Source organism: Cryptomeria japonica, chromosome 3, assembly GCF_030272615.1.
Source record: "Cryptomeria japonica chromosome 3, Sugi_1.0, whole genome shotgun sequence".
Lineage (NCBI taxonomy): Eukaryota > Viridiplantae > Streptophyta > Pinopsida > Cupressales > Cupressaceae > Cryptomeria > Cryptomeria japonica.
Window position 1 is genome coordinate 700,355,046 of NC_081407.1, and position 288,358 is coordinate 700,643,403.

A 288,358-nucleotide genomic window follows, 5' to 3' on the forward strand; every position below is an offset into this window, starting at 1 on the left:
CTCAATTAGCAAACCAATGACACTCTAATGGCTTTGATACCATGTGATATTTTGCCAAGATCAAGAGGCAATGGAAAGCACAAATAAGAGAGAACAAAATAGATGATAGAAATAAACTGTATTCTATCAAGATGAAAAATATGATCAACTGGATCATTAAGCCTTCGTTACATACAATGAATATGAGCCTGCTTATATAGGCAAGGCTATATGGATATGTGAGCACACAAACATGACATGTGGCTCAATAAGAAACAAGGGTAGGTGGGAAATAGGTGTGGGTAGGTAGGAGAAACAATATAATATTCCACATGAGGTGGATCACCCGCTGAATGTGGAGTGTAACAACAAGATCAACACCATAAAAGGTGGAAATTCTCCTACACACACTATCCCAATGTGGCACAAACACCCAAGTGTCTCATACCCAAACTACTATGAAATGCATTTCCTAAGTAAACTTAAGTAAGGTGTAATAATATCCATGATGAATAATTATTTACACCAACAATGACGTATGATGAGCCTAAAAATTGACCATATTATTTCTTTATTTATGAAATTTTACCTCATGTTTATAATGTCCTTCCATGTAATTTAAAATGATTACCTTGGTTTTATGAGGCATTAACTAGGATTAATGGAGTTTGATATGCATTTGTATGTCTAGCTAGTTAATGCTAAATAATGGTAAAATATTCTAATAAATGGTTACTATTGAATGTAAAATATTTTGGGAGGATTAACATGTTATTTGTGAGGTTTTTTGGTCATTCATGTAGCTATAAAGGAGGAGGAACACATTGGTAATTGACAGATGTAGCTATTCACTAGAAGTGCTAAAAAGGTGAAAAAAATAGAAATAGTTTCAATAAAATAGGCATATCTCACTTATTTTTTAATGATATATGGATATTTATAAATATTTAAAAAGCCTAAAAGGATATCTAAAAACTATTGAAAATATTTGAGCTAATTTGCGATAATTAAAGAGCAACATTCACAAGAAGTTGACTAAGACAAAACTAGCAGATTTTTAGACAATAGTTAAAGATTGAGTTTTAATTCAATTTGGAATCTTCTACCTCTTTCTTATCTCATGGATTTGCAAGTTATTGAAGACAAAGAAATATGGAAAAACTTGTGGAAACAATAAATTATAAATCATGTCATTGCGAAATGTTTCTACATATTTTCAACCATAGTTATGTTATAAGAGTTTGAAGAGGATTAAAGCTCTCTCAACTCATTTTAGTTAGATCCAGCCATGAGTAGAATATAGTCATCTCCTTGCTGTCATGAGAGAAAAGACATTTAAAATAAGTTGTTAAGTTTGTAATTAATCCAACTCTTAACCCTCATGCATAAATATGAGATTTTGTTGAGTTGTAAGAAGTTGTAGAAAGAGCATCTAATTAGTGTTGAGTCTTATTAATGATGTCCATGCAATATTTTATTTTCAATAAGAAGATGATTCAAGTAATGAAGCTTGTAGATTGGTTGTTGAATGCCAATGATAGATTGAAGCCACTCAAGAAAGGGCCACTTGAGGCACTATGACTCCATTGTAGTTTAGTTTTACAATAGTTTAGATAGTTGTTTATTATGATTTACTTTTAGTAGTGAGTTGTTTATGATAGTTTTTATTTTAGCATATTTGATTTTATTATTTTTAGAGTAGTTTGCTGATAGCCACAACTATTGCAAATAACTAGTTTTCCCGCAGCCACTACCATGTAGTTAGTTTTATTTCCAACATTGTTATCTTTTCAATTCAATTTATTATTTTAATTTTATTTTCTATACACAATTCATAGAGCAACTTAGAAGGCTTCCCTAGTGCACATACAATGTCGACATCATCAAAGAAGACACGTCCTTGGTTGATAACTAAATGACCCTTTGCTTAGGACATTAGGCTACCACATTGGGCACATCTGACTAGGCTGAGTGCATAACATACTGCACCAACTTTATGCACATAATAGATATCAATCATTTTTGGTGTCATTGCCAAGGATGGTGTCAAGCTAAGAGATTCCTTGGGTTTTTAAAAGTTTCTTCTTGTTTTCCTAGAGGCCAGTCAACACATATCTTGTAAACTAAAATAGAATATATATCAGTTTCCTCATGTACCTAAGTTTTAAATGCCTTGATTTGATTTTGATTCAATTTTTTTCTATTTCACTCAATTATATATTCACTTTAGAAATATTGTTAATTGAATTATCATTTTTCCAAATCACTTTGAGATATTTTTAATTTTATTTCATTATATAATTATTCCATAATGAATCAAGTTTGTAGTTTTCATTAATATTTTGTTACATACAATTATTTAAAATTATATTTATTTTTATTGATAATATATTTTATCATATTAAAGACTCTAAGAATAGTATCTAAATTTTATATTTATTTATTTATTTTTAATTATTATATTATTTATTTAACATCTATAATAATTCATTTCTAATTCAATTTAAAAATTAAAGTGAATGTCTGCATCTCTTTAAAATTATTTACAATTATAAAAAATATTTGTATTTTAAAATACATAATTATTTAATTTTTAAATATTTAATTATGTCTAAAGTTAGCTTACATTCATTATTAAGTGATAAAACTTAACAAGAAGTTATGATTTCTAAAGTTTTATATTTTAAAATATTGTAATTTATTTAAATAAGAATTTCAAATCATAATGTGATTTTTTTGTGTACCTTCTTTTGTAGGAGCTTAATCTCATCGAGCAGTCGTTCATTCTACATATTGAACATTTTCAAATGTCAAAAATTAGGTAAACCTATTCAAAATGTAAAAGAATACAATAAATTAAAAATTACCTTCTTTGCTCGCACTTGATTTATTCTTGTTTGAAGAAGGCTTTCTAATTGAGTTAATTCTTGTGTAGTTGATGGACCAAGTCCTTCACCCATTAATAATCTACAATATAACATAAAAATTAATAATTTTCAAAATATATAATATAAATTTCATCAAAATATAATTATTTAAGTTCATTTAATATAAAGATGCATGCCTACACATGAAGAAAAATATATTCTTATGCCAAATATTATGAAAATTTTAAAAAACAAATATTTTATTATTATTAAAAATAAAATTTATTCTTTGCATGCTACTTTATTATTTGATCAACTTAAAATATATTTAGCATATTACTCTAATATTAATATCAATTTACTTATAATTAGTTAGCTTACAGTTAATTAAATCATTTTTTTTATTCTAATGGACATGGTAAAATCAATTGGTTATCGTTGATTGAAAGGGTATAAAATCATATTAACTTGTGGTGTAATATGTTGGCATTTGGCATAACTGATACAGTTGCAAGTGATGTAGTTGAAGTTGGATGACTGCACCGGTAAAGGGTAGAAGTCTATTTGTGATGAAGAGATTGAGATTCTATGAATAGATGACATGATCAGTTATTTGTATTGTCATTGATAGCAACTGATGTCAAATGATGTTCCTGATGTCTTGTTTTGTCATTTAAGTGTTTTGGTTTACCGACAAAGAGCTAAAGTTTGTGAAATAGGACTTTAACCGGTAAAGAAGATGTGTTTTGATTGGATCCGATGATCGACGATGATTGGTGATTTGTGGTTTAGATGGTGAACTTGTATCATGGAAAGGTGTATGTGACCGGAACCTGAACTTGTGGAGATTAACGAAAGGCATGTTTCAAATTTCTGATGAAGTTTTGCGAAGGTTTTAGTAGATTTTAAGACTAGTGAAGAAATCATCAAACCGATAATGATTTCTATTATGACGGTGATCAACGATGAGTCTACATGAAGTTGGTAACACGGTACAACCCGAGTGAAAGATTTAATTATTGTTTTGGAGCGATTCAAGGAAGGAATTAGCAAAATGCTTAGTAGTGTGTTTTGAGGGTTTCACTTTGGTACATATCGGATTTCCGTGATGGGTTAGGATCAACCAACGGTTGATATTGCATTTTAATTTGGTGTAATGATCTGTATAATGATCTGTGATGATCTCTTATGATTTGAATTGTAAATTCATGATGTAATTATGGTTTTGTGGTCGACCTAGTTGAGATGGCTATTTAGGATGACACAGTTGATATTTATGGTGTAGGTGGTCTTAGAGAATGTGTTAAGCCATCCAAGAGAAGTGTGAGATCTGCGTAAGAGTTGCAGAGTGTTGTGTATAATTGGATCTGATCAAACAAGAAGAGAAGTGCAAGTAACAAATCATTCTTTCACTATTGTTCCCTAAGAGTTGCAACAGGTTAAATCCCTTAACCGGGTAGGTCTTAACAAGCCTTAAACATTTAAGTCCCCTAATAGGGCATCTCTCAAAAGAGTGTTAAATCCTGTCATGAGGTTGATCCTAATAGATCATCAAGCTCCTAACTAGACTGCAAGGCAAATCCCCTAACTAGGTGACTCCTAATAGGATCTGCTCCCAACCGAGTGTATTGTAAGCTCCTAATAGGGTGCACTTCAAAAGAGCACAAATATTTGTGGGTGCCAACTCCCACCATGGTTTTTCCCTATTTTTGTTTCCGCATCAAAAAATTATGGTGTTCATGTGTGGAATGGTTTTCATGTGATGTTCTTGTTTATGTTTCATTTCACAAATTATTTCTAAGACACTGGTTATGATGTTTTATCAGAAGTTTTTCAGAGGTTATTGGTACTGATAAGGAGTTGTTTGAGAAAGTATCAAATCTGATTGATAAGGTTAATGAGTTGGTAAATGATCAAGTTTATATGATTACTTTGGTGGTGAAAGTATTGATAGTTGTGGTAAATGATTTGATTAATGTGTTAAGAAAATCTGATAAAGAGGTTATTAGATCTGATTAAAGAGGTCGAGATATTTGTTAAATGGTTTCAGATATAAGATAAGTTTGTTTTTGAGTTAAAGTTTCAATTGGTCTTAATAATGATCCACCCCCCTCTCAGTATTAACCAGATCCTCATAGGATTAACAATTGGTATTAGAGCTTTGGTCCTCTATGTGCAGAAAGCCTAACCACTTGAGGAAAATATTATGAGGAATTCAAGATGATGAAGAAAGAGGGTCCTAAGTTCAACAAGGACAACTACAAGATTTGGAAAGATAGAATGAAGATCTATATCAAAGGTCTTGGTGCACAATATTGGAAGCAAGTTGAAACAACATATGTTGCTCCTACCATTACTCCCTTGACACCAGAACTTAGAGAGAAACAAGCTAACATACAAGACCTAGAAGCTATTGTGAGTACTTTATCTAATTCAGAATATATTGATGTTAAAGTATTAGAAAATGCAGGTGAGGTTTGGGAAAAGTTAGAGACAATCTATGGAGGAGATAAGCATGTTCAAAGAGCCAAAGAAGAAAGCTTGAGAGGAAAGTTCGATGACATGAGAATTCTTGAAGGAGAGAATATTGCACAGTATGATCAGAGAATCAAAGAAGTTGTTGGCGACATTAAGGGTGCAGGAGGTAAAATAGAATATGATGCAATAGTAAGTAAAATACTCATAACTCTTCAACCTCAGTATGCTATAAGAGTATCAACAATCCAAGAACTTAGATCTATTTCAAAGGATAAGATAATGGTTGATTCATTAATTGGTAAGCTTATAACTTTTGAGTTAAATAGTTTTGACAATAATGTGACAAAATATACTGAATCCACCTTTAAGCTTTTGTTACTGGTTCATCTACTAGAAAAGGAAAAGATTTATGTCAAAATCATGAGTACAGGACAAGTCGTGGAAGTAACTGGGAAATGAAGACAATAAAGATCAAGTGATGGAACTTGAGGCACTGTTAGCAAAGAGATTTCCAAGAGGCATTGGTAAGAATAAATGAAATCTACCTTTGAAGTGTTTCTCTTGTAGTAAAATTGGTCATATTGTTGCTAACTACCCTAACACTGATAAGAAAGAGAATTTTTGAAGATTCAAAGGAAAGGGCAAGAAACATTGTTATGTTGTAGTAGATGAAGGTGTGACTGATGCCGAGTCAAAAGAAGAAGATGACAATGAAGAAATTGTGTTTGTAGCGGTGAAGGAGGAACTGTCTAATGAAAAGGCACTAGTATGTCATATGAGGAATAGTGATGAATGGATTATAGAAAGTGGCTTCTCACACCATATGACCGGAGATAAAAGTAAGTTCATAACCCTTAATGAATTTGATGGAGGTGTTGTTAGATTTGGAAACAACTCTCCTTGCATGGTGAAAGGTAAAGGTTAAATTTCCCTAAATTGGAAGAGTAATGCCGATGATGTGTTTTGGGTTCATGGTCTTAAGAATAATCTTTTAAGTGTTGTTCAACTCAATGATAAAGGTTATTTGCTTGAGTTTAAGAGTGGAGTCTGCAAAATTCTTGGAGGTAATGGTGAATTGATTGCTACTAGGAAGCAAACTAGAGGTAACTTATTCCATTTGAATAGTAATATTAATAATTGTCGGGTTGCAAGAATGGAAGATAGTTGGTTGTCGCATAAAAGATGCTGTCATGTTAATTTTGATAATTTGGTTAAGATAAGAAAGTGAAGTATTGTAAGAGGATTACCCCAACTTGTCAAACCAGATAGTGTGATATGCAAAGATTGTCAAATCGATAAAATGACCTCTATTTCTTTCAAGAGAAAGAATTGTATTTCTGAGAATGTTTAGATTTGGTACATACTGATCTCTGTGGCTCTATGAGAACAAAGAGTTATTACAGTGATAGGTATTTCATGATATTCATTGATGACTATTCTGAAATGATGTGGGTGACATTTTTATGAGAGAAATAAGAAGCATTTAATAAATTTTAATCATTTAAAGCTCTGCTTGAGAAGGAAATCAGTAAGAACTTGAAGTGTTTAAGATTAGACCGAGGAGGTGAATTCACATATAATGAATTTGTTATTGTGATGGACATGGTATAAAGAGATAGATGTCTTCTCCGAGGACACCACAATAGAATGACATAGCAGAAAGGATGAACACAACAATAGTTGAAGCCGCAAGAACCATGTTATTGCAGGGTAATGTATCCAAAACATTTTGGAGAGAAGAAGCCAATACTGCTGTATACACTTTAAACCGGGTACTGGTAAAGAGAGGTAACAATAAGATACCCTATGAGCTATGGTATATAAAAACACCTTGTGTAAGTTATTTCAAAATATTTGAAAGTCAATATTTTTTTAAGAGAGATAACTACACTGAGAAATTTGATGCAAAATACGATGAGGGAATTTTTCTTGGTTACTCTTCTAAGAGTAAAGCATATAAATGTTACAATAAGAGAACTAATAAAATTGTTGAAAGTGATAATGTAAAAGTTGATGATCTATCTAATAAGTCTGAAGGTAAAAGTAGATCAAAATCTGAAAAAGGATGCTAATGAGGAAAAGTTTGTGATCATTAAACTGGAAGCAAAGAATAATGAAGAACCGACAAATGTAGAATTGGATGCTCAACTGGTAAGTGATGAAAGTGAGGAAGAAGATGCATAATCAACATATGCAATACCTAGATATGTCAGATTGAATAATTCACAAGAGCGGATAATTGGTGATAAGAATACAGGTGTGCAAACTGGGAGAAAGATATGAGAGAACTCATGTTTGATATCTACAATTGAACCCAAGACAGCTAAGGAAGCACTAATGGATGATGATTGGGTGAATGCAATGAATGAAGAACTAGATCAAATTGAGAAGAATCAGACATAGTCACTTGTTCCTAGGGATAAGAATGTAATTGGAACAAAATGTGTCTTTAGGAATAAATTGGATGAAGAAGGAAATATTGTAAGAAACAAGGCAAGGTTAGTCTACAAAGGGTATGCTCAAGAGGAAGGTGAGGATTATGGTGAAATATTTGCACCTGTTGCTAGATTAAGAGTAAGAATGCTATTGGCATTTTATGCATATAAGGGATTTAAATTTTACCAAATGGATATCAAGTTAGCCTTTCTAAACGAGATTTTAGAAGAAAAAGTATACATTCAACAACCGAATGGATTTTCCTTGACCAAGGATAAAGACATGGTATGTAAATTGCATAAAGAACTGTATGGTCTTAAGAAGGCATCGAGGGTATGGTATGAGAGATTACAAGCACATTTGATCAAAATTGGAATCCAACGTACCAATGAGGACAACAACATCTATTTGAAAACTGATGGAGACAAGATGCTGATAGCATAAGTACTTGTTGATGACATAATTTTTGGTGGAAATGATGATATGTGTATGGAATTTGCTGATATAATGAAAAAGGAATTTGAAATGTCTCTAATAAGTGAAATTAATTTCTTTCTTGGCTTATAGGTTCAACAACTGGATGGTGGTATCTTTATTTGTTAGACCAAGTATATCAAAGAGGCATTGAAGACTTTCAGCATGGAAGACTGCAAATTGGTAGCAACACTGATGGTTACAGGTTGCAAGTTGTCAAAGGAAGATGATTCCCTTGCTGTTAGTAAAAAAGAGTACAAATCTATGATTGGAAAGCTACACTATGTTATCCATAGCAGACCAGACTTTGCTCATGCTGTTGGATTAGTGGCTAGATTTCAAAAAGAGCCTAAGGAGAGTCACATGGTGGTTGTGAAGAGATTTGTTTTGATATCTCAAAGGCACAATAGACTATGGTTTATGGTATTCCTATAAAGGAGATCTTACTTTGGATGTCTTTACTGATGTTGACCAGGTAGGTAATGTGGATGATCAGAAAAGCACAATCGGTGGAGCTTTTCTACTTGGAGGAAGATTAGTGGCATGGACGAGCAAGCAACAAACTTATGTTTCTCAATCTACAAGTGAAGCAGAGTATGTAGCTGCATCCATGAATTGCACGCAAATAATATGGATGAGACATGTGCTAGAAGGATTCAAGATAGATATGTCAGAACCAGTGACTATCTATTGTGATAATACAAGTGCAATAAACATTTCTAAGAATCTTGTACTTCATTCTAGAACCAAGCACATTGAATTGAAGTATGACCTCCTAAGGGAAAGAGATCAGGAAAAGGAGGTGAAGATGGAATATGTGAAGAGTAAAGATCAGTTAGCTGATATCTTTACTAAGCCCTTACCGAAGGCTACCTTTGAGTTTCTTAGAGGTAAACTAAGGGTTAGACCCCTACACTAGAAGAGCTAGAATGATGGAGATCCATCAATCTTGTGGATTTCATGTTTAATTTTTACTAAGGATTAATGAAGGTGCATGATACTCCTTTGGGGGAGCAAGTCTGATGTAAAGTTCTGATTTAATGCTCTGTTATAATTTTTCTGATTTGAGTAGCAGAGATGATGGAAAAGACAACAACAAAAATGAAGACAAGTGATGTATTTACATCTTTGGTATTGTTGTAAAAGGGGGAGAAGAAAAGAATAGAAATCAGACATGGCATATAAGGGAGAAGTTTAAGATTAAAAGATCAGATTGAGAGAAGCATTGGTTAAGGGGGAGATGACAAAAGGAGGAGAACCAACAAATGATGTGATATCAGGAAGTTAGTTGTAGATAATGATGTTACTCTAATTGTATATCTGATTAGTGTTGGCATCAATGCCAAAGGGGGAGACTGTTGGCATTTGGCATAACTGATACAGATGCAGGTGATGCAGTTGTAGTTGGATGACTGCATCGGTAAATGATAGAAGTCTATTTGTGATGAAGAGATTGAGATTCTATGAATGGATGACATGATCAGTTATTTGTGTTGTAATTGATGGCAATTGATGCCAAATGATGTTCCTAATATCTTGTTTTGTCATCTAAGTGTTTTGGTTTATCGGAAGACAAGGTTTACTGATAGAGAGCTAAAGTTTGGGAAATAGGACTTTAATCGGTAAAAAAGAGATGTTTTGATTAGATTTGATGATCAACAATGATGGTGATTGCAGTTTGGATGGTGAAATTGTATCATGGAAAGGTGTATGTGATCAGAACCGAAATGTGTGGAGATTATCAAAGGTGTGTGTCAAAATTTTGATGAAGTTTTGCTAAGGTGTTAGTAGGGTTTAAGACCGATGAAGAAATCATCAAACCGGTAATGATTTCTATTATGACGATGATCAATGATGAGTCTACATGAAGTTGGTAATACGACACAACCCATGTGAAATATGTAATTATTGTTTTGGCACGATTCAAGAAAGAATTTCTTGGGAATCAAAAAAACACTTAGTAGAGTGTTTTGAGGGTTTGACTTTGGTACAAATCAGATTTCTGTGATGGGTTACGATCAACCAACGGTTGATATTGCATTGTAATTTATTATAATGATCTGTATAATGATATGTGATGATCTCTTATGATTTGAATTGTAAATTCATGATGCAATTAGGGTTTTAAGGCCAACCTAGTTGAGATGGCTATTTAGGATGACACAATTGATGTTTATTTTGTCAATGGTCTTAGAGAATGTGTTAAGACATCCAAGAGAAGTGTGAGATCTATTTGAGAGTTGCAGAGTGTTGTGTATAGCTGGATCTGATCAAACAAGCAGAGAAGTGCAAGTAATATATCATTCTTTCACTGTTGTTCCCTAACAGTTGCAACAGGTTAAATCCCTTAACCGGGTAGGTCCTAACATGCCTTAAACATTTAAGTCCCCTAATAGGGAATCTCTCAAAAGAGTGTTAAATCCTCTCACTAAGTTGATCCTAATAGATCATCAAGCTCCTAACCGGGCTGCAAGGCAAATCCCCTAACCAGGCGACTTCTAATAGGGTCTACTCCTAACCAAGCGTATTGTAAGCTCCTAACATGGCTAAGTTCCTAATAGGGTGTACTTTGAAAGAGTACAAATATTTGTGGGTGCCAACTCCCACCATTGTTTTTCCCTATTTGGGTTTCCACGATAAAAACTTATGGTGTTCATGTGTGGAATGGGTTCAGATCTAAGATAAGTTTGTTTTTGAGTTAAAGTTTCAATTGGTCTTAATACTGATTCACCCCCCCCTCTGTATTAACCGGATCCTCATAGGATTAACATAATAGATGGCTATCCATTGAGGGAAGACATACCTTGATTAAAATTATTTTATAATTCATACCTATTTTTTGGCTTTCTTTATCTCAAGTATCCAAGAGAGTGCTAAAAATAATAGGGAAATTTTTTGTGGAAAGGGAATATGGACAAAAATGGTATTCAACTTACAAATTGGATCTCAATTTCAAAGAAAAAAGATGAGGGTGGCTGGGATCTTAAAAATATTCATTTTATTGTAGTAGCTCTTACTACCAAGAGTGTTTGGAGGCTTATTTCAATAAGGGGACTATTGTATAACACTCTTTACTAGAAGTATATTGCTCCAAAATCTATTGTTGAGTGGGTTAAATATCTAGTAAAATTTCATGTAGTGCTTCTATTGTCCAGAAGAATGTTCTTTCATTCCCATTATTGGATATGGGATGACTTAGAAGGTAAAAAATGGCCAAAATATTAGAGTGGGAGATGATATTGTGTTGGCTTTAGGGATTCTCTTCTACTCCTTATGGTTTAACCAATATATTATTAGAGAAAGATATTATTACTCTTGCACCTACTATTGATCCTAATACTAAAAATATTTGGCAACAAGGGTGGAAAAATCCCAAGAGGATTGGTCTGTACACTATTAGTTTGTGGTGCAAGACTTTATTTCTTGTTGTAGTCCATGATGTTGATTTTTGGTGGTGGAAGAGTATGTGGAAGATTCATGTAGATATGGTCTTGTTGAATTGGATATAATGCTTATGATTTGTGTACATTGCACTCCTATCTTTCCAAGTAATTGGTGTTATAGCTGGTCTGGTTAGTAATTGCTATTGGCCAGTAGTCTAGTTCTCTATCAAAACTAGTCCAAGAAATGCTCCACATTTCTCTGTAGTGATGTTTCTGTTGGAGCTCAAAATTGTAGGTTGTTAAATTTTAAAGGTATGCCAAGCCTTATGATTGAATTTAACACTCAACTCTGGCCAACTGAAAAAATTAGTCAATATGATTGTAATTCCCTACGCTTCAGGTTTTGCTAGACCTAGGTGGGTATACCTTATTACCAAGTATCTTTATCCTATGATACTTGAGTAGATTTATGATTACAAATTTTGTCTTTAGGTCAATCTCAAATTGGCATAGAGTTTTGATATGACTTGATACCTTTTCCCCTACTTCTACTTCTATGAAATTGAAACTGAAATGTTATTAACTGAAATTTTGAGATTATAAATGTATGATTCTGACCAGTGCCTTCTTTGCCTATTTGGGCTCAGATTCTTATGAATTTCCTTTCTTAAAATTTCCTTGTTAGACAACAAAATTACCATCCACTATTAATCCTTTCGCACTTAATGATTCAATTTTAGTATGACAATTACCATACATGCAATTTTAATCTTTCTTAGAGAGAGGCTCATACAGTTGTTAATCCAAGAATATATCTCATCTTGTTCACACCACACAACAATGTAGCAGTCTGAAAATAATGAAATGACAACAATTGTAGAGAAATTTTAACAACCTTTTTATTTCTTAGCACCAAAATAATAAGCTCGAATTGAAAATCATCCACAATAATCATTAACACAATATAGGAATTGAAAGAAAATTAGTTTGTATTTCTAGCAGAGGTATATAAGTATATCTTTTTCATCCTCTCTTGCATAGAATAAACAATATTCCTTTTATAAGGAAATATCAAACATATATGAAACAACATCTCTTTTACAAATGAAACAAAAATTAGTTACATAATGTAACTAACCAAACAAGTCTTATAGCGATTTAAAATAAACAAATTCACAACCCCTAAGTGGTCTACATATTCTTGCTCCCTATAGGTAGTGATATTTGAGACAAAATTACTTATAAAATATTCTTTTCTATAGAGCCTATTTAGGATGATCTTCATGTTGTCCAGAATGTGATCTTCGTCATTGATCTCCTCTAGTGCTCATGGGTGTTCCAATGATATCAATTATTTTCACTATTCCCAAGGTATTGGTGTACCATCATTATCATTCAATAGTGAAGGGAGACTTTCAATGTCTTATGTATCCAACCAATTCATATCATCCTCCAATTCTTCTTTGTAATCAATTTGTTTTGACCACAACTTTCTGACATTTTTTGGCAACTTGGAAGATTCGGGATCTTGCACCTTATTGACTATTTCTTTCCCCTATTCTGTCAACCTAGCATGTTCTTGTAATGCCTTGAAGGTTCCCACATAAGTATTCCATTAATAATTTGTATACTACATTTCATTTAACTTATGGGTGACTAGTCCTTCCATCATGTCATAGATAACCTTTTTTCCTTGTTCTTCCTTTTTCTTCAATTTCTTCTGTAGCTTCCCTATTTGATATATCAAATAATTTGTGTCTTGTAGTGCTTTAGTAATCTGTTGCTCCCATTTATAATAAAATTTTTCTTTGTTAGGAATCAACCTCAACTCCTCTTCCAACTAATGAACACATTCTTCTGATTTTTATACTTTGCCCTATAGATGTCTCTTTCTTTCACTACATGTTTTATCTAGGCCTTGGTGAATTCTACCACATTAAAATTTTGGTCTACTATTTCTAAGGGATCTGTTTCACCAACCCTTTGGATCAAGAGATGAACAAATACCTTATCAGTCTCCACTAAGGTGGGCATTTTATTCTTGGGGTATAAGGCCCATTGCAACAACACCCTCTTTTTTGGGTCAAAACTAGAACCAGAGTATATTTTGTCAATATCTTGTAATGACATCCTCTTTTGAATGTCATGATTCTTTACAAAGCTATCAAATAATAAAGTAGAACTCATATCCCATCCAAATACAATAAGTACACCAACATCTTGTAGGAGCTGTCTTCCCCTAACAAGGGTCATCGCTGCAATTTTACTATCTACATCTTGTTGCAATTTGTCAAGTAATCCACCCTCATTATCCTGTGTCACTTCACCATCTTGTTGCTTAGGAAATTTTCCTTTGTACCTATATTCAAGAATGTCTTGAACTCTTGAGAATAAATAAACTCATCATCAAAAATAAACTTTTCACTAACAAGTTGTCTGATATCCTCTCTTTCTGCTATGGTTTCTACAATAACATCCTCCCCTTTTGGGACATGGGATGGATCCTACTCTCGGACATCCTCTGTATCAATTTGTATTAAGGGGGTAGGCTATGGGAACATACATAGTAGAGGTGTTACAAATTGTACATTTATTCCCAAGGGCTTTCTTGTATCCCTATAGAAGGCACTCAGAGGGACCCCTTCAATTATTTCAATCCAAATGAGCAATATTTTCATTGATGCAAGCAATGGGGTCCTGAATATCTAAATAAACATTAGAATTCAACAAATTATGATTCTTTTTCTATTCCTCAGCCCTTATCACCTTGTCATAAGCTTCTAGCTTATCTATAGCTTGTGGCTCACTTAAATTTCTAATCAGGTCATCCTGTATAAGTGGAACATGCTCATGACAACACAACTTCTATGATTGCTTTGCTGAGGTCATGAATCCTTTAGGGTCAAAATTGATCGTAGGTTCATCCTGTGCTAGGTCGTAATAGGCCAACTTATCTTTTATAAGATCATAACCTTTGGTGGAGAAAAATGTAAATTCTCCCAAGTATAGGTACCCATGCATAAGGGACTATTTCCCATCAGCTCCAAAATGTGTGGATCTCACCTTAGTGAGTTTCCTTATAATATCCAAATATGCAATCTTGTTTAGTACCGTTATAAGGAGTAACAAAGGTGTACCTTTAAATCCATACACTCTGATCTTTGTGTAGTCCTTGAGGGTATACTAATCTCCCCAATTGTGATTGATTAGATGCTATTAATCATACTCTTTAGGCCTAAGAAATTTTTGAATTTCCAGAGTTAAAGCATTATTGTGTGGTTGGCCAAGAAGTTAGCACAAGGTTTTAACAAAGTATTCTTCAAAACATAAGTATTGGGACCATGAGAATCTTTGATCCCATACAGCTGTCCACATCTGAATTGGCTTCTTCATGCCTTGTCTATCATACTCATTAACTCTGAAACCATCAGTCCACATATCCAATCCCTACCCAACATACAAGAGCATTTGCATAAACACAAAATAATATTTGAAATAAATTTCACCAGGGTTGGCATTGATTTTATCCACTCCAAGATTTATTTGGTTCACCATCATCAACACATAATCAAAGGGTTGAGCATCATGAATTTGCACATTTGAAACCAACACCATAGGAGATACATCCATAAGAATTTTAGCCTCAATCCCCATAATTTGACAAATTGAATAGTATGTGTATTTGAAGTATTTGTCAAATAAATCTAACTTGTATGGGGGTTCCTCATTCTCATTGAACACCTTGAGATCATTTCCATCTCTAGGCCTATGAGCTAACAACTTCCACCTCTTGCACAAATCCTCAAGTCTGGCATATTCACTTGTCAAGAGAGTGATATCAATAGGCTATTCCAAAGTTAGGTCTAGGTCAAACACTCTGGACATGTAGTCCCTTGTTATAGGAAACAATGGCTTCTCGGTAGCATCATGAATCACTTTGGTTGCAGGATCATAATTTTTGGCTAGCAGAATCATCAAATAAACATTAACATAGACGTTGGGGACTACCCATTTTCTGACATAAAAAACCCATGGGTTGCAAATAGGTTTTGCCTTGTTTCTTTTTCTGTAATGATACAACATTAATTCATACCCTCTTATGGGCATGGTGCAGGGGCACCTCCTCAACAAGACAATCATGGATCTGATGATTAAGATTAGGATCTTAGGATCATTGTGAATGTATTTTGTTTGTGAAATTTTCATGTATTCAATAAGGACCCCACCATGTAAACCAATGTCACAAATTAGGCATCCTAATAAGCCAATTTGGACAATTTGGTAAATAGGAGTAGTAGGATGTTTGTTTTGATGTTTTTTAGAATTTTAGGGTGTGTAGGTGGTGTTTGGTTGATCCAAGTTGTGTGGATCCAAAATTTGTGTTAATTGACAACTTTGTCAAAAAGTGCAACTTTTGCAAGCAAAAGTGCAACTTTTGCAAGCAAAAGTGCAACTTTTCCAATTTTTGTTGGTGTAAGCTTCCCAACAACTCCAAACTCCTAAAAATTTGGTTGGTAACCATTGGAGAAGGATATATACCTTGTGGACATGATTACCAAGGTTAGATTTATTGTTGATTGAAGTTTGAAGGCAATAAAATACTGAAAACTGACTTATTTCCCAAAAATTCTGAGTTTGCAGTGGTTGTACATCATTGTAAGAATTGGTTCTGACAAAACCATTCATGGAGAAGATAGAGGGTTGAATCACATTTTTTTTGGTAGTGGTTTGAGATCTTGATCTTCTGGGAGTAGTGAGAACCCTTCAATTTGTTGACTGCAACCCAGAAAACAAGGGTTTGGCTAGGGTTTTACCTAAAAATGGCCATATCTTGCACCTCCTTCCTCTAGAAATTATTTACTTTAGTGGAGTGTAGTTTTGGTCAATTTAATTTAAGGTTTTCATTGGTTTTTGTGGGGAAGGATCAATTGTGGAGAGTATGATGCAAAACTAGGTAGGCATCGACTACCTTAGACAAAATTAGGATAGTCACCCTAAAATCTTGTAGCGGTGGATTCTAGGTGTGCAACCCTAGAATTTGAGGTTACTTTTCATCCCCCACATTCTCATGAATTTAATTTTGTGATTGAGGACCAAGAAATGGGTGTTGCTTTGTAAATTAGGACTAATCGCCCTAATTAGGCCTTTAGGTTTGGGTTCAAACCCTTAGATTGCAGATCTCACCAATTCCTTTTGGGGATGTGTGTAGCTCCATAAAGGGTATCTGGAGTGATAAATAGTTTTCTAGGTTGTGTGAAATATTTTGGAGTTTAAGGGCAGAATACTCTCTAAATAGGGCTACTAGCCTAGGGGGTATGTTTCCAAAGGAAGTATAGAGAAAAGGTGACAAAGCATAAAACCAATGTTTGGAAAAGTTATTAGGTGTCATGAAATGACCAAATACAAAGCCCCCAAGAGAAAGAGTCATGGAGAGGTGTGGTGGAGATGTTGAGGCTATTTACTCATTTTGAGTAGGTGCAAGACTAAGGGAGTGTGTGTAGTTCAAACCTTAAGATGTTGAGTCCTTCCTTGTAGGATCCTTACTGTAATTTGAAGGGTCAAAACCAAACCTTTTGGACTTGTCCTTAGGTGTGTGAAGGGATCTGCATCAAGTGGTATTAGAGCTTAGGAGTGTCCTTTGAATAGAAGGAGAATTCAAGATGTCAGAGGAAGAGGGATCCCAAGATATCCCATGAAGGATCACCAATGTTGAGTTGACTGTCCTAGTGAATAAGCAAATGGCAGAGAGAAGAGAAGTCAGGTCTAAGAATTAGGCCTTGAGAGATGAGATGGACTAGTTGAAGGACAAAATGGAGAGGGGAGAGAGAGACTCTAGATGAGTTGAAGAAGGGGATGAAGAGGAGATCCCTAGGCAGGAAGAACTAGAGGTTCCTGCAGACCAGAGACCCCTGATGAATGCCCTCAAGTACATGGAAAGAAGAATAATGGATGTGAAGTTGGATCTGCCAGTGTTTGTAGGCAAGATGGAGCCTGATACAGTGATGGAGTGGATAGACTCCTTGGACAATTTCTTTGACAGTGAAGACATACCAGAGCACCAAAGGGTGAAGATGGCCCAATCAAAAATGAAAAGGGCTACACTGACTTGGTGGAATTTCATCCAAGATGAGAGGGTGAAAGAGGGAAAGAGAGAAGTTGCTACTTAGAAGAAGATGATGGATTTGGTGAAGGAAGCCTATGTTCCAGTGGACTATAATTTCCAATTGCATAAGAGGAGATATAAATTGAAGCAGAAGGAGATGGATGTGAGTTCCTACAAAGAGGAGTTCATGAAGTTGTGTGAAGACCAAGGTAAAGGAGAGTGAGGATGAAAAAGTGGCGAGATATCTCAATGGACTGATATTTTCCATTAAAGAAGATTTGAACCTCCACATCCCGGAGACAGTCCAAAAATGCTTTCAGTTGGCACTCAAGGTGGAGGATAAGCTAAAGAGAAGGCATAAACAAAATAGAAGAGGAAAAGGGAGACAACAAAGAAGGGGAAGAGGCCCTTTTAGAGGTAGAGGAAATGGTTTTGGATACCAAGGTGAGTCTATTCAAGAAGGCACCAAAGGAGAGAGCAGTTACAACCAAGGAGGAGGCTACAATCCAAGAGGGAACTTTAGGGGAAGAAGACCACCCTCTAGAGGAAGATACCAAGGAAGAGTACCTCCTAGATGTTACAACTACAAACAAGAAGGGCACATGGCTAATAGGTGTCTGGAGAAGGCTAAAAGCTCCATGGGAGAAAGGAGTAGCAACTTGATGCAAGAATCTAATTGCCAAAGTGTGGTAAGTGCAAACACCTATCAAAGCATCAATGCTCGTGATAGTTGTGGCTACCCTGAAAGAGGGGAGGCTCTGAGAATGAGGAGAGAAATGACCACCATGAAGGTACTTGATAAGGAGCCCCCACAAAGAAAGTATCTTTTCAAAACTACTTGCAAGGCAGGAAGAAAGGTATGCAAGGTCTTGATAGACTCCGGGTCTACTGAAAATTTTGTGTCACTTGAAATTGTAGAGAAGCTTAAGTTGAGAAGGTTGCCACATCCTTACCCCTACAAGGTCTCATGGCTCACCCATGGTCAACAAGCAGTGGTAGAAGAGAAGGCTTGGGTAGAGTTTTAGATTGGATCACAAGGATAGATTACTATTTGACATAGCCAAGATGGATGTATGTCATCTCTTGTTTGGAAGACTATGGTAGTTTGATTTGAAGGGTATTCATGATGGGGTTAGAAACACCTATTCAATCACTAAGGATGGTAAGGTGATAGAAATCTTACCTCCGATGGAGAATGAGATGGAACTAAAAGGGAAGGATGCCAAAGTGTTGTTGGTGGAAGGAAAGAAGTTCATGAAGGAGATTGTAGAGAAAGATGTAGTTTGCTATGCCCTCATTCCCAAGTCCAAGATGACAAAGAAGGAGCAGTTTGTAGAGAGGAAGGAAGAAGGACAAATGCACATACACCCTGTAGTCAGATAGTTACTTGATAAGTAAAAAGGCATCATCTTAGATGGAATGCCAAGATCCCTACCAATGGCAAGAGACATAAGTCATTGCATTGATCTACCCTACCAAATAAAGCAACATACAAGCTGACTCTAGACCATAATGCAGAGATGGCAAGACAAATTGAGGAGTTGCTAGAATTAGGGCTAATTGGAAAAATTCTAAGCCCATGCGCAGTACCTGCTATCCTTGTACTAAAGAAATAAGGCACTTGGAGGCTATGCAAAGACTCAAGGTCCAACAACAAGATAACTATAAGGTATAGGTTCCCAATCCCTAGGATAGAGGATTTATTAGATTGCTTGGAGAGTGCTAAATATTTTGTCAGAATGGATCTAAAAAGTGGATACCATCAAATTAGAATAAGGCCAGGGGATGAATGGAAAACAACTTTTAAAACCAATGAGGGGTTGTATGAGTGGAAAGTAATGCCATTTGGGTTGTCCAATGCCCCTAGTACGTTTATGAGGTTGATGAATGAGGTCTTGGTTGAGTTCATAGGCAAGTTTGTAATAGTATACCTAGATGATATCTTGATCTTTAGCCACACAAGGGAAGAGAGCCTCAAACATGTAGATATGGTCCTCAAAAGGTTACATGAAGAGAAACTAATGATAAATTTGGATAAGTGTTTGTTCATGCAGGAGGAGATCATTTACTTAGGTTTTGTAATCTCACAAGGTGAAGGTGAGTTGAAAATGGACCAGAAGAAGGTAAGTGCTATTCTATCTTGGCCAACACCTAAAAATATAAATGATGTCCAAAGTTTCCATGGCTTAGCAACTTTTTATAGGAAGTTTATAAGGGGATTTAGTCATGTTTATGCACAATGTTTGACACCATAAAAGGACAAAAGTGCAAGTTCAGTTGGACCAAGGAGGCAGATGACTCATTTGAAACTTTGAAGAAGAAAGTTGCAGAACAACCAATCCTTGCCCTACTAGAATTCAACAAGATATTTCAGGTGGAATGTGATGCAAGCCACATGGCTATTGGGGTAGTACTTAGTCAGGAAGGAAGGCCCATTACCTTTTTTAGTGAAAAACTAAATGATGCCAAGAGGAGATACTCATCCTATGATTTGGAGATGTATTCTTTGGTTCAGTCATTGAAGAAGTGGAGGCACTACTTGTTACCAAGGGAGTTTATAGTTTTCACTGATAATCAGGCACTCAGTTTCATAAACAATCAAGAGAAGTTAAACCACATGCACATGAAGTGGGTAGAGACCCTACAAGTCTTCACCTTCACCCTCAAGCACAAAAAGGGGGTCAAGAACAAAGTTGCAGATGCCTTGAGTAGGAGTGTCTTAACCATCAACCAAGTCAAGATGGAAAGTGTTGGCATTGCTCCTTGAAGAACATGTATGATGCCGATGAAGATTTTGGAGATCTCTACAAGGTATGTGAGTCTTTTGGTGAGAGATATCATGTTGAATTTTCTGAGTTTTTGATACAAGATGGATTTCTATTCAAGGGTGGATAGTTATGCATTCCTAAGTGTTCTATGAGATTGAATATCATTAGGGAGAAGCATTATGGAGCAATGACAACTCATTTTGGCCTTGACAAGACCCTTGACCTTATGAAAAGACACTACTACTAGCCTAAGTTGTAGGCATATGTTAGGAGGTTTGTGGAAACATGTGTGATCTATCAAAAAGCCAAAGGGAAATCCACAAATGGAGGTTTGTACCAACCCTTACCCATTCCTTCTAGGCCATGGGAAAGCATAAGCATGGACTTTGTGTTGGGTTTGCCTAGGACAAGGAAGGGGTATGACAATGTTTTTCTAGTGGTGGACATATTTAGCAAAATGGCTCATTTCTTGCCATGTAAAACCTCTTGTGATGGCTCATATGTTGCAGACTTGTTTTTCAAAGAGATAGTCCAGATACATGGGTTTCTTCTAAACATAGTTTCAGATAGGGATGTGAAGTTCATAGGTCATTTTTGGAGGACCCTTTGGAAGAAGTTGGGAACCAACCTAGCTTTCTCATTAGCCTACCATCCCCAAATGGATGGACAAATTGAAGTTGTCAATAGGTCCTTGGGGAACCTATTAAGATGCTTGACAAGACAACATGGAGAAAAATGGAACAACATACTATCACAGGCAGAGTTCTCATATAATGACACCATAAATAGAAGCACTGGGAAATCTCCTTTCCAAATTGTATATATCATCCACCCAAGGGGTGTATTAGAGTTGGGGTATTTTCCCAAGGAAGAGCCCATTAGTTCAGATGGTGAAGATTTTGCATTAGCCATCAAGTAGGTACATGATCAAGTGAAGTCTCATCTCCAACAATATACAAAGAAGTACAAGGCTTATGCTGACAAGAAAAAGAGGGATGTGCAGTTTAGTATTGGGGACTTGGTATGGGTGCATCTGAAGAAGGAGAGACTCCCAAAAGGAAAACACACAGAGCTCATGTAGAGGAAGATTGGACTGTGTCAGATTGTGAAGTGTGGGCAGAATGCTTATGATATTCAACTTCCTCCTGATCTTGGATTGTCACCCATGTTCAATGTATGTGATCTAACACCTTACAAAGGCAGTGGTAATGAAGAAGAGGAACCAATGCAAGTTGTAGCAGATGATGATATTCCAAAGCATGATCCACCAAAATCAAGCAAGGTTCTGGACACTAGAGTCATAAAGAGAACAAAGAAAAAGGAATACAAAGAGTATTTGGTGGCTTGGTAGGGCAAACCAGACTCTGAAGCATTTTGGATGACAAAAAACCAATTTTCCAATCATGGTGCAGACCTCCAAACTCCGATCTCAAGTGGGCTTTAGATCTCTTCTCCTGGGGAGTATGGTGTAGGGGAACCTCCTCAACAAGCCAATCATGGATCTGATGATGAATATTAGGATCTTAGGATGATTTTGAATGTATTTTGTTTGTGAAATTTTCATGCATTCAATAAGGACCCCACCATGTAAACCAATGTCACAAATTAGGCATCCTAATAAGCCAATTTGGACAATTTGGTAAATAGGGGTAGTAGGATGTTTTTTTTTATGTTTTGTAGGATTTTAAGGTGTATAGGTGGTGTTTGGTTGGTCCAAGTTGTGTGGATCCCAAATTTGTGTTAATTGTCAACTTTGTCCAAAAGTGCAACTTTTGCAAGCAAAAGTGCAACTTTTCCAATTTTGGTTGGTGTAAGCTTCCCAACAACTCCAACCTCTTCAAAATTATATTGGTAACTATTGGAGAAGGCTATATACCTTGTGGACATGATTCCCAAGGTTAGAGTGGTTGTTGATTGAATTTTGAAGACAATAAAATATTGAAAACTGAGTTATTTCCCAAATGTTTTGAGTTTGCAGTGGTTGTACGTCATTGCATGGATTGGTTCTGACAAAAAAATTCATGGAGAAGATAGAGGGTTGAATCACCTTTTTTTCGGTGGTGGTTTGAGATCTTTATCTTTTGGGAGCAGTGAAAACCCTTCAATTTGTTGACTGCAACTCAGAAAACAAGGGTTTGGTTAGGGTTTTACCTAAAATGGCCATATCTTGCACCTCCTTCCTCTAGAAATTATTTCCTTTAGTGGAGTGTAGGCTTGGTCAATTTAATTTAAGGTTTTCATGGGTTTTTGTAGGAAAGGCTCGGTTGTGGAGAGTATGATGCAAAATTAGGTAGGCATCTCTATGTGACTACCTTAGACAAAATTAGGACAATCACCCTAAAATCTTGTAGTGGTGGATTCCAGGCATGCAACCCTAGAATATGAGGTTAATTTTCATCCCCCATATTCACATGAAGTTAATTTTGTGATTGTGGACCAAGAAATGTGTGTTTCTTTGTAAATTAGGCTTAATCGCCCTAATTAGGCTTTTAGGTTTCAAAAGGGTTCAAACCCTTAGATTGTAGATCTCACCAATTCCTTTTGGGGATGTGTGTAACTCCATAAAGGGTATTTGGAGTGATAAATAGTTTTCTAGGCTGTGTGCAATATTTTGGAGTTAAGGGCAGAATACTTGCTAAATAGGGCTACTAGCCTAGGGGGTAGGTTTCCAAATGAAGTATAGAGCAGAGGTGCCAAAGCATAAAACCAATGTTTGGAACAGTATTTAGGTACCATGAACTAACCAAATCCAAAGCCCCTAGGAGCAAGAGTCATGGAGAGGTGTGGTGGAGATGTTGAGGCTATTTACCCATTTTGAGTTGGTGCTAGACTAGAGGAGTGTGTGTAGTTCAAACCTTAAGATGTGGAGTCCTTCCTTGTAGGATCCTTATTGTCATTTGAAGGGTTGAACCCAAACCTTTTGGAGTTTTCCTTAGGTGTGTGAAGGGCTCTACATCAGGGCATCTAGACATCCCCTAGGTTCTCATACTTGTCCCCTAAAACATTTGATTGAGATGACCTTCTTGACTTGGGGCCAGAATCAAGAAATTTGTCCATTAGATCTTGGTTCAGGTGCCTTCCCTCCTTTTGTTTCTTAGGTTTTGGTTTCTAGGGATTCTTTGTTTTAGTTGCCTTTTAGTTTTGATTTCTAACCCTAGGATTTTTAGACAAACTCTCCATTGCAACAAAAACTAAACAATTGAATTTGAAAAGATTTTTTTCTGAAATTGAGCACTTGTAATGGAATTACCAATTCGGAACCTGCTAGCTTCTCTTTCTAATATGCTCTATCTTCCATTGTCTAGATAATCCCACAGTGATTGAATGAATATACATTTTGTCTTTAAGTTTCATGAATCATCGTTTTGAGGGATAGTCATAGAACGATCATTAAATGTCTGAATTTTAAATTCATGTGAAATAATGTCAATTTGGCACATATTTATGTTAGAGGACTATAAATCTTGTTTCACCACCACTTGGGATTTTCAGTGTAGGTAGCAGTTTTGGTGAAATCATTTTTCTTTTATCCATTGTCTTCAGCTATGTCAAAACATTAAATTTTATTGATGTAGCAACTTTCAACTCCTTTGACATTTTAGTGGAGAACCAGATTTCGGTATAGTGCTTATGCCACTTATCGATTTGCGCAATTACATAAAAAATGACTGTTTTGACAAGACCATAATTAGGTTTTGTCGATAAAATATTCTGGTCTCCTTTCATATTTGTTGGTCCCACTTGGTTTTCAACGTAACATGCTACTTTGGTGAAACTATTATAAGTTTGATAGGCTTGAGTCACTACTCCAAAAACCATTAGTTTTGATAAGAGGAGCAGGGAGCTTCCTCTATGCCTTAAATTTTTCAGTATACCCCACATACCTTACCCCAATAAGCTTCCTTTTCATTATAGGATGTGCTTTCAAAAAAACATTTTTCGTGCTTAGAAGAATGACTACATTACATCGAAGCTCATGTTTTTGGTGAAACATAAAGGAAATTATATCGATTGAGAAACCTTTTTTGGTGTAACTAGCATTTTCAGAGAAGGTTATATTTTCTTTGCCGGTGCTACTTGCTACCTCAAAATGGTGTTCTTTTCATTGAGTTTCACACTAAGTCTTGCCGAAAAATAGCTTCCTCACCAAGAACATCTCAATATTCTCCATTGAAGCTATATGCTGAGCTCTACCCTTGTGGGAGCTCATTTTACCCCACATACAAATTGTTTTTGCAGTGTCATGTCTTTCATTAATGAACTTGTAACAATAATAACCTTATCTGATAGATGAATAAACTATTCTTCTCAAAATAGTATCATGGATACAAAGATCCTAGTGCAACTTGGAGGACATGTTTACAACATGTATGTTGTGTCTCTATTAAAATATTGGATGGTGTTGTGGTCTACAAGTAATGATGTTGTGTTATGTGTTTGACTGGATCTCTGAAATGAAGTGTTTACTATCAATTTCGTTGTGCTAGTATGATCTTGATATGAAGAGGTAAAGGAAGGAGTTTTGTTGGATGTTCATAGAACATCCTAATGTGCTCTACATGTTTCTAGAAGGGTTTTTTGATGATGCATGGTGATTGGAATCTATGTTTTAGGGTAACTTATTTGGTTCAATTGATTGGTGTGGTTCCTTGGCATGCGGTGAATCCTTGGATGTCTTCGCTTGCTTATAAGTTTGTGTGACATTGATTTTGGGTCCAACCTTGGTGTGTGAGAATTTGCATTGGGATTGTTCCTGTAAGCTATGTTTTGGACCAACTTCTAGCATTTTTTTAGTGATTCTATGTGTTGCCTTGTTGCTGATCTTTGGAGGATGATTGATAGCATGTGAATTGTTCCTAGTTTCTTGGAAATAAATGTTAACATGTTTTAGGTCCTCTCTATCTCTTAGGTTGGAAAAAACTCACCACAAATATGTTTTGGCGATTGGTTTGATGAGACCTATGCTTGTCCTCTATTCTAGATGATGTAATTGATTTTTACAATTTGAAGAAGATGGCATGTTTAGAAGATTAAGTTGATGATTGAATATGTGAGTGAGTGTGAGTAGATAAATTTGCGTGTTGTTCCTACATGATTATATCAATTACAGAGATAAATTGTAACTAAGTTAGTGTGTGGTGAATACCGTGGGGTTGGTCACTTGAGACAGAGTTTCAAGGATAACTTAAAATTTGGTTATTGCCAAAATTAGTATTGTTGAAGGCCTACTTTTTTCTAATTTAAATATTCATTGTATTTTGGTAATTGACACTCATCCGGTTTAGTTGTGTTGTCATTGATGGCAACACACACCATTTTTGGTTGGTCACTTAATTGGTACCCACCAATATTCATTGTTTGGCAACTGACATTCAAGTCATCCGATACACAAGGACTTGACATCAATAGACAAGGAAAAATGACAATCTAGGAACTTGTATATGAGGCCAACATAGGAGATTGATCCGACAGGTCTACACGACATCGATCAGTGGCATCAGTCACAAGTTCAATGCATTCATTTTTATCTAGGATGACATGTAAATAAATTGCAATATCATTGTAAGCCGACATAAGGCATTTATGTTTGTGTTTGGGAAGGGTATTAAGTCAATCCGGTTAGGTTATTTTGGTAACTAAAAGGAATATAGTGATGTGATAGTATGTGAACGATCTTGATCGAAAAAATGCGAAAGTAACTTTCTGTAATCTATCTTGGATATTGGTTTAGAGGTTTAGGAAGCGAAGCAAGATACCGGTAAGGGAGGACATCGTGAAAACTGGTACAAACTATGCTTTAACTGGAACACATCCAGCATAGCAGATGCATTTTCAGAGTTCAGAATTTTGTTTGTAACTCCATATTTGGTGTTTGTAGTCAGTGAGGCTCCTTTTGTGATGAGAAGTGTGCTCTAGGCTGTTGGTATTCCTGCATGTGCAGGCCCCTATTGTAATATTTATTCATTTGGCCAGTGGATAGATATTGTGGGCCACCAATCCCACTATTGTTTTTTCTCTGTGAGGTTTTCCATGTATAAATCTCTATGTTATGGTGTATGCTCTCATGGTTGCTTCATTTCTATTTGTTGTTATATTCTTTTATGATTACCAGTTACTGAAATATTTTGTTAATAAGGTTAAAATTTATCATGCCAGTAGAACATTTATTCACTCCCCCTCTCAGTGTTCTTGGATTCCAACAATTGGTATTAGAGCCTGGTGCCTTAGAATAAGTTTAACAACTTGAGGAAGATCTTGGATCCAAAATCCATGGAGATGAGTATGGAGACACAACTAGAAGTAGCACTTGAGGATTATGATGCTGAAAGGATGAAGAACTTGAAGTTGCAAGATGAATTGAACTTTGCAAAGGAATTCATTCTTATCCTACATGAGAGGCTGTCATCTGTTCAAGCTAGAAGGAAGCAACTTTTGCAAAATCAAGATAATAAAGTGAAGGATTCCCTTAAGGAACAATGTCAGAAGTTGAGTCAGGAGAATGGTGCGATTAAGAATGAAATGCAAGCCCTAACTATGAGGATGTGCAAGGAGATTGAAGACCAAAAGAATAATGAAGAAAATCTTGGAAAATCTCTGAAAGACAGATTTGAGGAATGCATTAGGCTGGCGCATGAGAATGATATGTTGAGAACTGAATTGGTGCAATCCCAAAATAATGAGTAAGAGTTGGAAAGATTGATAACAGTCCTAAGGGGAGATTTGGATACTGCAAATGAATACAAAGATAGATTTAAGGCCAGTTCTGCAAAACTTGATGAGCTATTGAAGGATCAAAGGCACAAGGGAGACACTAGAGGTCTTGGATTTGAGCATGGAGAAAGCTCTGGTACTGCAAATGCAAATGAGACAACCGGCTAGGAGAATCCACTTGTCAACCAAAATTATAATACACTGTTAAGGCAACCCAATGCACATAAATTAAATGGTAGATGCTTTGTTTGCAATAAATTTGGTCATATGGCAAGACATTGCAAAAATAGAGCAAATTAGGATAACAATGGAGTTCCCGACCAATGTTCAAATTGTAAGAAGTATGGTCATAGGATATAATATTGTAGAATGAATGTGAAATATCATGCATGTGGAAATTTTGGATATATGGATAATCAATGCAAGTCAAGGAATGATCAAGGATACAACAAAGCAATTCAGAAAAATAATGTCACTTGCTATGCATGCAACAAAATAGGACATATTGCTAAATTCTATAGAAGAAAGAACAATCCGGTAGGAAATGATGAGAAAGGAAAACAAAAGGTTGAAGATATCCGAAAGGAGGAGGAGAAGACATGGGTTAGGAAATCTGAAGATCAATCGACAAAGACAATCAACCTGGTCACTCAACCGGTAGAATAAAATGTTCCTGCATCGATAAGAAACTCATCCAGTAACTAAGGCATTAGCCTTAGGGGGAGGCAAATTAATGATGAATCTTGCATTACCCCTAGTAGTGGTCTAGAAGCTTGTTTCAAATCTTGGAGAAGTCAGTTTGAAGATTTTCTGGTACTGAGATTATAGATTTTGTATTTGGTATGATATGCCGACATGCATTAATGTCAATAAAAAATTAGGGTTTTTGCAGAGTAAAAGGAAAATGTGTTCATTTTCAATCACATAGAATTCAGAGTGAAATAGAGCGAGTTCAAGGCGATCAAGAGAATTCTCAAAGCGAATTCTAGTGCATTTAGAGTGAATTTTCAAGAGCTTTCACTGGTGAAGGTTGTTAGGTATTTTATCAGTTTTCAAGCTATCTTTTGTTTGCAATGGATTTCAAATCAACCTCCACCCCGGCAGGTGTGGCTACCCCTATTGTTGTTGACATCAAGGATCGTCCATGCCCTATTTTCAAGCAATGCTCTCAGATTGTGAAGGTCAATGATTCAGTTGACATATTTTCTAGGGTTTCTGATGGAGTCTTGTATGTTGAGGATATTCGTGCATATATCCACTACACTCTAGAGGATTTAGGAGCTGCTAAGATAAAAACAATGTACATGACAAATCTGTTGGATAGAAGGGGATCAATGAAACCAGAATTCCAAATTCTAAAGGATCAGGGTTACATAGACATTTTGGAGATGCCAAAATTTGAAGATGATATGCTTTGGTATGTGTTGAGTTGAGTCCACGGGGTATTCATATGGCTTGACCGACCTTACAAGATCACTGAGGAGGCTATTCGTGCAATCACCGATTTGCCCCAAACTGGTTAGATTCCGCAAAAGAAGATATCTAATAATAAGGTGGAGAAGTTAACTGGTGCAACATCTAACAACCAGTCAATGAGGATTAGCACTATTAGAGACAAAGTTGTTCAATTTGCAAGCATGATCATCGGTTACAAGGTAACCCAATCAAACCGGTTGAACTCTGTTTCTAGTTCATGCATTTACTGTGCTCACAAGATGGTCAAAGAAAATTAAAAGTATGACCTCTGTCAATGGATGTGTGATGAGTTAATTATAAACGTAGGGAAGATTAAGGGTGAGAAGAAAGGTGTTTTTCAGTATGGCAACCTTGTGGTCTACTTGATGCTTTTCTTTCTGAATGAGTTGCTAGGATCTGGTAAAACACAATGGGAATTAGATATGTTGGTAGGAAAACAAATTAAATAATCTATAAGAGGTTTGGGATAGGAAAAGGAGAAAGAATCCATTCTATGGGGTTATTTCAAATCATTTAAGAAAACAATGAGGCAGAGAGAAAGAGTTCCAAAGTATATAGTTGACAAATGCTCAACTGAAATCTAATTTATGGTGAAGAAGGATGAAACACTGATGGTAGTAGTGCAACCATGAAATATCTGGATCAAAGAGATGGGCTATGAGGTAGATGTTGAGATCTTGGACTTATTTGGCAAGATGCTTATTGATGTTCTGGTAGATGAACAGGAGAAAACCTTTGGGACAACAAAGCAGAAGGAATCCGAAGTTCAGATAGGATTCAACAAGAAGAAAAGGGAAGGAAAGATCAAGAAGGTTGGGGAAGTTGTAAAAAAGATGTCTTCTGAAATCAAACAAATTATTGGACTAGCTAAATGATCTTTTCTAACAGTAGTGCAGGCCTCACTGACATCAACAACCGACAAGGGTGTAGTAAAGAGGAAGAAACTAGAGATTATATTTCCCCTATTAGATCCAGTTTTGATACTGATGATGAGTCCCCATAGATTCCCAAGACTTTCGTTAGGATACCAAGGAAGAAGTCTGAGGAAGTAAAGAAGAAGAGAGTGAAGGTCACCCCTCCAACACCCCCAAAGGAAATTTTGAAGGAGAGGAAGCCCACCGAGAAGAGGAAACTGGTTAAGGAGTCTACTTCTACTCCCGACAAGAAGAAGAAATTAGATGCAGATATAGCTCTCGAATCTGGTAAGAGTATTGAAGTCATTTCTCCTCTCTCAGTTGTTGAGTTGATTGATCAAATAGCTAAAGATGGAATTTTGAGTAATATTCAACATTATTATGTACATATGGATGATAAGGAGCAAATGAAAATTGAGGACGTAGTTTTGTTATACTTAGATATATACAAGAAAACATTAATAGAGATAGAAAGGAAAATACCAAAAGATTTGTATAATAAATTAGATGCTATAAGTTTATCTGCAGTTGAAGAGGATAGACATATAAAGATACAAGAGTTGTTAACTGTTTGTGGAGCCCTAACTAATGAGGAGATGCAACAGTGTCTAGAGTTTGCAAATAGAAAATTTTTCCGGAGTAAACACCGGCATGTGAGTCTCATGGTAGGTAGAGTAAATGAGATAGTTAAGGAGATGCATGAGGCTTGGGTAAAATTCTTTGTAGATAAACCTGAATTCTTTAGATCACCGAAAGTCCCTCAAAAGTCTAACACTCTAGACATCTCGAAAGATGATAAGGGGAAAGGTATATTAGGCATGGATCCACTGATTTTTGAACAAAAACTAACAAAGGATATTCCTCTAGTAGAACCATTTGTACAAAATGTAGAGAAACATGTAGATAGTATTGAAACTGTACAAGATAAGCAAGGTTCATCAGAACATAACATTCCAGATATAGAGGTTATTGATGTGGATACAAAAAATAAATAGGTTGAGGATATTGAACCTCTAACATAAAATGTGCATACTGAAGAGGTTAAGGTTGAACAGGTTACTATACCAAGTGGTGAAGCCACCAGTGCAAGTCATAAGGTTGAATCCTTCAGGAAGATTTTGGATAGTAATTCATTGTTGGCACTTGAATCAATCTGTCAAGTTGATTTTGCATTGAGGAATATTGAGCAACTGAGTAGTTTTGAATTGATGTATGTTGCAACTCAGAAGTTAAGGAAGGAAGGGACTGAAGACAAGAATGTTGTTGAGCAGGCCATTCCTATTTTGCAACAACTTGCCCCATAATATAAGGTAGATCAAATTGGAAGCCCATTCGGCAAATTGAAAGGTTTGATAGAGCATATTTCCAAAGAGTTTAAAACTCTTCAACAAATTTCAAACTGATCGTTAGTAGAGAGGTACAATGCAACACAAAAGGTCACCTATGGCAATATGCTCACATCAGACAAGGATAAGATGGTGGTGGAAATAACAAAGATTGATGAGGCTCTCAATCAGTGTAGTTGTATATATAGGTCTTGTACCAACATTGACAAACTTACAACTAACCTGGAGGTGAAAATAAAGCAACAAAGACCTAGTTTGAATATCTGGCTAACAATTTTGATGGTACTTAGACACTAACTAGTATCATTGATGGTCAAATTTTAATAATAGAGTCTGATATTTATGCATTAGAGAAGGATATGGATAGGCTAATCCAACATGCAAGGGAATTAAGAGGGTTGGTGATTCCCCGGTTGAACACTCTATTACTTCAAAAGAGGGAAAGCATAGAGTTAATGGATAAACCTACTCTTGCAAACCTATCAGAAGAAGAAATTCATGCATACATTCTTAATGGGTTTGTATCTACTTTGAGAATATTGAAAACGGGTTGGGATACTTACGTAGGATTTTTGAAAGGTTCTTACTCGGATATATTTAAGTACATCTAGATCTGGTAATCACAATTTTTCTCTCATTCTTTCATTCATTTGCCCCGATTTGGTCATTGATGTCAAAGGGGGAGAGGTTGATGTGAAAAATGAGTGGGACATTAGAAGTAATGTATAGCTCAGGGGGAGAAGTCTTCCAACAGTTTTGATCATCAGTTTTGGGAGGAACCAGAACAACACTTCAACGATCCATTTTTGACATGAGTGTCGCCATCAATGCCAAAGGGGGAGATTGTTGGCAATGACACTCATCTGGTTTAGTTGTGTTGTTATTGATAGCAACACACACCATTTTCGATCGGACACTTAACCAGTACTCACCAATATTCATTGTTTGGCAACCGACATTCAAGTCATCCAACACACACAAGGACCCAACATCGGGAGACAAGGGAAACCATCAATCTAGGAATCAGTATATGAGGTCGACATAGGAGATTGATCTGATAGGTCTAAATGGCAGCAATTAGTGACATTAGTCACAAGTTCAATGCATTCATTTTTGTCTAGGACAACATGTAAATAAATTGTAATATCATTGTAAGTTGACATAAGGCATTTATGTTTGTGTTTGGGAAGGGTATTTAAGTTAGTTTGATTAGATTATTTTGGTAACTAAAATGAATATAGTGATGTGATATTGTGCGAATGATCTTGATTGACATAATGTGAATGTAATATTCTGTAGTCAGTATTGGATATTGGTTTAGAGGTTTGGGAAGAGAAGCAAGATACCGGTAAGGGAGGACATAGTGAAAACCGGTACAGATTGTTCTTTAACCGGAACTCATCCAGGATAGCAGATGCACTTTCAGAGTTTAGAAATTTGTTTGTAACTCCATATTTGGTGTTTGTAGTTAGTGAAGCTAGTTTTGTGATGAACATCATGCTCTAGGCTATTGTCCTTCCTGCATGTGCATACCGCTATTGTAATATATATTCATTTGTCTGGTGGATAGATATTGTGGGTCATCAATCCCACCGTGGTTTTTCCTCTTTGAGGTTTTCCACGTATAAATCTTTGTGTTATTGTGTGTGCTCTTGTGGTTTCTTCATTTCTATTTGCTGTTATATTCTTTTATGAGTACCGATTACTAAAATATTTTGTTAATAAGGTTAAAATTGATCATGCCGGTAGAACACTAATTCACCACCCCTCTAAGTGTTCTTGGATTACAACACTCTAGAGAAGTTATATTTACATTGTATCTTTTTATCTTGCTCTAGGGTTGTCTACTCTAGCTTGCAAGTCCTTCAAGGAGTAATGCACTTCCTTGGCATGAGCTTCAAACTATATTATAATCATTTCATATTTTGTGAGTTGACTGTCACCATGGTTTTTTCTTGTTTGGGTTTTCCATGTAAATCTGGTGTTCTCATGTGCATGGTGTTTCATTGTTATATCTTTTATTCCTATTGATAAGAATAAGGTTAAAGAGTTTTTGGATCAAGAAAAAAAGTTTAACTAATAGGTCCTGAATTATTCACTCACCCTCTTAGTCTTAAGGTGTTTTCAACAAATACTTCACATCTTTGGTAGGAGGGGGTATTTATAGTGCTTCTGTGTCATTAATTTTTTTTTATACCTCATAGACTGTCCATATCACCCATTTTCATCATCAAGTTGAGTAGTGTTGACTCCTAGATATGTTTCATTGGTGTCAGTCTCTTGAGTGTTTTGTAAGTCTTGTAAGGGGTATTTTAGGGTGGGGATTGGTAGTTAATTATGTGGTCTTTTGAGAGAATATGGTCACTGTTTTGTACTTGATTGTAGTACCCCTACCCTAATCAATCTCTAATCTTGGTTTAATCTTGGTTAGTGTATCTTAATATAATGTTATAGTCAGATGTTGATTTAACACATAGCTGTTGATGTGGTTTTCACACTAGTTGTATGCAAGTTATTCAGTGTTCCTATTTTGTGGTATTAATATCGGGCTAACGCTTTCATTAAATTTTATATATGTATGCATGTATGACTCTTGGTTGCAGGAAATTTCAGGTACAACGCCGCATGAGTGCGAGGTTCGTCTTCACCTGGATGTGCAGGTTTGAGTGTACCTCTTTAATCCTTAGAGTTGGATTAGGTGGTCATAAGACCCTAGTTGACCTTCGTCGTGCTCAAGTGAGCATCGTCAGTCGTCGTCGGTGTTCCCTTTGTGTTTGGGTTTGCGAGTCGTCTGTTTGGTTGACCTTCTCGATTTGCGTGCTTGGTGTGCATGGTTAAATTGATTATTAGTCCTTAGTAATTATTTTGATTAAATATGTATTTGTGCATTAGAGATAAATGGACTAAAGTAATCGGATATGTCGTTATGCGATTTTCGTGGATATTGGATTGCTCGTTTTAAATTGGGAGTAAGTTCGATTAAGTGACTGATTTTGAATTGAAAGGCAAGTTTAATTTGTTGTATAGTTAGAAAAGGATTAATTTTGAGAATTATTTGTAAATAAGAATTTTAATTCCAAAAATGGAATTTTGGGTCAACTCTTCCATATAACCCAAAATTTGGGGAAAATGGATAATTTTGGAAAATTTTTGGTTGGAAAAGATTTTGGAGATGAAATTTGGGGGTTTTGGAGGGAGAAGGAGGATTTGGGAGCTGGAGATTGGGGTTCTTCGGCAGATCTTGCCAAGAATACGAGATCAGGTAGGATCTGTTTATCCATTTGGTTTTTAAAAAAATATATGTGTATTTCCATTCTTTTGAAATGGAATTTTAGTTTTAATCTTGGATTTGTGGGTTAAGATCTTTGCCTATGTCTGGTGTTCTTGCTAGCATAGCTGATTCGTTGTGTTCAAATGGCTCTTTTTAATCCATTAAAAATCTTCGTTGGAGAATGATTTGGGGGTTGTGAAACCCTACCATTCTGGAATTTTTATTGTAAGTCTCCTTAGGAGACTGTGTTTTTCTTAATTCTTATGGGGTTTGCTGTTCTAAGAGGAAATGTTTTAAAACCCATATCTCCAAGTTTAGGAAAATGGATTTCTTGTATGTGAATCGAAATATGGAATTTCGAACCAATTCATTGTTATTCTGGTTTTAACAAAATAAAACGAACTGTGGTTAAAAAGAAAAAAAAAAAAGAAAAACGTTTTTGTTATTATCGAACTGGGCGAGTTTTTTTTAATAAAAACGAAACTGTTGTTTGGGGTTGGAGGCCGGGGAGCGGAGCTCCACCCACTCCTCCTCCCCTCACCTGCTCGCCCCATTACCTTTGCTTGTAGTCTGCAGCAGCCGCGGCCCACGATGGTGGCCACAGGGACTGCGGTGGCCGCAGGGCGCCGCGGGACCTGCGGGCACCACCGTGGCGCCGCCCGCGAGCTCTCTCCGCCTGTAGCTAGGGCTTGGGCGCCCAGCCTTCCCAGTTGGGAGGTGGGCCCCGCCCTCGCCTCTTGTTTTAAAATGCATTTTTTTTAAAAGAAAAGAACATATTTTTTTAAATGGTTTTTTTTTTTAATGTATTTTTTTTAGTACTAAAAAAAAATGCATATGATATTAATATCATTTTCATGAAAGTTATTTTCAATGTTAAGTTTTATTTAGTTTCTTAATTATGATTAAGGTAGCATTAATCTTGATAAATGTTAATTGGATATTGATTTATTTTATAATGGAGTTTATAGGTGAATTAATTATTCAATCTCATTTCATGACTTATGCTCTCTTTCTGATTAAGTTCTAAAACTGTTATTTCGCAATTGAATATTGTTGTTTATATTCTTATTGATCTTGGATTAATAAATCTAGATCTTACCTTCTAGTTGATTAGAGCATTTGGCTAATTAAGGTAGTATTGTTTAAAAACAAAATAGAGAATAATATGTTATTGGAAAATCGTTGAAATACGATGTAATTACTAATTGATGATGTTAAATATTATCGTAGAACATATCATTTGGGTAATTGAGAAGTAAGTGAAATATTTATCGTTGGGTATTTGAATTTAAACGATATGCTTTTGGAAATGATTATCTTCTTTTAGACGCTCTTTTTATAATTATATTTCCGTGATCCGTATAATGCATCTGGGCGTGAAAATATGAAACTGTAGACGTTGGTTTTGAACCAGTATGTTAATGATGTTTTGTTGGAGATTAAATACCTTGTTTAATAGATTAATGGTTGTCTGAGTTTTATTAATACGAATTTGGTTTAAAAACTCTTTATGGCTTTATATGTCTGTTCGATGCTTTTAACCTTCAAGAGTTAGAAAACCAAGAACAACCTATTCCTAGATGAGATAGATAACTGTAATCTGATTTAGATCTTGTAGAAAACTTGATCGACATTTAATGTCTAGATTAATTTGGAGAAAGATTGTATCTATTGAATGTTGCCTTTGCGAGTTTAATTTCTGTATTCCCTTTTAAATTATGATATGGCAAGAGTGCTTTGTTTGATAGGTCCCTGTCGTATGGGTTGATTTGGGGTACCTATTTCAGTCCTCGATTCCGAGTTGACTGTTGTATTGTGGTAGTGTCGTTGTTGATCATATCCTCTTTGTGTGAGTCGAATGTTGATTTGTGGTTGACCGTTGTTGGTCAGGTCTCTAGTCAGAGTACCGTTACTAAGTGATCATCTTTGAGTCGTGTTTAACCAGATGGTTGTTTCTCTCTTCTTGAACTCCGTTCGTCTGACCATGTGTATTCCTTGGGTTTTGAGTTTGTTTGAGTTTGGTCTAGTGTCGTATGGGAAAGTGGCTTTCGATTGGGGGCCGCGCCCAAAGTGGCTACTGGGTAACCCGTCGAAAGTGAGTCTAATAAGTGATAACCTAAGTAGATTAGAATGTAATCTCTAAGTAAGATAAATGTGCCTCACACATGGGACGAGTGCTATCATAGACTCGACATGCTGTGAGAAGGCCTGAAATGGCAAACCATCATCCTTGTCTTCACGAGAGGATGTGTGGGTCCACATGAGGCTTGGATGGGCTGGAAGCTCGGATTAGGTTGCCAGGGTAACCCAATGTATTGGGCTGGGACCTATGAAGACTTGCCATGGTAACCATACCAGGTTGTGTGATGACACTTGTCCCTACGTTCGCTAGTGTGTTGTCGTTTTGTCCTATTAGGAGTACCTTGTGGGTCATCCTTTTTGTCTCTGCCCTTGTGAGTATCGATTTCATGTTAGACCTTGGGAGGTGATGGCTCAGTTTTGTGGATGCTCTTCTGGACTTATGTTTTTAGCTTTGATTATGTTCAGCTGGATCCTGTTCTCTTTAAGGATCGTTTATGTATTAATTGACCGATGCAGTCGCTTGTATATTGTTTATGTTTCGCCTTGATGGCCGGATTGTAATGGTGTAACCTCTTGTACTCTTAACCTTATTATTTATCAGAGGGGTCTTGCAGTTGAGCAGACCCGGAGATGTAGCCCTTTAGGGGTGAACTCCGAGATCATTATGGTGTTATGTGATGTATTCTCTTATGTTTCCTTTATTCAGCTTTATCATGTATGATTAGCTTATGTTAGAATGGTTAAGTGAATAAATGGAATTAACTTTAAATGCTTATATTCAGTCCTTTCTTGAATGCCATGTTGATCGAATGCATAAGTGGTTTAGATGAGATTTATCATAGATGCATGTAGGTAATCGTCTTTTAAAATGAAATAAGTTGGAATATGAAAGAATGAACTTAGAGTAATGGAATCTATTCAGTTGTGGTTAGGAAATTAAGTATGCTGAATAGACCTCTTATGTTTATGATGGAATTCTAGTGTGTTAGAATATTAAATGTATGGCTTGTAGTTTTAAATGAAAGGCTTGAATGAAGTTTATGATTAGATCTTAATGCATGAATCCTTGTTGTGATTTATATTTCCATCTTGTGAAAGAAATTATCCTGATTAAGAATTATCTCGTTGTTAGATTAGTAGCTTATTGGATTAATTGTGTGAGTTAAGTGAATTGTGAAATTTAAGTAATCTCGTTGGGAAACTCTTTAGGTGTGAGTTGATGTCTTCCGCTATGTAATCTGAGTCTTTGTTATGTTGTTGTATCTTAATGTGGTGTAATGTTAAAATAAAATAAAATTATTGCACCTTATTCTTGTGTTTGGCTTAATCCCTTCGGGGTTTCCTGGCGGGGCATTACATTTGGTATCAGAGCCCATGTTGCAAACATTGGGATCTTTGGTGTCGCGTGTGCCCTCTATTTGTGTGATGTGTATCGACCTTATGTGTATGCTTGTCCTCCTTTGGCATGTGAGTGATTGAGCAGACCTTAACTGGTGTGTAACGTGTGTGTTCACACCTTGTTTTCGCCTTCTTGATGTTGGTGTTTGAGTGTTTATATGTGCGTTGTTTGCTTATTGATGTCTTGGTCTACGATTACTCTTATTTGGAAAGAGAGTCATATGTACCTTCCCTTATTGAGTGTTGTACTCTTTAGACTAATCCGTTTGGGTTGGTCCGTGCTTGTCTTGAATCTGAAAGTGCGAATTGTGTTTGTTTAAAGATTTTGATCTAGCTTAGTGTTGTCCACTTGAAGGACTAGTATGGCAATTATTGTATTCTTATTTTGTAGAAAATTAAATGATTATCTCCATTCCTCTCTTTCTCTCTCTTTCTAGAAATTAAAATGATTAGGATATGTGTAATTATCTTTGATTCAAGTTTTCTTGTTGCGAGAGAGAAAAGGGTGTGACTTCTTGAACCCTTGTGTGAGCCTTATGTCGCTTATATTTTTATATTATTAAAGGGCTATGGGTTTAAAAATTTATTTTGGGTGAATGGGAGAAAACTGTATGTGTATGTTTAAAGAATTCTCAATGTGTATTTTGTAGGAGTAGCATGATTAAAATTCTACCTTAGTAAGGTGCATTGCTATGCAAATAGTTGAATTATGTGAAATTGCTTGGTTGGTAGAAGAAGTATTAAAAAGAGCATGTTATTGTAGCTTCGAGAGAGTATTAATGTGTTCTCCGAAAGATTGTCTTATGTGTTTCATTAAACCAGTTTGATTGAAGATTTATTTTAGCAAATGCTCCATTGAACTCGCTTTTGGGTATATGTAATTACCTTAATGTGTTTAGGAAGTGCGAAATAAAAAATAAAAAAAAAAGCTTGTTTGATGTGCATGCATTTATATGTTTTATTTGGGTGATAGCTCCTTGCTTATCTTTGATCGTAATGTGACCTTCTCTAATAGGTTGCAGATTATGACATGTGTCTATATTGTATATTATATGTGAGTGTTCTTAAGAGGTCTTGCATTATCGAAAAGATTGCCTGTCTTGATCTCTGCTTTGTTTGGAAAACTAGAACCTCCTGTTGCAACCATAATAATTGGAAATGTTCTTTTGTTAGGCTGATTGTCATCCTTCTAACGGTAGCGAAATGAAAACCGTGTAATTATAATGATAGGCGTATAGTGAGAAATTTTATATTATAGTGTGATCTTGTTGATCTTGTGTCTTCGCAGGAAATAGTTGGTTATCAAACTCTCTTTCCCTTCTCCTTGCCTAATCCTAAGATTTTTAGAAATGGTATTAAAGAGTGCTTTGATTTAAATAGAATGCTTATAAAACATGTGAAATTGTATATTGCATTTTGGCTTCATAGTGATAGATGAAAGTCCTCTTTGGGAAAAGAATTTGCTTAGCTAGTAATTTAGTTACGGATGCTTAGTAAGATTTGAGAAAGATATAGGAATGATGTTATTTCCTTATGTAATTGTGAATTGTTTATAATTTCAGTACTTGTATCTAGAGTAAACTTGATTCAGTTATTTATGTAGAAAGCATAATTAAAATCTTCCTTGTATAGATGTTAGCGTACTGAAAAGTACTCCCCGTAAATGTGACTAAACCAGTACTGGTGTATTTGTGTGTATTGTAAGAAACCAGTGCTTATTATATGTGCCCATGGGTTGGTGAAGTAATCAACCATGGAGGATATGTTGTTTATGAGTATGGGAAACCATACTGTTTATGTGATGTTGCTTATTTGTTTCCCTGCTGAGAACCAAACCTCGGGTTGTGGGTAACTCAGTATGTTAAGGGGTAGTATTCGAAGTAACCGTTCCTTGAATAGTATGGATTGGCGTACGAGTAATGTCGGCGCGAAGCGACTTTAGCTTCTCTACTTCGAGGAATGATATAGTTGTACTACTAAACTGTATCAAGGTGTACTCAATACTTTCCCTTTGATGAAACTAGTTATAGGTTTATATGTGATAGCCTATTCCTCTCCCTTATTTGAGCAGATGGATGGTGATTTTTGTGTATAGTGATGGTGTGATTTGGAGGATCCTTTGCCTTGTCTTCACGAAAGGTAGGTTTATTCACATGTGCTGCCAGTTAGTATGTGTTGGTGGGCATGTGGGTGGACCCTAGTCATGTATACCTCTGACTTACGGCGAGTATCCTTCTAGATACGTCGCTATGCGAGATGTGACTTGCGCGTGCTTTTTCTGCGAGGTACACTACCATGCGGGATACGTCCATTGTGTGTTTTCTCCACTTGGGGTATTGCCATGCCACGTGATGATGTGATGCGGGGTGATGTCGAGGTGCACACCGCCATGCCATGTGGGTAGTGTGACTATGTCGCACCACATGATGAGCTACTGCAATAGCTAGTCAGTTGTTCCTTCCTTCCTCATTGGTGGCTAGATGTTAGTCACACAGTGATGTAATGTGCAGTTGTGATATTCTTATTATTTCTTTGGGGATCAGCAATTTATTTTTACTTTGACTTTGAAGGTTTAGCCACGATCTTGTGATCTTTTGCACTTTTGATTTGGTGTTGAAATTCTGGATTATTTTCTTGCCTTACTGTTGGGATTGATGATTATTTATCTTTATTCATCTGTACTTTGGTGGCTAAACTGGTTTATCCTTATTGTTTTCGGATGCTGGTCTTGTGTCGAGATGTGAAATTCCTCTCCAAGGACGTATGATACGGATTTGGTAGAGTGTGTGCGAGGAAGTTGATATAGGGAACCGTGAGGATGGGGGTATGTGAGGCTGTGTTGCAGCTAGTATCCACTACCTACCTTTGTGTGGTGACTATCTCTTGGAGGCTAACCACCTTGCTCAACAAGGGATATTCACAAAGGTCTTGTATGGAAGGTAGCACCGCTATGGTGTGCCTAGCACCATCGAGCCTTTGAGTGAGATATTGGATATTTATGATCATATTGTTGTTCTGAGATCAGGCATAGAGATGCTGATCATGCATGTTATCTTTGACCGAGCATTAGACATGCTCACATGTGGCCTTTTAAATTATGCATTCCAGTTATGTGGATGGTTATTATTTGTATCATGGAGTAAATTGTGTTAGCTTGTCACTATGTTATGGGACATAGTCATTGGAAAGGTTTTCTTATGCCTGGCAAGTGTAATCAATTGAGTTAATTTTGTTGCTCTTATTTCATGAAAGATAATCTGGCTGTAGAAATTGATATTTTAAGCTAGTTCTATGTTATAAATTTTATGATTAAGATGGATTGGTAAAGGAAATTGATCATGATGGCATGTTTTCTGGTCATTTTTGGTAGATGATTATGGTAATTGTTGTTTACCTCTTTGTAATGCTTTAATTTGGTGTAATGAAAGGAAGAAAATTCTTGTTTTTTTGCTATGATTGTGGATAATTCCTAGAATATTTTTAAGGAATGTATGGATTTAGATGTATCTTGCCAATGGATAATGGCGTTTGTAAAGGATTTTGCAATAATATTTCATTTATTTATGGAAAGATTTCTATGTGCAATTTGACCTTTGTTGAATGAGTTTCAGGGCTGATGCGTACGACATGTTCTTCATCTAGCCTTATGACTTCCAGGAGTAAGTCGGAACCTAGGGGGGGGGAGAATGTAGTACCCCTACCCTAATCAATCTCTAATCTTGGTTTAATCTTGGTTAGTGTATCTTAATATAATGTTATAGTCAGATGTTGATTTAACGCATAGCTGTTGATGCGGTTTTCACACTAGTTGTATGCAAGTTATTCAGTGTTCCTATTTCGTGGTATTAATATCGGGCTAACACTTTCATTAAATTTTATATATGTATGCATGTATGACTCTTGGTTGCAGGAAATTTCAGGTACAACGCCGCATGAGTGCGAGGTTCATCTTCACCTGGATGTGCAGGTTTGAGTGTACCTCTTTAATCCTTAGAGTTGGATTAGGTGGTCGTAAGACCCTAGTTGACCTTCGTTGTGCTCAAGTGAGCATCGTCAGTCGTCGTCGGTGTTCCCTTTGTGTTTGGGTTTGCGAGTCGTCTGTTTGGTTGACCTTCTCGGTTTGCGTGCTTGGTGTGCATGGTTAAATTGATTATTAGTCCTTAGTAATTATTTTGATTAAATATGTATTTGTACATTAGAGGTAAATGGACTAAAGTAATTGGATATGTCGTTATGCGATTTTCGTGGATATTGGATTGCTCGTTTTAAATTGGGAGTAAGTTCGATTAAGTGACTGATTTTGAATTGAAAGGCAAGTTTAATTTGTTGTATAGTTAGAAAAGGATTAATTTTGAGAATTATTTGTAAATAAGAATTTTAATTCCAAAAATGGAATTTTGGGTCAACTCTTCCATATAACCCAAAATTTGGGGAAAATGGGAAAATGGATAATTTTGGAAATTTTTTGGTTGGAAAAGATTTTGGAGATGAAATTTGGGGGTTTTGGAGGGAGAAGGAGGATTTGGGAGCTGGAGATTGGGGTTCTTCGGCAAATCTTGCCAGGAATGCGAGATCAGGTAGGATCTGTTTATCCATTTGGTTTTTAAAAAAATATATGTGTATTTCCATTCTTTTGAAATGGAATTTTAGTTTTAATCTTGGATTTGTGGGTTAAGATCTTTGCCTATGTCTGGTGTTCTTGCTAGCATAGCTGATTCATTGTGTTCAAATGGCTCTTTTTAATCCATTAAAAATCTTCGTTGGAGAATGATTTGGGGGTTGTGAAACCCTACCATTCTGGAATTTTTATTGTAAGTCTCCTTAGGAGACTGTGTTTTTCTTAATTCTTATGGGGTTTGCTGTTCTAAGAGGAAATGTTTTAAAACCCATATCTCCAAGTTTAGGAAAATGGATTTCTTGTCTGTGAATCGAAATATGGAATTTCGAACCAATTCATTGTTATTCTGGTTTTAACAAAATAAAATGAACTGTGGTTAAAAAGAAAAAAAAAAAGAAAAACGTTTTTGTTATTATCGAACTGGGCGAGTTTTTTTTAATAAAAACGAAACTGTTGTTTGGGGTTGGAGGGCGGGGAGCGGAGCTCCACCCGCTCCTCCTCCCCTCCCCTGCTCACCCCATTACCTTTGCTTGCAGTCCGTAGCGGCCGTGGCCCACGATGGTGGCCGCAGGGACCGCGGTGGCCGCAGGGTGCCGCGGGACCTGCGGGCACCACCGTGGCGCCGCCCGCGAGCTCTCTCCGCCTATGGCTAGGGCTTGGGCGCCCAACCTTCCCAGTTGGGAGGTGGGCCCCGCCCTCGCCTCTTGTTTTAAAATGCATTTTTTTTAAAAAGAAAAGAACATAGTTTTTTAAATGGTTTTTTTTTTTAATGTATTTTTTTTTAGTACTAAAAAAAAATGCATATGATATTAATATCATTTTAATGAAAGTTATTTTCAATGATAAGTTTTATTTAGTTTCTTAATTATGATTAAGGTAGCATTAATCTTGATAAATGTTAATTGGATATTGATTTATTTTATAATGGAGTTTATAGGTGAATTAATTATTCAATCTCATTTCATGACTTATGCTCTCTTTCTGATTAAGTTCTAAAACTGTTATTTCGCAATTGAATATTGTTGTTTATATTCTTATTGATCTTGGATTAATAAATCTAGATCTTACCTTCTAGTTGATTAGAGCATTTGGCTAATTAAGGTAGTATTGTTTAAAAACAAAATAGAGAATAATATGTTATTGGAAAATCGTTGAAATACGATGTAATTACTAATTGATGATGTTAAATATTATCGTAGAACATATCATTTGGGTAATTGAGAAGTAAGTGAAATATTTATCGTTGGGTATTTGAATTTAAACGATATGCTTTTGGAAATGATTATCTTCTTTTAGACGCTCTTTTTATAATTATATTTCCGTGATCCGTATAATGCATCTGGGCGTGAAAATATGAAACTGTAGACGTTGGTTTTGAACCAGTATGTTAATGATGTTTTGTTGGAGATTAAATACCTTGTTTAATAGATTAATGGTTGTCTGAGTTTTATTAATATGAATTTGGTTTAAAAACTCTTTATGGCTTTATATGTCTGTTCGATGCTTTTAACCTTCAAGAGTTAGAAAACCAAGAACAACCTATTCCTAGATGAGATAGATAACTGTAATCTGATTTAGATCTTGTAGAAAACTTGATCGACATTTAATGTCTAGATTAATTTGGAGAAAGATTGTATCTATTGAATGTTGCCTTTGCGAGTTTAATTTCTGTATTCCCTTTTAAATTATGATATGGCAAGAGTGCTTTGTTTGATAGGTCCCTGTCGTATGGGTTGATTTGGGGTACCTATTTCAGTCCTCGATTCCGAGTTGACTGTTGTATTGTGGTAGTGTCGTTGTTGATCATATCCTCTTTGTGTGAGTCGAATGTTGATTTGTGGTTGACCGTTGTTGGTCAGGTCTCTAGTCAGAGTACCGTTACTAAGTGATCATCTTTGAGTCGTGTTTAACCAGATGGTTGTTTCTCTCTTCTTGAACTCCGTTCGTCTGACCATGTGTATTCCTTGGGTTTTGAGTTTGTTTGAGTTTGGTCTAGTGTCGTATGGGAAAGTGGCTTTCGATTGGGGGCCGCGCCCAAAGTGGCTACTGGGTAACCCGTCGAAAGTGAGTCTAATAAGTGATAACCTAAGTAGATTAGAATGTAATCTCTAAGTAAGATAAATGTGCCTCACACATGGGACGAGTGCTATCATAGACTCGACATGCTGTGAGAAGGCCTGAAATGGCAAACCATCATCCTTGTCTTCACGAGAGGATGTGTGGGTCCACATGAGGCTTGGATGGGCCGGAAGCTCGGATTAGGTTGCTAGGGTAACCCAATGTATGGGGCTGGGACCTATGAAGACTTGCCATGGTAACCATACCAGGTTGTGTGATGACACTTGTCCCTACGTTCGCTAGTGTGTTGTCGTTTTGTCCTATTAGGAGTACCTTGTGGGTCATCCTTTTTGTCTCTGCCCTTGTGAGTATCGGTTTCATGTTAGACCTTGGGAGGTGATGGCTCAGTTTTGTGGATGCTCTTCTGGACTTATGTTTTTAGCTTTGATTATGTTCAGCTGGATCCTGTTCTCTTTAAGGATCATTTATGTATTAATTGACCGATGCAGTCGCTTGTATATTGTTTATGTTTCGCCTTGATGGCCGGATTGTAATGGTGTAACCTCTTGTACTCTTAACCTTATTATTTATCAGAGGGGTCTTGCAGTTGAGCAGACCCGGAGATGTAGCCCTTTAGGGGTGAACTCCGAGATCATTATGGTGTTATGTGATGTATTCTCTTATGTTTCCTTTATTCAGCTTTATCATGTATGATTAGCTTATGTTAGAATGGTTAAGTGAATAAATGGAATTAACTTTAAATGCTTATATTCAGTCCTTTCTTGAATGCCATGTTGATCGAATGCATAAGTGGTTTAGATGAGATTTATCGTAGATGCATGTAGGTAATCGTCTTTTAAAATGAAATAAGTTGGAATATGAAAGAATGAACTTAGAGTAATGGAATCTATTCAGTTGTGGTTAGGAAATTAAGTATGCTGAATAGACCTCTTATGTTTATGATGGAATTCTAGTGTGTTAGAATATTAAATGTATGGCTTGTAGTTTTAAATGAAAGGCTTGAATGAAGTTTATGATTAGATCTTAATGCATGAATCCTTGTTGTGATTTATATTTCCATCTTGTGAAAGAAATTATCCTGATTAAGAATTATCTCGTTGTTAGATTAGTAGCTTATTGGATTAATTGTGTGAGTTAAGTGAATTGTGAAATTTAAGTAATCTCGTTGGGAAACTCTTTAGGTGTGAGTTGATGTCTTCCGCTATGTAATCTGAATCTTTGTTATCTTGTTGTATCTTAATGTGGTGTAACGTTAAAAAAAAATAAAATTATTGCACCTTATTCTTGTGTTTGGCTTAATCCCTTCGGGGTTTCCTGGCGGGGCATTACATTGATCATCTTTTAGATGTTGTTTCTTCTCTCTCTTTGGTTCATCATTGTTGAATTGTGCCATAATTGTTAGTCTCTCATTGGGGTTATCTTGTATATTGAATGGTGAGGTTAATTGTGTTATATCATTCTTGTTGTAGTATTCATTGCAACACTTTGGTGCACATTATAGCGCAAATATGACAAGTTAGTATCGTATCATTAGGGTTTGTTCCTTGTTAAAAAATAAATTGTTTCATCAATTTTACCTTGGTTCTTCAAATGGAGCAATATAGAGAGCTAATTATTTTCTAGGTTATTTCTATGTTATATTTAATAGTAGGACACATAACTTTAGAGGATAATATCTTAATGATTAAATTAATATCAAATTCATGGTACAATTTTTAAGGCTTAATTCATTGGACCTGCAAGGTAGTTTCAATTTTTTTGTAGTTTAATTAAATTGATAATCTTATCACATACTTTTAGAATTAAAAATAAAATAGAATTATTTTAATATTCTTGAGGAAAGACTTATCAAATCCCTTTTTATTCTTAATGTTGCATAAATTAATGAAAAATTTCTAGTTGTCATTTATGATTAATTAGAATTTATTCAAGTAGTTAAAACAATTTTGTTGTTACACGTGATTTTACAAAAAATGTATACAATATGAATAACATAAAGAGTTGTTGATGAAATAAAACATGGCTCTGCATGCGAAAAGCAGATGCAAGGCATTGCCATTTCTTTGCGAGCATCCTTTTCCACTATGTGGTATTCACAGAGGTTATGAAATTCGGTTTGCTATTGTGGCTAATCACATTGGGTCAGAGGAACTTAGCAGGGTAAAATCTCGAACCCTTGAGCAAGAAGCCTTCTTTGCAAAAACAAAGTACTCTCTGGTTGATATGGTTAGGGCTCCCCCTCCTCCGTTCAAGGGCTGGGATAGAAACTAGCATGTGGTAAGGCGCATAAATAATAAGGCAGTAGGGCAATCAAATAGCCTCACGCAAAATCCCAACCTTGGTCAGAAGGAGGGTTCTGTAAAACCTAACCGATCAAACAGTCCCTCAGCTTCCCTTCTCTTTCCTTGAAAATCCTTGGGCAAATCATCAAAAGCTATTCCCAACGGGCTGGTCATTGAAATTGATACCCAAACTCAGGTTAGGTATCAAATGCACTGCAACAATAGAATGATTTTTGCATGGTGGAAAGGCTGAGGGATTTCATCTGAACAAATTGCTAATTGGGTGGTGTCTTCTCTTAATAACCAGGTAAAAATTGACATCCTTCCTGATCATTTATTAGCTATTGAATGCGGTAATCAAAATTGAAGAAACTCCTTGCTAAACGGGGGCCTTTCAACATTCAAGGGCATAGGGTTTGATTGTTGGGGATGGCAACCCCTCTTTCACCCATCTCAATTAAATTCATGCATGGTTAATAGAGCTATTTCACTGGAAAAATTTCCTATAGAATTACGAAACAATGATTTTTTAAGAATTATAGGGAACAAAATAGGTAAATTTGTAGAAGTTAAAAAATCAGCCCTAAGCTTCTTTAACCAACTTCTAATTGTTAACATGGATATTAACATTAAAACTATAGAGCCCATAACACTAAAATGTGATAATCTATGTCTAACCCTTGAATTACCCTTCTATAATGGTCCTTTCGAAGTTAATATGCCAAGGAAGATCCCCTTTAAAAATTCTTTCCCTGAATCATTTCCCAAGTCTAGAATCATTCCAATCAGATTTGTGGAAGGAGGGGGTTTCACCCTTGAGGGCTTTAATAATATTAGGACTAATCATCCTACCATGGATCTGTGTCCTCAAAGATCCCCCGTTAAGACCTTGTGCTCTCCTTTCCAACCACTACCTTCTATTACCCCCCTATAGTTGACTCTTCTCTCAGGGACCGAGACTTGGAGGAGGGAGAAATCAGTGAGTGGCTCCCTCGAAAAGTGCAACCCGGTATGACAATTATGCCACCATCTTGCTCTCTTATCCTACTAGATAGAGAGAGTCCCTTGAGGCCACCCCTTTTTTGGATCTAACCTCCCCAGGGCCATCAGAGGAGACAAATAATCCTCTCTAGGACCTAGAAATGGCTCCTCAGTAGGATCAACCAATCTCTCAAGCCTTACGGATTAAGGCCCCTATGGAGGTAGGAGTTCATCCTCCATCTTTGATAGATGTTCCTGATACAATTGTAGAATCTAAGAGTGATCGGGTGGCTAGGGAAGTTAACATCATTGCCAAGTTTGTAGGGGAAGAAGTAGTAAATGACCTTATGGATGAATTGGTTGATGAAATCTATGATGATGAGGAATTGGAAAGACAAAGGGATCTCTTGTCAAAAATCTAGTAGATATCACCAGAGTCGACTTAGAAATAGTTGAACTCTTTATAGCATCAAATAAATTGGAAAATCATAATCCTAATACCCTAGGCATTCTCTGCTCTGATAAAAGCAAAGACTCTCCTGATTGTGCTAGAATTAGTAAGAGAAGAGGTAGGAGATCCCTCGCTAAACTAAGATTAAAGGATGGAGAAGCAAGAGGTCAGTCTAAAATATCTACTCTTTTTAATGCAGGGGAGGGGAAGTTCCTCCCCACAAAGCCATGAAAATCATAACATGGAATGTTAGGGGTTTGAATGCCCCTAACAAACAATGCATGTTAAAGCATTGCATCTCTAATTCTAAACTAGACTTAATGTTAATCCAAGAAACAAAAATGAACTCCTCTGAGATTTCCCTCTTTGAGCAAAAACTAGGTGCTAGACAACTAAAACACTCCCCTGCCATAGGCGCCTCAAGGGGTTTAGCTATCATTTGGGATTCTAGATCCCTCTCATTTACTCCTTTAGAAATTAAGCAAAATTGGATAGGAGGAGAAGTAGTAAGCTATAAAAATAACCTTAGATTCAAACTGATCAACGTTTATGGCCCTATCCAGAATAGGGATAAGGTTAAGGTATGGATGGAACTTGAGTCCTTCCTAAGAAGTTTCCCGAATGAACTAAGCATCATTGGCGGAGATTTCAATGCCATCACCAAGGTATCATACAAGAGAGGAGGAAGTAGCAAGCTCCCTCCATCAGCTGTAGATTTCAACCTTTGGATCAATAGGAATTTCCTGTTGGAAATCCAGATGGTAGTGAATGCCTTCACTTAGAACAATAGAAGATCTAGTTTCTATAACATTGCTAAGAAACTCGATAGGTTCTTTATCTATGGGGGGCTCTCGGAGCTGAATTACTCCCTGAAGGCAGAGTCTCTCCCTTTATCAAGATCTGACCATTTCCCACTCCAATTAAACTTATTATCTGACCACGACCCTAAAAAGTGCCCCTTCAAATTTGAGAGCATGTGGTTTAGAGATGACAACGTTCTAAACTTAATTGAGAATTGGTGGAGTAGCTCTGTTTTCTCAGGCTCGAAGATGTTTATTGTTGCTAGTAAGTTAAAGCTTATAAAAAGGAATCTCTTAGAGTGGAATAGGACCAATTTTGGTAACATCTTTGACAAAAAAACCCTAATAGAGAATGATCTTAATAAGGTTAACATTGAGGTACTTGAGAAGGGGATGGATGAACATCTCTTCCTTAAGGAAAAGGACCTACTCTCTAAGTATGAGAAGATACTATCTTACGAAGAGATCTTCTGGAAACAAAAATCTAGGGAGACTTGGCTGAGTGATGGGGACCGGAATACCAAGTTCTTCCACAATAATACCAAGAAAAGGAGAGGGGTCAACCGAATTTCTAAGATCATGAACTGCCAGGGATCCATCCTATCTGAACCAGATGAGGTTGCCTCTGAGGCAGTCAGGTTCTTTGAGAAAATCTTAAACAATCTTGAAGGTTCCAACCTTAGGGGCCAACTCAATATTATTAAGAATCTCCCAAAACTCATTACCGATGACCACAACCAAGTCCTATTAAAGAAATTCTTAGTGGAGGAGGTCAAATATGTCCTCTTCAAGATGAATCTGGATAAGGCTCCGGGCCCAGATGGCTTCCCCACTAGCTTTTTCCAAAAGTGCTGGGGTTTTATGGGGACAAAAATCATGGATGCCTTAGAGGGTGTGAGGAATTATGGTAAGATTCTCAAAGAGGTCAACAATACCTTCCTCGCCCTCATTCCAAAAAAAGAGGACCCAGATAGCTTTAATGAATTCAGACCAATTGCTCTCTGCAACACTCTATATAAACTCTTAACTAAAACCTTAGCAGCTAGACTCCAGAATCTCCTCCCCTTAATTATTAGCAAAGAACAAACTGGCTTCGTAGCAGATAGATCAATCTATGATGGGGTTATTATTGCCCAAGAGGCCATTCATTTGGTTCAGCTCAACAAAACCCCAAGCATGCTAATCAAATTGGACATAAGTAAAGCATATGACAAAGTTTATTGGCACTTCCTATGCAAATGCATGGAGGCCTTTGGCTTTTCCAAAACTTGGATCAACCTTATCTTTGAAAGCATATCCACCCCTAAATTCTTGGTTCTGGTTAATGGTTCTCTTGAAGGTTTCTTTAGCAGCTTGAGAGGGCTCAGGCAAGGTGATCCTATGTCCCCCTTCCTCTTCATCATCATGGCTGAAGCCCTAGGCAGATCCATCTCCATTGCCAGAGGAGGGGAGGATCCAAGGAATCCCCATCACTAGTGGCCTCCCCCCCTTCACCCACCAACAATTTGTTGATGACACAATGCTTTTTGGGCAAGGTTGCGTGGGGGAAGCTCGGGCCTTCAAAGGCATCCTCAATTCCTACATGTTAGTCTCGGGTCAAGAGGTAAATCTAGCTAAATCTGTAGTTTTTTTGTTCAACATAGACCCCTATTTAGGAAATGAAATTTGCAATGTCCTGGAAATTAGTCAAGGAACCCTTCCTTGCAAATATCTAGGTATTCCCCTTGACAAGGGCAGGAGATCCTCAAATTTATGGGACAACTTGGTGGACAAAATCAAGTCTAGGATTAGCACTTGGAAGGGAAATGGCTCTCTTCGACTGGTAGGGAAACTTTGGTTAGATCGGTCTTATTAGCTATGCCCATTTACCAGCTCTCCTGCCAACATTTGTCTTCTTCCAAACTTGCTGAGCTCAACAAGCATCTCAGGACCTTGTTTTGGTGAGGTGCTAATAGCAGCCACAAAATCTCACTTATTTCTTGGGACAAGATTTGCACACCTAAAGAAGATGGTGGTGTTGGCATCAAAAACCTATGGGATCAACGTAGAGCCTTGGGTGCCAAGATGGTTTGGAGATTGTTCAGAACTCCTCACCTCAAATGGGTGAGATTACTAAACCACAAATACCTTAATGGAGAAGATCCAATCCAAATCTTCAAAGAGACCAACCCTCCCAGAGGATCCTACCTGTGGAATTTTATGCTCGATTGCAGGAAGATTATCTTTGACAGGCTAACCTGGAACCTGGGGTCTAGGGATAAAGCCCTTTTCTAGTCTGATTCTTGGGGTGGGTATAAAGCCATTGAAAACCTCCATGACTTTGGGGCCACTCGGGCCCTTCTTGAAACACATAGAGGACCCTTGTTAAATAATTATCTCTCCCCTTCAAATGAAGGGGCTGGTTGCTAGTGAATCGAAAGGGAAGATGAAGCCATCCCGGAGAAGGACAAGCATAAACTTATGTCAATTCTCAATTCTAGGAACTTTGTCTTAAGTCATAATGAGGACAAGCTCGTATGGGAGGGCTCCTTAAGAGGGGAATACAACTCTAGGGATGGGTATTCTCACATCTCCAAAGCATTTTTAAGACCTAAGATAGAGCTCCCTTTGAATCTCTACTGGGATAGAAACTGTCTGCCCAAGGCAGGAATCTTCTCTTGGCTTGCGATTCAAAACAAGCTCCTAACTGCAGACAAATTTAGGTGAATGGGATATGAGGGCCCTAGCAGATGTCCTCTGTGTGAGGCAGATGAGGAGGATACCAATCATATCCTCCTTAACCGCCCCTTTGCTCACCAATGCTGGATATGGTTCACCAATAAAATTGAATGGTTTGTAGCCTTCCCCCACACCATCTTAGGTATGCTCAAGGCTTGGCCTCTCCTCAGGTGGGGTTGTCTCTTTGAAGGTTTATGGATAGCTCTCGCATCATCCATAATGTGGGAACTATGGAAGGAGAGAAATAGACATCTCTTTAAGAATGAAAAGCTAGGGGTCCTCAGAATCATTAATAAGATAGAGTCAACTGTCACTGAGCTCATGAACAACAAACTTTCCTCAGGCTCATTAAAAAATGCCTCTATATCTTATTGGGATGAAAAGATGAAAAAAAGTTGGGAGGGCTTATCCTTCCCTCCCTTTGTAGGAGTTGGCCCTACTGCTAGCCTTCAATCAAGGTCGGCATGCAGTTGGCAGCCCCCAGGTGAAGGGTGGGTGAAGCTAAACTTTGACAGGGCATCCCGGGGCAATCTAGGGCAAGTCGGGATAGGATGCATTATTCATAACTGGGAAGGCAAAGAAATAGCAACCTTGGCTTCTCCGGTTGGCATCAACACCAACAATTGGGTAGAACTGATGGCCCTAGTGGAAGGTTTGCTCTTGTGTAGGAAACTTGAAGTTAAATTCTTAGAAATTGAAGGAGACTCGGCTATAATTGTCATTGCCTTAAGGAAAGGGAGCATGCCTAACTGGAAACTTAATACCCTGCTGTCAAAATCTCTGGACTTATGCAAAGGTTTTGATAGATATACAATCAATCATATTTATAGGGAAGGCAATAAAAGAGCGGATGAGCTTGCCAACATGGGAGCTGATGGCATTAAGCTCCTTTCTATGCCAACCTAAGGCTAGCCCCTCCTTTTTTCATGGCCCAGTGTTCATCTTCTAGTCTTCCTTCCCTTATGTGTCTCTTGCTTAGACCCTCGTATAAGCCCCCATAGTCAAACCTTTCCCTGAACCCTGCAGTGTTGCATTGACATTCAGACAAATTTGCATTTAAAGTTTTCCCATATTCTTTTTCTCCCATACTTTAACTCAGGGAGCTAGGCTTAATCCCTTGATTTTCATCTTAATTACACTCATCTCTCCTTTTCACCCATTTAGTCCTCCCACCCTCGAGATCACAGAGTGGCCCCTCTGATAACATTTCTATATTATAACATGGTATTTTTCATTTATATCCACCTTGAGTCAGCCATCCATCCTTGTATTCAGCCACACTATCGGCATATATATATACATTTATGTGTATATCTATATATTCAAACAAAATCTCTCACTTCTGCAATCCAGAACCCTTTTTAGAACTATCTGGGACAGAGTAGCTCTCCCATCCCCGATGCTCATATTATTACTCTCTTGTCAAATAATTATTAATCTTATATATACATTTATAAACACACACACACACACACACACACACACACACACACACACACACACACACACACACACACACACACACACACACACACACACACACACACACACACACACACACACACACACATACACACACACACACACACACACACACACACACACACACACACACACATATATATAAGGATATATTTTTCGGTCTCAAACTTTCTCTAATATAAATATCTATATTAGACTTGATCTCCCTTTCTCATATAGATATTTACTCAATTTTATTTTTTCATTCTCTCTTATATATATATATATATATATTTATATTTTCTTATATACATATATATTCATATATATATATATATATTTATTCATATATATATATATATATATTTATATAAATATAGATATATATTCATATATATATATTTATTCATATATACATATTTATATAAATATAGATATATATTCATATATATCTCGGTAGGTTTAGAACCTTGTATTCTCACTTCCAGATATTGAGAGTCATTTTCTTATTTAAATATTTCCCCTTTCATGCGCGATTATTTGCTTAAATCCTCATTTATTTGTTCTATTTATATTTATATATTCTTAGAGTCATTTTTTAATATACAATCTTTTATTTATTTTTCAAGATTTACCTCCTCTCTCCTTTCATCCTCTTCCAGATAGGTTTTAGATACTCATGTAGATACTTCACTTTTATACATATATACCTACTCATTCTCACTTATATATATTCAGTTTTTTTTTTTTTCTTCTTCTTCTCTCACTTATTATATTTATATATATATAGTTTCATTCACATATACACTTTTATATATATTAAGCATTTATATGGGCATTTTAGCAGGCCTCATTTTCTCCCTCTCGTTGCTCTATTTGGATAAGCTTTAGGACTAGAAGGAGGCAAAACCAGACATTAATAAGCTTAGGTATATAAACATGCTATCATATCTAGCATTTAAATATATGCGTCATGAGTATATAGCTAATATTATTAACGTAGATACGGCCTTCCTCTAGGACTAAAGCTTAGCTAGCTATCTGCTGCTATATTTTTCATCTTTCGATCCCCTATATTTGGCGAGCTACAACTGGCGTATGAGATATAATTGTCAGACATCACACGTCAGCTCCCTTTCTCGATCAAATCTTCTTGACAGCTCTTTTGCATAGTCGAGTTGATGTTCCCTCAGTGATGTGACAGTTGAGGTACCCTTTGCCTAATGGCTTAAAGTGGTGGTAATAATGATCTTGATCCTTGAAGATTGCACTCAACGCATTTCATCAACTCATTAAGTAGTTGTTCATTATGTAGCTTTAAGAGTGTGAGTCCTATTTTAGAATACTAAGTTGGCCTTCTCTGTCATTTTTCTGCTAAGCTACAATGGATACTACTCTCATGCTTTTGGGGTTGAAACGCCAGATGGCCTTTGTTGGCAAGATCAAGGACGAGAGGCTAAGAGGCATTCTTGCCCAACAGAACCCTTTGATCTCTGGAGCGGTAATGAAATTTCTAGGGAGGGAATTCATTATGAATGAGGACTGAACCAGAGCAAATTCGAACATTGCAGCAATGTTTTTAGCCCTTGCAATGCATTTTGAGAAGGACAGGGACATTGTGGTGAAATTATGCAAGAAGGTTTTCATCAAAGACATCCTCGGTGAATTAGAATGGGTGATGGTCAATATAGATGAGGAACTCACAGCTCCCAAACCCCGGGATTATGACATCCTTATTAGGAAGAATAACCCAATTCCTCGCTCCCCCATTCTGGTAATTGATGACCCTGTGGCCTTCAAAGTTCTTCGTCCTGTTAGAAGCAGAAATCTCCTATTTCTCTCTTGGTTTCTCCAAGTTAAGAAACCCCCATGAGAGAAATGGCTCATGAACTATCTAGAGGCGAAGAATATTATAGTTATCCCTGATCATGTGCCTCTCCCTCGTTCCCCTGATGGTCCTTTAGTAGCTTCACCAGCGAGCACCAATTCCCTCCCCCCCCACAGGCCAAGCAAGAAAGGTTGAAGTCCCTACGGGGTGGCAAACTTCGAGGTTTCTATTTTGTTGTCAGAAGAAAACCTTTTTTAGTTTTCAGCAGTATCAGAATACTTTTATGTGATATATTTACTAGCTTATTTTTCTCTTGGATAGGAATGCCTCATAAATGATTTATCAAACTTTTTCCAATGGACTTGAGGCGGTATTGCCTCTTTGCTGTTCATGGGACTCATATATTTTGAACATATGTAGAAATGCAACCATATATCCATAATTAATATATAGATATTTGTATATATGATTATATAAATGCAAATTGTGGATCTTTCAATCTCTGTTTCTTCTGAGTTTTTTCCAGCACTCTCAGACGGGGCTTACTTACTTAGGTCTTTCATTTCTCTTTTAGTTGTCCTTTACCTATTATGAATAGTAGTGCTATCTTTTCTTGAGGGGCTTAGCTACCTTTGATAAGTAAATAACCAGGCACCTGCATTTAAGAATATTTTCTTACAGCTACGATCTTTTTGAAACGTCTCATGTTTAATTACTTTGGGAAGTTTCAACTTAGCTTTAAGATTTTGTTAAAGCATTTATGCTCTGCTACATTTTCCTCTATGTATGATCGGTCAGTCACCATCAAGCTACCTAGGCCCTTCATGAGTGCATTTTTGGTTCTATATATATATATATATATATATATCTATTTTCTTTTATCTTTCATGATTTTTTATAGACATTCTTCTATATAACTATATTTACATGTAGTTAGGAAAATATATGTTCATTTATTTTCTCCTTGTTCCTGCCCTTCTCTTAGTGTCTAAAATATACAGTCTTAGTTGTATATTTCTTTCCTCATCCCCCTCTCAATCTTATTTTTTGATCTTCAGTAATAATAGGGTATAATGACGCTGGGTCGCTTTAACTTACCCCCGAGGCTCTGTTTAATAGGGTCTCTGCTAAGCTTCTTTCCTTTCCTTGTGTTTGTTCAGTCTAGGCTCTCAAGATCTTTCATGGCCGCATTTTAGGCTATTCATAAAATCTATATTTACATTTACTCTTATATATATTTATATAAATATATACATATTCATATCCACTTATATAGATATATATATATATATAAGTAAATATATATATATGTATATATGTATATATATATGTATATATGTATATATATATATATATATACATATATATATATATACATATATACATATATATATACATATATACATATATATATACATATATACATATATACATATCTATATATATATATATACACACACACATATATATATATATATTTCTTTTTTCCTCTTCAGCTTTTTCTTTTATTTTTTAGAATTTTTTCCAATCTTGCATCCATTTAGAGTCCCATATGTTTTTATCGGCCTCTTTCTCAGCCTTTTTAGCTAATAGTCTCAGATGTTTATTTCATTAGTACTCTCTCATACTTAGCTCTTTCTCTAAGCATTCTCTAGCTTAATCTCTATAGGTAGGGGGCTGATCCTATATTATCTCACTTTAGTTCTCGTTTTAAAATCTTTGAAGAATTGCAGCTCCCTACGCTCTCTTTGCAAAAATATTAAGGAACCTGCCTCATCTATTAATACTAATCTATCTCCATCTCCGAAGGGTATTTATCATCGAATTTATACTATGCCTCTAAGTTTTTTGAGACTAACTCCTTGAGTTTCTACATCTTAACAAGGTGTTCTCAAGCAGGTATTCTTATTGTATCTTGGAATTCATTCATCAATAGGGATAGTATTCGAGCACATAAACAAGAGATGGTAGACAGATGATTCATAACTTTGGATGGCCAAACCTCAAATGGGGGGACTTTATCTACAATCTTGGCTTATGAAAGATATATTGACTTATAACGTAGAAAAATGAGGTTAAGCACTTAGAGACAATTCGAAAGGATCTCTAACCTCACCGTTTATAATGTTCTATCTATATCCCTTGGTATATGTTCTGTAATGACAGGTCTTGTAGGATAATTGGCTAAGGGAGCTCCCTAGCTTGATAGATAAAATTCTCTTGTATTAAATGTTACTAATAATCTGGGCAAGTTATTGAATACTAACCATGCAGATGGAGCAAAGCCATCTTTAATCAAAGATCAGGAACTATAAGCAATCACAACTCAAATCCAAAGCCATGGTTCAAGGTTTTCAATGACAAATGAAAATTGTAATCAAGGGCTTGTAAGGGAGAGAAACATCCTCCCACTTGCTCACCCTAGCCCGGGGTGCTGATGTAAGATTAGAATCTGTGACTACTTGTATAAGATGTAGAGATTATCTGGGCTACGGTCCCGGACAAGGCCGGAGGTTTTCTCGCCTCCACTCTTTCCTACCGGCGCCCGCACGAGTGGAGTAAAGTAAACTTGTAAAAATGATTAATAAAATTCTTGACCTCGGCCTCTTACCGATCAAAAAAACAAAAAAACAAAAAAAACATAAAGAGTTGTATGATATATTCAAACACAAAAAAATAAATAAATAAATGAATTTTCTTTTGAGTTTAAAAAGAAATGACTTTCAAAAATGAAAAAAACTAAAGAAAACAATAGATACTTTTAGTTGGCAACATCATGTTTTATTATGACCACCTATCATTATACATTTAGAAAATATGTTTTGAATACTTATTATAAGAGAAAAGAGTATCTATAGCTGAATTTTACCATAAAAATCTATTTAGAGGAATATTTTTTCTTATAAATTTAATAAATATGGTTTATCGAGATAACAATCATCTAAGAAATATATATATTTTTTTGATATTTTGCATTAAATTTAGTTCATTTAAGTTTAAATTATAAGATAATAAAATATTTTTGCATGATTTTTTTTTACAACAATAAAAAAATGATGGTATTAATTATATAAAAATGTTTTTGGTGTGTCTAAATGTCAATTATGTTAATCTCTAGGTACATAATTTTTTTTATCTTCACGATATACTTAATGATATACTTAATTGAAAGTGGAAAGTTATGAGCAATTACTTTTGTAGATAATTATTATGATAAAATGATAAATAATTAATTTTATTATAATTTAAAAAAAATTTTTAAAAGTTAGTGGCATCATTGGATTCATGGCGCTTCATGTTTATTGGTCAAATAATAATTAAAATAAGATAAAAATAATTTATTTTGATTATTATGCCAAAAAACTTCTTGAATAAATATAACACACTAAAATATCCATGTTCAATAATTTAGGAGCACACTTTTATGATCTTTTAAATGTTTTCATTTGTTGTTAAGTTGAATTTTTTTCATATGCATGCAATTTTATTCTTAAAAATGTATTATGTTGGCATAATAGTATCTATAACACTATTTAAAATTTTGGCCAATAAAGATGAATCTTAATATGGGATCATCATTCTAAAATTATAACAAAAAATATGCATATATAAAAATACAAAAATATAGCATGAAGGTATTTTCATACCTGTTAGTACTTTTTAAGAGATCAATTTGTTGCCTAAGCAATTTCAACTCTTGTTCCATAATCTGCAAATAAAAGAAATGGTCAAATACATACAAAAATAATTTAGAAAAAAATAACTTCTTTCAAATGTATGTTATTAAAAAATTGTTCCATATTTTAAATATAAAGAAAAATAGTTAAACATATCAAATTAAATAGTTTAAAAGATAAATACTTTTATAATATTTTCTATAAATAAATAAATATTTTGAAAAAAATTAATTACATAATTTTTTTTAATTTAATATTCAAAATAATATAAAATTAATTTATTACTCTATTAACAATTTTTTATTTTAATAATACTAAAAATAATTATTGATTAAATTATGTATACGTATTAGAAATGTCACACTATTTTTAAAAATAAAATCTTTTTACATCTACACCATTCATTCCCACACTATATATCTAAATCCACACCATTCACATATATATAAAGCTAAACTAAACTATAATATTTTTTTTAATAAACTCATCTTAATTGATGTTAGTCATTCATTTCTAGTCTTCCCCTCGAAGATAACTTGCATTGGAAGCTAATGCATCTTGACCATCCATTTTCATACATCTTTAATTATAAACCATTCACATCCTCAATAAGAAATATATATAAATCTAAATCAACATATATTTATCAAATTATGGATGATCTCTTGATCTTGATAGGTATGAACTATACAATTATTAAAATATCCTATGAGTAACCACATCAAGGATCAATCCCATTCAAAAATAAAGTTAAAAATTCTATATTTTATTGATTATTCTCTCTATTTTTTTCATATTAATGTTCTAATGCACTTTTCAGTTTTAAATAGGGATCATATATTTACATTTATTTCATGTTATTAGTTTCAAGTATAAGATTGTATTATTACACTCAATCATTAAAAACCAAAATCAACATTCCACTTAAGCATTGAACTATCAAAACTAATCTTAATTGATCTTAACCTATTAATTTTAGTCTAAATCCAAACCATTAGGCAATCAAAAAATTAAAACCTTAATGACTGGGGCATATTATGACCAATGTCATCCCACCAAATTTATATTTAATTTCTTTGATAACCAACGTCTTGTTGACAAGAGGTAGAAGCTTTAGGCTTCTAAATCCTCTGATAATGCTTATGTGGATTTGGAGAGATTTGATAAGGGTAATCAAGTGGTGACCGAGAAGGGACCGTGTTCTTGTACATAGGGCAACTTAAAGAAGTTTGCTGAGTAGGCTAATTTTTTTTTGTAGGAGATGAACAATAGGTATCAAAATATAAACCAATTGGAGGATGATCTTGTTGAGGCCCACAAAAACCTCCATAAGTGGTGTTTGTTTATTTATCTATTCTATTTTTGGGTTTATACTTGTGTCTTTGTTGGTGGCATGTTCCTTCTTTTTGCTAGATGTGGGCTATTGGTTGGTTGTGAGTATCTTTATGATAGCTCCTTGTAAATAAGGTTTTAGGTCCCTTTCAATCATTGCTTTACCCTTAATAAAAAATATTACTTCTTCTAATTGCAACAAAATTTCAAAGAAGGGAGAATTCAGATATAAAAATTGACCACATCTTAATGACAAATATAGCCTCACCACTTTCACCATTTTTTATTCCATCTGAAACCCATACTAACCAATTTGTATCATTTTTTTTAATTCATAAAATATAATCAAAATTACAACAAAAATTATTAAAATTTATAAAACTTTACATACAAGGTTAAAATTTATATATAACTATAATCAACATATACAATATTACAAGAAGGCATTCCCATTTCCCAAAACAAGCCCACTAAGAACTCAACCTAGAACAAACATATATAGGAGGATAAACTAAAGATCCTATCCTACAACCCACAAGAAGATAACAAACACATGCTAGTCAAACCATTAAAATAATTCCTAAAAAGTTGCAAATAAAATAAGACCCCAAAATTCAAAGTCAAGTCTCAAATGAAAGCAATCACCCCTTAGAGAAACAACCAACAAGATAAAATCACAAAAGGGGGGGCCAACCAAAAAAAAAACCATTCCACCTCCTAGTACAATTCATCCAAGTGGACCACCTATGAATAAGGCTCACTCTAACAAAGCCCATTTTACGAAAGGAGCACATCCATTCAAAAAGAAGGTAAAATATTCTATTTTGAATTCAATACTTATTATGTTTGATTCCACCTTCATTCTCTATATTCAGTACTCTTAGATTTAGAATAGGAATACTCGCATTTTTGTCCTATTATTCATTCCAATATAAGGTTATACCAACCTTTTATAACTTGTCCACATTATTTCTCACACTTATAAATTCACTTGAAGAGATTCTCACATGAAAAGGAATATTTCCATGTTAATTTGAAATGTTAAAATTAATTAACATGGATTTCCTATTACATTATGTAATGTGTATTAAAAGTATTGGTTGATATGAATTAATCACAATAGTTTAGAAACTACTAAGGATGTTTGTAATATAGTACTTACTCTTATCAAATTTGGAGAAAAAAACTGAATCATATTTTAGACTTATTTTGGACACTTTATGGATGAGTATCAATCTGATAGGTTCATTAATGCAATATTAAATTTTTGTTTATTTCTATTTCTAAATATATAATTTTACTATTAAAAAGTATTTTAGAGGCTAATGAAGTCAAATAGAAATCAAGGCAATTGATTGAACAAGGTAAGATATATTTCAAGTTCATTAGCTTGTGGATCTTTAATTATTGTAGTTCCAAATAAACACATAATGTGTTTAATGAGTGTTGTTTACTAACCTATGCCATGGGAACTTGGGTGAATCCTCTATTCCTACACAAGACATACCTAACATTGTGCAGAACCATTTCCCTCATGATTCTCATGACGTGGATAACTCTATTAATCAAGTGACTATTGAACAATTGGGGGGACTTCACAAGAAATTGGGAATGTTTCAATAATGTATGAGTCAAGAACACCTAGGTGGAGAGGTAGTCCCCTTGATTTAGTTTTTGAGGAGATTGATTCAAAGTAATGAACACGGTGTGAATGTGTTGCGTGAAATTTCTCATATTGTGGATACTAATATTATGCCACTAAAATATTGTGCCAAAGTGCTTCATTTCTCAAATCCTACAAATCAAGTTGATTCTTTCATTGCTATGTCCACATCTTCACCTAATGTGCCTACATATACATCTTCCATCATGTCTACCTCTATAGAAAATGTTAATGCCACACATGTTCTAGTCATGGGGGAAATCTTATGAATAAATACTCTTACATACCTCCTTCCACTGGCCTTCCATTTTTTTAACAGCCCTCTCCTTTACCCACTCATCACAATGTTCCACCTACCTATCATAATTGTTACATCTCCATCACTCTCCAAAATATCCAACTCCAATTCATCCATTAAAGATACTATAAACCAATCCAAATTAAATATTCCTACATGTCATATTGCTAGCTCACTTTTTGATGACATCATTCATACTCTATGCCACAATGCATGGATATTCCCCATTTAAAGACATACATTGGAAAAATTGACCCTTAAACTCATGTAAAAACATTTCAAACTTTGTGTAGTGACTTCTCACATGATCATAGACTCATGAAAAAAATATTCACCCATACGTTGAGATAAAGAACCTTGCAATGGTTTTTCTCCTTGACTCCTCATTCAATTTATTCTTTTTATAAATTGTCTAATGTATTTGTGCAATATTTTCAAAACAATATTTGTCATTAAATTACTTTAACTAATTTGATCTATTGTAAATAAGGAGTTAAAGAAAAAGTGATTGATTTTATTGGTAGATATAAACATTTACATTCGCAAATTTCTTATCTTGTGCTTGATGGTGATGTCTAAATAATTTTCATTAATAATTTTCAAAAGGATATTAGTTATAAGATTTTATTTTCTGATTATGCATCTTTGACACAATTATGCACAACACTTCATAATTATCTTCTTCTGTGAGTCAATTTGAATCCTCTTCATCATTAGCTCTAATTGATAAGAATGAGGATGCTTATCAATATTTTTAAAAATTTCTAAAGAAAAGTAAGAATTTAATTAAAGATCAATAATAATTCTTCTAAACATTTTTATTCTCAAGTGAATGTTGCAACACCAATTGTAGCCTCTTTAGCATCAATCTTTACATGTTGTAATTTCACTCCTATTTTCAAATCATTGTATAGTATCATGCTTAAATAGATTAATTCTTATGTGATGCAGATTCGTCCTATTAAATCCATAAATATCTCTAAGCCTTTGCAAGCTTCCTTTGACCCTAAAGCCTTTTTCCAATACCATAATCATCTTGCAAATATGATATTGTTTTGTCATTGATGTTAACCAAGGTCTGGAAGTATGTGACTAGTGGTACTATATCAGGTGTCTTCTCATATTGTTGTATGATGGTTGATGATAATGACTATAGATGATATATTTGGTCATCTCATGGCTATTTTGGATCATTGAGGATGTATTTAGATGTTTGCAATAGATTTTAGTTAAGTGTAATCGTTTCAATAAACAATCTATTAGATAAGGTTCAATATTATAGTCCACATTGTGTTGCATTGATTCATCTTTTCTCACATTTGTAGTATGATGTTGGTAAATGTAAAAGAATGTTATATTCAAGGTTTCATGTTCTCATTTTATCCACAACTAATTTGGGGTTTGTCTGAGTGTTGGTTCTATAGTAACAATGTACCTCTTTGCCAGAATACTTTGCTTTCCTCCATTTTCTGACGTTTCTAGTGTTTTGATTCTCTAATATAGTATTGTTAGTGTCAAGTGATTCTATGTTGTGCATCCATAATTATTTTGGAGGTCTCCATTGCAATTTGAGTATGTTTGACTAGGTTGCATTACGAGTTTTATCTACTCGACTTGTCTTAAGCATTTCTAGTTTGTGTGATAACATGCAAAGTTGTAGGTGATGATTCGAGAGTAATAGGAATGTGCATTAATATTGTGTGATGCTTGACATCCCTTATTTCCCTTTTGTCTTTCTTTGGAGAAAGAATTTGGGACCAACTATTTTACTCTACACATAAAATCTAGTTAGGCCATCCTAGTAGATGTATCTTGTGTGGATGATATCGAAAGGATAAGTTCTTTTGGATGATTGTATGAGTTGTAATATGTATGAGTTGTAATAAGAAGTCAAGAATAGTTTATGGTGAAGGTGTTCAATTTTAAATGAGAAATAATGAAGTCAATTTTAAATGTTTATAATAGTGAATTGTAATCAACATTTTAGAGAATATGCTTCTACTCAATTCAACAATAATTAATCTTTGTAATGAGATATATTGTATCTTTCCATGAAGAAGTGATCTTCAATGTTTTGCAAGTCCAATGCATCTTTCCCTAAGGTTGTGTGCCTTATCCTGGAAGTCCTGATCAGGAGTAGTGTGCTTCCTTGGCCTAGAGCCTAACACTTTGTAATCAGTTTTCATATAGCGAGATAGTTCTTATTGTATTTTTTCCCACATTGGGTTTTCCACATAGAATCTTGGTGTCCATATGTGATTGATCTTTTTTTCATGTTTTTACTTTTGTACATACGATAATTGGAATGAATGTAAATGAATTATTTAGTTTTACTATATAATATATGTTAATTCACACCTCCCTCTCAACATTCACAAGTGTTCAACTATTGGTATCAAAGTGAGGTTCCTAAAGAAACGATCTAACAACTGAGGTATATCAAATATTTGAAAATAATGTTTGTGTAGTGTTATAAAATTGTGACCCTAGCAATTTTTGACCGTATTAGGGTCCTCACGTACATGAGATCAAATCCCCTAACCTGATCGGAGGCTAGAGACTACTCAACCCTCAGAATCTTCTTCTCCCTTGGCCTCTGCACCACCTTGTCTGCACTATGCCCTAGAGAAAGGGGTAGGATAGGGATGTGGCACCCCTTTCCCCCCTAGGACAAGGGCATGGTGCCCTTGTCCTCCCAGGATAGGGATGTGGTGCCCCTGTCCCTAAACATGCATTGTAGGTTGTGCAGTGAGTTGGAAACTTCCCCGATGTTGGCCTATGACAAAAATCAATTTCATTAACCCTAATTGACATATATTTAAGTTGCATTTTCCATCTCATTTGGAGAGGTTCAAGAAGCTGGATAAGTTGGATGAGTGGGAATTTTATATGAGATCAAGCATTCAAGCATTCTTTTCCAGCATTGAGCATTCTCAAGTCTCCCTTCAAGTCTAGGTGTTGCATTCAAGTCAAGGATTCAACCATTGAAGAGGAGATTGATTCGAACATTCAATTCCACACAAGCATTTCTATCAACATTGCTATCACAACCTCCCTTGAGGTGATTTACATTATAGTCTTTCATTTACATTTACTTGCAAGCACTTTGTTTCATTAATTGGTTAATTCCAAAACTAGGGTTTGACCTGAAGGCAAACCCCCAATCCCAACCCCTTTTCCTCTCTTTTCTATGTGTAGGTTGCAGGTGTGCAGTTGTGCTTTCGTATTCGGGCTCCATTTGTAGAGGTGGGAAAACCCTTTTCGTTTCACGGATTTTTCGGAGGACCGTGTACATTCCCGCCACGATCTGGATAAATTTTCCTCAAATTCACAGGGCGACTTCATCTCGACATATTACTACCAGATCTAGGTGCACAACTTCATCCCATACTCTGATATCAAGTTATAATCAGTTCTTTGTCACTTTTGCACTACATAATTCAATCAATTCCTTTCCATTTCAAATAGGAAGAGGGGATCAACTTATCATTCCCATTTCATTTAGAATTCTATCTTCTTCTTTGGAGGTTGAATCTAGTGAATTTTCCTCTCCTCTTCCAATGTAATTAGGTGAAAAGTGTTTGAAGGGAAATCCGTAGTTGAACTCTCATCTCTCCTTGGAGGGAAAGGGTAGTTTTCCTCTTCATCTCTCATTCACACATTTTTCACCCACCATTACATTTTGGTGAACCCGATGTCTTGCATGCTTTCCTTTGAACAAAATTGCATATTTTTCATTCGCAAGTTTCAAATTTCTGCAAATTTAGTGGTTAAATCATTAAAAACTCTAGTTTTTCAAACTAAAATTGAACTTGTGATTTGTAAAAATTGCTTGTGGTTATCTTAGATCTAAAAATTGTTTTGCTTGTCAAATTCAATTTCATCATTGTCTTGTTCAATTTATAAATCAAATTTGCAAAATTAAGTTGTTACTTGTTAATACCCCAATTTTAAAAAATCATCTTGAACTTGTGCAAAAATTGGATTTTTATTTAATTTTCAGATTTGTGATTGTTCTCAGCCTTGTTTTCATTCCTACAATTCAAATTTTCAATTTCCCTCCTTTTTCCCAAAATTCAAATTTCAAAATTAAGTGGTTAGGTCATAAAACTCTAATTTTTAAATTTCATTGGATTTTGTGCAAATTTCAGTCAATTTAATTCCAATGTAGATTTCTAAACATTTTTCAAGGTGTCCCTATCCATTATGTTTGACCTTTTTCAAATTTGCAATTCAATTTCTCTTTTTCTTCAAAACCCTAATAGGGTCCTATTTTTACATTTGAACCTTCATTTCGGCCATCTAGAAATTATAAAATTTGTCAATTTTTTGGGGTTAGCTTTGAAATCATCGTAATATTCATCCCTGAAAATTTCAAAAAAAGTTGGTCGGACCATGTGCATTCTTGCTACGATCCTTGACTTTTTTCTCGTAATTTTAGGAGACTGTTATGACTGTTTTTAATAGCCTAAATCCAGAAGGTTGGCTTTTGATCCCTCTAGAATTGGAAATACCTCCAAAATTCAACATTTCAAATTGCAAGAATTTTTTTAAAATTAAGAGGTTAATTATAGTCTGCCTTGATTTTAAAAATTCTGATTTTAAAATTAAGTGGTATTCCCTTGGCCCTAATTTTAAAATTCCAATTTCCTTTCATTTTTGGAAATTGTGTCATCCTCTTCCTCCAACAAAATTCAAATTGTGTAGACATTATTTTCTTAAATATTGCATTACTCAATTTTGTAAGATTTGTTCCTATACCTCAAAATTCAAAATTCAAAGTTCAAATTTTCCCTCTAGTGCTTGAGTTTTACCACTATTAGTCCTACCTATACTATCCCCATTAGATGAAGCATTAGAATTAAGGCCTCCAAAGGTTTATTTACTAAGGATGTGGAGCCTAATTTGGGTGACTTCTTTAATGAGGATCATACTAATTCTTTCCATCCTAATCATGCACTTATTCACCCCATTGATGAATCCCATGATGAAGAAGAATCTTTAACTAGAGTCTCTATGGATAAACTTTCCACATTGGACAATCAATTTGATAACTTTCAACAATGGATGTCCCAAGAATATCCTAATAGTGAATCTCTTCTATTAATTGAAGGCCTTAAATGCATGATTCAAAGTGATAAGAATAGAATTGATATATTGTGTGGCATTGCACATATTGTTGATTCTAATGTCAGACCTATCAAGAGTTGTGCCGAAACCCTAGGTTATTCACAACTTTGAACACAAGTCAATCCTTCAATTCCTTTGACTACTATTATGACTAGTATTCCTACTTTTACCTCTAACATCATGGCTACTTCAACTCAAAATGTCATTCCTACAACCATTGGTCATGGGGGTAATCCCTCTTCTTCATTTAATCCTCCATATTTACCTATGTCTTCCATAAGTATTCCTATTATTCCTCAACCAATCAATGTGACACAAGGGGGCAATTACTTCAGCAACTTTGTTCCTCCTTTAAGTGTCCCTTTTCCTACCCAATCATCACCTATGCCTACTTATCATAATGTCCCACCACCTTATTCTCAATCCATGCCTTCCTTTAATAACATCACATCACCTTCTCAATCAACAATGTCTAACCTCAATTCTTCTACCGAAGTTACAATTAACAATCTTGCTCAAACCATGTCTTCCTTACAACAACAAATTGCTTCTATGAATCAATCCAAGTTTAGTGTGCCCACCTTTGATGTTGCAAGCCCACTTTCTCTTGATATTGTTAAAGTCATGCCACCTAAACATGTTGAGATCCCTGAATTAGAACTCTATAATGGGAAAGGTGATCCTCTTACGCATGTAAAAACATTTCAAACCTTGTGTACCGATTTTGCTTATGATCAAAAATTGCTTGCAAAATTGCTTACAAGAACACTAAGAGATAAGGATTTACAATGGCATTTCTCTTTGCCTTCTTATTCTATCACTTCCTTTCAACAACTGGCAAATGCTTTCATCCAACAATTTCAAAACAACATTGCTCCTAAAATCACTTTGACTGAATTAATGCATTGTAAACAAGTTGTTAAAGAATAAGTGACTGATTTCATTGGTAGACATAAGCATTTGTGTGCTCAAATTTATTTTCATGTACCTGATAATGATATTCAAAGAATTTTCATTTCTAATTTACAAAAAGATAACAGGGAAAATCTTCTTCATTCTGAGTTTACTTCCTTTCCGTAGTTGTGCACAACACTCTATAATTATTAACTGGCTCTGAGTCAAATGGAGCAATCCACTCCTATGTCTCCGAGTGATAAGGGTGAGAGTTTTCAATAACCATTTGTGAATTTCAAACCAACAACACTGTGAATGCTACAATAGGTGTTCCTTCTATTCCTAAATTTTTCCAAAGAGAAAGACAATTTACTTCTTTGAATGAATCTTTACATAGTATTATGTCTCAATTGTTGCAAATAAATGTTATCAAACTTCCTCCTATAAAACTAGTTGATCCTTCTAAACTTGCATCCCCTTATTTTGATAACAATTCATTTTGTCAATTTCATTGTCAGCCTGGTCAAGATACTGAGTAATCTTTCGCATTGAAAAATAAGATTCAAGATTTGATTGATAATAATGCTATATCTATGGTAGGTGTGAATGATAAAGGTAATAAATCAATAGCTCCTCCTAATCAAAATCTTAAGATTTTCACTGATCCCTTGCCTTCTCATACCTCTAACGTTATTGAGATCATTCCTAATTCTTTCTCTTCTAAGGAATTCACCTCTATGGCTCCAAACTTGGTTAATATGGTAGAAAAATGAGATATGCCTAAGGATCCTTGTATTACATTTGACCCTAGTGAGATCATTAGAGCACTCGATGGCCCTTCATACATAGTTGTGAAGGTTAAGGATATACCTTGCCATGGTGCCCTTATTGATCCCTCTTGCATGGTTAATGCCATCACTAAGAAATATCTTTTCCCTTTGCGATTACATAAACCAGTATATGATGCTTCTAATGTGGTTGTGAAGTTATTTGATGGCTTTTCTTGTCCTACCATTGGCTCTATCACCCTTCCTATTGAAGTTCATACTAAATCCATGGATGTTGACTTTGTTATCATACCCTCTTCTGAGAAATTCCGTGTGAAGTTGGGCTATCCTTAACTATCTTCCATAAGGATATTTCTTCTCCAATCCACAAGTGTTTGAAATTTACTCACAATGGAGAAATCATAACCATGAACCACAACTTATTTCGTCCATCCGAAAGAAGCCCCGGTGTTCCTATTGATTTCTTTTGGCCTAAACAATTTCAAACTCTTCCATCAAGGAGTGATGCTCTTTTTCCATCTTATAAAAAATGAAATAAATATGATTTTATCCTTAAGTCAACCTAGATCCCTAACACTTGACATTCCTATTATTCTTCAAGATGAGGTTCTTCCCCTCACGGATAGAACTAATCTCCCTCCTAAGGAAGATCGTCAACCTATTCCTATGGATGTGACTATACTTTCTCCTAAGAAGAACAACAATATTCTTCCTAAGGTTAGACCTATACCTCCTCCTCATGATGGACCTGGTCTTCTTCCTACACCTAAAATTCCTCCTTTCTATGGCGCAGTTCCACCTCCTTCCTCTTATCAAGAGAAGAGTCTCACTTCTCCTCTTGTTCAACCTAAAAGACCTCAACCTAAACCTTCAACTATCACAAAGAGAAACATTCCTACTTTTTCAAGTGTTTCTCCTCCTTCTTAGCCTTCCACTAAGACTCGATGAAATCATTGTGTGAGAGAATGTCGATGAAGATGCCATGTTTAAGCTCGTGAAGCTATCCCTCAAAATACTCAATCTCCTTAGACACCGACAGTTGACATGATTCTCTTTTCTCACAAGCAAGATGTTTTTGATTATGGGAAAACTAGGTTTTGAAGGGACCCCAAAACCCTTTACAAAGGAACCATAAAAGATAAAAGCATTAAGAAACTAAATGGGATAGACAACGAAAAAACCAGCAAAGTGCTGGGCAAAAGCCAACACAAAAGTCCAACACTACCAACAACAACCAACACAAATAGAAAAAAGACAAATTACATTATGTTTTTAAGGACATTAGCCAATTTCTCGCTAATCCCTTACATTTCTTTGATATTCTCCCTGAGGATAGGGATTTCCTTTGATGAAGCCAAGGCAACCTTTTTCAAGCTCGCTCTGGTCCTTTTAGTGACACCTCTAGGAGCACTATCCACATTCCCAGCCTTAGTAGCAACCTCTTTAGCATCAAGGTCCACAATAGACTTGGTAGGGCTGGGACCATCAAGGTGTTTGGCTATTTCCTCCATGTTTCTGGTTGCAGAGTTGAGGATCTCTAGAATCAAAATCAAGAATTTCTTCATGGCAGCCTTCCCATCCTCCAGCTTGCTGATCTGAACTTCCAGCTTCTCAACCTTTTCGTCCATTTCTTTTTCCATTTTCCAGGTTGCTTTCACCTTTCTGTCCCTTCTCTTCCTGATGTTTAGCCTTTTTTTTCCATTTTATTAATTCTTTCATAAACCCATCTATCGAAACCCACATGAGCATCAGACTGGTTCTTAAGCTTATCCAGGATAAGCATACTATTATTCATCTCATCACCATCTCTATTCTTTTCCATGCTCGTATCCTCCTTATCCTTGTTCAGCTCTATTTCCATTTCCTTGTCCTCCTTTTTGTTTTGGTTATCTGGTTCCTCCATGGGTTGGTTGTTGAGATCACCAAGGCTTGCACTATGGGTAGGTTCCTCCTTATTACCTTCATCCTCTTCTTGTTTTTCCTTCTCATTATCACTGTCCATTCTGGATGTTTCCTTGATCAAGTTGTTCTGATCAAAATCTTCCTCTTCTCCTCCTTCCTCTTCCCCCACTTCCTCATCTTTCTAGCTCTCCACCCTATCAGTATCATCAGTCTCCATACCACGACCTTCTTTTACCGTATACTCAAGATCAACCTCCACATCCTTATGTTTATGGCTCAAATCCGTGTCCTCCACATTTTGCTTTGCAGAGCCTTTTTTAGCCTTTTTACTCTGTTTCTACTCATCCTTGCTAGGCCCAAAATCCTCACTTTTCCTCTTGCCTTTGCTCAGGGATATTGACATCCTTTTGTTTTCCTGATTCACCAAAATCTTACAATGCTCATAAATGAACAAAATAAGACCATAATGTAGCACAGGAGAAGAGGGGTTCTTACTATGCTTGTTCAACGAGTGCGACAGGGACTTGAAAAGGTAATAAGGAAGAGACACCCTTTTCTCATACCTAAAGTAGTTCAGAAGCACAAAGTGATAGGTATGGACCCTAGCAAAGCGGCCTTCCACAGTGATATACTCCATAATGGCATTAAGCACAAAACCCCAAATTTTTTAATGTTAGACATTTCATAATACCCCCTAGACGCTTTGCCTAATTTAGCTCTCTCCTTATCTTTGTGCGGAAAGAGCTTCACAACATTATTGGATACTTTTAGGTCCCTAAAGAAATTGAGGCCAATATGGGGCATACCTGTGACTGTAGAGATGAGGTCCACGTCCAACTTGAATTTGACACCATGGATTTTGAAAGTGCCATTTTTCCAGTTTTCAGTCACTCTAGTAAGCGCCAAGTTAACTCTACTTTTGTCATAATCCACCAGTTTTTCCATGAACGACATCATAAAAGCCTTCTCCATCTTCGTCCAGACCTTGGGCATCTCCCGCCATCTAGAAGGGTTATCAGGTTCCTCTCTTCTAAGGTCATCTCCCATTCTTGAATTCCTTTTGCAATTTTTATGTTTCAGCAAATTCGAAGCGAGATCCTAGATGACACTCAAACACTTGAAAATAAGCACCCACAAATTGTGTGAATTTTTTAATATTCTTATTTAAAACTCCGCCCTTTTGACAAGCTATCATCTCCTTTTTAAAGTTTTGATGTTTAATCATTAATACAACCATGATTAAAATGCAATCTTTCTTTCCACATAATTTCGTCCTTTCTAATGAGGTCTCTAATATTGAAATCAATATTATCTTCACCATTCCATATGCTTTGTTTTTTGGATATAACGCCAAGGTTAGCAAGACTGTCCATGATGACATTTTTTTCCCTAAAAGCATGCTCAATAATAATAGATTTAAAACCAGTAATAATTTCTCTGGCCTTAAAAATGATATTTTCGATAGACCACGAAGGCTCAGCTTCACCCTTTAGGCATTTAATAATATGAAGAGAATCTCCCTCTAGCCATAAATTGTCATGATTGATATTTTTAGCAATAATCAAAGTATTAATGGCAATTGAAGCTTTAGCATAATGGCTCGTTTGGTTACCCAAAGGACCAGCAATAGCCACAAGACAACCTCCAGCAAAATTCCTAACAATACCCCCATATCCAACATTGCCAGGATTTCCCTTAGATGCCCCATCAAAATTGGCCTTGATCCATCCTTGGGGAAGAAAGATCCAGAAAATACCATCTATACCTTTATCCTTGCTATTTCTGCTATTGGAAAGGTTCCATCTTTCATTAAAATCTTCCCTAGCAGATAATCCATTATCAATGCCATATAAGAAATCATGGATCCCTAAAAATCCTATTGTTATGCTCCTTCCAGATGTTCTAGGTGACAATGGGGAGAATAAGTTTCCAGAGCTCAACATTCTTAGAATTAGAGCTAGGGCAAAACCATTGCTACCATAACTCTTCTAGTGAGTTCAGGAAACTCCAACTCAACTTCCACTTATTAAGAATTATATTCCAAATATCCTGACTGAAAGTGCACTAGTAGAGGATATGACAGACAAACTCCTCCTCCCTACAATAAAGAGAGCACCTATTAGGAAAAATAAATCCATGCTTATGGAGATTATCAAGGGTTAGCACCTTATTTTGGATAAAGATCCAAAATAAGATATTAATTTTGGGAGTCAAATTCTTCATCCGCACTTTCGCCCACAAAGGAATCTCATCCGAAACTTTGTAATGTATAGAGACAGTTGAAGAAATAGAATATTGCCCATCAGAAGTTTCCTTCCAAATCATACAATCCTTAGAATGCTCCATGAAGATTTTGGAAGAGAGAAAGGTATCCAAAAATATTAGGCCCGGACAAACCTGGATAAACTAAATCCACTTACCATTTCCTCAGTAGTCCCTAACAAGGTCTCCATACCTACTTTTAAACCAGTATTTCCATTCATTAAGAATGGGGATTCCCTCTAGCGGTTTATCCAATAGCCATTTGTCCTCCCAGAATCTGATAATTCTCCCATTATCCAGTTTCCACTTTCTTCTAGCAGCAACCCATACTTTAGCCGTTTGAACAACATTCCAAATAGTAGAGCCATCCACAAGGAAGGAATTATTAATAAATTATTCATCAGATGGTTGTATATGAAGGTATTTCTTTTTCCAAATGGAATTCCATTCCCTTTCCTCCCCTTTCATTCTCCAAATTTGTTTAGCTAACATGGCATTGTTCATAGTCATAATGTTCCTTATTCACAAGCCCCCAAAAGCCTTAGGAGTGCAAATATTATTCCAGGCAATAAGGGGGATTCTATTTTTATCTTCCACTCCCGACCATAAGAATTTTTTTTGTATTCTTTCAATGGCCTCAACAAACTTCCTAGGGATCTTAAATAGACTAAGGGCATAGATTCTTGCAAGAAAGATATTAAACCTACATGTCCAAATCATAAGTTGCACAAAACATGTGATGGCTTTACTCCATTTCATGTTCTTGCTCCTCTTTCTCTAAACTTTGATGAAGAAATGGGTGAAAATGTTATTCATGATGGAACAACTCCTAATTATTTTGATAGTGAGTATGAATATGTTGATGTGGACAAGCATTTATCAAATGAATTTTCACAAACCCTAATCCTGGCTCCTAGAATCAAACAAAGTGACTTACAACATGAGCATAGTCCTTGTTTGGATCTTGTGATAGCTCCATCTATTGTGCTCGATGTCGCTCCTCTGGAAAGTTTCTCGTCTTCCTGAAATAGTGATCAACAAGATCAAGAGGTGGATGTCATGTTAGATTAGCAATATTAGCACTGTAGATCTTCTCTCTATTTTCTTTCTTTCTCTTTTGTGACCATTCTTCTATGTGTATCCCTATTCCTCTATTGTTCCCTTAATGTCTACTTGGGGACGATACAAAGCATTGAGATATTTTCTTGGTCTCTTTCATGTTGACTCAAAATACATCCTCTCTTCCCTTTCTTCTAAGGTAATGTCCTTCTTTGGGGAATGATGATTATTATATGCACATATACATACATGATATGCATGAGTTACCATAGAACATACTGACCTCGAGGAAAGTGAAACTACCTCGTATCTCATGTTTTGTGTTCATTATTCTTGGGTTTATTCCTCGATTGAGGGATAGATCCTTGTGATAATGTGCTTCCTCTCTTCTCTCTCTCTTGGGTGTATCCTACCTTAAATCAATCGCTCCTGATAAGGCATGCACGACCGCTACGCTCCGCTCATATTTTCCTTCTTGATACTTAGAATTAATTAGCAAACTTTATGTTGCTTTGTAATCTATGGTATGTATCCTTGATTTTATGATGCACAGTGAGGGGAACTTTTCTACTTGCATTCATGGATCTCCCCTTCTCGATCTTCCTTTTTACTTTGTCAAATAAAGTCCTAAGATCCTAAGTCCACTGGGGGCTTGGCACATCTTGCTTCCTTGATGTGGTAAAAGTCTTTCAATCTCATTTCCTTGTACTTTACCGACAGTATTGGTGTATGCTCATAGTCCCACTACAGTGGGGGCTAAGTGTAGTGTCATAAAATTATGACCCTAGCAATTTTAGACCGCATTAGGGTCCTCATGCACGTGAGATCGAATCCCCTAACCTGATTGGAGAACGAATACTGCTCAACCCTCAAAATTTTCTTCTCCCTTGGCTTTTGCACCACCTTGTCTGCACTCTGCCTTGGAGAAAGGGGAAGGATAGGGGTGTGGCACCCCTATCCCCCCTAGGATAGGGGCATGGTGCCCCTTTCCCTGCCCTATTTTGGGGCAAGACCCTTTCCTGAGCATGCATTGTAGGTTGTGTAGTGAGCGGGAAAATTCCCTGATGGTAGCCTGTGACGAAAATCAATTTCATTAACCCTAATTGATATGCATTTAAGTTGCATTTTCCCTCTCATTTGGAGAGGTTCAAGAAGCTGGATGAGTGAAAATTTTATACGAGATCAATCATTCAAGCATTCTTTTCCAACATTGATCATTATCAAGTCTCCCTTCAAGGCTACGTGTTGCATTCAAGTCAAGGATTCAACCATTGAAGAGGAGATTGATTCCAACATTCAATTCCACACAAGCATTTCTATCAACTTTGCTATCACAACATCCCTTGAGGTGATTTACATTACAGTTTTTCATTTACATTTACTTGCAAGTATTTTCTTTCATTACTTGGTTAATTCCAAAACTGGGGTTTGACCTGAAGGCAAAACCCCAATACCAACCCCTTTTCCTCTCTTTTCTGTGTGTAGGGTGTAGGTGCGCAACTGTACTTTCGGATTCAGGCTCCATTTGTAGGGGCAGAAAAACCCTTTTCATTTCACATATTTTTTGGAGGACCGTGTACATTCCCACCATGGTCTTAGCAACTTTTCCTTAAATTTGCAGGGAGACTTCATCTCGACATATTACTACTAGATCCAAGCGCACAGTTTCATCCCATACTCTAATCTCAAGTTATAATCAATTCTTTGTACTTTTGCACTACATAATTCAATTTATTCCTTTCCATTTCAAATAGGAAGAGGGGATCAACTTATCATTCCCATTTCATTCAGAATCACATCTTCTTCTTTGGAGGTTGAATCTAGTGAATTTTCCTCTCCTCTTCCAATGTAATTAGGTGAAAATTGTTTGAAGGTAAATCCATAGTGAAATTATCATCTCTCCTTGGAGGGAAAGGGTAGTTTTCCTCTTGATCTCTCATTTACAAATTTTTTACCCACCATTATATTTTGGTGACATTACAATTTGAATCTAAAGATTTGGATGCAATGGATTCACATGAATGGGATATTGAAGTAGTAGTGGATCTTGGAGGAGAAGTAAGACTAGCCCTATTATATTTGGAATATTATCAAAAAATGTTCAAGAAAGTAGAACATGTTGTCTATTTGAAAAGATACATTGATGAAGGAAAGAAGACCATTAATGATTTTGAAACAAAGCTATATATCATATCTATAGAATGAAGTAAGATTAAAGAAGAAGTGGTCATGTTGAGAAAATAATTGAAAGAGACAAAATAATAATTTGATAAGAACTTGAAGCTCAAAGGTTGCAATGATCTACTTAATGAGATACTAAATGCTAAAAAACCATCTAAGGACAAAGGTGATCTTGGTTATGATAGAGGAGAATTTTCTAAAAATTTCAACAAAGATGACAATGGAAAGTAAAAGTTCAAGGATACATTTGAGAAAACTAATACAAATCAAAAAGGTTTTACTCACGTTCGAAACAAGAAGGACTTCAAGAAGCCTCATCCTACTTAAACTAGGTATTCTGCATCTTTCAATGGTAAATGTCCTACAAGCAACAAGTTTGGTCATAGAGATAGTGATATAGAAGTAAAATTAGATCTCAATAATCTAATGGACAATTCTATGTTTGGAATAAGTTTGGACATAAGGAAAATAAATGCATAAGTAGAATGATGTGGAATGGAACGTGAATATAAACTATAGTAAAAATGTTTAGTATTTCAATGGATATTGTTATGCATGCAAAAAATGTGGACACAAGGTTATTGAGTGTAGATCTAATGTTATAAGGGATGTAAGTGGTCCGTACTAAGGTCTTACTTGTTATAATTTTTGCAAAAAAATCAGGACACCTTACTAGGTTTTACTGAGGAAAGAATGAGAAGACCTGTGCTCTAGAAAAAAAGATTGCTATCATTGATATATTGGATAAGATGCAAAAGACATGGGTGAAGAAATATTATGAGAATGTAGATGGTGAGAAAATAGATTGTTCTATACCTATTGGTGGTACATATACTTCCTTCGAAAACTAGCTAAAATGCATTATATGAGGGGGGGATTTGATTGAAGACCGTAAGAACCCTCTTATGGATTGGATGCTATATTGGATCTAGCATTGTAGATGTTATCAATGATTTTTCAAATCTTTTCAAGTCTTTGCAGTGATGTGGGAAGATATTTATGGTCTCTGTCAATACAAAGTAGTAGATTTTTGTGTCTAATAGTCAAGTGTATTTAATGCAAAACCTAAGTGATTGAAGATAATAGATAAATTGACTTTTTCTATTCATCTTGATGACTCACGATCTTGCGAATTCAAGAGCTATTGTGTGTGAAATAAATTCTAGTGTGTAAACCCTAGCGATAGTGCTATCAAAGGTATTCTACAAATCTTGTGTTATCAATTCTATTTGTTGATTCAATGTCTACACCTATTGTTGTCAACTTTACCTTGAAGCGATGACTGTAATTCAAGCCTCACCCATTTGTGGCAATGAAGAAAGGTAAGGAAGGAGCATTTTTGAAGGTACCATTAGATATAATATACGCGAAGGATGTTAGGGCTTATATTCATGTGCCCCTAACTGAGTTTAGTCATGTGAATTTAAATGATCTATGGATGATGTTAATGGAAGATGACCTAATGAATTTTAATCAACAATTCAATCATATTTCGAAAACAGGGTTAAACATTTGGAAGGAGTTCCCTAATTTCAGCTATGAGCATGCATGGATTCAAATCCTCCATAACCAAATCCATAGAGATATTATGTTTATAGATTTCTCACATAAGATCGCAAAGGATGATATTAGGGCTTTGACAAGGTTGTCTACCTTCAACACTCTTCTTATCCTGAAAATGGTGAAGAATGATACAATTACTCATCTAACCAGTGTCAAGTCTAATAGAAGGGAAATTACTATTGAGGACATCATTGATCTAGGTGTCCACTATGTGACCAAGGGTTTTCCATACAAGATATACTATAAGAATCATGAGGGTTCCACCATTGACACCACTATACAATTTGATTATAAAATGGTGGTTGAGGGAGATAATTTTGATATCTATGAGATTCCAAGGAAAAAAAGTTTGGAAAATATTGATAGGACGAAGAATACCAAGTATTTGTTTAGGTATGATTCACTGATAATATTTTAGCATTTATGCTCATGAATGAGATTTCGAGAGTTTGGAGTAAAGTCTTCAACAAGTTCATCTGTATAGTAGTATACATAAAATAACATATTATAAGTTTTAATAAGGACATGGAGGCATAGAATATGACATACTCTTGATGGTTTAATTTTTTTTAGGGAAAGATGCAAGAGAGAGATAATCCTTAGTGGATTGGTCTAAAATAATAAAAATGAAGTCACTTTTTTGGTTAGGGAGGACCATCGTTATATAGAAGCTTTAGAGCCAAGGACTACTTAGCTACCAAAGCTACCATATGTGATATCTGAGGAGTATGTTGAGAAGAACATTTATACATTGTTTCAATTACCTGCAGATCAACAAGTAAAAAGGTTTGGGATAGTTGCTGAGATTTTGAACAAGATGATCCAAAAGAAGTGTTAGAAAGCTCATGCTAAAAGAATGGAAAATTTGTATAAGAAGATTAAAATACCCATAGTGTTTGAGGCTTTCGATGAATAATCTTAGAGGAGAGCTAGGTCTACATTTGCCTTTCCTATGATGAAATTGGCTCCTTTAGAACCCATGTGAGAGTTGTGTCAAGTGAGAAGGGACAAAGACCAAAATAGAAGGTCACAAGAGAGAAATTTGGTTTGGGTACAATTGTTGAGGAATTGGGTAGTCGCATAGATGAAGAAAAAAATGAGAAGTTTGTGATAAGAATGAGGTCCAAAAGGGCAAGAGATGAAAAGAAGGATGATGTGGATAAAGAGGATAACGTCCCTCTCATCTGAAGAAAGTAAAAAATGGTCTCCCTAGTTGAGACCCCTACTTAGAAGAAGGAGACAATAGTTGAAAAGAAGAAAGAAAAGAAAACTGAAAAGGGAAAGAAGATGAAGTCTGATACTCCTTTGGTTCATATTGATTATCAACCTCTTGATCTTAATAGCTTGGTGAATGCTATCTATCAACATGATTCTTTGGACGTGTCTATAAAATTTATAAGGATTCCCCTCTAGCAAACATGGTGACAATAAAGAAGGCCACCGTTATGTACTTAATCACTTTAAAAAAGAATGCTACTATTATAATTGTTGGAGCCCTTGATTTGAAGAAGAAAGGATGCTGTAAGGAAAGAGTCTACATTCAAACATGCACATCAAATATGGTATGTAGTCCCTTATATCAGGATGATAGGGAAAATATTATCCATACTCTTAAAAATAAGATTCAAAACAAAAGAGTGAGTCAATAAAGCAGCCATAACCGATAAAACTCTCAAAGAGAATCAACTGGCTTATGCTGCAAGAGTAACACAATGAAAGCAACAAAAAAAATAACATGATTACATAAACTAGTCATATTATGGCTTTAGAACATCTAGAAACCATCCGGTTATCATCATATAATCATCAAAGAATATTCAAAAGTGAACCGGTTACATGCAGGCTATCAGCCATATACAATCCAACTGGGACTCTAAGAATCAACCAGATCACAAAATGCAAATCTTAATCCTTAGTTTCAATTCTACTTCCTCTTCCCCCACAAATTATTACATATTATCATATTTATACCCACTGAAACATATCAGGGTCGGCCTCATAAGATTACATTTACCAATGCAGGAAAATGAAACGTGTAACTAGGTCGGCCCTAAGAATTATCAAAATCTTTCTGGAAAATAACAACCAAGAGGTGTAGTTCAACATGAAGGTTAGCCACACACCAAAGAACATTAGACAAGACCCAAAATAGATCCACATGCCAAGAATCACGCTAGTAAAGAAGGAAAACCAACCGGTAAGCACAAGAACTGTCTCGGAACCCAGAAACAGTCAACCAGAAGCAAAAACTGACCAAAAAAGAACCCAAATGAACTAAAAATATGGAATTAAGCAAATGAACCATCCTGGAAACTAAAAATAAGATCTTCTATGAAAAACAAGCAACTATTGGTACCAACCGGTCAGAACACAAAAAACTGCACAATGAACTCAACAAAAACAAAATTAAAAGGAAATATTTTTGGTTGATGCAAGATTGACCATCGACCGGGGATGCTCCTGTATAAGATAACCCAAGTAGAAAAAGATGTTCCATGAGAGGCAACTCATGAAAATCTAAAATGATTCAAAATAAAGAGCCCATGCTCATTTCTGATCCAAATATCTTTTTTATTTGCCAACCTCTTCTTTAGCTCCTCCAGTGTCTCAATCAACTTCTCTAACTCCTGACTCTCTTTATTTATCTTTCTTTGTTTCAGATTTGTGCATAGTCTCTATTTACTACCTTTTTTCTTCTACAACTCTGATTTGTTTCTGCCATAAGACTTCATCTAGTTTATCACCATAAGCTGTCTTTCATCTGGTCATATCCGTCCATCAAGATCATCTATGACATCCTTCTGCAAACTCATGTCACCCTTTGGTATAACCTTTGCAACCGGTTCTATCAGACCTTTCTTGAAACCTTCTAGTATAACCTCTACCACTAATTTCTCAGTGCTGCAACTTTCCTCAGGACTCAGATTCCTCATCTCCTTCTATTTCTCCTTCAAAGAAATCAATGTGAACTTCTACCCATCCTTCTTAATAGTGACTAGGTTTCTTCTACAGTCATAAATAGCCCCTCTATCAAACTGCCAAGGTTTTCCCAACAAGACATGACAAACACTCATAGATACAACATCACACAAAAACCCATCTTTGAAAGGCCCAATACTAAAATTGACCAAACATTATTCCTTTATTTCTATCTTTTAATCATCTCTTGTAACCAAATCGCCTCATAAGGAAAAGGATTCTCAAGCCTCTTCAATCCAAGATTCATAACCATTTCCTCAAATATGAAATTTTCAGTACTTCCACTACCTACAATAAACTTGCAACACTTACCATCTGATTTACACATAGTCCAAAAAAGACTCTTCCTCCAAGTAGATCCAGTATCCTTTCTTTTGAGCATAAGGGATTATCCTTGCTCCGATGCACAGTCAGATCCGGTACCTTCACCTTTCGGTTCCTCATTAACCACACAACTTCTTGCCATTCCCTGCTTACATTCATCGAATCTATGTTCGGTTTCTCCTAACATTTTCTAGGAAATTCTCTATCGGTACTGCCAGTGCCTTTCCTCTATATCTTTTGCTCAGGTTCTTTACTCCACGTATGTTTTGAATCATCTTCATTAACTAGTTTCTTCATACCATCACTGATTTGTCCTTTGAATTTATCCTTCCCTCTACTCAGTTGTCTTCTTCTCATCTTCTCCTCAACCTTGAAAGCATACTAGTAAGCTTCTTCAACTGTGGAAACCCTCAATATACTAATTTCATCCTAAATATTAAATACAAGCCCATTTATGTACCTTGCCACCTTTTCTTTGTCCATCTCCCTATGTCCAGATCTAATCACCACCTTGTAGAATTACTTAGTATATTCCTTCATAGTCACATTTCTCTATTTCAGGGTCTATAACTTCTTGAACAATTCCAATTCATAGTCTCCCAATATGAAATTGGCCTTCAATCTTGCAACCATCTATCTCCACCGGGTGATCTTCAATTCACCGTTCTCTATTCTGTCTTTCTGCAATTCCTTCCACCATAAGGAAACATGCCCTTTCAACTTTGTCTATGCCAACCGAACTCTCTGTGGGTCCTTGACATCCTCAAAATCAAATTAATCCTCCAACTCTCTGATCCAATCGATCAGATCCTCTGGTTTTAGCATTCCAGAAAAGTTGGAAACTTCAACTTTGTGAACTTTACTTGCTTGCACCATTTCTCTTAGGAGTCTTTCCTCTCTTTCATCTTCTGGTCCTTCAACTTATTCAAGCTCTTTACCAACTTCTTCATATTCATCCTCAGATTTAGGGTGCCTTCACAAACCAGCCAAAGCATTTCAGATTTTGTTCCTCACTTCATTCTTGAAGTCTTTCATCATTTGTTCCACCCTCCGAGGGTTTTTCCTTCTAGGCGATATCTCCTCTTTCACTCCAGTGAACTATGTCAAACCAATGATCTGACTATCATTTTCAATTGCTCCCCTTGATGATATATTGAACACATGCATATCCTGCTACCGATCGACGATCTTTCCACCCAAAGGAATTTCTCAATGTTCACAAATAATTCTTCCACCAGCCAGTCCATAAGTAGCTCTGATACTACTTAATACAGTCATAACCAGTAAAACCTTCAAAGAGAATCAACCGGCTTATGCAGCAAGAGTAACACAATGAAAGAAGCAAGAAAACATAACAAGATTACATAAACAGATCATATTATGGATTTAGAACATCTGACAACCATTCGGTTATCATCATATAATCATCAAAGAACATCTGGTAGTTAACCGGTTACATGCAGGCTATTAGCCAGATACAATCCAACTAGGACTCTAAGAATCAACTGGATCACAAAATGTGAATCTCAATCTTTGTTCTCAATTCTACTTCCTCTTCCCCCACAAATGATTACATAACATCATATTTATACCCACTAGAACATATCCGGGTCGGTCTCATAAGTTTACATTTACCAATGCAGGAAAATGAAAATATGTAACTAGGCTGGCCCTATGAATTAATGAAATCTTTCTAGAAAATAACAACCAAGAGGTGTGGTTTAGTAGGAAGGTCAAGAACACACCAAAGAACATCAGAAAAGACCCAAAATAGATTAAGACGCCAAGGATCGCTCCAATAAAGAAGGGAAACCAACCGGTAAGCACAAGAATTGTCCCAGAACCCAGAATAGTCATCTGGAAGCGATAATTGACTGGAAAAGAACCCAAATGAACTAAAAATATGGAATTAAGCACATGAACCAGCTTGGAAACCAAAAATAAGATCTTCTACGAAAACAAGAAACTACCTATACCAACCGATAAGAACACATAAAACTATGCAATGAACTAAACAAGAACAAAATTGAAAGGAAATATTTTTGGTTGATGCAAGATTGCTCATTGACCGGGGATGCTCCTGCATCAGTCAACCTCAACATGGGCGAGGATCCAGATGACTATCAGATACTAATTAGATAGATAGAATAGGTAGGAATATATGTGGTATAAGTGAAGAAAAATGTGTCTTCTCCTATGGAGAAGACAAATGCTAGTATTGGTTCAGTGGAGAGTAGAGTTAGTGTTTCAGATGTTGGGAGTATTGAAGTTGCTACAGGAAAGGAAATAGATGAGAAGAGATATGATAACACTAGTCTATAAGGTACTTTGAACACACAAAAAGAGAAGGAAAAGGGTTTGAAGACATTTGTAGAGAAGAGTCCAGAGAAATAATAGGCAAAGGAGAAGGTGACTATTATAGAGAAGAATGTGGAGCCTAGTGGATAATATTTTATACCTTTCGAGGACTCTATATCAGACTTGTTAAATCTACAGTTGCAATTTGAATGGGTGATTACCTTTGAGGCACTTTAGGTGCCAATGTCTCAATGTTAAATGAACCTTATCTCTTTGTCTCCCTTGCATATGCTTCATCTAGGTTATACACTTCACCACTCTACTCATAAGAAGTTCATTAAGTCACAAATATAGGGCACACAATTTATTGATGATGAGGGTAAAGTCCTTCATGAAGGACTTTTCTAGGTAGTTCTTGATTAGACTTGGTCAAGTGAGGAGCAACTATAGTTGTTTCTTAATGGATTTAAGGAACATGCATCCAAATTGGAAACCAAAGTTTTGAAGGACATAGAGAAGGTGAAAGAGAAGAGATTAGAAGAGTTAGTAGATAGATGTGCATCCACACATATCAATCTACAAGAATGTATATTTTTTTTTGAGAAGAGTGTAAAGGATTTAGTGGTGGCATACAAGTTTTGTCACTATTGGCCTAAATATACTAAGGATATTAAGGGTCATATATCATAGAATGACAAATTGTACAACTATCCAACACTATAGATTTGAATAAGGATGTGGATGGAAATGAAAGGCTTTAAATAGAAAACTTGTACATGTAGCTAAATCTATTGACTGATTAGAAGGATAAAATTAAGAAGCAGTTCGGTCATCTAAGAGATGTTGTATATAGCTCACTAGCATGGTGAGACTTCTTGAAGACTCTTAGAAGCTTGATCAGGTAGTTATGGTTTTAGGTAATTCCAATGAGGTATAGGATCTTCTTTTAAAGATTGAAAGTAAGTACAAAATTTTGGCCTCCATGGAAGGAGATTGGATGACGACTTGGTCTCAAATCAAGTTCATTCACAAGGGCATCATGCCCCCAACTATAGAAAATCCTTAATTTTTGCTAGTAAGACAATTTTTGTTCTTGTATAGACATATGTGCAAGAGTAGAAGATTGTTGGAGTACAATTTTGGTTTTCATTTTTGTTCAAAACTCTAAGGGGGAGTTGATATAGATAAGGGGAGAATTTTCTTAGATGGAGTGTGTACAACAATGCAAAGACACCCTTTGTCTTTGATGTCAAAGAGGAAGAGATATACTAGTTTTTGGGAGAGATATACTCATCTTTTTGTAGTTGCACAAGTGTTTCCATCAACAAACAAGAGAGAGCTTGTTGCAAATATGATTTTGTGTTGTCATTGATGTCAAACTTTTTGTCATTGATGTCAATCAAGTTCCAAAAGTATATGATATTTGGTATTTTATCAAGCACATTTTTGGATGAATATTTGGATCTAACTTGTGACACTATAAATTCTGAATCCCTAAAAAAACTTAGCAATTTTATGCCATGTTTAATGGCCAAATTCAACCCCAACATTAGTGCTTCATATTTGGCTACATTATTAGTGCATTCAAATGATAACATGAAACTATATTTGAATTTTTTAGCACTCAATGTAATAAAAACCACACTTGTTCCATTGCCCTCCTTACTGCAAGCCCCATCAAAATACATTGGCCAAACACTCTCTTTATCCAATTGTAGTTCCTTATCAATTGGATGTGTGTTATTCAACTGTGGTCATGAAGGGTCAATCCTGAAACTGCCTAAATCAATATCACAAAAGGAATTCATTTGGTTAGGATCAATGAGCTCAACGAAATGTTCAACTCTAGGTTCCCTATACAACTTGACAATTTTTCCATTCACAAGTATTGTTGCATATGATAAATCTAATTAGACATTCCCCCCTACTGCAGATGTCCATTTCCTTGACAAAAGCATGCCAAAGTATGTAGGGGTATCAAGAACCATAACATCAGTTTTGTATGAAGCTTCAAGGTATGATGTTGGCTTGAGCTTTACATCCCACATTACTCCAATAACTGGAATGTACCGATTGTCCATGGCATAACATTTTCCATAGGTAGTATCTACCCACAACCCTAATTCTATCAATACTACAAATGGCATAATTGTTGCTCCTAAGTCTATCATGCGATTCCTAACCAGCTTATTATTTATCAACAAGGTAGTATAAAAAGGATCAATTTATGAAGGGTTATTTGTTAGAGTATCTCCTAAATAAAATTCAAGAGTTCATTATTTCTCTTTCATTTATGTCCTTTTTATTTTCTTTCTTATTTCCTCCTTTCTTACCACCCACTTCATCCAAAGAAGCTTCAAATTTATTGGAAACATTGAAAACTAAATTAACAACACAATTTTTGTACTCTTCAATTCTCATAATTTCCAATAAGGGTACTACGATTTTTATTTGTGACAAAGCTTGAGTTATATCAAATGATGGCAAGTTGATATTTTGATCATGTTTACTTACCTCTGACTCAATTAGCTTCCCTTTTTCCACACCTTGCTAATTCTGGAGGTAGTTTTGGGGCATCTTATTCTTATCTACTATTGCTTCTTTTGGGACATACTTTTGGTATATATTATGGTGCACTTGTTTTCCTTTATTCTATTTGATAGTTAGAGAATTTAGGCTAGCAGTATGTTTATCTTTTACAAACACCCCAGTCGGTGTACCTTGATCAAGGTTAATATTTCTATTCCTAAGGTTGTAATTTGTTGGCATTCTACACTCTTATGAGAATAGTTGATGTTGTCATTGGTGGCAACCATATGGCAACCAACCGGAAGATACAAACCCTGGCAATAGATTTCTACATACACCGACAGACACTTCATCGACAACGGTAACAATGCATACCGACACTCAGGCCGACATGGAAAAAACTTTTGTTTATTGTATTTTAATATAAATATATTTTGTAAGCCGACATGGTACATTGTGATAGACTCATATATGTATGAGATCTTATAGGTCATTTTGTAATAGATGGATGAGAAATATAAGACAATTTTGTATAAGGTAACATAGTTGACAGTGAAGGTTTTGTTTATTGTCTGAGCTTAAACCGGTACTGAACCTGGCATATGAGATGCTGTTTTGAGAAATACATTGTATTGGATTTTGATAATCCATTTTGTAGTCAGCGTGAATCTTTATTGAGAAGTGAGCTCAAAGCTATTGGCCTCCCTGCATGTGCAGGCCCCTCATTGTAAGTAGTATTTATTCATTGGTCAGTGAGTAAATATTATGGGTCACAAATCCCATCGAGGTTTTTCCCACATCGGGTTTCCTCGTTAAATTTCTTGTGTTATGGTATGTTTTCTATGTTGTCTCTATTATTCTTATTTGTTGCATTAATTCTTATTTACCGATACACTGTATTGGGATGCACATTAAGTATAAATATTCTGCTAACCGGTTAGACACTGATTCACCCTCCTCTTAGTGTCTTTGGGATTGCCATTAAATCTAACAATGGGTATAAGAGATTGGTCCTCTATTTTCAAAAGCCTAACAACTTGAGGAAGATTCTGACACCATTACAAATGGAGAACCTAAGAAAACAATTAGAAGGAGCTCTTGAAGATTTTGATGTAGAGAAATTGAAGAATATCAAACTTGAAGATGATCTAAGGATTGCACAATAATTCATAAAAGGACTTCAGGAGAACTTTGTTATAGCACACAATAAAAGAAAAGAAATTCATGAGAAGATGCACAATGATGATGATGAAAAATAAACTCTTAGAGACATTGCAAACAAGTTGAGAAAAGAAAACAGTAATGTGAAGAATGAAATGCAAGATATGACTATGAGGTTATGTAAAGATATTGAAGACAGGAAGAAGAATGAAGAAGACATGACTAGGAGACTTAATGATGCTGGAAATGAAAATATGAGACTTAGTCATGAAAATGATATGTTGAAGACAGATTTGATTCACATGCAACATGATAAAACTGAGCTTATGAGACAAGTTGGAATTCTAGAAAATGAGTTGACTACTGCAAATAAACACAAAGACAAATTCAAGAAAAGTTCAGAAGAACTTGATGACATGTTAAAGAAACAGAAGCCTAATGGAGATCATGTTTGTATTATGGATATGTTGCATTGGTTTTGTCATTGATGTCAACACTTATCAACACTTATCCTTCTGGAGATCTTTGGTTATGTTCACCGGCAAGTTCAGTGACTTATGCATAGTCACTGGTATCTGATTCATCGGTAGGTTATATTGTTCATCGACACTGAGGATGACTTGTTATCATCTGGAGATCACCTACTTATGTCAAAGACATGGTTTGGACACTTGGGTTTGGAGATTTGGTTATTGGTCTTGTAGTCACATAAATCTGTCCACTTAATTAAATGAATATTTATGATTTATTTGATTATTTGACCATCAATCAATAATTAATTAAATTAATATTTAATTAATTCATCTTAATCTTCTTCTCCTATTAATTAAATAAATTATTCAATTTGTTTGATTTAATTCACTTAACCAAATTCAGACCATTAATTAAATAAATAAATCATATTTGTTTAATTAAATCTTCTCTCACATTTAAATAAATTAATATTTATTTAGAACCCCAAAATCCCATCTCTCACATTTAAATAAATTAACATTTATTTAAATCACCTTTATCCTCCACCCACTTGCATTTTCTTACAAATTCAAGTTGCACAACTATTTTAAATAAATAAATAATTTATTTAAAATCCTATTTATCCTCACCCACTTGAAACCTGTAATGGTTTCCCTTAAAGTCTTCAAACTTAATGGCTTCCTTCTAGAGTCTTCTCAAACCTTTAATGGTTTCCCTTAAAGTCTTCAAATTTAATGGCTTCCTTCTAGAGTCTTCTTAAGCCTTTAAAGGTTTCCCTTAAAGTCTTCAAGCATTTAATGCTTTATCTTCCTTTTTCTCATATAAATAAATTAAGATTTATTTAAATCCAAAATTCACATTCACATTTAAATAAATTAATATTTATTTAAATATCTATCCAAATGCAAATTACACCATTTAATTGAAATAAATCAATTGAAAATCCCAAAATTCCTCCCACTTGCATTCTCCTACAAACTCCACTTGCATGCCTAAATCCTTTCTAGATTCTTCTAATTAGCCCAATCCCATCCTAATCATTGTCACATTCCTAAATAAAAGGAAGTCACTTCTCAAAAACCTCCAAAGTCTTCAATAACCATTAAATGCTTTATGTCTTCAAATGGTTAACCTTTAAAGTCTTCCAAACCATTAAAGGCTCTTACATAACCATTTATGGTTAACTCACCTTTTACCTTTGCTTAGAGACTTTCCTCTAACTTAACCATCCTTTTGACTCATGGGTCTCTTCAAAGCATTTATTTCTTTGAATAAGGTAACCATTTAACCCTTGTACATTCATTTATCCCTTGGATAAAAGGAATATCCATTAACCTAACCCTAACCCAACCCGCTAGGGTAACCATCATGTCCCCTCAAGCATTTAATTCTCCTTATCTCTCCTCTCAATCCTCCTCATGGTGACACTTGTCAACATGGGATTGGTTTGAAAGTCTCACATGGATTGAATATCTTTCAATCCTAACCCTTGTTAAGATTGCTCAATCTTAACCCTTCATTTCCCTATTTCTTCTATAAATAGAACCCTTCTCCTCAAGCAAAGAAGGAAGCATTAGAGTACTGTTGCTATACTAGTATTAGCATATAGTTTTTTCATAACATCACTATCTACACTTGCATAGCATTTGTTTGTCACATCCAACCATCTTGAATCTCCATATGGCATCCATGGCTAGTGCTAAAAGCTGAGAGCTACACTCATTTGGGACTTAGAGAGGGGAGAAACAAGGGAGAAACATCAAAAGGTATCATGGAAGCATCTTAGGGAGGCTCTTCTCCTTTCTTTTGTTTTGTTAAACTTCTTTCATGCCTTTTTGAAATCTCTTTTGATATGTTTGGAATGGTTTTTAGTTCTTTGTTTTGGTTTTATGGTTGAAACTAACTTATTAACATTGAACTTTGTTGTTGCCTTGTCCCCATTTCCATGACATCACACGCACACACTATCAATTGATCAATTAATCAAACACAATCATAATGGACAATTACATCAATTGTCTAAGTCTCAATGAGTATTTTGCTTCAAATACCTTGACTTCATCGGGCAATTACATCAATTGTCTAAGTCACCATCAGGTCACTTTAATTCACTTACTCAGACTTTATCTTGTCCAAGTGAACAACTGACATCAACTGTCATGCTTTGACTCGACCGGGGCAATTAAACCGATTGCACCAAATTGTCCAACCAATTTTGATCAATTGTACAATATCAATCAAAAGCACAACACCACATTTGCACCGTATCTCCTATAAACCTACAAGTACTCACTGACTTGCCATTTCTCCATATTCACTCCGTTTTCTTCCATTCTTTCACTGTTATTGCTAATTTATGTTATTCTACCTCCCCTCTACTTCTTTCTCTTTTTCAAGAGATCGCCTGATTTTTCAAAAAAAATCGGCCCATCTCTCGAGGGGGGCATACCACCCACTAAATTAACATTTCTGGGGCATATTTCTTTCTTTGAAACGACGCGATAAAATCGCACCATCTCAAAGAGGGGCAAATGTAGTCACATAAATTTGTCCACTTAATTAAATGAATATTTAGTAATTATTTGATTATTTAACCATCAATCAATAATTAATTAATTCATACCATCAATTAAATAAATAAATCATTTATTTAAAATCCTATTTATCCTCACCCACTTCAAACCTTTAATGGTTTCCCTTAAAGTCTTCAAACTTAATGGCTTCCTTCTAGATTCTTCTCAAGCTTTTAATGGTTTCCCTTAAAGTCTTCAAACTCAATGGCTTCCTTCTAGAGTCTTCTTATGCCTTTAATGGTTTCCCTTAAAGTCTTCAAACTTAATGGCTTCCTTCTAGATTCTTCTCAAGCTATTAATGGTTTCCCTTAAAGTCTTCAAACTCAATGGCTTCCTTCTAGAGTCTTCTCAAGCCTTTAATGGTTTCCCTTAAAGTCTTCAAACTCAATGGCTCCCTTCTAGAGTCTTCTTAAGCCTTTAATGGTTTCCCTTAAAGTCTTCAAACTTAATGGCTTCTTTCTAGAAGTCTTCTTAAACCTTTAATGGTTTCCCTCAAAGTCTTCAAGCATTTAATGCTTTATCTTCCTTTTTCCTCATATAAATAAATTAAGATTTATTTAAATAAAATCCAAAATTCACATTCATATTTAAATAAATTAATATTTATTTAAATATCTATCCAAATGCAAATTACACCATTTAATTGAAATAAATCAATTGAAAATCCCAAAATTCCTCCCACTTGCATTCTCCTACAAAATCCACTTGCATGCCTAAATCCTGTCTAGATTCTTCTAACTCCTTCTAATTAGCCTAATCTTATCCTAATCATTGTCACATTCCTAAATAAAAGGAAGTCACTTCTCAAAAACATGCAAAGTCTTCAATAACCATTAAAGACTTTATGCCTTCAAATGGTTAACCTCTAAAGTCTTCCAAACCATTAAAGGCTCTTACATAACCATTTATGGTTAACTCACCTTTTACCTTTAGTTAGAGACTTTCCTCTAACTTAACCATCCTTTTGACTCTTGAGTCTCTTCAAAGCATTTATTTCTTTGACTAAGGTAACCATTTAACCCTTGCACACTCATTTATCCCTTGGATAAAAAGAATATCCATTAACCTAACCCTAACCCAACCCCCTAGGGTAACCATCATGTCACCTCAAGCATTCAATGTTCCTTATCTCTCCTCTCAAGCCTCCTCATGGTGACACTTGTCAACATGGGATTGGGTTGAAAGTCTCACATGGATTGAATATCTTTCAATCCTAACCCTTGTTAAGATTTCTCAATCGTAACCCTTGTTAAGATTGCTCAATCTTAACCCTTCATTTCCCTATTTCTTCTATAAATAAAACCCTTCTCCTCAAGCAAAGAAGGAAGCATTAGAGTATTGTTGTTATATTGGTATTAGCATAGAGATTTTTCATAGCATCACTATCTACACTTGCATAACATTTGTTTATCATATTCAACCATCTTGAATCTCCATATGGCATCCATGGGTAAGTGCTAAAAGTTGAGAGCTACACTCATGTGGAACTTGGAGAGGAGAGGAACAAGGGAAGAGAAACTATGAGCATCTTGATTAGCATTTGGAGGAGTATAGTTTATCTGTTCTATGTTTGTATGCTTTCTATTTCATGCTTAATATCTCTCTTGATCTGCCTATTTAGGATAATCTTTTGTTGCTAACACTAACATTTCTTTTTTGTGCTCTTGTGTGTGTTGCCATCAAGTAGATTTTCTAATCCTTTTTGCAAAGCATTAGGTCTAATCGGGTTGACATATTTGTTGTTACCGACAAATTGGTCTAGGTTATGGACCGAAAAGCGTTATCTATTCCAGATCAGCACGACACATTATGGAGATGGTTTAATCAATTAATATTGTTGTTGAGCCAACATGATGCATCGCATCTTGACTTGTAATAGATTTTATTATATTATTCTTAGTAAGCCGACCTACACATTTGGTCTTAGGTTTTGGTATATATGTAAGATCTCAATTGTGAGATTGATATAAGAGAAGAGATAAGGTATTATAAGGTTGTGCTATTCGGTATATACGAATATAAGCAGAGCTTCTCACACAGAAATCATTTGAAGATTCAAGGAGGGTTTGAAGGAGACAATCAGAGCTTAACCGATACTGAATCTAGCATTGGAGATGCTACTTTGAGCAGTACATTATCATTGGATTTAATCATCCAATTGTAGTCAATGTGATTCTCATTTTTTGAATGAGTAGTGAGCTCTAGGCAGTTGGGCTATCTGCATGTGCAAACCCCATTTGTATATACATACAATCTACAGTAGTATCATTTGATTGTGGGTAAGGTTTCCCACTGTGGTTTTTCCCCTTATAGGGTTTCCAGCTACAAATCTCTGTGTTATGTGTTGTGGATATTGATTCTCTTTCTGTTTCATGCATTAAGCTTCATCGGTACTGTTTCTAACTATTAATCTATTTACCGACATTAAGTTTGGTTTACCGGTATTAAGTATCAAGTTTTGGTTATGTAGCGTCCTAAAATTGTGACACTTGCAATTTCGACTGCATTTTGGTCTTCACGATGGCGACGCAACACACAACCTGAATGGAGACCCCGAAACCTGATTATGACACTGAAAACTGCATTTTTCAAGCACCCTGGCCTGAACCTCCTTGCACCCTGCTGTCCCGGGAGGTGGGACTAGAGCGCCCAACACCCTGGTCCTTCAGGACCAGGGCGCCTTGGTCCCCCAGGACCATGGCACCCAGCGCCCTGGTCCCTGGGCCTATTTTGGGCCCGGTCTCCTAAGGGGTCTCAAGTCTTTATGTTTGCAAATTGGAAAATTAACTTTCCTGGTCGGCCTAAGGTCGGGAAAATCAGTCTATCAGCCCTAATTGGCAAGTATATAAACTACATTTTCCTCTTTCATTCGACATGATGATGATGGAAAAGGCGTGGAAACTATACTCAAGCATTCAAGCATTCAAACATTCAAGCATTCCTTCTAAGTCTCCATTCAAGGCTAAGTGTTGCATTCAAGACAAGGATTCAACCATTGAAGAGGAGATCACTTACAACATATTACAACAACATACAACATCTATACCTTCACACATAAGGATACAAACATCCTTAGAACAAGGTATTAGTACTTGTTTTACAGTCATTTACATTTACAACACTTGCTCATTTCTTGGTTAATTCCAAAACCGGGGTTTGACCTAAAGGCAAACCCCTAATCCCTAACCCCCCAATCGTCTTCGCTTTTCTGTGTGTAGGTTGCAGGTACGCGGCTGAAATTGAAGATCTGGAATCCTTGTGCAGAGACGAACAGATCCCCCTTCGTTTCGCGGATTTTTTGGAGGACCGTGGCGCTGGGCGCCATCGTCCCGGCGACTTTCGCTCAAATTTGTAGGATAGCGCCGTATCGACATTTTACTGCTAATTCCAGGTCCGCAGCTTCATCCTATATCCCTATCTCAGTTTATAAGCGAATCTTTGTCACTTTCTATGCATTCCTAGCTTAATTCTTCTATGCACATTCTTTACAAAAGAGGGTAGCCTTGCTTTCTTAACCCTTGAAACACATTTAGCATCCAATCTTGCATTGCGTGGGATTGGATCTTGTGGGTTTCAACCCCTCTTTTGAATGTAAAGTCTCTCCCCTAAGTGAAAACCATCAACCCTAGTGAATCTCCCTTCTCTCTCCTTGGAGTTGGAAGAGGGGAGAGCAACTAGGGTTCGATCGCGATTTTTCGCTTTACATTTTGGTGAACCCGACGTGAACATCCCTTCTGATTATTCATAGTTAGATCTGAAAATTGGATTCCTTGATTACATTTCCATGTTTGATCTCTTGCAAAATTTTAGAGGTTAATTGCATAAAAACCCTAAATTTTCTTTTTAAGTAATTAAACTTGTGAAATGTTTAATTATTAATGCTTGTTTTAGATCTGCCCTTCTATTACAAATTATCAATTCATATTTGTGCTTTAATTTTGAAAATTAAGTGGTTAAGTGTCAAAACCCTAATTTTTGAAACCCTCTTGATTCAACCTTTGTCCGACAATTTCACTAATCAAAACATCTCCAAATCAGTTGTAACGTTGGATTCCGCAATAAAATCACAATATCTTTCATCCCTGAAAATTTGGAAAAAAGTTACGAGGACCATGTGCACTCCGAGCACCATCGTCCCCAACATTTTTTTCGAAATTTCGGGAGCGAGATCTTACTGTATTTTCCTGCTAAAATCCAAAATTTTGGCTGATTTTACCAATTTTAACATCTTCAAAATTACAGTCAAAGTTGGTCTTGTGATTGCTTGGTTTAGGGCTCCTAATCATTCAAAAATTGTTGAAATTGAAATTTTGTGTCAAAATTATGTTCTTACTGTCCTAAATCTGAAAAGTTTGTTTGCATTCATTCGAAATTTCAGTGCTTCATTCAAATTCTTACAATTTGTGACTTTTGAAATTAAGTGCTTAATTACAACAACTTTGATTTCCGCTTTCAAAATTGAATTTTGTGGGAAATTGAGTCAATTTTTAAAATTCAAAATTTGCATTGCTCTTGACATTCCCTCTATAATCATAATATTCAAAATTTCAGTTTCCCTCTCTTTTTCAAAATTCAAATTTTTGCATTTTTCGACAATCTTGGTAGGGTTCAATTTTGAGATTGCAACTTTAATTTGGCCTATCTACAGATTGTAAAATCACTCAATTTTTTCAGATTAGCTCTAAAATCATCATACCTTTCATCCCTGCAAATTTCGAAAAAAGTTGCAAGGACCGTGTTGCACTCCGAGCGCCACGGTCCCAGACATTTTTTCCGAAATTTCGGGAGACTGTCGTGATTGCATTTAACAGCTTAAATCTAGAAGATTGGCTGATTTTACTGAAAATTGCTACCTCTAAATTCAAAATCTTCTCTCTCTTTCTAGTGCATGAGTTTTACAACAATAAGCCCTACTTACACTATTCCCGTTAGACGAAGCCGTAGAATTAAGTCTTTCCGAGGTTTAACTACTGAGGAGATGGAACCTAATTTGAATAGCCTTTTTAACGAGGACATGGGTAATTCCTCTAATCCTCCTAATGATGAAGAAGCTCTCCATGAGGTTTCTATAGAACAACTTTCGAAATTGGATAACCAATTTGACAATTTTCGACAATGGATGTCTCAAGAATACCCCGATAGTCAAGCTCTTCCTTTAATTGAGGGTCTAAAACGTATGCTTCAAAGTGATAAGAATGGAATTGATATTTTGCGTGGTATTGCACACATTGTGGATTCAAATGTGATGCCTATGAAAAGTTGTGCCGAAACCTTAGGTTATACACAACCTCCTACTCAAGACAATCATTCTATTCCTTTGACGACTCCTATTGCTAGTATACCTACTTTTACATCAAACATAATGACTACTTCAATACAGGACATTCCTCCTATGATCACTAATCATGGGGGCAATCCTTCTTCTTCAATCAACCCTCTTCCTTCATTCAATCCGACTTCTTCATTCATTCCTTCAATGAGTGTGCCTATGATATCACCACAAATGAATATGACACAAGGGGGCAATTCATTCAACCATTCCATTCCTCCTTGTAGTGTTCCTCCTTTCCAATCATCTCCTATGACTAACTATCATAGTGTCCCGCCACCTTACTCTTTACCTTCTTTCAATAACATAACACCTCCATCACAATCTAACACGTCTAATATGAACTCTTCGACTGAAGCGACCATTAACAATCTTGCACAAACTGTCTCTTCTTTACAGCAACAAATTGCCTCTATGAATCAATCTAAGTTTAGTGTGCCCACATTTGATGTTGCGAGCCCACTTTCTCTTGATATTGTTCGAGCTATTCCCCCTAAACATGTTGAAATTCCACATTCGGAGCTTTATAATGGTAAGGGTGATCCTCTAACACATGTTAAGACTTTTCAAACAATATGTACTGATTTTGCTTATGACCAAAGGTTGCTTGCAAAATTGTTTACTAGAACATTAAGAGACAAAGCCCTACAATGGTATTGCTCGTTGCCTTCCTATTCTATTACTTCTTTCGAACAACTTGCAAATGCTTTCATTCAACAATTTCAAAACAATATAAGTCCTAAAGTTACTTTGATTGATTTAATGCATTGTAAACAAGGTGTTAAAGAAAAAGTGACTGATTTCATTGGTAGATATAAGCATTTGTATGCTCAAATTTCTTTTCCAGTGCCTGACAATGATATTCAAAGAATCTTTATTTCTAATTTACAAAAAGATATTTGAGACAAACTTCTGTTTTCTGAGTTTACTTCTTTCCAACAGTTGTGTGCAACTCTTCACAATTATCAACTGACTGTGAGTCAAATGGAACAATCACATCCTATGGCTCCGAGTGATAAGGGTGATAGCAGTCAACAACCATTTGGGAAGTTTAAACCGAACAGAGATTCCATCAAATTCAATGAAAACATCATCAACAACAATGTGAATGCAGCATCAGGTGTGCCTCCTATTTCTAAATTTTTCAAGAAAGAAAGAAAGTATACTCCTTTGAATGAATCATTGCATAGTATTATGAATAAGTTATTGGAACAAAATGTTCTTACTCTTCCTCCTATAAGACAAATTGATCCTGCAAAGATTACTTCACCTTATTTTGATAACAAAGCTTTTTGTCAATTTCATCGTCAGCCTGGGCATGATACTGAAAAATGTTTTTCTTTAAAGGGTAAAATTCAAGATTTGATTGATAATAGTACTATCTCTGTTTCTGGAGTGAATGATAAATGCAACACATCTGTAGCTCCTCCTAACCAAAATCTTCAGATTTTCACTGATCCATTACCTTCTCATACCTCTAATGCAATTGAGGCTAATGATTCCTCTCTCTCATCTGATGGTCTTGTGTCTATGACTCCGAATGTGATTAACTTTGTAGAGCAGCAAGAAAACCTTAAAGAACCTTCCATCACATTTGATTCCAGTGAAACCATTAGGGAACCTGATGGTCCTTTATACATAGTTGCAAAAGTCAAGAATACACCTTGCCGTGGAGTGCTTATTGATCCTTCGTGCATGGTTAATGTTATTACTGAAGAATTTATTTTTACTTTGCAATTGAATCAAGTGATCTATGACAAAACAGATGTGATTGTGAAACTATTTGATGCATTTTCTTCTCCTGCAATTGGTTCTATTACATTACCTATTGAGGTCCATAACAAATCCCTTGATGTGAACTTTGCTATTATTCCTTCATCTGAACAATTTCGTGTGAAGCTTGGCTATCCTTGGCTATCTTCCATGAAAGCTATTGCTTCTCCTATTCACAAGTGTTTGAAATTTCCCCATAATGGTGAAGTTGTTACTGTCAATCATAGTCTCTTTAAACCAGCTGAAAGAACTTCTAGCGTTCCTATTGATTACTTTTGGCCTAAACAATTCCAATCTCTTCCTCCGCGAAGTGATCATCTTTTCAAATCTTATCAAAAGTGGAAAAAAGATATGATCCTATCTCTAAGTTAACCTAGAACACCCAAACTTGACATTCCTATCATTCTTGAGAAGGAAGTTTTTCCTTTGAAAGATAAAACTAATGTCTTTCCTCAAGAAGATTCCCAACCCGTCCCTATGGATGTGACTATGTCTATATCTAATAAACTTCCTAAAAGTAGACCTATCCCTCCTCGTCATGATGGACTTGGTCTCCTTCCTAAACCAAAAATTCCTCCTTTATATGGAGCAGTTCCTCCTCCTTCCTTCTATAGAGAGAAGAGACCTTCTTCTTCTCCTATTATTCAACCTAAGAGACCACAACCTAAACACCCAAGTGATAAGGATGAGAACATCCCTCCTCCTCAATCTTCTCCACTTCCTACTAAGACTAGACGAAATCATTCTGCACGTGAACGCCGACGACAACGTCGTCTTAGGGCTTAAGCAGCTGCTTCTCAAACTTTACAATCCCCAAAAACACCTTCAACAAGCATTATTCCATTTTCTCCTCAGCCGGACATTGAGCCTAAATCTCCTAAACATAAGATGCATGATGGTCTTGATCCTGTGCGAGTTAAAGATCCTATTTTTATAAATCTTGATGATGATATAGATGAAAATGTTATTCATGATGAAAATGCTACTTCTCTTATTCATTCTGATAGTGAATATGAACTTGTTGATATTGATAACCATTTATCTAATGAATTTTCTAAAGTACTTATCCTAGCTCCTAGACAAGAACACCGCGGCTTGGGATATGAACATAGCCCTTGTTTGGATCTTGTGATAGCTCCATCTGCTGTGTTGGATGTTCTTCCTCTAGCGTGTTCCCTGCCTTCCCAAAACATTGATCAACAAGATCGGGGGGTAGATGACGTGCTAGACTAGTTACATTAGCATAGCAGATTCTCTCCTCCTCTCTTTTGTTACTTCTTCTATATGTTACTCTCATTCTTCTATTTGTTGTCCTTAGTGTTGTCTACTTGAGGATGATGCAAAGCATTGAGATCTCTCGATCTCTCTCATGTTGACTCAAAAGACACATGTGTTCCCTTCTTCTAGGTGACCTTCCTTGATTGGGGAATGAAGAACAATTATGCATACATACATATGATATATATACATGAATTATCATACAGCATACTGACCCCGAGGAAAGCGAAGTCACCTCGTGCTTTGTGTTTTGTGTCTATTATCCTTGGGCTTATCTCACACTTGGGGGCTAAATCCTTGTGATAACGTGCTCCTTTCTCATTTCTTATATGTATCACTACCTTAAAGCAATCACCCCCGGTGAGGCATGTGTGATCGCTTTAACGTAGGGGGGCATACATCCCGTCCATATCTTTTCAAGATACTTGAAAATTTCTTGACAAATTTAGCTTTGCCTTGAAAATTTTTGATATCTTTCTTGCATGACTCATAGTGAGGGAACCTTACTACTGACAGTCATGGTTCTCCCTCGTGATCTTCCCTTTTACTTTGTCAATCGAAGTTGTAAGATCCTTAGTCCACTGGGGGCTTGGTGTGTCTTGCCTCCTTGACGTGGTGAAAGTCTTTCAATGTTGTTTCCTTGTACTTTACCGGAAGTATGAGCATACATACTCCAGCTAAAGTGGGGGCTAAATGTAGCGTCCTAAAATTGTGACACTTTCAATTTCGACTGCATTTTGGTCTTCATGATGGCGACGCAACACGCAACCTGAATGGAGACCCTGAAACCTGATTATGACACTAAAAACTACATTTTTCAAGCACCCTGGCCTGAACCTCCTTGCACCCTGCTGTCTCGGGAGGTGGGACTAGAGTGCCCAGCGCCCTGGTCCTTTAGGACCAGGGTGCCCAGCGCCCTGGTCCCCCAGGACCATGGCGCCCAGCGCCCTGGTCCCTGGGCCTATTTTGGGCCCGGTCTCCTAAGGGGTCTCGGGTCTTTATGTTTGCAAATTGGAAAATTAACTTTCCTGGTCGGCCTAAGGTCAGGAAAATCAGTCTATCAGCCCTAATTGGCAAGTATATAAACTATATTTTCCTCTTTCATTCGACATGATGATGATGGAAAAGGCGTGGAAACTATACTCAAGCATTCAAGCATTCAAACATTCAAGCATTCCTTCTAAGTCTCCATTCAAGGCTAAGTGTTGCATTCAAGACAAGGATTCAACCATTGAAGAGGAGATCACTTACAACATATTACAACAACATACAACATCTATACCTTCGCACATAAGGATACAAACATCCTTAGAACAAGGTATTAGTACTTGTTTTATAGTCATTTACATTTACAGCACTTGCTCATTTCTTGGTTAATTCCAAAACTGGGGTTTGACCTAAAGGCAAACCCCTAATCCCTAACCCCCCAATCGTCTTCACTTTTTTGTGTGTAGGTTGCAGGTACGCGGCTGAAATTGAAGATCTGGAATCCTTGTGCAGAGATGAACAGATCCCCCTTCATTTCGCGGATTTTTTGGAGGACCGTGGCGCCGGGCGCCATCATCCCAGCGACTTTCGCTCAAATTTGCAGGACAGCGCCGTATCGACATTTTACTACTAATTCCAGGTCCGGAGCTTCATCCTATATCCCTATCTCAGTTTATAAGCGAATCTTTGTCACTTTCTATGCATTCCTAGCTTAATTCTTCTATGCACATTCTTTACAAAAGAGGGTAGCCTTGCTTTCTTAACCCTTGAAACACATTTAGCATCCAATCTTGCATTGCATGGGATTGGATCTTGTGGGTTTCAACCCCTCTTTTGAATGTAAAGTCTCTCCCCTAAGTGAAAACCATCAACGCTAGTGAATCTCCCTTCTCTCTCCTTGGAGTTGGAAGAGGGGAGAGCAACTAGGGTTCGATCGCGATTTTTCGCTTTACAGGTTAAAGTATATTTGGGTTGAAATTAATAGATGAATGATTCATCCCCCCCCCCCCTCGGTAAACAATTGGTATCAGAGCCTAGTCCTCTTTTTGCGGAAGTTTAACAAATTGAGGAGATTCCATGGCACCTAACTATTTCAGGAAGGACAGTCAGAAACTTGATGGAACTAACTATGGTATATGGAAGATTAGAATGGAGACTCGTCTAAATTGCATTGGAAGAGACATATGGGATGTTACACAAAATAGTTATGTTGGTCCTACACTGAATTAACCTAATCCACCTACATTGGGTAAGGTTCAAGAGAATGATTGCAAAGAAAGAGAAGCACTTTTGAGCACCTTGTCAGATCAGAAAATCATGGGATTATCAGACCGATCTACTGTTAAAGCTATTTGGGACAAATTAGAAATATTGAATGAAGGAGATACCACTGTCAAAATTGCAAAAATGGAATGCTTCTAGGTCAGGTATGAAAATTTGAAAATGGAAGAAGATGAAATAATTTTTGCTTTTATGGAAAGAGTTAATGAAATTGTTTTGGGAATACAATGTTGTAGAGGTTCCTTAAGTGAAGATGAAATTATTTTTTAAGTTTTAAGAGCATTGCCACCAACATACAAAATGAAAGTAACTACTATTAATGAGTTAAGAACTATGCCTAATACATCAGTGTCTAGAGATACCTTGGTTGGAAAACTTTCAGCATCTGAGCTTGAGGAATTTGGTCCTGTTGCTACAATTAAGATAGATTTATCTTTCAAAGCATCATCATTTGCAGCATCTTCATCATCAACTGATAAATCTGATTGGAAAGACTTTATGCAAGAGAACTAGAAGGCATCAGGAGGGAAAATGAAGAACTTGAAGAGCTTGAAGCACTATTTGCAATGAAAATGCCAAAAAGTCCTATTGGAAGTAAGTATAAAGGTAAAGCACCTTTTAAATGTTTTAACTGTAATAAAATTGGTCATATGGCATCTAGATGTCCAGATAGACATGCAAAATTAAGAGAAGAAGCTAAAAGAACATACAAGCCTAACCTTGAATATCAGAGATACACATTCAAGAAAAATAGAGACAAATCTTGTTACTATGCTGATAAAGGAGTTATTGATTTTGATGAAGAACCGAGAGACAATGGATGGGATTTTGTATCAATAACATAAGATCAAACAACACCTACTATTCCACCGGTAGAGCGGGCCCTGACAGCTAAAATAGAAGAAAAGGATGGATGGATTATAGATTTTGGATGTTCACATCATATGACTGGTGATAAAAGTAAATTCTTATCTTTTCAGGAATACAATGGAGGTCTAGTAAGATTTGGATATGACAAAGCTTGTTTTATCAGAGGAAAAGGTATTATATCCTTTGATGGTAAGCACAATACTGACAATGTTTATTATGTTAAAGGTTTGAAGCACAATCTTTTGAGTGTTGGTCAATTAGTTGAAAAAGGATTTCAGTTACAATTCAAGAATGATAAATGCAAAATCATGAATAGAACCGGTTTGGAAATTGTAACCGGTAATTAGACTAGAGGTAATATCTTTCATTTGAATAACATTGAAAAGACATGCTTGATTGCACACATTGATGAAAGTTGGTTATGGCACAAAAGACTCTATCATGTAAATTTTGATTGCATTGTGAAGATTAGTTCATCTAAGACAGTAAGGGATTTACCTAAGATTATAAAACCTCATAATTCGGTATGTAAGGAATGTCAAATGGGAAAGAAAGTTAGAACAACTTTTAAGATTATTTTTGAGAAAACCAATGATGTTCTTGATTTAATTCATACTGACTTATGTGGTCCGGCAAGAAAAAGAAATCTACAGGAAGATAGATACTTTATGCTAATCATTGATGATTATTCTAGAATGTGTTGGGTTACTTTTCTCAGGGAGAAATCAGAAGCTTTGGGAAATTCAAATTATTCAAGGCACTTGTAGAGAATGAAACCGGCAATAAAATCAAATGTTTAAGATTAGATCAAGGAGGTGAATTTACATCTAAGGAGTTCAATAGATTTTTTAAAGTGAATGGAATAAGAAGACAACCATCAGCACCCCAGACACCTCAGCAAAATGGAGTTGTGGAAAGGAAGAATAGAACTATTTTGGATGCAGCTAGAAGCATGACATCAGAAGCAAATCTACATCATGTGTATTGGAGAGAAGCAGTGAATACAATGGTTTACACTTTCAATAGAGTTCACATCAAAAGTGAAACCGGTAAGACACCCTGTTGGGTCTCAAATCAACAGATTGGATAGGTTCTAAGGAAATGCCAACTCCTATGATCAAACCTTCCAATTGACTTGGCCAACTTATAGAGTGAACCTATTTGGTTACTAACTCTCTCACTTTAGGCTCTGCAGGACCTAGGCGGGTTTACCTACTCACTAGTTGTTCCTTCAACTAATGCTTTTTATAGCAGATTTAGTGTCTTAATCTGATGTCTCCTAGTCTCAGATTGGCATAAGTTTCTTAAATAGACTAACTTCAGATGTGTGAATTGATCTATGTATCTTACCAAAGTATATATGTTACACTTTGGCTGAATTACCTACTATACCTACTCTACTAATCCTAATGCTTAAAAGTAAAGGGTAACTGGTATGGTTAAAGGGTTTGTTTACAAATGATCAGTGCCTTTCCTCTTATTTGGGCTACAGAGTCTTATATTTCTTCAGGACTTATTGTGTAAACTTATGAGACAGTTTTTAATCCCACCACCTCTCGATGAGTCTGTCAGTTACTATTTCTTATGAGCTCTACTTCAATGTCTATATTGTAAACTGCTTGAATGAATTTAACCCTAACTTTTAAGAGACCATCCAAGGAAGAAATACAAGGAACAATTACAATTCGAAAGTAAATCTTTTTGATCCAAATCTACAATATAAAACACAAAATTTTACTGGAAGAACACGAATAACCTTATCCACTTTTAGATAATATCATAAGCAACTGCCTTCTAAAAATATGTTAACTCTCAGCACATATGATAAAGAAAATGCAACTGGTTATTTTTGATAAAAAGTGTAAAAGTACAAAATTGCCTCCACCTCTTGTCTCTATTCTTCTGTCTTTTTTTTACATTTTACATCACACATATATATGTGTTTGAATGGTTTTCATACCCCTTTGGGTGAAAAGACACCCCCCTTTTAAATAAAAATAATTCCAAATCCCGAAATTGCCTTAGTTTATGTAATTAATTGTCACTTTACAAGTTGTTTAGGCATATTAGAGGTATTTTTAGGCTATTTTATGGGTATATAATGGATAAATGGTCTTTAAATGATGTAAATACCCCCTTTGGTGCTTCACACTCCATTTTTTATGCCCATTATTGTGTTTATGTTATGGTTTCATATTGTGCAACAAATATAAAATATATTACTTGTACCTATTCAATATATATATGTTTAGAATTTTTCTTGCTCCTTGTCTTGGAATTTGGAATTCTAAAAATTGCAAATTTTAGGGTTCCAACACACCCTATGAACTATGATTTGGTAATATTCCTACTCTTAAGTACTTCAGAATATTTGAAAGCAAATGTTACATTAGGAGAGATGAGTATATTGGTAAATTTGATCCTAGAAGTGATGAAGGAATATTTCTTGGGTATTCATCTAAAAACAAAGCATATAGATGTTTTGATAAATGATTGCAGAATATCATTAAGAGTGCAAATGTGAAGATTGATGAACATTTTAGAAGAAATTCAAGGTCTATGGATTCTGAACTGAGAGTTGAGATAATCACAAATGAACCTATACCGAGTGCACCGGTACAAAATGTTGATCCGTCACACTAGCATCATCAGAGAATCCATAGTGATTGAAGAACAACAACAACTAAACACACCCAAGTGTGTAAGATTGAATCACTTTGAAAGTCAGATAATTGGGAATAAGTATCAAGGAGTTATGAAAAGAGGAAGACTGGCAAATGAAGAGGTATGTTTAATTTTTCAAATTGAACCAGCATCTGTCATTGAGGCATGTGAAGATAAACACTGGATTAAGGCTATGGAAGATGAATTGGAACAAATTGAAAAGAACAATACATGGACATTGGTTCCCCAGCCTAAAAATAAAAAAGCAATTGGAACTAAATGGGTATTCAGAAATAAACTTAATGAAGATGGTAAGGTAATCAGAAACAAAGAAAGACTAGTGTGTAAGGGATATTCACAGAAAGAGGAAATTGATTACAATGAAACCTTTGCACCGGTAGATAGAATTGAGGTAGTCAGATTATTTCTTGCATTTGTAGCACACAAAAACTATAAAGTATATCAAATGGATGTTAAATGTGCATTTTTGAATGGTGAACTTGAAGAGGAAGTTTACATTGAACAACCTGATGGATTTTCATTGACAAATTATAAGGATATTATTTGTAGGTTAAGGAATGCTTTATATAGATTAAAGCAAGCTCCTAGAGCTTGGTATAGTAGACTGGACAAATATCTTATGAAACTTGGCTACACTAAAGGTAATGCTGACAACAACTTATATTTTAAAGTGACTAATGAAGACATTTTGGTTATTGAAGTTTTTGTTGATGACATCATTTTTGGAGGAGAAGATGGATTGGGTAAAGACTTTTCTAACAAGATGCAGGAAGAATTTGAAATGACTATGATTGGGGAGATAAAATTCTTTTTAGGATTGTAGATTTCTCAGACTGATACAGGTATATTCTTATATCAATCAAAATATTTGAAGGAATTACTGAAGAAATTTGGTATGGAAAACTCTAAACCGGTAAGTACTTCTATGACTACAACTGATAAACTATCATTGAAAGATAATCCGACAAGATACAAATCTATTATTGGAGGTTTATTATATTTGACACAAACAAGACCTGATATAATGAATGTAGTGTGTATTGTTTCAAGATTTCAGAGTAATCCTAGAGAAAATCATGAATCAACAGTAAAAAAGATTTTCCGATATTTACAAGGCACAACAAATCTTGGTTTATGGTATCCTAAAGATGAAAGTTTTGATTTATCTGCATACACTGATGCTAATTGGGTAGGAGATGCAGATGACAAAAAGAGCACCACTGGTGGGGCATTCTTTCTTGGTAGTAGATTGATTTCATGGTTGAGCAAGAAACAAAGTTGTACATCATTATCAACAGCAGAATCAGAATATGTTGCAACAACAACCAATTGTACTCAGGTATTATGGATTAAAAAAATGTTGAAGGACATAAAGGTAAAATGCAAAGAACCTATAATCATCTATTGTAATAATTCAACAACAATTGATATATCTAAGAATCTAGTATTTCACTCTAAAACTAAACATGTTTCTATCAAATATAATTTTTTGAAAGAGAATGTAGAAGCAAAAGAAGTAAGATTGGTTTATGTGAATACTAAAGAGTAGATTGCAGACATCTTTACTAAGCCTTTGCCTAAGGAAACCTTTGAATATCTCAAAGAGTATCTTGGGGTCATACCCTCACTGGTAGAGACTTAGACAGTTGATGCTTGGCATCAAACCGACAAAATTTATAGAGAAACCTTTTTCTGACTTTGATGGAGGAGAGCTACTTCTCAGGGGGAGTAGTTGGTATTTGTAATTGGTTCTATGAACTAGTTGTATCTAGTATTTGTTTTTCTTTGGCATTTGATGTCAAAGGGGGAGATATATCTATGGAAAAACACATAATCCTTTGAGGAGGGATTATTCTTTAGGGGAGTGTTTATACAGATGCAAAGATGATCTGTATTTTGATTTCTGGTATTGATCTATTCTGGAGATTGTTGGTTTTTGGTTTTTGGCAATTTTGCTTTGGCACTTAGATGGTTTTTTCCATCTTGTGTTGCCATCAATGCCAAAGGGGGAGATTGTTGGTATTATGGATATGTTGTATTGGTTTTGTCATTGATGTCAACACTTATTGACACTTATCCTTCTGGAGATCTTTGGTTATATTCATCGGCAAGTTCAGTGACTTATGCACAGTCACCGGTATCTGATTCACGGATAGGTTATATTGTTCACCGACACTAAGGATGACTTGTTATCATCTGGAGATCACTTGGTTATGTCAAAGACATGGTTTGGACACTTGGTTTTGGAAATTTAGTTATTGGTCTAATCGGGTTGACATATTTGTTGTTACGGGCAAATTGGTCTAGGTTATGGACTGACAAGCGTTATCTATTCCAGATCAGCACGACACGTTATGGAGATGGTTTAATCAATTAATATTGTTGTTGAGCCGACATGATGCATCGCATCTTGACTTACTTGTAATAGATTTTATTATTATTTTTAGTAAGCTAACCTACACATTTGGTCTTAGGTTTTGGTATATATGTAAGATCTCAATTGTGAGATTGATATAGGAGATGAGATAAGGTATTATAAGGTTGTGATATTTGGTATATATGAATATAAGAAGAGCTACTCACATAGACATCGTTTGAAGATTGAAGGAAGGTTTGAAGGAGACAATCAAAGCTTAACCGGTACTAAATCCAGCATTGGAGATGCTACTTTGAGAAGTACATTATCATTGGATTTAATCATCCAATTGTAGTTAGCGTGACTCTCATTTTGTGATTGAGCAGTGACCTCTAGGAAGCTGGCCTATTTGGATGTGCAGACCCCATTTGTATACACATACTATTTGCAGTAGTATCATTTTATTGTGGGTAAGGTTTCCCACTGTGGTTTTTCCCCTTATAGGGTTTCCACGTACAAACCTTTGTGTTATGTGTTGGGGAGATTGATTCTCTTTCTATTTCATGCATTATGTTTCATCGGTACTATTATTAACTGTTAATCTGTTTACCGACATTAAGTTTGGTTTACCGGTATTAAGTATCAAGTTTTGGTTAAAGTATATTTGGGTTGAAATTAATAGACAACTGATTCACTCGAGTCCTAACAGATCACAAATGGACTTGGATTTGAACATGGAGAAAGTTTTGGTAGTGAAAACAATCAAGATCATAACAAACCGGTAAGACAACCTAATGCTTATAAATTTAATGGAAAATGTTTCAATTGCAATAAGTTTGGTCATAGAGAAAATCAGTGTAGATTTAGAAATAATCAGAATATGAACTCACCCACCGGTCAATGTTCCAAATGCAACAAGTTGGTCATAACTCAGAAAACTATAGAATGAATGTGAACAAGTTACATCATTCTTTCAGTAACACTAATAGGGAAACTATTAAAGAAAGCATTGTTCTTAATTTAGACATTTATAAGAAAGTTTTGATTGAAGTTATTGATGAGCTACCAAATGATCTCTACATGAGACTAGAAGCTAAAAGGCTATCAGTGATAGAATTAGACAAGAAATTGAAAGTTGAAGCACTCTTGGTTGTTCACCCAGTTAACTCTAAGGAAGAAGTAGATGAAATTATTTCTGAGGCTAACCGATCAGTATTTGCTAGTGGACGCCGACAAGTGAGTCTGATGGCTAGAAGAGTGAAGGAAATTGCAGAAGAAACAACGAATAATTGGGATATATTATTTGTAGAGAAAGAAAAACAAGAGGAAAAGAGAAGACCCAAAAATACATTTAAGGTTTATCAAAAGGACAAAGGTAAAGGAAAAATAGGTGGTGTTCCAAACATTAAGATTACTGACAATCTTCCACCGCCACCTTTGGATACTACACCGGTACACTTAGAAGATCCACTGGTTATTGACACTGAAGGAATAAGACATGATGATACTAATCCTGAGTCGGAGATACTTTTTACAATGAATGTGGATACTCAAGAGGTAAACATTGTTGTGGATAAGGAAACCTCTGAAGTTAAGTCAGACAGTGTTGACAATAGGAACATAGCAGAGGAACCGTTACAAACTGTTGAAACTGAGACATCAACACAAACAGAGCAACTGACACAAACTGAAAAACCTATAGAAGATAAAGGTACTAGCACAGGGCCACCAAAGAAAGAGAAACATGCAAGGAAACAAACTAAGGTAGAGGTGCACACAGAGATTGAGAAACCGACAATCACAGAAACACAGAAACAGTCTGAGAAACCTTTAAAGGTTGACATGCAAACACAGTCTGATCCACCAGAAGAAAATACAAGAAAAATGGACACATCTGATGGAAGCAAAGAGGTAATAAAAATGATTGGTCAGACATCTGACACATCAATAGGTGAATTCAGACCTACCAATGTTACAGAGGTACTTTTGGATTCAATTAAGAAGATAAAGGATTGTAATGCATTGGCCTATAAGGCAATTGATAACATACTACCCATTCTTAAGTTGATTGCACCAAATTGTAAAATAGATCACATTACTGATTCTTTGGGTAAATTGGACACATTGTCCAAATTTATTGTTGATAATGTAATAACTATTGATAAGGTGAATGAGGACACAATTAAGGAAAGAGTTGGAAAAGAGAAAAACACATTCTTTGAAGACACTATAAAGAAATGTACATAACACTTAAATACATTATTATCGGTACTTAACTCTACAATTTTGGAGTACAAGGAGCTATATAGGGAAACATACAAACCTCACCTTTTGAGAGCGGATATAGATGAGGAGATCATAAAAACATAGAAAAAAATTGATGACATAGTAGATAATATAATTGGTTCATCAAGATATATATCACTTTTTGAGCAGGAAATGGCATTTTTTTAGGAGAAGTTAGAGAAACTTGAGAAATAGAAGGCAAGGATAAGGTGAAATGCCCGGGAACTTAAAAATAAACTTGGTCCTAAGTTGGACAATCTTACACTCAGAGAATTGAAATATCTAAGGCATTAGTTCAAGGAGAGCGATCACCGGAGGAACACATGCATTATCTCACCGGCATGATCCAACAGACTGAGACAACTTTGAATGATAGCAAAAGGTTTATGCATAGTTTGAATTTAGTTTTAGCAGATATTTTTCAAATTGTATTCAACCGGTTACAGACTTTGAGGTGAAATTTTTTAACTCATTTGATTATTTTTGACAACCTTTGTCATTGATGTCAAAGGGGGAGTAGTGGAGAGAAAAAAACATGTACAGAGGAGATCACTTGCTCAGAGGGAGAACATCTTTTTCGACTTCAACTTTTGGAAACAGTTTTTGGATTTTTCTCATGAGTGTTGCCATCAATGCCAAAGGGGGATATTGTTGGCATCCTACACTCTTATGAGAATAGTTGATGTTGTCATTGATGGTAACCATCTGGCAACCAACTGATAGATACCGTCACTGGAAATATATTTCTACATACATCAACAAGCACTTCACCGACATCGGTAGGCACTTCACCGACATCGGCAACAATGCATACCAACACTTAGGCCGACATGGAATAAATTTTGGTTTATTGTATTTTAATATAAATATATTTTGTAAGTCGACATGGTACAATGTAATAGAATCATATATGTATGAGATCTTATAGGTCATTTTGTAATAGATGGATGAGAAGTATAAGGCAATTTTGTATAAGGTGACATAGTTGACAACGAAGGTTTTGTTTATTGTCTGAGCTTAAACATATACTGAACCTGGCATATGAGATGTTGTTTTGAGTAGTACATTGTATTGGATTTTGATAATACATTTTGTAGTCAGTGTGACTCTTTATTGAGTAGTGAGCTCTAGGCTGTTGGCATCCTGCATGTGCAGGCCCCTCATTGTAAGTAGTATTTATTCATTGGCTAGTGAGTAAATATTATAGGTCACAAATCCCATTGAGGTTTTTCCCACACTGGGTTTCCTCATTAAATTTCTTGTGTTATGGTGTGTTTTCTATGCTGTCTTTGTTATTCTTATTTGCTGCATTGATTCTTATTTACCGGTACATTGTTTTGGGATGCAAAGTTTTAAATAAGTAAAAATATTATGCTAACCAGTTAGACACTGATTCACCCCCCCTCTCAGTTTCTTTAGGACTATAATTAAATATAACATAATTACTCCTGGCTTGGATCACTATTGCTACTGTCAATGCCTTGAGCTCTTCTTCTATTGGCCTCCTCACATAAACTTGATCCTTTTATTGTTTATTCATATATACAAGCTTACCCATCCTTTCTTCATATTCTTGATCAAATAATCACTATTGATCCATGTACATATTATATCTTTGTCGGTCTACATCATATTCTAGTCCATCATCCCTTAAGGATGAATAATATATAGTCACCCCATGTGGTCTGAATGATAACATGTTATCCATATGATCCCATATTTCTTTCTCATATACTACTTCATCTTCCACAGATTGAGCTATCACACAAAAATTAGGTGCATGGGGAAGATTGCAAGATAGACACCAAATGGGTATCTTCAACCATATTTGCCCCATGTTTCTTTAGCAGGTTAGGGGTCTCCTTGCTAACATTCTGCTTGTCATCAATGGGCTTACCATCTTTCCAATTTGTCATATATGGAATTCCATGTAATCTACGTTTATCATTTCTATGATAGTTTGGCCTTTCATATGTTGCTACTTTGTCACCCCTTGGTATTTTACTAAACAAGTATTTTATTGTATTCCATACCTTCTCCAAGTTATCCTCCTCCTTAAGTTGCTTCCTTTGATTGGTTTAGGGGTTCTACAATATTCTGACTCCCTCTGTTTTTCCTCCTTTTCTTGAAGCTTTCTTGACATTTTCTATTTGCAAGGCTAATCTAAGCGCTTTATTCAAATCATTAGGATTACTTGTCCTTAATTCATATCCTATTTTGGGGCCAAATGCATTCATATAAAATTTCAAACACATAGGATCTGTAGGTTTTAAGTGTGGTGGAATATTGCTTAATGAATTCATAAACCTCAAATTAAACTTTGAGATTGAATCATTTAGATTTTTCTGAATATTGGTGATTTCACGTAAGGAAAAATTTGGTTTTGAATGATCACCATATTGTTCCTTAAAAGTCTTCCTAAATTCATTCCATGGACTGATTGCCACATCTAGTATGTTATTGAACCAATCGTGTTGAGAATGGATGTCTCAAACTTATTGGTTGAAATCTTGAACAGATGGCACTTGATCTTTGAATTGAGGAATTCAGTGTTAATAACCTTCATGTTATTGATCATCTTCAAAGTTGATAACTTGCATGTTATTCATTTGCCTGAAGGAGAGGGGACATCAGTGCAACTTTTAGCTTTGGTTAGATACTATTGTAGCTCAAATAAGTCATGGTATAAGAGTGATAAAGATTTTGTCAGTGAGACCTTGTTCAAGTCTTGACGACATGGAGCGGGTTCAATGTAGCATCGAGTTTCACTATGATGCCCAAGCTGTCAACCGAAATCATGTGCAATACTGATGATTTGATTTTGTTATAGTTTTGGCAAAGTCATGGTGAAGACGACAGAATGGTTCATCCCATCACCCCGTGGGGATTTTTCAGTAGTCTTAGGTGTAGTGTGGGGTAAGATCGAAGGTGAAGGGATACTTCATCTCGCCACCTCCAATGGTGAATATCGATTTGAAGGTGGTGTAGCGAGCTAAGAAGGGAGAAAGGATATGCTCATCTCACCATCCCACAATGACAATAGGTGAGGTGGGAACATGGATGACTCATATGGAGTTGGAAGATGATGATTGGTATGAATGGAAATAGTTGTTGATAGCCATGATCAAGTGCGAAGCGACATGCTTAGCTATTTGTAGGTGATTGGTAGAAACTGGAATGACTCAGAGGAAGTGATAGAGATAACATATCATGTTATTAACAATCTAAGGAAGTTAGATAGTTGGTAATAAGGTAACTCAATCAAACCATATTTTGACAGAGACATATATAAACATCTAATAAAATGGTTGAAGAGATCATGTATGAATGGATTTTATCATTGTGCAGAGAGGATTGAAACATAAATATGGTAATTCTGTAAGCATAATTGGAAAGACAATTGTAAATATAATCTTTTGTATTTCTATTGCTTGAATAGAGACCAGGTCAAAGATCTGTAACTTGTATGTAAATGATTTTACTGTAATACAAGGGATTGCTTTGGTGTCTGGGTTTTTCACCCGTAAGGGTTTTCCCACGTGAAATTTGGTGTATGTTTTTGTATTGAAGTTTTTCATATTTCTCTATTTTGTCCTGTATTTTGTATCTTAGCTGCTGTAATTTGAATTAATTGAAAACTCATTTGCTTCACTTCTCTAAGAAATTAACATTAGGAAGGCATTTTTCGTACTCTTCTTTCCTAACAAGTGGTATCAGAGCCTGACTAGTTGTGGTGTCCTTGTGGGTAGGACTAGTTTTTTGTATTAATTATGAAGTGGAAGTTTTGCAAAGGTTTGTTTAAAATTGAAGACTAACATGGTGAGCACATCAGGAAGAGAGGACATTGAGAAATTCAATGGCAAAAATTATGAATTATGAAAACTCAAGATGGAAGACTTGTTGGTAGATAGAGATCTCTGGGTTGCACTATCTGGATCAAAACCAATAGGTATGAAACACGAAGATTGGGATCTCCTAGATAGGAAGGCCAAAGGATTGGTTAGATTATGCCTTTTGAATTATGTTCTCTTGAATGTTCATGAGGAGAAGACAACAACTTCTTTGTGGAAGAAACTTGGTGATATTTATCAAGGAAACTCTCTGGTAAATAAGTTATTCATGAGGAAGAAGCTATACTCCTTGAAAATGAGTGAAGGGACATCTGTAGCAGATCATTTAAATGCTTTCAACATGATCGTTGCATAGTTAACTTCTGTGGGAGATATGCTTAAGGATGAGGATCATTGCATGCTTCTATTGTGTTCCTTGCCAAACACATGGGATCATCTAGTGATGACTATTGGGAGTACAACAACCACCTTCAAAATGGAGGATGTGGTTTCTTCACTACTCTTAGAAGAGGCACAAAGGAAGTCTTCTGAAATGGCCAAGGAGGCCCTTGCTATTCAAGGCAAATCAAAAGAGAAAGGCAAATAAAAGGACAAGAAGTCCAGATCTAAATCAAAAGAGAGATCAAAGTATCCTAGGAAGAAGTCCAAGGTTAAATGCTAGAATTGTGGGTAGACTAGTGATATCTAAAAAGATTGTAAAGAGCAGAAAAAGAAGAAGAAGAAGAACTCTTTTGATACCGAATCTTCTCAAAGTGACGCAAATGCCTTCATTGCTGCCTTGGCCTTGGCAACACGTACAACTGACAATGTTTGGTTGATCAATTCTAATGCATCTTTCTACATGACATCTCATAGAGAATGGTTTTCCAAGTATGAAGATTATGATGGTGGAAAGGTTTACCTGGCTAGTGATTCATATCTTGAAATTGTTGACCGAGGAAGAGTCAGAATTTAGTTTCCTAATGGAAGAACGAAGGGAATTGATGGTGTAATGCACATACTAGGTCTGGCTCATAATCTGCTTTCTGTTAGCAAGCTGAATGATGTTGGTGCACAAGTGTTATTCTTAGGTGGTGGCTGTAAGATGACAAGAGGCTCTATAGTGTTGGCTAAGGCTTCTATAATTGGTACTCTATTCAAGCTGGATGCATAGTATGTTCAATGTAATCGTGTCTCTGGAAAGTCAGATAAGGCTACTTGGAAGAAGTACATTGCAAGTTAACTGGAAGTTAAACTTCCTAGTGAGAAAACCATGCTTTGACATCATAGACTCGGTCACATAGGAGAAAAGGGCTTAAAAGCTTTGAAAAACAAAAACCTGGTAGAGGGGCTTGATGATTGTAATTTTGAATTTGAATTTTGCGAACATTGTATATATGAAAAGAAACACCATGTTTCAGTTTATTCTATTCCTCATAAATCTTCTAGTTTACTAGATTATATTCACTCTAATGTATTTGGTCTAGTTAATGTTCCTTTGTTATTTGAATTCTAGATATTCTATTTATTTTATAGATGATTATTTAATAAGGGCATTTGTGTATTTCCTAAGAAATAAATAAGTGTTCAGTCGGTTTAAGGAGTTTAAAACCTTAGTGGAAAATAAAATTCCTATGGACTGATAATGGTGGTGAGTTTTGTTCTATATAATTTGATCAATTTTGCAAACATCATGGAATTAAATGGCACAAGACCACACCTTACACTCCACAACAAAATGGAGTTGTTGAAAGGCTAAATATAACGTTGATGGAAAAGGCGAGAAGCATGCTGAGTAGTGTTGGTTTGAAGCAGAAGTTCTATGCTGAGGCTGTGTCTATTGCATGTTATTTACAAAATAGATCTCCCACTTCAGCGTTGGTGGATAAAATGCCCATAGAAGCGTGGCTAGGTAAGAAGCCCTCTCTGAGACATATTCATGTTTTTGGTTGTGAGGCATATGCGTATCTGCCTGATGTAAATAGATCTAAGTTGGATACCAAGGTTGTTAAGTGTATCTTTATTGGCTACAACTTGGGAGTGAAAGGATACAGGCTTTAGAATCCTATAACTGAGAAGGTAATGTACAACAAAAGTGTAATCTTCCATGAGTTGAAGACCACCTCACTTAATATGTAGTCTTAAAAGATAGAGAAAGAGGAAGCAAAAGTTGAAATTCCTCAACTCCAGAAAAGGAGAAACTTCAAAATCCAAGTGTACCTAAAAGTGAGGAGAGATCAAGAAGCTTTGATAGTTCTGGTCAAGATGAAGAACAAGAACCTCCACCTCAACCATTTAGGAGGTCTACATGGGAGAAAAGGCAACTTGACAGGTATGGTTTTTCATTATTGGATATGAATTGTGCCTATGCTTTGGTTACTAACACTGATGATCCTAGGACTATGAAAGAGGCAATACAAATGTCTAATTCAGATTCCTAGTTGGAGGCCATGAATGAAAAAATGGCTTCACTAATGAGGAATGAAACCTAGGATCTAGTGCCCTTGCCTAAAGGTAGAAGACCAATTTTGGCTTTAAATGGGTATTTACAAAGAAAATCAGTCTAGATGGAAGTGTGGAAAAGTATAAAGCTAGATTGGTTGCGAAGGGATATTCCCAAATTGAGGGAATTGATTATGGAGAAATCTTTTCTTCTATAGCAAAGTTGACGTCTATCAGATTTCTTTTGTCACTTGTAGCAACATATGACTTTGAGATTGAGTAGATGGATGTGAAGACAATGTTCCTTCATGGTGACTTAGAGGAAGAGATTTATATGTCTCAGCCTGAGCATTTTATGGTAAAAGGTAAGGAATCCTTGATTTGCAAGTTGAAAACATCTCTTTATGGTTTAAAACAGTCACCTAGAATATGGTACCAGAAGTTTGACACCTTTGTGTTGTCTTTGGGATTTGTAAGGTCAAAGTTTCATCATTGTGTGTACTATAAGACTGAAAATGGTCATTTACTTATCATTGCTATGTATATGGATGATAACTTGTTCATTGGGAATGATAAGGGTATGGTTTCTGATTTAAAATCTCAGTTGTCAACACTCAACAGGTTTTGAAACAAAAGATTTAGGTGCAGCTAGGTATATTTTGGGGATGGAAATCAATAGGGATAGAAAGAATAGAAAGCTTTGGCTTAGTCAGAGAAAGTATATTAGTACTATCCTAGAGAGATTTAACATGACAAATTGTAAGAAGTTAGTTGTTCTAGTGTTGTAGGGAACACAGTTTTATGTTGAAGATTGTCCAAAATATTCCACTGAGAAGGAGGATATGCCCAAGGTACCTTATGCAAGTGTAGTTGGAAGCCTAATGTATGTAATGGTTTGTACAAGGCCAGACATTTCCCAGGAAGTGGGAGTATTAAGTTTATTTATGGCAAATATACGAAGATCGCATTGAGATGTTGTGAAGAGAGTGTTTAGATGCCTAAAAGGTACCCCTCAGTATGCTTTGTGTTACCAAGGAAGCTTGGTTGGATCGTAGAGGGCTATTAGCATTCAAGCATATGTGGATTCTGATTGGATAGGGGACATTGGCAACAGAAGATCCACTAGTGGATATGTATTCACATTTAATGGTGGTGCAATAAATTGGATGAGCAAGCGATAAGCTATAGTCTCTTTGTCCACTACGGAGGCAAAGCACATGGCAACAACTCATGCCTATCAAGAGGCTGTTTGACTTAAGTATTTGTGTTAAGATGTTGGGTTTAATGCAAGATAGATTTTTATTTGTTACGATAGTCAAAGTGCCATTTTTTTTGCAAAAAATCCCACTTTTCATGCTAGGATGAAACATGTTGATGTACAATATCTTTGTTCATGACATGGTGGAAGATGGAAAGGTCAATTTGGAAAAGGTGGATACTGATAGTTTTGATACTAATTGTAAAGTACTGATGCCAATAGCTAACAAGATGAGGGGGGGGGGGGGGCGTGAATCATACTAACTTAATAATCCGTAAAATCAATAGGTTCAACCTCGATAACTTATACTTTAGTAATATAACCAAAATTGCTAAACATGCAAACTCATAAACACATAATTATCATAACACATATAACACCAGATTTAACGTGGAAACCCAAATAGGGAAAAAACACTGTGGGATTTTGGACCCACTAAGAAATATACTCTTCTAGAGTATGCTCGGTTAAAAGCAAATCCTGTTAAAGATTACAAACACATTGCTAGATGTGACCCGGTTAAGGGATTTCCCTCAGATCTGTTAGGATCTTCACTTTGTTAGAAGTGACCTTGTTAAAGGATTTCAAACACTCATTTAGAATGTTACCTTGCTAGAGGGTTTACAAATAAAACTGTTAAGTCCACTCGGTTAAGAGATTTTCTGTCACTTACAAATAAACAACAGTAATAAAATATATTTGCAACTTCACATCTAAAATGCTAAAGCAGATTCTTATTTGCTCAAAACAATCTAGTCATAAGACTTATCTTGTCCCTCTGCTGGGCTCTCTACTTTGTTATTCAAACAGATCTTCAAGCTTCTGTGCTCGGTAATCACTATGTAGCATCCCTGTGCTTACACTTGTCTGCATACATTGTTCATCAATAATTTCTTATTTATAAACAATTCTCACCGCTTAATCTCCTTGATCACATTTCCCATGATCAATCTTAGCCATTAGATCTTCAAACTTGACCAGGTTCAATGTATCCTTCAATCTGAAATTTTTTTACCTTGCCTCAGGACTTACATTCCTTTCTAGTAACTTGTGCAAGGTTATTGCGGTTCAATCTGTGCTGTAGATTTTCCTGCCGATCTTCCATTGCCATAGATCCTTAACAAACTTCATGTGCAGCATACCAATCATTAAATCAACTCTAGCTCATCATTGTCCTTCATTAAATAATGCTTGTATTCATCCAATATGATCTTTTGTAACTCAGATGTTACTCAGTAAACACTGAACTTCACTCGATAGACATTCTGTCTTCATTAACTGATATCGATAACCTTAGGGTTTACCGACTAGGTTCCTTACTCAGTGACATAGTATAGTTTTAAACAACATATTTAGGATATCAAAACAATCTAAACATCATGATCTCATCATTTTCTAACTCAGTAATAGTTGCCCATTGAATAACTTATTTCTCCCCTTATTCATCACATTCTTTCTGTGTCTTTTACTGACCACTTAATACTCATCAAAACATACTTCTTAAGATATGGCAACATCATACTAAATTAGAAAATCAGTCTCTTGACATCAATAACAAAATAATGTTATAAAGATAGTTATCATCCTTCTTCAGTTATATCAATAATCTTTAACAACCTTCTCAATATCCTTATTGAATATCAACAATCTTTCTTTCTACTGAAAATGCCAACAGATACTTTAAAGAATGTTGCAGTTACGTTGACAAAACCTGTGGACACAACAAAGTTCAAATGGTATACTAACTCGATGGGGCTTGGAGCCCATGATTCTTGTTGATCTCTAAGTGTTCCAGAGATACCAATAAGTTCTTTGTCAAGTGGGAGAATGTTGAGAATGGATGTCTCAAACTTACTGGTTGAGATCTTGAATATATGGCACTTGATCTCTGAATTAAAAAATTTAGTGTTAATAACCTTCGTGTTATTGATCATCTTCGAAGTTGATAACTTTCGTGTTATTCATTTGTCTGAAGGAGTGGGGACATTGATGTAACTTTTGGTAAGATACTCTAGTAGCTCGAATAAGTAACGATATCTGAGTGATAAAGCTTTTGTTAGTGATACCTTGTTAGAGTCTTGACGACATGGAGTGGGTTTGGTGTAACATCGAGTTTCGCTGTGATGTCTGTCATGTGCTATATCGAGGAGCTAAGTTTGTTATAGTTTTGGCTAAGTCTTGGCAAAGATGAAGGAATGGTTCTTCCCACCACCCCGCGGGGATTTTCCAGTAGTCTTAGGTGTAGCATAGGATAATATTGAAGGTGAAGGGATGTTTCATCCCTCCACCCTGCATGGTGAATAGCGGTCTAAAGGTGGCATTGTGGGCTAATAAGGGAGAAAGAATATGCTCATCCTGCCATCCTGCAATGACAACAGGAGAGGTGGGACCATGGTTGACTCATACAGAGTTGGAAGCTGATGATTGGTCCGAATAGAAATAGTTGCCGATAACCATGACCGAGTGTGAAGATATGATGAGATATGTGTAGGTGATTGGTGGAAATTGGAACAACTCAAAGGAAGTGAGAGAGATAACATGTCTTGTTATTGACAATCTGAGGAAATTTGAAAGTTGGTAACAAGGTAATTGAATAGAACCATATTTTGGTAGAGACATATATAAATATCCAGAAAAATAGTTGAAGAGATTGAAGAAGAGATTGTGTAAGAATGAATTCTATCATTGTCCAAAGAGGATTGAAACATCAATATGGTAATTCTGTAAGCAGAATTGGAAAGCCAATTGTAAATGTAATCTACTGTACTGCTGCTACGTGAACACATACTAGATCTGTAACTTGTATGTAAACTGATTTTACTGTAATACAAGGGTGATGCAGGAGCATCTCCAGTTCACAACAATCTTGCATCAACCAAAAACATTTCCTTCTTGTTATGTTTGTAGTTTCATTTTTCCTTTTCGTGTGTCCCGGTTTTGGCTCATCGGATCCTGTGGAGTTGGATTCTACTCGAATACTTGATCATCTTTATTTCTTTCAAACTGCATCTCATTTGGATCACTTTCCGACAAGCTATCGCTACTGGTTTCCTTGAAAGTTTCTTATTACCAGTTGTTCCTTTGTTACCAGTTTCCTGAGACCTATTCTAGTGATCTACTAGAACCGATTCCGAAGCTTGCGGAGCCTTGAGCATTGATCTCGATGTTTCTTGGTGTATGGCCAACCTTCTACATTTCATCCTTTGGATTTTTTGAAGGAATCTCTTGGCAGAGGCCAACCTTGTTCATTTTGCATGTTAGGTCTTGTTCTTTGGGTTTTGATCCCTTTTGGGCCTACTGGATCCTTTGGATTGATATATATATATATATTTGTAATAATGCTTTAGAATGTAATAAACCAGAATCAATCATTGTATAAGATAGATAGACTAATCCTAGAAGATAGATATTTTATATTCAAGCTCTCGGTCGTGACCTATTCTACTAGGCCTATGTGTCGGTATGTTGTAATCTGGTTGTTACTAGTTGGATGTAATAAAATTTCATGCAATAAAACTATCTATTCTACATTTCCTCCATCATATCTTTTTGTTTCCGTTGTGTTTACTCTTGTTGACTGATCCAGATTGATCTCCTTGCAGTCCCTCCTCACTGGTGACTACTTCAAGTGGTATTAGAGTGAAATTTCATTCTAGAGGTTGCATGTCCTAAATTTTGTTGTAGGGTGGCAGATTGTGGATCCAACCTACAATTGCAGAGGACTAGCATGAATCGATGGTGCGAAGAGGAACTAGGAATGGTGGAGCACGTGGGAATGCAGACCCTACTGTGATAGAGATGTTGCGAGGAATAGTAGCCCGATTAGAAGTCATGGAGATAACCTAGAGAAGAGGCCGACACATTGAAGATGTGAGTGAAGATGAAGGAGAAGAAGCCCCAAAAAAACAAGTGAACCTATCGGTAGTTGATCCAGATGAAGAAAGTTTATAAAGGGTTTTGAGTAGGGCGAACACTAAACCTCATTTTACCCCATTAGAATATGATGGGAAGCTAGATTTGGATGAATTGATGGATTGGATCTCGGAGATGGAGAAGTATTTTGATTTTGAAAACATTATAGAAGAGAGGAAGGTAAAATATGCCTGTACCTAGTTGAAAGGTCACGCATATCTTTGGTGGGAGCATTTACAAGCTGATAGACAAAGAAGAGGTGAAGAAAGTATTAAAACATGGGATCAGATGATTGCTAAGTTGAAATAAAAGTTTGTCCTGATGAATTATCAAGTGGATTTGTTCTGGAAGTTGCAGAACCTAAGACAAAAGGAATATAGTGTGAAGGAGTACAACGAAGCATTTTACAAGTTTAACATCAGATCCAGACATGTTGATGATGAAGTTGAAAAAATTGCAAGATATTTGAATGGATTACGGATGTCTATACAAGATGAAATCAATATGATCAAATTGGACAGTTTTGAAGAGGCCTACTAGTATGCATTAAAGGTTGAAGAGAAATTGAATAAAAGAAATGAGAAGAGACAAAGAGGTAGAGGCGGTAGGTTTACCAGAAGAAGATTTCAAGGAGGAAGAGGATATACCAGAGGAAGAGAAACCCGTACAGATCAGAACAAGGACAAGGAAGTGAGCAAAAAAGGTAATTCATATAGGAAGGATGATAGAAATTTCTACTAGAGGAGAGAACCAGATGGTTACCGAAATGAGAACTTTGGAAGATAAGACAAGAGGACATTTAGAGGAACCTTCTTTAAGTGTGGAGGAGAAGGACACTGTTCATTTGAATGTAAGAAGATAGAGGCTACTGGAAGAGAAGCAGTGGTGGAAGAAAACCCCACTAGATCAGAAAATAACCCAGAATATGGAGAACTATTGATTATGAGGAGAGATTTGTGTCATACCAGAGGAGATGAAGAACCCTTGCAGAGGAAGAATATGTTCAAGACTAGATGTAAGGTATCTGGTAAGTGTTGTAAAGTTGTTATTGATAGTGGTAGTTCAGATAATATTGTTTTAGAAGAGATGGTGAATAAGTTGAAATTAGAAATATTGAAACACCGTAAGCCTTATCAGATAGCATGGATTCAGGATGAACATAAGTTGTTAGTAAGTGAACAATGTTTGGTGAAATTGAAAATTGGGAATTATCATGATGAAGTTTTGTGTGATATTATGCTTATGGATATTTGTCATCTTTTATTGGGAAGACCTTCGTAGTTTGATAGATAGGCAATACATGATGGGAGAAAGAATACATACACTATTGTGGCCAATGGGATGAAGAAAACCTTGTTACCTTTGGAGGAACATTTGATGAATGAGGTCAGTACAAATACCAAAATTTGTTTAGTAGATGGAAGGAAATTCATGGATGGACTGAGACATGATAATGTGTGTTTTGTCTTAATTACTAAGATGAATGAGATACCAGAACTAGAAGGAGAACACTCAACAGAGATAAGAGATTTGCTGATGGATTGCCACCTGTTAGAAGTATTAGTCATTGCATGGAATTGGTTCCCGGAGCTAGTTTTCCTAACAAAGCTTCACACCGGTTGACACCGGCAGAGAATGAAGAATTGAATAGACAAGTGCAGGAGCTGTTGAAGAAAGGTTTGATCAGGGAGAGTCTGAGCCCTTGTGTAGTACCAATAGTATTAACATCTAAGAATAATGGAGAATAGAGAATGTGTACTGATTAAAGAGCAATAAACAAGATCATAGTGAAATACCAATTTCCTTTGCCTAGGATTGATGACATAATGGATTGTTTGTGTGGAGCAAAATACTTTACAAAGATAGATTTGAGGAGTGGATATCATTAGATCAGGATCAGAGAAGGTGATGAGTGGAAGACAATATTTAAGACAAATGAAAGACTATATGAATCGTTGGTGATGCCTTTTGGATTGATTAATGCACTAAGTACTTTCATGAGGTTGATGAATGAGGTATTGAAGAAATTCTTGGGTAAGTTTATTATTGCGTATTTGGATGACATTTTGATTTTCAGTAAAACAAAAGAGGAGCATTTGTTGCAGTTAAGACAAGTTTTATAGAGGTTGAGACAAGAAAAGTTGCTGATCAATATCAAGAAGGGCACTTTCATGAAGGATGAGTTAGTCTATTTAGGATTTGTGATATCTGAAGATGGTTTCAAGATGGACCTTGAGAAAGTGAAAGCCATTGTTGAGTGACCTACAATGGAAAGCATTGGAGAGGTAAGATCATTTCATGGATTGGATAGTTTTTACTAGAAGTTTATTAGAAATTTCAGTTCAGTTTGTAACCCTATGACTTAGACCATGAGGGGAGATCAAAAGGAATTTAAGTGGATCACTGGAGCAACCAAAAGTTTTGAATTGTTAAAGCAAAAAGTAACTAAGCAACCCGTGTTAGCTTTATCGGATTTCAATAAGGTATTCCAAGTGGATTGTGATGCAAGTGGAACAACAATAGGAGCAGTTTTGAGTCAAGAAGGGAGAAAAGTAGCATATTTTAGTGAGAAATTGAATGATGCTCAAAAGAGATATTCAGTGTATGATCAGGAATTTTATGCCATAGATCAAGCCTTGAAGAAATGAAGATAATACTTGTTTCCTAAGGAGTTTGTATTGTATACAGATCATCAAGCTTTGCAGTATTTTAACAGTTAGAGTAAGTTGAATCAAAGACATATGAGATGGGTAGAATTCTTGCAGAGTTACACCTTTGTGTTGAAGCATAGAAGTGGGAAATCTAACAAAGTTGCTGATGCATTGACTAGGAGAAGAAATTTGCTGACAAAGATGAGAGTGACAGTATTAGGTTTTGAAGATTTGAAGACCTTGTATGATGAAGACCCAAATTTTGTAGAACCTTAGAAAGCATGTAGAGAACCAGTTATGGTTGATAGGAGAAAATGGTTGGATTATTTTATTAAGGATGGGATGTTATTCAAGGGAGTTCAATTATGCATACCTAACAGTTCCATGAGAGAGAACCTAATAAAAGAGAAACATAGTGGAGGTTTAGATGGACATTTCGGCATTGACAAAACAATTGCATTGGTGAGTGAGCAGTACTTTTGGCCCCAAATTCATAAGGATGTTAAGAGATATGTGCAGAGTTGTAGAGTTTGTCAAGTTTCAAAAGGCAGTAGTCAGAATGTAGGATTGTATAAAACTTTGATAGTACTGGTAAGACCTTGGGAGGATATAAGCATGGATTTTGTACTTGGATTTCCCAAGACACCAAGAGGGAATGATTCTATATTTATGGTAGTGGATAGATTTTCAAAGATGACTCATTTCATACCTTGTAAGAAGACATCAGTTGCATTACATGTAGCAGATCTATTTTTCAAGGAAGTGGTGAGACTGCATGGATTACCTAAGAGCATAGTTTTAGACAGAGACACTAAGTTTGTTGGATATTTTTGGAGAACACTTTGGAAGAAGATGAAGACAGATTTGAAGTTTAGTTATACTTTTCATCCATAGACTGATGGACAGATAAAAGTTGTTAACTAGAGTTTGGGAAACTTGTTGAGATGCTTAGTAGGAGATAAAATCAGAAGTTGGGATTTGATCCTTGCACAAGAAGAGTTTACCTACAACAATTCAGTGAATAGAAGTGCCGGAAAAAAAACCTTTTGAGATTGTTACTAGAGTGCATCCTAGAGGTATAGCAGAATTGAGAGACATTAGCAGTGAAGACTAGAAGAGTTCAGAAGCAGAAGATTTTACATATCACATGGCAACATTGCATATTCAGGTTAAACAACATTTGGAAGATATGAATAACAAATATAAAGAGAGGGCAGATGAGAAAAGAAGACATAAGGAATTTGAAGTTGGCGATGAAGTGATGGTATATCTGAGAAAAGAAAGATCCTTGGTTGGAACTTATAGTAAGTTGTCAATGAAGAAGTTTGGGCCCTCTAATATTTTGAGAAAGTTCAGTTTTGAAAATGCATATGAAGTGGAGCTACCAGATAGTCTAAGTATATCACCTATATTCAACATTGCAGATCTTCATGAGTACCATGAACCAAAATTCAGTGAGGACACTATTGCAAACCTTGAGTAACAATTGCCTTGGAAGGAACCGGATCAAATAGAAGAGATTTTGGATAGTAGGATTGGGCGTAGTACCCGGAACAGTCAGTACAAAGAATATCTTGTGAAGTGGAAGAGCATACCAGTTGAAGATTCATCTTGGATTTCTTAGGAAGAGGTAGACCACCTTGGTTTCCCTATGACCCCACAAAGGTGAGAGGCTCACTTTTTCATTAACCCTGGATGTCTGATGCAGGAGCATCCTCGGTTCACAACAATCTTGCATCAACCATAAACATTTCCTTTCTATTATATTTGTAGTTTCAGTTTTCCTTTCTGTGTGTCTTAGTTTTGGCTCATTGGATCCTGTGGAGTTGGATTCTACTTGAAGACTTTATCATCTTTCTTTCTTTCAAAACACATCTCATTTGGATCACTTTCTGACAAGTTATCACTACCGATTTCCTTGACAATTTCATGTTACTGGTTGTTCCTTTGTTACCAGTTGCCTGAGACCTATTTTGGTGATCTACCGGAACCCATTCCGAAACTTGCGGAGCCTTGAGCATTGATATCTATGTTTCTTGGCATATGGTTGACCTTCTACATTTCATTCTTTGTATTTTCCAGAGGAATCTCTTGGCGGAGGCCAACCTTGTTCATTTTGCACGTTAGGTCTTGCTCTTCGGGTTTTGATCCTTTTTGGGCCGACTGGATTCTTTGGATAGATATATATATATTTGAAATCATGATTTAGAATGTAATCAATCAGAGTATCAGATAGATAGACTGTGCCTAGAAGATAGATCTTTTGATTGAAGGTTTCTATTGCAACCTATTCTACTAGGCCTGTGTGTTGGTATGTTATAATCCAGTTGTTATTGGTTGGATGTAATCAAATTTCATGCAATAAAACTATCTGTTCTGCATTGCCACCATCATATCTATTTATTTACATTGTGTTTACTCTTGCTGACCTATTCGGATTGATCTCCTTAAGGTCCCTCCTCACTAGTGACTGCTTCAAAGGGATTTCTTTGGTGTGTGGGTTTTTCACTTGTAAGAGTTTTCCCACGTGAAATCTGGTGTATGTTTCTGTGTTGGAGTTTTTCATGTTTCTCTATTTTGTCTTGTATTGTGTATCCTAGTTGCTATAATTTGAATTAATTGGATACCCATCTTCTTCACTTCTCTAAGAAATTAACATTAGGAAGGTATTTTCTGCACTCTTCTTTCCTGAAAAATCCCTTGCATCTTCTATGAGGGATTGCATGAACAACTTCATATATACATCTTCATTCTAAACATCAAAGTTATCCATCACTATCTCAAATGATTTGATATGATCTTATGCTGAAATGGCATGGTTTCCTGAGAATTTTGGAACCACATTTCTTACTTCATTATCAATTAAATTTGGGCATCCTAGGATCCTAGAAAAATCCAGTTGTCTGAATCTATCTAAATTCATGGGCCTCCTTGCAAATGGATTTTGTCTTTGATGCTACTGATACTATGCTTGATGGTTTTTTCTTGAGAACCATGTTGGAATTTCTGAGTCCCAAAGTTCAGTGGCCCTTGCTGGTACTGATGAGGGTTTTGTAAATTTTGATTCATAACACCATATTGATAATTATATTGGGGTATTTGATAACCACACACATATGGATTATATCTATAATTGTTGTACCCGATACTCCCTTAGGGTGCACTAATTATTGATGGGAAAGAAACATTAACAAATGTTTATGGGGCACTTACTTGGGCAGTCCCTGACACCATAGATGATTGAACATTATAGGTAGGTGGATTGCTAACATATGTGTTTATTTGAGAGGAAGGATGTACAATCATTGTAGTTTGTAGTTTGCATGGTGAGTATTACATTTGTTATTAGCATACTCTATTGTAACTAGGATGACATGTGAGAGATAACCAACACAATGAGTTATGAGTTACATTTGAGATTGGTGTATGTTATTTTGAGATGTCAAGCTTATGATTTCTTGGGCAAGAAGATCTCTTTGTGCTACTAATATCAAATGTTTGACCTGGTCTCTCATTTCTTTATTTGGTTTTGTAACTCCTGAGTAGTTGATTTACCTTGTGCTTCTGGTAAAGCGACATTATGTATTTGAGTGAAACACATCCTTTGAGGATTAGTTGAAGAAAAAAATCCAAGAGGGGTACTGGGTGTTTTATGCCCACTTCCCGAACTTGATGGCTGATTTGATGTCCCAACCCAAACTTGGTTATATGCTATTGCTCCTCGGGCTAAAGTTATTTCTTCTTCAAATTGTTTTTGGAGTTCCCTTTCTGATACTGTGAGGCAGCCATACTACATTTCTATTCTACAACTAACTGTTGGGTTGTAATATTAGTTTATTATTTTAGTTTGAGATCTGTCTGGATCCATAGGTGGAGTAGTGGTATTAATCACAGATGTATGGTTTGTCAGGGTTTTATTTGAGCCCTTATAATTCTAATTCTTATTTTTATTTCTCATCTTCTACTTGATGTTCACAAGATGAATAGGGTATCCTTGTTTCAATAACCTCCTTCCAAATATACATAAATTCTTTGATCTTATTTAAAAAAGATTTGTAAGAGTTGCCACCTTTTTTTGTGAAAGGAGAAACATATTTTGATTTTTCAATTTTATCCAGATATTTCAAGGTAAAGCTAGGATGCTTCAAATTATCCCTAGAAGAGTCGCCAATGTGTTGATTCCTAAATCAATAGATTGCAAAACCCTAAGAATATGCCAAGTTATATAATTGGGTTTATGCAATTGACTTGGCCAAAGAACAAGAATCTTATGGAGGAAGATGTCTTCTACTCTTCAGGCTTTGCTAAACCTTGGTAGGTGTACCCTTTTTAATGACCAAGTAGGTTATACCTCCTTATGGAACTTTCAATTAACTTATTTTTTAGTTTATCTCAAAGTGGCACAAGTGTTTGAAATGAATGTGCTATTCCTTATTACTCCTATATCTACCTATTTTCTAAAATGAAATAAATAGAGAACTGAATCTTAAATAAAAATTGTTTTTGAAATACTTAAGACCGGTGCCTCCCTTCAGAGCTAAATAATTTTCATACATCCAATTCCTGATCAAAATTCAAGTTACTTGGCATTCAACTATGTTTTGGATTTAGGCAAAAACAGGTTTTGAAGGGGCATTCAACTTTGTTTATACCTTATATAGACATGCATTAATGTTAGCAGGCCCTTCTTCTTAATCCAGTTATTTTCTTCCAATGTGTTGTAACACTGTTAAATGGAATTTTAATTTTGGCATACAGAAACCAATTAACCAAATCACATAGAGCAGAGAAAGTTGCTTTGATAAATTAGAAATACCCTTGATAATCTAACTTCAACAAATGAAAAAGCACGCATTGGAGACAACCATATTTTATCATCTACAACCAACAAGTAACTGAGAACATGAAACTTGGATTCTTCTATTATGATTTTCCACTATAAAGAAAGTACAAATTTTTTTGTCAACACTATTGCCTCTATCTCTATATATTTTTTCTTTTAATTTGGTCTTGGTTTCTCCCTTATATATCAAAATTGGGAGAAGCAACAAGTTTCATACCATTACTTAACAAAATTATTTAAATAATTTGTTAAATGAACAAGGTGCTTTGTAACATGTAATGAAATAAAACATAACATATCTTTCATTGGTGGATACAACTAAGCCTTTTATCATCATGCTACGAGTGGCAACCTGTGACCATTAGGTCTGGCAAGGTTCCACTTTTAGTAAAGGCATAATTCATATCCATCGGTGGTCTCTCTGCTACATTAGTCCTCCGAGGCCTTCAAATAACTGTTCTCCCATTGGTATACCTTGTAGTCACTTGGCCATTTGAAGTTCTCGATAGTTGGTGTGTTTACAAGGTGATCTCTCCATCTCTTGTCCGTCATAGCTCACACCCATAATAAACTTTGCATATCCAACATATAATGTCAAAATCCTATCTAAGAATAAATTGAAACTTTTAATATATGTGTCCTTTTCCTCTTTCATGTGTGCTACAATCTTGGGAACCATTTGGTAGAATTCGCTCCTCCAATCATTGAAATCTTTGATATGCTTGTCCTTGTCAACAATGTGAGGTATGGTCCAATGCTGGAATATGTGGAAATATTATATTTTGTCTTTCATCCTTTTTTCTTCACTTGAAAGATACTTGATCTCTTCAGTGACTATAATTATTACTTTCTCAGTTTCCTCTATTGCATGAGGAGCGGTTGGATCCTTATGTATAACCTTGCACAAAGTGACCAAAGTGTGATGGGATAGTTTCCATCTCTTTGACAAAGATTCTAATTTTGTTATATTTTCTTTAAAGGTATCTTTCATATTTAGCAAGGACCCATAACCCTTATAAACACCATCTAGCTTCTCAGTGACAAGTTTGACTCTATGTGCTAGTATTTTCTCAAAAGTGCTATATATTTGATGTGGTATCTTTTGCAGAATTTCTTCATTGGTCATATTTAACTCTTTGATTTCCTTTTCATATTTTTTACTTTTCTTCATGCCACCCCTTATTATCTTCAATTCTTTTTGTTGGCCTGGGTGTAGCATGTTTATGCAAGGAAAGAGCTTTACTTTGGCTATCTAACTATTCTTTGTATTATCTTTCAACATACAATTTGTTAATCTCATCATTAATTTCCACTTGTCCCTTTTCAAGTTCAATTATTTTTTTCTACATATGCTTTACTGCATCTCTGGTGAACATAGAAGAATGCATTGTTAATGTGGCACCTCCAATGGGGAGGCATCTTTTAGGATTTTCAGGATGGTTGTTCCCCATGTTTCCTTAATCACATCTACCAAATTTGGCTTATTGGTGCTCTTGAAGTTCACCCATGTAGCTAGAATCTTAGTCTTTGGGTTATATCTAGTACCACCTCCTCTTCAAAATCAAATTCTGCCACTAACATGGGGTCCTCTTGTTGCCTCACATGGTCTAACAAAAACATTTTCTTTAATGTCATTCCTAGAACAATTAACATATTACTTTTCATGACTATTTCTCTTGCTTATGTAGGGGTAATGTGTATTTCATCAAACTTTATTTCCTTGAAAGTTTGTACAATTACTTGATCATGTTTGGATTCATCCACACCCATCAGGTTCATTTGTTTCCTCTCCTCAAATTCCTTCATTTTTATTTTCATTTAGAAACCTTTGAACTTAGGAGTATTAATGAACTTATCATCTTCTATGCACCTCAGTGATATAGCCAATCTTTCATCCACATCATTTAATAGCTCCACCCCTTCTTCCACTTGACCTTCATAAATGTGTACTCCTTCCTCATACCTTAGTGGAGATTTTTGTGACTGTCCTACCCCTTCATCATCCTTTAGATCTCTTAATGCATTGATGGCCTCATCGGTGCTACCTTCTCTTTCTGATTCTTCATATGGAACTAAGAGCTCAGGGTCATTCCTCTTTTACCTTTTTGATGGGGGTGTGATAGGTGAGGATTCTTGAACTAATTCTTCATCAAACACATCATTAATTATAATCCCTTGGGGTTTCTTTGGTGGTAATTTGTCTTTTTTTGGTGGAGACCCACCACCTATTTATTTTCCATATTATTTTTTTTAAAAATTATCTAAATACAAATAATTTTTCTTTAATTCATCTATTTCTTCATAAAAAATCTAGGGAAATTGAGATCCTTCTTTTTCTTTTCTTCCTCTAACTTCATCAAAACATGCCATTTCTTTCTTCTTTGCACAATTTCTTGGAATGTTACATAGTTCCTGATCAAATCTTCTTGTATCAATACCTCATGTGAAATTAATTTACTAATGGAATAAACATGGCCTTCCAGATCACACATTCTTTCTTGACTGAACTTTAGAGATTAATTTTTTTTAGATATCCTTGTAACCTTTCCAAAACATTTGATCCAATATAGAAGTTTGCACATTTATTTACATGGCGTAAAAATGTCCCCTTCTTACTTTTTTCCATAATTTCTCTTTCAAGCCACATCATCTTCCACATAAACTCCAAGAATGCAGTCATGTCATATACAAACATGAGTAACAAATGGTGAGCCTAAGGACACCCATATACTCTGATGATAGTATGTTCTCCCATGTAGAACCAATCAAAAAAGTTGTGTGTATGACCTTTCTCAAAATCAAGACCAAGTGACCTCATTACTTTCATCAAATTTAATGACAATCTTTCAATCTGATGATTTAAAGTGGAAAATTACAATGACAAATGAATCATGAAATTTTTCATAATTGTAATCCTTGCACCTTTTATCCCATAGATAGAACCATAACTATACTAGTAGCATGTTCCCTTCATTTTCCACCATTCCCAACTTCAACTATTGGCCAAAAGCTTGTTTGTTTTGATATATGATTAGGTAACACAACAAAGAGTAGTGGCAGAAGTCACAACCCTTTTTCACTTTCCATGCTATAAGTTGAGTGTGAATTATCTTCTCTAATTCAAGGGAAAAATAAAATTGAAGATTTACTTCAAAATTTTGTATCCTCATAGACATATACATCAATGACGTAATTTTTTTCTTGGCATCTTCTCCTAGTACCTAACATAGACCAAAATATGTTTTCTAGAAGTAGACAAGGAATTCCTCTACATGAAAGGGCTCATTGCCTGTTATCACCACATGCTTATTGTTCATGTCCCTTCTTCGATAGAATGGGAGCTCATCCTTTCTAAAGTTTTTTCTCAACCTAGTGTTGTCTATGTCAAATTTCTCTAAATCAACCCTAATCAAAGCCTATTTGTTTAGCATAAAACTACCAACAGTGGGTTTCCACTAGGGATTCTTACCATTCGGTCAATGGACGATAATTGTCTACCAACACTTGAATAATCTCAACATCAATAAAAATATTGGGTACTATTAACTTTTCCACATCCAAAGTTCAAGGATTCAATATTGGAACCTTTCCATCTCCGCTTTTATAAAAGTGCCAAAACAAATGCCTTCTTGCTATGGGAATGGAGGCATCCCTACATCCCTCGAGCCTATCCTTAAACACATTTTTGGCTTCTATGTCCTCTGACCTAGGGAAGGAATCTACTAAGGATTTTTGCAGTGGCCTCTTCTTATCTATTGGGTTAGATGACCAAGGTTTTTTCTTAGAATCCTCACCCTTTTTAGATCTTTCACCTACTTTAGACCCTTCTCCCTTCTTAGGAATTTTAAATTTATGATTTTGCTTGAAATTCAACTAGATTATGTGAAATTTTTCAGCTCAAGGAGTGATGGAGTACTTGTAATTTTGGAGATGATTCTTGCCTATTCTTGCTTGTCACAAAGTTCACACTATGTAATTATTTAGTTCAAAATGAAAATTTCAAGAAAAAATTCAATTATTAATGGCAGCTCATGAGGGTATTTTCTCTTTTAATTCATATGTTCCATTAACAGCTTCACCACCTTTTCAAAAACCTGAGTTATGGCATGCTGACATCACTCTCAACTTGGCTCATCTACTATTTTCACCATATTGCAAATCCACTTTAACAGTCTTGTTTCTTTGTTGTGCAATGGCGACAATAGTTATCGCTATATTGCAACACTTGCCTTTCCTATATCATTTCTTCCTATGATATAGCAACATGTTGTTTGGACGCTATCACTATACCGTAATTTCATGATTTATTTACTAAGACCCTTTAGTGATATCGTGACAATGCCTTAGGTTAGTTTTTTATTTCTATATCCTAGTGTCTCCACTTCAACATTAAACCCCTTTTGCGATATGGCATTTTTTATGAGCCTAGCTCCTTTTGTCGCTTTTTCGCAAGCTGCTTGATGTAATAAGATATGGGTCTTGCGAAATAGCGATACTTTTATAATATTTATTTTCTTTTTTGCTATTTCATAGACTTGTTAATATAATATGACATAGGTCTTGTGAAATAGCGATACCTTGATAAGATTTGTTTTCTTTGTCACTATTTCATAGATTTATTAATATAATAGGACAAGGATCCTGCAAAATAGCGATAATCCATGGTATTACTATATTATGGTCCAAATGAAATAATAGGTGAGGTACATAGAAATTATTAGGGAAATGGTGGGGAATATGAACTCCTTGATTAACACATAAAATTTATAACAAGGACACAATTCTTTTAGTGTTTCTTGATGGTTCAAACATTTAATTTATCTAAAGGCTTTGGTGCTAACTTTTGGGATTTTTAGGTTAGAAAACACATTGAATTATGACAAAAAGGAGATTTAACTTGTGTATACACATAATTATACTTTATTTGATTTATCTATTGATATGGACAATAGCGGGAAAATAATTTAAGGGAAAAATACACAAATTTTAGAGGTTCCAATAGGAAGCATCCAAAATTTGTCACACAAGGACTAAACCTTTTTGGTTGAAATTAATCATATTACCAAGCATGGGTTTAATTTTGTTAACAAGGATCTCAGAAAGGATCTTATAAAATGTATTGCATAGACTAATAGGTTTGAATTCAGACAATATAGTGGGATCTACAATTTTAAGAATCAAGGCAATAAAGGAATTGTTTAATTTCTTAAAGAGTTTACTAGTTCAAAGTAATCCATAGTGGCCATGGTGATGTCACAACCCACAATATCCTAGTACTCTTAAAGGAAGGTTGGGGGGAAGCCATCTAGACCAAGGGATTTGTAGAGTCTATAACTGGAGCAATAAGTTGAGACTTTTCTTTTGTTGACAAGGTTGTAGGTCAACAATTTGAAAATATTTCTCCCAAAATAGGGTCACCATTCCTATTACAGTCCAAGTAAGACTAGTGAAAGTAATATAAAGTCATTTCTCCCAAATAGGCATCATCCATGATCTAATGACCATTATCATCCATCAGATATTGAACTGTGTTTATCTTCTTATGATTGAGAGAAAATATATAGAATAAAGTAGAGTTTCTATCTCCCTCTAGCCACTGAATGCACAACTTTGGCTTCAAAAATATTTCCTCTCTTTAAATTCTCTTTCCATTTCCCCCTTAAAGCTTCTTACTCAACGCAAGTTTCTTTAAAAAGATCACCACTATCAATTTTAACTTGGATGATACTCAACTTAAAGTTTAGTTCCTTCTTTTGAGGCCAAATATTCCAAAAAGTGAATTTCTTCCATCCTTTAACTTTTTCCTATATAAGGATCAATTTTTGGGAGACTCTATACATAGCAATACTATGGATGAGAGTGTTCCACCAATCCAAAATATAGTTTTTTAAATTAGTATGAGTCAACAACATAATTTCAAAACAGAAAGGGATAGGTCCTTTCATGGGATTGTTAGCTCAGGTGAGAATTATGGGATTTTGATCTAAGATAGTCCTAGGAAAATCATGCAATGTGAAGTTGTATCCAATGTACCAATTAGAAGAAACCAAAAAATGGTCCAATTTGAGTTGAATGAGATTAGCACGTTTTTCATGGTTGGACTGGGTGAAGGGTTGACCAAGAAAATTAATGTTCATTAAGATCATCTTTCTTATAAAGTTATCCAAATCAGACATGCTATCAGTGAAATCCATAAGGCCTCCCAATTTTTTAGAAGGGAAAAGAGGAGAATTAAAATCTCCATCCACCATCTAGTAGGAGTCCCTATCAGCCATAATTTGTATTGCTATATATTCCTAGACACGTAGGTGAGCTCTCTGAGAGTTAGGAGCATACAATTTTATCGAGTTCTAGGAGCAGTGAGGGTTGGAGAACTTAATGACTAGGATATTAGTGGTCAAATACAAGAGAGAAAGTAAATTTTTCTTAGGGTCCCATATTGTAATAATGCCACCCGAAGCACCATTTGCATCATTGTTGAAGAAACTAGTATTAGGCCATGGGTATTTAGCAATATCTTTAAAAGAGTCATTAGTCATTTTAACTTCTTGAATTAAAAGAATATAAATCTTCTTCTCAAGGATACTATTCTTGAGCACATGTTTTTAAAAGCCATTTAGGCCTCTCATATTTCATAAAAATATCTTCATCTATAGGATTTAGAGGATGATTCCAAGGTCGTTTGACTTCCATTGGCGATTTCTCTCATAACCTCCTTTATGAAGAACTTGAAAGCGTGGATAGCCTTTGTTTCCACCCCCACATCAATTTTCTTATTTTTGGTCTTTTTATTTATGTTGTCTACTATTCACCATCCAAGGGCATACTCAAACATGATCTAGGGGATAAAATAGAGCTGGAAGGGGATTGGATCTAGGGAGACAAATGGTTATTAAAGGATGAGCTTCTAGGAGAAATAACCTCAATGATTAGAGAATAAATGGGGCCATTGTTTTAGATTAGGGTGGTAGGAGGAGTTTTGCCATCCTTTGGGGCCCAAGGTGGTTCACAAGTTTTCCTGAGGCCACTGGTGAGGGAGAAGAGGACTCAACTAAGGGAGTCTATGTAGGATCATTTGAGATTACTTGTGAGGGAGTGGTAATATTTTGTTTGGGTGCAATTTCTATAGTTTTAAGGATCTCAACATTAAATGGGTAGTTAGTCCTCAATTCCATTTGTAGAGATGTTTAGTCTACAACGTTTGGGGCCTCCTCCACCAAAAGAATAGGGTCTTTTGGATTTGAAGGCTATTGAACAAGGTCCTTCAACTTAAGAGGTTCTTGTACAGGGTCCTTTAGTTTAAAAGGTTCTTTTATAGGGTTCGTCTACTTAAGAGGTTGCCTTTTTGGGGCTTTACATTCAAAGACAAGGTGAAATTTAGAATAGTTTTGACAAAAAAATATGTCATTTTCATATAAAATGGTATGGGTTCACTTTCCTAAGTTATATTATAGGGAGGTAGAAGTAGGAATTTTTTTGTTAATATTAATATTCACATAAAAATGAGCAAAAACTAAATATGATTTAGTACTAGACACTCCATTTGTGGCAACATAGTGATGAAGGGTACTCCCCTTACAAACTCAAACACACAATAACAATAGAGAAATGACTAGAAAATTCAAGAAAGAAACACTTGATTTATATTATCTCAAGGAAATGATTATAACATTCAAAAAATAACATGCTAGCCACATGGACTTTCTTTTACATAAATCTGCAAGCTAGAGCCACAATCTACACTACATGATTTGTCCTTTGTAACCCTCATTTACCCCTTTATATGGCACCTATAACCACCTTAGAATGTTCTAAAATGTGTAACTTTCCCCCTTTCGGCTTCTAGTAGTCCATCGGTTCATTTTTCCCACCCAGGTGGAATTTCATTGAAACTTGAGTTTTGGTGGCACAACTTTTGATGGGCGTCTGATTTGCTATTGTCTAGATTTTGAACCTTTCAGGAGCCTCTAAAGTCTTCAATTTTGAGTTTTAAGCTTCATTGCGGAGGTTGCTCAGGATGTAAACTTTGATATCTTTCAAATTGTAAAGGATATTGTGATGATTCTTTCGCTCATCATCTTATTTTTTTTAATTTAAATCCTTGGGACCAATTTTCATGTTCATACAACAAAAAATGAGCAAAAGTCCTAAAAATAACTTGTGACTATTTTTGGCTATTTTTAGCCTCTATATGTCTTATATAATATAGCTACCATACTGAGCTCCAAGGAAAAAAAAACAAAAACCATGAAACAAAAAGAAAATATAATATTTCATTTTGGGTGATAAAAGATTGCTCCTACTCCTACATCACATAGTGGCCAAACAACTTTCTAATACACTTAAAAATTTATTCATCCCATAAAGGTAAGCCAGACAAGAGAATTCAAACCAACTCCATTTTGTTCATATCTGCAATGGGGTCAACCCTGGTTTCCATCGGCATAATGATAGGTGGTGTTAACCATAGGACTAATGCACCTTGTTGAGAATCACAACAAGCTCCCTTGATTGGTAAATTTAAACAGAAATAGGTCACTCGACATGGCACTTGCAGTGAACTACTCTTGAGTTCCACTTTTGGGAGATCTGACTATGAACCATGTCAATGGTTGGGTAAAAATCAAATGAGCACAATCTTCCAGCCACTACAAACTAAGTAGTTCACAAGATCCCCAAAAGGCACATCATTCACAACTTTACTCACAATAGTGGAGTCCTCCTTACCCTCTACAATTAGCCCATTACCCAAGAGATTATGGACAACACAAACATTGGTAAACACCATCAAGGGGAGGGGGAGGGGGCATCAAGAATAAAGAATAAATCTATTTGCAAGATCTCTACAAGGAATGTTCATCAAAACATTAGTAAACACCATCAAGTGGGGGGGGGGGGGCGTCAAGAATAAAGAATAAATATATTTGCAAGATCTCTACAAGGCATGTTCATCAAACCTTCACCCACAACAGTGGAATTAACCAAATCTACTAAAACCCGCCCATCCCCCAATGGGATAATGATAGCACAAAATGACACCGTCAGAGTGGGGGTTGACAAGATGACCCAAGGCAGCCACAACTTCCACTAAAGTGCGTCTCCTTAGGTGAAAGAGAAGACAAAGAATTCTCAATTGGATTCTCAAGAGGGCACATGAAGTGGGGGGTTAAGGGATCACCCCCCAAACAAGCACCATGCACGAGAAAAATTCAAATAATTGCAAAGCACTTGTTTGAGTTTTTTACTGTAAACCTTAGATAATTCCTAGCATGTTAGTACCTACAAACAAATAAATTAAGATTTATATTGTTCATACTAAGGATCTATTTTCATGCTAATATTTGTAAAATGTTTCATATTAAACATCTTAGTTTTTAATAGAAAATATCATAATGTATCGGTTTGGAATTTAGATTTTGCATTTTTTTAAATGATTAGTGATTTTTCTTTGTTAAACTTAATATTTTATAATCAATTTTCATTATTTAAAATTATTATTAATTACAAAAGATAAAAATACAAGATGGTAAAATTTACTTCATGATTATTAAATAATATTATAATTAATATCATTTCTATTAGAATTTTTTTTTTCATATAAATTTTGTAAACAATTACTAAAAAATTATTTAATAAAACATAAATTATAGGGATTAAATTCTATTGATTAAGATATAGTAAATATATGATAATAGTAAACATAATAAATAGATGACAATGGTAAAAGCATTTAAATGATCTAAACATATAATAAAAATTAGAATATAAAAATAAATATGTCAAAATAAATAATATTCTTTAAGAAGAGTTTAGATGATACCTCATGAGAAGTCATATTTGAGAATTTGAGAACGTCTACATTTGATGTGCACTTCTGATATCTCTCAATTGTTTTCAGTATGCTTCTTGCAATAATTTATTACAAAATGAAAAATACATTAAAACTAGATTATGGAATAAACATAACCAGACATTTATAAAATAAAAGAATAAATTAAAAAAATAGATATTAATAATTTGATATTTAAATTGATTGCTAAATTAAACTTAATAAGGACAAACCAACATTAAAATGAAATTTATTTATCCCATAAATATACCCATTTTTTAATTAATTAATTAAATTTAATGTAAAAATAAATTTGATTTTAGTCAAACATATGTATATTTTATAAAATAATTTAAAATTTAAGTGAAAATATAATTTGGTCATAATATCATTTTATTCAATTGATCTTGAATTAATATGGTTGGTCGAGGTAAGTTGTAAATTCTTTGAGTGGAAGTTATTTGGATTCCACCAACATAAAATTTGGTCAAAATAAATTTTGATGGGGTTTTGGGTAGGCAATATTATAAAAATGATTTAAGAAATCTTATTGGTTGCAGGTCTAAGAAAAGTAAACAAGACACTTATAATTAAGAAAAATAATTCAAGCTTATTCCTACCTTCAAATATGTAAAATTGTTAAATGCGCTAATGTAGAAATAGAAAGGGACTTAATGATAATTGTCATTGTAGTTCAAAAGAGCAAATCCCCTAATTCAAAAATTAGCAAGAAGTGTTCCCTCCACTAAATAATGTAGAATATTAGATTATAACTCACATATATAAAAAGATATATATTGAATTTGATTTTATCAACATGGTTGCAAAAAGAATTATAAGAATTTTTAATTCTTGGACCAAGATACAAATATTAACAAACACTAAGGGTTAACTAAAATATAGTGAAGTTCAACACAATTAAGATAATCATCACAACCAATGTTTGTAGTCAAATAAAAGAAATTGGTGTAAATGAAATAATCTATTGATGCCAATTTTCTTGTCTCAATTGATGATTCACTATGATATTATTTTGATTGAATCTTTCAAGCTGGAAATCAAAATGATAATGAACTTTCTCTTCCATTTACCCCATTTTAGATGTTTCAATTACAACTATCTTGAACAATTGATATTCTAGGTGTTTTGATCTACAAACAAGATGAGGATTCCTTAGCTATATTAATGGACTTAGGATGAGAAGCATCTTCGAATTCAACAATAGCTATGTTTTGTTTACTCTACATTGGGTTCTCATAAAGTAATTTTTATCTACAAATCATAGGTACAAGATCAATACTGTTATGGTGTCAATATTTTTAGTCATTCTCTTTGATCTAAGAGAGGATTTAAGGATACAATAAATAAGTTGATGGACCTATTAAAACTAAAAAATAATTTTTAGGTAGCCTAGACATTATCCTAAATGAGGTTGTCATTGGTGTTGGTATTCCTCTCAACAAGAAAATTTTATATGATAGCAATAGTGTTGTTTAGATAAAACATAAACCCTTTATCACAACAAACAATATTTTCAAAGAAAAATTTTAGAGGTTTGAGGCTAGTGAGTGACTTTCGTCAAGTATGTTTTGGGTTTAGGTCCACTAGATATTGAGATATTATATCAATTACTTTAAGAAATAACTTGTTTAATGTTAAGATGGTGTCTATTAATAGTTTATTTTTTAATAATTAGGAGATTTTAGTTTTAAGTCTACATGTTAAAACTCTAAAAATATGTATCTTAATTATTAATATAAAGGGAAGGATACCCAAGATTACAATCCACCAATGAAGAATATTCATTCAATTGCTATTCATTACATAAAAAATTAAATTTTGTATATTTATTAAATGAAGGTGGACTTAAAATAATCTATATTGCAAGATACATCATATCTTATAGTTTTATAATTAAATAATTTGAAAACTATAGTCTAATGCATCATTAAATTAAATTAAATGATATTCAATAGCATGTTAATATACAACCATAATTAGTAATTTTACAGCATTGAGTAAATTGTAATTGATCCAATTTACACCTCATGTTTGTGCTCCCACTTTAGCATGTCCTATCCCCATCTCCTCTCTAGGTCCGATTTAACCCTATTCTCCAAATTTGATGTCATGAACATTCTTTTGTGGGTCCTATCCTGGAATACTCTCCCTCCTAGCTTCTTATTCTAGTATGATTTGTAGAAGGACCAGGGAATGAAATGCCTTGGTTTGGACCAGGGTACCCCAAAACACTTCGGTCCCTCTCAAATGGGCCCCAATTTAAAATGGGGTTGGTACTATATCTCCCCAATAGAATTTGATTCCCGGGGCTACACATGACCATTAGAGGTTGGTCTAATTGGTAATATACCTAGGGAACCCTATATACTTGGACATCATATCAATTCATTTTAGATCTAAGACTCCATCCCTAGTATTTATGCATCCATGAAGCATTTATCATTAAGAATCTTTAGAGATTCAAGGATGCATATTCATCATTCAAGCATTGTGGAGAAAAGTTACATCAATCTTCATGCAAACATGTGTGTGTGATTAGGATGTTTCATGTTCATGTGTTTGTCATGCCATTACATTCAAAACTTGCGATTATATTAAAAAAGCATTGCATCATCATCAAAAATTGTAGATTTGAGGTATATCTCCCTAACATTTATTTCAATATTTGCATTATTTCTTCATGGTTAATTCCAAAATCAAGGTTTGACTACGGCAAACCCCTATCCCCAACATCTTTCCCTTTCTTTTTGTGTGCAATAAATAGGTGTAGAGTTGTACATAGGAAATCTGGTAGAGTCAATAGTGATAAATATAGAGTCAATAGTGATAAATAGGCCAGCTTTTGATGATGGAAAATTCAGAGGACTAGAGCAGATCTATGCTACCTAGTCCCAAAAAATTGGGCTGAACTTTTGTGAATAGGTTCCAAATATCTTATTTTGTGAAAATCTTAGTTGGTGGCTTCGTGGGACATTTGTAGCTTAAAGTTTCTATCAGATCACTTCAATAATCCCTCATTTTACTTTAATTTCATAGTTACATTACCAATTCAAATTAGAAAGGAGAATCACACACCCCACTAAAATTGGTAAATTTGATTAGTATTCTCAGCCCCTTTTCTAATCAAATTGTGGCCAGATTTATTGGATTAACTCCCTTCTTTCAATGTATGGTAAATTTTGCTAGTTAGTAGTTTTTATTGTTGAAACCCTAATTCCAAATTTACACCATTACAATAATTTAAAACTTAATTTAAAAAAAAAAAAAAAAATCATTTTGTTTAGGATTTAAAAAATAAATAAAGGAAACATATAAAAGTAGTTCATTTTATGTTTTGGGTAAAAGTCACATTCAAACAAAATTATAATTTAAATCTTAGATATGATTCTCTCAAGTAAGAATATTTACTAACATGTACATTTAACACCTTGTTCATATATAAAAGTAAATAGTCAATTTATTTTAAAATTAAAATACAACCTTTTGTTAGACAGTTTAGATAACTGGAAGTCAACTAAGAGGGGGGGGGGTGTGAATCAGTTATGACAGATTACTGGAAGCATTAGCAATTAGAACTTTAATACCAAAACCCAAAACGTTAATACTAAAATAGAAGATAAACCAATTGAGAATAAACAATAATCATAGAATAAATACCATCCACATGACACCAAGATTTGTATGTGGAAAACCCGGTAAAGTGAAAAACCGCGGTGGGAATCCTACCCACAGTTAGATAATACTTATGTAGTAAGTATGTGAATTACAATGAAGGGGCCTGCACTTGCAAGAAGGCCAACAACCTAGAGCACACTTCTCATCACAAAAGGAGCCTCAATGACTACATATAAATCCATACTACAATCCAGAGAAGTGGTGAACTGCAAAAGATAGCATCTCCTATGCCAGAGTACAATTTTGGTTAAGCTCAATATTGAAGGACTAAATCCTCTTACATAAACCCAATTCGATCTCCAATGATCAACCAACTCCTCTGCTTGAATGATATTACATTATTCGCACATTACATTCCTTGATCATGACCTCTTACATTAACCATGATGATTTATAATGAGATCTTACATCTATTTATACAAACCCTCAACCATAAACAATCAGGTCGGCCACCAAATAATAAACTAATTACATAATTACAAACCATGTTGGCCTTAGACTAAACAAGTAATATCAAAACATAAGACATCTTGGAAATACATCAATAGGTCCTATCCAAATGTTACATTAATGCCAGTCCATAACCTAGCTCAACCGGGACCAAGTATAGGTCCACACGCTTCAACAATAATCTCCAAATGCTAAGTCTTGAACACCATCACCAACAACATCATGAAAATCCATCAGAAGCTGCACCAATACTACTTATGCAATTCATCAAAGATCTCCTCCAAAAGCTCTGCTGGTGAAACCCTCGCTGAAACTAGAAACCTATCTTCTAAGTAAGTATGATATCATCCAATCACCAGACCAAAACCAACTGACCACATATGAGTATTAGTATCATGAACAAGCCAATTCCATCACTAGATTATATCAAAGTCTACTGGATCATATCAGATCCAAGTTAACCAAAAACCACTCATCCTACTGGGACCAGAAGGGTGTCGGTAAAGCATCCAAACAACTAGTGTTGATATCAATGAAAAAACATCAACACAACACATAATCAATTCCACCAAATGGACAATAATCTCCCCCTTTGGCATTGATGGCAACACTAGACGTGAAAAACATCTAAGTACCAAGAAATGTCAAACAATTCTCCCCCTGTGGAAGATAGACAACAATCATCTGCCTATAGCTCTGAATATCAATATCTCTCCCTTTCCATATTTCTCCCCCTTTGACATTTATCATTTTCTTCCTTTATATTTTTCACATCACTATCTCTCCCCCTTTGGCATCAATGCCAGAAATTTGATAGAAATATCAAATCCTCTGAATCTCAAACCTGACTACTCCCCTCGAGTAGTAGCATCCCACATCAATACCAGAATGAATAGTATCTTTGATAATGCATGTCGGATTGATGCCAAACCACATCAATCAAGTCTCTATCGGAGGGGCAGAAATCCCCAATTTGTCTCTCAGGTACTCAAATGATTCCTTGGATAAAGGTTTAGTGAAAATATCTGCAATATGTTCTTTAGTGTTCACATAAACTAGTCTAACTTCATTTGCTTCCACCCTCTCCTTCAAACAGTTATACTTGATATATATGTGCTTTGTCTTAGAATGAAATACCGGATTTTTTGATATATCAATAGCAGCAGAGTTATCACAATGAATACCTACCGATGCATCACAATCCACCTTTATATCCTTCAACATTTGCTTCATCCATAAAAATTGTGTATAGTTAGTAGCAGCAACAACATACTTAGCTTCAACAGTAGATAGAGAAGTACATGACTGTTTCTTACTGATCCCTGAAACCAACTTGTTTCCAAGAAAGAAAGCTCCACCAGAAGTACTTTTTTGATCATCAACATCTCCAACCCAATCAACATCTGTATATGCACATAAAGTAAAGTTACCATCCTTAGGGTACCACAAACCATATTCTGATGTACCTTGTAAGTATCTAAAAATTATTTTCACCTCCATCTCATGATTTTCTCTAGGATCACTCTAAAATATTGAAATAATATAAACATCATTCATGATGTCAGGCCTAGTTTGAGTCAAATAGAGAAGACCTCCAATCATAGATTTGTATCTTGTAGGATTTACCAGTGTAGAAACATCTTTCTTGTCAATTTCTTACTTGTAACCATGGGTGTACTTACCAGTTTAGAATCTCCCATGCCAAATTTCTTGAACAATTCCTTCACATATTTAGTTTGATGGATGAAAATACCTTTGTCAGTTTGAGTAATCTACAAACCTAAGAAAAATTTCATCTCACCAATCATAGACATCTCAAATTATTTCTCCATATTCTTAAAAAATTCTATGCATAATTTATCTTCACCTCCAAAAATAATGTCATAAAAAATACTTCAACAATCAGAATATCATCATCAATAATTTTATAATATAAATTACTGTCAGAATTGCCCTTAGTAAAACCAAGCTTCAAAAGATATTTATCCAACCTTGCATACCAAGCTCTAGGTGCTTGTTTCAATCCATATAAGGCTTTCCTTAACCTGCAAACCATATCAGTATCATCTGATAGTGAAAAACCATTAGGTTGCTCAATATAAACTTCATCATCAAGATCCCCACTCAAGAATGCACATTTAACATCCATTTGATAAACCTTGTAGTTTTTATAAGAAACATGGGCAAGAAATAATCTGACAGCTTCAATCCTATCTACTGGTGCAAAAGTCTCTCCATAATCAATTCCTTCCTTTTGAGAATATCCTTTACAAACCAATCTAGCCTTATTCCTTATAAATTTACCATTCTCATTGAATTTATTCCTAAAAACCCATTTAGTTCCAATAACATTTTTAATTTTTAAGCCGAGGAACCAAAGTCCATGTGTTATTTTTCTCAATTTGATCTAATTCTTCTTCCATATCTTTTAACCAAAATTCATCTTTACATGCCTCAATTACTAATACCGGTTCAACTTGTGAAATTAAACATACTTCATTAGTTGCCAATCTTCTTCTTGTCATCACTCCATTGCTCTTGTCCCCAACAATTTGATCTTTAGAATGATTCAGTCTCACATACCTAGGAGTCTTCTTGTTATGCCTAGCATATCTATTTCCGCGTTAGTCTCCTTGAGTCAAAATTTGTGTCCCCTTCTTTTTCCTTTTTCTTTCCTTTTGTTTTTGACCTCGGAACTTTGGAGTCCCAGAGTCCTAAGGTCCTTTTGCTTTCCTTTTTTTTGTTTTTTACCGCAGAACTCCAAAGTTCGAAGTCCTGAGGTCCCTTTGCTTTTGACCTCGAAACTTCGGAGTCCCGGAGTCCCGAGGTCGCTTTTGATTTTGACCTTAGAACTCCGGAGTCTTGAGGTAGGGGCCTCCTTTTTCTTGCTTGGAAACCCTGGATCCTCGGAGTTCCAGGGTAGGGTATTCTTTTTTGTCGAGCTTAGAACCTCGAGACCCTAGAGTCCCAAGTTCGTGTTTAAAGCCTTCATATGGACATAATTGGGGGGAGCTATAAATAGAGATGATGGACTTTTGAAGTTCATTTTGCACATCCACAACTCCTCCTCCCTAGCTCCAAGTCGTGAACTTCTAGACCTTTGAGTTTTCCTTGGCATTTTCGAGCATCTTGTTTCACCAGGTTGGTGAATTTTCTTGCCTTTGTTGTTGGTTTTTAGTTTAGTTTTTCTCCTCATTTTGTTGGTGGTTTTTGTCTGTTTTTCTTTGCGCTTCACTTGTTTTTGTGTGTCCTAGTTTCTTAGCCCGGACCCCTAGAGTTTTGGGTAGTTGGTTTTTATAACCCCGAAACCTGGGACCCCCGGAGTTCCGAGTAGCTCTTAACCCTTGAACCTCGGACCCCCGGAGTTCCGGGTAGTTAGTTTTTATAACCCTGGAACCCTGGACCCCCGGAGTTCCGAGTAGCTCTTAACCCTTGAACCCCGGACCCCCGGAGTTCCGGGTAGCTCTTAACCCTGGAGTTCCGGGTAGCTCTTAACCCGAAACCCTGGAAACCCGGAGTTCCGGGTAGCTATCAACCCAGAACCCTGGACCCCAGGAGTTCCAGGTAGCTATCAACTCGAAACCCCAGACCCTCACAGTTCCAGATGTCTTCCACTTAGGCATAAGCCCAGAACCCTGGATCCTCAGAGTTCCGGGATTTCTTTTTCACCCAACATAAGACCAAAACCCCAGAACCTTAGAGTCCCAGGCCTTCTTCACTTATGCCTATCCCGGGACCCCGAAGTCCCGAGGTAAATCAACTTTTATGCTTATTCAAAAACTGAGGATTTGCATTCTGCTTGCAGGTTCGAGTGGTTAGATGGACTCATCCTCTAGCAAAACAGGCAAAGAAATTGATAGACTCCCAGCCACCATGAAATACCATTATCAAGGACAGGTCTATGTTTCAAAGCTAGAGGATCAAATCAGATGGGTTACGGATACTGAAATTGGCCATATAGAAATTGAAGATATCAAGGCTCAATTGGACAAACCTAGTCTAGAGGCCCTCCACCAAAGAATCAAGAGGTCTGGCCTTGTTGAAGCTACTATCTTCCCACAGTTATTACAGGCACCAGAGTTCATAATGACCATTGCTCCATTTTATAACTCAGAAACTAGAAAGTGCACAGATGCACAAGGAAAGATAGTCATAGACTTGTCTCCAGATATGATTGGGTTCGCCTTTGGAATCCCAACCAAGGAGGAAGTATTTTTGTTAACCGAAGAAAAGGCCTTAAAGGCATGGAATTACAAGATATCAGCTAGTAAGAGGCACATGAATACAAATTGGTTAGAAGAAGAAAGAAATCCAGGACTCAAGGCAATGGAGATCCAAAGGGCGGACTTCAAAGAGCCTCAAAGAGACTTAATCATCATGCTCAATAGGGCCTTTGGCAAGCCAGATTGCAAGCATTTTCATCCCTGGATGTTCAAATTCATGAGCACTATTTTAATAGGAAAACAATATTTTGATTGGTCGTAGATCCTCTCTGACAATATCTGCAAGCAGATGAAAGAAGTTCAACATACTCAAAAGTTCTTTTTCATGTCATATGTCATCTGGATAGCTGCTAGAGCTGGAAAGTTTCCAGGGCTACAGGTAGAAGGTCAATTTCTGAGAGGAGGAAGGACAAAAGAAGATATGGGAGTATTATTCTTAACTCACTCTAGCCAATGCAAAGTCGCATTTCAAGAGAGTTAATGATGCCTTCATTTTTCCAATAATAATCAAATTAATAGGGAATGCATGATATCGGATTAGCCCAGAGGCTATGGCTATCATCCGAGAGTGGGCATGTTGGTTCATCCAAAACCCACGCTCCACTTACATTAGGGTTAGTGGATTCACAGGGAACCCAATGTTGCTGCCTTGATATTGTAATGATAGGATAATTTTGCTGGAATATGTAAGGCAACTTGTAGGCCTCCAGTCACTTCTGTCATCAAAGCATAAAGCGGGTATTGATTTCTCAGTATCTATTGGGTACTTTTCCTATTCTAAGATACAAGTAGAAAAGTTGGCAGAACAAGAGCTTCAAGATTTAAACTTGAAGGAATATGATCATGTTAGGGAATTTTATGATCCCTATGGGAAACTTAAGAAAGCTATGCCTAAGGCATATGAGGGGCACAAGCCCAGCTTGGAGGACTTTTGGGCCAACTTGCAAGATAGTTTTGAGGTTAGGCAAAAGAACTATAACAGGTTATCTGTGCCACAGGTGAGAGATTTGGGAATCGATACTAACCTCCCTAAAGACCTTAGGGATGATGGTGACTTACTTGATCCAGATTACAGAGAATCAGGGATAGATAAAAGGCCCCTCTCCCCAATAAAATGTTCTCCAAGTGAAGACACAAATATGGAGAAGGTCTCCCAAGTGGTCATCAACAAGACCAAGCAATGGTTACACTAGAGGGTAAGGCCCAGCATCTCAAAGGAAAAATAGAGGGAATCCACTTCAGGGGTACCTTAGTCAAGGGGACATAAGGAGTACGCTTGAAAGACAAGGTCAGCCTCAAGGCAAAATACGTCCACCAATCTAGGTGAAGAAGACAAACCTCAAGAAAGCACTAAGGACTTACTGAAGAAACTCCAAGAAAAGATGAGGGAGTCTGAATTCTTAAAGAAGGCTGGGGACCTAGGAGTGACCGATGGATTGGGAGAGGTACCACTGGCCAAAGTTCTCCAACCGAGGATGGCTATAGGGAACACTAAAGGAGAGGGTACCCAAGAACAAGAGAAAAATATAGAAGCTACTGAGGATATACCCGCTCAATCACCTTCAACAGATGCCACAAATGTTCCAGGCACTAGTGCCCCTGTACCACTACTAGTCAATATATCCATAGGGCAACCCAAAGTGCAAGGCTTCAGACCTACCACTAAAGGAATAAAAGTTAGAAACCTCAAGTCTGATTCGGATCAGGAGGAAGAGGATCTTGAGCAACAATGACTGCTAGAAGGCAAACAAGAAGGGGAAACAGAGGCAGGTGACGAAGAAACGACATTTAATGAGGAGGTCAGTGGCAAACTAGGAGAGTTACATAAGCAACAAACTCTCCAAACCAATTTAGCTCATCAAGTTATACCACCTCAAGACCCTGGGCAAATGGAAGCAGGGGAGCAGGTAGAGGTTTATGTTATAACTACGGATATAGTGTCACATCAAGGTGACAAGGATGAAGATATACCACAATGGCTGGAATTTACCTTTGGGAAGAAAAAGAGAAAAGAAGAGTTCCCTAAGGTCACTCTACAACAAGTAATCACTGAGGAGCTACCAAAGGCTAAGAAGCTGAAAATTATTCATCACCTATCGAAAACTAGTTCTAGTGAAGTGATTGTAGATGTGGCAGTTCCATCTCAGGTCGAGGGACAAGCTTCTCCCAAATACCAAATATCACAGATAAATTTGGGCAAACAAACCAAGTGGGGGGAGTTAGATACTTTGGAGTTATCCATGAGCATCATTAGAAGATGTGTAGAGAAGGAGCATACTTCCAATGTGGAACTCAAAGCATAACTAGGACAATATAAGCAGCTGCTAATTGAAATGAGCAAACCCCTAGACTCGTGCATAAATAATGACTTGCCTTTTACCTCATCGCTGCCAGAAGAAGAAGTAAAAGTGTTAGTGGAGGTGAGGCGGGTAGCAGCTGTAGCCAAGTCATGGGCCCAAGTAAATATGACCAAAATAAGATTATTTTTGCAAGATACTATGGGGATGTATAGTAAGGTAGTACATGTAGGCAGAGCTTTGGCTTCCTATTCCACACAATGGGAAGGGAAGTCGAACATTTTCACCAAACAATTCCAAGTTTTGAAGAAGATATTGCGGCTAGGGGAAGAGATAGTGATAAAGGAGGACCTCTTAGGGGGTGACAACTATTAAAACTTGTAGTCTTATGTATACATCTTGGAGCTGAAGATTGAAATGTTTTAGCAATATATCAAGAATATGACTGAGATTCAGGACCCTCTCCTTAGGGAAATTTTTTCATACGAGAATTTTGTAAAGAATATGCTAGGACCTTTTGGCCTCAAATTAGCTGATACAGGAATAATGGACTAGCAACAAGTTTTGAATCAGTGGGATGCATATGAGGCACAACACCTAGGACCCGCGACCCAATCTGATGTCACCCTTATGGATAGATACACATATCTGATTACTCAGTGTCAAGAGGTGGCACACATAGTGAAGGTGTTAGAGGAGGGGAGAACACATGCGGATAAAGTTTTGAAGAAATATAAGTTTAGAGTTAAGCATGTAGCAGATCCTTTGGTTCAAGCAGTTGCATGTATAATTGATAATTATAGAGCTTTTATCAAGAAATAAAGGATAAGCACATAATTGCTAAAGATAGCAAAGATTTTTTTATCCTTAATTTTTAACTGCGACTCTTACTCAAGTTCCAATTTTGAGAGAAATTCTGCATGATTACGAAAATGTGGCTCACCTAGCAGGGTTTTCATAGTGCCCACATAGTCCTCATTTTGTAGTTGTTAAGTGGAGTGTCAAGGCAGAAACTTTCAAGTTAACTGCGTGTGTGGGGGAAAAAGCGAGACTAGGCTAACATGTCCTAATCCTACCTTTTGACACACATTGCGGAATACGAAAGAGCCTAGAGGTATCACACAATTGGCTACTTCTTTTTGTAGAAGAGAGAGCCACGAGCTACCTATTAGGATTTCTATTCCTTTGTTGTAATTGAAAGATAAAATGGTACAAGTTCAATTCCTAATCCCAAAGTGCAAGTATGAACTAATAACAAGATTGCAGAATTGAACTTAAACTATGAAAAGCTGTAAATACAAAGATAAGACAAGAATGCAAATGCATACCCGGAGTCAAAATCTGAGTGGAAATGTTCGGGATGGGGCACCTGAAACTGTTGTTTTGCACTCTGGAAAACTGTCGGAAATGTTGTCTATCAGGAGGACCAGGGCGCCCAGCGCCCCTGTCCCAAGGACCAGGGCACCCAGCGCCCCTGTCCTGGCAGGACCAGGGCGCCCCACGCCCCTGTCCTGGTCTTTTGCTCTGCAATTTGGTGTGTTGTTCTGTCTCAGTCTGCTTCTTTCAGATCTGCAACTTGTGGCGTCGTCTGAATCCCGAAATCTGCACTTATATCTGAAAAGGTGTTGTGGGCGGCTATATAGGGTTTTGCCTTAGTCAAACCACTGCTTTGGTGATTTCCACCTCCACGAATAGCCAAGTTGTATTGTAAAAGTAATGTGTGTACAGACCTTGTGTGTGTGCAAGATCCTAAAATGCAAGCAAGCAAACTAGAGCAACCTAGAAAGTAAACCCTAATTGCTTGTAAATAATAATGTAAATGCTCTAAATCAAGATGCAAAGTGATCTAAAGCATGAATAAATGATATATTGAAGCTTATGCAAAGACATGAAAACAACATGAAATCATACCCAACCCCCAAGGGAGGGGTACAAGCCAATCTTCAGTCGGTAATCTCCTATTGTTCTTCAATGTCTTCCAAGCCCTAAAATGGATGAATGAAATTGATGAATGCTTGATGGATGGATGTTGAGTGTTGTTGAAGTCTTCAAAGATCTGCTCTTTCGCTGCATAGAAGGTCCCTGAAAGCCAAAATTCGGATCCTTTCAAATGAAGAAAGAGAGCTCTTATATATGAAACCCTAGGTCTTAATTTCAACTTTTGGCCGACCTAGAGATTGAATCTCCCGCCAATTTCTTGGGGTTAAGCTTTATTTTATGATTGGATTGCGCTCCTAAAATTTCAGGAAAAATGTCCGGGACCATGTGCACTCCGGGCGCCATGGTCCTCTCCGGGCGCCATGGTCCCGACAACTTTTCACCAAATTTTCAGGGCCGTCGAATATGATGATTTTAGAGAGAATCCCGAAGTTACAGGTGATTTCGAGATGTTTTGACTCTCGAAATCAAGCCCCTAAGTTCAAAATAGGACCTAATTAAGGTTTTTGATTAAATGATGTATTGGAAGAATAAAATGAAAGGGGCACACTTTAATGAAAAGGGCCCAACTTTATGATATGGGAAATGATAAAATAGAACCTTAGACCTAATTAATTTGATTAATTAAGTGCTAAAGGGGAAATGCAATGCAAGATGCGCCAAGGCGGGTGCTAAACTAGGTGTGAAATTGTACCACCCTAGCAAGTGCGTACAATTTACGACGCTACATTTAGCCCCCACTTTAGCGGTCATATGAACACTACGTGCATATGCAAGATAAAGTACAGAAAAGTAAACATTATTTGAAAAAGGATATATCCATAAGTCTGTCGAACGAAACCCCCAGCGGTATCTGCAGTACACAGTTAGGAACCGCACCCTACAAAACACACGTTAGATCACAAAATCACCTAATGCTTACTAAGGAAGGTGATGAAAATTCGAGGGTAGCTATATGCCCCCCCCTATTTCGGCTTGCTAATTTTAGTGAGTTGAAACAGGGTATCATGTTTACCACTTCGAATTGTTAAAGAATATTGATGACAAATGCTCACAAGAAGATTTGATATGAGATCAAAAACTAATGGAGAATCATTTGGTAAGAAAGAGGACTAAATCTCAATTCCAACACAACAAAGAGTGTGAGGATTTGAGAGTTCTCTAACACAAGATGAAGGATGTAAATGGAAACAAAATGCAAAGAGAAGAAAAGAAAGGAAAAAAGCATGAATACACACATTGGTGATCCATGAGAAGAATAGTGAGAGAGAAAACATGGACTTCTCGCCCCTAGATCTTGTCTAGGTGATCCATGGGAAAAAGGACATGGAAAACTAGCCCCTAGAGTCTGTCTAGGTGATCCATGTAAGGGAGGAGAGTGAAAAAGTCTAGCCTTATGCCACTAGTTCCACTCAACCTCGTGCATGTGTGTGTAAGTGAGGTTAGAAGCACCTCATAGGAGTCTATGCCCGAGTATGCTAGAACCTGTATATGTATAGTACAAAAGTGTGACATCTCGCTCTAAGAGTCTGTGCTCTGGTTCCAAGAATAATCACCTTGCATAAAAGAAAAATGGAGACATCTCGCTCTAAGAGTCTGTGCTCTGGTTCCGAGAATGACCCATTGCTCAAAAAGTGTAATGTTTATGTCATAAGCAAAGTAGAACAAGGATATCTACCTTCATCACAAAAGAAGATACCCCAAAAAATGCAACAATGTCATAGATCCAAGCAAGAGAGTTTTGCACTCTTTAAGCAAGGATAAGATAGTGGAAAAGGGATATCTTGTAGTATGTGTAAAGGAGATCCTGAGAGGAGAAGAGATGTTTGTACAAAAGACACCTATCCCTGAGAGGAATTGTCTTGGACAAATATAACATCTTCTAGAATAAGACAAAGAAGAGAATAAGAATGCAATACTTCCTTCTTTTGCGAGGTGAAAGTGATTCTTAATGAAGGATGACGCTCTTTTTAACCCAATTGGGAGAGTGAATTCATTATGGATGTATTTTACCAAGTGCAAAAGAGGTTGTAGTCAAGGACTTACACCTCTTGTAAGAGAGAATCCTTGAACAAACAACAACAAATGCATACAAGGAATAAAATCACATAATAAAGTTCGCACCATCCACGAAATAGGAAAAAGTGGATCCTTAGATAAAAATAAGGAAAGATCATTGCCTCCCAAGGATAAGGACAATGAGAAGGACTTACACAATCTTCTAGGGAGAGATTTAGATATAAGAAAAATGTACTACATACTCACATGAGTTCATGCAAGCAAGACATTAGTGTATGTAAAATGCTCCTCACAAGAAGTGGGTAGGATAAGAAAGAGAATACACATCTTCTCCCATATCTAGAAAAAAAGGATTCTAAAGAAAAGATGATCAATATTTCCACACTATTACCCCAAAGGGAAATTTTAATCATAAAAAGAAGAGATGTATGAAATCACTCTTGTCCCCATAGGAACAAGAGATAACATAGAAAATTAGGCTATTATGTTGCTTCAAAAATATGATTGCACTTGAAATTGTACCATCATGAATGACAATGAGCCCCCAGTAAATGAGCTACCAATGTCACATAATGATGAGCAACATAATAGCCATTAATGTTATTTAAAGACATGATAGATTGAATAAGGTATTTGAATATGACATGCTAAATGCTCAACTATAAGTGAGATCAAAAACATGTATAAAGTGATAAAAATTGAAGAAGAAAAGTCACAAGAAATCTTAGAAGAGGGATGAGTGTAATTTATTAGAGCCTTATCCCTAGAGGAAAGGACTTTATGATGAATAGGAGATAAAGATTCATAAGTGGATTTAGAAATTTGAGGGGAGTCATAAAGAGATTTGTTCATCGCCAATATTTCCTTATGAGGGGAATGAGAGTTGATAGAAGTAGAAGATGATTTAGTTGAAGTGAGATCATCATCACTACTAAATATAGCATTCACATTGAGAGATGGTCTTTTAGATGCTTTGGTGGGCTTAGAAAGATTATATCCAAGTCCAAATGAATATTCATGCATGTTATGTTCTAAAGGAACTTTAATTCCTTGTTCATTTGTGCCACAACCATTTCCACTATAGCCACTCTTAGCCAAAATATGAAAACCACGACCATAACGATTAGCCATTTCAGAAAGAGAAGGATGTTTTTCATAAGACAAAGAATCAAATTCTTCAAAATTAGAGGTGTGAGGAGAAGAAGTTTGAGAAGAGGCCACAAAATTATTGCTCATAGGTTCAGGTAAGACTGATTGATCTCTAGTTTCTTCCTTCTTTTTAACTTTAAGCTCTCTAGGAGGAACCCTATACTCACCTACAAAGGTGGGATTGAAATCAAGAGATCCCCAATCATCTTCTATGAGAACCTTCTCAGGATCAAAAGCCTTTTCATGTATAGATTCAAGTTGAGAAGAATCTTCTTCAGGAACTTTAGACTCATCCAAAGAATTTTGATTATCAGAGGGTGATGATTCATCCATAGGTATCTTGTTTAACGAGTCATCACTAGAAGAGGAAGGCTTAGAAGAACTCCCTTTGGAAGTAGATGTTTGCAAACAAGCTTGAAAATTAGTATCACCTATCAAGGTGTATGTCTTATTATTATGAATAAATTTAACTTGTCTATGCAATGTAGAGGGGACAGCTTGCATACTGTGAATCCAAGGTCTCCCTAATAACAAGTTGTATGTTAGATTTCCCGACATAACATGGATAGGAGTAGGCAAAGTAACAGGTCCCACTGTGATGGGTAAGGTGATAATACCTAATGAAGACTTAGCCACATTATCAAAGCCTTGAATGGGACGAGAGTCAGGCTCAATAAGGGATGTATCCACATTCATCTTATGCAATAGATTAATGCTACACACATTAAGGCCAGAACCATTATCTACCAGTGTTCGTCTTATAGCAGTGTCATTTATGATAACCACAATCATCAAGGGATCATATTGATGTTGAATTTCACTAGTAGGCAACTCATCTTGAGTAAACACAATTTGAGCTTTAGGATTCATCACAGAGTTAACCAAAGACACTATATTACTAGATGTATTAGGTGGAGGAACATTCAAATCTTTCAAGGCATCTTGTAACATTCCATGATGAGCGGAAGAAGTTTGGATCAAATCCCAAAGGGATATCTTAGCAGGGGTAGCTTTAAGTTGTTCTATGAGATCATATTCCTTACCAAGAATTTGTGAAATACGAGGAGCTTGAGGAAGAATAGGTTGGGAAGGAGGAAGTGAAGTTGGGATAACTGGAGGAGGATTAGGTTGCCTATTGTTTCTTGTGTTATAGGTATGAGCAACCGCATTATAACTCTCTCTAGTCAGTTGCTTAGCATACTCATAAGGGCTCTTAGTAGAATAACCTCCTTGCACAGTAATAATAGGTTTCTTAGGAGTGCAAAAAGAATCATTAGCATAACCACCTTGTACCACAAAGATAGGCTTATTTAAAGGTTGAGAATTTTGAGAAGGACAAGCACCTTGGACAGTGAAGAGAGGTTTGTTAGGTGTTCCATTCACATGTATCAAATTGATTGAGGATGGTTTAGAGGAATGAACAAAAGTGTTGGAAGAATTGTTGATAGTCTTCTCTTGCACTAAAATCTTATCACGGATTAAATCAATTTTAGGAGAGAGACAAGGGATAAGCATTGATGTTCTAGTAGGAAGAGTAATACTAGGAAAGGTCATATCATCCTCTATCATCAAAGGATCTACATGGGGAATAAACTCTCTAGGAGAAGGATCAACATTACTCTCTAAAATCTCACTTTTGAGAGGGAGATCTTTGAAAGAGATGTTAACCATCTTGCTTTGAACTAGGGTTTCCTTATGAGTAGAACCAAGTTGAGGAGAGGGAGATGCTTTATTTTTAGAGGGAGAATGATTGAGATTCAAGGAAGATGAGAAATTATCAAGGGAGTTTTCAATATTGATTTCATCCCCTTTGGCTAGGGGTAGAGAATAATCTACACCTTCTTCTAATGGTTCATCCCAAATAGTGAGGTGGTTGAAAGGAATGTTTGAAATATTGTCAATTTCGGGAGAGGAGATAACATTGTTTATTAATTCCTCATCCTTAGGAGGGAGAGCATCAATAGATGTGTTAAACTCATCCTCTTTCCTCAAAATATGTTCAATATGATCTTTAGGGGAGAGAGAATTAAGGAAATTGCTTATTATTTCATCTTCTTTCTCTAAGGGATGCTTATGGGTAAGACAAACTTTAGGAGAAGGGTAAGCATTTATCATTAATTCATCATCTCTAGTAGGAATTTTGTTGGAAAAGGAAATTCCATCACTAGGAAATGTAGGGATAATGTCATCTTCTTGCACAAAAGGATCCTCATGAAGGGAGTGTTTTTTAGGAGGAACATGAACATATTTCTCCAAAGATTCATGCTTAGGAAGGAGATCTTTGAAAGAAGTGTTCATAACCTCTTGTTGCACTAACATGCCACCATTGGAAGGACCAACTTTAGGAGAAAATAAGTCAATGTCCATCAATACCTTTTCACTTAGAGAGGCATCATGTAGGGAAGGTGAAGTAACATTAAGAAAGGTGTTTATGATATCATTCTCTTCCTCTAGGATAGCTAAATAGGAAGGGCACATTTTAGGAGAGTTGTCAAGATCACTCTTAAAGTCTTCATCCTTAGAGCATGGGAGAGTCTCAAAGGGATTGGCGGCAACTCTTTTAGGCACTAAAATGTTGTTATAGATGGGGGGAAGTTATTTAGGAGAAGGAAAAATTGAAACAAGGGAAGCCAATCCATTATCACATCTATGAAATGAATGCATCATGACAACAATTTTCCTCTTTCAAATGATAACACATGCAAAATAGAAGGAAATGTTTAATTTTAACCAATGCAAGCACTTAGAATGTAGATTTAGAAAATGAAATTTATGATTCAAATGATTTCCTAAATCAGATTTGAAATTATTGATCCCAATTAAGCTATCCACAAGTTCAACAAAATTAGGGTTTTAGCAAAAATTTCCTCTAAATTTTTGAATCTTGCAAGAAATTAAAACTTGTAAATACAAATTTGAATTTGAAAACACTCAAATTATAAATCAGAATTGGAGTTCACGTCAAGTTCACCAAAATGTGTGGGGGAAAAAGCGAGACTAGGCTAACATGTCCTAATCCTACCTTTTGACACACATTGCGGAATATGAAAGAGCCTAGAGGTATCACACAATTGGCTACTTCTTTTTGTAGAAGAGAGAGCCATGGTACCTATTAGGATTTCTATTCCTTTGTTGTAATTGAAACATAAAATGGTACAAGTTCAATTCCTAATCCCAAAGTGCAAGTATGAACTAATAACAAGATTGCAGAATTGAACTTAAACTATGAAAAGCTGTAAATACAAAGATAAGACAAGAATGCAAATGCGTACCCGGAGTCAAAATCTGAGTGGAAATGTTCGGGACGGGGGCGCGGGTGCCACTGTCCTGATTCTGCACCTGAAACTGCACCTGAAACTGCTGTTTTGCACTTTGGAAAACTGTCGGAAATGTTGTCTGTCAGGAGGACCAGGGCGCCCAGCGCCCCTGTCCCAGGGACTAGGGCGCCCCACGCCCCTGTCCTGGTCTTTTGCTCTACAATTTGGTGTGTTGTTCTGTCTCAGTTTGCTTCTTTCGGATCTGCAACTTGCGGCGTCGTCTGAATCCTGAAATCTGCACTTATATCTGAAAAGGTGTTGTGGGTGGCTATATAGGGTTTTGCCTTAGTCAAACCCCCGCTTTGGTGATTTCCACCTCCACGAATAGCCAAGCTGTATTGTAAAAGTAATGTGTGTGCAGACCTTGTGTGTGTGCAAGATCCTAAAATGCAAGCAAGCAAACTAGAGCAACCTAGAAAGTAAACCCTAATTGCTTGTAAATAATAATGTAAATGCTCTAAATCAAGATGCAAAGTGATCTAAAGCATGAATAAATGATATATTGAAGCTTATGCAAAGACATGAAAACAACATGAAATCATACCCAACCCCCAAGGGAGGGGTACAAGCCAATCTTCAGTCAGTAATCTCCTATTGTTCTTCAATGTCTTCCAAGCCCTAAAATGGATGAATGAAATTGATGAATGCTTGATGGATGGATGTTGAGTGTTGTTGAAGTATTCAAAGATCTGCTCTTTCGCTGCATAGAAGGTCCCTGAAAGCCAAAATTCGGATCCTTTCAAATGAAGAAAGAGAGCTCTTATATATGAAACCCTAGGTCTTAATTTCAACTTTTGGCCGACCTAGAGATTGAATCTCCCGCCAATTTCTTGGGGTTAAGCTTTATTTTATGATTGGATTGCGCTCCTAAAATTTCGAGAAAAATGTCTGGGACCATGTGCACTCCGGGCACCATGGTCCCGACAACTTTTCACCAAATTTTCAGGGCCATCGGATATGATGATTTTAGAGAGAATCCTGAAATTACAGGTGATTTCGAGATGTTTTGACCCTCGAAATCAAGCCCCTAAGTTCAAAATAGGACCTAATTAGGGTTTTTGATTAAATGATGTATTGGAAGAATAAAATGAAAGGGGCACACTTTAATGAAAAGGGCCCAACTTTATGATATGGGAAATGATAAAATAGAACCTTAGACCTAATTAATTTGATTAATTAAGTGCTAAAGGGGAAATGCAATGCAAGATGCGCCAAGGCGGGTGCTAAACTAGGTGTGAAATTGTACCACCCTAGCAAGTGCGTACAATTTACAACGCTACACTGCGACTCCTAGTTTCAGTCCTTAATTTAGGGTAGGGTTATTTCCTAGATAGTAGGGTAAACAACTTCTATAAATTGAGAAGTTGGATTCATTTGTTAGGGTCCCAAATTGATGATTTGTGGCCTACTTAGAGATTTTAGAATATTTTACAGATTGTTAAGAAGTTTGAATTATTTTTGTTATACATTCATTGAGATTAATATGAGAAGCAACTTGTAGATTGTCTTCAATCTACATTTATATTCTACCAAATTGTTTTGTGTAATCTGGTAACATCTATTATTTGGAGTTGGCAACATGGTTTAATCTTTTTGTCTATCACTTTATGAATCATATTGTGCACATCAGTGGTGTATGAGAATTATTGTGACAGACCATATTGATGATTTTATTTCCATAGATTTGTCAAATTGATGATTTTGCAGGTTTTTTGGAGGTCCGTTGTTGAATGCTAACTTGGATAATATTTGATAATTGCTTGGATTGCAAGGAACTAATTGAGTAGTTCATTAAGTTGTCATTATATTGGTCTTTATTGTTATTTTCTTGTTTCCCTTTACGCTTCACAAATTATTTCCTAGAGAATCTTAAATTGTAAAAATGCAAAAAGAAAGGGAGTGCAGTTACCCATAACCAGTGAGATTTAGTTCTAACCAGCAAGCCCCTTTACAGGTATAACCACATCAACCATTGGGATGCCCATCACCATCGAGACCCGACTATACAGACCTTGGAGTAGGGAGTTTTCACAAACTCGTTACTTTTCAGAAGAGGTGGTGAGTGTTCACATTGGCTACCTGATTGTTGGCGGGTGTGTCAAAACAGTCGTCAACACTTCCGACTCTCTGTTCCTCTTCCTTGTTTTGAAGTTACTATAGAATTCTTTGATGTTGCCGGAGTAACTGGTTCAACTCTTTATTCCAGTAAAGGTGCTACTGGTTAAGATATAATCATTTCCACTGTCGGCTCCTTCTCATAAACTCTGTTTTGACTTCTATTCAGCTCATCTACTTTGACATTAGCACTCTCCAAAATTCTCTGCAATCTCTTGTTATAACATCTATATGCTTTGCTTTCATTAGAATAACCAAGAAATATGCCTTCATCACATCTAGGATCAAATTTCCCAATAGTATCATCTCTCCTGATTTAACATTTACTACCAAATTTTTTGAAATACTTAACTGTAGGTGTATTGCCAAACCATAATTCATAAGGTGTCTTACCGGTTTCTCCTTTGATATGTACTCTATTGAATGTATAAATTGTTGTATTCACTACTTCTCTCTAGTAGATATGAGTCTTACCGGTTTCTCCTTTGATATGTACTCTATTGAATGTATAAATTGTTGTATTCACTACTTCTCTCTAGTAGATATGAGGTAGATTAGCTTCCATCATCATTTTTCTAGTAGCATCCAAGACAGGTCCGTTCTTCCTTTCCACAATTCCATTTTGCTAAGGTGTCCGGGGAGCAAAAAATTGTCTTCTTATACCATGCTTGTCACAAAAGTTATTAAACTCACTGGATGTGAATTCTCCACCATGATCAGATCTCAAACATTTAATCTTCAATCTTTTCTTAGTTTCCACTTTAGCCTTAAAGATTTTAAATTTTTCAAATGCTTGAGATTTTTCTCTCAAAAAGGTAACCCACATCATTCTAGAATAATCATCAATGATTAACATGAAATATCTATCACCATGAAATTTTTTAACTCTAGTAGGGCCACACAAATTAGTATGAATAAGATCAAGAGCATCATTTGATTTATCTTGTATACTCGTAAAAGAGGTTTTGACCTGTTTACCCATTTGACATTCTTTACATACCAGATTATAGGGCTTCATAATCTTAGGTATATCTCTAACAACCTTAGTTCAACTGATCTTCACAATGCAATCAAAATTCACATCACACCTTTTATGCCATATCCAACTCTCATCAATCTGTGTAATCAGACATGTCTTCTCATCGGAGTTCAAATGAAATATATTACCTTTTATCTGTGTACTGGTTACAATCTCCAAGCTAGATTTGTTAATGATTTTGCATTTTCCATCCTTGAAGTGTAATTAAAATCCCTTATCTACCAATTTTCCTACACTCAAAAGATTATGCTTCAAACCTTCAACATAATAAATATTGTCAGTATTGTTCTTACCATCCAAAGATATAGTTCCTTTTCCTTTAATCATACATGCCTTGTCATCTCCAAATCCAACTAGTCCACCATCAAATTCTTGCAAAGACAAAAAATTTCCTTTATCTCCAGTCATATGATGTGAACAACCACTGTAAATTACCCATTCATCCTCATCCTCAATTTTAGTAGCAAGTACCTTCTCCTCAGGTACATTCTCTTCCAGTGCTGGATCATCTTCCTTGATAGCTAGGAATACCCATTCCTTCCCATTGCTCGATCCACTAGCAGAGTCTTCTGCCGGTTCATCATCTGAATCAGTAATGCCTTCCTCATCAACTATGTACCATGATTTGTCTATGTTTTTCTTGAATCTATATTTGTTCTGATATCCAGTGTTAGGCTTAAATGATCTTTTAACTCTTTCTTCAAATCTTGAATTTCTTTCAGGATCTAGATGCAAAATGACTGATCTTATTACATGCAAAACATTTAAAAGGTGATTTTCCTTCATACTTACTTCCTACCGATCCTTTCGATACTCTTCTAGAAAATAGTGCTTCAAGTTGCCCAAAATCATCATCTTCTCTCTTCATATCTTCTAATTCTTTTGCATATAAAGCTTTCCGGTCTTGCTTATCGGTTGTAGATGTAGATGCATGAAAAGAAGGTCTAGTCTTCATAGCTCCAAAAGGTCCAAATTCCTCAAGTTCAAAAGCAGATAGTTTCCCAACCAAAGTATCTCTATTGACAGATGTATTAGCCATTGTTCTCAATTCATTAATATCAGTAACCTTGATTTTGTAAGCCAGTGGTAGGGCTCTCAAGACTTTAGAAACAATTTCATCTTCCCTCAGAGTTCCACCACAGCATTGAATTCCCATAACAATCTCATTTACCCTTTCCATGAATGTAGTAATCCTTTCATCTTCTTCCATCTTCAGGTTTTCATTTCACTCGGTAACCATCAAGTTTAGCAATCTTCACTATAGGATCACCTTCATTAAGAGTCTGCAACTTATCCCATATAGCCTTTCCAGATGATTTGTCTGTTAATCCCATTATTTGCTGATCATAAAGTGCACACAAGAGGGCTTCTCTTTCTCTAGAATCATTCTCAAGCTCCTTATCCAGGTTTGTCAAAGGAGGATTGCCAGATCCCAGATTAAAGGGTCTGACACCATTTTGTGTGATCTCCCAAATCTCCTTGCCAAGACATCTCAGATGAGTCTCCATCCGAATCTTCCATACTATATAGTCTGTTCCTTCAAGCCTCAGTATATCCCTTCAAAATATAGCTCCAGAAGAATTGGATGAACTTGGACTGTTAGTTGCCATAGGATCTTCCTCAAGCAGTTAATCTTTCTGCAGAGAGGACCAAAGCTCTGATACCAATTGTTAGATAGTTCAGATAACCGAAAGTCAACTGAGAGGTGGGGGGGTGAATTAGTTGTCACAGATTACCAGAAGCATTAGCAATTAAAACTTTAATACCAGAATAGAAGATAAACCAATTAAGCATAAACAATAATCACAGAATAAATACCATCCACATGACACCAAGATTTATATGTGGAAAACCTCGTAAAGGGAAAAACCACGGTGGGAAGCCTACCCACAATCAGATAATACTTCTGTAGTAATTATGTGAATTACAATGAAGGGGCCTACCCTTGCAGGAAGGCCAACAACCTAGAACACACTTCTCATCACAAAAGGAGTCTCACTGACTACATATAAATCTAGACTACAATATGAAGAAGTGGTGAACTGCAAAAGATAGCATCTCCTATGCCAGAGTACAGTTCTGATTATGCTCAATACCGGAGGACTAAATCCTCTTACATAAACCCAAGTTTATCTCCAATGATCGACCAAATCCTATGCCTGAATGATATTACATTATTCTCACATTACATTCCTTGACCATGACCTCTTACATTAACCATAATGATCTATAATGAGATCTTACATCTATTTATACAAACCCTCGACCATAAACAATCAGGTCGGCCACCAAATAATAAACTTATTACATAATTACAAATCATGTTGGCCTTAGACCAAACAAGTAATATCAACACATAAGACATCCCAGAACTACATCAATAGGTCCTATCCACATGTTACATTAATGTCGATCCATAACCTAGATCAACCAGGACCAAGTATAGGTCGACACGCTTCAACAATGATCTCCAAGTGCCAAGTCTCGAACATGATCACCAACAACATCTTGAAACTCCATCAAAAGCTGCACCAACACTACTTATGCAATTCATCAAAGATCTCCTCCGAAAGTTTTATCGACGAAACCCTTGCCGAAACCAGAAACCAATCTTCTAAGTAAATAGGATAGCATCCAATCACCAAACCAAAACCAACTGACCACATATGAGTATTAGTATCATGAATAAGCCAATTCCATCACTAGATTATATTAGATTCTACCGGATCATGCCAGATCCAAGTTAACCAGAAACCACTCATCCTAATGGGACCAGAAGGGTGCCGGTAAAGCATCCAAACAACTAGTGTTGATATCAATGACAAAACATCAATGCAAAACATAATCAATCCCACCAAATGGCCAACACCTTTAACCATTAAAAAAATGTTTCATGCATATAAAATAATTATATCAATATATCTGAAATAAAAATTTATTACAATGGAATATGTTAATAATATGAATTGAATACCCTTACAATAAAAAAAAATGCACAATACCTAGACCAAAGGATGTATGCCAATATAGATACAAAGGGATAAATTCATGATGAAGAAACAAGAAATATTGTGGAAATCAATAAGATTGAGAGCACCTACATTTTTAGCTTTCAAAAATTGTATACTATTGTACAATAGATGTTCAATAGATGTTCAATAGGAAAATTAATGATAAATAAAAATAAAACATAGGTCATAAAAACACATATTATATATTAAAAACTAAAATATTTTCATTGATCTCTCAGTATACTAGCTCATCATGGGGAAATTATGTAACTCTATTAAGATGTAACAATAAGATAATTCATAATGAGAAGAATGTTGTGGATCTGGAAAATGAAGCTGGTGCCTCCAGCTCAAAGATGACTCCTCACACTACTAGGAGAACAAGATAGAGCACTAAACTGGTGAAAGAGTCTCTTCCACAGGACATGTTGGACCTTAAGGAAGCTACCAAGGCTATGCTGCTACTTGAGAAGGAGGCCTCCCAGGCCTTAGAAAATTTTTAGTAGGTGGTCTGTGATTGTTGTTCTTGCTAGCATCTCCCTGGCCTTTTGCTGATCTTTTTGTGGCTACTGGGTTGTTTTGCTTATGAATTGCAGCCAGTTTTGTTTTTTAGACCTATGTTATTTTATGATACTCTAATGCTTTATCTTTAACTCTTTGTTGTAAGGGGTTTCAGGTCCCCTCAAAGCCTGTTTTTGCTTAATAAAAAACAATAAGAAAAAAACAATTAAGTAATGATATAAAATACAATTATTTCGCTATATGTGAATCCTGTTAAGCTTTACATAAACATGTTTAACCTTCATTCCACTTGGGAATGATACTCTAAATCCATCTTAGATCAAATTATTGCAAAAATGGGTTTTAGTTGTCATTGATATAAAACTTGATTATCTAGATGAGGTATTTAGTTGTACTCTAGGTCTAGAAGTAATTTTGTAATGTGCAATTGGTATAAGTTTGTGCAACACATGTGTGGTTTTATGGAGTATGTTTATAGATTTTTGTAATGATATATTTTTTGGGTATGTTATAGTATTTACAAAGATTTGTTGGTATTCTCTATGACCCTGTATAATGTTTTAGTTAAGTCTAACTGTTCTAGTGAACAGTTTGCCATGCCTTTTAGTTTGATCTATGATAGATATGTATCTGATAGTTATGTGATTTTAGAGAAATCTTTGTGGATATATATCCTCTTCATATATTAATTTTCAGGTGATAAGGTGATTTATAGTTGAAATTAATTAAGTTTGAGTTCTGGATGGTGTTGTTACAGTACAACCATATGGAGGAATGCATTGTATTCCCTAGTTATCAGTGATAGAGTGTTGTGGATGGTTTTGTTAGGCTCCCTAATTTATTATGTTTCTTCCTTGGTCATCCATGAGTATATTAGGTGGCCAACATTTAAGATTGAGTTCAGTGTGGTGGTATGAGTTAACGATGTAATCATTTGGGAACTCTTGGCATTTTTGGTCCATGTGGTAGCGTATGGTTGCATGGGAGCCATTTTGGGAGTATCTGGAAGGTGCGCCAACATGGTGTGACCATTAACACATTTCATTTACCTTCCACATTTGCATTGGATGTTGTTTTGGGCCAACAATTATGTATGAACATGTTATATCTAATTAGGTCGACCTAATTAAGTCTATTGAGGTTGTAGATAATATATAATGATCAGAATCATTGTGTAGATATTAGTTTAAGTGTCATGAAAATATAATGTGAATAAGTACAATGTTTGTATGTATAGTAGAGCAGAGATAAAGATTTTTTTAGATGTGTATTAAAGTGTGAATTGTAGTCTCCATTCCAATAGATGCAATATTCTTGTAGTTCAATCTTTTGATATCAGACTTCATTATATCTTTCCCCGAAGAAGTGATATTTAGTTTGTGAAAGTCATCATTGTATCTTTCCCTAAGGTATTATGCCTTAGTATGCAAGTCCTCTTAGGTGTAGTGAGATTTTTGGCCTCTAGAGTAAACATTGTAAACATTTATATGTATATTGTGAGTGTGATTCTCACTGTGGTTTTTCCCTCTTTGAGTTTTGCATGTAAAAATGTTGGTGTTCTTGTGTGGGTGCTTTTTATTGTTTTGCTAATTACTTTCAAGCATATTGTGAATGTAATGCATGTTGAGTTAAATATTTAATTTGATCAAGTTTTGAGCATGTGTTGATTCATCCCCCCTCTCAACATCTGGTAGTGTTCAATATAACTATCACTTGATATATAGACAGAGAATAATTTCAAACCATACAAATAGAAATAAGCTAATCTAATATTAAACTATTAATAAGGATTGAGAGAAATAGGTTAAATAAAGAATTGATTAGTTCACCATTCTAGACTGATTCCCATTCATTGGGAAACAAAGTCAAACCATGAAAGAAAAAAGAGATACTTGTATGTACTAGTAATCAAGATATAATTCCACACATGTAAAAATCATAAATAAGAGATACATCACACAAAAGGATCTCCAAATTAAAATTCCATTCTCAATAAAAATTATACCCCACTTATATTATGTTAAAGGCTACTATAAATTATTGGCACTATTTTTTTATGGATTGTTTTCCACAAATTCATTTTTTCTATCTGATATGGGAGCATGAGCCTTAAGCTAAACCTGTTCGACTAAGCGCCAAGGACTGAGGGTTATTTTTTCTACCGAAATTCATCATGGTATGATCATAACCTCATCCATTTTTAGATATCAGAGCCTTGCACTCAACAAGATTTGATCCATGGTGGGCTCATTAAGAACCTTCCAACTTCACCAACAGACCAAGGGCCCATGGACTATTTACGTTATTCTATATAATTATCATCAACTAATAATCAATGCAACAAATTAACAAATTTTATTTGAGGAGATGCGTGACACATAAACACAACCCACTAAAATATTCTATTTAGCTATTATAAAATATTACTATTTAGCGGTTCATGTTTAATTACACCTTCCTACGACTCATACAAAGATTTTTAATCCCATATAAAATAATGGATTGATACTTTTGACACCATAGATTACCATTTGAATGTATCCTATAAAAAAGTGGTGTAGTGACCAATCCAAATAACATCAGAAAAAACATGTTTTCAAAGATCCAATGAATTTTCCTAAAACTCATAAGATAAGGATACTTCTCATAGATCTAAGGTTCTACAAGATACACAATATACCTACATCAATCATTTAATTTAATTTTAATCCCATGTCCTTAATTTGATTTGACATTGAATGAACAAGGACATTATAATAGTATTTAGTTTTATACAAAAAAATACAAATAATCCTTCATCATTCCTTAAACCACATACAACCTCATATTTTTATATTTTCCTAGTCATCATTCAACATAAGTAAGCCATTTTTCAAGTTATCAATTGAACTCTCTCACTACAAAAATTTCATAATATATAGGATCAATTATATCATTAGTTTATATTTAAATATCTTGAAATATCCAAGATATGTAATTCAACTACTTACATTTTTCAATATTTTTTTGTATTGTCAATGAAATTGAATATTCAACTAGACTCTTAATGTATCAAAATTTCCATATCTAATATCATATCATCTTGATCAATTTATAACTAATAAAAATATTAACACGTGATACTCTACTTAAAAAATATCATCCATGCAATCCATGGTTAAATCCTTTAAATTTTGCATGATATTAATAGTTGATAATATCAATTTGACACCAAAAGTATGTACAACATAGTATGGTTGAGGGGAGCAGAGGAATGATTAAAAAAACCCACTTCTTTCTATTAAGAGAACTTCTTATTGGGGTAATAATAGGTTACTATAAAAGGAAAACACCTCTATAAATCACAAGATAAATAATCTAAATGGGTTATCTATAATAAAATAATAATAGTGTTAAACACACCATAGTACTGAGAGGGGAGTGAATTAGTTTGGACTTTAAAGATACTCCACTTTTGGTCTTTTAAACTTCAAATGATAGTTAACATATTAAAAAAAATATGAAACATGAAATAACAAAGCACAATAAACACAAGAAGACCAAATTTATGTTGAAAAACCTAAATAGGGAAAAACCATAGTGAGAATCACACTCATAATATGAATAATTGATTGCAATATTTTAGGCTCAAGCAAGGTGAGAAGAAAGATATTGAGAATGATTATTTTTATCAAGGCATCAAACATTACTTCTTGAGTGTTGGAAAATTGGTAAAAAAAGGCTACAAAGTGCTAATGAAGAAAGGAAAATGCATAATATTTGACTAGAATGAGAGCACTAATATTGTTGCAGGAGTGTCAATGACAAAGAACATGCTTATCAACTCGGTTTGTAGTTGCACCTCACAATCATGACAAATGTATAGTAGAACAATAGTAACCTATCTTAAAGATGATTATTCAAGAACCCTCCAAAAATTTTCATCTAAGGAATGGAAATTTAGGGTATTCTAAAATGAATCTTTTGTCCAAGAAGGGTATGGTTAAATTTTTATCAACCATTATAAATCCTAGTGGTAGATGTGAATCATACATTTTAGGCAAGCAATATAGACAACTCTTTTAATTAGTGAACTCTAGAATGGAAAGAGAGCCATTGGAGCTGGTGCATATAGATTTACATGTGCTCTATGAAAACTTTGTAAACAAAAAAGAGTCAATATTCCATGACCTTCATTGATGACTAAAACTAGAAGACATGGGTCTAACTTTTGAGGCATAAGTTTGAAACCTTTGAGAATTTCAAGATGTTTAAGATCCAACCTAAGAAGGAAATTGGACATTTCATCAAGTTCCTAAGGTTAGATAGAGGGGGAGAGTATACCTCCAATGCATTTGTGAATTTTTGTAAGCATCCCGACATCACAGAGTTGACAACTAGCTATAATTTAAAGACAAATAGAGTAGTTGAGAGGAATAATAGGACCACCATGGACATGGAAATAAGTATTTTGACAACCAAGGGACTCACAAATGAATAATAGGTTGAGGCTATAGTGACAACAATGTTCTTGTTAAATAGAAGTCCCACAAAGGCTATTCATAATGAGATTCCACAAGATGCTTGGACAAAATGAAAGTGGATGATTGAGAACTTGAGAGTGTTTGAGTGTGTGGCATATGCATTTATGCTAAAATAAAACAGACAAAATTTGGATGAAAAATGTGAAAAGTGAATCTTCATGGGCTGTAGTGAATATTCCAAAGCATATAGAGTGTACAACCCTATCACCAAGACAATAGTGATCAACATGAACATTGAGTTCATTGAAAATGAGTCATGGAATGACATGGTGGATATTGTTTTGGGTATCTCAATTATAGTTTCTATTAATGATGAAGATAACATGCATGAAGGGTAGAAAGGTGACTCTCCAATGGAGATGAAGCCAAAAATTAACTCTAGAGAGATCCAAATGGAGACAAGTAGCCAAATAGATAGTTGTAGAGTTTGATCACATGTCACTCTAGAAATTTTTGGATTGTTTCATAGCCTATAAATACAAATTCAAGGAACCTCTAAATTTTTTTTACAGAGAAAAATAGTAGTATTAGAGAGAGATTAGACCCTAATCTTGTCTCCCTAATGCTAAGAAAGATAGAAAGTTCAAGGGAGATTTATCAAAATGAAATGTATGATGAAAATTTTAACTTCACATTATTCTCTCATAGTGATTTAAAGATACGAAATAAGAGAAAAGGTGTAAGGTTATGGACAAGGAGATGGATGCAATAGAGAGAAATAAGATATATGAGCTAACTAATTTACCTTTGGGTAAACAATTATTTGTATTAAGTGGGTATATAAGACTAAGAGCAATGCCAAAGGAAGAGTATAAAGGAATAAGAAAAGTTTCCTTGTTGATGGATAAAAATAGTAGTTTGGTAAATATTATGGTGAGACTATACTTTAATACCAAGGATGGAAACCATATAGGAGGTCATAACAATAATATCCAAACAAAAGAGGAAGGTGTTTCAAATGGATGTGAAGTCTCCCTTCTTGAATGGAGTGTTGAAAGATGAGTTTAAGTGGAACATCCACCTAGTTATGAAGTTCCAACGTAATAAAATAAATTGTATAGGCTTAAAAAGGCTCTTTATGGGCTAAAACAAGCACGATGGACATTGTACAATTGAATAGACTTATATTTCTTGAGAAATGACTTTAGAAAAAATGTGATGATGAGCCCACTCTTTAAATCAAGGTAAGTGATGGTAAGAATTTGATTGTTGTATTACATGCGCATGATTTAGTTTTAACAGGGAATGATGGTTTCCTCATTGTTGATTTTAGAGACATCATGAAAAGAGAGTTTGAGATGATAGATTTATTCATAAAAAAGCAAATGAAGCATAATTTTTTTTATCTCTCAAGAAAATTATGTGTTAGATATTTTAAAGATTTTTAGGATATGAAACAATAAGCTTGTACCAACATCAACAACCATATATCTTAAGATAAGCAAAGCATGTTACAACAACAATGTGAATACAATTATGTACAAAAGCTTGATTGGAAGTTTAATGTATTTGATAAAAACTAGGCTTAATATTATGCATGCAAAAGTTTGATTTCCAAATTTATGGAAACTCTAAAGGACACAAATTAGCAAGATAATCTTAAGATATATAAATAGAACCAAAGGATATGGTATGTGTGTAGTACAAAAAATAAGTTTAGTCTTGTTGGATAGATCCATAAAGATTGGCCAGGAATTGTAAATGATAAGAAGTACATATCAACATATTTTTTCCACTTGGGTTTGAGAGCCATTTCATGGGCTTCCAAGAAACAACCCTAGTTTCATTTTCTACAACTAAAAGTTACTATATATCAACATGTCAAGTTATTTGGCTATAGAGAATCCTAGCAGACTTAAAAGAGAAAGAGGATAGTATAACTATATTTTGTGATAATGTATCATCAATAGATTTGTTGAATAATCCACTTGTTCATGGTTGAATAAAGAAAATTGAAATCAGGTATCGTTTTATAAGAGAGCTAGTAGAAAATGGTGAAATTAATGGTAACTATTGTAAGTTTTTGAGTGCCCAATGTAAGTAGTTTGGGTATCATGGAAACAGTTGTAGCATCACTAGAGAGCTACAAATTCAATAATCCTAGCTACAAGATTGTAAACTAAGCATGAAAGAGGCTCAAGACTAAGGGAGAGTGTTGAAATTTATTGCTCCTAGGCCTATGAAAAGACAACCACTCTGCAAAAATATTTTAAGATTTTTATTCTCTCTTTTCCCTTGATATTGTAAAAATAGTTAATATTTTTGGTAGGAAAGTTTGCATTTGAAAACAAGAGAGAATTTTAGGAAAAGACAAGATGAGCCAAAATAGAAAAATGTTCTTTCAATGGTCAAATTGTTCTTAGTAGTTAGTTTTCTAATAAAAATGTTTTTTTTGCAATAGTATTAGTGTTGAGTGAATAGGAGTGTGTGCAACAACATGTAGCTCAAGACAAAGTAAAAGTCATATGTAGTGTTAGGAGTGTAAATTTTGCTGCAATCCCTCATTCACTTTTGTCATCTAAGTCTCCTCTAGGGTTCAGGTTTTTGAAATCTTGATCTAAGCTTAAACCCTTAGGATTTATCTTTGTACAAGCCTTTCCCTCATTTCTATTTTGTCATTGATCGATTGAAGTAGGGAATTGGTTTTATAAGTCATGTATTGAAGGGTTTCATTTCATTTGTTGTTTGACCCCATATGAATAGGAATCATACGTTTTACCAGTTAACTATGTCAGGGGAAGGGGTTAGAAATATTTTCCTAAAAGTTTAAAGTCTAAGTTACCGTACTGCTCATAATTCCCACGACCCCTTTTACCCTTAAGTCTTATTAGGCATGTGCAAAATTACCTCACTCAAGTGAAGGCCCTCAATTTACCCCTTGAGCTTCTTTTTAATGAAGAAAGTGTGTTGCGAGGTAGTGAGGAGATGTTTACAGTTCTATTTTATATCTCCCCGTGCCCCAGCATGGTCAATTTGATAACACTAAAGACATTGTGGGGTAGTGGGAAGTGAGTTATGTCCAAAAGAAATGGTTACCTTGTGCCCCCTTGCGGTTACCTTAGTAGTCAGATAAATGTTGTGGGAGAGTGGGAAAGAGCCAATAGGGAAGAAGGAAGCAGTTATCCCCATGGCCCTGCAATAAGAAAATAAAGAATTACGCAATGATGTGGGGTAGTGGGAGAAGGATAAAAGACAAGGAGATTCCTTTACCCTCATCCCCACACAGTCATAAATGGAAGAAAAGAGATCAGCTCTTTCCCTCTATCCTACAAGATATAAACAAAGAACAAAAGAACCCTATGGGATAGCAGGGTGGCGTTCAAAACAAAGAACAAAAGAACCCTATGGGATATCAGGGTGGCGTTCAAAACAAAGAAAGGCGTCTCGCTACCTCGTAGCATAAAATAAAGAAGAATGGTCTTGCGGGCTAGCGAGATAAAGGTGTAAGCAAAGAGGTGTTAATCCCCGCTACCCTGTGGGCTAGAAACAAAAGGAAAAATGGCCCCATGGGCCTACGGGGAAAGTATCAAAAGGAAAAGATGTTCCCTGCCATCCTGCGATGGGAAATAACAAAGGAAAAAGGTGGAAAGGGGTAGAAAGAGACATGGAAAGAAAACAAATAAAAATTAAAGGCTAATGTTAATAAAAATTAAAGGATGCCACCTCAGCAGTCATAGGGAGTCAAAATGAGATCATGGCCCTTTATCTCAAAATCAACGGTGGATTTCAAATTTTGAAGCCACCAACTCATAAAGATAGCACAAAGGAAATTTATGGTGGATGAATTGCTAGCGCTCTACGAAAAATAAAATCAATTTTTTTCATTCATTTGTGCATCCAGCAATCAAGAGATCAAGCGAAGAGAAATCCAAGTGATTTAAAGTTATTTGTAAAAGCCCAATTGCACCCAAAAAGCTTTGAGATCCAAGTTCTTTTCTATAGGTGTACATATTTTGCCTCACAATCAACACGTACCTCTAAGGACAACACTAACTCCACCATCAATTTTGAATTTTGGGAAGGGACAGATACTAGGACATGAAGACAAATCAATACCACTATGCCTTAGCTTGCGACTCTAATCCCAAGGAGTAGTTATCCCAACCCCCTGTTTCTTTCTCTCTCTCAAGAATGATTTTGTATTGTCTATGTAAAGATGCCTTAGGGAATATTCTATTGTAAAGCAATCAAATTTTGACATGTGTACTACTGGCCTATAGCTTGTTTTTCTACCTTGTGTTATAAAAGGGAAATCGGGGCTAGTGGTAAAGGATTATGGAATTTGATAAGAAATTAGAATGTATTAGGTGTAATTCCATAAGTAGTAGAAGAAAGTTTTTGTAGGTATACTATGAACAGTAATGAAAATGTGTACAAATTTTCAAAGTTAATGAGAAGAAGCGGTTCAAATTGTCTCCATTTTTTGGTATGCATTGAATGAGTCTTTATGTTAATGATATAATGACTTGTCTTCTCTAATAGAGAATGTTTAATGTTGATAATGGGTCTCTTTTAATGAAGGAGTTAAATTCTATTTCATAATTATTGCAATGTGTGTACACTTATATGCGATTTTAAGAATGGTTTGCACTTCGTTTCAACAACATGACATATAAGGCATGAAGTGATGGATTAAGGATCATTATATGGGTATGCATTATAATTTGTTTTAGTTTGTCTTCAATTCGACTATGTTCCTAGTTATATAAGGATTGATCGTTCTTTTAGTCATTCCAGGATAATTCAAAAATCATAATATCTTTTACTTTTTTTTAGTAGGCATAGTTTTAGTACAGGAATCAGTCCCAATGGTTGAGTAAATGAAAAGGAGCCAAGATTGTAGCCAAATATGAAGTTTACAAACTCTTCTTGGTATATTTTCATGAAGTTTAAGTTTGAATTAGATGACTCTGAATTGGTTGGAACTCCTATGGTGACTGGCTACATATTGTCTAAAAATGATGAATCTTCGAAAGCTAATCAGTCTTTGTACAAATCTATAGTTGGTGGACTACTATATTTGACTCAGACTAGACCAGACATTATGCATGTTGTGTGCATGGCTGCTAGATATCAAGCTGATCTAAAAGAGAGTCATGTCACTATTGTAAAAAGGATATTCAGATACTTGGAAGGAACTATGGATTATGGTTTGTGGTAGACGAGGAATGATGATTTCATGTTGTGTGCTTACATTGATGTTGATTGGGCTAGTGATGTTGATGACCGAAAGAGTACCTCCGGTGGTGCTTTCTTTTTGGGTAAGAAATTGGTTTCATGGGCAAGTAAGAAATAGGATTCAGTGTCCTTATCTACTGCTGAAATTGAGTACATTTCTACTACTAGTAAGTGCTCTTAGGTAGTTTGGATGAAGCAAATGTTGAAGGATATCAGAGTTATCTATGATGAGCATACTGTCATATATTGTGATATTTCCAGTGCTATTAATATCTCAAAGAATCCGGTGCAACATTCAAATATTAAACATGTATAAATCAAGTATCATTTCTTGAGGGAAAAAGTCAGTGAAGAGGAAGTAAAGTTGGAGTATGTGTCTACAAAGGAACATATTGATGATATTTTCACTGCCTTTACCTACAAATGCATTTATCTATTTGAGAGAAAAGTTAGGGGTATCTACCCCTCCTAATGAGAACTAGATGCATTGAGTTGCATCAATCTGGTGCTCGATCTTTGTATCTTGCAATTATTTAACCTTTTCCAACTCAAATTTTATTAAAAAGTTATGATCTCTAGGGAGATTTTGGAAGGATAGAAGTTGGAAATTTTTTTGGAGTTAATTTGAATTAAGAGAGAAATTGATTATAATCCTTGGTATTATTGTAAACAATTTTTATAAAAAAATTATAAAAAAAAATTAAAGAAAATTTTTGTTATGTCAAAATTGTATTGTTGGCTACTAGATTCTGGTTGTCTAGAAAGACCCCTATATCTAGATAGCATCATTATCATAAAAAATAATATAATGTTGAAATAACAAATTGAGTTCAAAGAATAATTTAAGTATAAAAAAAGAAATCAATGGGTCTCATTGAGTCACATTGATAGTATATTTTCTCTATTTTTCCAATTGTAAATTTGAGATTCAATAGAGTTGTTCAGTTTTATAAAATTAGTAATAAGATATACATATTGACAAATCATCAATTACCACATGTGTAATCTTCCACAACTCTCCATAATTTATAGATAATTATGCCTTTTCATTGTCACCTAGTATATGAAATATTAGTACACCTTTGCCAAGAAGCTTTACTAGTTTAGTTGTAAATTACCTTAGTAAGAATTAAAATCTTTTAGGTTTAATCCTTGGATAAAATATAGAAAACTATATAGTATCAAAACAAGAGAATTGGACTTATGGGCATCTATGTGTAGTTGAAATGAAATTTTTCATTAAATAAGACATTCAATTATAGTAATAATTTTTAAAAATATCCATGTTGATAAAGAGAACTAATAATTAATGTAGTCACATAAATCTATCCATTTTAATTAAATGAATATTTTCTATTTATTTGATTAAAAACCCACTAGCCATCAGTTGATTAAATTAATATTTAATTAATTCATCTTCAAACAATCTCCTATTAATTAAATAAATTATTCAATTTATTTTAATTAATTCATTAAGCCAAAATTCACAATCAATTAAATGAATAAATACTATTTATTCAATTTAATCCTCTTTCCTCTTTTAAATAAATTAAATAAAACATTTATTTAAATCATTTATTCCCACCCACTTGCATTTTCCTACATCCCCCACTGGCCCTTCCTAAATTCTTCTAGAACCTATCTAATCCTAATCAATTAGCCTAATCCATCCCCTAATTATTGTCACATTCCTAAGCAACTTGGAGTCACTTCTCAAAGACTTAAAAGTCTTTTAAAAGCATTAAATGCTTGGTGTGTTCAACAATCTAACCTCTAAAGTCTTCCAAACCATTAATGGCTCTTACATGACCATTTATGGTTAACCCCTAACTCAACCCTCATGTGACTCATGTGTCTCCTCAAGCATTTATTGCTTTGGCCATGGTTATCCCTTTTACCTTTGCACAAGAGTTTATCCATTGGATAAAAGCTTTATTCTTTGAATAAAGAACTTATTCACTCAACCCAACCTTGATCTTAACTCCCAAGTTAACTATCAGGTCATGTCAAGCATTTAATGCTTATTCCCTCTCCTCTCAACCTATCTCATAGTGACACTTGTCATCCTGGGATTGGGTTGAAAGCCATCACATGGATTGAATATCATTCAATCCTGACCCTTATTGAGATTACTCAATCTCAACCATCCATTGCTCCATTTTTCCTATAAATAGAGCCCATTTCTTCATAATCCAGATCCTAAAAACTTGTATGCATTTAATGTATAGTGAATTTTAGAGAGAGCATTTAGCATAAATCACATATATTGTCATTTTGGACTAAAATAAATATTAGTTCATTTCATAATATATCTAATTAGTTTGTTTTACACTTGCATAGCATAGTTAATCATCTACAATCTTGAAACTCCATAAGCATCCATAGTGCAAAAAGCTGCTGAGAGCTACACTAATTTGGAACTTGGAAAGAAGAGGAACAAAGGAGAAGGAGCTAAGATCATGTTAAAAGGAATTTGGATATGTCTTGTGGTATTTACTTCCATAGTTAAATCCTTTATCATGTATTTAGTGTCTATTTTGATATGCCTACTTAGATTAGTTTTTGGTTGATTAACACTAACAGTTTCTTGTGTTTTTGTGTGTTAAACAACCACAAGCTTTGATCTAACACTTGTCCATTTTGCAAAGCATCAATTAGATTTCAAGAACCTCAACTACTATCATAGCTCCTCATCCACCTATATTTTTCTATTCTTTAGCAACCCCTTATAATTATTCAAGATCTTCATCATCTTCTTCACCCATCAAAAAATTATGTAGCTAACTTAGTACCTTACTCCCCTCACCCATCTAACCTATACACCTTTATAAAATTCAAAAAGTCTCTCTATGTCCATATTAGAAACAAACACTTCACTGTACTGCCTCTTCATCTTAATAGACCCTTTCCTTTTTTACCACTACTACCTAATATGAAACCATATACACTCTATCATATGGTACCAACCTCATATGAGCATTTACAACTGATGCAGGAGAATCCTCGGTTCACAACAAATCTTGCATCAACCAAAAACATTTTATTTTCTATTTTGTTTTTTGTTTGCAGTTTCAGCTTTTCTTTCTATGTGTTTCGGTTGGATTCTACTTAGAGACTTGATCATCTTTCTTTCTTTCAAACCGCATCTCTTTTGGATCAATTTTTGGTAAGATATCGCTATCGGTTTCCTTGACTGTTTCTTGTTACCGGTTGTTCCTTTATTACTGGTTGCTTGAGACCTATTCTGGTGATCTACCAGAACCTATTCTGAATCTTGTGGATCCTTGGACGTTGATCTCGATGTTTCTTGGTGTGTGGTCGACCTTCTATGTTTCATCCTTTGGATTTTTTGGAGGAATCTCTTGGCAGAGGCCGACCTTGTTCATTTTTCAAGTTAGGTCTTGTTCTTCAGGTTTTGATCCTTTTTGGGCCGACCAGATCCTTTGGATTGATATATATATATATTTGTAATCATGCTTTAGAATGTAATCAATCAAGGAGAGAATTAAGAAGTATCAGACATATATAGATTGTGCCTAGAAGATAGATCTTTCGATTCAAGGTCCCGGTGTGACCAATTCTACCAGACCTGTGTGCCAGTATGTTGTAACCCAGTTGTTCCCAGTTGGATGTAATCAATTTTCATGCAATAAAACTAATTGTTCTGCATTGCCTCCATCATATCTTGTGTGTTTCCGTTGTGTTTACTCTTGCTGACCGGTTTGGATTGATCTCCTTGAGGTCCCTCCTCATCGGTGACTAGTTCAAGTGGAGGTCGACCTTGTTCATTTTGCACGTTAGGTCTTGTTCTTCGGGTTTTGATCCTTTTTGGGCCGACTGAATCCGTTGGATCGATATATATTTTTAATCATGCTTTAGAATGTAATTAATCAGGGAGAGAATTAAGAAGTATCAGATAGATAGACTGTGCCTAGAAGATAGATATTTTGATTCAAGGTCCCGGTGTGACCTATTCTACCAGGCTTGTGTTCCAGTATGTTGTAACCTAGTTGTTACCGGTTGGATGTAATCAATTTTCATGCAATAAAACTAATTGTTCTGCATTTCTTGGACATCATATCTATGTGTTTCCATTGTGTTTACTCTTGCTAAACGGTTTGGACTGATCTCCTTGAGGTCCCTCCTCACCGGTGACTGCTTCAACAACTCTCCAACTAACCTCATGGGTACTACCATCATGCCCCTTTGGTTTCACATTTAATTGTAGTAGTATCATTCTCTTTGGTAAACTATTCATTACCTTCAAAATCACTTTATTGCTGCAATTGCACCTAATTCAAAGCACCTCATATTCGTTGTTGTAAGTGTTCATCACTCCATAAAAAAACATATAGTTGATACAAGTATTCTCTCCTTTATTGTAGCTTCTTGTAACTGCAAATGGGTCAATTATCACTCTCATTCACTATCAAGAACATAGATATCTATATGAATATACATGTATGTGTGTATGTAAACATAATATTAACAATATTGTACATTAAAGTTATATTTTTAGAAAATCAAGGTTTTTCGAGCTACAAATTATTTAAATTAGAGTTGGTTAAAAAAATTATCAAAATCAAGGGTAACATTAAAGAGAATTTTACAAAAGCATTAATGATGTGATTTTACAAGTATTTGATAGGCTCGAGACTCTTTCTTTACCAAATCCAAAGTAATTATCCTTAAGATTTTTTTGGAGATAATGTAGATTTGAGAAAGAAATCTGAAAACATTCTCACCAAATCTAAACAAATCTAAGAAAAACCCAAGTATTAACAATTTCTCTTAATTTTTTTTTCTGGATTCGATTGTGTAAGTATTTTTTATCATCAACGTTTTGAATCACACTCTGTTATTCATCATTAGGATGCAAAAGAATTCCAAGGAGATGAAAAAGAGTGAGTTGCAGATCTCATAGCATTATTAACAATTTTTCATATATCAATATTTTTCTTTCATTACCATTATTTAGACCATCTTTAACTTGTACTCACCCTTAGAATTTATTATCTATTATATTTGATCTCCTAAAAAAAATAATATTGTTTATAATATCATTTATATTATTTATAATATTGTATAAGACTAATTTTTTATTCACACCTAGTATTGATTGATTTATTTATAATATTTATTTATCATCATATGAAAAAGTAAGACTAATAGTTGAATTAAAAAAGTACACAAGACAAATAAAATTGTATGTGTCTAGAGTTATTTCTTAAAACTATAATTTTATTACTATTTATTTTGTTTTAGTGTAGAACTATTTTTTTGATGCATAGATAAATTGACATAGAAGTTATAATATAATCAAGAGTTATTTTAGTTTCCTTTAGATTTCTTAATTTTTAAATATGTTTATTTTTTATTTTTATGTATACAACCATGAAATGATGCTCTATATGCTATACTCAACATAGCTAGAGGCCTAAAATACCACATGTACACAAATTTTATGAGAAAATGATATAAACATAGGAATTTGAACAAATCTTCTAATTAAAAAATATCTTATTTTCATTCATTAATTTCTATATAATTCTTGTGATTAAAGGATATTAGTGACTATATATCACCAATTTAAAAAGTAGTGGACAACAAAGATATATTATCTTTGACCTTATGTATCTTTCCATCATTAGATGATCAATTTGTAAGATCCATATATTCAATTATAAATACATAAACACTTGATTTTGACAAGAAGATACTTAATTGAAGAAATAACAAAGACAAGAGCAATGCCAGTGGACCAACTTTAAACACTATAAAGAGTATATTGAATAAATGGATCCAGGATAAAAGTAAGTAATTACGTTATCATCTTACATCTAGAGGAATTATGCAATGTAAGAATAAAGCTTGTAATATGTCACTCTTTCAATACTTTAAGCACTTCTTCTTTAAACTAGGTAAAATTCTAATTTACTTTAAAAGGTAAGCATAAAAGGTGGTTGTATGACATTATTGTGAAGTGGTAAATATTTTAAATGATATTACAAAATACATATTTTAAAGACTTGTTATAATCTAAAATTATTTTAATATAGTGAAATCAACATGATAAAAAAAAAAATGTATCAAAATATAAACTAGCTGAGATTGAGGTTAGTGGTGTTTGTCTATTTTTTTGTTGGCATTGGGCTACTAGTTGGTTGTGAGTATCTTAATGGTAGTTGTTTATAAATAGGGTTTTGGTTCCCTTCAAAACCTGCTTTACCCTTAATAAAGAACATGATAAAATATATATTATTTAGAAACTTATGAATTTATTTTTTACTTATATTTTTAGACTGCTATATAATATTATGAGAAGCTTCCTGCTACCATGTAGTTGTATAAGAACCCCATGAATAGTTATATAGAAGAAAACCAAGGTTCTCCCTTCATTATCAGACAATTTTTAACAATTGATTCTTATGAAAACTTATACCATAAGATTATCACCACTTGCAACAACTACTCTTAGTAATGAAGACCTACCCTACATGAACCTAAAAACTCTCATATGGACACCATTTGAAAAAAAAGCACAAGGACTCATTTTATTTTATAAATCTATATTTTTACTTGTAGGGACATAACCTTCACTTGTTTACATGTGCATACACACACAAATAACATTTTGGCTACACAAAATTACTCATATGACATTGCTACTCAAATGTAGCTTCATCTTATCTTTCTACACTACCAACCTTGTCTCATGCAGGCTTTCTCTAAATTATCTAAACCTCTCCTTTTTTCTAACTCCCTTGCATATCACATCATGGTTCTTTTCTTGTAACCTACTCTTGGCTTGACCCCCTTATGGTTTGCACCTTTGAGATATCACAACTCATCCTCTATTTTAACTCTTTCCTTACTTATCTTGCACTAAGAAGTTGCTCAAATACTCTATGTCTCCTCAAACTTTATCAAAATTTGTATCCTCTCAAATATCCCTAGAATTTTCCTTTTCTTTTCCATAACAAACCATCTCCTTTTGTTGATCATTAATTTTACCTTAACTTCCCTTTCATCAACCAATCTTTTACTCCTAGTCATTGTCTCCCTTAAGTCCTACACACTCTTCTATAAACTTCTCTAATCTATTTGCACATCTTCTTCTCCTTGGATCCCATTCGAAATTAGGGTCTTCAAAATCACCAAAATTTTCTTCCTTGAGAACCAAACTGCCCTATTGTTAATGCTCCTTGTGTAGACAAATCTCCTCTAGATTAATTATGATCATTCTCTTGTATGTTCTAGGCCCTCAAAATCTTTGTGAGGCCTAAAGTAACAATTCAATGGTTTCTTCTAGCTCATCTAGTACCTACAAACCAATTGATTTATCATCTCACTCTATTAATGTATGCATTTTATGGCCTCTTCTTAGTCATTGTTGTCTAGAACTCATTGTTTTCTTATATTTTATCTTAGTAGCCAATTCCTTTGCCACCAAAACATCTCATTTGAATTTTTAAAATGCTAGATCATCTTAGCTCCTCCTCTACCACTCTTTTTCTATTCTTCATCAACCAATTATAAATATTAAAGCTCTTCCTCATTCCTTTCATCCATATCACAATTATATAACCAACTTAATACCCTTTCCTCACATACATCCAATCAATACACCTCTATAGCATCAACAAACTCCCTTTATGTCCACATTAGCAACAAACACTTCCACTAGTAACCTCTTAATCTTCACAAACACTTTTCTTTTTTACCAGTACTACCCTATTATGCAACCACGTACGCTCCCTCATATGGTACCAACGTCCTATGAGACTGTGCTACTCTCTAACTAATCTTATGATTACTACCATTATGCCCCTTTGGCTTCGTATGTAACTGCAATAGTATCACACTCTTTGGTAACCTCCTCGTGACCTTGGCAATCTCTCTATTGCTGTAATTGCACCTACTCCCAAGCACCTCATCTTGTTTGTTGTAAGTGCCCATCGTTTCCTAAACAAACCCTTAGTTGCTACAAGTATTCTCTCCTTTACTGCAAATGGGCCAATGGTCATTCTTATTCTTTGCTACAAGTGCCTTAGCACTATGGGGATTCCCTCACCAGTAGCTGTAAGTGAAAACCTGCAATTGCTGCATGTGCATAATCTCCTCCAAACGATGAGTTCCATGACTCAAATCCATACCATTCGTCAAGACTGCTGCATAATAATGAGACAAATTTCTCAATTTTTTTTCTAATTTTTCTAACTTATCTAAGAAGCATAAAAAGACATTTTCCCATTGGATTTTTTGACAAGTGAATAAGAACGTTTCAAATGAGGAGGAACATCTATTCTTATGGCTCAAATAGTTCAAAATCTGACAAATGTTATTTTCCTTGTATGGATTATATCATGCTTATTGTTGTTTATTCCTTACTCAAATGTTGATCAACTCAGCAAAATTATAATGAACTTTTTTGAGCTCAGACTGGAAAGCGAGTAAGTAAACACATGCATTGGACTATGTTGCATGCACTTGAGAGTCTTCTATGGGGTTTTCATGCTGATAAGGGTAAATCAGAATGAGTTATTTGCATTGCCATTGCTAGTGCTCTACTGAGATCGAGAAAGCAATGAGAAACAATTCACACTGAATGTACCTCAGTTTTCATCATAGATCACAGTTTGCAAGTTCATTTGTTTGTAGGGGAGGTATGTACATCTCATTTATAGCACAGTTAGATGTTTCTTGGATGGAAAATGATACAGTCTTATATATTGTAAGTTAAATCATCTATAAATCCAAAAACAAATCCCGTGATATCATGAACCATAAAAAAAATCTATTTCCATTTCCATGAGCACCCCATGTTCTTTCTTTATTTCTAATTTCCCTCACCCCTTATCTAACCCTAAAAAAGGGCCTACACAGCTTCAGATGAGGTTCAAACCTGTTTAGATTCAACGGTTTAAGAGATGAACTTTAATACGGTTAAAACTGATAAATTTAGGGTTTTTGAAAAATTGTGAGAAACATCAGATAACAAAAAACCAGAGAAGAAAGGTACGAACCAGAGAAGAACGTTTCAAATGAGGAGGAATATCTATTCTTGTGGCTAAGGAGTTCAAAGTCTGGCAAAAGTTATTTTCCTTGTATGGAGTATGTCATGCTTCTTGTTGGTTATTCCCTACTCAAATGTTTATCAATTCAACTCAGCAAAATTATAATGGATTTTTTTGTGCTCAGATTGAATGGAGAGCAAATAAACATATGCAGTGGACCATAATGCATGCATTTGAGAATCTTTTATGAGGCTTTCATGCTTATAAGGGTAAATTAAAATGAGTTATATGCATCGCCACTGTTAGTGCTCTACTGAGGTAGAGAAAACAATGAGAAACAATTTACACTGAATGTACCTGAGTTCTTTTCGTCAGACCACCAAAGTTAGCTGCCTCCATGGACTACCGTGCAGTCCATATATTGTAAACCATCCTAGACTTAAAAACAGATCCTCTGATATAATAGACTATAACAACATCCATCCTAGACTCAAAAACAGATCCCCTGATATGATAGATTATTAAAAGATCCATCCCCATTTCTCTTTTTTATTTCTAGTTTCCCTCACCCCTTCTCAACCCTAAAAAGGGTCTACACAGCTTCTTTCAACTAGTTCAGATGAGATTCATGCCCTTTTAGATTCAACTTTTTTAACAGATAAACTTTAATGCGGCTAAAACTGATAAATTAGGGTTTTTTGAGAAATGGGGAGAAACCTCGGATAACAACGAACCAGAGAAGAAAGGTACGGACAATATTGACCGACAAACTTTAGATAGGCTGTCAGCCACTCAAATGACAAAGAAAGAGACGTCCATGACCAAATCTCAGAAAAAAGGAATTCAAAATCCAGAAAAAGTGCGAGTGCTTCCGATATTGAGACGTAATGGCACGCGAATGCCGATGTCCCCAAATAAATTATCAAGAAAAAACACAAGGGTCCACCCTCATCAATCTTACAGATAAATAAGTTCTACGGATTAAATCGAAGACGGTGCTTTTTGGGTGGGTAACATGCTTCTTTGCAGTGCCGTAACAAAAGAGAGGGACGTCCTCATTTAAAACACAAAATTTCATTTTTTGTTTCATCCAAAACAATTGACCGCTGTGCTGTATTATAGTTACAATCATCGTTTGGGCGATCCGTTTAAGAATATGATTGTTTAACTTTAAGCTTTATAAAGAGCGGACCAGATACTGAACACGACTGTTGTATCAAACAATTTAGAATTTTTTTTGTGCGATTAGTATCACTTTTGCATAGCTGAATAATTACTTCAACGGATATAAACATCGAGAACTGATGTACTCATTATCTTTCGGTGGATTATGGGTAATTATGCAAACTCAAAAGAAATTATCACACATCATCGAAATCTTTTGAACAAGAATTACTATATGTTAACCCAAAAAAAATAGTAAGTTTCTGATAATTTGGTTTCAATAAAAAAAATTAGTGGGCTTCTTCACTCTTAATTTTGATGATGCATCTTGAGATATCCCAGAATTGTTAGGAGTTGGTTTGATGATTTGTAGTTTAAATTGCTAATTTATTAGTGGTAGTTCTTTGTTTTTGGGCATCTAGACAAATGATGAGATTAAATGAGAAGCAATAGCGTTAGATATTGTCTTGGCTGCTTCTCTTGGTTACAAAAGATTAGTTATGGATCTACAAGGGTCATTGGTGTTGGAATTTATTAATCCTCATCCTGTCAGAAAACAACCATTTGGCAGAAATTGTTTGGGATTTTTATCCTCTCTTTCTCCCTACATTGTAGCAGTAGTTAATATTTTTGGGAGAGAGAGAAATTAATTTGGTAGGTAAGTTTGAATTTGAAAATGAGAGGGAATTTTTTGAGCAGAGACAAGATGAGACAAAAGGGGAGCATGTTCTTGTGATGGTCAGAGTGTTGAATGTTAACAGTAGATAGTTTTCTTAATAGAGAGAATGTTTTTGCAGCAGCAGTAGTGTTGAGTGAAGAGAAGAGCGTGCAGCAGTAGGTAGCTCTAGACAAAGTAAGAATTGTATATAGCTCCAGATAGTTATAGAAATTTGTTATGGTAGCAGTTCCATATAGCCCTAGAAGACTTGTTTGTAATCATATTATAATCTCATCTTGAAAGTCATATTGTAAATGTCATTAGTAGAAATTAGTGTTATCTCCTCCATTGATTTTCATGCATCTGTGTATTTTAATTCATAAGGAAAATAACACCATGTTTATTTAAGTTTTATCCTATCCATTGTGTCCTCTGCCTATTTGTCTGGATTTTATTCCAAGATGTAGTATCAGAGCCATAGGTTTAGCCAATGTTGGTTTTTTTTTGGTGCATTGAAGTTTTATTGAGTTGCAAACATGACTGGAGAGGATGCAGCAAGAGTTGGCAATATCCACCATCCTTCAATGGACATAATTATGATCTTTGAAAAAAATGAAAATATTGACAATAATGGTAACTATTGATTAATAAGAGTTGGTGCTCAGTAGGTTCATGGATGTCTCTGGTCCAATAGCATATGTAACCCTCTCAAACAACCAAATGGCCCACAGTGAAGGAGACAAGGAGAAAAGATGTAAAAGCATTGAGTTTGATAGAGGAAGCCATGATAAAGGCAATATTCCCTAGAATAGCATCAATTAACTATGTAAAAGAGGCTTCCGAAATCCTCCAAACTAGCTATAAGAGGACTAATAAGGTGGGATTAGTGAAGCTTCAAATGTTCTAGAAAGATTTTGAAGCTCTCAAAATGAAGGATCTAGTGAATCCATTTTGGATTTCAAACAAGATATTTTGGTTTGATAAGCCCAATGAGAACAAATGGTGAAATCATTAAAATACAGAAGATTGTGGCAAAAATATTTAGACTTTTTACCTATAAATTTCATCCAATAGTGATTTTTATTGAAGAGGTTAAATACCTCTCAACATTGACAATGCATGATTTGATGAAATCACTACAAACCCACGAGAAATGCCTAAATAGCTCTACAACCTATTCCCATGAGAAAGATTTCATAGCTTAGGGCAATGCAAGAGGCAAGGGGAAAGGTAGGAATAGATCTAGATGGATCTTGAGAGGTAAAGATAGAAGCAACTCTAGAAAAGGAATTTCTAGTGTGGACAATTCTAGAAGAACACATAGCCAAGAGGGAGCAAGAAACTGTCAATCTATCTCTAGAGCCAAGAAGAATGTCAACAACTTGAATCAAAAGTATGATAAGAGAAATATATAATTTTATTATTTTCACTGTAAGTTTGGTCATTGTGCAAATAAGTGCTAGAAAAAGTAACATGGCCAGTCAAAGAAAATTGCAATTGTGACTGATGAAAATTTAGTTGAAGGTAATAAATTTAAGGTAGCACAAAAGTGTGTTTTTGGACAGCAAATGCAACAACCACATGAGTGATAATGAATATATTTGTATTTTTTTTATTATAAAAAATTTAAATCTAGGATCAAAATGGAGAAAAATAAAATTGTTCTAGTCGAGGGTGAAGGATCAGACATGATCCACACCAAGCAAGGTGAGAAGAAAGATATTGAGAATGTTTATTTTTCTCAAGGCATCAAACATTACTTCTTTAGTGTTGGAAAATTGGTAAAAAGAGGTTACAAAGTGCTATTGGAGAAAGGAAAATGCATAATATTTGACTAGAATGAGAGAAATAATATTCTTGCAGGAGTGTCAATGACAAAGAACATGTTTATCAACTCGGTTTGTAGTTGCACCTCACAATCATGAAAAATGTATAGTAGAACAATAGTAACCTATCTTAAAGATGATTATTCAAGAACCCTCCAAAAATTTTCATCTAAAGAATGGAAATTTAGGGTATTCTAAAATGAATCTTTTGTCCAAGAAGGGTATGGTTAAACTTTTATCAACCATTATAAATCCTAGTGGTAGATGTGAAGCATACATTTTAGGCAAGCAATACAGACAACTCTTTTAATTAGTGAACTCTAGAAGGGCAAGAGAACCATTGGAGCTAGTGCATATAGATCTACATGTGCTCTATGAAAACTTTGTAAACAAAAAAGAGTCAATATTCCATGGCCTTCATTGATGACTAAAACTAGAAGACATGGGTCTAACTTTTGAGGCATAAGTTTGAAGCCTTTGAGAATTTTCAGGGTGTTTAAGATCCAACCTAAGAAGGAATTTGGACATTTCATCAAGTTCTTAAGGTTAGATAGAGGGGGAGAGTATACCTCCAATGCATTTATGAATTTTTGTAAGCATAACGACTAAACAGAGTTGACAACTACCTATACTTTATAAACAAATAGAGTAGTTGAGAGGAAGAATAGGACCATCATGGAGATGGAAAGAAGCATTTTGACAACCAAGGGAATCCCAAATGAATAATAGGGTTAAGCTATATTGACAACAATATTATTGTTAAATAGAAGTCCCATAAAGGCTATTCATAATGAGATTCCATAAGATGCTTGGACAAAATGCAAGTGGATGGTTGAGAACTTGAGAGTGTTTGAGTGTGTGGCATATTCATTTCTACTAAAATAGAAGGGACAAAAATCGGATGAAAAATATGAAAAGTGAATCTTCATGGGCTATAGTGAATATTCCAAAGCATATTGAGTGTACAACCATATCACCAAAACAATAGTGATCAACATGAACATTGAGTTCATTGAAAATGAGTCATGGAATGACGTGGTGGATATTTTTCTGGGTATCTAAATTATATTATCTATTAATGATGAAGATAACGAGCATGAAGGGTAGAAAGGTGACTCTCCAATGGAGATGAAGCCAAAAAATCAACTCTAGAGAGATCCAATGGAGCTAGATAGCCAAATAGATAGTTGTCAAGTTTGATCACATGTCGCTCTAGACATTTTTGGATTGTTTCACAATCTATAAATACATATTCAAGGAACCTCTAATTTTTTTTTACAGAGAAAAATAGTAGTATTAGAGAGAGATTAGACCCTAGTCTTGTCTCCCTAATGCTAAGAAAGATAGAAAGTTCAAGGGAGATTTATCAAAATGAAATGTATCATGAAAATTTCAACTTCACATTATTCTCTCATAGTGATTTAAAGATATGAAATAAGAGTTAAGGTGTAAGGTTATGGACAGGGAGATGGATGCGATAGAGAGGAATATGATACATGAGCTAACTAATTTACCTTTGGGTAAATAGTTATTTGTATTAATTGGGTATATAAGACTAAAAGAAATGCCAAAGGAAGAGTAGAAAGGAATAATCAAAGTTTGCTTGTCGATGGATAAAAATAGTAGTTTGGTAAAGATTATGGTGAGACTATACTCTAATACCAAGGATGGAAACCATATAGGAGGTCATAACAATAATAGCCCAACAAAAGAGGAAGGTGTTTCAAATGGATGTGAAGTCTCCCTTCTTGAATGGAGTGTTGAAAGACTAGTTTAAAGTGGAGCGCCCACCTAGTTATGAAGTTCCAACATAATAAAATAAATTGTATAGGCTAAAAAAGGCTCTTTATGGGCTGAAATAAGCACGATGGACATTGTACAATAGAATAGACTCATATTTGTTGAGAAACGAATTTAGAAAAAATGTGATGATGAGCCCACTCTTTACATCAAGGTAAGTGATGGTAAGAATTTGATTGTTGTATTACATGCACAAGATTTAGTTTTGACAGGGAATGATGGTTTCCTCATTGTTGATTTTAGAGACATCATGAAAAGAGAGTTTGAGATGATAGATTTATTCATAAAAAGAAAATGAAACATAATTTTTTTTTCTCTCAAGAAAATTATGTGTTAGATATTTTAAAGATTTTTAGGATATGAAACAATAAGCTTGTACCAACATCAAAAACCACATATCTTAAGATAAGAAAATAATGATACAACAACAATGTGAATACAATTATGTACAATAGATTGATTGGAATTTTAATGTATTTGATAAAACTAGGCATAATATTATGCATGCAATAAGTTTGATTTACAAATTTATGGAAACTCTAAAGGACTCAAATTAGCAAGTAAGATAATCTTGAGATATATAAATTGAACCGAAGGATATGGTATTGTGTGTAGTACAAAAAATGAGTTTAGTCTTGTTGGATAGATCCATAATGATTGGGTAAGAATTGTTAATGATAAGAAGTACACATAAACATATTTTTTCCACTTGGGTATGAGAGCTATTTCATGGGCTTCAAACAAACAACCTTAGTTTCATTTTCTACAACTAAATGTGTCTATTTATCAACATGTCAAGCTATTTGGCTATAGAGAATTCTAGCAGACTTGAAAGAGAAAGAGGATAGTATAACTATATTTTGTGATAATGTATCATCAATAGATTTGATGAATAATCCACTTCTTCATGGTTAAATAAAGAAAATTGAAATCAGATATCATTTTATAAGAGAGCTAGTAGAAAATGGTGAAATTAATGTCAACTATTGGAAGTTTTTGAGTGCTCAATGTAAGTAGTTTGGGCAACATGGATACAGTTGTTGCATCCCTAGAGCCTTTAGAAGTCATATACAATTATCTCTAGAGTGCTTCAGATTCAACAATCCTAGCTCCAACATTGAAAACTAAGCATGAAAGAGGCTCCCTAGGCCTATGAAAAGACAACCACTCTGCAATTTTTTTTTAAGATCTTCATTCTCTCTTTTCCCTTGATATTGGAACAATAGTTAATATTTTTGGTAGAGAAAATAATTTGGTAGGAAAGTTTACAATTGAAAGTTCAAGAGAGAGTTTTAGGAAAAGACAAGATGAGACAAAATAGAAAAATCTTCTTTCAATGGCCAAAGTGTCCTTAGGAGTTAGTTTTCTAAGAAAGATGATTTTACAATAGTATTAGTGTTGAGTGAATAAGAGCATGTGAAACAACATGTAGCTCAAGACAAAGTAAGATTTATATGTAGTGTAAATTTTGTTGCAATTCTGCTTGCACTTTTATCATCTGAGTCTCCTCTAGGGTTAGGGTTTTTGAAATTTTGATCTAAGCTTAGACCCTTAGGATTTAGCTATGTGCAAGTGTTTCCCTCGTTTCTATTTTATCATTGATCGATTGGAGTAGGGAATTTGTTTTATAAGTTATGTATTGAAAGGTTTAATTATAAGTTATCATTGATCGATTGGAGTAGGGAATCTTACATTTTACTAGTTAACTATGTCACGGGAAGGGGTTAAAAATATTTTCCTAAAAGTATAAAGTCTAAGTTACCCTAGTGCTCATAATCCCCATGACCCCTCTTACCCTTAAGTCTTATTGGGCATGTGTGAAATTACCTCACTTAATTGAAGGCCCTCAAATTACCCCATGAGATTATTTTTTAATGAAGAAAGTGTGTTGTGAGGTAGTAGGGAGATGTACATAGTTTTATTTTGTATCTCCCCGTGCCCCAGCATGGTAAATTTGATAACACTAAATACATTGTGGGGTAGTGGGATGTGAGTTATGTCCAAAACAAATGGTTACATTGTGCCCCCGTGCAGTTTCCTTAGTAGTCAGAGCAATGTTGTGGGAGAGTGGGAAAGAGCCAACAGGGAGGAAGCAAGTAGTTATCCCAATGGCCCTACAATAAGAAAATAAAGAGCTAAGCAATGATGTGGGGTAGTGGGAGAAGGATAAAAGACAAGGGGATTCCTCTACCCTTATCCCCAAACATTCATAAAAGGAAGAAAAGAGATCTTGTGGGTTAGCTAGATACAACAAGTGTAAAAAGGAAAGCTCTTTCCCTCTACCCTACAAGATATAAACAAAGGACAAAAAGACTCTATGGGCTAGCAGGGTGGAGTTGCGACTACAAGATATAAATAAAGAACAAAAAGACTCTATGGGCTAGCAAGGTGGAGTTGCGAACAAAGAAAGGCTTCTCACTACCCCGTAGCATAAAATAAAGAACAATGGTCTTGCAAGCTAGTGGGATAAAGGTGTAAGGAAAGAGGTGTTAATCCCCGCTACCCTGTGAGATAGAAACAAAAGGAAAAATGGCCCCATGGGACTACAGGGAAAGTATCAAAAGGAAAAGATGTTCCCTACCATCCTGTGATGGGAAATAACAAAGGAAAAAGGTGGCAAGGGGTAGAAAGAGATATGGAAAGAAAACAAATGAAAATTAAAGGCTAATGTAAATAAAAATTAAAGGATGTCACCTCAACAGTCATAGGGAGTCAAAATGAGATCAATCCCCTTTATCTCAAAATCAACAGTGGATTTTAAATTTTGAAGCCACCAACTCATAAAGATAGCATGAAGGAAATTAATGGTGGATGAATTGCTAGCGCTCTATGACAAATAAAATCAATTTTTCATTCATTTGTGCATTCAAAAATCAAGAGATCAAGCAAAGAGAAATCCAAGCGATTGAAAGCTATTTGTAGAAGCCCAATTGCACCCAAAAATCTTTGAGATCCAAGTTCCTTTCTATAGGTGTATATATTTTGCCTCACAATCAGCACGTACGGCCTGAGGACAACACAAACTCCAACATCAAATTTTGAATTTTGGGAAGGGACAGATACTAGGACATGAAGACAAATCAACACCACTATGCCTTAGCCTCCCACTCTAATCCCAAGGAGTAGTTATCCCAATCACCTCTTCCTCTCTCTCAATAATGATTTTGTATTATCTATGTAAAGATGCCTTAGGGAATATTCTATTGTAAAGCAATCAAATTTTGACATGTGTACTACTAACCTAAAGCTTGTTTTTCTACCTTGTGTTATAAAAGAAAAATCGGGGTCAGTAGTAAAGGATTATGGAATTTGATAAGAAATTAGAGTGTATTAGGTGTAATTCCATAAGTAATAGAAGAAAGTTTTTATAGATATACTATGAACAATAATGAAAATCTGTACAAATTTTTTAAGTTAATGAGAAGAAGCGGTTCAAATTGTCTCCATTTTTTTGTATGCATTGTATGAGTCTTTAAGTTAATTATATGATGACTTGTATTCTCTAATAGAGAATGTGTAAGGTTGAAAATGGGTCTCTTTTAATGAAGGAGGTAAATTCTATTTCATAATTACTGCAATGTGTGTACACTTACATGTGATTTTAAGAATGGTTTGCACTTCATTTCAACAACATAACATATAAGCGATGAAGTGATGGGTTAAGGATCATTATATGGGTATGAATTATCATTTGTTTTAGTTTGTGTGCAATATTCCACTATGTTCCTAGTTATATAAAGACTGATAATTCTTTCAGTCATTCTAGGATCATTCAAAAATCATAATATCTTTTACTTTTTTGTTGTAGGCATAGCTTTAGTATAGGAACCAGTCCCAATGACCGAGTAAGTGTTAAGGAACCAGTATTGTTGCCAAATATGAAGTTTACAAACACTTCTTGGTATATTTTTATTGGGAATATTTTCTATAGTTCATAATGTCCAAGCATGAAGTGAAGTAGGTTATCTAGACATTATTTAGGGAGACTCACCTTGGTTTTGTAGAGCCAAAAGTGCAAGAGATTTCAATCATGTGACTAAATATTGTTCGGTGGTCAAATCCAACTCTGAGATTGAAAAGAAAAAAAATGTCTAATCCTTTTGGGTTTGGGGAATCTATTAATTTGGGAACCAACAGATTGGCGACTCTATTGGGGAGGTTTATTAAAGTTAAAACACATTATGACCCAATAGCTTGTCTAGGAAGTCCAAAGTCACATCTAATCATTTGCATACGATTTGAAGAAATTCTAGTATTGAAGTTATAACTTCTCATACGTCAATGATGACTCTAAAGAGAAGAAATTTCATTATGAAATTAGAAGGCTCACATGAGTAGTGAAAATACTGAAAACACTTCCATGTGAAGGAGTCAAAGAATTTTGAACTGGGAATCTTCAAGGAACGTGTAATACTAGCATATGGAAGTAGAATAGGAAAAGTGTGGTGAATACCAGTCGAGCTGAGCTGTTGTGAATAAAAGGTGGAAAATGAAAAATAAAGGTTCTTCCGAATCTTTATCTGCTTCAAATTTGGTGAATGATAGTGTTGAAATTCCATTTGAAAGATTAGAGGGTAGATTACAATTGCAAATCTATCAGAAGGGAAAAGGGATTTCTGAAAGTTACTTTAGTGATTCATATACTCCTATGCACAAGTTTGATAATATCAATAGTGAAGATTCATCACCTAGGTAGAACCCTTGTTTTCACCAAAATTTTCCATTAGCTAGTAGGAATCCCTCTGGTCCATTCTATGTATACCATATTAAAGAAAATATGGCTCAAGATAAATTATATGCAAATATTGAAAATGTTGGTATTCAAAGAGAATGTGAAGCTAGATATGCTGAGCAAGTTGAAAATGCCCAAAATAGGTCTAATCCTGAGATAGTTATGACCACCCATTATCAATAAGTTACCCTACTACCAAAGTCTCATGTCAAGTCCAATGTATTGATGCCAACATATGTTATACATATGGTATTATGTCTAGAGAGCTCACAAAGTAGGAATTACAACAAGAGCTAGAGAAAATGAGAGCTCAGAAAACTAGATTACAACTCATGAGAGAAAGGGAAATTATGGCATAGGAAACATTGAACTGTTTTTCCCAGTCAACCATGTCCCTTCCTCCCTTTTCTAATGGATGCAGTACTAGTGGGATAAATGAGGGACCTATATTTTCAAATGTTATGAATCATAATCCTTCAGTGTCATACGTTTCAATGTTCTCTTCATCAAATATTACTAATGTGTCTACCTCCACTATTGCAAATGCTTATACCGAAGTTCCTGTAGTAAGTGCTATTTCACTCCAGCCCACAAGTAATATCCAAGAAAGTTACCAGATGAATGTGTCATATGCTACAATGAGTATTGAACCCATGTCAATCCCTCATAACACTAGAGCAACCAATGTGTCACATGTTTTTGCAAATTTGAATATACCTCCTGTGAGTTTTCAACATGTTGTTACTAGCCAAGTAGGAATTAGCCAGCAAAAAAATATGCAACAACAACACTAAAATCTGCAAAATCCTTTCAACAAACCTAGGTATGGGTAGTTTCGTCCCCCACCACAATATCCACCAAATAACACTATGAGAGGAAATAATGCTTATCAACAATATTTGCAACACCAAAAACAAGCAACAAACTAGTATCAATAGTACAATCAAAGACCTCAACATCAGTTCAACCAGGGAAATTCAAACACCTTTAATTTTCAAGGGAATTTGTAGCAACAACACCAAGTCCCTAACCTACTAGTGAATCAATTTTCTAGAAGACCCACACAACTAAATAGATACGAAAATTAATTTTACAGGGATTTAGGGTTACCCTAATACAGATAACAATGAACTAAGAAATGCATTCCCCAAGTTTTTAGGGAATAATGCAGTCACCGGTTAGGAGCATATTAGGAGATTTTAGAATGTCATGGATAATTTTGAAGTAAAGTATGAAGATGTGTTCATGAAGCTCTTCATTTAGTCACTCAATGATGATGCTGAAGAATGGTATATAAGTTTATCATATTTATTCATAAGATGTTTCGATTATTTCAAGAGAATGTTTAGAGATCAATATAGTGATCATTTTGATCCCTAATTTACCTTGCATGAGTTTACCAACATAAAAAAAGGGCAAAATTAGAAGGTATCTTGTTTCAACAATAGATTTTATCAAGCTATACAATAAGGTACCACCCCTCCTAAAGCCAACTAATCATATGTGCTTGGTTTTCTACTATGATGTATTTCACCCCAAAATTGGTTATGAGTTGAGATATATAGGAATCCCCAAACCTTGAGTGAAGCATTCAAGGTTTCCCTCACTATAGAGAAAAAAAAAAAATCTTCTCCTAAGGCAGCAAGGAGGGATGATGTGAGAATCTTGCAAAACCCTAAGGGAAACCACAACAAACAATCCAAAGAAGATGACAAAATGGATAATATCATGAGTTCTATAAAGGATTTGAATTACACGATTGCTAAGAATGAGAAAGGCTTATCTCATGATTGATCTAATTATCAAAGACATGATAGGCTGAAACTCCATGATATGCCCTACAATACAAATTAGAAAGATGGAAAACCTCAAACCAATAATCAGAGACTTTCAAACAACAAGGAAACCCCTGATCCATTAAAGAAACTAGGTGCACACTTTGTAGAATAGAACCCATGGTGTATTGTATGTATTCTGCCACAATCTCAAGTCCAATGTGCCTTTACTAAGGAAATGGAAGAATGATGAAATATATGCCAGTTTTTGAGAGGATGATTTTGAGCCTAATCATATGATGGACATGCTCTCCATTGATGCTTGTTGTGAGGATGTAAGATATGCTTCTTCTGAGGAAGATGGGGTAGAACTTGATGTAGATAATCAAAGAGAATGGAGTAAAAGAGAGCGCCAGGACATTTTTTAAATGATGAAGTTATTGATACTTCATAATAAATGCAGCTAATGCCCAATCTAGGGAGGTGATCTTGAGATGGCCTACTAGGAAAGAAATTAAGGAACTTACAATAGCTCCAATTTCTCAAGTTAAAAGTGATTACAACTTGAGAGCTAGAGGTGCTCTAGTTGGTCAAGGAAGACCTAGAGGATTGTTTATAAAATAAAACCAACCAAACACCAAGCCTCAATTCACCCCCATAATGGTGAGGATAACAACAAGGCCCACAAAATTCAGAAGACTCACGAATATGTTCCAAAGGCCAGTCAAAGAGGTAAAAATCCTAATAAAGAAGTTGTTATAGAAATTCTTTCAAAGCCCCTGATAACAATAGAGAAAGACAAGCAACCTAAGATGGTTTCATATAAATAGATTATTCCAAGTATTTCTCACACCCCTCCATTTGATATGATTCAAAATTTGTCACAAATAAAGATATCTGTTCCCTTACTAGAAATTATGAAAATAGAGGAACATAGGTATAATATTTTATCTTTAATTTTAAATATTGTAAATGCATCTCGGAAAAATAAGAAAGAGGTAAAAGATATAGAGACTAGAAATTCACATGTAAATGATGTAGAACTAGAAGTCATGAAGGTCCTTGAAGTATACTTAGAAGTTGTCATAACCAAGAATCCTTCTCAGGTTGACCCATTTTACTTGACTCTGTTAATCAACAAAAAATTTGTAAAAAAAATGCATGTCTGATTTTGGCGTTGCAACATTATGCCTCTAGGTGTTATGAAAGAGATAGGGTTATAGGTTGATAGTACTAATGGGAAATGTTATGCTATGGATAATAGGGAAATCCCAATGATTGAAATCTTGAAAGATTTAGAGGTTAAATTATCCAATTTTTCTGAACTCACCTACAAGGTTGATTGGAATCTTGAAAGATATCTGTTATTTTTCCTAATACTTTGAATAGAGATCATTATTATTTGCAAAATTCTTATATTTTTTATTAAGCATAAAGAAAGTTTTGAGAGGACCCAAAACCTTATACAATAGGTTTTGAAGGGACTTGAAATCCTATCCCAAAGTGAAATGCTACCAATGGATAACACTCAGGCAGCCAACAACACAAATATAGTAGATCAGAAGAGTCAAAATATTAGTTAAACATTTTCTCAAGTAAGAAGAATAAAGCCAAGTTACAACTTAGCTTACAAAGAACATGATAATGGGTTTTGGAAGGGCTCCCATAACCTTAAGATGAAATAGCCAAAACCTCTCCTTGCCAAGAAAAGTCTCCACCTCAATTGGAGAGGAAGGAAAGGAGTCAAGGAAAAGGGTAGCAACAATTTCCTTACAATCAAAAACCAATTGAAGAACAACAACAACCCCCTTGCTGGAGAACTAGACCTCACTAGCACCACCAAACTCCACCTCTGTAGGATATGACACCACCTCAATAGGATAGGAAGGTGAGGGGAACAACTAGAGACATGAAAATACTTCCAAGAAATAGCCAATAACACCAATAGCAACAAAAAAAAAGCTTACCACAAAGAAAAAACCAAGGCCAAATAGACCCACAACAACCACCAAACTAGATGGCCTGTAAGATAAGGTTTCAATAAAAACAAGGTCCATAGCACACCAGACATCGAAAAAAAGGAAACCCCAATAAGATCTAAGAGAAATGAAATGAATAGAGGAATAGAGATACAACTCATCCCCAAATACAAACCTGACAACATAACAACTCACACCAGTCATAGAAGAGTCTGCAAAAGACATAATAGATTGGCGAAAAAGAGAGACGAGAGACCCCAAAACCACCTCAAAATAGGAGCATAACACTCCCACACTCAGACCATCTTAGGAAAAAAATCACCAGAACCCCAAAAAATAAGGAAAGAGGGATAAAGGCATCATCATCCTCAAAATCTACATCTACTCCAAACGATAAATCCCAACTGCATCACAAATATCCTACGTTCCTCTAGTCTTAGATATGAATTTATTATTTTTCTTTTTATTAGTTTCCTTAACAAATTGGTATAGAAAGATTCAAGATAGAATTTGTACAAGTCTACACCAACATAATACCAAAGGGCCTTATATAATTCACATGGAAAGCTATCACAACTAGGAGCCTTGTCATTGGTGATAGTTTGAACAACCTCCTTGTGGATAGCAATAGAGAGAAATTGATCACAAAATACTTTGTGTGTGGAGGAAAATTGATAGGAAATAACCTAGAGGTGGCCCTAAAGGGCCTAGTCACGCTTAAGGGATTTTTTTGAGGTTGTGAAAGCTTACTCATAGTGCTTGACAAAATACTATCTATAATATATGAAATTTGTTTGATAATATTATAGCTATTCTTGATTTACTTGATGAAATATGATGTATGATGATCACAAATAGCTTGAAAGAATTCTTTAGAATCTCTATCCCTAGTCTTAACTTAGTGCAATCTAGCTTTGATTTGGGTTCCTCTAGCTAAATGGTTATTAGGAGTTTTCTTTCAAATATAAAACTTAGCGACTTTGATTTTCAAACCAAGGGAAAAGGGATCATCTTAATGAAATATAGTATCCCTACAAATTTGTTAAGCTATAGCCTCATATGTACAACGCTAAAAAGTTGCCAACTAACGACCATAGATTTAAAGGAAGGAAGAAGTATGCCTAATGACTTGTGTTATTATTTAAATTTTTTAGTTTACTATTCTTTGAGATTTTTTTATTTGAGTGAGTGTGTACATATAAGATATTCATAAATGTGTTGTATGTCTATTTATAAAAACAAGTCATTTGCAAGCATTATGTAAAATCATTAGTGTGTAGTATCAGAGCCATAGGTTTAGCCAATGTTGTATTTTTTTTTTATTTTTTTTTTTTCAGTGCATTGAAGTTTTATTGAGTTGCAAACATGTCTCTGGTCCAATAGCATATGTAACCCTCTCAAACAACCAAATGGCCCATAGTGAAGGAGACAACGAGAAAAGATGTAAAAGCATTGAGTTTGATAGAGGAAGCCTTGATAGAGGCAATATTCCCTAGAATAGCATCAATGAACAATGTAAAAGAGGCTTCTGAAATCCTCCAAACTAGTTATAAGAGGACTAATAAGGTGGGATTAGTGAAGCTTCAAATGTTCTAGAAAGATTTTGAAGCTCTCAAAATGAAGGATCTAGTGAATCCATTTTTGGATTTCAAACAAGATATTTTGGTTTGATAAGCCCAATGAGAACAAATGGTGAAATCATTAAAAAACAAAAGGTTGTGGCAAAAATATTTAGACTTTTTACCTATAAATTTCATCAAATAGTGATTTTTATTGAAGAGGTTAAATACCTCTCAACATTGACAATGCATGATTTGATGAAATCACTACAAACCCATGAGAAATGCCTAAATAGCTCTACAACCTATTCCCATGAGAAAGATTTCATAGCTTAGGGTAATGCAAGAGGCAAGGGGAAAGGTAGGAATAGATCAACATGGATCTTGAGAGGTAAAGGTAGAAGCAACTCTAGAAGACGAATTTCTAGTGTGGACAATTCTAGAAGAACACATAGCCAAGAGGGAGCAAGAAACTATCAATCTATCTCTAGAGCCAAGAAGAATGTCAACAACTTGAATCAAAGGTATGATAAGAGAAATATATAATTTTATTATTTTCACTATAAGTTTGGTCACTGTGCAAATAAGTTCTAGAAAAAGTAACATGACCAGTCAAAGAAAATTGCAATTGTGACTGACGAAAATTTAGTTGAAGGTAATACATTGAAGGTAGCACAAAAGTGTGTTTTTGGACAGAAAATGCTACAACCACCTAAGAGATAATGAATATATATATATATATATATATATATATATATATATATATATATATATATATATATATATATATATATATATATATATATATATATATATATATATATATTATTATAAAAAATTTATATCTAGGATCAAAATTGAGAAAAATAAAATTGTTCTAGTTGAGAGTGAAGGATCAGACATGATCTACACCAAGCAAGGTGAGAAGAAAGATATTGAGAATGTTTATTTTACTCAAGGCATCAAACATTACTTCTTGAGTGTTGGAAAATTGGTAAAAGGAGGTTACAAAGTGCTAATGGAGAAAGGAAAATGCATAATATTTGACTAGAATGAGAGAAATAATATTGTTGCAGGAGTGTCAATGACAAAGAACATGTTTATCAACTTAGTTTGTAGTTGCACCTCACAATCATGGAAAATGTATAGTAGAACAATAGTAACGTATCTTAAAGATGATTATTCAAGAACCCTCCAAAAATTTTCATCTAAAGAATGGAAATTTAGGGTATTCTAAAATTAATGTTTTGTCCAAGAAGGGAATGGTTAAACTTTTATTAACCATTATAAATCCTAGTGGTAGATGTGAAGCATACATCTTAGGCAAACAATACAGACAACTCTTTTAATTAGTGAACTCTAGAAGGGAAAGAGAACCATTGGAGTTGGTGCATATAGATCTACATGTTCTCTATGAAAACTTTGTAAAGAAAAAAGAGTCAATATTCCATGACCTTCATTGATGACTAAAACTAGAAGACATGGGTCTAACTTTTGGGACATAAGTTTGAAGTCTTTGAGAATTTCAAGGTGTTTAAGATCCAACCTAAGAAGGAAATTGGATATTTCATCAAGTTCTCAAGGTTAGATAGAGGGGGAGAGTATACCTCCAATGCATTTGTGAATTTTTCTAAGCATCATGACTACACGGATTTGACAACTAGCTATATTTTATAGACAAATAGAGTAGTTGATAGGAAGAATAGGACCATCATGGATATGGAAAGAAGCATTTTGACAACCAAGGGACTCCCAAATGAATAATAGGGTTAGGCTATAGTGACAACAATGTTCTTGTTAAATAGAAGTCTCATAAAGGCTATTCAGAATGAGATTCCACAAGATGCTTGGACAAAGTGCAAGTGGATGGTTGACAACCTGAGAGTGTTTGAGTGTGTGGCATATTAATTTTTGCTAAAATAGAAGGGAAAAAAATTGGATGAAAAATATGAAAAGTGAATCTTCATGGGCTATAGTGAATATTCCAAAGCATATAGAGTGTACAACCCTATCACCAAAACAATAGTGATCAACATGAACATTGAGTTCATTAAAAATGAGTCATGGAACGACATGGTGGATATTTTTTTCGGTATCTCAATTATAGTATCTATTAATGATGAAGATAACGAGCATGAAGGGTAGAAAGGTGACTCTCCAATGGAGATGAAGCCAAAAAACTAACTCTAGAGAGATCCAAATGGAGCCAGGTAGCCAAATAGATAGTTGTCAAGTTTGATCACATGTCACTCTAGACATTATTGGATTGTTTCACAATCTATAAATACAAATTCAAGGAACCTCTAATTTTTTTTTACAAAGAAAATAGTAGTATTAGAGAGAGATTAGACCCCAGTCTTGTCTCCCTATTGCTAAGAAAGATAGAAAGTTCAAGGGAGATTTATCAAAACGAAATGTATCATGAAAATTTCAACTTCACATTATTCTCTCATAGTGATTTAAAGATATGAAATAAGAGAAAAGGTGTAAAGTTATGGACGGGGAGATGGATGCGATAGAGAGGAATACGATACATGAGCTAACTAATTTACCTTTGGGTAAATAGTTATTTGTATTAAGTGGGTATATAAGACTAAGAGAAATGCCAAAGGAAGAGTAGAAAGGAATAATCAAAGTTTGCTTGTTGATGGATAAAAATAGTAGTTTGGTAAAGATTATGGTGAGACTATAGTCTAATACCAAGGATGGAAACCATATAGGAGGTCATAACAATAATAGCCCAACAAAAGAGGAAGGTGTTTCAAATGGATGTGAAGTCTCCCTTCTTGAATGGAGTGTTCAAAGATGAGTTTTAAGTGGAACGCCCACCTAGTTATGAAGTTCCAACGTAATAAAATAAATTGTATAGGCTAAAAAAGGCTCTTTATGGGCTGAAACAAGCACGATGGACATTGTACAATAGAATAGAATCATATTTGTTGAGAAATGACTTTAGAAAAAATGTGATGATGAGCCCACTCTTTAAATCAAGGTAAGTGATGGTAAGAATTTGATTGTTGTATTACATGCACATGATTTCATTTTAATAGGGAATGATGATTTCCTCATTGTTGATTTTAGAGACATCATGAAAAGAGAGTTTGAGATGATAGATTTATTCATAAAAAGAAAATAAAACATAATTTTTTTATCTCTCCAGAAAATTATGTGTTAGATATTTTAAAGATTTTTAGGATATGAAACAATAAGCTTGTACCAACATCAAAAACCACATATCCTAAGATAAGTAAAGAATGTTACAACAACAATGTGAATACAATTATGTACAATAGATTGATTGGAAGTTTAATGTATTTGATAAAACTAGGCTTAATATTATGCATGCAATAAGTTTGATTTACAAATTTATGGAAATTCTAAAGGACACAAATTAGCACGTAAGATAATCTTGAGATATATAAATTGAACCAAAGGATATGGTAGTGTGTGTAGTACAAAAAATTACTTTAGTCGTAAGAATTGTTAATGATAACAAGTACACATCAACATATTTTTTCCACTTGGGTATGAGAGCTATTTCATGGGCTTCAAACAAACAACCTTAGTTTCATTTTCTACAACTAAATGTGTCTATTTATCAACATGTCAAGCTATTTGGCTATAGAGAATTCTAGCAGACTTGAAAGAGAAAGAGGATAGTATAACTATATTTTGTGATAATATATCATCAATAGATTTGATGAATAATCCACTTGTTCATGGTTGAATAAAGAAAATTAAAATCAGGTATCATTTTATAAGAGAGCTAGTAGAAAATGGTGAAATTAATGTCAACTATTGGAAGTTTTTGATGGCCCAATGTAAGTAGTTTGGCATCATGGATACAGTTGTAGCAACTCTAGAGCCTTTAGAAGTCATATACAATTATCTCTAGAGAGCTTTAGAATCAACAATCCTAGCTCCAAGATTTTAAACTAAGCATGAAAGAGGCTTCCTAGGCCTATGAAAAGACAGCCACTCTGCAAATTTTTTTTAAGATCTTCATTCTCTCTTTTCCCTTGATATTGGAACAAAAGTTAATATTTTTGGTAGAGAAAATAATTTGGTAGGAAAGTTTGCAATTGAAAGTTCAAGAGAGATATTTAGGAAAAGACAAGATAAGACAAAATAGAAAAATGTTTTTTCAATGGCCAAAGTGTTCTTAGTAGTTAGTTTTCTAAGAAAAATGATTTTACAATAGTATTTGTGTTGAGTGAATATGAGCATGTGAAACAACATGTAGCTCAAGACATATTAAGATTCATATGTAGTGTAAATTTGGTTCCAATTCCGCTTGCACTTTTATCATCTGAGTCTCCTCTAGGGTTAGGGTTTTTGAAATTTTGATCTAAGCTTAGAACCTTAGGGTTTAGTTATTTGCGAGTGTTTCCCTCATTTCTATTTTATCATTGATTGATTGGAGTAGGGAATTGGTTTTATAAGTTATGTATTGAAAGGTTTAATTATAAGTTATCATTGATCGATTGGAGTAGGGAATCTTACATTTTACTAGTTAACTATGTCATGGGAAGGGGTTAAAAATATTTTCCTAAAAGTCTAAAGTCTAAGCTACCCTAGTGCTGATAATCCCCACGACCCCTTTTACCCTTAAGTCTTATTGGGCATGTGTGAAATTACCTCACTTAAGTGAAGGCCCTCAAATTACCCCATGAGATTCTTTTTAATCAAGAAAGTATGTTGTGAGGTAGCAGGGAGATGTACACAGTTTTATTTTGTATCTCCTCGTGCCCTAGCATGGTAAATTTGATAACACTAAAGACGTTGTGGGGTAGTGGGATGTGAGTTATGTCCAAAACAAATGGTTACATTGTGCCCCCGTGCAGCTACCTTAGTAGTCAGAGAAATGATGTGGGAGAGTGGGAAAGAGCCAATAGGGAAGAAGCAAGTAGTTATCCCAATGGCCCTACAATAAGAAAATAAAGAGCTAAGAAATGATGTGGGGTAGTGGGAGAAGGATAAAAGACAAGGGAATTCCTCTACCCTTATCCCCAGACATTCATAAAAGGAAGAAAAGAGATCTTGTGGGTTAGCTAGATACAACAAGTGTTAAAAGGAATGCTATTTCCCCCTACCCTACAAGATATAAATAAAGAACAAAAAGACTCAATGGGCTAGCAGGTTGGAGTTGCAACTACAAGATATAAAAAAAGAACAAAAAGATTCTATGGGCTAGCAAGGTGGAGTTGCGAACAAAGAAAGGCTTCTCACTACCTCGTAGCATAAAATAAAGAAGAATGATCTTGCAAGGTAGTGGGATAAAGGTGTAAGGAAAGAGGTGTTAATCCCGGCTACCCCATGAGATAGAAACAAAAGGAAAAATGGCCCCATGGGACTACAGGGAAAGTATCAAAAGGGAAAGATGTTCCCTGCCATCCTGTGATGGGAAATAACAAAGGAAAAAGGTGGCAAGAGGTAGAAAGAGATATGGAAAGAAAACAAATGAAAATTAAAGGCTAATGTAAATAAAAATTAAAGGATGTCACCTCAACAGTCATAGTGAGTCAGAATGAGATCATGGCCCTTTATCTCAAAATCAACGGTGGATTTCAAATTTTGAAGCCACCAACTCATAAAGATAGCACAAAGGCAATTAATGGTGGATGAATTGCTAGCGCTCTATGACAAATAAAATCATTTTTCATTCATTTGTGCATCCAAAATTCAAGAGATCAAGCAAAGAGAAATCCAAGTGATTGAAAGCTATTTGTAGAAGCCCAATTGCACCCAAAAATCATTGAGATCCAAGTTCCTTTCTATAGGTGTACATATTTTGCCTCACAATCAGCACGTACCTCCCGAGGACAACACAAACTCCAACATCAAATTTTGAATTTTGGGAAGGGACAAATACTAGGACATGAAGACAAATCAACACCACTATGCCTTAGCCTCCCACTCTAATCCCAAGGAGTAGTTATCCCAATCACCTCTTCCTCTCTCTCAATAATGATTTTGTATTGTCTATGTAAAGATGCCTTAGGGAATATTCTATTGTAAAGCAATCAAATTTTGACATGTGTACTACTTACCTAAAGCTTGTTTTTCTACCTTGTGTTATAAAAGAGAAATTGGGGTCAGTAGTAAAGGATTATGGAATTTGATAAGAAATTAGAGTGTATTAGGCGTAATTCCATAAGTAATAGAAGAAAGTTTTTATAGATATACTATGAACAATAATGAAAATCTGTACAAATTTTTTAAGTTAATGAGAAGAAGCGGTTCAAATTGTCTCCATTTTTTTGTATGCATTGTATGAGTCTTTATGTTAATTATATGATGACTTGTATTCTCTGATAGAGAATGTGTAATGTTGATAATGGGTCTCTTTTAATGAAGGAGGTAAATTCTATTTCCTAATTACTGCAATGTGTGTACACTTATATGTGATTTTAAGAATGGTTTGCACTTCATTTCAACAACATGACATATAAGGGATGAAGTGATGGGTTAAGGATCATTATATGGGTATGAATTATCATTTGTTTTAGTTTGTGTGCAATATTCCACTATGTTCCTAGTTATATAAAGACTGATCATTCTTTCAGTCATTCCAGGATCATTCAAAAATCATAATATCTTTTACTTTTTTGTTGTAGGCATAGCTTTAGTATAGGAACCAGTCCCAATGACCGAGTAAGTGTTAAGGAACCAGTATTGTTGCCAAATATGAAGTTTACAAACACTTCTTGGTATATTTTTATTGGGAATATTTTCTATAGTTCATAATGTCCAAGCATGAAGTGAAGTAGGTTATCTAGACATTATTTAGGGAGACTCACCTTGGTTTTGTAGAGCCAAAAGTGCAAGAGATTTCAATCATGTGACTAAATATTGTTCGGTGGTCAAATCCAACTCTGAGATTGAAAAGAAAAAAAAAGTCTAATCCTTTTGGGTTTGGGGAATCTATTAATTTGGGAACCAACAGATTGGCGACTCTATTGGGGAGGTTTATTAAAGTTAAAACACATTATGACCCAATAGCTTGTCTAGGAAGTCCAAAGTCACATCTAAATATTTGCATACGATTTGAAGAAATTCTAGTATTATAGTTATAACTTCTCATATGTCAATGATGACTCTGAAAAGAAGAAATTTCAATATGAACTTAGAAGGCTCACATGAGTAGTGAAAATACTCAAAACACTTCCATGTGAAGGAGTCAAAGAATTTTGATCTGGGAATCTTCAAGGAACGTGTAATACTAGCATATGGAAGTAGAATAGGAAAAGTGTGGTGAATACCAGTCGAGTTGAGCTGTTGTGAATAAAAGGTGGAAAATGAAAATAAATGTTCTTTCGAATCTTTATCTGCTTCAGATTTAGTGAATGATAGTGTTGAAATTCCATTTGAAATATTAGAGGGTAGATTACAATTGCAAATCTATCAGAAGGGAAAAGGGATTTCTGAAAGTTACTTTAGTGATTCATATACTCCTATGCACAAGTTTGATAATATCAATAGTGAAGATTCATCACCTAGGTAGAACCCTTGTTTTCACCAAACTTTTCCATTAGCTAGTAGGAATCCCTCTAGTCCATTCTATGTATACCATATTAAAGAAAATATGTTGAAAGTGTTAGTATTCAAAGAGAATGTGAAGGTAGATATGCTAAGCAAGTGGAAAATGCCCAAAATAGGTCTAATCCTGATATAGTTTTGACCACCCATTATCAATAAGTTACCCTACTACCAAAGTCTCATGTCAAGTCCAATTTATTGATGCCAGGATATGTTATACATATGGTACTATGTCTAGAGAGCTCACAAAGTAGGATTACAACCAAAGTTAGAGAAAATGAGAGCTCAGAAAACTAGATTACAACTCATGAGAGAAAGGGAAATTATGGCACATAAAACATTGAACTTAGTTTCCTAATCAACCATGTCCCTTCCTCCCTTTTCTAATGGATGCAGTACTGGTGGGATAAATGAGGGACCTATACTATCAATGTTATCATTCATAACCCTTCAATGTCATACATTTCAATGTTCTCTTCATCAAATATTACTAATGTGTCTACCTCCACTATTGCAAATGCTTATACACAAGTTCCTGTAGTAAGTGTCATTTCACTCCAGCCCACAAGTAATATCCAAGCAAGTTACCAGATGAATGTACCATATGCTACAATGAGTATTGCACCCATGTCAATTCCTCATACCACTAGAGCAACCAATGTGTCACATGTTTTTGCAAATTTGAATATACCTCCTGTCAGTTGTCAACATGTTGTTACTAGCCAAGTAGGATCTAGCCAACAACAAAATATGCAACAACAACATTAAAATTTGCAAAATCCTTTCAACAAACCTAGGTATGGGTAGTCTCGTCCCCCACCACAATATCCACCAAATAACACTATGAGAGGAAATAATGCTTATCAACAATATTTGCAACACCAAAAACAAGCAACGAAATAGTATCAATAGTACAATCAAAGACCTCAACATCAGTTCAACCAAGGAAATTCAAACCCCTTTAATTTTCAAGGGAATTTGTAGCAACAACACCAAGTCCCTAACCTACCAGTGAATCAATTTTCTAGAAGACCCACACAACTAAATAGATACGAAAATTAATTTTACAGGGATTTAGGGTTACCCTAATACAGTTAACAATGAACTAAGAAATGCATTCCCCAAGTTTTTAGGGAATAATATAGTCACGGGTGAGGAGCATATTAGAAGATTTTAGAATGTCATGGATAATTTTGAAGTAAAGTATGAAGATGTGTTCATGAAGCTCTTCATGTAGTCACTCAATGATGATGCTCAAGAATGGTATATAAGTTTACCAAATTTATTCATAAGATGTTTCAATTATTTCAAGATAATGTTTAGAGATCAATATAGTGATCATTTTGATCCCTAATTTACCCTGCACGAGTTTACCAACATAAAAAAAAAGGGAAAAATGAGGATGTATCTTGTTTCAATAATAGATTTTATCAAGCTATACAATAAGGTACCACCCCTCTTGAAGCCAACTAATCATATGTGCTTGGTTTTCTACTATGATGTATTTAACCCCAAAATTGGTTATGAGTTGAGATATATAGGAATCCCCAAACCTTGAGTGAAGCATTCAAGGTTTCCCTCACTATAGAGAATAACAGAAAATCTTCTGCTAAGGTAGCAAGGAGGGATGATGTGAGAATCCTGGAAAACCCTAAGGGAAACCACAACAAACAATCCAAAGAAGATGAAAAAATAGATTAGGTCATGAGTGCTATAAATGATTTGAATTACAAGATTGCTAGGAATGAGGAAGGCTTATCTCATGATCGATCTAATTATCAAAGACAGGATAGGCCGAAACTCCATGATATGCCCTACAATACAAATTAGAAAGATGGAAAACCTCGGACCAATAATCAAAGACTTTCAAACAACAAGGAAACCCCTGATCCATTAAAGAAACTAAGTGCACACTTTGTAGAACAGAACCCATGGTGTATTGTATGTATTTTGCCACATTCTCAAGTTCAATGTGCCTTTACTAAGGAAATGGAAGAATGATGAAATATATGCCAATTTTTGAGAGGATGATTTCGAGCCTAATCATATGATGGACATGCTCTCCATTGATGCTTGCTGTGAGGATGTAAGATATGCTTTTTCTGAGGAAGATGGGGTAGAACTTGATGTAGATAATCAAAGAGAATGGAGTAAAAGAGATCACCAAGACGTTTTTCAAATGATGAAGTTATTGATACTTCATAATAAATGCAGCTAATGCCCAATCTAGGGAGGTGATCTTGAGATGGCCTACTAAGAAAGAAATTAAGGAACTTACAATAGCTTCAATTTCTCAAGTTAAAAGTGATTATAACTTGAGAGCTATAGGTGCTTTGGTTGGTCAAGGAAGACCTAGAGGATTGTTTATAAAACAAAACCAACCAAACACCAAGCCTCAATTCACCCCCATAATGGTGAGGATAACAACAAGGCCCACAAAATTCAGAATACTCACCAATATGTTCCAAAGGCCAGTCAAAGAGGTAAAAATCCTGATAAAGAAGTTATTGTAGAAATACCTTCAAAGCCCCTGATAACAATAGAGAAAGACAAGCAACCTAAGATGGTTTCATATAAATAGATTATTCCAAGTATTCCTCACACCCCTCCATTTGATATGATTCAAAATTTGTCACAAATAAAGATATCTATTCCCTTACTAGAAATTATGAAAATAGAGGAACATAGGTATAATATTTTATCTTTAATTTTAAATGTTGTAAATGCATCTCGGAAAAATAAGAAAGAGTTAAAAGATCTAAAGACTAGAAATTCACATGTAAATGATGTAGAACTAGAAGTCATGAAGGTCCTTGAAGTATATTTAGAAGCTGTCATAACCAAGAATCCTTCTCAGGTTGACCCATTTTACTTGACTCTGTTAATCAACAACAAATTTGTAAAAAAAATGCATGTCTGATTTTGGCGTTGCAACATTATGCCTCTAGGTGTTATGAAAGAGATAGGGTTATAGGTTGATAGTACTAATGGGAAATGTTATGCTATGGATAATAGGGCAATCCCAATGATTGAAATCTTGAAAGATTTAGAGGTTAAATTATCCAATTTTCCTGAACTCACCTACAAGGTTGATTGGAATCTTGAAAGATATCTGTTATTTTTCCTAATACTTTGAATAGAGATCATTATTATTTGCAAAATTCTTATATTTTTTATTAAGCATAAAGCAAGTTTTGAGAGGACCCAAAACCTTATACAATAGGTTTTGAAGGGACTTGAAATCCTATCCCAAAGTGAAACGCTACCAATGGATGACACTCAGGTAGCCAACAACACAAATATAGTAGATCAGAAGAGTCAAAATATTAGTTAAACATTTGCTCAAGTAAGAAGAATAAAGCCAAGTTACAACTTAGCTTACAAAGAACATGATAATGGGTTTTGGAAGGGCTCCCATAACCTTAAGATGAAATAGCCAAAACCTCTCTTGCCAAGAAAAGTCTCCACCTCAATTGGAGAGGAAGGAAAGGAGTCAAGGAAAAGGGTAGCAACAACTTCCTTACAATCAAAAACCAATTGAAGAACAACAACAACCCCCTTGCTGGAGAACTAGACCTCACTAGCACCACCAAACTCCACCTCAGTAGGATATGACACCACCTCAATAGGATAGGAAGGTGAGGGGAACAACTAGAGACATGAAAATACTTCCAAGAAATAGCCAATAATACCAATAGCAACAAAAAAAAAGCTTACCACAAAGAAAAAACCAAGGCCAAATAGACCCACAACAACCACCAAACTAGATGGCCTGTAAGATAAGGTTTCAATAAAAACAAGGTCCGTAGCACACCAGACATCGAAAAAAAGGAAACCCCAATAAGATCTAAGAGAAATGAAATGAATGGAGGAAAAGAGATACAACTCATCCCCAAATACAAACCTGACAACACAAGAGCTCACACCAGGCGTAGAAGAGTTTGCAAAAGACATAATAGGTTACCAAAAAAGAGAGACGAGAGACCCCAAAACCACCTCAAAATAGGAGCATAACACTCCCACACTCAGACCATCTCAGGCAAAAAATCACCAAAACCCCAAAAAATAAGGAAAGAGGGAGAAAGGCATCATCATCCTCAAAATCTACATCTACCCCAATCGATAAATCCCAACTGCATCACAAATATCTAACGTTCCTCTAGTCTTAGATATGAATTTATTATTTTTTTTTTTATTAGTTTCCTTAACAAATTGGTATAGAAAGATTCAAGATAGAATTTGTACAAGTCTACACCAGCATAATACCAAAGGGCCTTATATAATTCACATGGAAAGCTATCACAACTAGGAGCCTTGTCATTGGTGATAGTTTGAACAACCTCCTTGAGGTTAGCAATAGAGATAAATTGATCACAAAATACTGTGTGTGGAGGAAAATTGATAGGAAATAACCTAGAGGTGGCCTGAAAGGGCCTAGTCACGCTTAAGGGATTTTTTTGAGGTTGTGAAAGCTTACTCATAATGCTTGACAAAATCCTATCTATAATATATGAAATTTATTTGATAATATTCTAGCTATCCTTGATTTGCTTGATGAAATATGATGTATTATGATCTCTAATAGCTTGAAAGAATTCTTTAGAATCTCCATCCCTAGTCTTAAGTTAGTGCAATCTAGCTTTGATTTGGGTTCCTCTAGCTAAATGGTTATTAGCAGTTTTCTTTCAAATATGAAACTTAGCGACTTTGACTTTCAAACCAAGGGAAAAGGGATCATCTTAAAGAAATATAGTATCCCTAAAAAATCTCTTATATAGCCTCATATGTCCGATGCTAAAAAATTGCCAACTAATGACCATAGATTTAAAGGAAGGAAGAAGTATGCCTAATGACTTGTGTTATTATTTAAATTTTTGAGTTTATTATTCTTTGAGATTTTTTGATTTGAGTGAGTGTGTACATATAAGATATTCATAAATGTGTTTTATGTCTATTTATAAAAACAAGTCATTTGCAAGCATCATGTAAAATCATTAGTGTGTAGTATTTCTAATATATATTATATGTGATGTACATTTAACCTAGAATTGTGTACTTGTTTTTATAGATTCTTTTAGCATTTTCAAGATCTTTTCTATACTTTTTTAAGTTTGAGGGACATTATTTCAAATATTTTAATATTTTTTCTTTAATTATTTGATAAAAATTGAAGAGAATAAATTGCCTACATTATGAACAATTAATGTCAAAGATGTTTCCTTATTTGAAATGCTCGACCTGCTTTATGAAATCAACTGTTTTGAATATAGCAGAAGGATGCAAGACAATTAAATTAGTAGCTTTTTTTTTCGTTGATTTTAGCTTTTTTGTCATAGTTTTTTTCTTTGTCGTAGAGAAAAAAAAAGTCGTTGTAGACGAAAAAGGAGAAATTGGCATTAAATATATTCACCCATGTATAAAAATGATTGCAAAATAAGAAATTTGGTTGAGTGTGCAATGTAATTACTCTAAGCCTATTAACCGTATTAGTCAAACAATGTTTATGCTCAAAGTTACACATAGTCAAAGCATGCAAAAATAATTAACACATTTCAAATTTGGGTTTGATTTTTTTATTTTTAAAATTTTGATAATTAATATATTATAATATAGAAATACTAAATTATTTGCTTAAATATTTTTTAAAGATTTATTTTTATTTATTTTAATTATTATTATATATAGTATATGTAAATGATTGATAATAATATTTTATATTAAAAAATAATATTATTATTGAACTTTCTAAAAAAATATATAGATAAAAAATAATAAATTTGTAATAAATATATTTTTTAAAATAATAATACTAATAATTATTATTATGCACGTGCACACACACACACACATATAGAGAGAGAACTTTCTTTAAAATAAAATTTATTATTATTTTAAAATCATAGTTTAAAAAAATTAATATTATATTTTATATTATATAATTTAAATAATATTATAGTTATATTTACAAATATATAGTATATTTTATAATAAAAATTATTAAGTATAAATATAATATAACATATAATTATGTATAGTATTTTAAAGAAAATGCACATTAAATTATATATAAAATAATTATAATTAGTATTATATATAATATTTTCATAATATAAATTATATCATTATATTATATTTATATAATGTAAAATCACTAAAATTGTTTTCAAATTATATTATAGTTATATTTATTACTATATATTAGATGCAATAATAAAGATTATTGAATATAAATGTAACATAATATATTTATAGTATAAATTTAATTAATATGTACAAATCTAATAGCTTTACCTATATCTGTATCTTTGCCTTTTTTATCTTCCTTATCTCTATCTCCTTATCTCTATCTTCTTAGCTCTCTCTACATCTCTCTTCCCCCCCCTCTCTCTCTCATATACACACTCTCTATTTCTCCCTTACTATCTCTATCCCTCTATTTTTCCTGTCTCTTTCTCTCTTTCCATCTCTCTCAGTCTTGCCCCTTTATCTCTATCTACCTATCTCTTCTTCATCTCTATCTATAACTCATTATTCACTTAATCTCTAATACTCTATATCTACATATCTCTATTCATCTCTCTATCCATATCTTTCTACCTCTATCTCTTTATCTCTCTCCCTAAACCATTTTATCCATTGAGCTATCTTCCCCCCCTTCTCTCTCATATTCACTCCATCTAGCTCCCTTTCCCTCTCCCACACTATCTATTGAGCTATTTATCCCTCTCCACCTATCCCCTATTTCTCTCTCCATCTCTTTATCTCTCCTTCTCTTCATCTCTATTTGTCTATCTCTACTTCTCTTTGTTTGTCTAGTTGTCTATCTATCTCTCTATCTTTATCTCTCCCTCTCCCGTCTCTCTCTCTCTCTCTCTCTCTCTCTCTCTCTCTCTCTCTCTCTCTCTCTCTCTCTCTCTCTCTCTCTCTCTCCTATTAATCCATCTCTTTCCCTCTCTCCCTCTATATATTCATCTACTCTCTCTCTCTCTCTCTCTCCTATTAATCCATCTCTTTCCCTCTCTCCCTCTATATATTCATCTACTCTCTCTCTCTCTCTCTCTCTCTCTCTCTCTCTCTCTCTCTCTCTCTCTCTCTCTCTCTCTCTCTCTCTCTCTCTCTCTCTCTCTCTCTCTCTCTCTCTCTCTCTCTCTCTCTTCATTTCCCTCTTCTCCATATCCACCTCATTGCCTCTCTCTCTTTCTCATACTCTTCCTCCATGTCACTCCCTTTTTAGATATCCCTCTATCCCTAATTATCTTCTTGATTCAGAGATTTTTTTCTAATCCTTGTAAGTGGACAAATAGTTGATTTGAAGCTATCACTTCTCCATTGAGACCATTGTTGCATAAACAACAATTTTTCGCTAAATGACCTACCAATTGATCTCATGTGAGGCACAAATGTATGCAAACAATAGAACATTTTTTTTCCTCGATAGACCTTCCACATCTTATCCACGTACCTATTGCACACCAAGATGCGATTGCTAGTTAGAACTTCAAAAATTATAAACTATTTTGATTTGAAAATTTCCAACATTCAATCGAATTCACACCATGTATTTATATCATTTTTAGTTTAGTTTTCAAATCAATTTTAGATGAATTTAATTTGGATTTGTGGCAAATATTACGTAACGAATTCCTATTGAGATTATATTAATATAATAAATATATCTTTGTACAACCCATTTATGACGACGACTCATGTGATTTACACGATATAGATGGAGATTCAAAAACCAGAAAGAAATTTTTGTCCGTTACCTTATTATAGAATCCCATATACTGGCACCAACAATATTTACAAGTGCAGTGGGATTATTGATTGAAGATTTACGTAAACAAATCGAAATTTAAAATGTGTCGTTTATATCAAAATGAGATTTTATATTGTATTGTTTTTTTGGGGAATCTATCATTTAAATCATTATGAGATTTCGAGACTTTGTTTGGCACCTATGCGGTGGAAACCAATAACACAAATCCATAGATATAGTGTAAGAGAGGGAAATCGGTACAGTATTATGATAAAGGAAATAGTGTAATTTAAATCCCCTATGCATGAAACGGGTGCAATTATATGATAAAAGGAAAAGCATCATCTGGAATCTTATATATTGGTAGTCTTTAGGTTGCATCAATGTAAATTTATGCATTGATGCATTTTAAGGGTTGGATAGTCGTTACTGTATTGTTAGTCTTGTGCTATGATTTGAAAAATAAAAGTAAATGATGGTCCAATAAAATTCTATAAGATAGTAAGGGAAATGATCTTATAGTTATGATAGTATTTATTGATTTAATGTTCAATACTTTTAAGAATATTGTATTAATAATTCTGAACTTTAAAGTTGTTAGTGTTGATCATGAATATTCATAATCGAATGAAATGTATTTCTTAGATCCAAAATGAAAAAAATCATGTGACGTTAGCTCAACATACAAATAAAACATGAGTTAGTGTACAACTACTGATCTAATTTCTTATGGGGTCTTTTGAGACACCTTAACAAAAAATACACTAATAGAACATCATATTTGATGATGTGGACCTGAAATTACAGTTAGAAGTACAGGACCTACCAAGTAAATTGTTGTAAGAAATTGAGAGTGTTTTGAAATTGTCACATAAGATTTTGAGTGGTGTGAAGTTAGGGTGCTTAACTACATTGGGAGTGTGTTGAAATTGTCACTTAGGATTTTGAGAGGTGTGAAGTTAGTGTTCTCAAGTAGTACACCCTCTCCCATATATAAGTATTTTCTTTTTTCATGGAATTATATATAAGAACACATGACTTGGTGCACAACTAGTGATCTAATTTCTTTTGGGGCCTTTTTAGACACCTTAACAAAACATATACTAATATGACATTCGTATTTGATTTTGTGAACTTGAAATTTCAGTTAGAAGTATGGGACCTGCCACGTAAATTGTTGCAAAAAATTGGGAGTGTTTTGAAAATTTCATATAAGATTTTGAGAGTTGTGAAGTTAGGGTGCTCAACTACTACACCCTCTCCCATATAATAAGTATTTTTTTTTTCATGAAATTTTTATAATAAGTATTATATATATATATATATACTTATAATTTTTATAATAAGTATTATATATAAAAGCACGTGATGTGGTGCACAACTAGTGATCTAATTTCTTTTGGGACCTTTTTAGACATCTTAATAAAAAATATAGTAATATGACATGACATATTCAATAATGTGCACCTGAAATTTTAGTTTGAAGTACATGATAGGTTAGGGTGCTCAACTACTAAATTGTCCTTCATATAATAAGTATTTTATTTTTTCAGGAAATAATGTGTATGTGTATGTGTATGTGTATAAAAATACATATAATAAAAACTTAGGTCTATTTATATTAAGATGATTCATAACTTATCAAATTCTAAAAAATAGATAAAATCTAGATAGTTTAAAAATAAACAATCAACAAGAAAGAAGGAAATCTATCTTGAATATAATAAATAATATTTTTTCTTATGAAAAAACATAAACCAATTTGAAAACCATTTTAAAATAATAATTGTAAAGTTAATTATGATAGAATAAATAGGCAAACACTAGAAAAATCAACATGTCAACAAACAAAAGAAGGGAATAAAAAATCTAAATAGGAATTGCAATTAGCATTTGCAAAATCAGTAGTGTCTACTATATTGTCGATAGAGAAAACTTGGTCATTTTTAGTATCACCATTAATGTCATTCTAATTAAACATTTATTTAGTCAAAAAAATTTAATAATCTAGTTGTTTTATGTCTTTTTTCTCATTTGCAACATATTCTTATTGGTGCTTCTAGTGAGTTGGAGATCAATAGTGTTTTATTGCTTTAGTTTATTCTTCAGTCTTCCATTTGTCAAAGGATTCATCTTCTGCCTTTTCTTTTTGTTCTTACAACATGCTTATATTTACAATCTCAACTTGAAAATTATCTTCTTCAAAATGAGCATCATATAAACTCTTTTTTTAATTGATTTGATAAAATTAAGAATGTGAGGTGGAAGCATAAAAATTCGTCATTCATATGGGCTACATGTTGATTTAATTTTTTATCTAAAATAATATACCCTAATTTTGGGAAACAAGGAAATTGAGTTTAAGTTCACTAGATAATTTCTACATGAATATGTATGTCCCTTAAATAGTATATTTTGTACCCCTTTCTCTTAAAGCCACATGAATTTCATAGAATATTGGTATATATCACCTTCTATGTGATCAAATGAAATCATCATATTAATTTTTATAAAAAAGTAGCTCTTAAAGAAAGATTTTATTTAAATCTATATATTATTATATGACTTTTTTAGATTATATTTTTTTGATTAGATGAATTCATTATGACATTGATTTTTTTTTTTAAATCTATCCCTCAAAGGAACCTTTCCAATATATCCATTTTAATATATTTATTTTCTACCTTATCAAAATAAATTTATTAAAAAAATTATTCAACAAACATGAAAGAATAATAGACTGTAAAAACAAATAAATTATTTTCTAGTGATATTATTCTTTCAACAAAAAAATAGTCAACTTGGGAATATACAAATAGAGCTATGATATAGGAGAATGTGTGTAATGTGTAAAATTAATAATTGTTCTTATTTAAAAAATAAAATAAAAATATGCAATAAAAAAATTATCTAGGATAGATATCAATTTCAACAATACATTTAAAAAAACTAATGAAGAGATTTTATTTTTAGTTCAATGGTGCACTACAAGAAAATATTACTCATTGAAAAATACTATAAAGTGTAGAAAACATTTTATTAATAAATATTTAAAATATGAGATAAAAATTAATTAAAAGTAGAAAAAAATCTCCATTGAAACCCTGATAAATCATTAATTTATAACATCTTTAAATTATTTATGATTTGATTGAAACAATTGAGAGAAAATGAAAAAATAAAATCAAAATGGTCATTTGTGTTTCTCATAGAGACCAAAAATTGAAACATGCCTTTATGTTGTCACTCCATGCTTGATTTCATTGATTAGTAATAGCTAATTTTTTATTATCAACTCACAATGTTCTAGAAAAAATTATTTATGAATCAATTTGATTTTCCTTCTCCGTGGACTCCACTAGAGTGGAGATTTGTAAAAGATAGTGTAATACTCCTTTTAGTTTGTGAATCCCTTTTTTGTGATATCTAGAATTGTTTCTTATAGAAACCTAAATAAAGAGATTTGTTGTGGTCTAATCATTTTCTTTCACTAGTGGCCAATTACAAGTTGTTAATAACATTCTCACTTGTTTTGTTGGCCAAATTAAGCCATAGTTGTGGTCTTAATGTTATATCTTGACTTAATTGTGTTTAACCTAAGGAGAAGACCCATGATCATCATTAGATATGTAATATCATATTCCATGAGAACATAACCAATATTTGATAGTGTGAGAAAATAGATTATCATATCACTAAGTATTGTAGAGATAGTAATTGACATGCCATCTACACTTAGATGTGTTGCAAGGGTGTAGATAATGTTCTCTCCATGTTTCTAGATGCGTGCACACCTAAGGAGCACATATTTATTTTGTAGAGAATTAATGAGAATGATATCTCGGTCATGTAAAATCTATGAAGCATGCCCATGATGAATTTGGGAATTTGTTACAACTTTGGTTCCTTAGAGAGTATTACAAACCCGATGATCCTCATTTTCATGAGAGTTCTCATCTTTCAACAAAAGATGGATAGAATATAAATTCTCTTTGTAGCATATTATTTATTCTCTTTGGAGTTGTAAGAACTTTCTCAATTCCTTGCAATCACTAGAAAGTTATTTTTGTCATTTTCTCATCAATACTAAAATTTTGTGTATTATTTATCTTAGCAATATGGTTAGTGTATCTCTTTATCACCTAATTGGGATCTTTACGTGTTCTTACCTCTAAATAGAAGTGAGTATTTCCTCTCTAAAGAGACATAAGCTATATACAATTTTTTTACAGTACAAACTATCTTTGGATTCTATCCTTCAAGTCTATTTTGAGGTATATTGTGCTCATCTCTCTCCCTCATAATAATCTTTAAGCTCCTTACCTTTATACATTGTTGCAAGAGTTGGTAAAAAATATAGAATTGTGTGTTTACAACTTGTTATAGGCTTCATGTGTTGTTATGAGAAAAAATAGAACTCAATGATGTCTTGGTGTATCACTGCCTTTCCTTTATAATTATTTCCCTTCTCTCTTTCCCTTGTGAATTATTAGAGTAAGAATGGCCATCAATTTTAATTTATTAATAGAGTTATATCAAAACATACACTTAAGATTGTAAAGGAACCAAATTTGGAGGTTTGTCCTCAAGTTAGCAAGGTCTTAATCTTGAGAGATCATTCTGATTATTTCTTTGAAATGTTGAATTAGGTTCAACAAGGATGCAATTTTCAGGTGACAACACTTTCTTTCCTCTTGCTCTACATCTTAATGCCTAGTTGAATTATTCATTTTTTATGTCAACTTAGTATCCCCTTAGTGCTCATATACGGTAATATATTATTGATAAATAAACCTAGTTAATTACTTCATTCCAAATTACTAGTTGGTTGTCATTAATTGTTCCTTTCGACCACTCCTTTAATAGACCCTTTTTCTCTCATCATGAAATGGTTTGATGTACTTATTAGTTGTTTTCATATGTTTTCCTCTTGCAATTTTGTTTTTCCCTTTGTATTCCTACTATTTTCCTTTACAAATAAACATGGAGATTTTCACTTTTGGGTTTTTCCATTTCCTGTGATGTGGTTTCAAATTCAATTTTTTTAAATCATTATTATGTCCATATAATATCTTCACTAACTTAACATGTTCTCAAATACTTGTTATCCCATTCAAGTGGACTTTTAAATACTTGTCTATTTATTTTCCTTGTAGATGATCTACCCATCAATTCTCATTGAGGAGAAAATAGGTTCTCTAAAACAATTTGTAGATTAGATTATTTTTTTTCAATCTTGGTTACAATCATTAGAGTCTAAGAAAGAGATTCATGATTTTAGGTTAGCTAATTTGGTTTCTAAAATTGTTTCTCTTTAGAATCTCTAGGTAATACATTTTTTAATGAAGGTAGTATTAATAATATGAATCACCATTACATGAAGAATATGTAAGGAACAATTAATTTATTAGCGATTCATGAGGATCTATCTACTAAATGACACGTGTTAATGGTGAATTTGACTATTTTCTAGTAGTTATGCTAGTTTTTGTCTATTAAAAATTCTTCATTCTTCATTGCTTCATGTTGTTATCATGATTATGATATCATTTGGTTTTTGTATGAAGTAGTGTTTTCCATCAATAATGGTGTAGCATGATCTATTTGCCCCATGTACTGGGATTGTATATTATATGTTATATAGAAATCATTAATATGAGTATCGTTATTGTATGACTTTTCTTGCTTCATGTAGTATCTATTATTGTACCTAGATTTTAAATTATAATTTATCACATGATTTTGTTTAAAAAAACTAAATTATATCTTGCAATCAAAGATCTTTTAGGAATTATATCTTAATTATATGTATATGTATATGTATATGTATGTGTGTGTGTGCATACATACATACATAGATACATTACACATACACATATACATACATATATACATATATATGTATATATATGTATACATATATGTATGTATATGTATACATATACATATATACATACATATATACATGTATGTATATGTACACACATAACACACACACACACACACACACACACACACACACACACACACACACACACACACACACACACATATATATATATATATATACATATACATATATACATATGCATATACATATTTTTGTGTGTGTGTTCATGAAATCATTTAAATTGTATCTCTAAGCATGAAGAACATGCTGAAAAACTAATAGCCATCCCTTTTAAAGTTCAATATGCTATTGAACTAGCACCTAATATTTTATGGATAAGATAAAATAATGTCATAAACAAAATATAAAGATATCGTAATGGTAAAAAAATTTATAAAATTTGAAGTATATCAAAGTGATGGCTAGAAAATTGAATGTGCAAAAGCTTATTCATATTTTAATTAAGAAGAAAGACAATCTAAATAAATAAAATAGAAATACTTTATTAAGAAGTGAGGAAAGAATGAATGGATGAGACTTTATAATGTAATAAAAAAATTTAAAAGATATATTTAAATCATATGGATGACATTTAAACAACACCAATATCTTTCTTATATATGATATTTAAAAAGAAAATATTAGAATAAAGAAAACAAATATTCTATAAAATGTCCAAAATATAATTCCAAATTAGATGGACTGTAATCAAAACAATCAAACCCTCAAAAAGTTTTAAAATATTCAATGACAAAAAGAAAAGCAATCACTCCACCACACAACTAAAAGATTGCTTCTAATTCTTTTGATTATTAAAAACAAGCAAGAAATGTACTAAGAAAATATGCCAAAATCTTACAATTCTCAGAGGATATATCGTGTTTGTAGGGTGAAAGCCTTATAATGCTTCCGATGAACTATAAACATATTAAAAAAGCCAACTACAACGAACTATCTTTTAATACTCTCGAGTATAGTGTTCTCTTGACACGGGCATTTCGAAAACATTTTAAATATTATAAAAATGGATTAGCAATTGAAGGGCAGCCCAGTAGAGTTTAAACCTAAATTAACAAATAACGTGTTCACTGATTACTTTTGCGCAGGCATCCCACCTGGAAATTGACATTGCGGCTGAAAGTGAAGAGAAAAAACAATTCAGAGATACGCTGTGGATCTTAGAGATTCAACTTATAAAAATACCATTGTAAACACCCATGATATTTAGGCTGAACCCACATTCCAGCTTAAATATCAGCTATGTTTATAATAATGGTGAGATGCAAGAGATCCTATTGCTGGTGGAAGAGTTGGTATCTATGATAATATTTTTTCGGCTGAGAATTAAGGATAGAGGATTATTTATGGAATACGATTTCAATCTCATTTTTTATATCATATGTATGAGAGTTCATTCCCTATGAATGATATAATCAAGAAACATATCGATCACCCTCATCAATCATACTCAATCAATTAAAATTTCATTTGAAAATCAAATTAGAAAGATATCCACATAATACAATCCTAATCTCATCTATCTTATATCATGCGTCCAAACTGTAATGAATGGCAAAATCAAGAAACATATTGATCACTCTCATGGATTATACTCAAACAATTAAAAAATATATTATACTTTTACAGTTGCACCGTCCTACCAACAGGAATATTGTAAAATAGACCCACCCAATTTCACCATAGAAGCAGAACTAGACAGACAGTTTCCCTGCATCTGATTTGAAAGTGCTCTTTATTCGTTCTTATCTGTACTTTAGTTTAATATCATTGACATGAACGTAGTTATACCGATAACTTTAAAGGCATTGTCTGATAGTACTGCAAAGAACTCTTTTACGTAATGGACCCTTCAGATATCGAAGGGTTTATCAATCATACAGATTTAGAATTTTATTTTCAATGAAAAGACCTATCAATCAAGCACGAATGTATTCTTCATGGCGTCACTCACAGTTACATTCTCGTCGTTAGTAGGGTTTTACTTTATGAGTGATAGACCAAAGGAACCTAATAAAAAGTACTAATGGTTATTTTTATCAATGTGATCGATGGACTAGATTACAGTTTACTAAATTGCTCTCTGAATAAGATCATTTCCCTAAAACTGGAATAAAACCAGAAATAAAAAATGTTTCCAATGTTCCAAACACTTTGAAAATCGAATAGTATGAAAGTATAATATGGGGAAAAAAGCACATAACAAAATGACAATTTGACAATTTCTAAATGGTTTGTGGTGAATTTCTTAATCATATGTTTGTGTAATAAGAACAAATACTGGCAAGCCACTATATTGAGACAAATAGCTGAAACAGCGGCTACATAATGATCAGTATAAGTTGGGACAGAAAGGGTCCCACAACTGAACTTTCCAGATTCCTAACCTATTACAAAAAACATATTGATCTTATCTTTAGGTGGTACCCAGTAGCTCAAATGCTCTGTATTAAAAGCCTTATGATCATATTTAAAGTTCAAGATGCATTGCCATTGAGCTTAGAACTAATACATATTTTAAACTCTACTTTCTGAGTGCTACCCACTGATTCAAATGGTCGGTTTTAAAAGCCATCTAATATAAAGTTTAAAATACTCTTGGCATTGAGCTATGAACTAATACATTTTTTATAAACACTAATATTAAAAGACTGTCATTGAGAGCTTTCTACTAGTACATTATAGTTAGTGCAGGACTGCATTCTAGATTTAGGACTCTATCATTAAACTTGGAAACTTGATACTTAAGCATAGGAAAACTACAGATTTTGATTCCTATGGTTAAAGCTCAAGAGATGTGAAAAAAAAAAATTCTTTCCTCATAATACCACAGTAAAACAGTATTGGAAAATAATGATGGATGGCATTTTGCTTTTGTTAAAAAAATGGATAAGACAGCATGAACATACCTGTTTTCACTGGACATCTCATAGAGCTTTCCTCTGCTGGAGAAAACAATGAGAGCCACCTCAGCATCACATAACACAGAAAGTTCATGGGCTTTCTTCATGAGACCACCCCTCCTTTTACAGAAGGTCACCTGCCTGTGAACACTATTCTCGATCCTCTTTATTTCTATTTTCCCCCTCCCCATCTCTTAAAAATTCTCAACTCCTAAGCAAACTAGGAAAAGAAGCAAAGTATGGTAACTAGTAGCAGAGAAAGAGAGTCCTTCAACTAGTTTGAACTAGCTGTTGGGATCGGTTTGCTTCAGATGCTCAACCTTCAATGGGTTATTGAAGAAGAGAGGCCATTTTAACCTGATGGAGAAAAAGCTGGTGATTGGAAAAGGAAACTGATAAAAGAGAGACAGTAGCAGAAGTTATGATTCATCCACTAGTTTAAACTAGCTTCAGGCGGAATGCCCTAAACCCACTTGAATTCAGACAATATGTAGCAGGGAAGAAGAGGAAAAGGTGGAATCTTGAAGACCCACTTGGAATGTCTTGCTTTTGGCTTTTGATTGACGGAGGATGCCCTTAGCTTTGCTTTTATTTGTTATTCTCACAGTAAGAATAAAGGCAGACAGGCTATCTGTCACTGAATTGTCAAAGAAGATACAGATGTCTACTGCAATCCTGAGTTGTTCTTTCTATGTGATGGCCATAATCAAAGCTCTATGGCCCAAAAAGTACATTGAATTCAAAGTGGTGGCGATGATCGCCACGTTATGGCCCTCCTAATGCCAACTTCTCTTATGAAACTGCAAAGGGCCCCTCCATTACTTTGGATACAATAAATCTAAGTACCCACTTGCAATTTCAAGGCCATTAAATAGCTTCATTTCTCAAATTTTTAAAGCTTTTTGGGTTGGCATTTTCTTCCTCCAAAAGACAACCCATGAAAGTTGACAAGCTAAAAGATTGGCAACGACGTCCATATCAAGTTTGAATAGCTGCTAGCCAGTATATAATGTTTTTTATTGGTTTATTCTTCTTAAAAGAAACTCCATCTTTTGAAGTGATAACCAATAGGCAATGCACTGCATTAAATTTTTTACTTTTATATATAAATTTAAGCATCAACTCCACGTAGGATATTATTTTCTCGTGTCAGATACCAATTTGACAAGTGACTGACCAATGCAATTCGATGCTGAATTCCTTTTTTAATAAATGATTCTTTTCAAGATAGAAAAGGGTGGATACATGCAATAAATAATAATAATCAAATTACTGCATTTTAATTAGTTGAAAGCATTATATATTACATAAACATGTTTAAATGTAAATATTTAATTAATATTGAAGGATAGATGTTGAAAAGGATTTTGAATGCTCCTTATTTCAAACGTAATGATTTTAAATACTGTTTTGTTTTCACAGAGTAAAACTTGCTGTAATCAATTGCTGTTTTGATTTTAAATACTGTTTTGTTTTATATATATAGATAGATAGATAGGTTATTTTTCTATATTTTTAATATTATGAAGTTGCATTTTTTAATCTGTATATCTATTATTTTCAAATATCGCATATATGTATATATAAAGAAATGCCTATATATATTTTAAAAAACTATAAACTTTTCTTCTGGACTACTCAATATTTGTTTTATTTACTTATTTTTACTTGCAATCTCTATTCTTCAATACAAAACTGCATATTAGAAACTTATATTAATATTGGTCTATAATTTCATTACAAAATATATAGCTTGGATCTAGACATTTATATGAAGTGCAAGATGTGACAAGTCATAAATGAAATACTGCCATATATGAAATATGTTTTTCCCCAACATCCTTCTTTAAGCTTGATTTACTTCAGAGTTTCTCTCATTTGGTCATCCATATCAACATGCTACTTGAGTATTTGCAACATATTTAGATTCAACTATTAACAATGTCATACGAGTTTCTACTTTGGTAGCCAAGAAATTGATCTAGCCTTAAATCAAAAAACATCTTAAAAAGCACTCTTCTTATCATCAATTGAATGTTCATAATTGATATTAGCATATCCAACTAGATGATTTTTAAAAGATGTAATATATCAAATGCCATGGTTTCTTGTTCCATTAAAATATCTCAAAATTCTTTCAATTGCTTATAGATTTGTATCTTTTAGTGTTTTCATAAATCTAGAGAATAAACACACTACATATATTAATCAAGTGTTGTAGATAAAACATATATAAAAAAATAATATTGGTTATACTAGTGAATTTACATTTTTTGTTTCTTCCATATCACCCTTGTCTCTTTAGCCCATCATAGATAATTAATTTGAGATGTTTTATTTAGTGGTTCCCATAAAATTGTTATAGCATGCTCCTATGTCTCCCTCTCCACCTGTTATAACTATTTATTATTTGTATATGGCCTTGTGCCTAGAAACTTCTCATTTTATAGCCATGATAGCCTATGATGTGATCTCATGATCTTATGTATTGTGAGTTGGATGACCATGGATATATCTCATTATGAGTGATGGGATGCTTTATTTACATATGGTGGTGTCACTACATACGCAAAGATCTTGGGGCCATTTACTTTACTTTGATCATATGTCTCACATATTTCCTTTTGGTGTTAAAGTTTAGTATTTCATCTAGTTGCACCATTTGTTGATCCATGACCTTGTCATCTCCTAAGGGGCCTCTCTCTTGTATATTTTCTTACTAGAGTGTGATTTCATTAAGGTGTTATATGGTGTTCCCATACATCTCCAAGGGGTGGTAAGTGGTTTTCAAAATTTTCAATTATAGCATTTAAAGGTGGTGTTCCACATCATCCAATACTAGTGTTTTTATTTTATCCATCTGTATGCCTATGGATCAATTGTAGGATATCAATTTTCTACAATAATGTGGATCAGCCATACTATTGGGGAAACCACAATTGATAGAGACCTTTTTTATAGGATCCACTGGTCATCAAATTTGTGAGATGTTTGATCAATGGTTCACACAACTTATTTAGTCTTAGAATAATTTAGAAGGCCTTCATTGTACACCATTAGTTATTTATACTCTGTGTCACTTATGGTGAGCCCCATTTGATATTTTCATGATATTGTTCAATCAATTTTATTTGTATATAAAGACTAATCACTGATATATGCATGGAACACAACTTGAAGGTTCTATTTTATGCAATATACACACATGTCATCCCATTTGGCATGTTGATAGTCTCATTCTCTATTTATTAGGAGGATTCTTGTATTTGTGACTACAATAGCACAATTGGTGGTAAAACATTATAATGAGCATCTAGAGCTTGTGTTTATAAGGATGACATCAATGGTTCAATGAAACCATTTGATATTCTAGCTATTTATTTGGTATAAGTGTTGATGAAATAAGTGTGAGGTAATAAAATTGATCATGTAGTAGGATTGAATTTTTCTAGTGTTGATGAAGATACTATGTGGGATATAGTAGATATTGATTACCCTCACACACTTTGGACTAATATTTGAGAGATCTTTATAAACTCTCATATCTCTATATTCTCAAATTATCAATCTTTTAAAATGTGCCATTCCCCTTGATGATGTAGATATTATACCCTTTGATGATGACACTTTAGAAGAGCTTAAGTATAATACAAGTCTCGAATATTTAGATGAAACATAGACTTATCTTCTTGCTTGTCCTCCTCATATAGAGTTCACCTCTCCATCATCTATTACCACTTCAAACTTTAGTATTTCTTCTTTAAAATATTTTAATGACTTCTTGTAGTAGGACATACATTGCCTTCTAGATACAATTTTATGGGATGATTTCTTGATAGGTATTTTAGACTTGTTTTTGTAGTCTCGTGGTGTTGATTTGGAGGGTCACACATTTGAGGGGCTATCTCTCCTCTTTGACATTATTTCTTAGGTAGTTGCATCGTCTTCTTCAAGTATTACGAGGGAACATTTAAACCCTCTTATTCTTTTTTCGCATTATGACATGACTGTGGATACTTTTGAATAACATTTGGAGGATAATTTTGTCTTCAAATAAGATACTTGACTCTTTGGATGTTTCTCTCCATTCATATCTACTCTATTTTTCATTATCATCTTCATTAGTGTGACCTAGAACACTTGACTTGATAGTGGCAGCCTTCAAATTTAATATTGGGACACCTAATTAAAGTTTAGATACTTCATATATTTTGATCTTTCTTTCTACATATTCCTTTTAGGAATGATAATATGTCTTGAATACACCTTTGGTTTTGTTTCTTCCCAAGGGGGAAATTGTTGTTCAAAAAATATGGATCATCTTCTACATCCAATTTTAAGTAGATCTATCATTGGTATATATATTCTACATTGTGAAGAGATACTTAGTCCTTTCATTTCTCTCTCTATTTTTGGGGAGATGCACTTCCTTATTATGTGAGGAGGTGTCTTCCTTCTCAAGGGGCAATTCTCTATGTAAATTTGTACCTCATCAAGATTCATTTGATGAGACCCATAATTGTTACATCCAACTAAGCTATGCTTAAGGGGAATGTTAATGTAGATTTTTATTTACCTAGTGGGATTTTTTTTCCTTCATACTAGGTTTTTATTACAATTTATTAATATTTATTAAATTAATAAAGAGTTCAATTAATTAAGAAATTATAGATAAGGTGTCTAGGTGTCACCATCCTAGAAGGGAGGAAAAATTTCTATTTTTAGATCACTTGGTGGTCACTCCATATTGGTTGGATTTTTCACCTCCATTCTCTCCCTAGTTCTATATAAAATCACAACTTAGCTTGTATTTCATACTTTTGTACTATTACATACTTTGGCATACATGTAAATTTATGCATGCAATCATTATCTTGCACTTTCTCTTTGATAAACATACACATACACATACACATACACATACACATGCACATACACATGCACATACACATACACATACACATACACATACACAGACATACATACATACATACATACATACACATACACATACACATACGCATACACATACACATAAACATACATACATACATATATATACACACACATATATATATGTACATATCTATACATATATACATAAATACATGTAAATTTGATTCAAGATTCTTCATATCACCATTCATTTTATATTGGCATCAACATTGGACGCACTTTACAAGATGTTTATAGTATTGTTACACTATGATGGATTGTGTTGTTATCTTTTCATTGAACATGCACATGTATGCTCATGTGACTGGTTCATGATTATGATGTGCCACCTAGTTTAAGGATTATGTGTGCTTTGACTATTATGTATATGCATAAGTACACTTCATTGGATATTGGATGAAATGTTGTCATTGATGTCAAAATATGTGGAGATTGTTGATGAGGAGATTGTTGGAAAGTTTTTTGTGCATTTCAATGTTGCAGTTTGATTGGATGAGTCGGTTTAGCCTGTGTATTGCAAATGAGCTAATGCGGTTTAAAGGGTTCCTGGAATGTTGTTTGTAGATGGTTCATTTCCATTTGCAGAGGTTCAAATGATGATTTGATCAATTTATGAGATCCGGTATTGAGGATGTTATGCAGTTGTTCGTGTTGTTTGGTATTCTGGTTTGTGCTTTGTATTGCTCTAGAATTGCTATATATTTGGTTGTAGATGTGTGGAATGTGTTCTGGATGTTGATGTTTATCCTTAGTTAATTTGGTTCATTATTTGGATATCCACGAGCAAATCTTTCAGGTTGATAGTCAGTTATGTTGATACATTCTTGAGCTCTGATAGAGAGATGATGATGATTCTGTTAATTCAAGTTATTGCAATTATTGTGATGCAATTCATGTTGCTTGTGAATGTCATTAAATTGTGTTCTATGTGTATTGGTGGTCTGTATTGATTATTATGGGGGCTATTGAAGATTTTCCTTGTCCGGTGATGTTCTTCATGTTATGCAATGTTCTTGGTGGTTGTAGCGTTTTGTTGATGATCGAGGCGTGATTGTTTGAGGTGTTTCTTATTTGTGGTATTGATTTGGGTCCAAACTATGTCTTAGTCAACATTGTTTTGGTCTGCATGCATTGTTGTAGCATATGAGGATATTATTTTATAATTTGTATTGAGGGTTTGCCTGACCTTGAAATAGAGGTTGGAGGGTTTGTATAAATATATGTAATAATCATGTAAGATGTATGTCTGCAGGTGTCTTCCTTGTATATGCGAGTGAATGATCGAGTTGGATATGCGAACAAGTGATTTTATCTTTCAGAAGTGTGGAGAAGAGAAGTGTTGCAGAGCAGACTGTGTGCTTAACCAAAACTGTACTCAAGCATATGGAGATGCTATTTTCACAGTTCATATGATCCAGATTGTAGTCTTAATGTTTTTGTAAGTCAGTGAGACTTTCTATAAGGCAGTGAGCCTTCCCTTAAGGTTGTAGCCTTTCTAGGTTTCTTATTTTGAGCAGTGAGCTCTAGCATGTGCATTCCCATTACAATATTCATATTTACTCCTAACAGGGTATTATCTCATTGTGGGTAGGTTACCACCATGATTTCTCCCTTAACCGGGTTTTCCATGTCAAAAATCTTGATGTTATGTGTGCTATTGATGTGGTTTTGTGATGCAAGAGCATCCCCGATCAATGAGCAATCTTGCAGCAACCAAAAATATTTCCTTGTAGTTTTGTTCTTGTTTAGTTCTTTGTGCAGTTTTCTGTGTTCTTCCCAGTACGTAGGAGTAGTTGCTTGTTCTTTGTGGCAGCTCTTATTTTCAGTTTCCAAATAGTTTCAAGTGTTTGATTCCATATTTCTAGTTTATTTGGGTTCTTTTTTGGTGGATCCATCTTGGGTCTTGTCCAAAGTTCTTTGGTGTGTGGCCAACCTTCCTATTGAACTGCATCACTCAGTTGTTATTTTCCAAAAATATTTATCTAATTCTTGGGGCCGACCTAATTACATGTTTCATTTTTCTACATTGGTGAATGTAATCTTATGAGGTTGACCCGAATATGCTCTAGTGGGTATAAATATGATATTATGTAATCATTTGTAGGGGCGGAGGAAGTAGAACTGAGAATAAGAATTGAGATTCGCATATTGTGATCTGGTTGATTCTTAGAGCCCCAGTTGGATTGTATCTACCTTGAAGCCACATGTAACAAGTTAACTACCGGATGTTCTTTAATGATAATATGATGATTGTCAAATGATTGCCAGAAGTTCTAAGGCTTTAATATGATCTTTTTTATGTAAACTTTCTATGTTTTCTTGCTACTTTCATTGTGTGTCTCTTGCTACATAAGTCGGTTGACTCTTTTGAGGTTTTTTACTATTAATGGCTACACCAAGTGGTATCAGAGCTAGTTATGGATTGGCTGGTGGAATAATCGTCTATGAACATTGAGTTATTCTTTGGGGTGGACAGATCATCGATTGGAGGCAGGTTGGGTGTGTGTTCAATAGATCACCAAGGGGAGGCAATTGAAACTGGTAGTCAGATCGTCGAGTTGAGGTAGGTCACCGGTGTGGAAGGAGAGATGTTGTCGAGAAGGACAAACCCCTAGAGCATAGAGAAGATGATGAAAGACTTCAAGAATGAAGTAAAGAATGAAATCTGAAGCGCTTTGGCTCATTTGCAGAGAAACCTTGATTCTGAGGATGAATATGAGGAAGGCGGTGAAGATATTGAAGAAGCTGAAGGACCGGAAGATGAAAGAGAGGAAATATTCTTGAGAGTAGTGGCACAAGCGAGTAAAGTTTTTTTTTTTGGAATCAAGGGGTAAAAAATTTATTGAAAATCAGACACAAAAATTACAAGGAGCACCAGAGCCCCAAGGCCCCAAAAAAGAGCCACAAGCCTAGCCCAAGATCAGCCAGCATCATAACTATCCATGTCCTCAGCAAAAATCTTCTGCAAGACCTGACAGTAATCCGAGGAGAGATGCTCCCAACCTTCAATTTTCCAATCATTGTCATGTTTCGAGGCCCACTTAGCCAAACAATCAGCTGCTCTATTCCATTCATGAGGAATGTGGATGAAAGACACCTTCTCCATTAAAGAACTAATTTGAAGAATCTGATGAATAATCCTTGCCAACTGCCAATGAATCCCACTCACCTTCTGCTCTGTCAACAAGTTAACAATAATTTGTGAATCTGATTCGTAAATAACCTTCCTTCGACCCAACTCCCAAGCATTCTATAGGGCATAGAGAATAGCAAGTCCCTTCATAAAATTATTAGATTGCCTCCCTTTATGCATCGAAAAGAAGAAAACCACCTCCCCCATATAATTCCTACCAACACCACCAGCCCCAACAGGGCCTGGGTTACCCTTGGAGGAGCCATCGATGTTAATATTGATAAACTCATCCTGAGGGGGTCTCCACTTTCCCACCCTTTGGACCTTCTTCATAGTTGATACACCTCTCCTGACACAAGCGGAGGTAGGAGACAACTCCTTCTAGCCAAACCTACTCACAATATCCGCCTCATCTCTATCCAAGGGAAAATTCACCTCACACTTAGCTTCCACCATCTCTCAAATTATAACCATGATTCTATTCCACACTTGTTGAACTAACAGTCTGACCTCATGAAAGATCCTCATGTTCCTCTCGAGCCAAATCTACCAAAGTATGAAAATGGGCCCAATATACCAGACAGTCTGGAGGAAGGAGGATAAGATATGAGGTCTGCCCAAACTGCTCCAAAACTCCATGTTGGTGTAAATAAATATTCATTATGGATATTATTACACTTTACTTAAGTTAACTTAGGATAATGCATCTCTTCGTAGTTTGGATTTGAGACACTTAGGGAAGTGTGCACATAGGGATAGAGCTTGTAGGAGAAATTCCACCTTTTGTGGTCTTATTTTGCTGTTACACTCCACATTCGGTGGGTCATCCACCTCTTGTGGAATATTATATTATTTCTCCTACCTACCCCTAGTATTTCTTACCTACCCTTGTTTCTCATTGAGCCACATGTCATAATTGTGTGCTCGTACATCCATATGGCCTTGCCTATATAAGTAGGCCTATATTCATTGTATTGGTTAATCCAGTTGATCATTTGCATATTGATGAGAATACAGTTTGTTCTTGTCATTCTATTGTCTCTTTTTATGCTTTTCATTGTGCCCTTGATCTTGGGAAAATCCTACATGGTGTCAGAGCTATTGGGGCTTCATTGATTAGTTTTTTGGAGACATTTTGGAGGTTTCTATTTTCAGATTTGCGGATCTTCATTTTTTGGGGGCATCGTATAGCAATTTGGACATCACCATTGAATCCAGGAGACTGTTTCCATAAATTTCGACTATAAAGTCAACCTATTTTGGTGAGAAATTTTTTTTCCCCATTTTGGCTATTATCGTACGGATTTTGAAAAAAAAATTTCAAAAATCAAAAAAGGCAAATCAAAAAAAAAAAATCAATTTTTTTTTTTTTTGGTGTTTTGGGGGTCTGCAAACCCCCCATACCCTGCGTGTGTTGCAGGTGTCGTAGGCGTACCTGTTGTCGAAGCCGCCGCCACCATGTACCTGTACCCACCACCGCCGTCGTGCACCTCCCGCTAGCTGCTTTGAAACTCTCACTGGCGCCCAGGTTTCTCACCGCCACCACTATTGGCCGTCCAGAGCTCCCACCGGCCATGACCTCGACTCCCGCCCAGACTTCCTCCTGCCGGCCGGGACCCAAACTCCGCCGCCGGCCAGGACCTCCGGCAACTGCCCAGTCACCGCCGGCCGCCACGCGGAGCTTAGTCAGTTGCCGAGACCCCGCCACGCGGCACACGCACAGTCCATCCGTACACCTTGTCAGATCCGTATGCACTGTCAGATCTGCACGCCACATCAGCTTGCACAGTCAGTAGTCCGTATGGTACGAACGCCCAATCAGCAGGGAGGCGAAGTTTTCACGATGGTCATACGACCGTCAAATTTAAGACAGTGAATTGCTGGCGTCAGCACCACATCAGCAGCTTTTTGAAATTTTTTGACCCCCCTCTCCATTGAGCTTTTCAATTTTGCAGTCCAACTTTGAAAGGCCATATCTTGCTCATTTTTGCTCCTTTTTTGGTGCAATGTTTTTTGAAATGGGCTAAAATTTCATGATCTTCGCAGTGGTGTGGTTATTTTTTGATTTTGGTGCACAGGTTTTTCGGAATTTTTGGATTCTCTCAGTTGTGCCTGTCCAATCCTCAATTTTGCAACTTCAAAGGCCTCGTTTGAGCTCATATGACCTCCTTTTCAGGTGCCATTTTTTTTGAAAGTGCATTTTTTTTTGTCTACTTTCATAATCCATGATTAGATTTCAAAGATTTTGAGTGGAAATTGTACTTTCAGATATTGGTCTTATTTGGCCTATTAGGTACTTGTAAATTGCTTGGATCTTAGTTTAGATCTCTTGCATTATCGGTTTGAGTCTCTTTTTGGCCTTATTGAGGCAGTTGTAAAATTGTAATCAAAAGTCCACTTTGCCATTTTTTGCAAGTGGCCCATTGTATACGCACTAATTATAAAGTGCCAAATCATCACTTTTGGGGGGGGTTCTTTGATTGAGTAAATTTGGGGGGGTGTCTTGTGTGTTTGTGCCTCTCTTTGTGCTCTTTCCATTTTTGTTGCAATGAGTCCTAATAAATTTCCACCTTTAACTCCACATAATTATGCATCATAGAAAATTAAAGTATGGAGTAAATTAATGGAAAAGGGTCTCACACATTACATAGATGGAACAATAATAGCACCACCTGATCCTAAGGCTGATCCAAATGCTCACTTAGAATGGCTCACAAAGAATTGCATGGCTCTTGGAACCTTGCGCAAGTATGTATCAGATGACCTCATTTTTCACATTGAGAAGTGTAAAACAATCAAAGAGGCTTGGGATATGTTTCAGAAATTGTATGGTCAAGTTGATGAAATCAGAGGCTATTAGATTGACAATGAGCTCACCAACTTAGATCCCAAGAGTTTTGATACAATCCAAGATTATGTCACCAAAGCAAATGAGCTAAGAGCAAAGCTTAAGGATTGTGGAATTGACAAAAAGGATGCTCAGTTGATATTCAACTTGTTGGACAAGCTTGCAACAGAATATGCAGCACTTGTGTCTAGCTTCCAAACTCATCGTTTGATAGTGGGGAGTTCTTATGTTATGCCTTCATTTGATGCTTTCACAGAAATGTTAATATTGGAACAATCTAAGTTGTTGAACATGGGGTTTCTCAAGTCTTCAAAGTCCAAGGCTTTGGTGGCTAATCAAGGGAATCAAGGAATTCAAGGCAAAGATTCCAACAAAAAGAAGAAGCACTCCAAGTCTAAGCGACACCAGGAAAAAGGACAATCATCCTCTCCATCACAAGGCAATTTTACATCCTCTTCCAAGAAGGGGACACCACCTAAGAAGGATAAACCAACTTGTGCATATTGCAAGAAGTATGGTCATGATGAGCATCGATGCCACGCAAAGCAAGTTGATGAGTTAACTAATCTTCTCAAGAAAAACAACATCAACTTGCCATCCACCTACACAAAGAAGGATTCATCTCCTTCCTCTTCCTCACAGTCTAAGGGAAAAGGGCAAGCATTTGTGGCTACAACAAGTTCTTCACAGCAATGGATACTTGACTCGGGTGCCTCATATCACATGGGTTCTACAAAGGAGTAGTTTTCTTCATTGGAGCCATCTAAGGTACCTCACATTTACATAGGTGATGATACACAAGTAAAGGTTGAAGGGAAAGGTTCAGTTGACATGGATGATGGAACATTTGAGAATGTTCTCTATGTTCCTAACTTGTCTACCAACCTTCTCTCCATCTACCAAATCACTCACTATGGGAATGGGAAAAAGGTTGAGTTTACACCGGATTCAGTTGTGGTAAAGGAACTTGATGATGATGCCTTGGTAGCAGTGGGACAAGTCAATGACAACTCAAGGCTTTATTCATTCTCCCACTTTGTGCCAAGTTCACCTTCTAGGGCCTTGCTTACTCATTCAAATTCAGAAAGTAAGCTATGGCATGAGTGGTTTGGTCATCTCAACTACCGCTATCTTCAACAGCTCAGCACTAAAGACATGGTCACAAGTCTACCTCGAATCAGTTTTTCAGAGGGTGTATGTTCAGGATGTTCCATGGGCAAGCATCCCAAAGAGAAGTTTGATCAAGGGAAATCTTGGAGAGCTTTGGAAGTTCTTCAACTTGTTCATAGTGATGTAGCAGGTCCATTTCCAGCACCTTCATTTAGTAAGGCCCGCTATGTCCTCACCTTCATTAATGACTAGTCCTGCTTCACTTGGGTCTACTTTCTTATTCATAAGAGTGAAGTATTTGACAGATTTCAGGACTTCAAGACTCGTGTGGAGAAGCAATCAGGGAAAGTGGTCAAGATTCTTCGTACAGATAATGGAAGGGAATATGTGAACAAAAGACTTGAGGATTTTTGTACATTTGAGGGGATTGATCTTCAACATTCTGTCGCATACACTCCACAGCAGAACGGGGTTGCAGAACGCAAGAATAGAACTCTCAAAGAAATGGCTAGCTATATGATACATGCACGTTCTCTTGATCCTGCCTTTTGGGCAGAGGCTAGCAGTTGTGCCACACACATCCAGAATCAGATTCCTCATAAAGCTTTGCAAGGTATTACTCCTTTTGAAGCTTGGGCTAGTAGGAAACCGATTGTGAGACATTTTAGAGTCTTTGGGTGTCTAGCATGGGCTCGCATACCTCCGTAGAAATGCAAGGCATTGGATCCTCAGAGTCAGCCTTGCCTATTTGTTGGATATCCTGAGGGTGTTAAGGCATACAAATTGATGGATCCAGAGACACATGAGGTGTTCATTGAGAGGAGTGTTCACTTTGAGGAAAGCTCTCCTAGCTTAGCCTCTCTACCTTCTCCACCTTCCTCCATTATGGATAGTGACGTTAGTGATTCAGATGATGAGACTCCTTAAACTCTGACTCACAGGGTTACACCTTGTAGGGTCCACTTGAAGTTGAGGAGCCTCATTCTCCACCTCCACCTAGACCTCGTTGGGCTTGACAGACACTTGAGTCCGTGGGTTCTCTTGTTGGGGATCCTTCAGATACACAGAGAACTCGATCACAACATCAGGATCTTCCTCATGCATTCATTGCTATCATTTCTGATCCACAGACATTTAGGGAAGCATCAAGGGTTCCTGAGTGGGACCAAGCTATGGAGGAAGAGTATAGTTCCTTGATGAGGAACAACACATGGGATTTAGTCCATCTCCCTAAGGGGAGAAAGATGGTTCGATGTAAGTGGATCTATCGGACCAAGTTTGCAGTGGATGGTAGTGTGGATAAGTATAAGGCTCGACTTGTTGTGAAAGGTTTCTCGCAAGTTGTAGGTGTTGACTATACTGAGACCTTTGCACCCATAGCCAAGATGAACTCCATTCGTTTGACACTTGCTATTGCTGCAGCTCATGGTTGGGTTGTACATTAGATGGATGTGAAGAGTGCTTATCTTCATGGTGATCTTGATGAGGAGATTTATATGGAGCAGCCACAGGGTTTCATCCAGGATACTTCCTTGGTTTGCAAACTAAGGAAATCTCTCTATGGCCTTAAGCAGGCCCCTAGGGCTTGGTACGCCAAGATGGATTCCTTTCTTCTCTCCGCAGGGTTCACCAGGTGTCATTCTGATACGAATGTCTACATTTTGTGATAGGATGACTCTCACTTGATACTTGTGCTCTATGTTGATGACTTGATCATTATAGGGAGTACTTCATCCATCATTAGCAGGGTCAAATTTGCTTTGCATGACAGATTTGCTATGACTGACTTGGGTCTTTTGCACTACTTTCTCGGGATAGAGATTTCACAGTCACCTTCTGGGATTACACTATTGCAGCCCAAGTATGCTCTTGATCTACTTGCACACTTTCATATGGCTAATTGTAAGCCTGCCCCGACTCCCTTTCTTTCAGGAGTCAAGCTTCAGGCTCAGTGTTCTTCTCCACCAATTGATGCCACTTTGTATCATCAGCTTGTGGGTAGTCTCATTTACTTGACCCATACATGCCCTGATATTTCATTTGCGGTTGGCATGGTTTCCCGCTTCATGCAGGAACCACATGAGCTTCATTGGAAAGCTGCCAAATGCATCCTTCATTACATCCAAGATACACATCACTATGGGATTCACTATGCAGCAGGCACAGGACTTCGCTTGGTTGGTTACACAGACTCCGATTGGGCTGGCGATCTTGATGATCGTAAGTCTACTTCTGGTTACAGTTTTCACCTTGGTTCGGGCCCCATTTGTTGGCAGAGCAAGAAGCAACATGCTATTTCTCTCTCTTCGACTGAGGCTGAGTATCGAGGCGCTGTTAACGCAGTGACTGATACCATTTGGCTCCAGCAGATTCTCATAGAGTTTGGATTCACCACTCCATGGCCGACAGTTCTACATTGTGACAATCAGAGTGCTATTGCAATCTCGAAGAACCCGGTCCAGCACCAGTGGACCAAACACGTTGAGATTCATATGCACTATATTCGAGAGCTCATTCAGAAGCAGGTCATTGATTTGCAGTATTGTCCTACAGCAGAGCAGGTTGTTGACATATTCACCAAACCTTTCACCGAGAGTAAGTTCCAGTAGTTGCGAGCTCTCTTGGGGGTGCGGGATGTGTCATTGGGGGGGTCAGCTAACTTCTCCTTCCTCTCTTCTGGGAGGGACTTTTTCCTCTTTGAGGTTTTGTCCTTCTTCTTTGAGAGTCTTTTGTACATTCATCTCTCTTTTGGGGGGGAGCTTATTCCCACTGGGTTTTCTCCCTTTCTCCGTTTGTGAGAGATTGCATTGCATGGTTTTGCTTACCTTTGCATATTGTACATGGGTACCTGTCATGGCCTAGTAGCCAGGACCCATCTTGCATTGTTGACTTGAGTCTTCATTCCCCTAAGTTGCACTTAAGGGGGGGTGTTGGTGTAAATAAATATTCATTATGGATATTATTACACTTTACTTAAGTTAACTTAGGATAATGCATCTCTTTGTAGTTTGGATTTGAGACACTTAGGGAAGTGTGCACATAGGGATAGAGCTTGTAGGAGAAATTCCACCTTTTGTGGTCTTATTTTGCTGTTACACTCCACATTCGGTGCGTCATCCACCTCTTGTGGAATATTATATTATTTCTCCTACCTACCCTTAGTATTTCTTACCTACCCTTGTTTCTCATTGAGCCACATGTCATAATTGTGTGCTCGTACATCCATATGGCCTTGCCTATATAAGCAGGCCTATATTCATTGTATTGGTTAATCTAGTTGATCATTTGCATATTGATGAGAATACAATTTGTTCTTGTCATTCTATTGTCTCTTTTTATGCTTTTCATTGTGCCCTTGATCTTGGCAAAATCCTACACTCCACCAAAGAATCTGCATGAACACAAGGGTGCTTCCACACCCCCCACCAGTAATGCCAAATAATCATAGAGAAGGGGCATCTGAAGAACAGATGTGAGGAATATTCCTCCCCATTACCACACAAAGCACAAATAGAAGGCCCCAAGAATCCCCACTTGTGAATATTGTCCCAAGTTAGGAATCTATTCAAGGCTAGAGTCCAAGCGAAGCAGTTTCACTTCAGCCAAGAAAAATTATTCCACGCCTGTTTCTACCAGTGCACCTCTCTTCCTTCCAATCTTCAGTTCAATAGTTCCCGGTATCCACTAGCCATAGTAAAGACTACCTTAGGATTTAGAGACCAGGAAAGTCCATCTTACCCTTGAGGGCACTGCAATGTCTACTCACCAAAATTCCATGCAAATCATCACACTCTTCCTCCATCCCAGCAACTGGCCACTCATTAGGATCCTTCCACCACTCCAACTCCAACCACCCACACCTATAAATAGCCTTGAAGTCACTCACCCTTGACCACCCTACCTCCAAAAATATTTGGCTAAGGTTCTCGAGGTTAGGAAACTAATCAAGGATGGGGGGGTAACCATCCCAAGAGTCATTCCAAAAAAGGACCTCTTACCCCCTCTTGCAAATCCAAAAGAGTACTTCCTTAATGAGAGAAGCCCCCTCCTTGAGAGTATACTAGATCGATGAGCCTTTTCCCTCAAGTGGATATCTTGGAACCTCCTTCAATGGGATCCTCTGCATATATTTGTAGGCGAAAATCTTAGCCCAACCTTGATCCTTCTTGACACAGCACCTCTAGTACAATTTAGCCGCCAAAGCCTCCCTGAATAAAATAGCATGCCTTAAACCAAGCCACCCCAACTACTTCGGCATACACACCAAGTCCCAATTGATAAGACTACATTTGGAAGAGGATAAATTGCCTACTCATAATAATTGCCTTGCTGTAGAGTCCAAACCATTCAAGAACCACTTAGGAGTCACTTGAAGCATACATCGATAAATCGGAAGAGCCTGAACCACTGACTGAATCAGTTTAACCCTCCTAGCAAATGATAACCATCTATGAGTCCATTGTTCGACCTTCGAGTGAAATTTATCCAAGATACCTTGCCATGACCCTTGAGGCAGGTTACAAGGAGAAATAGGAATACCCAAATAAGTCAAGGGCAAAGAGCCAACTTGGAATCTCAAGATAAGAGGAATCCTCCTTTGAATAGTTCAAAGATTGTTGAAGAAAAGGATAGAAGATTTATCCTCATTGATCGATTGGCTCGAGGCCACTAGGTAAACATCCAAAACCTTACACAGATTAGTAGCTTCTTTGATCTGAGCAAGTCCCATCAGGGTCGTGTCATCAACGAACTGCAAATAAGACTGTAGTTGCAAGTCATTACCCCAACTCCAACCCTAAATACTACCCAGACCCACATTATGCTTAATCAGCCTCCCCAAGCCCTCAGCCAAGAGAATGAATAAGGGGAAAGGGGGTCTCCCTGGCGAAGACCCCTAGAAGCACCAAACAGCTCAATATGATCACCATTGATTAGCACTGAGAAAGAGGTGGACGTAACACAACTCACAACCCATTGGATCCATTCATCGACAAATCCAAAAGACCTGAGGATCTTCTGGAGGAAGGACCAACGAACTCTATCATAAGCCTTAGCCATGTCCAGCTTGATAAACATAGATTTTTACTTGGAGGTTTCCATAGAATGAATGGTCTCCGTAGTAATGACCACACCATCCAAAATTTGGCATCCTTCCACAAACCCGCTCTGCTTCTCAGAGATAACATCCCCAAGACACTTCTTCAACCTATCCACTATCATCTTAGAGATGATCTTATAAATCACATTGCAGAGAGAGATAGGGTGGAACTGGCATAACTGGTTGGCCCCATCACACTTGGGGATTAGTGCAATTAAATTCACATTCAAAGCTCGAAGCATCTGTTTATTCCTCTAGGAATCCTGGACTACTTTCAGTAAGCCCAGTTTGATGATATCTCGGAACTCTTGAAAGATTTCAATCGGGAACCCATCCGGACTAGGATATTTTCCTTTCCTCATGTGAAAAACAATCCTCTCGAGTTCTTCCAGCAAAATAGGACCCATAAGCTTCTGATTCATCTCCCCAGTAACAAGATAAGGAATGCAAGTGAGAACCTGATTCTCCTCCACCAATTCCCCCTGAGAATACTCACTGAAGAGGGATCAAAAATATTGTAAAGACTCCCTAGAGATCTCCTGCAAGGATAATAACAACTCACCTCTATCATTGACTAGAGCAGGAATGGAATTTCCATGTCTTCTTGCTTTCACAGAGTTGAAGAAGAAAGCAGTGTTCTTATCACCTGCTTGAAGCCAATCAATACGGGCTCTCTGTTTCCAGTATATTTCTTCCCTAAGCTCCCATTCCTCTAAAGCCTTGACATCCCTTTCCTCATCCCTAAGCAAGGCTTCAGACAAACCATGCTCTCTAATTTCACTAGTGATGCCATTCAATACTGTTTGGGCAGCTTTCTTAGCATGAAAAATGTTTCCGAAACCTTGTCGGTTCCATTGTTTAACCTGAAACTTAACAAACAGTAGTTGTTTGGCAAAAGTATACATAGCAGTGCTAAAGGCTGGCCTCCCCTTCCTCCACCACTTCTCAACAAGGGCTTGTAAATCAGGATCTCGAAGCCACATAAGTTGGAATTTGAAAGAAGGAGAGTGAGCAACCCAGGCAGAAGAAGAAACCAACTTGATAAGTCAATGGTCTGACCCTCTCCAATCAAGAATCTCAGAACTTGTGGACCACCCTCCAACCCAAAAATTGGAAAACAAAAACCGGTCCAACCTCTTTGCAATCCAATACTCCCCCACTCTCCTATTGTTCCAAGTGAACAAACCATTACCAGGCTTAATGTCAACAAGATGCAGTGAAGATATACTATCCTAAAAAAGGAAACAAGAAGGTTCCAACCACATGACACCCCCTTCTTCTCACTCAACTCAAGGATGGAATTGAAATCTCCCACCATAGTCCAAGGATGAAAAGGGACTAGCCTTCGCATACAAGAAATATGAGACCATAAGTTATTCTTACCCTGAAGATCAGTAGGGGCATAGATATTAGTAAACAAGAAGAAATCTCATCTCAAGACTAGAGGCAACCCCGGATAACGAGGATCTGGAAGCCACCCACCAAACATGGTGAATCCTTAAAGGGTTCCAAAGATAGACCACCCCTCTAGAGGAACCAGCTGCCCCAATACACTGACACTCGCCTCGCCCCCAGAGCTTTGGCACCAGACCCATCATACTCTCCACCGAAAGTTTAGTTTCTTGCAAGAATAGGACATTAGATGAATGATTCCTAATCAATTCCTGAACAATTTTTTGTCTAGGGCTGCTATTCAAGCCCCTCACATTCCATGAAAGCACAATCATTTTGGAGAATTGTAAAAGTGAGAATCCAAAGTCTTTACTAACCCTAACTCAACCAAATTCTCTCCCATCAATTTGATTTTATTTAAATCCTTCTTTCTGCCAACCTTTGAGTTCTTCTCTGAAGCACATTTCTTAATATCTTTCTAATGCAGACCCAGATGAATAGAGGGATTATTACTTATAATCCTAGATAGTTCTAATTTCAAAGCTATCAGAGAACCCTCCCCCCCAACCAAATTCACCTCTGAACCAGGAGTGAGTCCCAACTGGACCCCTACTATCTGATCCATCTCCATTTGCTGGCTTCCAACCACTAGCAGGGTCTGAGTAAAGTCCTCAATAACTCTTTCTGGACCCCCCCTGAAGCACCTTGACCCAAAGGGGTTAACCCCGGATTCACTTCCTATTGGCTAAGGTCATCCAAGGCCTCAAATCTGTTAAAGGCATCCTCCTCCTATCTCTCTTGTAAGGACCTCTTTTGAGCTTGATTCCTATTCTTTGTCTTAGCTGAAACAAAACCATCAGCACCCACTACCTCGACCAACATAGTAGCTTTTCCTTTATCAGCCCTATCTTGGCTCTAGGCCAACTGTTGAGGTTAGTGCACCATCGTTTTATATCTAGGGTACTTACACTGCAAATGACCATACTCATGACACAAACAACAAGGAAATGGTAAAGTCTCATAATCTAACTATTGAACCCATGAGTAAGAGCCCGCACACATATCTATAGCATCTGGCAAAGGTTTATTAAGATCAATTTCAACATAGATAAGTGCAAAGGTCATTATCTTTCTCCCTAGGGTTTGTGTTGAAGATCCCACTAGCTTCCCAAGCACTGCGGCAAGCATCCATAGCACATCCTCCTGACAACATTCCATTGGGAAACATGGTAAATGAACCCACACTGGAACCCTATTTGGGAGCTCCTCCGAAGGGTTAAACCCCACATGCCAAGGTTTGATGAACAACCCCACTTGGTTGTAAAAATACGGGCCTCCTTCAAAGACCCTATTTCGATCCTCCATGCAATTGAAAGTAACCATGTAGTAGTTATTTGCCAGTAGCATAATCTCCATTTCCCCATCCAGTTCCCAAGTCCTCTGCGCCCAGTTTTCCCAAAATTGCAAAGAAACCCTCATTCTCAAAAACTTGCAATATAGCGAGTGTTTTGAAAAGTATTCAATGTCTTTAGCTATCATCTTAGGAGGAATAACCAGCTTCAACCTCTTGCTACATCTCTCAAGGCAACCATTAATCTTCATAATGCGAGAGATACTAGCACTCCCAAACCCCGATTCTGATGAGAAAAGGTTATCGTTAAAAGTCTTCATACTCTGGAGTGGAGGTTTTGAGCCCACCGCAGTATGAAAATCCATGGCGGGAGGTACCTTCAAGGCATCACCACCATTACCCGACATCAGAGCTCAAAAAAATTAAAATAGAATATAAAGGACCCACACCCCAAAGGGCCACTTGAGAAGGCACGGCCCCCAAGACCCCACCCCTCACAAGCACCACCGAGAGGAGGAGCCAACCGAATCCCTCTGACCCACTGGAAACCCTCGACACATAGCAAACTAGAACCCCAACCGCATGCAGCCAAAACCCCACCCGTAGACCACCTATCCTCCCTCCCCACCCTCAATCGTTCACTCCCCAGCATCATCTTCCACTCCTCTCCCCTGACGCACCTGCACTTCCCTCCCCCGACGTACCTGCAACCCTTTTGCCCATGAGCTAGGGCATCAAAACCCTAGCTTGGCTGCCCATGAGCCCCTACACGCATGACACCATCCTCAAATTCGAATCATGCAAGCGAGTAAAGTTCATAAAGTTGAGGTTTCCAAATTTTTTGGAATGCTGAACCCGGAGGATCTGATCAATTGGGTCGCAGAGTTGGAAAACTACTTTGAGTTTGAGGATGTCAAGGACCCACAAAGAGTCTAGTTAGCAGAAACTAAGTTGAAAGGGCATGCTTCCTTTTGGTGGAAAGAATTGTAGAAAGACGGAGTGGAGAATGGTGAATTGAAGATCGCCTGGTGGAGACAAATGGTTGCAAGATTGAAGGCCAAGTTCATACCAAGAGAACTATGAATTGGAGTTGTTCAAGAAGTTGCAGAACTTGAAATAGAGAAACATGACTATGAAGGAATATATTGAGGAATTCTACAATGTGGTGATTAGATCTGGACAGAGAGAGATGAACATAGAAAAGGTGGTGAGGTACATCAATGGACTTTCTTTTAACATTCAAGATGAGATGAGTATGTTGAAGGTTTCCACAATTGAAGAAGCTTACTAGTATGCTTTGAAGGCCGAGGATAATGTGAGAAGAAGATAACTGATTGAGGAAAAGGAGAAACTCATGATGAGTGATAGTGTGAAGAAATTGGTTGAAGAGGAGGAGTCAAAACCTTAGTGGGGTAAATAACCGAAATAGAAGACACTGAGGAAAGGTAGCAACATTACCGGTAGAGAATTTCCTGGCAAATGTTTCAAGTGTGGAGAAACTGGACATAGATTCTATGAATGTAAGAAAGGAATGGCAAGAAGTTTTATGGCAAGTGAGGAATTGGAAGGTGATGGTACTGAATTTGACTGTGCATTGGAGCAAGGAGGATCCCTTATGTTCAAAAGAAAGGATGTACCAAATCTACTAAGAGGAAGAGTCTTTTCCAGACTGTGTGTAAATCAGGTGGTAAGTGTTACAAGGTCATTGTAGATAATGGAAGTATTGATAATTTGGTATCTGAGGAGATGGTTGTGAAGCTTGGGTTCAAGAGGATTAAGCATCCTTGTCCTTATGAGGTGAGTTGGTTACAAGATGATCAGAAGATAGAGATAAAGGAGCAGTGTTTGGTGAGTTTCAATATTGGGCCTTTTAGAGATGAAGTTTTATGTGATGTTGTGTTTATGAGTGTTTGCCATATCTTGTTGGAAAAACCTTGGCAGTATGATAGAGGAGCTATTTATGACTACAGAAGAAACCTAGTTACTATTGAAAAGGATGGGCAAATTTTCACATTGATCTCTTTGAAGGAGAAAGAGAAGGAGGTGAAGAATCTTAGTTCTAAGAGAAGTTGCAATCTTGAGAAACTAGTTGCAAAGGTCATACTAGAGGTTTTGAAGAAGGATCTAATAGAACCAGTTGCAGACGTTATACCAGAGGGTGACATGAGTCTGCAGAAGGATCTAATAGTTGAACATAATGGACAAATGGAACCCATTGACAGAGAGTTGATGGTGACAAACCGAATTAAGTCTTGTGGCAGAACCAAATCAGAGTTGTAGAAACAAAGACAATATGCAAATTTGAAGCAAAGGGAGAGAAACAGAAAGAGTCAGAGGTTATAGAAGTTGGTTGAGGCATCGGAGGAGCTAAAGGACTGATTGGCAGATAAAGAAGATGTTTGGATCATAAATGAGCATGGGATCTTCATTCCGAATCCTTTTAGATGTTCATGAGTTGCCTCTCATGGAACATATTTTTCTACTTGGGTTGTCTGATGCAGGACAATCCCCGGTCGATGAGCAATCTTGCATCAACCGAAAATATTTCCTTTCAATTTTGTTCTTCTTTAGTTCTTTGTGCACTTTTATATGTTCTTCCCGGTATGTACTGGTAGTTTCTTATTCTTCATGGAAGATCTTATTTTTGGTTTCTAGATGGTTTCATGTGTTTGATTCCAGATTTCCTGTTCATTTGGGTTCTTTTCTGGTCAGTTATCGCTTTCGGTTGACTGTTTCTGGGTTTCAGGATAGTTCTTGTGCATACAGATTGGTTTTTCTTCATTACCGATGTGATTATTGGCATGTGGATCCATCTTGGGTCTTGTCTGATGTTCTTTGGCATGTGGCCGACCTTCTGTCTAAACCACATTACTTGGTTGTTATTTTTTGGAAAGATTTATCTAATTCTTGGGGCCGACCTAATTACATGTTTCATTTTCCTACATTGGTGAATGTAATCTTAAGAGGCCAACCTAGATATGTTTTGGTGGGTATAAATATGATATTATGTAATCATTTGTAGGGGAAAAGGAAGTAGAATTGGGAATAAGCATTAAGATTCACATATTGTGTTCTGGTTGATTCTTAGAGGCCCAGTTGGATTGTATCTGGCTTGAAGACTGCATGTAACCGGTTAACTACCAGATGTTCTTTAATGATAATATGATGATTTTTGGAAGTTCTAAGGCTTTAATATGATATATTTATGTAAACTTGTTATGTTTCTTGATTCTTTCATTGTGTCTCTCTTGTTCCATAAGTCGGTTGACTCTTTTGAGGGTTTTTACCGGTTATGGCTGCACCATGTTGTTTCATGCTTTAATTGTTAATTATCATATCATTTTTGTGGTTTAAGTTGCAATAAGATTTTGTGCAAACTGATTCACCCCCCCACCCCCCCCCTCCCCCCACCCCCCCCCCCCAACCTCAGTTTGTTGCATTGGTACCAACACACTCAACATGCATGGAGTGCATAAATGTGCCAATAAGTTTTTCACCTATCTTCATAGGTCTAAGTTATTCCTTGACAATAGTTATAAGGAGATGTCATATTAGTCATGCCCATTTTACCATGCACCCATTGTACTTTGTTTGAATATAGTTCCCTATTGTATAATTTTGTAATATACCTCAATATCATGGTTCGTATTATTTAAAAAATCTATACCCTATGTGGATATCTATGAAATAATTTTTTAAACATTTTATGAAAATTGGTATTTTCCATAAATTCAAATTAAAAAATAAGATTTTATGAGTCAGAATCATAAATTAATCTTCAAGTGAAAAAAATATGGTTATAAGTGTATGTTTATTACATGTCTTGGAAATAGAGGGTAAATGAAATCAATTGGAAATTTCAAAGAATTACTTTATTTATTTTATTTTTCAAAAATTGAAATTGGAATTTTGAGTTAAAAGGGAAAATGGAGTTCATTTTTTAGTTAACATATTTTGAAGCAAAATGGAGAATGGGGAAACCCCTCTTTGACTGAAAGTTTAAAATTGGGATTTTAAATTTCATTGGGCTTCAATTTGCATGAGACCAGATGTATCTGAATAGGAATTCAGAAGGGAAGTCTTGTGTGTGAGAGTTTGTGCATTCATTGATCATGTTCAAAGGATTTTCTATTTGAAATTTTTTCTCACTTTGACGCATTTTGCTTCATTCTTTGTTTTTTCTTGTTCTTAATTCTTTTGAAAAGAATGTTTAGTATTGATAAGACATTTATAATCTTTCCTAAACTTATTTTCATTTGATTTGAGTGTACAAATATATCCATGCAAAATTTAATATATATTTTTTCAAAAATGGGGTTATTAAGTCTAGATTTTCTAAAAAAGATTTAAAAAGTAAATTTTATGTAATAAATGGGGTTTTAGGTGTCTCCTTTATGATCATATTTTAAAAATTTTAACTTTCAATTTTTGATGAAATATGTAAAGCTAGATATAAATGGAGTTCAACAAAAAAAATTGTTATTTGTGTTTTTAAGAAAATTGGAAAAATGGAAATTATGATGGTTTTGGATGATTTATAATGCAAGAACAAATGTATTATTTGTGAATTAGGAGAAGGAATATATTAGATTTTTTCTATGAAAAATGTTCTGTAAACATGAAATTTTATATTCTGACGGTTTTTTGAAAATGGTGCATTGTGTTGGTTCATGTCACATTTCTTGAAGGATGTAATGAACTTAGAATGTAGGTAATAGAGAGGGTTATGGAAGTGGCTCCCAATATTTCCCCTACACAAAGTGGTATGGTAGAGGCAATCATGTTGGGGAGTCCTTTAATCAAGTGATAACTAATGAAACTGTTAGTGTAGATTTTTTATTTTTCTTATGTTAGGGGGTATTTATTTTTTCCTACACATATATTATTAAGCTTTCTTAGGTTATTAGGAGTGGTTAATATGTGGACCCGTGGAAAATTACTTCAACTAGATGTGTCACTCCCACCCACACATGGATAGTTGAGTTACACACCCTCTTTTGACTTGTTCTGCCTCACATAACCACTTTTTGTTGTTTCCTAAGTGGGATATGGCGTAGTTGGGTTTCTCACCCTCTTTTGGCTTTATGTGCCACCTCTTATAACTCCTTTTTTGTTTCCATGTAAGGAGTTTATGCCACATGTTTTGTCATTTATCAAGAAGGTAAAACCTCCCACTTTTTATGGGGAGTTGGAGTTAATGCACCTATTGGATGTATATGCTATTTTTTTCTATATAATAAGCACTATACTCTCACCTTCACTAGTTCAATGATAGGTCGGTGAGAGTCTTCACAAAATTCTCTTCTTTGTCTATATTTTTCTCTCATATTAGATTTATCTTCATTTAGCTATTTTGATCTTTGATCATTTGTTGCTTGGAGTTGCATGTGATCTACGACCAATATCAAACCTGGCTTGATTCTCACTTCTCATAGAATCTAACATGGTATCAGAGATTTGAGAGATTTGAGAGATTTGAGACTATCAGAATCTAACATGGTATCAGAGATTTGAGAGAGTTGAGACTATCAGAATCTAACATGGTATAGCTCATTGTTTTCTGATTTATTTGAGAGATTTGAGAATATCACATAGCTAATTTTTTCTTTAAAAAATAAGTATACTCTTCTCCTGGTTTCTCATGTGACCTGGAGAATCATAACAGTTTAAAGGAAAATAAGTTTCTAGTTAAATCTAGTTTTATATACGTCTTCCTATGAGATCTCCATTGGAAAATTCTTCAATATTTCCATAGTGTCCAAAAGGATTGATAAATTCATAAGTGAATTTTATTTCACAAAAATCAGAGTTTGGAGGATACATTAGAAAAAAACAAAGTGAATTTGTTTTATTGGAACTATTTTCATTTTGGCTTTAGAATTCCAGCTTCCTCTCATTTTCATGAAAAATATTTTTTGGTTTTGCTTCATAACATCAAAAAAATTGTATTTTTCTTCTCATGTCTCCATAAATTAAATATATTTTGTATAAATTGAGTTTGAATATAGCATGAGCCATTTTTCTAGTTGGTAGATTCGACAACCTTTCTTAAAAATTGCATAAATTTTGCCTCAAGTGTCAGATTTTTGTAAACAAGTACTTGACAGAAAGCTAGAAATCAGCACTTTCCATTCATGTGGGTCTCATTGAAAAACGTTGCCATTTTACATCAGATAATGCAGTTGAATCAGCTTCATTTTTCCTTCAAAAGGTCATATCTTTCACCTCACAACTCGGTTTCTAAAAAAATGAATAGTTGTTGGAAAAGTATTGAAAAACATTGAACGGAAATAAGGCTAATATTTTTAGATGTTGCACCAGATTTATTTGTATCAAAACTTTCTATTTTTGGCTATTGGAGCCCTAGAAAACATTCTTGTCTGATAAAAGGCCTTGTAAATAATGCATTAATTATAAAGTGCCAACAATCTTCTTTTTTGCTATCGTGGATGCATCTATAGTTTCTCTTTTAACACTATATAATAATTTTGAATGGAAATCTAAGATGATAATATATCTAAAAAGACATGGATATCGTCATGTTACTACGAGACTTGAAATGGAATCTCGATATGCTACAAAAAAAGATTAAATGGTTTAACAAATGTGATGAAGCCTTTGGTAATCTATGTATGTCAGTCTCTCATGGCCTTCTTTTTCACATTGAATCTACCACTACACCAAACAGAGTGTGGACCACTTTGGAAAACCTCTTTGGTAAGAAGGATGAGCTAAGAGGCCATTAGTTGGAGAATGAACTCATAGGGTTGAATCCAACCAATTTTGACACTATACAAGACTTCTTCACAAAACTCAATTCTATAAGATTGTGGTTGGAATAGTGTGGAACCAAGAAAGATGATAAGAAATTGATATTGAGTATTGTTTCTAAGCTTGGTCTTAAGTATTCAGTGTTTGTTTCTACATTCTATGCTACAAAATGTGCTCTAGGTAACACATTCAAAATGCCTTCTCTAGATGAATTTGTTGCAGAACTCACTAGGGAGTAGGACAAATTAGTTAAAATGGATACAATAAAAACCTCTAAGTAACATGCCTTAGTTGTAAATCAAGGAATTATTGCAAATATGATGTTGATGGTTGTCATTAATGGTTGTTGTTGATGTCAACATATTGGTATTGGTGATCCAGAAGATGCATTCCCAAAATCTTTGGTGCTACGAAAGATGTGTTACAGTTGATATTTAATGTTGATTAATTGTGTTGCTGGTGATCCAAATTTCTTTGTTTATTGGATATGGTATTGATCGATTGTATTCATGGCTATATTGGTTCAATTCTTATTTTTGTTATGTTAGGTAGTGCCTTTTGGGTCCAAAGTAAGTCTGCAACTCAAGGATGAGTAACGGAATTTGTTTAGCGTGTGAGTCATGATTTGGATTCAGTATTTGTGATGGATTTAACATGTTGATCTAATTGATGATGTGTGTTGTGCTATGGTCTACTTCTCATTCCTTCCCACCACTAGAATGTTTAGTGTTGACTTAATTCAAATCTCTGTCTTGGCCAACTTAGAAGATTATGTTTCTAGGAGATAGTACAAATATGTGGATGATTTAAATGTATGAGATATGGAAGATGTGCAAGACTAAAAAGGAAAAATTTGACTGATGTTGATATTGATATGTGAATTGTGTTGGTATTAAGGCACCAAAAATAGTTTTGATATTACAAATTGTGTTATAGTGGTGGATTATCTTTTTCTTTCTTCTTCCTTTGGCAATGAGTCTTTTTCTAGGTAGTTTTCATTCTAGTAGTGAACTAGGATTTGTAAAAATTACCTTAACTGGTGTTACTTTAATTGATGTTCTATATTGAGAATTAACATTCTTTGTGGTTTTTACCTTCTTGGGTTTTCCATGTCATATCTAGTGTTCATTGTGTGATATGTTGTGTATGTGTTTTCATGTTATATTTGCTCTAATTAATTCTTTTGCTTATTCTAGATTTGTGAAAGTATTAAAGTTAAATTATTGACAACTTATTCACCCCCCTTCTCAGTTTCCTAGATATTTAACAATTGGTATTAGAGCTTTGGTTCCTTGGAAAAGGGCTTAACCACTTTAGGTAGATCCTGATCCAATGGCACATAAACCAACCAGTCCTATCTTTGAAGGATCAGACTATAGCTTATGGAAAGTTAATATGAAAGGTTACCTGATCTCCCTGTGTTACAACACTTAAAAAGTAGTAGAAGATAAGTATGTACCACCGGAAAATGGTCTTACAAGTCTAGATGAGATTCAAGCCTATGAAGAGAATGAGAATGCAAGGTATTCTTTATTTAGTGCTTTACCAAAGTTTGAATTAACAACGGTTATTTCATTAAATACTGCTTATGAGGTTTGGAAAAAGTTGAGAGATATCTATAAAGGAAATGATAGAGTTAAATTATCAAAGAAGCTAATAGCTAAGCGCAGATATGAGAACTTGAAAATGGAAGAAGAAGATATAACAAGTTATTTTCAAAAGATTGATAGTGTGGTAAATGAAATCAGATAACTTTGTGGCACCTTAACAAATGAAGAGATAATTGAGAAGATTTTGATGTCTCTACAAAGAAAGCTATAGTGACAATATCTTTGCTATTGAAGAAACTTATGATCTAAAGAAGTTTACTAGGGAACAACTATATGGCACTTTATCTACATTTGAGATAAGGAAGTTTAGAAAAGACAAAGTTAAATTTGAATTTGTTTTTAAAGCCTCTGAGGAAGATCCTGAAGATGAAATTTCAGATGAGATGGAAGCAAACTTTGTAAGGAAACTGAAGAAAGCAACTGAAAAATATAAAGGTATGTTACCTCTTAAATGCTTTAGATGTGGAAATATTGGTCATATAACTACTAGATGTCCAGAAAAAGGATCAAGACAAAATTTTAGAGAAGGTAAAGGGAATTTTAATAAGAAAGTCTACTATGTTAAAGATGGTGTTGGTATTTCAGATGATGTTCATCAAACTATGAAGATGATGATTGTTTGTTTTTGGTAGAAAAGGATGTGCATAAGATTGCTATTCCTAAGACTATGGCTACTGCCTTACAAGCTAGGAGAGATAGAAATGAATGGTTTGATGATAGTGGATGTTCAAATCATATGACTGGTGATAAAAGTAATTTTGTAAAAATTCAAAATTATGATGGAGGATCTATTAGGTTCAGAGATGATCACACAACACAAATTGTGGGAATTATTTTTATTTCTTTTGATGGAAAACATAATACTGACAATATTTACTAGGTGAAGGTTTTGCATCATAATCTTTTGAGTGTTGAGAAAATGTGTGAAAATGGTTGCAATGTTATTTTTTAGGATGGTGGTTGTGAGATCCAGAAGGGATCCAAAATTGTTATTGCAACAAGGAAAAAGATTGGTGAAAACATGTATTTTCTAGAAGGAGTTGCAAGATATTGTTTGTTATCTCAGTTCAATGATAACTAGTTTCGACACCAGAGAATGTGTCATATCAACTTTGATAACTTGGTAAAGATTATTTCATCAAGTGCAATGAGAGATTTGCCAAGGCTGACAAAACCAGACAACAATATTTGCAAAGAATGTAAAGTTGGAAAGCAGGCAAAAGGAACATACAAAGGAAAGGACCAGTTGTCCACTGAATTATTAGACTTGTGCACACAAATTTATGTGGTTTGACCAGACAAGGAGCATACAAGGTGAGAATTATTTCATGTTATTGATTGATGATCATTCTAGAATGTCATGGGTTGCATTTTTAAGAGAGAAATCAAAAGCATTAGAAAAATTCAATATTTTCAAGGCTAGATTTGAAAATGAAGTTGATAGAAAGATTAAGTGTTTGAGGTTTGATAGAGGAGCAGAATTTACTTCTGATGATTTTTTAAAAAATTGTGAGAAACATGGTATTCGAAGGCAATTATCTACCCCTAGGACACCATAGCAGAATGGTATAGTAGAAAGGATGAATTGAACTATACAAGAGGTAGACAAAACAATGATCAAAGGAGAAGAACTAGTGGAAGTTTATTGGGGAGAAGAAATTCACACAACAATTCACACTCTTAACAAGATTATATATTGGAAAAGACATGGAAAGACATCATATGAGGTATGCCATGGTAAAACTCTGACAGTGAAATATTTCAAGGTATTTGGAAGCAAGTGCTCTATTCAGACAGATGAAGATAATCTTTGAAAATTTGACAACAGAGAAAATGAAGGCATATTCCTAGGATACTCTACAAGGAGCAAGGTATACTAGTATTACAACAAAAGGCTGAACAAGATTGTTGAAAGTGCAAATTTGAACATTGATGAAGACTTTTGTAAAGACTGACAAATTGGTAGAATATGAATTTGATGATTTGGCCAATAGAAAAAGGGAAGAGAAAACCAAAGAAGGAGAAGAAGAAAACAAAACTTGGGATTCTCTGATATCTATATCTAAAACCCCAAGATATGTTTAGAAGAATCATTTAGTCAATCAGATTACCAGAGATAAAAATAAAGGAATTATCACAAGAAACAAAGTAGCTCAAGAACAAGTTTTGTTATGTTTACTATTCGAGATTGAACCAAAATCAGTAGAAGAAGCATGCAATGATCAAAATTAGATAAACGAAATGAGAGAATAGATGTATCAAATTGAGAAGAATCAAACATGGGAATTAGTTCATTGACTGGCAAACAAAAATATAATTGGAACAAAATGGGTATTCCAAAACAAGTTGGATGAAGATGGAAATGTTGTGATAGATAAAGAAAGGTTGGTTTGTAAAGGTTACACACAAGTTGAAGGCATTGAATTTGAAGAAACATATGCACATGTTTCTCAAATGGAGGCTATCAGGATATTTTTGTCTTTTACAGCTTTTAAGGATTTCAAGGTTTATTAGATGGATGCAAAGTTTACATTTTTTAATGTGAACTGAAAGATGAAGTCTAAATTGAACAACTTTAAGGGTTTAAGTTGAAAGAGGGTCCAAACATTGTTTGTGGATTGAAGAAGGCCCTATATGGATTGAAGCAAGCTCCTAGAGCTTGGTATGGAAGGCTAGACAAGTATTTGATTGATCAAGGTTTTCAAAATGGATCTACTGACAACAATTTATATCTCAAAAATGATTTAGGTAAAACCTTAATTGTTGTAGTTTATATTGATGAAATAATATTTGGAGGAAATGAAGGCATGTGCAGAAATTTTTCTAATAAAATTAAGAAGGAATTTGAGATGTCTATGATCAATGAGTTAAGTTTCTTTCTTGGTTTGCAAGTAAATCAAAATGACAGAGGAATTTTCATTTCATAGTCTAAATATATTAAGGAATTGTTGACGAAGTTTGGGTTGGAGAACTCAAAACTGGTGTGTACACCTATGACCACTGGATGTAAGTTAACTAAAGATGATAAATCCCCTAAAGATTATGCAAGTCAATATAGATCAATGATTGGAAGACTGTTATATTTGACTGCTACAAGACTAGATATCATGTATGCAATTTATTTGGTGGCTATATTTCAGCAGGAACCAAAAGAATCACATGTTGTGGCAATAAAAAGATTATTTGGATATTTAAAAGGAACATAAGAGTTTGATTTGTGGTATCTCAAAAATTCAAATTTCACTATGACAGCTTACACAGATGCAGATTGGAATGGAAGTGTTGATGATAGGAAAAGTATAAGTGGTGGAGCATTCTTTCTTGGCTCCTAATTGGTTTCTTGGTCAAGTAAGAAGCACGATTATGTGTCTTTATCTATAGCTGAAGAAAAATATATTGCAACACCTTCATGTTGCACATAGATTCTATGGATGAAGAAGACGTTGAAGGATATTAGTGTAATATTCAATGAACCCATCTCAATTATGTGTGATATTACTAGTGCAATAAACACTTCTAAGAATCCTGTACAAGATTCCAAGACAAAGCATATATCTATTAGATATCATTTCTTGAGGGAAAAGGTGTTGGATAATGAAGTAAAGCTTGAGCACGTACCTACAAAAGAGCAAATTGTAGATATCTTCATAAAGGTGTTGTGTAAAAATACTTTTGGATATCTTTAGCATAAGTTAGGAGTATTACCCCTTCCTAATTTGGACTGATGTACATTTGGATATGCATTGGTCTAGTTAATTATTTGCATATTCTTATATGGACTAATGCTTGGGTGATTCCTCTTAGGGGGAGCAGGGGTGAGTTTCATAGGGGGAGTTATGCCCACCTTTGTCCTTAATGTCAAAGGGGGAGAGATGCAGAGAGATGAGAGATTCGGAGCTGTGTAAAGATGTTGATCAGATGATGCAAAGAGAGTCATGTGTTTTTTGTTGATTGATGTTGCCATCAATGACAAAGGGGGAGATTGTTGCAAATGTGATGTTGATGGTTGTCATTGATGTCAATATATTGGTGGTGGTAATCCAAAAGATGCATTCTCAGAATATTTGGTGCTCTGAAAGATGTGTTACAGTTGATATTCAATGTTGATTAACTATGTTGATGGTGATCTAGATTTCTCTTTTTACTGAATATGGTATTGATCGATTGTATTCATGAGTATCTTGGTTCCATTCCTATTTTTGTTGTGTTGAGTAGTGCTTTTTGGGCCTAGATTAAGTCTGGAACTCAAGGATGAGTAACAACATTTGTGTACCATAATTCATGATTTGGGTCTAGTGTTTGTGATGGATGTAACATGTTGATCAGACTGATGATGTGTGTTGTACGGTATGGTCTACTTCTTATTCCTTCCCACCACTAGAATGTTTAGTGTTGACTTATTTCAAATCTTTTTCTTGGCCAACTTAGAAAATTAGGTTTCTCAGAGACAATATAAATATGTGGATGATCTGAATGTATGAGATATGGAAGATGTGCAAGACAAAAAAGGAAAAATCCAACTGATGTTGATGTTGATATGTGAAGTGCATTGGTATTGAGGCACCAAAAATAGTTCTAGTATTGTATATTGTGTTACAATGGTGGATTATCTTTTTCTTTCTTCTTCCTTCGGTAGTGAGCCTTTTTCTAGGCAGTGAGCATTATAGAAATGAGCCATCCTTTGTAAAAATCATCTTAATCAGTGTCACCTTAACCAGTGTTATATATTAAGAACTAACATTCTTCGTGGTTTTTCCCTTCTTAGCTTTTCCACATCATAACTGATGTTCATTGTGTGATCTATTGTGTGTGTTTTCATGTTATATCTGTTTTAATTAATTTTGTTGGTTATTTTGGATTTTTGAAAGTATCGAAGTTAAATTTATTGACAATTGATTCATCCCCCTCTCAGTTGACCAAATTTTTAATACACATAAAAGAATAGAAAGAGTCTAGTAAGCAAGATAAGAAACAAAAGAATCAAGGAGAGAAGAAGAAAGATCATAAATCTACTACTTTAAAAGCAGATAATCAAACCTCTTCATCAAAAGGTGAACAACATAAGAAGGATAAGGTCAAGTGTTCTTGTTGTAAGAGTCCTAGCCATGATGAACATAAGTGTTTAAAGAAACAAATTGATCACCTTTCACATCTTCTAGAAAAGAATAATATCAAGGTGCTTGGTTCAATCAAATAGAGTTCATTAGAAGGATCTTCAAAGGACACAGGTAAGAGTAAGGGGAAAGGAAAGGGTAAGGTCCTAGTTTTTGTTGCTTCATAACCAAATTCTTTGATCATTGACTCGGGTGCTTCACACCACATGGATTATTTGGAAGATGATTTCACCTATTTAGAGCCATGTTCTATGCCTACCATAGTAATGGGTGACGAAATTTCTATTGAAGTGCATGGGAGAGGGTTTGTTAATGTGGGTGAAAGAACATTTGAGGATATCCTTTGTGTTCCATCTTTATGAACTAATCTTCTATATTTTTATAATATCGCTCACACTGGCTCTAGCAAGTGAGTTGAATTCACACTAGAGACAGTGGTAATTATTAAAATTCATAATGGGTCTACAATTGTTATGGGAAAAGTAGATCATCGACCTAGATTGTATCAGTTTTCTCACTTTTTTCCTAACTCTCCTTCGATAGTGTTACTCACTCATGTAGATGAGGTGACTTGTTTGTGGCATCAATGATTTGGCCACTTGAACTAACATTACTTGCAATAACTCAGTCAACAAGACATGGTTTTAGGGTTTCCTTCTATTCAATTTTATGATGGAGTTTTCTAGGGATGCATTCTTGGTAAGCATCTTGAGGAGAAGTATGATAAAGGAAAATCATGGAGAGCTACACGACTATTGGAATTGGTATACAATGACTTAGTAGATCCATTTCCACAACCATTCTTCAGCGAGATTAGATATGTCTTGACATTTATTGATGACCTTTTTAAATATAAATGAGTTTAATTTTTGAAACAAAAGTTTGAGGTCTTTGAGAATTTTTTAGATTTCATAGCTTTTACAGAGAAACAATCTATGAAGTTCATCAAGATTATGCATACAGATTATGGAGGCGAATATGTTAACAATTAGTTTGAAAAATTTTGGGCTCTAGAAGGTATCAACATACAACATAAAGTTTTGTATAGTCCTCAGTAGAATGGTGTCACAAAATGCAAGAATAGGTCCTTAAAGGAGATGGCCAATTGTATGATTCACTCCAAGTCTTTGCCACCTCATTATTGGGTGGAGGCCATCAAATATGTGTGTTACATCTAGAACCAAGTACCTCACAAAGTTGTAAAGGGGGTAACTCCTTTTCAAGATTGGACTAGTTGAATACCCATAATTAAGAACTTTAGACTATTTGGTTTTCTTGCATGGGCCCACATTCTAACAGAGAAATGTAAGGCTATGGATCTGCAGAGCAAGCCTTGCATATTTTTCGGGTATCCATATGATGTCAAAGGGTATAGACTTCTTTATCCAACCATCATGAGTTGTTTATTGAGAGGACTGTTTATTTTGAGGAGAGTTCTTGTTATTCTCCATCCACTATCACATTGGAGACATTGCATCATGATGACAGATTTGTAGATGCCTAAAATTGATTAAATTAATATTTAATCAATTTAGACTTTCTGGATAATTAATTAAATTAATTATGTTAGTCCTCTTCTTCTTAGAATTAATTAAATGATAATTTAATTTATTTTATCACTATAGCCTTTATAATTAATTTATCAAAATTAACTATAATCCTTATTCTTCTAAAATCAAATGTTTTACTCCAATATTTCTTCTAAATCCTAATTAGCTAATTTATTCCAACAAATTAACTAATCCCCTAATTCCTACAAATCACCCCCCTTAATCGTATCATTTAGCCTAATTAATTCTAGCCTAATCATGATTATTATTTCCCCCAATTTTATATTCCCCCACTCATTCTCTCTCCTCATGTCCCTATTGGAATCCAAGAACATTGAGAGGGAGGGGTGAATCAGTGTTCTACTGAAATGATAAATTTTAACCTTATTAAAACATGCATACACTAATCGATATACTAGTACATATAGAATTGAAAGAAGTAAAGCAACCAATAAGCCAATCACATAAATGAATACCATAACACATAGAATTATATGTGGAAAACCTCAAATAGGAAAAACCATGATGGGATTTATGATCCACAATATCAATCCACTAGCCATATGAAGAGATATTACAAAATATAGGGGCCTACACTTGCAAGAAGGCTTGCAGCCTAGAGCACGCTACTCAATCACAAAAGGAGCCTCATTGAATGCATATAAATCTAGACTACAATCCAGAGAAATGATTCAACAACAAAGATAGAATCTTCTATGCCTGAATATAGTTCTGGTTAAGCTCTATTTGTTCTAGTCTAAAACTAAACCCTTTACTAGAATAACCCTTTACAAAAATATCCTCACATACGTAATTTCTCTCATATATTTCGCATCTCCTTCATTATTTCCTTCCCAATACATATTATCATATTAATCCATATATCAAAATGATCTAACCAACTGACCTATATACCCTTTACAATTCATCATGCCTTATGTTGGCTTACAAAGATAATTACAATATGAATATACATGTCAACTAGATAACATGAATATCAAAAACAATTGTCGATGCCAGATCCAATAGATGTCGACCTCCAATACCGATAACTTGATTCTAAACCATGTTGTCCTATATTGTTGGTAACCAAACAATTCATTCCAACCTACTGGTGTCGGTGCCAGTGTCGGTGAAGTATCTGTGAAGTGCCTGTCGGTACACAACTGAACCAAAATATGAAGCCGGAACAAGTTGTCATGTTGCCATCAATGAAAACATATGAAACCAACCAATTGAGTGTCAATTGCCAACAATCTCCCCCTTTGGCATTGATGACAACACTCATGTGAAAAATGATCTTGGTTTCCATCTATCGGTTTCATCCTAAGCCTGCTCCCCCTGAGCTAAATATCCATCAATACAAAATACTTCACACCTCCATAATTCTCCACCTATACTCCCCCTAATGTATACAACTCCCTATTTCTTTTTCACATCTATATCACTCCCCTTTGCCATCAATGCCACCAAAAAGACCAAAAATTGGGATGAAGAATGAAAGACTGTACAATTAATATGTCCCAAAATACCTTACCGGAGATGGATGTATTTGAAAATATCCAGATAGGCCTTCTCCAATAGCTCAAGATAGGTATCCCAACCTGATTTGAAAATGTCAGAAATAGATACAAGTCCATTTATCATATGGAAAAATGACTCTTTCCCATTAAGCTATGCCAGTGTGGGCTTACCAACCAGATCTATACACTCCTTCTTATGTACACTTAAAAAATCCAATTGGGGACTCACCAAACCTCTAAGACTTATGGTTCTTCTTATGATTTTATCTTTTTCCTTATCAAGAGAAAAAAATTGGGCTTCCAAAACCAATATTTGACCATCTATAGATGTAGTTAATGAATTCAATCCATCAAAAGAATTGGTTATACCTGTAATCTCCTCTTGAATATCCTTAATCTTTTTATCTATCTTAGCTGTGAGAAAACCTGTATTACAACATACTCTGAAGATATTAGTACACTACCTCAATGCATTATCTATCAATTTCAACTTATCATTAATATTCTTCCTCTCAGACTCAATCACTTGATCAAATATAGCTCTTTTTGCTTATGTGAACCTCACTAGTGCTTGTCTGTTTGATATCTCTTGTAAGGATTGAAAATCCTTTGAAATGTGCTTTGTGATTGTCTTAAGCTTGCCGAATGGGCTTGCTTCTCTGTCAAACTTGCACTCTAGGACAAGTCTATGCAAAATACTGATAGATTGGTCAATAACCCCTTTATCCATAGATCCATCCTTCAAAATTTTCTATGTTGCCATTGTGAAGCCCTACCCGGAGCTATCATAGCATTGTAGTTATTTTTCATGTTGGACCTATTATTGATACTTTATTTTGATACATTATGAATATAGATTCTATATGATCCCATGATGATAACATTGAGATTGTGCATGCCATTCATTTTCTATTTGTTGTACTTTATTTATGATGTTAGAAATTATGGATGAATGCCTTATGAATGAATGAATTTCATGATGATTATGATGATGTCATTGAGTAAATTATTTTATGTGGATTTTGTTGGATAATTGGTATTTGATTGTTATAATTTAAAGTGTATGCAAAGTGTCTGAATTGTATCCTTTTCATATATTCATACTGCATGTGATTATTTGGGATTACTAATGTGCAAAGTGAGTTGTGCAGGAAAACTAATCCATGTGACCATGGAAACTATTTGGAGAATCAAGCTAAACCTATGTGCATTTGTGAAGCCAAGGGTTGTCTATTTGGAGAGACAACACCTCATGTGTAATGTGTTTTATTTGTAAATGTGAATGCTTGAATGTGTGTTTAAATTGAATTTGTTAATTTTTTAATTCCAAAAAGGGACATTGCCATGTGTATTTAAGTATTGTGTATTTTTATGGTGTCACTATTAGTCCCAACCAGTACTGAGAGGGGAGGGGTGAATTAGTACATTACCCATTTTTACTAATTGATACTTTTGCTTTAAATATGAACTAATTAAACATTCACCAATGTACACATTTACTACAGAAGATTAAGTATACATGAAAAGATACATAAAGACACACAGATTTATCTTGTGGAAACCCAATAGGGAGAAAACCACGGTGTGAGTAGAAACTCATAGAATTTGTACACTTTTAGAGTATGCCCGATGAAGAGCCATCCCTGTTAGAATATTACAAAGATGTTGGTTAGGTGCCACCCAATTAAGGGATTTTGATCAAGGCCAGTTAGTGCCTTTACCCTGTTAAAGGTAGCTTGGTTAAAGGACTTAGAACATCAGTTAAGATGTTACCCGATTAAGGGATTTATACAATGGGACCTGTTAAAGTCCACCTAGTTAAGGGATTTATGTTGCAGTTATTTCAAAACAACAAATGAATGATCAGATACAAGAAGCTACACATTAGCCGAATCAGATCACAATTAGGCATCAATCTTGGTCTGCATCGATTGTGCCTGTCCTTCACAACTCTGTCTTCTATCAGTTTGCTGGTACTTAAATCCTGCACTACCAGTCCTCTCTCACCTGAGTCACTACTTTGTGAAACCCCCACTCTACTGATTTTCTGTCACTGAGCTTTGTACGCTCTAAAACTCCCCCTATGTCCTTTTTCACATTAACTTCATTCACCTTGACAACAACCATCTCAAGAATGAGATATGTGTATTTATAGACCCTTAAGTCTTTTGCTAACTTTTCCCTCCAAAGAATACCTTTCAAAATTTTGTTGTCAAGCCTTAAATTGTGCTTCTGAAATCATGCAGGAATCTTTGTCAATATTGTCAAACATGCCAATATGTCTGTTGGTTGACTGAGAGAAGACTTCTGATTTAGCTGGTTGGAACTGAACGTTACTAGTCTATCGGTTACCGAGTTTTCTGGTGAACCGATCAAACCTTGTCTAGTCGATTTCTTCCTGTGTACCGGTTTAGTCTTTTCTTAGCCGATGGACGTCTTCCTTACTAATCTACTCACTGATACCCGATCACCTTAGTGCTTGCCGGTATACTTATTGTCTGTCGGTTTACTCAGTACCTAGTTTTCTTACTCCCTAAGGATTGGGAAGACTAAGGAGATGATGTTGCCAACAATGACAACCATATCATTTACCGGTCATACAAAATTGCATTAGAATGCCAACAAAATCCCTCTTTGGCATTGGTGGATAATTCTACAAACTATTGTGCTATACCCATGGCCCTTGTTCCTGACAAGACTCCATAAAAGCCAAAATTCCCCCTTTTGCCATCAATGGCAAAGACTATCCAAGATGATTTGTCAAAATAAAGAAAAAATCTCTTTAAAGGTTTCTTGAGCCACTTTTAAAGAAGATTCCCATGAAGATTGAATTTGTTTCATGGTAGTAAAGTGGCCATGTAATACTGCAATGAAGACCTCCATATCGTCATTGTCTTACAGTCAGGTGCATGAATTAAGTGGTCTGCCTCATTAATGTTCAGTTGCATGAAGTCTATAATTGGTGCTAAATAGCACTAGAGCTCTAACATGCTAAGACTTCTTTTGTCTTCTTCATCTTTCAACTTTCTGAGTTGATGATTGAGCATTTTGATTTTTCTAGTGAAAGTTGATGTAGAACTACTAAGAGGATCAAATGAGCTTACCAAATCCTAAATCTCCTTTTGAATTTGATTTTTGTTATCATCCAAATCTTTGATTAAGACAGGAAAGTTTGAAGATTTCATCAGGAGTTGACCAACTTGTTGTAGCGTAGTCTTAACTTCTTTTGTTCTGGTTGATAGAGTGTTGGCATATGGACACTCCAATGAGACATTGTGTGTGATTGAAGGTTTTGTCATTGATGGCAACCTTGCAATCCTATGGCACCGGCAAAGCATTACTCAAACAACCTTGCAATCCTATGGCACCGGCAAGACATTATACTGGCAAAGCATTACTCAGGCAACCTTGCAATCCTATGGCACCGGCAAAGCATTACTCAGGCAACCTTGCAATCCTATGGCACCGGCAAGACATTATACCGGCAAAGCATTACTCAAACAAGACAGTGCACCGGCATCAGCAAGATCAATCTACACCGGCACCGGCACAGAAAAGAACATGTATATCGACACCAAGGCCGACATGATTTTTGATATGTAATATTTTGTTTATTATTATAAGATGACTTGGAAAATTGTAAAATGACTCTTGTATATAAAAGAGATCATTGTAGACATTTGTAGGATATGAATAGGAAGCATAAAAAAATTATAAGGCAGACCTAATATGCGAATTGTAGGTCAAGGGTATATGTAAAGAACAGAGCAAGAACCGGTACTGAATCTGGCATTGAAGATGCTATTGTAAAGTAGTACATAATATTGGATTTGTGTAAATCCTCATTGTAAGTCAGTGTGACTTCTTATTGAGCAGTGAGCTCTAGGCAGTTGGGCTTCATGCATGTGCAGGCCCCTATTGTAAGTAATATTCTCTTATTGGCTAGTAAGTGAATATTGTGGGTCACAAATCCCACCGAGGTTTTTCCCACACCGGGTTTCTTCGTTAAACATCTTGTGTTATGGTGTTCTTTTCATGTGGATGTTTTTTATTTTGTTATTTGCATTAATTCTTGCATACCGGTATACTGTTACTTTATGTTCTACATATTTAGTTTTAAGAAAATCTCATCACCAGTTAGATACTGATTCACCCCCCCCCTCTCAGTATCTGTGGGAACCCTAACAATTGGTATCAGAGCCTGGTCCTCTATTTTCAAGAGCCTAATAGCTTGAGGAAGATCTTGACGCCGGTAAAGATGGAAAATCTGATGAAGCAACTTGAAGGAGCTCTTACTGACTATTAGGCACTTCAAGAAAATCTTACTGTTACAAGAAACAAGAGAAGAGAACTTTGTGAAAAATTGCAAAATGAGAATGATGAAAAGGAATCACTAAATGATATGATAAGCAAATTGAAACAAGAGATCATGACAACAAAAAATGAAATGCAGGATATGACTATGAGATTTTGCAAAGAGATTGAGGATAGAAAGAAGAATGAAGAAGAATTGACCAGAAGACTAAGTGATGCAGAAAATGAGAACACAAGACTTAGCTATGAAAATGACATGTTGAAGACAGATCTGATGCATACTTAGAATGACTCAAATGAACTAATGAGACAAAAAGAAATCTTGGAAAGGAAATTGGAAACTGCAAATCAACACAAAGAAAAATTCAAGAAAAGCTCAGAAGAACTTGGTACCTTATTGAAGAATCAAAAACCCAAAGGTGACACTTTTGGAATTGGATTTGAAGTTGGAGAAAGCTCCAGGACTGCAAATACCCAGGATCACAACAAACTGGTAAGACCTTCTAATACTTACAAATTCAATGGAAAATGCTTTAACTGTAATAAATATGGTCATAGGGCAAATGAATGTAGATCTAGGAATTATCAAAATATCAATCCTCCCACCGGTCAATGCACCAAATGCAACAAAATTGGTCATAACTCTGAAAATTGTAGAATGAATGTAAGATGTTATGTTTGTGGAAGATTTGGTCATTTATCAAATAAATGCAGAACACAAACCGGCATATGTTATGGGAAAGCTATTCAGAAAAATAATGTAACTTGTTATGCATGTAACAAGATTGGTCATATTGCTAAATTTTGTAGAAGTAAAGGTACACCAGTAGATAACAGAAGTACTAGCTTGAAAGGTAAAGAAAAGGTTGAAGAGGTTAAGCAAGAATTTTCAAAGCAATGGATTAAAAAAGGTGATCTAAATATTGGGGTTACTCCTCCATCGGTAGAACCAACAAATGCTTCACCGGTAGGACAATATGATGCTCCACCGATAGGACAGAGCAATGCTCCACCGGCAAGATGTTCTTCATCAAATTGAAAAAAATTATCTTGAGGGTTTGGCAATCAAATGACACATGTGCTATTATTCCCTCGGTTAGAGAAAAGAAGTTGAAAAACATTCATTACCGGCAAATAAAGTTGAGCTATTACATTGCCGGCAAGCAATTAATGTGGTAGGTAGCAAAAAAGACTTTATAAAATAAGGTTTTTGGCTCCATTTCATTTCACCATGAATTCAAACTTTCAGAGAGTGCGAAGATTTCCAAGCTAAGGCATTCCGAGCAAAGAGGCAAAGCACTTCAGCAATCAATCCATCCAAAGGCAAAAAAAGGTATTTATCATCATGGCATCCTCCTCTACACCTAAATTCATAGAAAACCCTATAGTAGTCAAGGTTATAAAATGACCTAGGCCTATATTTTAGCTAGTTCCCAAGGTAGCTAAGAAAGATGACAACACAGGTGCTTTTTCAAAAATTCCAAAAGGTGTTGTTTATGCAGAAGACCCTAGAATGTATATTCATTGCAACATAGAGGAATTAGGTGATGAAGAAATCAAAAACATGTATAAGTCTATTATATGTGACAACTCTGGGAGTGTGAAACTTGAACATAAAATTGTTGAAACCCTAGGATTCACTGAAATCCTCTGCATTCCTAAATTTCCAAAGGAAGTGGTTAGGATAGTTCTGAGTAGGGTACATGGTTCATTCTTTTGGCTTGACTCAATGCATAAAATTACAAAGGTAGCTGTGAAAGCAGTAACAGGGTTACCTTCCACTGGTAATAGACCCGACAAAACAAATAAGGTCTCTAATGACTTGGTAACAAACTTAACTAGTGCAATATCCGACAAGAGATCATTGAGGGTTAATGATGTGACCGATACAAATGTTAGATTTGTTAGCATGATTCTCGGTTACAAAGAAACTCATGCTAATAGGCTTAACTTAGTTTCCAGTTTATGCATAAAGAGTGCTTATGACATGGTTAAGGACAATGTGAAAATTGATATCTGTGAATGGTTAAAAGATGAGTTAATTGACAATTTAGCAAAAATCAAGAAGGATAAGAAAGGAACATTTAGATTTGGAAATTTACTTGTATGCTTAATGCTACATATAACCAAACAGGCTCTCGGTATAGGCTACAAGGGTTTTGGATTCGACATACCGGTAGGAAAACAATTGTCTGACTTATTCAACAACATGGGTGAAAACAGAAAAAAGAATATCAATGAGTATTTTCAAGCACTAAAAGTCAGAATGAATAAAAGAATCAGACTATCACAGGAAATTGTCAACAAATAAAAGGATGATATATGTTTTGTAATCAAAAAGGATGAGATCTGGATGGAAGCAGTCATCCCAAGAACAATCTGGGTTACAAATATGGGGTATGAAACAGATGACCACATAGTGGAAACTTATGCCAAAGCACTTCTGGAAGCCCCGAATGAACCAAAGGAAGAAGTATTTGGTAGTGCTGAGACCATCGAAAGTCAAATTCAATCTAAAAAGAGAGTAAAGAAAGTTGATACATTTGTGAGGAAAGGAACCAGACAAGCAAAAGCCATAAAGGAAGATGTATTAAAGAAAACCGGCATAACAGGAGAAGAGTTGGCAACCCAACAACCTGAAACTCATCTATCACCGGTAGATACTTCCTCAGAAGGAGATATGCCAGCAACTTTCAAAAGAGTTGTTAGGAAAAGAGACCCCTCATCGGTAACCACTCCTTCACCTAGAAGGACAAGATAGAAGCAACAAGTTGTGAGGTCTCCAGTCAAGAAAGCCACTCCTAAGAAAAACTGACCCCCAAAAAGAAGAAGAAGACAAACACTGACTTGGCCCCTTTTGACATATTACTGAATGAGATCACAGAGGAAGGTAAATTGAAAAACATAGGGAAAATCTATGACACCCTATCAGATGATGAGAAAGGACAAGTTGAGGAGAGTGTTATATTACACATGGACATGTATAAAAAGTTTTTGATGCAAGTCCTAAATGAAATTCCTGATGAATTATATAAAAGACTTGAAGCTAGAAGGCAAGGAATAGTTGAGTTGGATAAGAAAATTAAAATAGAAAAATTACTTGTAGTATACCCGATCAACTCACCTAAGGAAATTGATGATCTGATAGCTCAGGCCAACCGGACAGTTTTTTCCACTGCACACCGGCAAATATCACTAATGGCAGGTAGAGTTACTGAAGTTTTAAAGGAAACAGAAGATGGTTGGGATACATTCTTGGTTAAAAAAGAAAAACAAGAAGAATATAGGAATCCCAAGCCCATTTTGGTATATCAAAAGGACAAAGGGAAAGGTAAAGTTGGTGGACCACCAAGTATCAAGATTAGAGACAACTTACCCCGACCTCCTTTAAATACTCCACCGGTAAAAACAACAACTGCAGAAGATCAGCCGACAGCTGAGAGCATGGACACAAAGGATAATAATCCTAATCCTGAAGTCCTATATACTGTGAATGTTGATACTCAGAAAATCAACATAGTGTTAGATAAGGATACAACAAATAAATCAAAAAACAAAGAGCAACCGGCAACAGGAAACAAAGAGCAACCAGTAGCAGATTCAAAGAAAAAGATGGAATTTGGAACACAAATAGAGCAACCAACAAAGTTAAAGGCTCTAGAACAGATGCCACCGGTAAGAAATGATGTAGGAAAACCAATGCTTAAAGAGATGGAGACACAAACAGACCTACCAGAGGTCAATACTAGCATGGTCACTTCCACCAGCACTCAGATTCTTGGGTCACCATCAAATGTAACAGAGGTATTGCTCAAATCTATCAAGAAAATAACTAATTATAGCTCACAAGCTTATAAAGCGATAGATGATTCAATTCAAGTTTTGAAATCAATAGCTCCCAATTGTAATATAGCCAACAAAGATTCTTTAGGCCAGTTGGATACACTTTGTAAATATATTTCTGGAAATTTTGAGCAAACAAAGGTAGAAACTATAAAGGAAAGTGTAGAAAAAGAAAAACAAAAATTCTTTGAGGAAGGAATAAAGAAGTGTAACCAGGAATTTGACACACTTCTACCGGAACTGTGCAATTTATTGAAAGAGTACAAAACTTTGTACAAAGACACCTGTAAGATAAAATTTTTAACCATAGATGTAGACAAAAAGATGAGCAAGGTGCAGGAAGAGATAAATAAACTTGCTGATAATTTTGTTAACTCACCTGATACATTATCAATTTTTGAGGAAAAGATAACAAATTTTGAGGAAGAATTGCTCAAATTAGAAAGAGAAAAAGAAAAAATAATAAACAAGGCAAAATTCTTGAGATCTAAACTAAGTCCAAGATTGGACTATTTAGCATCTCTACGAAAGGAAATCTTAGAGGCACTAACACAGGGTAGCAAAACACCAGCAAAGCACTTGTAGCATCTCACCGATACAGTATACAGAACTGAGATAGCAATAAAGGAGAGCAAGAAGTTTATGGATGGCATAAACTTAATTTTGGGAGATATTCTTCAGATAATAACTACCCAACTACAAGGTTGAGGTTATGAATTGGTACAACTACAAAATCTACTAACCTTTGTCATTAATGCCAAAGGGGGAGTAGTAGATGAGAAAATTCAAAACACAGGGATCACATGCTCAGGGGGAGCTCTCACATTTTTGGTAACATTTTTGGTCTACACATTTTTGGATATCTTTTTGAAATTTCTCATCAGTGTTGCCATCAATGCCAAAGGGGGAGATTGTTGGCATATGGACACTCCAATGAGACATTATGTGTGATTGAAGGTTTTGTCATTGATGGCAACCTTGCAATCCTATGGCACCGGCAAGACATTATACTAGCAAAGCATTACTCGGGCAACCTTGCAATCCTATGGCACCGACAAAGCATTACTTAGGCAACCTTGCAATCCTATAGCACGGGCAAGACATTATATCGGCAAAGCATTACTCAAACAAGACAATGCACCGGCATCAGCAAGATCAATCTACACCGACACCGGCATAGAAGATTTACACCAGCACAGAAAAGAACATGTATATCAGCACTAAGGCCGACAGGATTTTTGATATGTAATATTTTGTTTATTATTATAAGCCGACTTGGCAAATTGTAAAATGACTCTTGTATATAAAAGAGATCATTGTAGACATTTGTAGGATATGAATAGGAAGCATAAAAAAATTATAAGGCAGACCTAATGTGCGAATTGTAGGTCAAGGGTATATGTAAAGAACAGAACAAGAACCGGTACTAAATCTAGCATTGAAGATGCTATTGTAAAGCAGTACAGAATATTGGATTTGTGTAAATCATCATTGTAAGTCAGTGTGACTTCTTATTGAGCAGTGAGCTCTAGGTAGTTGGCCTTCCTACATGTGCAGGCCCCTATTGTAAGTAATATTCTCTTATTGACCAGTAAGTGAATATTGTGGGTTACAAATCCCATCGAGGTTTTTCCCACATCGGGTTTCCTCTTTAAACATCTTGTGTTATGGTGTTCTTTTCATGTGGATGTTTTTGATTCTGTTATTTGCATTAATTCTTGCATACCGATATACTGTTACTTTATGTTCTGCATATTCAGTTTTAAGAAAATCTCATCATCAGTCAGATATTGATTCACCCCCCCCTCTCAGTATCTGTGGGAACCCAAACATAGAGCAACGTTTCCACTGATATATGTTCCATTAGGTTATCTCCTCGCTTTGTTTCATATTATCTTATTGCAACCTTCTCCAGATTGGTTGCCTCTGAACTGATTGCTTTGACTAGAGTATTCAACTAACCAATAATGGGTGCAGTATCATCAACTACAATGTTTAGGATGAGATCAGAGAGAATTGTTTTGGAAGAGATGAGGATTCTTGCCTTATTTTTCTCTTCTCTTTGTTTTACCTTTTCAGATTGGATTCTCAATTTTTCTAAGACTTTCATCAACTATTTAGGGGTCATTTTCTTTATAGCTATAACTAAATCACCTTCTTCATCTTCCTCTGTTCCTTCTTCAATTTCTAAGGGCTCAGCTTCTGAGCTAGTTGTTGTGACGATACTTACCTTTTGTTTTACACTTTCCCTATCTAAGTCTAATTTTCTTTTTTCCGGAGGGGTATCCATCACTACTGTGTTATCCTTTATCTTCTCATCCTCTTTTCCTTCCTCTACTTTCTTCTCTTCCTCTTTTCCTTCCTCTGATTTTTTTCCTTCCTCTTTGCCTTCCTCTGTTTTCTTTTCTTCCTCATTTCCTTCCTCTGTTCTCTTCTCTTCCTCAGTCTTCTTTTCTTCCTCTTTTCCTTGTTTTTTTTTCTTTTCTTCCTCCTTTTCTTCCTCTTTTCCTTCTTTTTTTTTTTTCTTCCTCCTTTTCTTTCTTTGTTCTCTTCTCATCCTCATTTCCTTCCTATGTTCTCTTCTCTTCCTCTATCTTCTTTTATTCCTCTTTTCCTTCTCAAGAGAGATTAGGATTTGGTGTTGATAAGTTTCTGTTAGGTCTATCCTCATAAGGAATGTCTTGAACTAACACTTCATCTTGACCAAAAAACTTAGTTTTATTACCTTCCTTCACTGGTGAAGTATGAACCGGTTGATCAATACCCTTTGTCATATTTGGGATGTCTGACACAATATTTCCTATGATGTCCTCAACAGTGAACGTATCAAAACCTTCAATGGACTCTTTTTTCTTAGTTTTTCCTTTATCAAGGATAGTTGCACCTTTGTCCTATTTAGTTTCCTATTCAATTTCTTCTTCAACCTTCTTTTGTTGGTCCATAATTTCCTTCCACAAGGAAACACCTTCAACATGCACTTCTCTAATTTCCCCTACTGCCACTCTTCCAAATTTGTTCCTTATTTTAAAATGTTGAATGCATGCTTCAGCCACCAGTGAAGCTTGACCAAGATCTAATTCATGTTGCACTTACATGAGTTCTTTTATTCTGAGTTCCTTTTCAGTAGCTAGAGCAGTCTTCCATCTTCCTTCAATATGATCTAGAAAATCTGATGGTATTATGCCATACAAGTCATTGGGAGTTCTACAAAAGTTGTGCAAGTTCCAGATCAGAGCTTCCTCAATTTTCCTCTTGTCTTCTTTGTTATTGATGGGATAACTCCTTCCAACACCTCCTAGACCTCCAAATTCTTTGATGCCATGAACCATCTCATCAATTGTTGGAGCTTTGTTCCTTTCACTTCTTCTAACCTCCTTTATTTCTACATCTAATACAGCGACATCTTATTTCTTATCCTCTTTGAGCTTTGGATCACTCATCCTCTTTCTGGTGTAAGTTACTCCTACTAGTCTATCTTTGCTTGGTGAAGATATCGGAGTACCTAGATTCTTTTCCTTATGTATGTTGTCGTTTTAGTTGTTGCAGCCCCCTTTGGTTTTTTTTTTGCCCCTTTCTTCTTTCCACCGGTTATTTCTTCATCTTTGGTAGGTGTGACCCCTATTTTATCACTCACACTGGTGGAGGTAGTGGCACTGGATGCTTCACCTCCATATTTCTTGTCAAGGGTATCAATCATTTTCTTTACTTTTCTTTTAATGATAGGCACCTGAAGCTCTTGTTTTATTTTAGAGCTTGCCTCCTCATATGTTCCAAACCTCTTTGCCTTCAAGCCTATCGGTTTAGATAGAAACATATTGATATGAATTTTAACCAAATATGTTGTAACCTCATACCCCATAGGTGGAACCCAAAAATTTGTGGGTTTAACTGCTTGGATAATATAGCAATCTGTATCTACAAGAAAACAAATGTTGTTCTTGTATTTTTGAACTATTCCAGTTGGAATTCTTTCCCTCTTGTGCATTCTAGTTTGGAATTCTTTGAAATATCCCCATATTGCTTCCCCAAATTTATCTCCCAGATCCCTAATCATTTCACCTATCTAAACCATGATAGGTTTCTCCTGTGACCATACTAAATTACCCTTACCGGGGAAATATTTTAGCACATAGAAGAATATACATACCAATAGAGAGCCATATTTGAAGGATTGCTTCTTATCCTTCTTTATTATTTCCATTTTCACCATGAACTAACTTTGAATCATCTCGCATATATCATATGTTGCATCTTCTTTGATAATCCGATATCCAGCATGGATGGCACCGCTCAACACACTGTTCAACTGACTTGATTGATATACCCTATAACCCAACATTGCAGAGGCAAATCTTACTTCAGCTTCCTCAATATTAGTGATAGTTATTTCTCTACTATCACATTAAGATTTGTTTAACCATGTGACTTCAGTTGATGAAATCATTCTTAGGGTTAATGCTTCACTAGTTGCACTGATCCCTATCACTCTTCGAATCATCTCCTTTGTGATCTTGATCGCTACATTATCTTACAACCACAAAAAATGATCATAAACCCTACTCAATACATATCTAACCTAGTCACCATGAAATTGATTAGGAAAGTCTACAACATATGTCAAACCCTTGGTCTTCAGATGTAGGAACCTTGATTTCAACTGATCATTTTCACAGAACCCTTTAAACTCACTTCGAATGAACTTATCTCCAAGTTCTTCGAGCTTGCAATGAATATAGGAGCGAATATCCTCTACCAACAATACATCAGAGGGCACATATGATAAAGTGCCAGTCTTGTTGATTTCACTGTCTTTCATTGGATGCAGCTTGAACTCAGGTTGGGGTTCCTTGATAGCTTCAACCAACACAGGAGTCAAAAACTGCACTGCCATGATAACCTTCAATCAATATTTTCTCAGATGTAGTTGAAAACCCTTTCCTAGGGAATACCAAATACCACTATCACTCTGCTTGAATTTCTTTTTTGCACAAACAAAGCTTAGCAATTTTCAAATTGCCTTGGAACACACAGGAGCTCATGAAAATTCACAAGTAGTTAGGTAAATGAAAATGCGCTACTATTTCCTTATTTATCCATTGAAATTTATCGGTGGTACAATACAACAGTCTGATTTGAAGATCACAACTTAAAGTACACCGATTTGAATTCACCAATTGTTTATTGTCGATATCGATACTCAAATAAATAAATCACAAGACAAACTTCAATTAAGAACTTTTAGACCAAATTTTGTGCATCACAACTATGCAGATAAACACATCCTTACATTTGTTGAGGGGATTCAAGAGTAATCTTACCATATGTGCTCCCCCTGGGCATCGGTATGCCTAGTTAGAAGTGGAACTATCATCACCGATGGATGATGACTTGGTTTCAGAATGTCCTTGTCCTTCTTTTCCTTTATCCTTCTTGATCCACATCTTTTTCATTTCATCTCTTATTTCTTCAGTTGTCTTCTTTTCTTTCAGGTCATTTTTCTCTTTTTTCTTGCTAAACAGATTCTTATCTATAGACCGGTTGTAGGGTCAGCTTTTGCATTCTCTGGCTAGGTGGTCGATCTTATGGCAGTTAAAGCATGCCATACTAGTTGTCCTCCATGGTCCTGGATTATTTTTTTGACCCTTCCTCATTCTGCATGTTTCAACAGCATGACCAAAATTACCACACATGGAATAGGTGGCATTCAACTGATTACTCCTTTTGTTAGGACTAACCAGTTTGAATAGTGGTCTTGATACCTTTGTCTTGAACCTGCATTCTTCTTATCTGTGTCCAGACTTATTACAAGTGAAGCAATTTCCATTCAATATTTTTGCACTTGACAGGCTGCTTGATTGATATCTACACTCATAAGCAGTGTGACCATACGTATGACAATTGTGGCAGTAACCATCAAAAGTAAAAGTCTTCTTTTGATTAACTAGTTATTCCTATAGTCATTGGTCTTATGACCCAATTTTCCACAATGATTACAAGAGAATTTGAAAGTCTTCATACCTCTTGCTTATGATTGATTTCTTTTATCATCCTTCATTCTTTTGGATTTAGATGATTCTCCAGTTTCCATAGGACCTGAATCAGGGTAACCAAGACCAATTTTATCCTTTGTTCTTCTCTAACCCTTCAACTATCTATCTACCTTCTCAGAGCTTTCATTGAATTTTCTCAACTTCTCATTTCTCTTATTTTCAGTTTTCAACTCACTCTTGAGTTGTTCAATCTCTTTCATCATCCTCTCCTTTTCTTCTGCATTATCATTCAATTGTTTATGTATGTATTCATTTTCCTAAGTGAGAACTCAAATCTCTTCATCTTTCTCAATCATGATTGCATCATTTTCTCTCAGGGCATCTTCAACATGTCTCCTAGCTCTATCAGCTTTTGATAGATCTCCTTTTGCCTCTCTCTTTTTTTCATAAGCACTTTTGCTAGCTTCCAGTATCTTAGTCATTCTTAGGGCTTGACCTTCATGTTCTCTTTTGAGATGTGCGATTTCTTCGGTCAGCTTCTTGTTCTTTTCCATGAGTTCTGAGACTACTTCTTTAGCTTCTTTAGATCCACTCTATTCAAAGAGTTGATCTATGATATCTGGACTCTCATTTAGTTGTTGAACCAATTCCTTCCTTTTAGCAAGAGATTTTCTCGGTCTCTCTTTCAACTAAGTAATAATATCATTAGCTTCATCAATTTTCTTCTGATATTGGTACTCTTCCATGATCTTTATCCTCAAGCTGACAAGATTCACTTTAGAGGAACTGAGCTCTAATACCAATTGTTAGTCCCAATCGGTACTGAGAGGGGAGGGGTGAATCAATACATTACTAGTTTTTACTAATTGATACTTTTTCTTTAAATATGAACTAATTAACCATTCACCAATGTACACATTTGCTGCAGAAGATTAAGAATAAATGAAAATATACACAAAGACACAGATTTATCTCGTGGAAACCCAATAGGGAGAAAACCACGGTGTGAGTAGAAACTCATAAAATTTGTACTCTTCTGGAGTACGCTCGGTGAAGAGCCATCCATGTCAGGAGATTACAAAGACACTGGTTAGGTGTCACCCAGTTAAGGGATTTTGATCAAGGCCAGTTAGTGCCTTTACCATATTAAAGGTAGCCTAGTTAAAGGACTTAGAACATCAATTAAGATGTTACCCAATTAAGGGATTTATACAATGGGACCTATTAAAGTCCACCCAGTTAAGGGATTTATATTGCAGTTATTTCAAAACAATAGATGAATGATTAGATATAAGAAGCTACACATTAGCTTGATCAGATCACAATTAGGCATTAGTCTTGGTCTGCATCGGTTATGCATGTCCTTCACAACTCTGCCTTCTGTTAGTTTGCTGGTACTTGAATACTATACTGTCGGTCCTTTGTCACCTAAGTCACTACTCTATGAAACCCCCACTCTATCGGTCTTCTATCACTCAGCTATGCACGCTCTAAAACTCCCCCTCTATCCTTTTTCACATTAACTTCATTACCTTGACAACAACCATCTCAAGAATGAGATATGTGTATTTATAGACCCTTAAGTCTTTTGCCAACTTTTCCCTCCAAAATATACCTTTCAAAATTTTATTGTCAAGCCTTAAATTGCGCTTCTAAAATCATGCAGGAATCTATGTCAATATTATCGAACATGTTGATATGCCCATTGGTTGACTAAAAGAAGACTTTTGATTTAGTTGGTTGTAACTGAACGTTACTAGTATGTCAGTTACTGACTTTTCCAGTGAACCGATCAAAACCTTGTCTAGCCGATTTCTTCCTATGTATCGGTTTAGTCTTTGCTTAGCCGATGGACGTCTTCCTTACCAATCTACTCACCGTTACCCGATCGCCTTACTGCTTGTCGGTCTACTACTTGTCGATCTGTTGCTTGTCTATATACTTATTGTTTGTCAATTTACTCACTGCCCGGTTTTCTTACTTTCTAAGGATTGGGAAGACTAAGGAGATGATGTTGCCAACAATGGCAACCATATCATTTACCGATCATACAAAATTGCATCAGAATGCCAATAGTCACTTGACACTTGTGTTGTGAAGTGAGTTAGCAATGGCATGTCCCTTGGAGGGAATTTGTATAACCAATGTATTTTTCAAAATATCTTAGTGTGGTCCCAAGAGAGTCTTGGATAGAGAGCCATTTCAACTCAAGTTTGACCCGTACGTAAACTTTAGGTGAGTTTCTAGAGGGTCAAACTAACTCCTAAGTTTAGTTTAGGGGTATTTTTAAAGGTTCATATGTTAAACCTATGGGTAAAGGTCAATTTTAACCATGTGCCCACTCGCATGTGACTGTCAAGTCACCTCAAAAGTTGGTTTATCCAAGATGGCCGAAATTCAACTTTTGAGGATTTCTCCTAGGTTAGACAACCTTCCAATTGAGTGATAGTTTCTCTTCCCCATTTTTATTTTACCTTTTTGGGTTTCCTTTTGTTAGCATTCTACACTCTTATGAGAATAGTTGATGTTGTCATTGATGGCAACCAACTGGTATTCATTTGGTAAGCCACCGATAGTTATCGACACCAACAATAGACATCTACAGGCACCGACAGACACTTCACCGATAGCGGCAAAAATGCATATCGGCACCCCAGCCGACAGGGAATAAACTTTTGTTTATCGTATTTTAATGTAATTATCTTTTGTAAAGCCAAGATGGCATATTGTAAAAGACTCATATATATCTATGAGATCTTATAGGTCATTCAGCATGTATGGAAGTATGAAAAATGTGTATAAGGTGACATAGTTGACAATGAAGGTTTTGGTAATGGAATGAGCTTAAACTGGTACTGAACCAAGAATGTTGATTTGAGGGAGTACATTGTATTGTATTTCATAATCCACTTTTGTAGTCAGTGTGACTCTTATTGAGCAGTGTGCTCTAGGAAGTTGGCCTTCCTGCATGTGCAGGCCCCTCATTGTAAGTAATATTTATTCATTGGCCAGTGAGTGAATATTGTGGGTCATAAATCCCACTAAGGTTTTTCCCACACTGAGTTTCCTCATTAAATATATTGTGTTATGGTGTTTTATTTATGTTGTCTCTATTATTCTTATTCGCTGCATTAATTCTTATTTACCGATACACTATTTTGGGATGCAAAGTTCTTAATAAGTTTAAATATTCTACTAACCGGTTAGGTACTGATTCACCCCCCCCCCCCTCTCCCCCTCTCAGTATCTTTGGGACTGTCAATAATCCTAACACCTTTTTTAGAGAGCCTATAAGAGGTTGGGAAGACCAACCTATGAAATCTCACACCCTTTCTAAGAGGTTGGAAAGTGTGAGAAGAGTCTACTTAAGGAAGGGATTCAAACTTAAGATTTTGATCACCCACTCTCTATTTTTGGAGACTTAGAATTCTATTGGAAGTTTTGGTTTTTGGAGTTGCATTTCTAAGCTTTGGAAAGAAAAGAATAGTGGATTGGGTAGCTCTCCTTCTACCTTTCCTTATTCCATTTGTAGGATTAAGGTTGGTAGTATTTCTTCCTTGCATATTGCATTTTATTGCCATGGTGAAGAAAGATTGTATGTGCATTTTGCTTGTTGTTTATGTAGAATGAGAAGTTTATTTTTGAGTTCTTCCTTGTGTTATTTTTATGTGTTGTATCATTTATGTATTTGGGTGTTTTCAAGGCCATACTCACCCTTGGGAGGGTAGAGTAGCCTTGGGGGTGAAGGGCTTCTTGAGAGCCTAAGAATGTAGAGGCTCTCTTCTTAGAAGAGAGAGATACAAAAGGGTTATGGGACCTTTGCTGCATTGTCTTTTATGTTTATGCAAAGGAGGTCATAAGGGGAGATATGGGCATGTATGCCATGGGGTACATAAGGTTATTTTGGGACAAGTATGTGACTTGTGGTGGTTCTACTTTAGTAGCCTTGTAAAGACATTGTTTTCTCCTTATTGCAGATCTCCTCTAGGTACTTGGTCCACCTTCACCCCACAAAAGAAATAGTCACTTGGTGACTTTGTTTATCCTTGGGTTGGGAGTTCAAGTGTGTTGATTTTCTTATTGTTTTGTGGTTGAGATGTTTGTAACCCATTTAGCCTTGGTTCTCCTAGCTCGGGGGTGGCTTCATGTAAGCCTAGGTTGGGAAGTGAGCCTCCATGGTCACAACCTACAAACTTTATTTGCAGGTTTTCTTTGGGAATAAAGGATGGAGTAAAGTCAAGCTTGTGCAAGTTCCTATTTAATACATTTGAGATTCAAAGAGAAAAAAAAATAAAAATTCACAAGTCCTCATTTTTGTAGAAATGAAGAGGCTTGAGGTTGTAACCTTCTTTTTATTGTGTAAAGGAAACAAAAAAAAATGTATATTTACTTGAGTATATTCATTGCAAAGAAATCAAAGAAGCATTTGAGTTATTCCTATATAGTTATCTATTACCTTGGAATAAAGTAGGAATGGTAATCTTATTTTATCTTTTATTATATATTTAAAGGAAATGCATGTTAAAATGAAAAATGGCAGATAAACATTTAAGTCATATCATTTATTTAATCTTATCTTTTCTGCAATGTGCATGTTAGTTGCATAGTTGTTAATAGAAAAGAAATGTTTATTTCTATTTATAGATTAAACAAAAAAATATATACTTCTTAGAGTTAGTCCTAATCTTATTCAATATTTGCATCTTGTTGTTTTAATGGATAAATAAGAAATTAGAAAGGTTATTGCTGCTATAAAATAAAACATTTCTGCTAAAGTTATAAATCTGGAAATACACATTTAGTGAAATTATTAAATCTATGCATTCTTATTTCAAAAAAAAAAGGAACTTCATCGTATTGAACAATCTAGTTTGTTTATAAGATAACCTGCTCTAAGTTAATGGAATATTGCATATATATATATATATATATATATATATATATATATATATATATATATATATATATATATATATATATATATATATATATATATATATATATATATATATATATATATATACACTAAGCTGTTGTTAGAAGAAGAAAATATGTAGATATATATGTTGCTTTTAAAATATATATATATATATATATATTATTAATTTGTAAATGAAAAATTCTTTAATTTCTATTCCAGTTCATACATAATATAATTATAACAAGATCTTTTTTATTATTGAAAAAAAAATAACAAAGAAATGTATCTTTTTTTTTTTTAAAAAGTGTTTTTGCCCTCGGCCCCTTGGGCTCGCTGTGGGTTCGACCCACAAGGTAGCACGTTCGCACTGTGGGTCGTGACCCACAAGAGTGGCACAACCACATTGTGGGCCATGATCCATATGAGCGGCTCGGCCACAAGCCCACAGTCTCGTCGCCTCTGCCTCACCTAAACGTTCGCCCCACCATCCAATGCTTTGGTCCGCCATTTCCTTGGTCCATCGAACCTTCTCACCTACACACACATAGAGTCAAAAAGGAAAATTGTTAGTAATAAAAAAACCCTAACCCAATTTCGGGTCAGGGTTAGTAAATGATAAAGAAAACATAGGTAAAGACATAGAGATATAAAAAGAAAAAAACCCTAGTTAGGGTTTAATATAAAAGGAAAGAGAAATAAAATAATAAAGGGGGAAACCTTTTTAAATTTTGAAATGGAAAACCTCATTTGAAATTAAGTTATTTATTTAGGATAGTTATTTTATAATTGGTATTGGGGGATTAGCTTTATATATATATATACATATGTTTAGGTTTAATTTCTTTTTATAAAATTTAATAATGGATACTATTAAAAGTAAAATGATTATTTTTAGGCTAAAGGGGTAATTTATTGTTGAATATTAAATATTTAATATTTAATATTTAAGGGGGATTTATTTCAACATTAATGCGAAGTTATTGGCTAGGAAATTATTATATTAGATTTAGTTCACTTTAAATAGACGAATTTAAAAACATTATTTGCATTTGCTCAATTAATTATTTTGAATACAATAGAATATGTATTGACATTTATTTAATTAGTATCGGAAGTAATTAAATACTATTAGGGATGATTATTATCTCTTGATTAAAAATTAGAGATTAATTTGGGTAAATTAATTAATAAAGTTGTGATGACTCCTTAGGGTAAAATATTTCAGTGTTAAAAATGTAAACGCTATAATTGTTGAGTTAATTAAATTAATTATAGGAACCCATTCTTTTAACGCATGAGTTAAAATTTAGTGTAGACAAATTTAATTATCACATCTTTTGATCGTAGAACATCTAGTATTATAGTGTTGTTAAAAAAAAATTATTGTTGCGTTTTTGCCCAAAAGTTTGGACATGACAGCCATCATCATGAGTTCAGTAGAACTCATCTCGGTTATGCTTTTCTTTTCAACCTGCGGGGTGTTAATTGACAACAATAATAGACTTACTATCAGTTCCCTGTCGAATTCCCCTTTCTTCTCCTCTAAAGTTTTTACCTTTATAGCTTCCTCACTTGCACTGGTGGCTTCGCCACTTGGTGTAGTCTCAGTAATTGTCGGTTTCTCCCTAGGAACTGTAACCTCATCCTATACATTTATATCCGGAGGACTATTGTCCTCAACATTAGTATCTTGTACATAATCAACCTTTACACTCTTTGTATCTACCAGTATCTCAATATTTGCATGTACATTTGTAGCTACCGGGAGCTCAATATATACTATCCTAATGTTTTTCAAAATTGAGGGTGAAGTATCCATAATGCCTTTACCTTTCCCTTCAACCAGAATGTCTACAGTATCTATCTTAGGTTCCACTGAAGTATAAAAACCATGGTTCTCTTCAAACAACTTAACCCATGCCTTGTGGGTCTCCTTGATTATCTCATTTACTCTACCTAACATAAGACTGATTATTCTGTGCTTGTTGTTAAATATTTTCCTATCTACAACCTCTAGTGTCTTGTCCATCTCCTTTGGAGCAATAGAAACACAAACAGATAATAACTCACTTATATTTATATGCCTATCCTCTTGCATTGTTGATAGTCTTCTAGCATCTAAAATATCATACAATTGTGTCGGTATTTGGTTTTCAATTTCTATCAAGGCTTTCTTATAAATATCCAAATACAACAAAATCGATTCCTCTACCTCTCTTTGTTCATCATTATCTAAATGTTCATAATAAAACTATACATTCTTTAACATACCATCTTTAGTAATTTCATCAACTAACTCTGCACAATTTTTTGGTGGAATGATAGTTACATTACTAGATTCAATGGCATTCTTCTTCTTTGTCCTTCCAGTATTGGATGGGGTTGAAGGTGTTTCTTTTGGTGCTCTTCTCTATGCCAGTACCCCGATTGTAAACTTCCTAACCAGTTTCTTCTTAGCCTCTACCTTGGTCTCTTCAATTTTCTTCCTCAATACCCTTTTGAATGTCAGGGGTGTGTCATCTTCAAATGTAGATTCTGTTGCAATAGGCTTAATGAATATTTTGGTTCTTTCCTCTTCCTACCTTTCTCCAAGATAGCATCAATCAATGCTTTGATGTCCTGTGAAACCTTTTCAACAAACTTACTTTCCTTTCCCTCCTGCTTCTCTCTCTTCTTCTGGTTGAACTTAGTTTCAACCTCTTGCGTCTTCTACTTAGCAGTGCGAAAGTTTTTTACAGTTTCATCTATCAGTGCATCAATTAGCATTTATGAATAAGCATCAAGAATCTGAGCATCAACTTCATAACCCATTTCCTCAATCCAAATCTTCTAGGGCCTTACAACTTCCATCAAAGTTTCATCTTTCTTGACCATGAAGCATATGTCGGTTGATTACTTCTCAATAATGTGCTAGTGAGATCTCTCAAGATGATATCAATCGCATTGATTCACCTTATACTTCCTCTAAATCGCTCTGAATTCAAAGTGATTAGGAATGAAGTGAATTCAACCTTTTATCCTCCAATAAACCCTAATCTTTCATTGACATCAATGAATTCCGGTGGAAAATACCAGATCTTGATCAAACATCTCCATGCTAGATAAGCATCTCCAATGTCTGGAACATCTTCCAAAACCTCTTCTCGGGGCATATGCAACATATTCATGGATTTTTTCTACCCCTAAGGCATCTGCCTTAGTTACAGGATGAGCACCCTTTCGGTGCAAGAGCAACCTCCTCTGTCAGTTAAGTAACCACTGCATTTCCATCTATTGACTGTTCTTCTGACTTCTTCACCCATCTTTGGGTATGATCTTGCTAGATTTCATTAACCTTCTCTTTTCCTTTCTCATTTCATCCTCCATTACCAATCGATGGATTTTTGCTTCTACAGAACTTAGCAATATGTCCAACCTCATTACATGCATAACATGTAACATTGTTCTTTTGAATTGCTTTGCTAAAACCAGTGTAATTGCTTCACCTGCACTAATTAGCCATATGTCCAAATTTTCCACATGCATAACATTTAACATTCATTATGCAATCTTATGTCTTATGACCATACTTATTACATTTAGAACATTGATCGGGAGCAGAATCAGGGTTCTGATTCACTCTATTTCTACATTACCTAGCCATGTGGCAAAATTTATTATAAACAAAGCATCTACCATTAAATTTATAAGCATTAAACTTCCTTACCAGTGCCTTATGATTTTGATTTTCATTTGAAGTTTCGGAACTCTATCCTTGTTCAAATCTCAGTCCACTGGAATCTCCATTCTGCCTTTGTCTCTTCAATAACTCATCTAGTTGTGCTGAACTAATCTTTAATTTTTCATTATACTTATTTACAATAGTCAGATCATCTCTCAGAATTATCATTTTTCTCTCAATCTCTTGTTCATTACTTTGGGATTGTACTAAATCAGTTCTCAGGATATCATTCTCATGAACCCACCTTCCACATTCTTCAAATTTTTTATTCACAGAAACAACAAGATTTTCTTCCTTTTTCTTGTGGTCCTCAATCTCTTTAGACATCCTCATAGTTATAGCTTGCATTTTATTTCTCATAACCATGTTTTCCTGACTCAATTTTAGGCATCTCTCATTAAGTGCATCTTTCTCATCATTATCCTTATTCTGCAAATGTTCCTTCCTCCTAGCGTGAACATATGACAGTCTCTCTTGTAGGACAAGAATGAATTCTTGAGCATAATTAAATTCATCTTGTAGCTTCAAGTTCTTCATCCTTTCAACATCATAATCTTTAAGTGCCACCTCAAGTTGCTTATCCAAACTCATATCCATGGATTCCAGATTTAGGATCTTCCTCAAGTTGTTAAACTTCCTCTAAGGCACAAAGCTCTGATACCAATTGTTGGAATCCAAGAAAACTGAGAGGGGGGGGCTGAATTAGTGTTCTACTAGAATGATCAATTTTAACCTTATTAAAATATGCATACGCCAACTAGTATATTGGTACATATAGAATTGAAAGAACTAAAGCAACCAATAAGCCAATCACATAAATGAATACCATAACACACATAATTATATGTGGAAAACCTCAAAGAGGAAAAACCACGGTGGGATTTGTGACCCACAATATCAATCCACTGGCCATATGAAGAGATATTACAAAATATAGGGGCCCGCACTTGCAGGAAGACTTACAACCTAGAGCACACTACTCAATCACAAAAGGAGCCTCACTAACTACATACAAATCTAGACTAAAATCTAGAGAAATGATTGAACTACAAAGATAGAATCTTCTATGCATGAATACAGTTTCGAGTAAGCTCTGTCTATTTCGATCTGAAACCCTGAACCCTTTACAGGAATAACCCTTTGCAAAAATATCCTGACATACATAATCTCTCTCATATATTTCACATCTCCTTCATTATTTTCTTCCCAATACATATTCTCATATTAACCCATATATCAAAATGATCTAAACAATTGACCTATATACCCTTTACAATTCATCATACCTTATGTTGGCTTACAAAGATAGTTACAATATGAATATACATGTCAGCTAGATAGCATGAATATGAAAAACAATTGTTGATGCCAGATCCAAAAGATATCGGCCTCCAATACCAATAACCTGATTCTAAACTATCTTGGCTTGCATTGTTGGTAACCCAAGAATTCCTTCCAATCTACTGGTGTCGGTGTCAGTGAAGTGTCTATACAGTGCATGTCGGTACATAAGTGAACCAAAATATGAAGCCGGAACAAGTTTCCATGTTTTCATCAATGACAACATATGAAACCAACCAATTGAGTGTCAATTGCCAATAGTTCCATCCTGCTAACTCACCTACTTTCCCTCATAATCTCACATTAACCCACCTAATCAATCCTCTTAATCATTTTCACATCCCTAATCACTTTGATTAGAGATGGGCCAACCCCTTGCCACAAATGGTCTTCCCATCTCACCTCCCAAACCTTAAATGCTTCAACTTTAGTCCATTCAAGGAATGTCAAATCCCTTGAATCTCCCCATGCCCCCTCTTCCCAAAGAATTTTTAAAATCCTTTTTCCTTTATTCTTCCCACACATCGTCTTATTTTGGAAATTTTAATTCCTCTTGTCCCCTCCCAAGAAATTTTATGTTCCTTTCCTCTCTTCCCCATGTACTTGGGAACTCTTTCCCATGTACTTGAGAAGTGTAGAGACAAGAAATGTCTTTATAGAAAATCTCTTGGATCTCCCACTTTGTCCTCCCAATCCTCTCCCACCTTTTTTCTATCCTAGCCCTCCATTCTCTTTCAATCTTGGTCATCCATTTTGGGGCCCTCCAATATATAAATTGGAGTCTCATCTCCTCACAATTCATCCAAATTTTGATTATTGTCATGCTATCCCTTTTAGCAACAAATCATCCATCATACCCTTACCATGCCCAAATAGTGACTCATATAAGCTTATCCATCATCCATCACACTTAGTCAACATCATCCTTATTGTTGTGAAGTGGAGAGAAATCCATATCCATTTAATCCCAAATAGAAAATCAAGTGGAGGTCTTTGGGTGCACACTCTCGCTTCAAGCTCAGTTGGAGGAGGAGGAGAAGCAAGGTTTATTTTCTTTGTTTTGAATGCTTTATTGTATTTCATATTTTGAACCAACTTTTATCTCACTTCATTTTGGCGCACCCATTGGACCCCAAGTCCCTTTAAATTTAACATAAAAATGAGTTTTTGTGAAGGTTTTTCATGGGTCTTGGATTGATGTCTCTACCTTGCTTCAGTGTCTTCACCTATCCTTCAACGTTTGCACTACAGAAATGACATCTCTACACTGTTAAATTTGAAACTAACTATGTTTTTTGTAGAATTTGAGTTTTAATGTCTGCGAGTGAAGATTGACATTTGTGCCTTGATTTTACCGTCTACGCACAAAAAAAATTGACGTCTCCATTTTAATATGTTTCCTATGCAAGGTTTTTTATTTTTGCCAAAAAAAACATAAAAACACCAAAATATTTTCATTTTAGTTATCTATTTTCCATCATTGTCTGTTTCTTGTTAAGAATAGTTCATAATTTTGATTTTTAGAGCTAATTGATTTTCTCCAGGAGATTTTTTGATGTCTATGTAGACATTTTGACATCTTCACCATGATTTTAACGTATATTTTCTTTAAATTTTGTTTGAATTACTATAAAATTTTGATTTCTTGAGCTAATTGTTTTTCTATAAGATATATTTTTTACATTTGAACATCTATGCCTGCACTTTAACGTCTCCACTTTTATAAGTTTTATATTGGATTTTTCTAATCATCATTTGATTTTGCAGCCCCTTTTCACTTGTCAAAGGCTAAAAATTCCAAGAATACTAACTTTTGTTGCAGGTTCAAATGTCGATATGAAAAGTTAATGATGAAAATTTGTAACAAAGGAAGTTTTTGGTGATTGCGTTAGAGTTGGTTTCTGGAAGGCAGTGATTCAAGAACAACTTTATATCTAGAGATTTCTAGAAGTTGTGTTGTTGAAGGTCTATTCATTCTTGATTCATATATTCATTTACCTTGTTTGGAGATAGTGATTCTTCTCTACAAGTTCTATATATTTCCCTAAGGTAGTGCATCCCATCTTGCAATTCCTTTTTATCTTGTCTTAGGATAGTGCATCTCAACCTACATGTCTTTCAAGGAGCAGTGTGCTTCCTTGGTAATGAGCCTTAAAAAATATTGTAACTATTTCATATATTGTGAGTTAAATCTCAGTATGGTTTTTCCTTATTTAGGTTTTCCACATAAATATAGTGTTATCTTGTGCATGGTGGTTCGTTGTTTTATTTTTCATTGTTGTTTATAAGTTTAATATTATATTCATTGTGGATTGTGAAATAAAGTTTAAGTATTTGGTATAGACTGATTCACCCCCCCTAGTCCTTAAGTATGTTCAACACACTCGTATCATTCAAGTTGTAGTATCCTTCTTTTAATCCACTTACTAATCCCCTTCATATCATATAAATTTGAATTTGATTACCCAATATCCCTCTCTATTTATAGAAAAAAATTATATTTTGTAGCTATTTAAAATTTTATTTGGTAGTTTTTGAAAGTAATTTCAATTACATTAGACATTCACCACATCACCTTTTCCTATTTTTTAATTAATATAGACTCCTCCAAGGATATTATTAGTTAATTTTGATGGTGAAGTATAGGCCTTGGAATTAATTAATCAACTGGGAAGGGTATCTACTTCCATTACAATAATTGCTTCACTTCTATACACCTAGCTTCTAATTACCCTAATTCATATCGCAAGAATTTTTGTTTCTTTCATTTTTTAAGGATTTTGTATCTCCTCCTAGGTCTCCAATGTTTGGGCTTTGTTCCTTTGTGTTGTCTACTTGAGAATTTTTTATGCCTTGATTTTTTTAGAGTGGAGATCCCTTCTCCTTCTACATTGTCTAATGTTCTTGTCATTAACTATGTTTTGGCAATTACTAATCCTCCTCCTTAGGGTGGTGGTGGTATACCTTCTTTGATTGATTTTATAGTTTTTACTTGATGATTATCTTCCCCAACTAGGTTCTCCTATCTGTCATTATCCCCAAATAAATCATTATAGAGGAATTCTCTCTCTCTCATAAATCTATGAATAATGATAATGATATTTCTTAGACTGTTTTTCAAGTAAGGAAGAAAGATATTCTTAAAAATGTATCTCAATTCCATACTAGGGTCACAAGTGTGATATTTTTTAGTTCTAGTTTTTGTTTTGTTTAGTTACTTTGTGTTTTATACATAGAAATCCCATTGTAAGTGTATTAGTGTATAGCCATTTTATGTCACTTGTCTCTCTTTGTGCAAGGTTTCATATGTTGAAAAAAAAGTGAAGAAAGATTTAAATTTTAACATCCAAAATTATAAAGTGATTTCATATTTCAATAGAATATAAAAATCAACAACCAATTGAGACACCAAATTTATGAGGAGAAACACTTTTGGGAAAACACTCCATGAGAAAGAGGGTAATCATATTGTTAATCTTACCAAGAAGTATAACCACAATAACACACTTTACTTCACTTCTCCAACAAACCTATTACCTGGATGCCTACAAATAACTCATACATAACTACTATGTCATGGCTCCTATTTATAGAAAATTGGGCGAGGGAAAATCATAGTGCTAACTCGAAACAAAAGGTAGAAAATCACTTGCAAAAACCATGGATATGAAAGTGGATTGTCATGATACATAATAAAATATGAATTTCCTTAAAATTTCTCCAAAAATGGGTACCTAACCCATAACCACTAAAAACTTTAGCTTCCTAGATGTTACATAACTCACCAATGACTCTTCAGATTACCTAATGGCTAACATTTCACCCTCCAATCTTAGGCACACAAAGCATGAATATTAATATTCCAATGTGGATGCCTAGGAGAGTTAAATTTATTCATTTTAAAATATATTTATCACAGTTACATGTTCCCCTCTTGAAATGACATTACAATTTGCCATAAAGTACAAAAATTTAATATTTTTTCTCATGTCCTAGGAAACACTTTCCAAGGAATATGGAGACTGTACATGAAAAATATATGGTTTTCAAGGTTAATGTCACCTTACCCTGATTATCCCACTTGAAATTATACACTAATTATATTCAAGAGATTCCTAAAATAATAAAATTAAGTGTAAGGCTAATGGCCTTCCTACACCAAAAAAACTTTTTTGTGCTAATTGGCTTCATAAGAGAACCTACAACAGTATCCAAAGTTTCAACTTTATCTATTAAGACCTTACTATTCTCAAACATTTCTCACACAAAGATATATTGAACATCAACGTTCTTAGTAGAAGCATGATACATAGGATTATTGGCAAAATAGATAGTACTCTAACAACCATGTTTGATCCTCATAGACCTCCAATCAAAACCAATACGAATATCAAGTCTTTATAATTATACCACCTCAATAGAGGCATGTGTAGCAAAAATATAATCTACTTTAGTGGTGCAAAAAGTAGCCTATGCACTACTTATTACTCATCCAACTCATTGCACCTCCAAACAAAGTAAATACATAGCTACTAGTGGACCTTCAAATATCCAAGTCACTTTCTCAATCTGCACCAACAAATCCATGTATGTCCAATGACTTAACCACATAATTAGAACCATGATAAACAAAATAATAATTAGAAGTATATCACAATATCTAAACACACTCTGAAGGAAATTCCAATTCTCTTTACTAGGATTAGACTTAAATATTCTTATAATTCTCAATACGTGGGTTATATCTGGCCTAGTACAAACCATTGTATACATCACTCTTCTAATAGATATATAAGGAACCTTTGAAATATCCTCAAAAATCATCATCAATACTAAGACACATGTTTAAACTTAACTTATTACCAACTATAAATAGAATGCTAACCGGCTTATAGTCATGAATATTAATCATCTACAAAATAGTATCAACATACTTACTATGGCTTAACCAAATCTTTCTGTCAACCTAATCCCTATTGTTCTCCACCCCAAGAATATATTTTGTAGACCTCAATTCCATATCAAATGTGTCATAAATTTGAGCCTTGAGTTCTCAAATTATCACCTTCTTGTTACCAATAAACAACATATCATCAACATACAAGATGATGATTAGTATGTGATCATATATAACCTCAATATAAACATAATTTTCCTCCTCACTCCTCATATAACTTAACTTCAATGAAAAATCATCAAACTTATGGTACCATGTGCTGGGTGATTTTTTGAAACCATACAAAGACTTTCTTAACCTACAAATCAATTTTTCTTTTCTTTTCACAAAAAAACTATTAGGTTGTCACATATAAATATATTCCTCAAGATTCTCATGCAAGAAAGTAGTTTTAACATTCATTTTCTCTATCTCAAAATGAAAAGAAGTAGCGATAAATAATATAAATCTAGTATAAGTCAATTTAGCAATAGGAGAGAAAAATTTACCAAAATCAACTCCCTCTTAGGGAGTTTCCATTGGCTACCAATTTGGCCTTGTACCACACTAACTAACCATATAATTCATATTTCTTTTCAAATACCCACTTCCATCCAATGGGTTTCCTTCCTTTAGGCAAACTGACAAGATCTTAGGTATCACAACTATCCAAGGCTATTATTTTTTGAACTTAATTTAGGATTGAGAGGGGAGGTGAATCAATTTGGACCAAATAATTAAACTTTATTTCACAATCCATAGTCAATCTAACCTTATTCTTATCAGTAGTAATAAAAGATAAAATAGTAATCACCATGCACGAGAGAACACCAAATTTATGTGAAAAAACAAAACAAGTAAAAACCATGGTGAGAGTCAACTCATAATATGTGAAATTATTAAAATATTATTATAGGCTCATTGTCAAGGAAGCACACTACTCCCTAGAAGACTTGCGGGCTGAGATACACTATCCCAAGATAAGATACAAAGGACTTGTAGGCTAAGACACACTATCTTGGGGAAAGATACAGAACTTGCAAAGAAGACTCACTATCCCCAAGAAAGGTACATGAATATATGAATTAGAGATTAATATGCCTTCAGCAATACTGCCTCCAATAATCTCCGACTATGAA

The 288,358-nt window shown here is 35.2% G+C and overlaps 1 protein-coding gene across 1 annotated transcript; it reads right to left on the bottom strand.

Annotated features, from left to right (window-relative positions):
* Positions 1-2,699: 2,699 nt before the first annotated feature.
* Positions 2,700-222,218, bottom strand: LOC131066959 (agamous-like MADS-box protein AGL11). Its single transcript, XM_058001863.2, has 5 exons — positions 221,704-222,218; positions 137,593-137,674; positions 58,552-58,613; positions 2,847-2,946; positions 2,700-2,765 (listed from the first exon to the last, which is right to left on the bottom strand). Exons 1-5 carry the CDS (start codon positions 221,886-221,888, stop codon positions 2,700-2,702), a joined length of 495 nt encoding a protein of 164 aa, XP_057857846.2. The 5' UTR covers positions 221,889-222,218.
* Between the last annotated feature and the right edge of the window lie 66,140 nt (positions 222,219-288,358).

Coding starts and splice junctions, on each gene's coding strand:
- LOC131066959 (XM_058001863.2), bottom strand. CDS start 221,888: ATGGGGAGGGGGAAAATAGAAATAAAGAGGATCGAGAATAGTGTTCAC. Junction 2,947..58,551: donor CTCTTAAAAAGTACTAACAG/GTATGAAAATAC, acceptor GTTATATTGTAG/ATTATTAATGGGTGAAGGAC. Junction 2,766..2,846: donor ATCAAGTGCGAGCAAAGAAG/GTAATTTTTAAT, acceptor TTCAATATGTAG/AATGAACGACTGCTCGATGA.